The following is a 288,358-nucleotide window of genomic DNA, read 5'->3' on the forward strand; positions in this document are numbered from 1 at the left end:
CTGCCCTCTTGGATGCATTGATTTATATACCTGTGTGTGGAAAATAATGTTACAGAGATACTAGGATATCCAAAAGACATTTAATGACAATGAGGATTGAAATTCAGGATCCGATGATTTATATAAGATTGCACATGTTGCTTCTCTTCATCTGGTGGTCTATGAGCTAAATGCAAATGTGATTTGCCCTCCACACACATGTGAAATGCTGAATTAGGAGTGGATAAACACAATGTACACACATTCAGAAAAGTAAGAAATGTGAGGCAAAGAGCAGTGGATGGCCAATAGGAATTCTGAAATCCCACTGAGTTTTACCAGGTAGGTCCCTCTGGAGGTGATAATGTTTGTTGGTTGAGCCTGGTTCTTCTGTCAGCATTTCTTTCAAGTATGTTGGTGTCTGTCCTTTGAGATGTTCTTCCTTCCTCCATTACCTTCCTTAGTTGCTTCTGAAAAGGCATCAGAAAATATATTTTTGAGCAAATTTCTCAGCCTACTTGTTACTAGCATAAAGTTAAGGGCCCGAATAACTAATTGCATATTGAATAATCTCAGACCTTGAGATTGTCCAAGGCTAGAACTGATAAATCTATCTGGGGGAAAAATAGATAAACTAATAATAATGGACAACTCGCCTATGGACCAAAGAAAAATTCCAAAAGAAAATTAGAAAATATTCTTAATCAATGAGAGTGAAAACACACCATATACAAAACTTGTGGGATGAAGCTGAAACAAAATGGTGATTTGAGGAAAATGTAAAGCATGGAAAAAATAAAATGAACTAAGCCTCCATTATAAGAAATTATAGATAAAAACGAAGAACAAATTAAACTCAAATAAGGCAGAAGAGTAGGAGCAGTACCATAGTTGAAAGCAATGAAAAAAGAAAGTAGATAAGCATTAAAGGGAAGAAAAATAAAACCTGAAGCACACAATTTGAAAATATCCAATAATAATAATTAATATAAATAAAATATATTTATATAACATTATGCAAATATTAATACAAATATTAAATGAAATTAATAAATCTCTAAGTAGACATTACAGAAAAGAGAGAAAACGCATGACCAATATTCAGAATCAGCAAAGTGACATCACCACACATTCTGTAAACAATAAAAAAATAGGAAATACAGTATTATAAAGTACTTTGTCAATGATCTAACGAGTTAGAATACATGACTAAATTTCTTAAGAGAGGAAGATTACTTAAGCTAACTTAAAAAATCACATAATTTAATTCATTTTTTAAAACCTCAACACTTTAATTAATAAAGATTTTCTGCAAAAAGTACTCCTGTCCTTGAGAAGCCAGTATCACTGATGCATTCTACCAAACATGTAAGGGAGATATAATGACATTTCTCCAAGCACTTTTTCTGAAATCTGAAGTTACAAACTCATTCTATGAACTCAGCATCGCTTGATACCCAAACAGAAAAGGCTATTAAAAGAAAAGTAAACCACAGACCAATATCTATCATAAAAAAAAAAGCACAGAATTCTCTAACAAAATGACAGACATTCAAATTCAACAACGTATACGTGGGATGAATCTCATTTTGGTCATGGTATATATAAATGTGATTTACCCTCCACATACAACATGTATGTTATATATACCATGACCAAAATGAGATTCATCCCAGGAATAAATGACTGATTTCACAATAAAAATCAACTAATGTATTTCAGCGTGTTTACAGACTTAACTAAATGATCATTGTAAAAACCATTTGTAAAATCCAATATCTGTACTTGATAAAAGTCTCAAAAAACTAGCGATACAATGCAAAATTTTACCTGATAGAGAACATGCCTGTGAAAAATCTCTAGTTAGTGTCATACTGAATTGTGAAAAACTAAATATTTTATCCCTAAGACAAGGAACAAGAAAAAAATATCTAATCTAACCAACTTAGTTCAACATTGTAGTAGAGATTGTAGCCAAAAGAATAATCATCCCCCATACATAACAATAATAATGACAATAATAATAATAATCTTCAAATGAAAAATGAAGAAATAAAATTATTTTTATCCACAAATAACATGATAGTTCATATAGAAAGTTTCAATGTGTGTGTGTATATATATGTGTATATATGTATTTGTGTGTGTGTGTGTGTGTATGTGTGTGTAATGTCTTAAGATAGTCTTAGGGAAGACTAACAATGTCTTATCTTAAAAAGTTCTAACCATTCAACTCAGCTATTCCAGTCCTGTGGTGGTTAATTTTATGTGTCACCTTGCTTGGGCTAAGAGATGTTCAGATAGCTGGTAAAACATTTATGGGCATGTCTGTGAGTGTGTTTTCAGAAGAAATTAGCATTTGAATCAGTTGACTGAGTAAAATGATCTGTTCTCATCAATGAAAACAGGCATCATCCAATCTTTTGATAGCCTTAACCACCTTTTGAGAGCCTGAACAAAAGCCAAGTTAAAGGTGATTACTCTCTCTCTTCTTGAAACAAGAAGTCTACCTTCTCCTGCCCTTGAACATCACAGCTCCTGAATTTTAGGCATTTGGACTCCAGATCTTACACAATCCTCTCTCTTCCAGATCTTACACAATTCTCTCTCCATCTCTTTCAAATTGAGCTGAATTACACCATTGGCCACCGGCTTTCCTGGTTCTTCAGCTTGCAGATAATAAAACTACTAGTCCTTCCTAATCATTTGAGCCAATTCCAAGAATGCATCTCTCTCTCTTTTTGTATATATGTGTATGTGTATATATATTCACATATATGTACACATAAAAGCCTATATATGTATATACGCATATATACATCTCCTATTGTTTTTTTCTCTGCAGAACAATACATAATACATTTCCTACATTTTTCAAAATAAAACCATATGTCCATGAGAACATGTCTATACAACTGAATAACCACATTTTACTCTGTATTATATCCATTTACAAAAGAAAGGAGGAACCCAAATTTTCTTCTTCTTTTCTTGGATAAATATCTTTCCAGATATTTATAATGATGCAAATGTTAAATTGTGTATTGCTATGACGCTACATCTATGCCATCCTGTGTATATTTTCTTAAAAATATTGCAGCATATCATTCCCATTGATTCAACAAGACTAGTATCTTCTAGTGATCTTAATATTGCTACATTAAAATACTTTAGTAGTTTGCATTACAATATTTATCGTTAATCTTTTGGAACAACTAACATCAGTCTCATTAAATTCAACCTACAGTTATTGCATTCCTAAGGTGTGAGCCCTAACTGTGTATACTAGAGATTGAAATCTTCACTCAAACTACAGTAGTGTCCTTAACATTCATAATGTCTCTGTACCCAGCTATATATTATTTTGACCTGTTCTAAATTCCTTTAGTGGTTTGTCTTATTTATTTTTCACCAATAAAATTCTGTTTTGTTTTTTTCATCATGATAGAGTACAGAAAGCATTTAATTTGATGAAGGACAATTTGTTTCTAACTCTTCTACTTACTTATTGTATAATCTTAATCATCTATTTTTCCATCTCATTATTGGGATAATATTTATTGTTTTTCTTCCATATCTCCTGATTGCGTTATAAAGGAAGAAACATCACCTTTCTCCCGCAATGAGCAAATTCTCTGGAAGGTCTGCTGTCCCTCCATTCTTCTTCTCAGTTCTCCCTCCTGAGAGGATTACTAATTTAATTGAAGAAACTTTATATTTATTAGTCTGTAATAATTATATTAGAAAGATATGTCTATTTTTTTCTCTTTCTAACTTGTTTCTTAAAAACAAGACTGCTCCTGATTTTTACATACTGGAGTAGATAATAACCTGGCAATGAATGGCACATATTTTAAAATAAGTATATTGCTAGTGACTGAATGATTCCACTGCTGGACTCTGGACTCTGTTCTCAAATGTGGTTGCCTTAGACAAGAGAATGACCACTAGTTAGCTGCTTTGAATCTGAAAATATAAATAACAATGAAATATTTTTTAGAACATCATAAATAATGTTACAGCTTTCGAGAACTACTTGGTTGTTACAGGTGCTGAGTCTCCTAATTAGAGTTAATAATATTTTTTCTAGAGAGTGCAGATTCTAAAATATAAGACATTATTCTTGCAAGATAGCAATTTTATCTTTCAGAAATGTCTGAATTAGTAAAAATCAGCATTTGGGGGAATATTGGCATTAGATGATCATTCAAAAGCAATGATTCATCTAAACTGCTCCAGTTGATTATTGTAACAGGATTCCACTGTGCTTTTTACATTTTTTCATAAGGAAATTAACAGACTATTCATAATTCAGAGCAGACACAGGTGTTCATTACCTGTTCTGAGAACACAGTTGCAAAAGCACTTATCTCTAATAATGGAAAAATGAAAAGGATTCAAAGAATTACACAGACAGATTGGTTAAAATAAAAGAATATTTTGTCACATTCTACAATGAGCCTGTTTCAATTGTGTCATATAATTCTTCAGGATGAGTACTGCCAAGTGAGAGCAGAAAATACATACTTTATCCACAGAAGACTCAGTCAGAAAACCATTATTTCCATGAATAACATAATTATGAAGAACTTAATTTCATCCTGTGAATATAAAAGTAAGAAGCAAATCATAAAGCTATCGTTACACCATTTAAGAAAGCCAAATTTCAGTTATGCTTGGAATTTGGCAGTGTCTTAAAGTAATTATCTGGAGTTATACATTTGAAAAATCCTTAAATAGAGGTTATAATTAGTCTAATAGAGGGAAATATCATTCGGTATGTATCTTGTAAATTGAGAAAGCTCTATTTTAATTATATGGCTAGAAATTATAAAATTGTGAGCTAATTTGATCGTAGTATCTAGATCTCTGACCTCATAGCTGAATGTGATGCTATTCTCTACTTCTCTCTCTTCCTCTGTGATATTTTTCACCTTTCTTCCATAGATTCAGTATGGTAAAAGGATATCAGTTGCCTGAATATACATTTGGTCATTAGTTCCCTGGAAAAGGAAACTGGAACCATTAGAAACAGCTGCAGCTCCCTGGGTTGTCCTCCTCCATGAATTTATATTAGCTGTCGAGCATGATATGGCACAGCCATAATATATATTTCTTGAAGAAAAGATACTTTTCCTTTTTCCAAAGCTTTATGAACAAGGTGACTATAGTCAATAATAATTTAATTGTGTGTTTTAAAATATTATAATAGTATAATTGGATTGTTTATAAAACAAAGAAAGGATAAATGCTTGAGGTGATGAATACCTCATTTACCATGATGTGATTATTATACATTATCTGCCTATATCAAAAATATCTCATGTATCCCATAAATATATACAACTATGTGCCCAAGAAATTTAAAAAATTTTAATTAAAACATTTTCAAAAGGGGAAAAATAAGAAATATTGGTCTTCATTGATGTTTGCAGCCTGACCTTAGTGTTGATCTGGATGATATTCTCCAGATAAAATTTCTCAGTGGTTTTCTTATTTGTAAAAAAAAAAAAAAAAAAAAAAAAAAAAAAAAAAAAAAAAAGAGAAAGATGACAGTGCTAGAGCTAATAAAACCTGGTTTACACATTTTTACTTTTTTATTTTTAAAAACCAACACGGCCAGTAGCGGTGGTTCACACCTATAATGCTAGCACTCTGGGAGGTCAAGGTGGGCAGATCACTTGAGGCCAGGAGTTTGAGACCAGCCTGTCTAACGTGGTGAAACCCTGTGCCACTAAAAATACAAAATTAGCTGAGCCTGGTGGCACATGCCTGTAATCCCAGCTACTCGGAAGGCTGAGACATGATAATTACTTGAACTTGAGAGGTAGAGATTTCAGTGAGCCGAGATCACAACACTGCAGTTCATCCTGGGTGACAGATTGAGACTCTGTCTCAAAAAACGAAAACAAAAAACACCAAAAACTAACACATATTCTGAAATGTGGTAGACAATATCTATTTGAATAAATGAATGAATGAAAATCATTCCAAACAAAATGCTAAAAATAAAAACAAGATTTTCCAGCAAAAATCTAAAGAAAAATTGCTTTGCTTTTCAACATTTTGTTCAGATAGAAGATTCATAGGAATCTTACAGAGAAAAAATGCTTTGCTTTTTAGCATTTTGTTTGGATATAAGATTCATGAGAATTCTAGCTTTGTTACTATATTCTACAAAGTCCAAAAAATGATGAAATATATTTATTTAACTCTGATTTGTTAATATGAGGGTCTTGACACTATTCTGCTATTAACCAGAGGCTATCAGGGATGAGCTGTAAATCCATTGTCCACCAGACCAGTTTCAAGATCCATAATTCACTAGAAGGAGTCACAGAACTCAGAAAAACTGATATACTCCCTGTGGCCATTTATTACAGTGAAAGAATATAGATTTAAATCAGCAAAGGAAAAAAGCACATGGAGCAAAGTCCAAGAGAAACTAAGCTGGCAGGTGTCCTCTTTCCAGTGGAATAACTTGGATATACTTATTTCTCCCAGACATGTGTGACAATATTGGTGACTTTTTGCCAGCCAGGAAGTCTCTCCCAATGTCTAATATTCATGGTTTGTATTGAGGATCCAACATGCTGTTAAGCAGCACCTGTATAATTGACAGCTACTCAGATTCCATCTCCTAGAGAAAAAATAGGTATTTCACTATAAACTACATTAGCATAAACTATCTGATCAAACTGATGCTACATGGCCTAAGGCCTCAGTAATACAAAAACATATCACCCTAAATTATAATGTTAGCATAACTTATTTCATCAAAGTGGTGGTACATGGACGTTTATCCAAAAAGACCTACAAATGATGAATAGGTATTTGAAATGATGCTAAACATCCTAATCATCAGGGAAATGCAAATTAAAACTAAAAGGAGCTATAACCTCACACTGAGTATGTTGACCATAAACTAATAATAATAATATTAATTATAATAATGGTAATCTATCCCAGCCCGCGGGACAGTCAGAGCAGGCCCTGGAGGAGGGGGTGGGAATTTGGGGAACAAGAGACACAAGAAATGGAGACACGACAGTGCTCTGATCAAGTCTCGTTTAATGGCGGTAATGCACTGCCTTATATACACTTGGAAGGGAAGGGGTTGGGCTAAGGCGGAAATGATCTCATTGCCGAGGGCGTGGCCAGGTTAGTTTCGTTTTCTCCGGTCGGAGGTCATGTTGCACTTGCGCTATTAAGTAACAATTTTCCGGGGCGCGGGAAAAGTGAGTGAAGAAGAAGCAGGAGGAGCGCCATCTTTAATGAGGTATTAGTACAGGGGAAAAAAGGCAAAGATAGGGAGGAGGTAGAAGGTGGGAATGAATAGAGCGCAGGCGTTTAATCCTTAATTATTATTCGCTATGGCCGGGGCATGCAGCTCCAGACAGTAATCAGGGTCAGTAAGTATGTGGAGAAATTGAAACCTGTACACTGCTGGTAGAAATGTAAAAAGGTGCCGCTGTTATGGGAAACAGTATAAAAGTTTCTCAAAAGAAAAAAAAAAGAACTACTCTATTCTCCAACAGTCCTACTTCTGAGTATTTACTCAAAAGAATTAAAATCAGTATCTCAAAGTGATAGATGCACATTTATATTCATTGTAGCATTATTCACAGAAGCTAAGATGTGGGATATATATGCAATAAAATATTATTCACTTTGTAAAAAGAAGAAAATTTTGCCATAGGAGACAACATAGATGAACTTTGAGGACATTATGGCAAGTAGAATAAGACAATCAAAGAAGAAAATATACTGTATGATTCCACTTATGTGGCATTTAAAATAATCACACTCAGAAATGGGAAGCTGAATGGTGATTTCCAGGGGATAAGGAAAGTGAGGAACAGGAATTTGCTGTTCAATAGTTGTAAAGTTACAGTAATATAAGATAAATATATTCTAGAGTTCTACTTTAGAGCATTGTGCTTGCAGTTAACACTATACGGTACACAAAACTGTTAGTAGGGTAGATCTCATGTTATCTGATTTTGTCACAGTAAAACAAAAACAGAACAGTTTCTGTCAATATCTATAGATAGTTTGGTGATTACTGCAATCATAAAAACGTTAATCTTCTTATCCACAAAGATGGGATGGCTTGCAATTTATTTGGATCTCTTAAAATGTATTTTAAAAATGTTTTATAGTTATTAGACTTCAAATTTTCTGTTTGTTTTAAAAAATTATAGGTATTCTCTTCTTTTTTAGATTACTATACATCAAATTGTTCCCTTATTTCCAATTTTTAAATATTCAGTGCTAGTGTATAAAAATAAAATTGGTTTTTGAATATTTATATTGCATCTTGCAGCCTTACCGCATTTACTTATTTCTTCTTATATTTTTGTAGTGAATTCCTTAAGATTTTCTATATGTGATAGTATGTTATCTCAAATAGAGATAATTATACCCCCTCCTTTCCAATCTACATGTCTTCTCTTTCTCTTTCTTGCCTACCTGCCCTGAGTAGAACCTCCAGCACAAAGATGAGTAGAACTGGCAAGAATAAACGTAAGTGTGTTGTTCCTGACCTTACTGGCAAAAAGGATTCAGCCTTCTATCATTAAACGTAATGTCAGGTGTTGGTATTTCATAGATGTCCTTATTTAGTTTAGAGTGTTTTTATTACTCTTTATAATTTTTTTAGAAATTTTAAAATTGATTTTCTCTGTGTTTTTCACATCACGCAATATCTATCAATCCATTTTCAAGTTCATTTATTCTTTCTTCTAACAATTCAAATGCATTATTGAGATCCTGAAGTAAAATTAGCCAGCTAATTTTCTACCGTTTACCACTAGATGTATGCGTGGCTTGGAGGCTGCTTTTACAGTTTAGAGAGTATACATTTTTTGTTGTTATTCCAGATTCAGCTAGGAACTAGTAGCTTGGGGGTTCTCTTTCTGTTCACTTTTGAGAGGGAACATGTTTAAGCATGGTGGTAGGTAGAAAAATGCCTCCCTGCAGAGATGTCCACAACTCAATGTCTGGATCTCATGTTGAATTTTATAGATTATAGAGAAAAGGAAAATTAAATTTGCAGATGGAGTAGAGGTTGCTAATATTCTGCCTTTAAAATAGAGACACAATCCCTGCTTATCCAAGTAATCCAAATGTAATGACAAGGATCTTAAAAGAGAAGAGGGATGCAAAACAGAACTAGCGAGATGGCAGAATAAAAAGGACTCTGATATTACTGAATGTGAAAATGAGGAAGGAGGCCATGAGCAGATAAATTCAAGTAGTCCCGAAAAGTTGGGGGGGAAAAAGCCCTAAAACTCAGGAAAACCAATTATCCTCTTGATTTGTAAAAAGTAATGTAGCCCTGCTGACATGTTGATTTTTTAGTCTACTGAGACCAGTTGTAGATTATTTATACTAAAAACTGTAAGGTAATAAATTTGTTTCTTTTTAAGTTACTTGGTTTGTTGTAATTTGTCATGGCATCCATAGAAAGTGAACATATGCAGACCATAGTTTTCCAGGCTGCCAGTGATGACTACAATAGTATTTTAAAGATCAGCCTCTTAAGAGTTGCTCCTAGATGAGAATAGCTTACTCTGCAGTCAGTGTTCAGTTGAAGGTTTTGTTAATCTTCTTGGGCTAGTGAGGTCTTGGTTTCCTTTCTGCATTTATGAGTCTGTATATGTGCTGGAGAATGCTTTCAAATCTACCCAGATTCTTGTTCTGATTGCCTCTAAAGTGGGCCCTGCTTAGCATATGCACACAATTTTCTTGACACCCTAATTTGACTCTGAACTTAGGGGAAGTGTTTTTGGATAGCTTTTCCCCTGATTTTTCCTGGTTGCTCTGATATTTTGCTTTTATCAGAGTTACCAGCCTTTTCTTTATTGCTTTCCAATAAGATCTCCTCTGTTCTCAACAATACCCTTAGGCATGAAGCTCTAAGTAAAATCAGTTCTCTCAGCAAGTTCCACACAGAGCTCTTCTTGCTATAACATCTTGCCTTTCCCTTTGGGCAGAAACCTCACAATACTGCACTGGATTCAGCATCAGGGAACCCGGTGTCCCCACAATGATACTCAGTTTCTACAAGTGTGTAGTATGGTGAATGGCAGTACCTGATCTTTTCATCTTGTCCCTAAGTGCATAGAACCACAATCTTATGAGTGAGCTGGGATAGTAGTGATTGGAACTCCAGTATTCTCAGACTGACAAATCTGGTGCTTCCATTGTAGTAGGAAGTCGGGGTGGGTAAAGAGAGATTCCATGCTTTCAGCAGTGAATCTCTGGATTAGACCTTTTGTGACATAGAGCTAGGGTATGGGGTATGGCCTATGTACCTACATCCTTGTGAGTGAAACCTTAGCTCCAGACTATGAGCTTATGGAAGAAGTAGCCTTGTCTCATTGACTATACATACCCCTATAGCTGCCATAATTTGGAGCTGGAGAAAGGGGATATAAGGCAGTATGTCATGACTCAAATGTCTCAGGTCCTTTATGTGATTTAGTAGATTACCTTGAGTGATTTTTTCTTCATTTGCTGTATGCCTTTTGGACGGTCCCCTGAGATATATTGTCATTGTTTTTTAAAAATAATTTTGAGTTATTAAATTTTTGTTTTGCAATGGAAAAAAATATCCACCAAGCTTCCTACTTCATCATTTTGGAAATAATAACCTTCTACTGTCATACAGCTTGCTTTAGCAGTATGGCCATTTGTGTTTAGTTCCAAATATACCACTCCATTTTGTGATGGAATGCCACTGGATATATCTAAGTGCACAACTTGGTTGGTGTAACACTATCAGTCTGTCAATAAAGTTTCCATTAGCATGACAGCAGCTATTTTACAAACAGTGTGTAGTGTTGTAGATGACATTTTTCTTCAGAACTCTGAAGACCTATATTTTGACTAATGGCTTCTAGCCTATAAAGTCTTTATTGTACATAGATATCTAACAGCTTAGTAGTGTGTAATAATAATATTCATTTTTCTAAGTGTAGAAAAACATTTTAATGAAATAACATACTACAACAGATGTAGAACATATAAACGTATCTCTTAAACTATCCCTGTGTCCTGAGATTTGAAGAAGGCTGATCCCTTAGGGCATTTTTCATTACAAAGATCCATCCTCATCAAATTCTCAATTTTATGCTGATTCTTGATATATTTTAGAAATAAAGGAGTAAACACAGAACCAGATATAGATCAGATTACTCTCATGGCTCACAATATATGATCTCTCCCTTTTGTGAAAATATTTATTTTTAATTACATAATTTAGGATGCATGAATAAAATTCAGGATAAGAATAAAGCATTAGGTAAACTGAGAGATTAAGATAAAAGGAAAAAAGTTTAAATGACATGCATTATTATTTGTAAGTTTTCTCAGATAATGCATGTTGTTCATTTACTGTTTTATAGATATTTATCTTGAAAATATTTTAGGAGTGGAATTTGTTCTTTTAAGTTTTCATGAGCGAAGATATCAGAAGGTTAAATTAATGTAGAGTCTGTAGAATTTCTTTAAATTAAAATAAGACATTTTAAAAGATTATCAGAGGTATATTTTCTAATTATGCAATAGGAAAAGGAGTAGACAAGTTGACTAATCATATTAAAATATAACCTAACTGTTCCAAATATTTGAGAATTGATATTTCTGGTGGTATACAGATTTTGATTATGTTTACCTTCTCAATCTATCTAAATCAGTCTTGATTAGATTTAATAAGGAGTTTAGGTGTATCTTAATGATACTTTTAAATTAATCAAAACCTAAGTAATTTAATATTTATGACATTAATCAAGAAACTAAGGCTGTATTTTTGTAGACTTCCATGACTCTATTGTTGTTAACTTGTCCACATGGTACTTCTGATTTGTAACAGGTCTGCACAGCACAGTGTTCAATGGACATTACAAAAATTGTGTTGGAATTAGAATCGTATATATGTGTGCTTACTAAATCCAATTACTGAAAGTTTGTGTTCACACAGAAACGAACTTAAATTACCACACTTCCAGTAGAATTTCCAGCAATATTAACTAAGTAGTTGAAATACAACCACAGAAAATTATTAATGGAGATAACCTGTAACATCAAATCACTCATATAGATAATGACTTTTCAATAAAATTGAAATTAAAAAAAATAACCCAATAATATTTTATTAGGTGAAAAAATGTCAAGCTAAAATACATCATTGCACATAGGTGCAGAAATTGAACAAGGTCTCTTAATGTCAAACAACTTTTAATATGTTTTATGGAAAAGTGGAACACCTATGAACCATTTTTAATAAGGCATAAGTTAGATGATAAATTACACAAACTAACTTCAAATGGTTATTTATAAGTATTAGCAGTATACAATCATATAATATATGAACTAAAATGTTTTGGGCTTGCATGAGGATGGTAAACTGAACTATTAAAATATCTTGAAATGCCAGAAATTTATGTAAATACTTTTTCTGAAGTACTGTTAAAGAGAATTTAGAATATTTTTTAATCAGTACATCAAACCTCCTGAAAAAAATATCAGAAGATGAAAAACTGATGGACTATATTTATGGAAAACAGAAACACTGCTCCAAAATGGGTGCAAGCAATTAGGTTCCTTTCACTATCTCACCAGTTGGTTAATTACCAAGTTCAGAATCTCATCCTAAGATTATATTTCTAGAGCCACTAAAACTGAAGGTTGTAACTCGGGTTGGTCCAAATAAAACTGCCCTGAAAATGACCATACTGCCAAAATAAATCTATAAATTTAATACTTTTTTCTTCAAAATACCGTCATCATTCTTCACAGAACTAGGAAAATGCAATCCTAAATAGAACCAAAAAAGAGCCTGCACAGCCAAACCAAGACTAAGCAAAAATAACAAATCTGGCCCGGCACAGTGGCTCATGTCTGTGATCCTAGCACTTTGAGAGACTGAGGTGGGTGGATCACGAGGTCAGGAGATCAAGGCCAACATCATCTGTTCCACAAAAACTATTGAAATGAAAAAAAAAAGTGTGTGTATATGAATGTAAACATGATTTGAGCATTTTAAAATTGAATATGTCTGAATATTTCCTTTCTTTTAAAATTTAACACAATTCCTGAGTTGCAATTTAAGAAAACAACCTATAGTGGAAATGGGAAATATATATTAATTATAACAATTTATTTGTAGAAATAAGAAATACAATTATAAATGTCCAAAATACATTTATATGAGACATACAAATAAAAAAACCTCAATGATAACTATTAAAATATTGAGCATTAAAATGTTCTGTTAACATTTTAAAATAAAAATGCTTACAATCATATGTAAATATTAAAATATTGAGGTGTTTTTAAATAATCACATAAATTAAAATATTATATTATGTTAAATATAAATATATTTTATACATATGAAAATTTGAAAATATTAGATCGCTATTAAATTGGTGTCTTATTCCATTTTTTGCTGCTATAACAGACTACCACAAACTGGGTAATTTATAAACAATGGAAGTTTATATAAGTCATTGTTCTGAAAGCTAGAAAATTTAAAAGCATGATGCAAGCATCTGGTGAGGGCTTTCTTGCTGCATCCTGTCGTGGAGGGAGTTGAAATGAAGCACAAAAGCCAGAGGCAAGAGAAGAACAAAGTGGTTATTATAATAGACTCCCTCTTGCAATAACTAACTCACTTCCTATATAACAACATTAATCACTTATTAGGTCCCACCACTCAACAGCGTTGCATAGGGAATTAAGCTCTCAACATATTAACTTTGGAGGATACATTTAGGCTATAATGTTCAGCTAACATTTTAATATATAAATTCTTACAATTATAAGTAAATTCAAACACACAGTAGTCCTCCCTTATTTTGGGGGTATGTTTCAGAACCACCAGTGGATGCCTGAAACCACAGATAATACCCAACTCTATACTATATTTTTTTCTATACATACATACATATCTATAATAAAGTTTAATTTATAAGTTTAGCACAATAAGAAATTCACAAGTAATAATGAAATAAAACAATTATAACAATAATCAAAGTTATGTGAATGTGGTCTCCTTCTCTCTCACTCACACATACAATGTCTTTTTGTGCTGTACTCACCTATTTTCAGACCGTAGTTGACCATGGGTCAGTAAAACTGCGGAAAGCAAAATTGTAGATAATAAGGGATTGCCGTATAAGTATGTATATCTTTTTGTGTGTATAGAGAGAGATCTTCATATATATACCTTCTATATATGTGTGAGTATATTTGGGTGTATATGTGTATATATATATGTGTACTTATATTTAGAGATATATATCTATGAAGATACAGACACACACACACACAGATACACACACATACACAGTAGTCCCTCACACACAAAGATACATACATATCTTTATACACACATATCTTTGTATATACACACATATATACAAAGATATATGTATATATAAGCGTGTATATATGTGTACACACAAAGATGTGTATATGTATAAAGATGTATATATGTATATACAAAGATATATTTGTATGTATATGTATCATTGTACATATATACACACACACAAAGTTACACACACATACACAGAAGGTATATGTACGTGTGTATGTGTGTGTATATATGTATATATATCCCCCTTTTCAGATATTTGAGTTATATGTGTATTTAAATATATATCTCTGCCCTGTTATGTTATACTCAGTACAGAATCTTTAACGGTAATTTGGGAAAGCAAAAAGAATCTATGGGCGTTCACACATTCCCACAGAAATTTAAATTTAGGATTTCTATCTAGAGGAATTACTAAAAATTTGCAGAAAATAATTTTAATTATACTTGGGAGCTTTTTTGAGTTATGTTTAATAAACATGAGTATTAAAAAATCTAGTATTTGCAGAACTGAGGAGTTGCTATAATAATGTGTGTACATCCATTGATGAAATTTCAATTTACTAAAAATTATTTGATTAAGAATATTTAATAGTAATTGAAATGTTATGACACAGCTTGTCACATATGCATTGCCAAATATGCAAGAACTAATGCAAAATATGTGAGTTAGTATATGTCTGTGTGGATGGTAAATAATTTTGCGAGTGTTGTTCATACATCTCCACCACTTCTTTATAGCTGGGTAATCATATATATAATATATTTTATTATCTTAAGACTTTTTTAAATTTGCAAGTCTCTAATAAGCACATATCACCGTTTGCATTCTGATATAAAAATATATTTTGCCTCTCATTAGCAGAATCGAAACCAGAAATCTAACAAAATAATTCTGGTAAAGGACATTCCCAGGGTTCTGGCCTCAAGGTATGGGCATACCTCAGTCTGAAGTTTGTAAGGCTAAAGATTACTTGAATTGAGTTTCCTCACCATTTGCAAAGAAAGGAAAATGTAAAAGCAATTAATTTTGTTTTGGCTTCTTAGACTCAATTTGATAGACAAGTTTTTTAAAATAAACTTGCATTCTGCAACTTCTCTGATTTCAGGGCAATCTGGAAGCAAAACTTATAATAAATATACATGATTAAGGAAGAAAGGCACCTCTTTCTAGTGATTTTCTAATGAGAAAAAGAAAGTCCACATCTAAATAACTGGGTTGTACCTGCAGTGGAATTCCGCGTAATGTTTAGGCCCAAGTGGGTAAAGTATGGGTTATACGGTGGGCTCTAGAGATTTTTGAGTGGTGGTGTTTTTGCATAAATACATATAAAATATTATGTTTGCCAAAAGTCAATCACTAAACAAATATCTAAAATAGTGTCTGGCATTGAACATAAAGTCATTACAAATATAGAAACAGCATTTGTCGTTATTGATTGCATAGATAGTATAAGCAAAGTGATAGCACATAGTTAATTATCAGTAACTAATTGAATGAATATTAGAATGCAAAATGCAGCAAAGGATAAATCTTAAGTTCCATACAAACAGGTAGTAATGGAGAAGGAAACCACAGCAACTCACACAGTACACCAAGTCAAATACTGAACACTTTTGAGGCAGGATACTAAGTGAAAATGGATAATAAGAGAAAGAGTCACTATTTCAGTTATGCTTTAAGTGCCCCCAATATATAATACTTATTCACAGCCAATAATACTTACAGAATGTGATGAAGTTACCAACACTAATTTTATACCAATTATTCCATAAAAGAGAATATTCAATCAAAATATTAATATATAAAATCTGGACATAGGCTTTTTCTTGCTAATGGACCTTAAAATTTTAATGAGATTCTTGAAAGACATATAAAATTTCTGTTAGAACCCTACATGAATCTTAAAAATTAATACTTATATATCTCCTTCTGTAAAAATCAGACAACAGAAGAAAGTACTGAACAAAAATGCTTTAGCAGTTAAATAGAAGAAACCCCATCCAAACAGAAAATGCTCCTCTTTGAGAGATAAATAATACTATGTTATACATATTATTATCATAAATATTTAGTAGTCAATATTCCAATTTTCTACAACATACATATATGATGTAGTCAAACAAAATGAGAAGCAATCCAGCTAAAAAAGAATGTAATTAAATAATTAACAAATTCTTAAATTCCTGGTTATTTCATTTCTAATCGAGATATTTTACTGTAGGTTGTGTTTATCATAATTATAACCATTACCCGTGAGAATTATTTAATCGATTAATTAAACGTAATTCTTTTTGAATATTGGCTTGTGTCTTGAAAATAATGGCACACACTGGGAAACCAACTACCATTTTTACTACCATTGCTTTGTAAAAATTCCCACTCATCTTAAGTAATCACGTCAAATATTATACAGCATTTTCTTAAAAACGGAAAGTTATTTTCTAATGCAATATGGGTTCAGAGTTTAACAGAAGAAAAAGATCCTTCCATGATGAAGCCTATAAATATTATAAATATAAGAAGGGAAGTGGAGAGTACTAAGAAAGTGACTAGAGTAATATAACATAACGGGAATTGGAGGTTAGGAAAAGTGTTTTAAAAGAGGTGATATATAATGTGAAACTTGAAAGATAAATAATGTAAGGTGAAACTTGACAAATAAATAGATGTTACCCAGATAAAAGAAAGGATGGTAGACAGTGTTTTTTTAAATAATTAGAGCCAAATCATGAGTGAACTCCCGTTCACAATTGCTACAAAGATAATAAAATACCTAGGAATACAACCTGCAAGGGATGTGAAGGACCTCTTCAAGGAGAACTACAAACCACAGCTCAAGGAAATAAGAGAGGACACAAACAAATGGAAGAACATTTCTTGCTCATGGATAGGAAGAATCAATATCATGAAAATGGCCATACTACCCAAAGTAATTTACAGATTCAATGTTATCCCCATCAAGCTACCATTGACTTTCTTCACAGAATTAGAAAAAACTACTTCAGATTTCATATGGAACCAAAAAAGAGCCTGAATAGTCAAGACAATTCTAAGCAAAAAGAACAAAGCTGGAGTCATCATGCTACCTGACTTCAAACTATACTACAAGATTACGATAAGCAAAACAGAATGGTACTGGTAGTAAAACAGATGTATAGACCAAGGGAACAAAACAGAGGCCTCAGAAAAAAGGCCATGCATCTACAACCATCTGAAGCTTGACAAACCTAACAAAACAAGCAATGGGGAAAGGATTCCCTATTTAATAAATGATGTTGGGAAAACTGGATAGCCATATGCAGAAAACTGAAACTGGAGCCCTTCCTTACACCTTAACTCAAAATGGATTAAAGACTTTAATGTAAGACCTAAAACCATAAAAACTCTAGAAGAAAACCTAGGCAATATCACTCAGGACATAGGCATGGGCAAAGACTTCATGACTAAAACACCAAGAGCAAAAGCAACAAAAGCCAAAATTGACAAATGGGATCTAATTAAACTAAAGAGCTTCTTCACAGAAAAAAACAAACACAACAAAACAAACAAACAAACAAAAAACAAAAGTATCATCAGCGTGAACAGGCAACCTACAGAATGGGAGAAAATTTTTGCAATCTATCCATCTGACAAAAGGTTAATATCCAGAATCTATAAGTAAGTTAAACAAATTTACAAGAAAAAAAAAACATCAAAAATGGGCAAAGGATATAAACAGACACTTCTCAAAAGAAGACACTTATGTGGCCAAGAAACTTATGAAAAAAAGTTCATCATCACTGGTCATTAGAGAAATGCAATGAGATAACATCTCATGCAAGTTAGAATGGCAATCATTAAAAAGTCAGGAAACAATAGATGCTGGAGAGGATGTGGAGAAATAGGAACGCTTTTACGCGGTTGGTGAGAGTGTAAATTAGTTAAACCATTGTGGAAGACAGTGTGGCGATTCTTCAAGCATCTAGAACCAGAAATGCCATTTGACCCAGCAATCTCACTACTGTGTATATACCAAAAGGATTATAAATCATTCTACTATAAAGATATATGCACACCTATGTTTACTGAAGCACTATTCACAATGGCAAAGACTTGGAACCAAACCAAATGCCCATCAATGATAGACTGGATAAAGAAAATGTGGCACATATACACCATGGAACACTATGTAGCCATAAAAAAGGATGAGTTCATGTCTTTTGCAGGGACATGAATGAAGCTTGAAACCATCATTCTCAGCAAACTAACACAGGAACAGAAAACCAAACACTACATCCTCTCACTCATAAGAGGGAGTTGAACAATAAGAACACATAGACACAGGGAGGGGAACATCACAAACTGGGGCCAGTTGGGGGATTGGGGGTTAGGGGAGGGATAGAATTAGGATAAATACCTAATGTAGATGATGGGTTGATGTGTGCAGCATACCACCATGGCACGTGTATAACTATGTAACAAACCTACACATTCTGCACATGTGTACCAGAACTTAAAGTTTAATAAAAAGAAACATAATTAAATATTAAAAGCTCACAATAGCTAAGCATGACTATTTGTGTCTTGAATCTATAGAACTGACAAGTATAGAAGTGAAAATATAGAGTCCAATTTCTCAAGAGTTTAAATGTTATATAAAATTTTTAAAAAATTTACCTTAAGGAAATGAAAAGTGTAATAATTTTTAAATTTTAGAACAATTATTCTGATAGTAGACTATATAAAGAGTAGCCAGGTAAGACATAAGAGATGAAAAGACAATTTTAAGAGGGTCACTTTGGCAATTTAGAAAAGAGATCATGGTGGCTTAACTTCTGGAAGCGGCAGTGAGTATGAAAAAATGTAGATGGATGTGATAGATAAGCCTGAATTATCAGGGTTAGTAATTATGTGATATATGGGCTAAGAAATTTCATCTATCAAAATTGCGCAGTGTGATGTAAAAAAAAATACACACACACACCACAGATATTGAGACACACAGATTGTCAATTAATGTATTATTCAGGGCTATACCTTGGGTATGTAACAGCAAGAGTATACAAGTTTTTAACTGTCCCCAGCTCTATGTAAAATTATTTTCAGTAATATTCATGTTATCAGGAATAATAACCAGAATTTCATAATTTATTCTTTAGTTTTCAAACAATTAACATTAAAGAGAAAATATGTTTCAAATACAAAATCTAATTTCAGTAAAATATTTCATATATGAACTAAAATTTACAACTTACTAGACAAAAAAAATTACTCATTGATAGCCACACTCTGTTTCAGTTGACAATTTTGAAAGCAAATAAAATCTCCAAATGGACTTACAGAATAAAAGAATTGAAATAACTAAAGGTTTGTTTCATTACAATGACTATAATATCATGGCTAGTTTTGAACCTACTGTTTAATGGGAGAAATAAGGAACATTATAGGGATTTAAAACACAAAGCAAGCTTGAGGAATTCCCAATCTTTATAAACTTACTTTCAAGAGAAACACGTATTTCAGGGATCCTACTATATAACTGAAAATTCCCAAAAGTAATTCCATTTAGAACACAATGTAAAATGTCAATGTTTATTAATGAATAAATGATGAATCACGTTCATCTGATTTATGTATATGTATATATGCATATATGTATATAATCTTAAGCATATATCAACAGTATATGCATAGAACATATGTATAACAATGTATATATATGTATATGTATATGTATATGCATATGTATATGTATGGTATGGTTTGACTCTGTGTCCTCACCCAAATTTCATATCAAATTGTAATCCCTTAGTGTTGAGGGAGGAACCTGGTGGGAGGTAATTGCATCATGGGAGCAGTTCCCCCCATGTCATTCATGTGAGAGTGAGTTCTCACAAGATAATGCTTTTATATGTGTTTGGCAAGTTTCTCCTTCAGTTGCTCACTCTCTCACCTGCCGCCATGTAAGAAGTGCCTGCTTCCCCTTCTGCCATGATTATAAGCTGCCTGATGCCTCCACAGTCATGTGGAACTGTGAGTCTATTAAATCTCCTTTGTTTATAAATTACTAGTCTTGTGTAGTATCTTTACAGCAGTGTGAAAATGAACTAATACAATGTATATAAACATATATACATATATAATAGGTGATATTTTTATATATCACCTGCTCTGGATGAAGGTGTTTGTATTTATTTTATACTCAGAACTATAAAATACGCCATTGTTTGAAGGTTAGTAAATAATTCTGGTAATATTTTATACAACTCTACAGGTTGTATAAAAGGAGTTAATAACCACCTGTATTTTTTCACCTGTTTTCTAATAACAGCCTATACTGAAACTGCCTATGGAATCAGTAAGTCACAATTTTCTAAATTTGTTGAAATCATTTGACAAAGTAAGTTAAAAGAGACAGGAGAAAGCTTTACAATAAGTAACAAAGGAATTTAGAACATTTTAACACCTCAGAAGATGACAAGTTGGCATTTTTTACTTAGTGTTTTACAGTTAGAAGCTCTGAGTATAATGCCCTATGTAAACTGTCTTTTTAAAAATGAGAAATTTGCAATTGAAAAACAGCAAGTTAGCAGACTATTATGCTCATTTCTATGCTTGCAAGTAACAAAGATTTGAGATAGTGATGTATTTAATACAAAAAATTAGATCACTTTTCTTCCCCATCTCCTTTTTATATCACTTGAAGATGGATTTCAGTTAAATAATTTCTCAGTAAGTGTTCTCTAACATATTATTTTACTTAATCACACTCTCCATTAATGGAATTGAGGATAAAACTTAAAAAGTTCAAAATATTAACATCATTTTGAAAATTTCAGGCAAGAGACAGTGTACACAAAACGCAAATTAAAAACAAATGTGATAGAAAAATAATAAAAACATAATAGAAATTTTCAAATTATATTTTTATTAAAATCCTTTATTTATCACAAATATTGTAGCCTCCAGACTGTCTCCTCAGTTATAGGTAACTAGGTAAGCTATGCTAGACAATGAAGCAAGGTTCCTACAAGTCAGATGGTACATCAGATTCAAATTTTAATTATATAAATTCTGAGTAGTGTTATCTGAGAAAATTACTAAATCTCTGTATGTGTCAGTCTACTATTGTGAAAAAAGAAGAAATCGTATGTATCCAGTGTATAGAATGGTTTGATTTATCAAATTCAATGAAGTAATCCACTTCCAGACAGCACTTTATCTAGCTTATTCTGGCTTCAGCTCTCTGATTGCTTTAACTGTTTCTCTCTTGCTCTAGTGTAAGGTAACAGTTGCCTATAATGTGTGCCTGATATTTAACCACCATGTATAAGTCCTTAGAACTTCAAAAACCTATAGAAATATTGTCTACATTACAGTATCTGGAATGAAATTTGAATTATGTTGTGCCGTTCCAGATATTTAACAGACAGTGCTTTAATTTCTAAATGCTACACTTGAGACAAACGTATGTTTTGCAAAATATAAACTAATAAACCATTTTCATTGCCTATATTTTATTAAAAATCAATACTTTATTTTCATAAATGCATTTAGAATATATACAGCATAAGTCCACTGAATACTGATTTACGTACTTCATATTCTTTTATTAATAATGTATTTCCCCTTAAGATATTTGACTTTTTGTGTGTAACCAACAAAAAATGAAAGTGAAAGCCTCATATGTTTATGATGAGAAGCCTAAGATTCTCACTATAAAATATGTATGGAAAATTCAAAGAAAATAGCATCTTATGATTTGCATCTATAACAAGAAATATCAATATTTATTTGCTGAAAAAATGATGCTTTAAGCAGTTAGTCACATAAAATATAATATGAAGGAGCTGCAACATATATTTATAAAGATAATAAGAATATAAATGATGTCATTATCCATATAAAAATGTAGAAAGTTCCAATTTCCAACCAATATTAGTTTTGAAATATTTTATATATATTTTAGATTTTTTGAATGGTTCAACATTTTTTAATATATACTACATATAAAAGTAATAATAGCATTTGCTTTTCAAGTGTATTGTCTAAAGATCTATAATTATTGCTTACACAATTTAAGAACTAATTAAAAGAATACATAATTAATAATAAGCCAGAACTAAGAAGTTGTGATTATACATAAGTGATACTCTTTTATTCTGTCAAATAAATGAATGGGTTATGAAGATAGAGACAACTAAAATAAATAAGTCAAATTGTAATGTCATTTAAATATGAGTAAATATCATAATTTTATCATCTTTTGACATTAAATATCTTGTATTTTTTGCCTATAACTACATAAAACTGATTCATTACCTGTTTATCTTATTGCAGTGCCACATTTGTAACATTGTAGTTAAGGCTGTGTCCGCATTTCCATTATAATTTTATATTTTCATCTATTTATAATACTGAAATTAAAATTTTTTCAGAACCAAAGTTGGACTGCAACATGTTTTTCATAGAGGACATTAAAAACACATTTTTAAAAGCTTGCTCTCATTTGAAAGATATATCCTATCCTGAGAATAGAATGTATTGTAAGTGATGACATTTGCTAGTTTTGATATTCTTAATATTTATTTTTTCTTTTTCAGCAAATATTTCTTTTGAATGAGAAAATAATAGATATTACTAAAATATACATTTTATTTTTCATTAAAAGCAAGTATTATATATCAGGTTTATAAATTTAACTTTAAAATAACACAATATATAGATACACTATTTTGTCTTTTGATCTATGATATTACAGGTTAATCTTCAAGTTTTATGAAAAAATTGACAAGCAGAAAAATATTTATAAAATTACTTAATACTTTTGAACATGCAAAAAAGTTAACTGTACACTTTCTCAGTTCATGAATAACTATAGAGAAAATAAAACATAGCCAAAATACTCTTTACACTTACATGTGTAATTCAATCATTTGTATTTTATCTAGACAAAAAAAAAATTGAGAGTAATAAATTAATAAGTACCAATATTTTAAAATTATGTCATTTTTTGATGGTCATATTCAAAGTAAGACTGCTATCAGAATAGAATTAAAACTAAAACTACTATTTAAATATTATTAAAACAAAAAAATTATAGAAGATTATAATTCAGTATTTGTCTTATGTAGAAAATCTGTAGTAAAGTTTATGAGCACAAAATTACAAGAATTATATCAAATTATAATTCACAATATTTATGTTAATTAAATCATCAATATTTTTGACAAATATCAACATCTGAAATTATTTTATAAAGGAAGACAAGTGATTATATTTCTAGTTATGAAATCTGAACTTTTGCAATGCGATCTTTTTAAAAATTTATTTTTTGTTTTAGGTACAGAAGTTACATGTATGTATTTATTACATGGGAGTATTGCATAACACTGAGGTTTGTAATACGGATCCCCTTACCCTGGTCGTGGTTGTAGTATCATATAGACATTTTTTTAACCCATACACCCTCCTTCCACCCTCTGGTAGTCCACAGTATTTACTGTTCCCTTATTTGTGTCCATGTGTGCTCAATGCTTAGCTCCCAATTATAAGTAAGAATATGCAATATTTGGTTTTTGGTTTCTGCGCTAATTTGGTTAGGTTGATGGCCTCTAGCTCCACTGATGTTGCTGCAAAGGACATGATTTCATCCTTTTATAGCTGTGTAGTATTCTATGGTGTATATGTACCATAATTTTTTATCCAATCAACAATTGATGGGAACCTGGGTTGATTCCAGGTCTTTGCTATTGGGAATAGTGCAGTAATAAACATATGCACACATTTATCTTTCTGATAGAATGATTTATTTTTGGAGGATGTATAAACCCAGTAACAGGATTGTTGGGTCAAATGGTAACTGCTTTAAGTTCCTTGAGAGATCACGAAACTGCTTTCTACAGTGCTTGGACTAATTTACATTCCCACCAACAGTACACAAGCATGCCCTTTGTTCCATAGTCTTGTCAGCATCTGTTGTTTTTGACTTTTTAGTAATAGCCATTCTGAATGTCAGATGGTGCCTCATTGTGGTTTTGATTTGCATTTCTCTGATGATTAGTGATGCTTGGCATTTTTTCCTGTTTTTTGGTCAATTGTATGTCTTTTTTCCAGAAGTGTCTGTTCATGTCCTTTGTCAATTTTTTTCTTTTTAATTTTACTTTAAGTTCCAGGATACATGTGCAGAATGTGCAGGTTTGTCACATAGGCATACATGTGGCATGGTGATTTGCTGCACCTATCAATGCCAATTTTTTAATGGGGTTATTTGTTCTTGTTGATTTGCTTAAGTTCTTAATAGATTCTGGATATTAGTTTCTTTTGCTAGACTGAAGTTCCTCATTTTAATTAGACCCCACTTGTCAATTTTTGTTTTTATTTCAACTGCATTTGAGGACATAGCCAAAATTCTTTGCCGAGATTGAAGTCAAGTAAAGTATTTTGTAGGTTGTCTTTCAGGATTTTTCTAGTTTGAAATCTTACACTTAAATATTTAATCTCTTTTGAGTTATTCTTTGTATCTGGTGAAAAGTAGGGGTCCAGGTTTTGTGTTCTGCCTATGACTAACCAATTATCCCAGCACTATTTATTGAATAGGGTGCCCTTTCCTCATTGTCTGTTTTTCTTGGCCTTGTCAAAGATCAGATATTTATAGGTGTGCAGCTTTATTTCTGAGTTTTCTGTAATGTTCCATTGGTCTATGTGTCTGTTTTTGATGCAGTACCAAGCCGTTTTGGTTATTATGGTTTTATATAGTTTGAAATCAGGTAGAGTGATGCCTCCAGCTTCATTCTTTTTATTTAGGATTGTTTTAGCCCTTCAGACTCCTTTTTAGTTCCACATAAATTTTAGATGAGTTTTTTTCTAATTCTGTAAAGAATCATGTTGTTGGTTTTATAGAAATGGCATGGAATCTGAAAGTTGCTTTAGGTTGCATGGCCATTTTAACAGTATTGATTGTTCCAATCCATGAACATCGAATGTTTTTCCATTTATTTGTGATTTCCTTCAATGGTGTTTGTAGTTCTTCTTGTAGAGATGTTTAACCTCCTTGGTTAGCTGTACTCCTAGGTATTTTCAATTATTATTTTTTTTATTTTGGCTATTATGAGTGGGGTTGTGTTCTCTCTATCGCTAAGGCCGGAGTGCAGAGGTAGTATCTCAGCTCACTGCAACCTCCCACCTCACGGCCTTAAGCCATTCTCCCCTCCCAAGTAGATGGGACCACAGGATTGTACCACCACACCCGGATAATTTTTGTGTTTTTGGTAGAGATGGGGTTTTGCCATGTTGCCCAGGTTGGTTTCCAACTCCTGAGTTCAAGCGATCTGCCCGCTTCTGCCTCCCAAAGTGCTTGGATCACAGGCATGAGCCACCACACGCAGCGAGGGTCCTAAAAGTTTATTGAAGTTGTTTATAAAATTTAGGAGCCTTTTGTCAGAGTCTTTAGGATGCTCTTGGTATAGAAGCATATAGTCAGTGAAGAGATATACTTGAGTTTTCTATGTTGATGCCTTCTATTACTTTCTCTTGTCTTTCTGGCTGGGCCAGACCTTCTAGTATTTTGTTAAATAGAAGTGGTTAGAGTAGACATCTTTGTCTTGTTCTGTTTCTCAAAGGAAACTTCTTAAGCTTTTGCTTTTTCATTGTGTTGTTCTCTGTGGGTTTGTCCAAGCTGGCTCTTATGGTTTTGAGGTATGTTTTTTGGATGCCTAGTCCTCTGAAGTTTTTCATCATTAAGAGATGTTGGAACTTTTTGAATGCTTTCTCTGTGTCTATAGAGATAATCATATGTTTTTGCTTTTTCTTTTGTTCATGTGGTTAATCACATATATTGATTTAAATATGTTGAGCAAGACTTGCATCCAAGGAACAAAGCCTACTTGATTATGATTTATTAGCTTTTTGATATGCCGCTGGATTCAATTTGTTAGTATTTTATTTAGGATTTTTGTGTCATGAATGATACTGTTCTAAATTTGCTTTCTTCATTCTGTGTCTGCTAGATATGGTAAAAGTCTGAGTCTAGTTTCATAGAATGAGTTAAGAGAGAGCCCCTCCTCGATTTATTGGAATATTTTTAGTAGGCTGGGTATCAGTTATTTGTAAATCTGGTAGAATTTATCTTTGAATCCATCTGGTTCTTTATTAGTGATTCAATTTCAGCAGTTGATATTTCTCTATTCAGTTTCAATCTCTTCCTGATTCAATCCTGGCAAATTATGTGCTTCCAGGAATTTATTCATTTCCACTAAATGTTCTAATTTGTGCATAGAGTTGTTCATAGTAGTCTTTGAAGATCTTTCATATTTTTGTGAGATCACTTTTAATGTCATTTTTGTCATTTGTGATTGTGATTATTTGGATTTTCTTCTTTTTCGTTGTCAATCTAGTTAGGAGCCAATCAATCTTATTTATTTTTCAAAAGCAAACTCTTCATTTCTTTGTTCTTTTTTATAATTTTTTACATTTTAATTTCATTCAATTCTTCTCAAATTTTAGTTATTTCCTTTCTTCTTCCAGCTTTAGGTTAGGCTTGTTCCTTTTTTTTTTTTTTCTTTAGTTCCCTTAGGTGGAAGGTAAAACTGTTAATGTCAAACCTTTCCAACTTCTTGATGAAGACATTTTAGTGCTATAAACTTTCATTTTAATACTGCTTTTTCTGCATCCCAGAGATTTTGGTAAGTTGTATCCCTATTTCTATTAATTTCAATTTTTTCTGTTATTTCTACATTAATTTCAATATTTACCCAGAAGTTATTCAGGAAGAAGTTGTTCAATTTCCATGTATTTGTATAGTTTTAAACGGTCTTCTTGGTATTTTATTGCACTGTGGTCTGAGAGTGCTAGGTATGATTTTAATTTTTTGATTATATTGAGATTATTTTATTACTGAGCATGTGGTCACTATTGGAAGATGTTCCATCCTGCACATGAGAAGAATGCATATTCTTTGGTGGTAGGATGGAATGTTTGGTAAATTTTTATTAGATCTAACTGATCAAGCATCAAATCTACCTCAATAATCTGTCTAATGCTGTCAGTGTGGTGTTGGAGTGACCCACTATTATTGTGTGGTCATGGAAACCTTTTCATAGGCCAAAAGAACCTGTTTTGTAAATCTGGGTGCTCCAATGTTGAATGAGTATATATTTAACATAGTTAACTCTTCTTCTTGGATTGTACCCTTTATCATTATGAAATGACCTCTATTGTCTTTAATTTTTATTGGTTTAAAGTCTGGTCTGTCTGATATAAGGATAGATACTCCTACTCTTTTTTGTTTCTGCTTGCATGGTAGATTTTACTCCAACCTTTTATTTGGACGGTCTTGTATTGTTACATGTGAGATGGATCTCTTGATGACAATAGATAGTAGAGTCTTGTATTTTTATTCAGCCTTCCATTCTGTGTCTTTTAAGTGGGGCATTTGTCAATTTACATTAAAGGTTAATACTTATATGTGTGATATTGGTCCTATCATGCTGTTATTAGCTGGCTGTTATAAAAACTTGATTGTTTAGTTGCTTTATAGTGTCTTTGGGCTCTGTGCTTAAATGTGCTTTTGTGGTAATGGGTGTCACTCCTTTGAATTCCGGTTTAGTATTCCCTTAAGGACTTCTTCTAAGGCTGGTCTAGTTTAAACACATTCCTTCAACATTTGCTTGTCAGAGGATTATATTTCTCCTCCACCCGTGTAGCTTAGTTTGGCAGGATATGAAACTCTTGGTTAAAATTTCTTTTCTTTAAGGATACAGAAAAGAGGCCTCCAATCTCTTCTGGCTTGTAAGGTTTCTGCTGAGACATCTGCTGCTAGCCTAATGGGTTTTCCTCTGTAGGTGACCTGCCTCTTCTTTCTAGCTGCTTTTGACCTTGGTGAATCTGATAATTGTGTGCCTTGGGATAGTTGTCTTATGTAGTATCAGGTTGTATTTCATATACAAATCCACCTCTCTGGTGCAATTAGGAAAATTTTCATGTATTATATCCTCAAACGTGTTTTCCAAGTGGCTTATTTACATTTACTCTTCTTTCTTAGGAAGGTCTTTGAGTCATAGATTTGATCTCTTTACATCTTTGAGGTCTGAAGTTCTTTCCTCAACTTGGTCTATTTTCATGTTAATACTTCCAATTGTATTATGTACTCCAGCCTGGGCGACAGAGCGAGACTCCGTCTCAAAAAAAATAAAAAAATAAAAAAAATAAAAATAAAAAAAAAAGAAATCCTTGTACTGAATTTCTAAGCTCAAGATGCTCAGTTTGAGTCTCTCCTGACACCATGTAAGACGTGTCTTCTCCTTTGCCTTCTACCATTAATGTAAGTTTCTTGAGGACTCCCCAGCCATGCAGAACTGTGACTCAATTAAATCTCTTTTCTTCATAAATTACCCAGTCTCAAGTAATATCTTTATAGCAGTGTAAAAACAGAATAATATACCTACCTATACACCAAAACATCAGAAGGTGCAGCAAAGAAAGAGTTTAATAATTTTGTGGAAGCCAAATGAGGAGATGAGAGGAACCTTTAAATCTATCTATGCAAGGTATACTGAACTAGGGTTTTTAAGCGAATGGTGGCAAGCATGGGGTTGGAGAATTGAGGTTACTGATTGGGCAGATTCAGGGTATGAAATCATTAAGATGTGGAAGTTGCCTTCAACTCCTCAACCAAATAATTCAATTTCTACATTCCTGTGATTGGTTGTTTCGTCAGAATGCAGACTAAAAATTATCTTAAATGAAAAACATAACGTCTCTCAACATTAAAGATAGCTATAGAAACAATTACAGGAAGTTTGTACCTTGAGCTGTGTGATTTAGAAGCAGTAAAGAATTACAAGGAAGTGGGGTAAAAAGACAAGTTGATTAATGGTTAATATTGAGGAGCTATAAATCTGTCCAAAGCTTACACTTTTGTTAAAAACACCTGGCAACTAATTTTATTAAGTGTATTAGTACAATTTCAGAAGGTCACTCTTGAATATTCACTTGAGTCTTCAATATGCTTGTAAAGAAACTACCTGAGTCAAGGAAAGAAACAAAGTAGGATTAAAATTACAGATCCTTGAGCTTAGATAAGGGCCTGGAAAAAGCTTGTTAACAAAAGCCAGATGAAAAAATCTCATAGTCTATGATAGGTCAGTTAGAATAACAAAATTCTTGCCTCAATTGTGGAAAAAATTAACCTACTATAAATCACACTTTGTTCCCACCAAAAAAGAAAAGCTTAAAATACCTGAACACATCAAACTGTTTCTAAGTAATCTAATCATGTCCCAGAACAGAGTTTTCCAGAATATTTTAAAGGAAGGCAAAAGATTTCTGTACTTTACAAGGTAAAACACACAATGCTTGATATTCAGTGAAAATTTCTCAGACATATAACGAAACAGGGAAATACAACATATAATAAAGAGAAAAGTAAATCAATCAAAATTGAATCAAAAATGACTGGTTATATATTTATGAGAGAGGACATTAAACTAGGCAGTATGACTATATTCTAAAAGCTCAATTACCTAGAATGAGGATCAGAAAAGTTGTTTATAAAGGTTGTATGGTAAATATTTTAAGTTTGTTGGCCACAGTTTTGTTGAAACTATAGTGTGAAAACAGCCATAAATAATATATTAATGAATAGGTAAGGCTATATTTAAGTACAACTTTATTCACAAAAGTAGTCTTACTTTAGTCTTGGGGGCTGGCTGTAATTTACTAACTCTTGAGCTAGAAGAAACAATGAACATTTCAGAGGAAATTGCAGAAGGAAAAGATCAGTAAATATATCAATAGAAGCAATTCATGTGTAGAAACTGACCAAATGTAAAGACTAGTACATATGGTAGCAGAAATTGTGCAAAATAATACACAGAAATGAGTCAGGCGTGAGTCACCACTCCCGGCGCATCATCCCAATTATTATACAGGTACCCTATTGATGTGGTGGTAAGGTTAAGGGGAGGGGAAGCATTTCATAATTCTATCATTAGTCCTCAGTCTTCCAGGAAGCCTGTGTCCCTGGACTGTGACCTTCACAAGCGTTTCTCAGTTTTGTACTCCATTCCTCCTTAGGTGAGACAAAAAGGCGAAGGTTGTAGTTGGGGTTTTTCCTTCTCCCAAGTCACATACTGATAAAGCCCAAGTCAGTTTGCACTCATAAACTAGTTCCCTGTGAAGTCTGGCCTTCTTAAGGAGAATAAAATATAACATTAAGGGCATATTCTAAAATGGCCACCTTTTCTCTCTGGTAATTGGAAGCAGGAGAGGATTTTTTCTCACCTTCACTGTGGGAACACATAGGGCTTCTGCAGGTAGAACTCACAACTGCATGGGAATTCTCCAATACTGCACAGTCTGGGAATTTTCAATACTCAAACATGTCTACACTGAGTGATATAGTCTGAATGCTTGTCTCGCCTAAATATTATGTTGAAATGTAATCCTCAGTGTTGGAGGTGGGGCCTGATGGGAGGTGATTGGATCATAGAGGTGGATTTCTCATGAATCGTTTGGCACCATTCCCTTAGTGATAAGTGAATTGTCAATCTGAGTTTATGTGAGACCTGGCTGTTTAAATGTGTATGGCACCTCCCCACCTCTTGCTCCCACTCTCACCATGTGACAGACTGAATCCCTTTGCCTTCTGCCATGATTGGACTTTCTGAGTTCTTCACCAGAAGTAGATGCTGGCACCGCACTTCTTGTACTTGTCTGCAGAACCATGAGTCAACCTCTTTTCTTTATAAATTACCCAATCTCAGGTATTTCATTATAGCAACACAAAAACGGCCTAACACACTGACCCTCAGCAATACTTTAAGTTTTCCTACTCTGTTATAATTCCAATGAAGGTTTCTTTTTCCAAGCTCCAGTGAGCTGTGATTCTCCCTATCTGCCTGTTTGTGTCTCCACTTTTGGAGGCAGCTGTTTTCCCTGTGAACTCCATACTCATGAGTCTAAGAAGAGTCAATGTTTTCAATTCAGTTAGCTTTTCTCTTCTGTGAAGACTGGAGTGACAATTTCTATCTTAGTCAATTTGAATCACTATAAAAAAAATCATAGACTAGGTAGCTTATGATCAACACTTATTTCTCTCAGTTCTGGAGGGTAAAAAATTCAAGATCAAAGTGTCAACAGATCTAGGGTCTGGTGAAGACCTGTTTCCGTGCTTGTACACGGTAGTCTTCTGTCTGTATCTTTAAGTAACCAAGGCAGAGTTCATCTCTCATCTGTCTCTTATAAAAGCACTAACACCATTCAGGAGAGCTCCACTTGCATGTCTTAATTATTTCCCAAAGGCCCCACTTTTAAATGCCATCACATTGGAGATTAGGCTGATATATATGAATTTGAAGGGTGACAAAACCATTCATTCTATAACAACTCCTAAGCTCCCTACATGCCAGTATGGACGAACATATAAAAAAAAGCAAGGGCCAAATATTTGCAAATTTGGTGAAAAATACAAACAAATATCCAAGACATTTAACAAAACTCATGCAAAATACACAGCAAGAAAATTGCATCAAAATACTTTGTATTAATTTGTGAGAACTGTCATAACAAAATACCACAGAATGGGTGGCTTTAAAAAAATTGTTCTTCCTACAGTTCTGAACACTAGAAACCTAGGAATGAGGTTTCAGCAGGACTGGTTCCGTTTCTGAGGGCTGTGATGAGAATCTGATCCAGGCTTGCAGATGGCCATTTTCTCCCTGTGTCTTCACATTGTCTTTTCTCTGTACATGTTTTGGTCTCAGTTTTCTCATCTTATGGAACACTAGTCATATTGGATTACACCCATCCTGATGACCTCATTTGAATGTAATTACCTGTTTAAAGATATTATCTCCAAATAAGGTCACCTTCTAGGGTACTGAGGGTTAGACGTCAATATTTAAACCTGTGATAGAGGAAAATTTATTCCATAACATACCTAATCTTTAAAGAGAGAAATAAAGAAAATAATTTAAATTCACTAGAGATAAAAAAAAAAAAAGGCACATTGTGTTATAAAGAAAAGGAAAGGCAAAAATAACAGATTTGTCACATAGTCTAACATATGAGAAATATGAAGAGGCCCAAAAACCTGGCAAGCTTTCTCTTCCGGACACTTACTGTTTTCTTGAGCTACATTAGAGGCAGGAGTGCTACAGTACAGTCTTTAAAGAGCTGAAAAATCCCATCTCTCTCAATATTTAGGAGTTAAATGACTACTATACAAAAGAAGCCTTCTTCAATCTTTAATCACTCTATCAAGATATTTGAAAGGCTTGAAAGCCATGTAGCCAAAGGTAGAGTGTGGAAAGAAGGCAAAAATGTATACTCCAAACCCATGCAGGCCAAAATAGAATCCCCACAGTCATCAATATCTCAGTCTAAAATCCATATTACTTCACCCCCACATTCTGCAGACTCTCAACGACAGAGAAGACATATGAAGCATATTTATTCTCAATGCCATACAAGAGGCTAAATGTTTGGGGGGTTTTGTTCTTTTGCTTCTCAGCTCTGATAAGAAAAATATAGTATCTTTTTTTTTTAAAAGTTTTCAATACACATAAGTCTTTCAAAGGCCAAAAGAAGACTTAATTTGCCTTCTGTGTACCAAGAAAAGTCATCCAGCTCCTCTGGCTTCATTGTATAGCAGCTCTCTGTTAGAAGAATTTGTGTCCAAACTTCTTGATTAGAATAATGAAGCTAAGACTCTAGGGAGCTACATGCAGAACAGATTTATTTCTCAAAACAGGGTACAAATTTCTTGATAAGCACAGAAAACTAGAAACTGTGTTTCTGTTTGCAAAGACCTACAATTTTGATTAGGAAGATTTTAATATCTAGATCTTTGCAAACACTGGATACTATAAAGTAACAACTCTCTTAAAATGAGTCACAAATTTGATGAAAAGAAAGTCATAGTGAATATTTAATTAAAGGGAGTAGTAGATAATTATATTGAAAGAAGTAGAAAATATGAAACCTATAAAATTTATATTAGACCTCTGAGAAAATTTTAAATAAAACATAAAATACTGGTCAATATTGACCAGAAACGCTGTCTATATACTGAGTAATGGAATTGCTGGATGCCCAATTAGAATAAAAACAGAAAAAAAATTGGTAATATTGAGAAAAACAGAAAATTATGTAAGAGACTTGGAAGACAGATCTGATCTGTAATGCAAATAACAGGAATTCTCAAGGAAAAACAAAACATGATGAAAATAACTTTGTGAACAATAGAATATTTATCTGAGATAAACAATGGATTGGTTTGCAGATTTTATAGCTTTCTAAAATCCTATAGTAAGCTATTAAACACCCACATATCAATATCTTAGCAAAAATTTTAAATTTAAGCATTAAGACATATTTTAAGGATGTAAAATATTCTAGACAAAAGAAAAATGATAGATTTAGAAGAAAGAAAATCCTGTTGAAATTGGATTTCTTATTTTTGTCAGTGTGAGCAAATAAATTGTGATATAAGAGATTAAGGGAGTAGAATTCTGAAAGCAATAGCCAATATTGAAATAATTTCTCTGTCAAGTCAAAAAAAAAAAAAAAAACCATGAAGGCATGTAAAAATACCAACAGTACTCCACTCATATATTTGAAAGAACTATATATTCTAACATATTCTAAACAAAAGAGTGAGATAAAGGAAAATTGTAAAAAAAAAATAGTGGAAATACATTGCACATTTTTATTGTTTAAAATAATTTAAACATGATTAGGTATGTGTAATAAGTTTCAAGTATCATTTTCTAACACCAAAGATTTAAATCAATTACACAAAACACATTAGTGGAAGGAGGAGAGACTGGCCAGGATTGGCAGGGCACGGTAGCTCACCCCTGTAATCCCAGCACTTTGGGAGGCTGAGGCGGGTGTATCGCGAGGTCAGGAGACCGAGACCATCCTGGCTAACACGGTGAAATCCCATCTCTACTAAAAATAAAAATAAATAAATAAATAAATAAATAAATAATTAGCCGGGCATGGTGGCGGGTGCCTGTAGTCCCAGCTACTCGGGAGGCTGAGGCAGGAGGATGGCGTGAACCTGGGAGGTGTAGCTTGAAGTGAGCTGAGATAGCACCACTGCACTCCAGCCTGGGCAAAAGAGTGAGACTCTGTCTCAAGGGGAAAAAAAACAAAAACCAAAAATCATTAAACTGCCTTTTTGAGGAAGCATACAAGTGGAAGGGAAGATTTGTTTGTCAAATGTTCCTATAAAAGTTGAAAAGCATATATTCTATTATATTATAAAGTATATTTGGAAAATATATTTTACCAAAAATGTTAATAAGAGTATGTAGTAACACAAAAGGTCAGATTGTCGAATCTGATTCCCAGAGACCTTGGTCCAAAATTGGAATTCATTTCAAATTGGATTTGACATGCAAGGTTCATTCAAACCAATTCATGTGGAACCGTCACTTATAAAGGGTACCATTTGAGTATAGAGCATATTTATTTTATATGCCATTGCTTATAAAGCTTTTATTTTCATTCATTATCCATCCAACCATCATAAACCCCTGTAAATTTATGAGTCGAAGTTTTGTTTTGCTTTGTTGTGTTTACAATAAGTGGCCTAGAGAGACCAGGTATATCATGCTCACAATTCATAAGCAAGATATATGCATGAGTATTTTTCTAGTAAGCATTCTAAGTATTTTTAGAAAAGGTCTGCTTATTTATATGTTTACAAGGGATTTGACTGAGTCACTTTTTACTCTTCAGCTGTCCCTGTTCAAAAGAAAGATTACAAACCCATTCCAGTTCTTTTCTTGCCATTGTAAAATTTTAAATTAACAGCGGGAGCAAAAGGAATACACTGAAACTAAAAAAGAAAAAGGAAATAAATACATAACAGTAAATCAATTAAATAAATATTTATGTTATTGCATTAGTTATTAATGACATTAATTATGAAAATTAATTTCAAAAAGATTAACAAATAGCTATGTATAGGTCAAGCAGAAAATGTTAGGAATCAATATTATGCAAATAAAAAATTAAGCAAATGAATACATATTTATACAAAATTTAAAATGTTCATTGTTGTATTTCCTGTATTAGTCCGTTCTCAAACTGCTACACTGCTATAAAGAACTGCTGAAGACCGGGTAATTTGCAAAGAAAAGAGGTTTAATTAACTGAAGGTTCCACATGGCTGGGGAAGCCTCGGGGAAACTTACAATCACAGCAGAAGGGGAAGAAGGCATTTCTTACATGGCGGCAGGTGTGACAAAGAGAGAGAGCGAAAAGTAGGAAGAATCCCTTATAAAACCATCAGATCTCATGAGAACTCACTCACTATCATGATATCCGCCCCCATGATCCAGACACCTCTCACCAGGTCCCTCCCCCAAAATGTAGGGATTACAATTCAGATTAAAATTTGAGATAAGATTTGAGTGGAGACACAGCCAAACCATATAATGTACATAAAAACCTTTAATTAATTTGACAATATAGACACAAAGAAGTTTCAATAAACTTCAAAGAATAATATGAGTAAAACACATGCTATTTTTGAAAACAATATTTTAACCAAATTAGAAATTATATATACATATATATGATACACATGTTTAATGTTTTTTTTTTTAATTTTTAAATGAAACTTAATATTATTTCGGCAAAGAAAGGGAATCACACTAAAAAATTTAAAAAATTTAAAACTGAGGCCAGGTGCGGTGGCTCAAGCCTGTAATCCCAGCACTTCGGGAGACCAAGGTGGGGGGATCACGAGGTCAAGAGTTGGAGACCAGCCTGACCAACCTGGTGAAACCCCGTCTCTACTAAGAATACAAAAATTAGGTAGGTGTCATGGCGCACAGGTGTAATCCCAGCTACTCGGAAGGCTGAGACAGGAGAATCGCTTGAACCCAGGAGACGGAGGTTGCAGACAACCGAGTTCCCGAGATCGCGCGAGATGGCTATTGCTTTCCGAATTCTATTCCCCTAATCTCTTATATCATAATTTATTTGTTCACACTGATGAAAATAAGAAATCCAATTTCAAGAGAATTTTCTCAATACTACCAAATATTTTTTGGTAAGTTTGGGCACAATTTCTTATAACAGAAAGCTACTATGCAATGAAGCCAGAGGAGTGCCACTGCACTCCAGTCTGGGCAGCAAAGTGAAACTCCATCTCAAAAAAAAAAAAAAAAAAAAAAAAAATCAAACTGAATGGTATTAATACTATGTGTCAAAGCAGGTGGAATAAAACTAGAGTAGTAATTAGAGATATTACTGATAATTTACATTTTTTTTTATAAATTCTATATTAAATAAAGTATAGTATACTCTACAGAGGAAGGCAATAAAAGTACAAAATAAATCTAAACTAGCTGAGGTATAAAAAAGATATAAAAATTAGGACAGAAATCATGAAATCAAAAAAATATGAGAGTTTGAGAGAGAGTTAAAAAAAATCCTTTAAAAAATGCAAGAGACTTATTTCCAGTAATATCTTTAAATAAAAAATATAAAAGAAAAATAATATTAGGAAGAACAAAGAGAACATGCTTTTATTTCTTAACAATTTTTTGCTAATGAAGAACTTGAGCTATTTTTCTTTTAGATTGTTATTTTAGATTTAATAACAATCTAGTATTCATAGATTTTAGATATAATAACTAATTTATAAATACTCAAGGATAGTCAATTTTATAAACGTAACTGTAGGTTTATAATAACGTATTTGTTCTGTGATATGTTTCTTCTCCTGCCCGCTAATACCAAATGAATGAAAAGGATACAAAGCATAATACTTTTAAATCAATGTTATCATTTAAGTGTAAAAACATCAGTTGTGAGGTCAAGTTATGGTAACATTCTCTTTGTGCATTTTAATGAAAATTTAAATTGGTAAAGAGTTTTGCTGATGTGTTTAAGTGTCTGAGAAGATGAAGATAAGAAAGAGAAAACGGGTAAATAAAATGACATAACCCTCAATATATCCAAATGATTTATGAATTTTTAGTATACTAAAAACACAAGGTTAGCAGTTTATTTCTTTATAATTATTTTTGTTTATTCTTTTCTGCATCACATGAAAATTTTCAATATTATCTGAAAACATTACGGATTATGTGGGCTCTCAATTGGAGGCCTTCACATAAATTTGACACTTTGACATAGTGCCATTTATCGTTAAACATTGTGTCATTTTTCAGTCAGTCTTTGTGACTGTGTTCATGTCTCAACCAATTTGAATAAATTTTTCATAATGTCACTTCTAAGATTATAGTCAACATTTTAATAATTCTAAGATATGTCAGTTGTATGTATTTAGCTATTCTGTCAAAACCATTTATCTTCCTTCTTTCATCTTCAAATTTTTATTTTAAGTTCAGAAGCAGATGTACAGACTATGCAGGTTTGTTACATAGGTAAACATGTGTCATAGTGGTTTGTTGCACATATTATCCCATCACCTAGGTATTAAGCCCAGCATCCATTAGCTATTCTTCCTGATTCTTCCCTACACCTACTCCTACCCCTACCCCACGGGGCCCAGTGTGTGTTGTTCCCCACCATGTGCCCATGTGTTCTCATCATTCAGCCCCCACTTGTAAGTGAGAACATGTGGTGTTTGGTTTCTATTTTATGTCTGCATAGTATTCCATGGTGTATATGTACCACATTTTCTTTATCCAGTCTACCACTGATGGACATTTGAGTTGATTCTATGTCTTTGCTATTGTGAATAGTGTGGCAATGAACATAACATGTGCATGTATCTTCGTATTAGAAGATATATTCCTTTAGGTATATAGCCAGTAAGGAGATTGCTGGGTCATATGATATATCTGTCTCTAAATCTCTGAGAAATCGCCACACTGTCTTCCAAAGTGGTTGAACTAATTTACACTCCAACCAAAAGTGTAAAATTGTTCCTTTTTCTCCACAATCTAGCCAGCATCTATTGATTTTTTGACTTTTTAATAATCATCATTCTGCCTGGCATGATATTGTATCTCATTGTGGTTTTGATTTGCATTTTTCTAATTATCAGTGATGCTGAGTTTTTTTCATACGTTTGTTGACTGAATGTATGTCTTCTTTTAAGAAGTGTCTGTTCATGTTATTTGCCCACTTTTTAATGGGGTTAGTTGTTTTCTTTTTCTTGTAACGTTATTTAAGTTCCTTGTAGACTCTGGATATTAGACCTTCGTCAGATGGATAGATTGAAAAATCCTTTAAAAAACCAAATCTACTCATTGTCTAGATTACGTAATAATACATATTTAACTTTCTTTCTCCTGTACTTTAATTTTTTATCTGATTTTCTCAATATAAAATACAGCAATACTTTGAAAAACATTCAAGGATCTTATATCGCTCCATATTGTTGAAGAAATTTAGATATCACTTTAAAATAGTGGATGAATATGTTAATTTAGTTGATGCCAAGATAAATCATAAGTACTGTTTGATACTTACATTATTGAGTGTACCTTCTCTTTTTATTAGCAATGGATATTAGCATGTCTTAATTATTTTCCACTGATAAAAAATGCACATTGGATCTTACCAAAATATTCATGGGAAGTTTTACTGTCAATAAGTATTCATAACTCTTCCCATTCCTAATCTACATACTTTTACTTCGTTTGCAGGGTATTTATTCTTAATAAACTTGCTTGCTAATGTATGGAAGAATACATTTCCATGAGACTGACTTACTGGATTTAGACACTCCTGTTTCTTATTTAAACATACTGAGTCTTTTCAACAGTGTGGCAATAAAAAAGAAAATAGATCATTATACCAAAAAGATATATGCACTCATATGTTCAGTGTGGTGCCATTGACAGTACCAAAGATATGACATCAACCTAAGTGCTTATAGTGCTTATCAATGGTGGGTTAGACAAAGGTAACATGGCCCATATACACCTTGCAATACTACCTAGCCATAAAAAGAATGATATATTGTTTGCCACAACATAGATGGAGCTGGAGGCCATATCCTAAGCAAATGAACTTAGAAACAGAAAAGTAAATATTGTATGATCTTACTTTTAAGTGAGAGCTAAACATTGAGCACATATGAACATAAACATAGCAACAAGGAACACAGCAGCCTACTAAAGTAGGGAAAGACAGAGTGGGGTGTGTGTTGAAAAGCTATCTATGAAGTACTATGCTCACCACCAGGGTTCAATATACTCATGTAACAAACCTGGCAATGTCCCCTATATATCTAATATAAAAGTTGAAATTTGAAAAAATACTGAATCAGTTTATGAAACACAAAGACTCATATGACCCATGTGTAGTGGGTTACCTCATACTCTTTTATAATCTCATGAGCTGCAATGTGAATTTTCTCTATGTTTGCTCTCAATCTGTATGTAATTTAACTTTGATAGTTATTTCCCCAAATACTAGAAAAATCATGTTATTAAATAATAGATTATGATTTGGAAAACAAAGGGTGTTTCTAATAAATCATTATGGAAATATTTAGAAAAGCTTCAAAAAGTCTATCAAATCAGCATTACTTGTCATGTATTCAATAGAAAAATAAACTACAAATATTAGAATTCAACACTGAAAACATTTTGTAGGCATACTGAATCTCTTGGTCATTTCTAAAGAAATAGAAAAAATTCAAATAGTAGAACATTCATTGTACATGTGTTTTCTGCAAGCATTTTTCCAGAGAACTATTATTTTGTAATCTATATTTAGAGGCCTTTTTTTGCTTATAAAAATCTTGGTGAAAAAAGTCCATTTGTACATTTGTAAATCAAAATAATAAAGTTTTATATGAACCTTTAAAACATATTTTATTATCAGTTGCAGTGCCATCAGACTCCAACAATATTTATAAAATTGCAAGGAAATCTAGTTTGTTAGGGTCTTTCTATTATTTATCTTGTTCATTACATAAGAAATTTTGTGCTTCAGTTTTATTTTAGATGCATAGGTAGTATCAGGTATCTATCTGTTTTTATCTTGTAAAAACACATGGCTTCTCATTTTAGGTTAGGAAATCTGTTGAACAAATTTTGTACCATTCTTACTAAGCTACGTTACTGCTGAATGGATTTTTAAGCAACACGAATTAAGGAACTCATTTATGCAAATTTTTCTCAGCCTATCTTCATAGATCAACTTAGCAGACTACTCATTACAAGACCATTAGTTAAAGAGAAGCTAGTTCATATAGGCATTATAGACCAATAAGTAAATAAATATGCAAATGATAAGCAAACAAACAAACAAGCAAAAGCATTGTAAATAGCAGGCATGAAACTAAGCACACTCCCCATTCTTCTTGCCAAGGCTCTAGTGCAGGAAATTTTCAAGGTCTGTATATACAGTCCCTAGATGAAAGTGGCGGCTATTTTATTAGGGACAAAGAAACATGACTACTTCAAAGCTTTGATTTCCAAGTATTTTTTTTACTCTTCGTGGTGGAAATCAATGTGATTTGAATTTGCTCTTAAAATGTCACTTGAGCAGGCTAGATGTACGCTGTAAAGGTTTTACTGTCTGAACTCACGCCACAACTTCATGTTATTGTCCATCAAGTACTGGTCTCCTCACATATCTCTCTAAGCTAGATTTTTTTTTTTTTTTTTTTTTTTTAAATTTTACTTTAAGTTCCAGGATCCATGTGCAGAACGTGCAGGTATTTTACATGGGTATGTGTGCGCCATGGTGGTTTTGCTGCACCTAATGAATCATCCTCTAAGTTCCCTCCCCTTACTCCCCGGCACCCTCTAACAGGCCTTTGTGTGTGTTATTCCCCTCCCTGTGTCCATGTGTTCTCATTGTTCAATTCCCACTTAGGTGAGAACATACGGTGTTTGGTTTCCTGTTCTAGCGTTAGTTTGCTAATAATGATGGCTTCCAACTTCATCCATGTCCCTGCAAAGGACATGATCCCATTCTTTTTTATGGCTGCATGGTATTCCATGGTGTATATATACCACATTTTATTTATCCAGTCTATTATTTATGAGTATTTGGGTTGGTTCTATGACTTGGCTGTTATAAATAGTGCTGCATAAATATACACATGCATGTGTCTTTACAGTAGAATAATTTATATTCCTTTGGGTATTGCATTAGTCCATTTTCAAGCTGCTGATAAAGACATACCAGAGATTGGGCAATTTACAAAAGAAAGAGCTTTAATGAACTTATAGTTTCATGTGGCTGTGGAGACCTCATAATCATGGTGGAAGGTGAAGGGCATGTCTCACATGGCAGCAGACAAGAGAAGAGAGCTTGTGCAGGAAAATTCCCCTTTTTAAAATGATCAGCTCTCATAAGACTTATTCACTATCACAAGAAAAACAGAGGAAAGACCTGCCCCCATGATTCAATTACCTTCTACTGTGTCCCTCCCACAACACATGGAAATTCAAGATGAGATTTGGGTGGGGAGACAGTCAAACCATATTATTCCACCCCCGGCCTCTCCCAAATCTCATTCCTTCACATTTCAAAACAAATCATGCCACCCCAGCAGTCCCCCAAAGTCTTAATTCATTTTATCAGTAACTCAAAAGTCCATGACTAAAAGTCTCATCCAAGACAGGGCAATTCCCTTCCACCTATGAGCATGTAAAATCAAAAGCATGTACTTACTTCCTAGGTAAAATGGGGGTACAGGCATTTCAAATGGGAGAAATTGGCCAAAACCCCAAGCGAGTCTGAAATCCAGCGGGGCAGGCAAATCTTAAAGAACAAAAATGATTTCCTTTTACTCCATGTCTCACATCTGGGTCATGCTGATGCAAGTGGTGGGTTCCCACTGTCTTGGGCAGTTCCACCTCTGTGACTTTGAAGGGTATAGCCCCTGGTGGCTGATTTCACAAGCTGGCATGGAGTGTCTGTGGCTTTTCCAGATGCATAGTGCAAGCTGTTGGTGGATTTACCATATTCTGGGGGCTGGAAAATGGTGGTCCTCTTCTCACAGCTCCACTCATCAGTGTCCCAGTAGGGACTCTGCATGGGGGTTTCAACCCCACATTTCCCTTTAACATTCTCGAGCAGAGGTTCTTCATGAAGGCCTCACCCCTGCAGCCAATTTCTGCCTGGGCATCCAGTCATTCCCACACATCCCCTGAAAAATCTAGGCAGAGGTTCCCAAACCTCAATTTTTGACTTCTGTGCACTCTCAGGTTCAATGCCACATGGAAGCTGCCAAGGTTTGGGGCTTGCATCCTGTGAAGTCATGGCCCAAGCTCTACACTGGCCCCTTTCAGCCACAGCTGGAGTGGCTGGGATGCAGGGCACCAAGTCCACAGGCTGCACACCGCACAGGGACCCCGGGCCCAGCCAAGGATACTATTTTTTCCTCCTAGGCGTCCTGGTCTGTAATGGGAGGGGCTGCTGTGAAGACTTCTGACATGCCCTGGAGACATTTTCTCCATTGTCTTGGGAACATTGGGCTCCTCGTTACTTATGCTCCTCGTTACTTATGCAAATTTCTGCAGCAAGCTGGATTTTATCCTTGGGAAATGAGATTTTCTTTTCTATTGTATTGTCAGGCTGCAAATTTTCTGAACTTTTATGCTCTATTTCCCTTTTAAAACTGAATGCCTTTAACAGCACACAAGTCACCTCTTGAGTGCTTTGCTGTTAAGAAATTTTTTCAGCCAGATAGCCTAAATAATCTGTCTCAAGTTCAAAGTTCTAGGAATCTCTAGGGCAGGGTCAAAATGCCGCCAGTCTCTTCGCTGAAACATAACAAGAGTCACCTTTGCTCTAGTTCCCAACAAGTTCCTCATCTTCTTCTGTGACATCTCAAACTGGATTTCATTGTCCATATCACCACCAGCATTTTGTTCAAAGCCCTTTAACAAGTCTCTCGAAAGTTCCAAACTTTCCCACATTTTCCTGTCTTCTTTTGAGCTCTCCAAACTGTTCCAACCTCTGCCTGTGACCCAGTTTCAAAGTTGCTTCCATATTTTGGATATCTTTTCAGCAACACCCCACTCTTCTGGTACCAATTTTCTTTATTAGTCTGTTTTCACACTGCTGATAAAGACATGCCTGAGATTGGGCAATTTACAAAAGGAAGAGGTTAAATGGACTTACAGTTCCACGTGGCTGTGGAGGCCTCACAATCATGGCAGAAAGTGAAAGGCAGGAAACTCCCCTTTTGAAAACAATCAGATGTCATGAGACTTATTCTCATGTGCAGGAAACTCCCCTTTTTAAAACAATCAGAAGTCGTGAGACTTATTCACTATCACGAGCACAGCACAGTAAAGACTTGCCCCCATGTTTCAGTTACCTCCTACTGGTCTCTCCCACATATGTGGGAATTCAAGTTGAGTTTTGGGTGGAGACACAGTCAAACCATATCAGGTATATCCCAATAATGATTTGCTGGGTCAAATGGTATCAGAAAACTGAAACTGGGCCCCTTCCTTACACCTTATACAAAAATTAACTCAAGATGGATTATAGACTTAAATGTAAAACCCCAAATCATAAAAACCCTAGAAGAAAACCTAGGCAATACCATTCAAGACACAGGCATGGGCAAAGACTTCATGATGAAAACTCTGAAAGCAATTGCAACAAAAGCCAAAATTGACAAATGGGATCTAATTAAACTAAAGAGCTTCTGCTCAACAGAAGAAACTATCATCAAAGAAAACAGGTAACCTGCAGAATGGGAGAACATTTTTGCAATCTACCCATCTGACAAAAGTCTAATATCTAGAATTTACAAGGAACTTAAACAAACTTACAAGAAAAAAAACAATCAACCCCATCAAAAAGCGGGCAAAGGATATGAACAGACACTTCTCAAAGGAAAACATATAACTGGCCAACAAACATATGAAAAAAAGCCAACAAACATGAAGAAAAGCTCAACATCACTGATTATTAGAGAAATGCAAATCAAAACCATAATGAGATACCATCCACGACAGAATGTCAACTATTAAAAATTCAAGAAAAAAATAGATGCTGATGAGGGTGTGGAGAAATAGGATAGCTTTTACACTATTGGTTGGAATGTAAATTAGTTCAACCATTGTGGAAGACAGTATGGCGATACCTCAAAGATCTAGAACCAGAAACAAGCTAGTCTTCAGTACAATGTAGAAGATAGCTTTTCAAATGTAGAGCTCTCCCGTGTATTTGTTCAAATATATTCACTTGACAAAGCTATAGAATTGATTTACATTTAAAAAGCAAAACTCTTTCCTAATGTAATTGTAATGACCAAAGTAAATTTTTTTGTGATTCACTCTATATTTTAAACATAGGCATAGTTACCTTTAATGTCATTATGATCAAGGAAGTGACCTTCCTCATAAACAGGATCATGTCTTTCCAAGCCCTCTAATAACCTGAATGATATTGACTCCTCAACCTCTCTTCCGTCTTCAGTCTTGCCTTGGCAACTTGATTCTTCATATTTAAATTTTAAATGCAGCATCTTTCTTATAATAAAAAAATCAAGCATATGCCTTCAAATCTATTCCCCTTCTTACTGTTACTCTGACCACTCTCTTAAGAGGCTAAATGTTCCCCATATTCTCTGTTTCAATTTTCTCACCTGACACCAACTTCCCAATTTATCTTGCCTTTGTCTCTGTCACTACACTAAAAGGGTGCTCATTAGGGTCAGCATACTTCTGAATTTACTTGAAATTTAAAAACGTATTTTTTCTTATATAATTGGACTTTATATTCTCATTCTAGACACTTTAGTGCCTCTATATGGAAACATACTCTATCCATAATTACCTGAGTTTTTCCCTATAACTGTAGCCGTCCTTTATGCATTTCTTTTAAAGCACACAGCTTTACTTTCAAATCTTGAAGCTTCTAAAGACGTAGGCGTAATTCCACTTCTCTGTATGTCCTTGTCTCCAACAGAATCGCACCTCTGCCATTGTCTGTTGTTTGCAACAGCTGCGGATGGTTCCCCATCGGTACCCCAATTACTTAGGGCCTTCCTATATTTTTAACAGATCTCACCTATTACTTACAAAAAGTTGTACTCAATTCTCACATGGTTTGCCACCTTAAATATCTCAAAATCATCCAAAGACAGTATGCCCCAAAATGAAGTTTCTATTTTCTCCGGAAGATTGGGTCTTCTTCCCCATCCTAGTGAATGGGAACATTCATGTCTAGTGCATCAGTAAGAAACCTAGCAGTCATCTTTACACTTCTTCCCCACTGTCCTCCTCCAGAGCTTCTGCAAATTACTGTAAGTCTACTGTGTTTTACCTTGTAAATTACTCTTGAGCCAATTCCTACTTTCTATGTTTACTCCCAAGACACTGACTCAAAATGTTTTGAAAGAGACACCGCTGCATGGTGCCTAAATTGATCTCAGGCAAGTTATATAACCTCTTCCCTCCGTTTCCTTAGCTATCAAAATTAAATTAATAATGAGAGTTATTTGAAGACTAAGTATATTCATACTTTGATATGCCGATAAAATATTCATAGAAATTCAATAAACTTAGTATTTACATAATCTCCTGATTTAATTTGGCTTTGTTTGCTCTCCCAGATCTCATCTTTTAGCTCCCATAATTCCCAGAGTTGTGTGAGGGACCCAGTGGGAGATAACTGAATCCTGGCGGTGGGTTTTTCCTGAGCTTTTCTGGAGAGAGTGAATAAATGTCATGACATCTGATGGCTTTAAAAATGGGAGTTTGCCTGCACAAGCTCTCTTTTCACCTGCCTCCATCCACGTAAGATGTGGCTTGTTCCTCCTTGCCTTCTGCCATGATCATGAGGCTTCCCAAGCCATACGGATATGTGAGTTCTCCACTACACCTTTTTCCTTTGTAAATTGCCCAATCTCAGGTATGTGTTTATCAGCAGTGTGAAAATGGACTAATACATCTCTCTCCTGGAAATAGAAATTGGTGCTTAATAGTTTTACCTTCATACTAAATGTTCTAACATTATCAGTTTTCCATGTTGGAGAAGGAATAGTTATTTCAAAATACAAATTTTGTCATGCCATCTTCAGACTGAAAACTCATTATTTCTCTTCTGGTTTTCTTAGAATGAAAACCAACAACCTCTAAGGCTCTTGGTGATGTGTTTCCAGGTTTTACACCAAGTCCTTTTTAAAGATTTTGTTGTTAACTTTTCTTCCTGAATCAGGGTTTTCCCTGGTCTCACAGCAAATGGTGGGTTTCCTGCCCTGTGTTCCCTCTGTTCCATGTATTTTTTATTAAGAGTATTAACAGGGTTTGAAATAACATGTATATTTTTAATATTACTTATGCTTATTTGTGTCACTAGTCTAATAAGATTCACAAGGGAAAAGACTATGCTTTTCTAACATACCATTATACCTCCGAAGTGTAACACAGTGCCTGATTTATAGAAGAAATTCAATATTTTAAATTGATTTATGTATTAGTAGATGGATGAATGAACTTTACATATATTTTGACTTTTCTTTCAGAGGGAGGTTATCATGGGCGCAATTATACAGAATACCTCTTTATACAAGATGCTGTTTTGATATTCTTTTCTTTGCCTTGTAGTTTAGATAATTATCAAAGTAAATAAAACAGAAATATATATTCAGGGAGACGATAACGTATCGTTAATAAATGAGGTTAAATGCTAATATAACAACTGGAGTCAGTATAAAGATTTTGAAAATAAAATTAAAATATCTGAAAATACTAGATTCATTTTCCATATAATTTTGCACTTGCAAACAGTAGAACAAGTAATTTTTAGCAGTATCTATTGAGTGCAAGTTATGTGCCAGACACTGGTGCTATAACTTGGAGCAAAAATAATGATACAAAATATTGTAATTGTTAAGATCAAAGTGTTTGGTACCAGTTTTCCTGTGTGTGAATTCCAGTTTCATTACTTAATAGCTGCCCTGCAAAAAACTTTCCATTTCTATTTGCATCCCTCCATCTAATGATGAAAAAAGGATAATATCACCTAACTTCAAATGTTATTATAAGGATTAAATTAATGTAAAGCATTTAGCACTATAATTTACATAAAGAACTATGCTTCATATATAAGGAGCTTTACATATTATAATATATATATTATTGCTAACATTATTTGTAGCATTAATACTTAGCTTAAACAAGTAAATAGACACTGACAGCATTTTATAACAAAGAATATCACATAGAAGTACAACGTTTTAGGTAATCATGAAAGTGGGACACTTTATCTGAATCTGAGAGTTCAGAGAAAGTTTGTTTTATAGTGTGGCATCTGATAGAATTTGAAGGATGTACCCAAGTTGCCCTTTGATGAATGTGAACAGTCCCCAAATTGTGGCATATATAGAATTAGCGTATGCAGTAGTTGACTTGTGTGGTGAGAGCCTAGAGTCTATGTTTTCAAACCTATGGAAATAAAATTTACACATAAAGATATCTCACAGTCTGCTGAAACCCGTGACTTACAACTAAAGCACTAATTCTTCACCTTTCCTTTTTCCATTCACTTACTTACAACTATATTGTTTCTCAAGGAGAATGTCTCTAGATTTGGAGACCCTGTCTAGATTAGACAATGGCTTAACTCAAAGTATTTAAAATATGAATTCAAATATCTTTTGATAGAGATTGTCTTAGTCAGCTTGAATGGCTACAACAAAGTACCACAGATGTTATGGTTTAAACTACAGACATTTATTTCTCACAGTTCTAGAGGATGGGAAGTCCAAGATAAGGTATTGGCCAATTTCTTCCTCCAATGAGGTTCCTCTTCTGGCTTGCAGACAGCCACCTACTCACTGAGTCCTCACATGGCAGAGAGAGAGAAAGCTCTTCTCTCTCTCTTTCTTTTCTTATAAATATAGCAATCCCATCTTGAGCACTCATGACCTAATCTATATTTAGTTACCTACTAAAGATCTCACCTCCAAGTATCATCACATTGGGGATTAGGATTCAACATATGAATTTTAGGATGTTCAAGTGACACAAATTTTGAATCCACAACAAAGATCATGGCCTCCTTTACTTGCTCTACATTTCTCCCTCTCACTTATTTCCTTGTCCCCATCCACTATTTCTTGCTTCCTTTCTTTCCGTTTGTTTTTTCTTCTTTTCTTCTTTTTTATAATGCCTATGCTTCCTTACATCTTTTTCTTTTCTGGTCCTGTACAAATTATAGAAATATGTTAAACATATTTAGGTGTTCTGGTTGAGATACATGTTTATTCCTCACTAAAACAAATAGGAAAAATATAATGTTATCTAAGAAAACAAATTATTGAGTATGTAAAAATTATTTTAAGTATTGATAAAGGAGATAAAGGAATAGAAATCAAACTAGCTCTGCTTTACTATCAGTTCTTCAGAGTTCTACAACATGCATCCCATAAGAGAATCCACTCAAGAATAATAGTGTAGTTTTACTCATTAGAAGTTATTACATTAATATATTAAACATGAGCATATATGTGTAGATTATGTTGAAAATATAAGTTCTGACTGAGCATTACATGTGCAGCTTCACCAGGGCAATAAATTTGGGAGAATACTTTGTTGTAACTTTTTTCCTTTAGTTTGTGGATAGTGTTTTTATTTTTAATGATAGTTTTGTTTTCTTTTTCATCCCTGAGTCCATTAAAGAAAAATGTGTCTGTAATTCAATCTTAAGAAGGTCATAGCTGTTTAAATCAAAATACAACGTGATGTTCAAAGCTACATTCTTATCCGCAATTATAAATATCACAAACTGCCTACATAGAAATCAGCAAATTACAATGAAAAATGTCAATTTGACAGTGTGCCAAAATGGTTAATCTATTCACCACAAATACATATGAGTTGATTGCTAGTTAGATATTACATGTTCATTGTTCTTTTATTAACTATTCCTATTAGCACTTAAATATTAGTAAATTCCTTGTATAATGATTTGAAATAGATCAAGACTTATCAACTTTTTTCCTTTGTAGTATTGGGTTTGGAGTGAATCCAATAGCCCCTAGTCACGACTGTTGTTTTAGAGAAGCTTTATTTCTAGTGAGTGGAACTATGAGCTGATACACTTGCTTTTACACTTTGCCAGTATTAAAGCTGTTACAAAGGGATTATGAGATTTATCCAGGGCCAGAGTGCTAGTCATTGACTAGTTGGCTGAAAATTATATTTTAGATGCCTGATTCTTAACCCAATTGGCTGTGTAACATCCCTTGAGAACATTGGTGGTAAAAGATTCAGCCTGTTTCAATTTACTCTTTTAATTAAAACATAGAACTGGAGAAGAAACAAATGAAAGAGATGAGAACAGGGCTTAAAATATCTGCTAGCTCGCCCTCAGTATTCTTTGTTGCAGTTCTGCAGTAAGGTTCCACCAACATATCTCTGAACAACTGCCACTTTTTCTTTTTGATTATGCAACATGCCACATTTATAGGCTCAGAATGGCACTTCACATTCCATTTCCTCAACATAGCATCATTAGAAGAAACACATAATTTTAAGCACTGACATCTACCAAATGCAATGCATTGTGTTACTTCATTATACTCTCTTGTTTAGAGTTAGAAACTGCAAAGAATTTGTCAGCAACTCTTATTGAGAACACACTGTGGTCAGAGCCTATTAAATAAGGGCAGTAACTTAATAGTAAAATTATAAAACTTACTTTAAGAATATGGTGTTGATATACAGGGAAAAGAAACAATGGTCAATGTATTCTAAATGATTAAAACATGTAAAAACAGACTTTCCCCAAATAAGCAAGAAAATCCGTATTTAAAGATATTAGAAATACATCTGAAATAATTATTTTATTTTCCATCATGCATTCATTTATTGAAGACAAACAGGCTCTATGCTAATCTTCAAAGATGAATGAGAAGAACATAACTTAGCTGCAAGTACCTTACATTCCATAAGGTGAAACAGCTAACATATATGTAGTTATATGAAAATTAGATACTGATAAGTGGTGTCAGAAAGGAAAAGTCTAGGACATTAATATTTGGCATTCAATGGACTAAGTATGACTTGTGAAATTTGAATATGCTGCCTTTTCTCAGTTATTTTAACTATAGTGAAGATAAACACATATTCGCAAGAAAAAAAAATGAAGTAACTAACTCTGTTTGCAAATCCTATTGTATTGAATGGTAAGTGATAGTTTATTGCCCTGGCCAATTTGCTTAATGTATCTGCTTAAATGTATACCATACCTACAGATTTAGATATGTTCTGAACCTATAAATAACCCAATGGTAACTAAAAATTATGTGGGGTACTGTGCTAAAGATTTACTATCCTTCTCAGCTAGTATAGAAACAACCCAAGGCAGATTTACTGTAGAGAGATGCTTGGATTACATTTACTGCATTATTAGCATGAGTAATGCAGGTATGTTTTTATGTACAGAGATGTAGACTTGTTTTCAATGCAGTGAAACCTTAAATCTGTATCATGTATTATTAACATGGATTCTGGATCTACACCCACTATGTGTGAATCTCAGCTTGCTACTTAATTCAGCTACATATTCATGGACAAGATACTTAACCTGTCTTTTTAAACTTTTATTTTAGGTTCAGGGGTACATATGTAGCTTTGTTATATAGGCAAATTGCATGTTACAGGGGTTGTTGCACAGATTATTCCATCACCCAGCTAATAAGCATAGTGCTTGATAGGTAGTTTGCCAATGCTAACTCTCCTCCTACTCTCTATCTTCAAGTAGGCCCCAGTGTCTGTTTCCTTATTTGGGTTGATGCCTACTCAATGTTTAGCTCCAACTTGTAAGTGACAACACAAAGTATTTAGTAAGGGAGGAATCCAGTTTCAGTCTTCTGCATATGGTGAGTGAGTTATCCTATTACCATTTATTGAACAGGGAGTCCATTCTCCATTGGTTGTTTTTGTTAATTTTGTTGAAGATCAGATGATTACAGGTATGCTGCTTTATTTCTGGGCTCTCTCTTCTATTCCATTGGTCTATGTGTCTGTTTTTGTACAAGTACCATGCTGTTTTGGTTACTGTAGCCTTGTAGTGTAGTTTGAATTTTGGTGGCATGATGCTTACAGCTTTTTTTTTTTTTTTTTTTTTTTTTTTTTTTTTTGGCTTACAATTGTTTTGGCTATTCAGGCAACTGTTGTTTTTATATGAATTTTAAAATCTAATTCTGTGGAGAATGTCATTGGTATTTTGATAGGAATAGCATTGAGTCTATAAATTACTTTGAGAAGTATGGCCATTTACACAATATTGATTCTTCCTATTTATGAGTATGGAATGTTTTTCCACTTGCTTATGTAATCTCTGATTTTTTTTCAGCAGTGTTTTATAATTCTAGTTATAGAGCTCTTTCACCTCCCCGGTTAGCTGTATTTCTGGTAATTTATTCTTTTTGTGGCTATTTTGAATGGTATTTCATTCTTGATTTGACTCTCAGCTTGGATATTGTTGGTGTATGGAAATACTACTGGGTTTTGTACAATTGATTTTCTATACTGAAACTTTGCTGAAGCTGTTTATGAAATACAGGAGCCTTTGGACAGGGACTCCAGGGTTGCCTAAGTATATAATGAAATTGTCTGCTAACGGAGAGAGTTTGACTTCCTCTCTTTATTTTTGGATGCCTTTTCTTTCTTTCTCTTGCCTGGATTGTTGTGGCCTGGACTTTCAGTTCTATGTTGAATTGGAGTGGTAAGAGTGGATATTCTATCATGTTCTGGTTCTCAAGAGGAATGCTTCCAGCTTTTGCCTATTCAGTGTCATGTTGGCTGTAGGTTTGTCATGGATGGCTCTTATAATTTTGAGGTATGTTCCTTCAGTGCCTAGTTTATTGAGGGCTTTTAGCATGAAGAGATGGTGAATTTTATCATAAGCCTTTTATATATCTATTGAGACATTATGTGTTTTTTTGTTTTTAGTTCTGTTTATTGATAAATCACATCTATTGATATGTGTATTTTGAACCAACCTTGCATCCCATGGATAAAACCTACTTTATCATGCTGGATTCACTTTTTGATGTGCTACTGAATGTGGCCTGCTAATATTTTGCTGAGAATTTTTGCATCTATGTTCATCAAGGATATTGGCTTGAGGTTTTTTGTTGTTTTTGTGTCACTGCTGGTACAATTGGTATCAGAATGATGTTGACCTCATAGAATGAGTTAGGGATGAGTCCATCCTTTTCAACTTTTTGGAATAGTTTCATAGGAATGATTCCAATTCTTCTCTATACACGTAGTAATATTCAGCTTTTGAATCCATCTAGTCCTGTTTTTTTTTCTTTTTATTACGATTGAAATTTGGAACTCGTTATTGGTCTGTACAGGGATTCAATTTCTTCCTGGTTCAATCTGAGGAGGTTTTATGATTCCAGGAATGTATTCATTGAGGGTTTTGTATAGTCCTGTGGAGTCAGTGAGTCAGTGGCAATATCTGCTTTTCACTTTGTCACTTCTTTTTGGGTTTTGGATTTTTTTTTTTTTTTTGAGACAGAATCTTGCTCTGTCACCCAGGCTAGATTGCAGTGGTGCGATCTCGGTTCACTGCAACCTCTGCCTCCCAGGTTCAAGTGATTCTCCTGCCTCAGCCTCCCGAGTAGCTGAGATTACCAGAGCACACCATCACATATGGCTAATTTTTGTATTGTTAGTAGAGACGTGGTTTCACCTTGTTGGCCAGGCTGGTCTCAAACTCCTGACCTCAGTTGATCCACCTGCGCTCCCTTAGCCTCCCAAAGTACAGGGATTACAGGTGTGAGCCACCGCACCTGGCCCACTTTGTCACTTCTGATTATGTTTATTTGGATCTTTTTTTACTTTGTCTGGGTAGTGATCTATCAATCCTTGTTAATCCTTTGTGGAGTTTTTTGCATTTCAATTTACCTCACTTCAGTTCTGATTTTGGTTATTTGCCGTCTTCTGATAGCTTGTGAGTTGATCTGATCTTGTTTCTCCAATTCCTCAAGATATGTTGTTAGGTTTCAGTTTGAGATTTTCCTAGTATTTTGATGTGGGTATTTAGCGCTATAAATTTTTCTCTTAACACTGCTTTATTTGTGTCCCACGATTTCTGCACATTGTATCTCTTGTCTCATCAGTTTTTAAGAATTTCTTGATTTCTACTTTAGTTTCATTGTTTTACACAAGAGTCACTCAGGAGAGGGTTGTTTAATTTCCATGTAATTGTACAGTTTTAAGTGATTTTCTTAGTATTGATTTCTATGTTCTATTACTTTGTGTCTGAGAATGTGGTTGGTATGATTTCAATTTTTGTGAATTTGCTGAGAGTTGTTTTATGGCTGATTGTGTGGTTGATTTTAGAGTATATACCACGTGAGGATGAGAATAATGCATATTCTGTTATTTTTGGATGGAGAGTTTTGTAGATATCTGCTAGGTCCATTTGGTCAAGTGTCAAGAACAGGTCCTGAATGTCTTTGTTAGTTTTCTACTTCAGTGATTTGTCTAATAATGTCATTGGGATTTTGAAGACTCCTAAATTTATTTTATGGTTATCTAAGTCTCTTCATGGGTCTCTAAGAACTTATTTTATGAATCTGGGTGCTCCTGTGTTGGTGCATATACATTTAGGAAAGTTGGGTTTTCTTATTTAATTGAACCCTTCACTATTATGTAATGCCCTTCCTTGTCTTTTTTAATAGTTGTTCGGTTAAGGTATATTTTGTCTGAAACTAGAAGAGCAACCCCTGCTTTTTTCTGCTTTCTATTTGCTTGGTAGATTTTTCTCCATCCCTTTATTTGAGCTAATAGGTGTCATTGCATGAGATGGGTCTCTTGAAGACAGGGTTCAGTTGCATTTTGCTTCTTTATTCCACTTGCCACTCCGTACCTTTTAATTGGAGGCAGTTAGCCTGTTAACATTCAAGTTTAATTTTGATATGTGCAGATTTCTTACTCCCATTGTGTAGTTAGCTGGTTTTTATGCAGACTTGATTGTGTAGTTGCTTTGTAGTGTTAACAGTCTATGTACTTAAGTGTGTTTTGTAGTGGCCAGTAATGGTTTTTCCTTTCCATATTTAGCACTCCATTAAGGATCTCTTAAAAGGCAGGCTGCTGGTAACAATTTCCTTTTTTTTTTTTTGAGATGGAATCTCTCTCTGTCACTCAGGCTGGAGTGCCTCCTAGATTCAAACAATTCTCCTGCCTCAGCCTCCCTGAGTGGCTGGGATTACAGGCTCCTGACACTGCGCCTGGCTAACTTTTGTATTTTTAGTAGAGATGGGGTTTCCCCATGTTGGCAAGTCTGGTCTCGAGCTCCTTACCTCTGGTGATCCACCCGTCTCGGCCTCCCAAAGTGCTGGGATTACAGGCGTGACCCAGAGCATCTGGCACAATTTCCATTAGAATTGCTTATCTGTAAAGGATCTTACTTCTCCTTCACTTCTGATGCTTAGTTTGGCTGGATATGAAATTCTTGGTTGTAGGATTCTTTTCTTCAAGAATGCAGAATATAGACCTCCAACGTCTTCTGGATTGTAGGGTTTTTGCTTAAATAACCACTATTAGCCATAAGGGGTTTCCTTTGTGTGTGACCTGTCCCTTCTCTCTAGCTGCCCCTAGCATTTTTTCTTTTTTATTTTGACCTTAGAAAAACTGATGATTATGTGTCCTGGAAATAGTAATCTCTTATAGCATCTCACAGGGGTTCCCTGCATTTCCTGAATTTGAGCGTTGTCCTCTCCAGTGAGGTTGGTGTAATTTTCATGGACTATCATTTCAAATATTCATTTCAAGTTGTTTGCTTTTGCTCCCTTTCTTTCAGGGATGCCAATGAGTCATAGATTTTATCTCTTCACATAATACCATATTTATCATAGATTTTGTTCATTCATCTTCATGTTTTGTCTTTATTTTTGTCTGAGTTATTTCAGAGAATGGCCTTCCAACTCTGAAATTCTTCCCTCAGCTTGGTCTATTCTGCTATTAATCTTTGTGATAGTATTATGAACTTCTTGAAGTGAGTTTTTTAGTTCTATCAGAGCAGTTTTGGTCTTTTTAAAAATGCCCATTTTATCTTTCAGTTCCTGTATTATTTTATTATATTCCTTAGATTCCTTGGATTGGATTTTTACTTCCTCCTGAATCTCAATGATCTTCATTCCTATCTATATTCTGAATCCTATTTCCATCATTTCATCCATTACAGCCTGTTTAAGAACCATTGCTAGAGAACTAGTGCAGCCATTTGGAGAAAGGAAGATATTCAGGCTTTTTGAAATGCCAGAGTTCTCACACTCATTCTTTTTCATCTGTTTGGCCTGATGTTCCTTCAGTCTTTGAAGTTGCTGTCCTTTGGATAGAGTGTTTTGTTTTTATCTTCTATGATGCCCTTGGGACCTTGATTGTGGTACAAGGTGAGTTCAGTCAACTGGTTGTATTTCTGAATGATTTTAAGGGACAATGCTCAGCTTAGCACTCTTTGGCTGCATGCTCTGACTCTGTTGGGAGAATGGGGGCGGTGACTTGTACAGGGTCCCCAGCTTTGTTCTCTAACCCCCTCAATGTTAGAGACCTGATGAGCTGGAGGGACTAAAGTGTTCCCAGTCTGCTGTCCAGAACAATTCAATTGGTAATGCTGACCAAAGTGCTTCGTAGGGGCCGCAGCAGTGAGATACCTGTTTGCTTGATCTTTTCAGCAGCTGTGGCAGCATGTTAGTGTGAAGACACGTTGGCTGGGGTAAGTTACTGATGAGAGGGGGCTGCAGTGTTCTTTCTCATGCTCATGCCTGGTTATGGCAGGGTTGGAGTGCTGGCAGGAGAGGGCCCTCAGGTTCCCTTGTGTCCATTCATACTGGTGATGGCAGTGGCATATGGGTGGCAGGGTTGCTGGTATCTGATTGCACATTCATGCTGGCAATGATGGTGCAGGTGGTTGCTTGTGCATTAGCAGGGTGGGGTGGCAGGGTGTGCTCATGCCAGCAGCAGCAGTGCAGTTGAATGTGTGCATAAACACACAGTGACTGGGGAGGGAAGGCAAGGTCTACCTGAGTATCTGCACTGGGGAAGTAGTGAGGGGATAGCTGTGGGTAAGTGCATGCCAACAAAGTGGTGAGGTGAAGCTGTGGTGGGGGAAGGTGCAGATGAGCTAATGTGTGTCAGCTAGGTAGATCTGCTGGAGCTCTGCAACAGTCAGGCATGGTCTGCTGGCAAAGGATCTATGAGGAAGACTCCTGGGAAGCACCCAAGTTGGGCAACCAAGGATGCACTCCAAGCGGGCACAGCTGGGCTGGGGTCACAGAAGAGGTCAGCAGATGGGCAGTACTCAGATCAGACTGGCCACATATCACGGAAAGGACTGCCCTGCTCTTACGGGTCCAACAGTCCCCTAAGGCTAAAACCTCCTAGAGGAGCATGGCAAGCCTTGGGGTGTGGGCACCCTGGTCGTGCTCCACTGAAGACACTCCTGCACCAAACCCCCTGGGTTCTGCACAGGCCAGATTCTTGTTCCTACCAATTCTCTAGCCAATTATCCCTGTTAGCTCAATTGCCCCTTTTGTTTTTGTGGTGAGAGCATTCCACTCCTCATCTACTCAACTCATCCTTTCCTCAGGAGTCACTGGGGGCCAGGCATGAGTCCTGGTGCTCAGTAGCTCCACGCAGGGTTCCCAGATTCCTCCTCCTTCAGCCCAGTGTTTCCATCCTTCCTGCTTTCACACTTAATTCCTTCCTTCCAAAGACCTGCTCAGTGTGCCATGACACCAGTGTTTCTGCTGTGATGGTCTCTAGGTGAGAAATGTTTCTCCTGGCTGCATCTTGTCAGCCGTTTTGGCTATTATTCAAAGTCTTAACCTGTTTAGTGTCAGTTAACACATCTATTAAAATAGAAAAAAAGGTTATGTTCCTCATTTTTTTACTTGATCCATGTGTTACATAACTGACTTGATAATATTTAATAGTATAAGGTTCATGTTAAAGAATCAGAATAAAATATGGTGATAATGAGACACAATTATAATAAAGCTAGAATATTAGGAGATATAGTCAAATTTAAACTTATAATATTAATACATGAAATTGTGAACCCTGAATTTTGCAATTCTTGCAATCATATTTACATCAATTACTGTCTAATCAGGTGAGACAAATCACACTGAAATTTGAACAAAATGTTTAGCATGAAGAATTATTAATAACAGTAGAGAATTAGCATAAAGAGAAATTGGCTAGTAAGAAGTAAAGATAACTCTAAATATAGAAAGAACAGTCACTAACCATAAGATTGAGACAGAATGCCCAATGCCCCTGCTTCTTCTGAGCCAACATTCAGGTCTTGCTGGAAAAGGCAAAGTCATGTCTCACTAAACGGCAGAGAAATATTTGTTATCTTCCACCTGTATTGGCAGAGTCCTTAAAAATCTTCCTTCTAAAGTGCCAAGGAAAGCTGTTTGCTATCGGGTGCTGCTGGTTGTCGTACACTGCAGGAGCAGAACACTGGAGAAGTCAGATGTGACATAGGAGCCAGAGGGATGCTGCTTAACTTCCTGGTCGTGAGGTCAGGTGCTAAGGAAGCAGCTGGCAGCTGAGTGCTCACAGCTGCGTATTGCAGGAGCGGGGATTTGGAGAACCTGCAAGCCTTGAAGGATCTGAAGAGACTGCTATCAAATTGCCTGCAAAGAAGGCAGAGTGCGCTAGCTTCTTACTGCTGCTGGCCTCTGACTTCCAAAAGAACAGTCACTAAGAGGCTGCAAGTACCCCTAGGAGGAATCTGTTGCTTTGTGTGAGGTGACCTGGACTGAGAAGGTAAACGCCCTCTACCTATTATGCTTCTCCAACCCTTCTTCTGACAAAGCTTCACGCAATCTGGCACAGAAAATTAATCTTTACAGGGTCAAGTACCATTTTCACAGAGCACAGTGAATTTGGAGCTGAAATGCAAAAAATCAACAACAGGCACAATAAACCAGAAATAAACAATGTGAAAATGAAAACTTATATTTCTATTATTTGTCCTGATGTATTGAACATATTTTATTCTAGTGTGGATTCTATAATACAAAATATTATTTGCAGTTATGATATTTAAGATAATGTCCACAACTGTTGACCAATCTTCAAGAAAATATTTTACCTTCAATCATCTGCAATATTGACCAAACTGACATCCTATATTAGAAATTTATTTGCACTGACAGATTAAAAAATTTATGTAGTTGTTGGGCTATTCTAACATAAAATGAATTCCATTTTATATTATTTTTACTGTGGTTAACCCATCAGTAGCATGTTTTTCTGGTTGAAATGTTTTAAAATTTAGTTTCCAATATTCCGAGTTATTTTTTAAATCCTCTGGACTCTATCTCTTCCACTTTTCAATCCTTACATGTAACAGCTTCTCAAGACCTCTTATCTACTTTTATTTACTTACTAAGCTACCTTATACAATTTCATGTTTTCTGATACCATTAAAGACTCCCACTGACAAGAATATGGTACAACATTAATAAAGTACACACATGCGCACGCACACACACATGCACACACACACCCCCCCACACACACACCAGACAGTTGTAGAGTGAAAGGAAAAACCTACCCATGCGTCTTATACAATAGAAGGTAGCAAGAAATCCCTATCGATCTCTGAACTTCTAAGTATGCATGGCCACGACACAGCTTTCAACAGAAGTGATAGTGGAAAAGCATAATACAGAAGAAGCAAACAATTTTGAGAATGAAGATACTGCCAACAAATTTTACAGTCCCTAAAAGAGGAACACTTGGCTGAGTAGCAACAATGTGAGCAAGTGAGAAAATTGACAAAACTCAAAATTCTTACAGACTTGAAATTGCTGAAAGTGCAAAAAGAACTACTTTTTTTTCAGTTAACAGAAGCTTATCCCCAAACTCTGTCAGAAACACAAATTTTGGGCACAAATATTAGGAATCATAGATATACAGAAGGTTCAAATAAGAAGGATGAGTGGTTCAGGGAAGAGATAATTCAGAAGGTTGTTTAGCAGCAAAATACAGGCTTCATAACCAAGAGCACCACCTTGAAAGAAAGATGTGTAAAGCTCTGGAAGATGCAAAAAGGTGGGAAGTAACTGAATTCACTTCTTTTTTTATTTTTTTATTCTGAGCATTTCATTTATTTGGGGGAATATAGAAAGATTCAGTTATCCTATGAATGTACCCACAATTCTTAGATTCCAATAATTTTCTGCATTTATATAGAGCTTTACAATGGCAAAGTTTCCATACATCACATAGGTAATGAGTGGCAGGGCAGGAACTCCAAAGGGGGACTTGTGAGGCTAACTTTAGTGTGTTTCCCTGTCACATCCTGATTACACCTCATGAGGAAAAGCTACACTTAACATGATTACTTATGACAACATGTATTTAATTGTTAACATTTTTAAAGCTGTGTCTTATACTTTGGAGGATTTTTCTAATTAGAAAAAAAGACAAAATTAATAGAAGGAAACATTATTTAAACCTATTAACTCAGAAAATTTTCTGAAATAGAAGATTTGAATATACATACTGGAAAAGAACACATAATTTACGGTGAAGCAAACCCAATATGTTTGACATCAAGAAATATCAGAGTAAAGATTTTAGACTCTGAAAATAATAAAACAAAAATTGAGGTAATCACGTAAGACTAGAAGACTTATAAGGGAAAAAAAATCAGATTGAACTCGTAACTCCTTAAAAAATATTTTATTCCAAACAGAATGAGGTGATATTTTTAGGATATATATTATTTTTATTAAGCAATAGTGTTTTACAAGAAAAAATGGAACAGACAATAAAAATGTGATGTCTCATGGAACATTGATTTTATCCACTCTTTCTTAGAATAAGCTGTAGATAAATAAGAAAGATATAAAGAAACTTTACTATATGTTATGAAAATGAACATTAAAAGTATTTAAAATAGAGGAATGATTGTTGGGGAGGAGGATGTTAGAACAGAATATAAATGTTATAGTGTTCAATATGAATAAATAAAACAATACATAATTTATAGATATTGACTAGAGTAAAAAAACCAGAATGGGCTGTTTTGCAGATATTAACCTGGAGTAAAAAATAATTTCAAAGCAGATATTCAAATCTCATGGAGATAGAGATTAGAATGATTGTTATCAGATGTTCAGAAAAGTAGCGAGAAGTGGGGGATAAAGAAAGGTTGGATAATGGGTACAATGAGATACAAGGAATAAGATCTAGTGTTCAGTAGCCAAATAGGGCAACTATAGTTAGCAATAATATCTTGTGTATTTCAAAATAACTAGAAGAGTGAATTTGGAATTTCCTAAACACAAGAAAACAAATATTTGAGGAGATAGATATCTCAATTACCTTGATTTGATCATTACACATTGTATGCTTGTGTCAACATAGCACATGTACCACATAAATACATACTATTACATACCCCAAACATTTTTCAAAAATGTAACAGTAAATGTGCTTTAAAAAAATTCAGAAAGAGAAAGAGTGGAAGAAGACATTACTATGTAAATATATTAATTCCCATTTAGCCAATATACAGTATGTATACAACAGGTATGTATCACATTTGTAACTTCAATGTCACTTTTTTCTTTTTGCTCTATTATTTCCCACATATAAGTTAGATGGTTTTAAAAATAGAAAACCATAACATTTTCATTTTTATTCAATTTTCAAATCACCATAATACAAAATGTGGTGTACTTGTATATTTTTGTGACATATGGATTGCTCACTTCTCAGGCTAAATTAAAAATATGTGTTGAACCTTTACTTTAAAAATTATAAATTATGCTCATATTTCTCTTTAGCTATATAGGAGCAAAAGCTGCAGACTTTCTTAGTGGGAAAATCAATTTTTACTTACCCTTACGTGACGTAAAGATTTTTTAAAAACTTGGTGAATGGTTCTGTCATCCACTAAACTATCATTTTCTAATTTTCAACGTTTGTTTTATTGCCTTATACACTGAATGCACACATAAAATAAAAAAGGAAAAATAATGTGTAACACTTCACGAGTATTTATTTTGTTCTACACTATATATGTTGCTTGAAATATCATGTGTAATTTTTGCAATAGCTGGTGAAATAAGTGCTAGAATCTTTCTCATGTTACATATGAAGAAAGTCTTCTAAAGTCACACCACTGAGGAGCAAATCAAGAATTTCAATCCAGACACTCTGGCTTCCAAATCTATTCTATAACTATCACAGAAAACTGCCTTTCTAAAAGGGGAAAACAGGGGGATAATTAAAAGTATAATTGCATTTGTTTTCAAATTTGAGGCATATATATATAAAATATGCTAAACATGTATGCTATTTAGCATATTTTATATATATATATATGCCCAAAACTAAGGTCTGATAACAAAACCAATATATTTTGAGTTATTTCAATATTTTTAGCAGTAATTAAATCAGTTTACATGTAATATACTACATTAGTATACAGTACTTATTAAGAGACTATTCTTTCCGGGTGTCTTGTGTATCTGTATATGTTGTGAGCAAAGCACTAACTGCCTTTTCTTCCAGACTTTTTGTTCAAGGATACTTTTATAGTGAACAGGCTGAAAACTAGAGATATTGTTGCCTTCTGGAATGAAGGGCAGTTCCACTAATTCTCTCTATTGTAAGAGATTACAATTCATTTAGCTCAGAGCTCTCCTTCTAGAATTAAATATATCCCACATGTTATCATCTGGCTCAGTTTGTGTCTCTGTGGAAATTAGGGCCCAGGAAAATGATACAAATAAAACTGATACTCAGGCTACCGCTCTTTTTTGAGCAATAAACCTTTCTTTTCCTCAGTAGTCTCATGTGACATACAAGCATCCATAAAACTGTGACAAGCTAATTCATCAGCTTGCAAATAGTATAAAATCACAAGACTTATCAGTTTTTAACACATACAGAGTGTAATTTTTTACTACACTTTATCAAGTGGCTTTTTCATTAGGGAAGGAACTTGCCGATTTATATCATGTTTTAAATATCCAAGATTGGAATGTTTAGAAGAGTCATTAAATTTCATCAAATATTTATACATATTTTTAAAATATTTCAAATGCTTAGGTATTTAATGCTACTCCAGGTCATCTTTAATATGTATGTGGACAGTAAAGAATATTTTTAGAATATTAGACCAGATGTTCATAACAGGTGCCAATTTGTCCCTGAGGGGACATTTGGCAATATGTGGAGACAATTTTGATTGTTGCAACTGGGGATGGGTGGGGTGATTGATACTGGCATTTACTGCTGTTTAGTGGGTAGGGCCAGGGATCATATAATGTACAGAACAAACTCCCAAAGCAAAGAACTATCCGGCCCCAAATGTCAATTCCACTAATGTTGAAATATCTCATATACATATATACACACGTACATACATTGGTGTCTGTATATATAATATATAAAGATTATATATATATATACACATTTGCATCTGAAATTGAGGTATATAGTTATATTCTATCAATGATAAAAATTAGTCTATATATAAAATATTACACACATATAAATTTCTATCTCTATATGTATCCATCGTATGTCTTTGTCAGAGTGAACCATAAAAAATAATACATAATATAAATAAGAATATAATATCAACATAAAATCTTAGTTTTAACCTATTCAAAGGTTTTAGAATGTGTCTATACTTAAATATATTAGAGAAAAATAGTCATGCCTTATTTTTTATTATTTATAAAACTATGTAACCAATGATATACGTCAAAAGTAAAACACTTTTAACGTGTATGTGGAATTGAGTGGATTACTATGAACATTAGAAAAAAATTACCCCATATTTGGTTCCCTATGTCTATGCTGTTACTATAGAAATAGCAATTCTGTATATCTATTTGATATTATAACAATCTGAAAAGGAAATCCCGGCATGCTATAATTGGCATATATTACTTTTAAAAATTATTAAGGATGTGTTTGTCTATTATCTTTATATATCACAACCCTTAAACATCTATGAATTTATAAATAATAATTTTTAAATTATAGGTATTACAAGTGTGTGTATACATATATGCGTTTATCTATATATGCATATATTACATATCCACTCACATGTAACCAGCCAACGTACATTGAACATCTATGTTATATCAAAAAACATTTTTCAAAATGGATATAATTGGTATAGTATTAGGTAATTCACAGTATATACTAAAATTTTCTTCATTAAAATTGTACGTGTTAGTAGGAGTCATTTACATAATAATTAGTAATTTTATTTTCAGAAAAAAATCAATCTTGTTTTAAAAATACTGAAAGTATTCCAGTATATATGTTACCTACTTCTATTACAGTAATTACAAAATTTATGTAATAACTAAATTTGATTGACCAACAGGATAATACAGATATTTGTAAATAAATTGAGTACAGTTTTTTAAGTAGAATTGATAACTATTAGATTCTAGAAAAGAAGATTAAATTAATTACTATATTCAGTACTATATTAAAAATTCATGGAAACATCGCATTTAACAAATTTATACAAATATTTCATCTGGAATAAAAATTTTAGCCTTTCTTTTACTTATAATGTCCCTTTGATGAATATATTTTAAATAGAATTTTTAGAAACAACATCTTACTGAACTCTAAATGACCAGTTTTAAATCTATTTTCTTTTCAATATGTTGAGTTTTTAAAAATTTAGATATGTTACTTATGTTATTAGCTATTATTTTATTATGCAGCAAAATAATTTTCTACTCTGTGCAAATATATAAGTGTGTGTGAGTGTGGGGGTATGGGTGTAGGTTTACTTATTTAGAAAATGTAGTTCAAGAATCAACTGAAAGATGTCCTAAGAAAAATGCCTTGAGAATTGTGAATAGTATTTAAATATAGTAGTTAAGTCTACAGATGAGACAAATATGTTTTATCTAGCTGTTATATTTAAAGAATCAGATTTCAGTTCTAGAAAACTGAGAATTTTAAAATAACAGGACTTCAAAAACGACAACAAATTTGAGAGATCACTTAAGTATTCAATCTTAATTTCAGAAATGAGACCCAAAATACACAAATTCAACATAATTATCGATTTACCAATGTCAGTTTTCACAAGATTAGAAAACAAATCCTAAAATTTATATGGAGCCAAAAAGGATCCTGAAAGCAAAAGCAATCCTACACACCCCAACCCACACACACACAAAGCTGGTGGCATCACATTACCTGACTTCAAATTATACTATTGTAACCAAAACAACATGGTACTAGTAGAAAAATGGACACATAGATCAATGAAACAGAACAGAGAACTCAGAAATAAATTCATATGACTACAACCAACAGATCTTTGATGGGGTTGACAAAACTTTACAATGGGGAAAGGACAATTTATTCAATAAATAGTGCTGGGAAAATTGGATGTCTATAAGTAGAAGAATAAAACTGGACCCCTGTCTCTCAATATGTAAAAATTAACTGAAGGTGAACTAAATACTTAAATGTAACATCTGAAACTATAAAATTCCTAGAACAACATCTCAGAAAAACTATTCTGGACATTGGCCTAGGCAAATAATTGACTAGACCTCCATGAGCCCTATGACTAATAACTAAGAATTAAGAAGCAAATGCAAGAAAAACAAAAAGACAAATGGGACTTAATTAAACTAAAAAGCTTATGCACAAAAAAAGAAATAATTAACTGAATAAACAGACAACATACAGAATGGAGAAAATGTTTGCAACCTATGCAATCTGACAAAAAGACTAAGATCCAGAATCCACAAGGAACTCAAACTAGAAAAAAATAACTAAGTAAACCAATTAAAATTGAGCAAGGGACGTGAACAAACATCTCTCAAAAGAAGACATACAAGAAGCCAAGAAACGTATGAGAACATTCTCAGCATCTCTCATCATCAAATAAATCCACATAAAAATCCCAAGAAAATACTATCTGATACTAGTCAGAATGGTTATTATTAAAATGTCAGAAAACAAAATGTATTTGCCAGGGTTCAGAGAAAGGAAGAAACTTACATTCTTGTTGAGAATGTAAATTAGTATAAGCTCTATGGAAAAAAAATATGGAAAATATTTCAATTGAGGTACTGGGTTCATCTCACTGGGGAGTGCCGGATGATCTGTGCTGGTCAGCTGCTGCAGCCCGACCAGCGAGAGCTGAAGCAGGGCGAGGCATTGCCTCACCTGGGAAGTGCAAGGGGGAAGGGAGTCCCTTTTCCTAGTCAGGGGAACTGAGACACACAACACCTGGAAAATCGGGTAACTCCCACCCCAATACTGCGCTTTAAGCAAACAGGCACACCAGGAGATCATATCCCACACCTGGCCGGGAGGGTCCCACACCCACGGAGCCTCCCTCATTGCTAGCGCAGCAGTCTGTGATCTACCAGCAAGGCAGCAGCAAGGCTGGGGGAGGGGCGCCCGCCATTGCTGAGGCTTAAGTAGGTAAACAAAGCTGCTGGGAAGCTGGAACTGGGTGGAGCTCACAGCAGCTCAAGGAAACCTGCCTGTCTCTGTAGACTCCACCTCTGGGGACAAGGCACAGTAAACATAACAAACGCAGCAGACACCTCTGTAGACGCAAAGGACTCTGTCTGACAGCTTTGAAGAGAGCAGTGGATCTCCCAACACGGAGGTTGAGATCTGAGAAGGGACAGACTCCCTGCTCAAGTGGGTCCCTGACCCCTGAGTAGCCTAACTGGGAGACATCCCCCACTAGGGGCAGTCTGACACCCCACACCTCACAGGGTGGAGTACACCCCTGAGAGGAAGCTTCCAAAGCAAGAATCAGGCACACTCGCTGTTCAGAAATATTCCATCTTCTGCAGCCTCTGCTGCTGATACCCAGGCAAACAGGGTCTGGAGTGGACCTCAAGCAATCTCCAACAGACCTACAGCTGAGGGTCCTGACTGTTAGAAGGAAAACTATCAAACAGGAAGGACACCCACACCAAAACCCCATCAGTACATCACCATCATCAAAGACCAGAGGCAGATAAAACCACAAAGATGGGGAAAAAGCAGGGCAGAAAAGCTGGAAATTCAAAAAATAAGAGCGCATTTCCCCCGGCAAAGGAGCGCAGCTCATCGCCAGCAACGGATCAAAGCTGGACGGAGAATGACTTTGACGAGATGAGAGAAGAAGGCTTCAGTCCATCAAATTTCTCAGAGCTAAAGGAGGAATTACGTACCCAGCGCAAAGAAACTAAAAATCTTGAAAAAAAAGTGGAAGAATTGATGGCTAGAGTAATTAATGCAGAGAAGGTCCTAAACGAAATGAAAGAGATGAAAACCATGACACGAGAAATACGTGACATATGCACAAGCTTCAGTAACCGACTCGATCAACTGGAAGAAAGAGTATCAGCGATTGAGGATCAAATGAATGAAATGAAGCGAGAAGAGAAACCAAAAGAAAAAAGAAGAAAAAGAAATGAACAAAGCCTGCAAGAAGTATAGGATTATGTAAAAAGACCAAATCTACGTCTGATTGGGGTGACTGAAAGTGAGGGGGAAAATGGAACCAAGTTGGAAAACACTCTTCAGGATATCATCCAGGAGAACTTCCCCAACCTAGTAGGGCAGGCCAACATTCAAATCCAGGAAATACAGAGAACGCCACAAAGATACTCCTTGAGAAGAGCAACTCCAAGACACATAATTGCCAGATTCACCAAAGTTGAAATGAAGGAAAAAATCTTAAGGGCAGCCAGAGAGAAAGGTCGCGTTGCCCACAAAGGGAAGCCCATCAGACTAACAGCAGATCTCTCGGCAGAAACTCTACAAGCCAGAAGAGAGTGGGGGCCAATATTAAACATTCTTAAAGAAAAGAATTTTAAACCCAGAATTTCATATCCAGCCAAACTAAGTTTCATAAGTGAAGGAGAAATAAAATCCTTTAAAGATAAGCAAATGCTTAGAGATTTTGTCACCACTAGGCCTGCCTTACAAGAGACCCTGAAGGAAGCACTAAACATGGAATGGAACAACCGGTACCAGCCATTGCAAAAACATGCCAAAATGTAAAGACCATCGAGGCTAGGAAGAAACTGCATCAACTAACGAGCAAAATAGCCAGTTAATATCATAATGGCAGGATCAAGTTCACACATAACAATCTTAACCTTAAATGTAAATGGACTAAATGCTCCAATTAAAAGACACAGACTGGCAAACTGGATGAAGAGTCAAGACCCATCAGTCTGCTGTATTCAGGAGACCCATCTCACACGCAGAGACATACATAGGCTCAAAATAAAGGGATGGAGGAAGATTTACCAAGCAAATGCAGAACAAAAAAAAGCAGGGGTTGCAATACTAGTCTCTGATAAAACAGACTTTAAACCATCAAAGATCAAAAGAGACAAAGAAGGCCATTACATAATGGTAAAGGGATCAATTCAACAGGAAGAGCTAACTATCCTAAATATATATGCACCCAATACAGGAGCACCCAGATTCATAAAGCAAGTCCTTAGAGACTTACAAAGAGACTTAGACTCCCATACAATAATAATGGGAGACTTCAACACTCCACTGTCAACATTAGACAGATCAACGAGACAGAAAGTTAACAAGGTTATCCAGGAATTGAACTCATCTCTGCAGCAAGCAGACCTAATAGACATCTATAGAACTCTCCACCCCAAATCAACAGAATATACATTCTTCTCAGCACCACATCATACTTACTCCAAAATTGACCACGTATTTGGAAGTAAAGCACTCGTCAGCAAATGTACAAGAACAGAAATTATAACAAACTGTCTCTCAGACCACAGTGCAATCAAACTAGAACTCAGGACTAAGAAACTCAATCAAAACCGCTCAACTACATGGAAACTGAACAACCTGCTCCTGAATGACTACTGGGTACATAACAAAATGAAGGCAGAAATAAAGATGTTCTTTGAAACCAATGAGAACAAAGATACAACATACCAGAATCTCTGGGACACATTTAAAGCAGTGTGTATAGGGAAATTTATAGCACTAAATGCCCACAAGAGAAAGCAGGAAAGATCTAAAATTGACACTCTAACATCGCAATTAAAAGAACTAGAGAAGCAAGAGCAAACACATTTGAAAGCTAGCAGAAGGCAAGAAATAACTAAGATCAGAGCAGAACTGAAGGAGATAGAGACACAAAAAACCTCCAAAAAATCAATGAATCCAGGAGTTGGTTTTTTGAAAAGATCAACAAAATTGACAGACCACTAGCAAGACTAATAAAGAAGAAAAGAGAGAAGAATCAAATCGACACAATTAAAAATGATAAAGGGGATATCACCACCGACCCCACAGAAATACAAACTACCATCAGAGAATACTATAAACACCTCTACGCAAATAAACTGGAAAATCTAGAAGAAATGGATAATTTCCTGGACACTTACACTCTTCCAAGACTAAACCAGGAAGAAGTTGAATCCCTGAATAGACCAATAGCAGGCTCTGAAATTGAGGCAACAATTAATAGCCTATCAACCAAAAAAAGTCCAGGACCAGATGGATTCACAGCTGAATTCTACCAGAGGTACAAGGAGGAGTTGGTACCATTCCTTCTGAAACTATTCCAATGAATAGAAAAAGAGGGAATCCTCCCTAACTCATTTTATGAGGCCAACATCATCCTGATACCAAAGCCTGGCAGAGACACAACAAAAAAAGAGAATTTTAGACCAATATCCCTGATGAACATCGATGCAAAAATCCTCAATAAAATACTGGCAAACCGGATTCAGCAACACATCAAAAAGCTTATCCACCATAATCAAGTGGGCTTCATCCCTGGGATGCAAGGCTGGTTCAACATTCGCAAATCAATAAACATAATCCAGCATATAAACAGAACCAAAGACAAGAACCACATGATTATCTCAATAGATGCAGAAAAGGCTTTTGACAAAATTCAACAGCCCTTCATGCTAAAAACGCTCAATAAATTCGGCATTGATGGAACGTACCTCAAAATAATAAGAGCTATTTATGACAAACCCACAGCCAATATCATACTGAATGGGCAAAAACTGGAAAAATTCCCTTTGAAAACTGGCACAAGAGAGGGATGCCCTCTCTCACCACTCCTATTCAACATAGTGTTGGAAGTTCTGGCTAGGGCAATCAGGCAAGAGAAAGAAATCAAGGGTATGCTGTTAGGAAAAGAAGAAGTCAAATTGTCCTTGTTTGCAGATGACATGATTGTATATTTAGAAAACCCCATTGTCTCAGCCCAAAATCTCCTTAAGCTGATAAGCAACTTCAGCAAAGTCTCAGGATACAAAATTAATGTGCAAAAATCACAAGCATTCTTATATACCAGTAACAGACAAACAGAGAGCCAAATCAGGAATGAACTTCCATTCACAATTGCTTCAAAGAGAATAAAATACCTAGGAATCCAACTTACAAGGGATGTAAAGGACCTCTTCAAGGAGAACTACAAACCACTGCTCAGTGAAATCAAAGAGGACACAAACAAATGGAAGAACATACCATGCTCATGGATAGGAAGAATCAATATCGTGAAAATGGCCATACTGCCCAAGGTAATTTATAGATTCAATGCCATCCCCATCAAGCTACCAATGAGTTTCTTCACAGAATTGGAAAAAACTGCTTTAAAGTTCATATGGAACCAAAAAAGAGCCCGCATCTCCAAGACAATCCTAAGTCAAAAGAACAAAGCTGGAGGCATCACGCTACCTGACTTCAAACTATACTACAAGGCTACAGTAACCAAAACAGCATGGTACTGGTACCAAAACAGAGATATAGACCAATGGAACAGAACAGAGTCCTCAGAAATAATACCACACTTCTACAGCCATTTGATCTTTGACAAACCTGAGAGAAACAAGAAATGGGGAAAGGATTCCCTATTTAATAAATGGTGCTGGGAAAATTGGCTAGCCATAAGTAGAAAGCTGAAACTGGATCCTTTCCTTACTCCTTATACGAAAATTAATTCAAGATGGATTAGAGACTTAAATGTTAGACCTAATACCATAAAAATCCTAGAGGATAACCTAGGTAGTACCATTCAGGACATAGGCATGGGCAAAGACTTCATGTCTAAAACACCAAAAGCAACGGCAGCAAAAGCCAAAATTGACAAATGGGATCTCATTAAACTAAAGAGCTTCTGCACAGCAAAAAGAAACTACCATCAGAGTGAACAGGCAACCTACAGAATGGGAGAAAATTTTTGCAATCTACTCATCTGACAAAGGGCTGATATCCAGAACCTACAAAGAACTCAAACAAATTTACAAGAAAAAAACAAACAACCCCATCAAAAAGTGGGCAAAGGATATGAACAGACATTTCTCAAAAGAAGACATTCATACAGCCAACAGACACATGAAAAAATGCTCATCATCACTGGCCATCAGAGAAATGCAAATCAAAACCACAATGAGATACCATCTCACACCAGTTAGAATGGCGATCATTAAAAAGTCAGGAAACAACAGGTGCTGGAGGGAATGTGGAGAAATAGGAACACTTTTACACTGTTGGTGGGACTGTAAACTAGTTCAACCATTATGGAAAACAGTATGGCGATTCCTCAAGGATCTAGAACTAGATGTACCATATGACCCAGCCATCCCATTACTGGGTATATACCCAAAGGATTATAAATTATGCTGCTATAAAGACACATGCACACGTATGTTTATTGCAGCACTATTCACAATAGCAAAGACTTGGAATCAACCCAAATGTCCATCAGTGACAGATTGGATTAAGAAAATGTGGCACATATACACCATGGAATACTATGCAGCCATAAAAAAGGATGAGTTTGTGTCCTTTGTAGGGACTTGGATGCAGCTGGAATCCATCATTCTTAGCAAACTATCACAAGAACAGAAAACCAAACACCGCATGTTCTCACTCATATGTGGGAACTGAACAATGAGATCTCTCGGACTCAGGAAGGGGAACATCACACACCGGGGCCTATCATGGGGAGGGGGGAGGGGGGAGGGATTGCATTGGGAGTTATACCTGATGTAAATGACGAGTTGATGGGTGCAGCACACCAACATGGCACAAGTATACATATGTAACAAACCTGCACGTTATGCACATGTACCCTACAACTTAAAGTATAATAATAATAAATAAATTAAAAAAAAAAGAAAACAAAAAAAGTAACTTGATAAACTTCACACACACAGTTAGTGAAATAGTCAGAACTAGAAGTAAACTGTTCCAATATCACTATGTTTTAATAACTCTTTAGGCAACTGTTCCCTACAACACATTGCTTGTACCCACTCCAAGTGTCCTTGGTAACTTCTCTCCACAATGATATGTTTATAGAAAGTATTAAGCAATGTCGAGGTGCCTTATGACTTGTTTCTCTTCTCATCAGGTGATGTTTGACAAGATTCAGAATACTCTGCAATATTAAAGTTATTGCCCCTCTTCCTTGGGGATTTTCCAGTATCAGCCTTCTCTAGTGATTCATGTTTACGTCTATTATGCTGTATGCAAGCTATAGAAGTGCATCCAAATACACAGCTTAAACTTATTAGTAACATTAAATAATTAAGTGCAGGGTTTGATTGTGACCTAATGAAATCTGAATTTTTACACTAAAGAGTATAAATTCAAATATGAATCAAAGTCAAATATGAATGCCTACATGTCTCAGGGTCATTATTTTCTCTTAAATATCATTGTGTTTTCCAGAGTTCTTGTATTTACGGTTAAAATTATTCCTCATCTATTTCAAGAGGTCACCCATGACTAGCATGTAGAAAAAGGTGCCCATTGTTTTTGATGAATATTTTGCTGTTCCAATGTATTAGGCTACTTCCCATTTAAATGTCGTAATTATGCATTTTAATGAGTTTCAATTTATGAGAAGAAGTGGTGCATTAACCTCATCTACAGCCCTTTCTTTTAAGGTGCTGCTGATAATAAAGCCTAGCCCATTCATGACAAGCTATTTTGACTCTAAGTATCTTTTTCCTTTGTTAATGCAAAGTTCGGGAAAATCTTGCCTACTCTGAAAGAATTTCAGAGACTCTGCACAAACCAGACAACCTGTCTTGGGCCATGCTACCAAAAATGTTCACAGTAGTTGATGCCATTTTTTGGTTGTTTTATCTCACAGTTGAACTGGTCCCCATGAGGAAATTAATAAATGCCTTATATGGAATATATAGATAAAAAATAGAACCTTGAATTACATTGTATTTTATTTTACCAATATTTTTAAAAATATGCATTTTAATTTCAGTTATTTTTCTTTTTATATACTACAGATACGTTAAAAACAATAACTCTTAAAATATCATTAGAGTTCACAATTTTATATTTTCTTTAAAATAACTCAGACATCATTGTCCTTAAAGACTTCTGTAATTTAAAAAAGTCAAATATATTAGATAACCATCTATACATCCTTTTAAACTTGCAATTTATTTTTGATATTTATTATTCAGCATTTTTCCTTTAATTGTTTTAGTTCTGTCAAAAACTACATTGAAGTTAAGTCAACAGAAAAAAATATATCTAATAGACACCATATTTTAAGCCACAGAAATGCAAATAATTAGTTTAGCCCATTTATGTTTTACATTTTTTCAAAGCATTACAAATCAAATAACTATTTCACTGAATTCTATCTTCTGTCATGGGACAACAATAAATTTTAAAATGTGATAGGTTGGTAATTTAAAAAGTAAACATTTCAATAAGATGATAAAATATGAAGAAAACATAGGAAACTTGTGTGGACTTAGGTTTTAAAAGCATATGTAGAATGGTATCACTTTATGATCTTGTTTAAAGAGAATTTGTTTAATACTTTACATTCTAATTGGGCTGCAGATTTTTTTTCCATACTGCAAAGCAATTCACATGGCGAATGCTTCATACTCTGTAGGCAAATAGTGATGCAGAGAATACACAGATGGAGAGGCTTCCTGGGATAGTGTGTATGAACATTTGGGCTCTGCACAACTGGTCCTCATTGAAATACAGAGTATGTTACTATTCTTAGATCTAGTGTACATTCCACAGGTACTGTATCTGTAAAATGGGAATGTGATATCTACATGGCAGAATTATTTTGAAAACAAATAATGTGCTTTAAACATCTCAGGTATTCTACAAATGTTAGCTTCTCTGTTTAATGCAATGACTATGCACTATTTTAGGGAACAATAATCTTTTCCCTACTGCTAGCACCACAGCAGTGACTATTGCTTTGCAACACGAATTTAACCACTCAGTTTTATGAACATTGTAATTGCAAGCATGTGGCCTCTGTTTTAGCTGATGTATGTTGCAAAGATGTTTTGTTTTTCCAATCTTACCTTTAGCCACCTGTCTTATCTTTCTTTTTCCATATTAGTATTGCTGATTAGTTATCAGCTAAACATTGGCAGGTCTTTCATTTTAAAAGTAGTCAAAATGTTAATAATAAAACAAATATATATTTATTTTAACATAAAACACGATTTTGACTAAATTGTCTTTTATTTAAAATTATTATGAAACTTGAGGTTGCTAAATTAATTATGCTGTAAACAAAATACTATCATTTATTCTGCTGTACATCTAATTGATTTTATGTGTGTATTTTTTCCCACAAGTAATCAATAATAAAAGTGCATATTAAATAAAAAGATAACATTTCAATGAAATAAGTGGAAAAATGGCAGGGTTAAGTATGAGTTGGAAGATACAGAAACACTGGAAATACCTATGGTTAGAACACTTCTGCGCAGTGAATTAACCAAATCAACAATGATAGAATAAAAAAAATTAAAAAATAAAACTTTAAACAGAGTGTCAAAACAAAAGTTATCCTTTGAATGTGAAACTAATACTGATCAATACTATAAAATTAGCTTCCTGCAGAAGTAAATGTAATAGTTTGACAATCAGAAAATTGATGTATCTAATCAAAGTCACTTTGTATATGCTTACTATAAAAAAATTAACCTATGTTAGTTCTATACCTTGAATGACTGAGTACAAATTGTAGAAAAAGAAGAATGTGGTCCTCACAGAGACGTCAAACATACAAAATAATTTTGCCTATTTTTCGTTTTTGATATTATAGTTCAGACTGACTCAAGAACTATCTGAGAAGATAGTGTTATGGTTAATTAACACTGGTGTTTGCATTCACCTGAGTTAATACCACAAAAATAATAGTCAACTATTCCTTATCTGTATCTTACTTTAAATAAAAAAGTAAATGTCATCATAATATGTTCAAGCACACTGATATTTATAAACATTAGGCAAATACTTAAGATAAATTCTTAAAGAATCATATTTACTGCATCTGCTTGCCATATCTCTCAACAAAATAGATAAATCTGATCACAGTTACTGTATCTGCCTTCCACACATTTCAACAAAATTGATAAATTGCAATAATATTCATTTTCTAAAATTTTATCTTTTAGATCCATTCTGTATACACAGGCAATTGAACAAAAGATACCATATTTTTAACTGAAACTCACATGATATCCAACGAATTTGCATAATTTTTTCTTTTGAAATAACAAATTATACTGCTAACTAAATAGGATGAGTTGGAGATGATCTGTGAGCACACTTAGGGAATAGGATTATAGCATCTGTTCTTTCCCACTGTGTCAGAGATTAAGATACCACGCTATTTCATGAATTCCCAAGAAAAAAAAAATCACACTTTGAAAAGCCTACTGAGATGATGTTTTTCTTTATTTTTGCCAAATCAAATTTAAGGTTTTTTTTTGTGGTAATGTAAGTAATAAGTCATAATTTTTTAACATACTATTTTACAACATACCTGAGTCTCCTTTCATACTGTCGAAGTATACTTTTAATGGAAATGCCCAAATATTTCAGTAATATTTTCTGCTAATAATTTTATTAAATTTCAAAAATGATATCTGCTTTAACAAGATGTGATATAGTTATAGAGGGTGGTATTTCGATGTATCTGCACAAATAACCACTAGGATAGAACCGTAATTAAAAAGAGTTATGCCTATCAATCCCACTCCCACATTTATTATAGTTTGCACTTGAAAAAGGTATTATAAGAATGTCTGATCGGAAGTAATGTATATAATTCAGTAAATTTACTTCAAGGGAACCATTATTTTATTATTTTAACTGGGAAATCAAGTTTAGTTAAATAAATTATCCAAGTTACAGTAAGAATATTAAGATATTTTTTTAAAACTGGTGTTGTTTTTATAGTTGATTTGCATCAGAATACCCAATTCTTCTAATATTACTTGTTAAAAGACAGGTATTTCACTATTTAATTACTGTATTAGTTGTCTATTGCTAAATAACAAATCATCTAAAACTTAGTGGTTTAAAACAATAATAGCAATTAGCTGTCTTTTACAGTTTCTTTGGGTCAGGAGTTCAGGAACCATTTGGCTGTCAGTCCCGGCTGGGATAGCTCATGTTGCGTTGGTAGATTATATACAGAGGAACATTTCAAATGCTTCTTTACTCACGTGTTTGGTACCCGGACTGGGAAGACTTGAATAGCTGGCAGTTGAAATAGATAACACTCCGTCGGCATCTTTTTCTTTATTTTTTTCTCTCCACATGATCTCACCAACATGATGGCTTCAGAACAGTCAAATATCTTCCATGGAGACTCCAGGCTCCAAAGATGTGAATTCTATTTGAAAGAGACCTAAGAGAAAACCTGTTTGTTTTTTCTAACATAACTTCAGATGCCAAATTTCCACTGCATTCTTTTTGTTAAAAGTGAGTCACTAAGCTGACTCATATTTTAAAAGTGGGTAATTACACTCTAATTTTTGTGAAGGAATGCCCAAAAACATTGCCACAAAGATGAAAAGCACCATTATCGGCTGTCTGCCTGCAAACTATTTACAGTCCTGCCATGTTCAAGATATACAAGCTTTCCCTCCATTGATTACCAAAATTGTATTTACTACAGCATTAAGCACAGGCTCAAGTTCTAGGATTTCATCTTTTAAATCTTGTCCAGGTATACATGGGCCAGCTTCAGTGTCATCATTGAGTACAGCAACTAAAGTATAGTTCTTTCCCATCCAAGGACATTAAAGAGATTCTTGTGCTTCCTACCCCCACCACTAACACATCAAAAGACAATCGCTGGAAAGAAATAGGGTAAGTGTTGTAGTTCCTTATTTTTACAAAAAGTATTTGGGCAAAGCAGCAAGCAAACAGGTGTCACTGTGGCAGTAGAATGAAAGGATTTAAAATCATCTTGTAGCACAATTTATCATTTGCTTTCAAAACTATAAAGTACATCTGAGAATCATACTTTTAAAATCAGAAATGAAATAAAAGGTTATTGGGTCTACTCTTTCTCAAAATTTGATCCTTGGATCATCTACTTAATTATGGTTTAGAGGGTTTGAAATTCCTGAGGCACAAATGAACTTTTTTCAAGAAGTCCTACATTTGGAGACAGGAGGAGTGGCATAGGACAGGAAAACAGAATTCCCGGAAGGAGCAGAAGCAGCAGCAGCTTCACAATGTGGCCTCTTCCACCTCCTCCTCTCCTTCTGGCACTGACAGCACCTGTCTCATGCAGTGTGAACACATGAAAACAACTTAAACTTTTTAAATTGGAAATGGAGATAAGATGGCTGACTATGTGCAGCCAGTGAGTGCTGCTCCACTGACAGAGATCAAATTATTGAGTAAACCACCATAATTGGGGAAGATATTCAGAGAGAAAATGATGAGAGTGTATGAAGAAGTGATGCTAAAGTGATGCTTAAGAAGTACGATTCTGGAAACCCTGCACAGGGTACCCAAGAGGAAGGCTAGTTCCCAGTCCTGAACGGCTCCTGGGAAAAGGGTGAGAGAGAGAACTGAGAGACAGCTCATTCTTACTACAGATCTCTGTGATCTTAGGACTCTGTCCCCTGTGGAATTGTCAGATGGCAGAGGCATCTACCCAGAGAACAGGCAGAGACAGACTTTCAAATGGCATGGAGTCAAAGAACTTTTGTTCACTGGGCAGCTCTAGTGGAGGGTGACCACAGAAGCCCACCTCCTAGGGTGTCCCATTTCCCTCTGGGAGGTGCTGGCTCCAGTTAACTGTGAACTAGGAGACAACAGGATTGGCTTCCTTGCAGGACTGTGGCATGTCTGCTCTATAAGGCTTTCTACCAGTCAGCCCTTTTCAGGGCCTGAGCCTAGCCACCTAGCAGAAGAAGTTGGACAGTGCAACCTCCACAGTCCAATCTGAGTATGTTGTTCCACCTGAGTACTATTTTGGTGAAGGGGGAGCACCTAGGATCCTCAAACACATCTGGAACCTCACTATGAGCCATAGGACATCATAGTCTCCAGGGCCATGGTGCAGAGCTCAGGAGTACTAATCCAAGATCTGTGGCCAGCACTCAAGGTAGGGAAGAGCCCCTAGCCTAAGAGCACAGAGAGAGGCAACATTTTTAGGTTTCTGGTCCAGGGGAGGGGGGCATGCCTCCCTTCACAGGGCCAGGCCAGAAAGGATGTGGCATATTCTCCTGCCTTAGCTTCTTCCTAACAGAGCCCTGCAGCCAGGAATACCTAACAAAATAAGTGTGGGCACAGCAGCAGTGAGCAGAGGGTGCTCCCCCAAGGCCTGGGAGCAGATCTGTTCAAGTGCCCTTCTCTCATCTTAGTCCATCTCAGAGCATGCCTGCAAACAAGAGGAAGTAGAAAAGAGCCACATGGTTGTGCATTAGCCTAGCTACTGTGTGTTACTTTTAAGTGCCGTCTGCTAGAATGCAGCCAGAACTATAACACCAAAAATTTTTAGGCTAATACATAAAACTGTGTAACCAAGTACAAGAATTCAATCACACATAAATATCCTGTACAGACTCCTGGCTTTCTGCAAGCATCCATAAATGATGCCAACTGACTATACTCAACTTATACCATAGTTAAAGGCATACAAACCATCACAGATGAGAAAGAATCAATGAAAGGACTCTGGCAATTCAAAAATCCAGAGTGTCCCTTTACCTTAAAGAAGTCTGCTAGCCTATCAGCCATGGTTCTTAACTAGTGTGAAATGCCAGACAGCATTCAGAATCTGGATGGCAAGCAAGCTCCTTCAGATTCAGGGGAAAGTTGAAATTCAATCCAAGGAACCCAGTAAAATGATTGAAGTTCTCAAAAGAACCAAACTAAAATTTTAGAGCTAAAAAGTTCATTACAAGAAATTCATAAAACAATCAGAGGTATTGATAGCAGAATAAACCAAACTGAGAAAAGAATTTCATACTCAACAACTAGTTTTTCAAATTAACTCTGTCAGACAAAAATTTAAAAAGAACTTTAAAAATCAAAAATGCTTCCTAGAAATGTGGGATTGTATAAACAGACCAAATCTTTGATGCACTGACATGTCTGAAAAAGGAGACAGAATGAACTAGAAATATATATTTGAGGACATAACTCATGCGTATATCCCTAATCTCACTAGAGAAGTTGACATGCAAATCCAAGAAACAGAGAAAACCTCAGTTAGGTACTGTGCAAGAAAACCAACCCCAGTCCACATAGTCATCAGAATCACCAAGGCCAATGCAAAAGGAAAAATCTTAAAGCCATATAGAGAAAATGGGCTAAGTCGCTTTGGAACCTGATCAGATCAGCAGCAGACCTCTCAGCAGAAACCTTTCAAGACAGAAAAGATTAGGGGCATATATTAAGTGTCCTTAAGGAAAAAAAATCCAGTCAAGAATTTTATATCCTGCCAAGCTAAGCTTCATAAGTGAAGAAGAAATAAAATTCTTCTGAGACAAGGAAACACTTAAGGAATTTTTTTCAACTAGACCAGCCTTACAATAAGTCCTTAAGGGAAAGCCAAACATGGATTCCAAGAAACATTACCTACCACCACAAAAAGACAGTTAAGCACATAGCCCACAGGCACTACAAAACAACTGCACAATAAAGTCAACATGATAACCAGCTAAAACATGATAATAGACTCAAAATCACATATATCAATACTAACTTTGAATGGAAATAGGCTAAACTCCTCACGTAAAAGACAGAGTGGCAAGCTAGATAAAATGCCCAGACCCAACCATCTGTTGTCTTCAGAAGATCCCTCTCGTTTGTAATGATACCCACAGACTCACAGCAAAAAGACAAAGAAGGGTCTATCATGCAAATAGAAAACAAAAATGAGCAGGAATTACTAACTTTATATCAGATAAAACACTTTAAACTAATAAAATTAAGAAGAAAAATACAGCACATTACATAATAATAAAGATTAAAATCCAACAAGAAGACTTAACTATTCTGAACATGTACACACCAAACATTGGAACACCCAGATTCATAAAGCAATTTCTTCCTGGCCTACAAAAAGACTTGACAACTGCACAGGAAACTGGGAGATTTCAACAAACAAATGACAACATTAAACAGATTATTGAGGCAGAAAACTAACAAAGAATCTCTGAACTTAAACTGAACCCTTGACTGATTGGACCTAATTGACATCTAAAGAACACTCCACTCTACAACAACAGAATTTATATTCTTCTCATTTGTACATGTAATATATTGTAATATCAACCACATGCTTGGTTTTAAAGTATATCTTAATATATACAAAAAACCTGAAATCATACCAAGCATACTCTCAAACCACAGTGCAATAAAAATAGAAGAAAATATCAAGAGGAATACTCAAAACTACAGAAATACATGGGAATTAAACAACTTGCCTTTAAATAACTCATGGGTAGACATCAACATTAAGGCAATAATTTAAAAAATCTTTGAAATTAATGAAAATAGGGATAAAACTTACCAAAATTTCTGGGATGCAACTAAAGCAGTGTTGAGAAGAAAGTTTATCATCCTAAATGCCTTCATCAAGGAGACAGGAAGATCTCAAATTAACACTCTAACTTTGTATTTTAAAAATAGGAAAAAAATAAAATCAAGCTACCCAAGACAATAAATAACTAAAATTAGAGAACTGAATGACACTAAATGCAAAAACCCATTTAAAAATAAACCAAGATTTTTTTAATAAACAAGATTGATAGCAACTGAATAAACAAAGAACAAAAAAGAGAAGTTTCAAATAAATACAATCAGAAATGACAAAGATGACAATACAACTGATCACACAAAAATGCAAAAGATCTTTAGACAATACTATGAAAACCTCCATGCACACCAATTAACAAATCTAGAATAAATGGATCAGTTCCTAGAAACATATACAGTCTGTCAAGATTGAATAAAGGAAAGACTGCAATGCTGAATATACAAATATCAAACTCAGAAGTTGAATTGGTGATAAAAATCCTACCATTCATAAAAAGCCCTGGACCAGATGTATTCATAATGAAATTACACCATCTGTATCAAACAATGGCACCAATACTAGTGAAATTCTTCTAAAAAATCAATGAGGAGGCTCTTTGCCCCAACTTATTCAATGAAAGCAGAATCAGCCTGATAAAAAAATCTGGCAAAAACACAACAAAAATAAGACAACTTCTAACCAACATCCCCAATGAAAACATAAGCAAAACTCCTCAGCAAAATATTGCTTGCAAAATGAATTCAGCAACACATCAAAAAGGTGATTCACCTGATCAAATAGGCTTTATTCTTGGGATGCAAAGTTATTTCAAAATATGCAAATCAATAAATGCGATTTACTGCATAAACAGAGTTATTAACAAAAGCTATATGATCATCTCAATAGATGCAAAAAACCTTTTGCTAAAATCCAGCATTCCTTCATGATAAAAGCCCTCAACAGACTAGGCATCAAAGGAACATACTTCAAAATGATGAGTCATCTATGACAAACTCACAGCTAACATCATACTGAACCAGGAAAAGCTGGAACCATCTTCCTTGAGGAAAAAAAAAAAAAAAACAGGATACGAACTCTCACTACTCCTATTAAAAATAGTACTGGAAGTTCCAGCCAAGCAATCAGGCAAGAGAAATAAATACAAAGCATCCAAATAGGAAAATAAGAAGTCGAACTATCTCTCTTTGCTGATGATTCATCAACTGGCCCCTTATTCTTACAGTTTGAGGTCTTAAATTTAAATATTTAATCTATCTTGTGTTAATTTTCGTGTATGGTGAAAGGTAAGGGCCTGGTGTCATTCTTTTGGTGTCTTGAACTCCTGGTCTTGAACTCCTGACCTCAGGTGATCTGCCCTCCTCGGCCTCCCAAAGTGCTGGGATTACAGGTGTGAGGTACTTAGTTTTCTATTCCTGCATTAGTTCACTTAGTATTAAGACCTCCAGCTGTATCCATCTTGATGCAAAGAAAAGATATTTGTTCTTTATTACTGCTGCCTAGTGTTCCATGGTATATATGTACCACATTTTATTTATCCAATCCACAGTTGATGTGCACCTTGGTTGATTCCATGTCTCTGCTATTGTGAAGAGTGTTGCAAAGAAGATACAAATGAAGGTGTCTTTTAGGTATGATGATCTTTTTTCTTTTTGGTAAATACACAGTAATGAGATTGCTGGTGCTGTTTTAAGTTCTTTGAGAAATCTCCAGTTGGGCATAGTGGTCCATGCCTGTAATCCCAGCACTTTGGGGAGCTGAGATAGGTGGATCACTTGAGATCAGGAGTTTGAGACCAGCCTGGCAAACATGGTGAAACCCCATCTCTACTAAAAATACAAAAATTAGCAGGGCACAGTAGTGCATGCCTGTAATCCAACTACTCTGGAGGCTGAGGCAGGAGAATCGCTTGAACGTGGGAGGTGGAGGATACAGTGAGCTGAGATCATGCCACTGACCTCCAGCCTGGGAAACAGAGTGAGACTCCAACCCAAAGAAAAAAAAAAAAAGAAAAAGAACTAAAGGAAAGAAGGAAGGAAGGGATGGAGGGAGAGAAGGAAGGAAAAAAGGAAATCTCCAAATTGCTTTCCACAGTGCTAAACTAACTTACATTCCCACCAACAATATATGAGTGTTTGCGTTTCTCCACAGCCTCAAGAATGTCTGCTGCTTTTTGGCTTTTTAATTATAGCCATTCTGGCTGCTATGAGATGAAGATGATGTTTCATTTAGGTTTTGATTTAACATTCCCTGATGATTCGTAATAGCAGCATTTTTTCAAATTTTCTTTCACCACTTGTATGTTTTCTTTTTAGATGTGTCAGTTTGTGTCCTTTGCCTACTTCTCAATGTTTTGTTGTTGTTGTTGTTTGCTTGTTGATTTAAGTTTCTTACATATTCTGGATATTAGAACCTTAGTGGGATGTATAGTTTGAAAATATTTTCTCCCATTTTGTAGGATAGTTGTTTACTCTGTTGATTGCTTGATTAAGTCCCACTTGTCAATTTTTGTTTCTGCTGCAATTGCTTTTGACGACTCAGTCATAAATTCTTTCCCAAGGCCAATGTCCAGAATGGTATTTTCAATATTTTCTTTTAGGATTTTTTTTTTTTTTTACAGGGGGAGGGGAAGGTGTAGAGTTTCACTCTGTCACCCAGGCTGGAGTGCAGCAGCATAATCTTAGCTCACTGCAACCTCTGCCTCCCGGGTTCAAGAAATTTTCCTGCCTCAGCCTCTTGAGTAGCTGGGATTACAGGCATAAGCCACCATGCCTCGCCATTTTTTGTATTTCTAGTAGAGATTGTGTTTCGCTAAGTTAACCACGTTGGTCCCTATCTCCTGACCTCGGGTGATCTGCCTGCCTCTGCCACCCATGATAAAGTGCTGGGATTAAAGACATGAGCCACCGTGCCTGGCCTCTTGTTCTTACAGTTTGAGGTCTTAAATTTAAATATTTATTCTATCTCGTGTTAATTTTCGTGTATGGTGAAAGGTAAGAGCTCAGTCTCATTCTTCTGCATGTGGCTAGCCAGTTATACCAGCACCACTTCTTGAATAGGGAATTCTTTTCCTATTGCTTATTTTTGTTGACCTTATCAATAATCAGATGGTTGTAGCTGTGAAGCTTTATTTCTGGGTTCTCTATTCCATTTCATTTTTTTTTGTATCTGTTTTTGTACCAGTACCATGATGTTTTGTTTATTGTAGCCTTACAGTATAGTTTGTAATCAGGTAGTGTGATGCCTCTGGCCTTCTTCTTTTTGGTGTAGGGTTGCTTTGGCTATTCAAGCTCCTTTGGTCCCATGTGAAATTTAAAATAGCTTTTTCTGGCTCTGTGAAAAGGACACTGGCAACTAGACAGGAATAGCATTAAATCTGTAGATTGCTTTGGGCAGTATGAACATTTTAATTATATTGATTCTTCCAATCCATTTAAAAAATAAAGATGATTTGTAGCAGAAACTGTAAAAACATTTTGTAAAATTGTTTGCAATCTTCAGTAAGATTAAAGTTAATATGATTTTTACAAGAAAAGTACAGTGAACTTCAGTGGAGATGGGCTAGATACAAAAGAAGAATGAAATGAAAAGAGTAAAATTTTAACTTCAGTGTTTATAGCCTTTGATAGAGCACAGCACAGAAGTGAATTTATTGAACAATAGAACTTGGATATGTTGGAAGATAGCAAAGGTCTTAAAAGAATGATAAAGAAACTGACGCGTTTGACACAGATAATATATAGGCACATGTTCAAATGATTTTTGGTTCTTTGAGGAAAGGAAGCTTGAACCACTGGAAATTGATTTATAATTGAGAATGTGGTTGGAGTAAAACTCTGAATTGTGCAAAAATGTTATAAACGTTTACATTTACATGCAACTGGGACATTTTCTTTTAATTACAAGGACCCAAAAACTCCACATGCATCTCCAGAAATAAAAGTTTTTAAAAATGGCAATTTTAGAAAGCACCTGAAAACATTTTCTCCCTAAAGTATCTGAAACTTGTTAGATCAGGAAAACACATATATCAAAAACATATTTTTTAATTTAATAATTTTAAATACATAATTTGCTGATACTTTGGCAGTCATAAATATATTAGACAATATCAGCTATGTAAGGGTTTAACAGACATATTGTTTATGAATTAAAGGGGTAATTCATGTACCTATAGTGAATTTACTTTAAAATGACAAAGAAATGTTTTAAAAAAAGTTTTAATGTTGATGAGCAAATCATGATATAAAAGTTTTTATAGTTAAAAAGCTAAGAACAAGGCTAAATAATTGTTCAAGAAACAAAATATAATCCAAGAAACTGTGCATAATGTGAGAAAAGTGCATAAGGCAGTCATTCAGGGTGGTATGAGAGATAATGCTGGTGTTTCAGTCTCCTCACTCCTTAGTTTAGAGATATCTGAGTGCTTGTCCCATGACCAAGAAGAGGAATAAGTTATTGGCCCTTACCAGAGAGTGAGTAAGGTGGAGTAGAATTTATTAAGCGACAGAAAAGCTCTCAGCAGCAAAAGAGGACCCAAAGAGGGTTGTCAAAAGTGGGGCTGAGTTCTGGGCCTTTTATGTGGCAGAATCAAGGAAGTCTTCTGTAGGTTCTGCTATAACAGGAGGGATAAAAATCCCCCTTGGGGGTGTTACATCTACACATGCATGGGGTTTGCCATAGTGACTCCATCTTGGTTATTACCCATGAGTGCCTAAGTGAAACACATGAGGAGTTGGATAAAACCACAACGCTAATGGCGTTGTAATGAGTTTGAGGTCATTTTAGGATACCCTTGGTCCTTGTGTGCACCTGCACAGGCAGCTGCAAATTCCCTCTGAACAAACATCTTGGTATAAGAGGAAGTTCTTAACCACATTTCCTCCTTCTGGCTACATAACATAGGTGGTGCAGGCATTGTCCTCCTTCTGAGACCCTCTCTCTTTATCTGCCTAACCAGCCTCTACCTGCCCCCACTCTCAGTGGAGAACTAAGAAGGAAGCAGATAGTGAGTTATTACAAGAGGATGGACTTCATTCTGAAAGTAAGAAGGAATCCTGGAATACTTTTACTAAGAAAGAAATGTCTTCAGATTTATATTTTAGGAAGATAACCAAAGTGAAATAAAAATCAATGATAGTGACTAAGAATGAACCCTGAGAGTCCATTTGAGTCTACTTCAAGAAGACAGAAGAGAGATGATGGACAAAGGCAATGAAAATAAGAATAAGTGACTAAATAGTTTTCAAGATACATTCTGTCATTATATATATAATATATATGTATAATTTTATGTATATTTTGTATATAAATATATATTTTATACTATATGTGTGTGTTTGTGTGTGTGTGTGTGTTTGTATGGAGGTGTTCCTGATGCTTCACTTTCAATGAAAAGTCATGATTATTAATAAAGTCACCATGATTTCATGGAGCTTCCAATTGTTCTATATTTTATTGTCAAAAGAAAATACACAGAATAATTCTCCCTTGAATTACTTTTATATATAAGTTTATGATCCTTGCAAAGGTTCATCTGATGATAAATAAAATGTTCAAGCATATTTTCTTGGCACTTAAGTTAGCCAAATTAGTCTTCTTCTAACTCAAATCTGTTGTTTGTTTTTCTTGCAATTTACAAATTTGTTTTACTTGACCATAAGAAAACTAATCTGACAACCTCAGGTAATTGAATTGAATTTTTGAAATATGAAAATTAAAGATAAGCTAGGAGATATGCTGTGTCTTGTGAAAGAGCACTAGAATACCTCTATGTCTAAGAGGATTGCCGCTCTATGATAAGAGGGAAAATCCTGTTGTAACAGGAAACATCAGTGGATTTTGTCTCAGATTTTCCCAGCAAAACATAGTCCAGTTTAATGAAGTTAAAACTTTATTCACCTGAGTGATTTTACAACAATGTACTAGAATAACATTTTCAAGATTATGAAATTATTATGAATATATTAAGAGGCCAAATTTGTGTTGTTGTTATTCTTGGTCTTATTGTAATTACCAGTAAAACTGAAGAAATTTAGCCAGAGCAAAGTGGCCTGTAAAAAGCGCAAATGACATAGAACCCAGTCATTAAATCCTTAAAAGTGAGCGTTTACTATTTGTCTATTCAATGATTAGGTATTATCAATTTTTCACGCAAATATTTTAATGATATCCTTTGAAAATTTAAATATATAAATTACCTTATAGTTGCAGTTATAAATAACAATTAGGGCCATATCAAGTGGCTCATGCCAGTAATCCAACCACTTTGGGAAGCCAAGGTAGGAGAATCACTTGAGCCCAGGAGTTCAAGACCAGCCTGGGCAATATAGCAAGACTCATCTCTACAAAAAATTTTTAAATTGGCTCAGTGTCATGGTGAATGCCTGTAATCCCAGCTACTTAAGAGGCTGAAGTGGGAGGGTCACCTGAGTCCAGGAGTTCAAGACTGCAGTGAATTATGATCATATCACTGCATTCCAGCCTGAGTGACAGAACAAGACTGTCTCAAAAATAAGTAATTAATAACTAATATAAACTAAAAAAAAGAGTCCTGTATTTTTTGTATCTATTTCTAGGAAAAAAATGAGTTAATGTGTTGATATGGTCTTCAGCAAGTATAACATTTTCCTAATAAGTTGAACAAATGGACATTTTACAGCAAAATTTAACCATGGTATCATCAGGTGACATTTTTCTGCTTTGTATATTACCTTTGAAGTGTAAATGTTGGCTATGCTAGTTCTATGAGGCATGTGGCTGTCAGGATAACTGTAATCCAGAAGATAGTTTCTTTCTTGCTTGAAGAGCATGCTTCATTTCCTTAGCAGACCTCTTTATGCATTAGGGACATCTCATTCTTGGACTTATAATTTCTATTCTATGTAAATAGAAAGATAGACTTTTCTCATTTTTTTTTTCATACTAAATGGGTCTCTTCATAATGGACACTCTTGCCTATCATCAGTTAGGTCTTTTATGTAACAAACAGTTCCCAAATTACTAGTGGAATTAAACACAAATATGTATTATTTCTCACAATCCTCTGGTTTAGTTGGGTGATTCTGTTACTCTGGATTAGCTCAATAGTTCTTTCCAGTTGACTTTACTGCAACAATATGGATGACCTAATGCACATATCTAGTGGTTGTCCCAATGTTAGCTGGGGTGATGAGGATAACTTGGTTATGTCCATTATCCTGAAGGCAGGGTAGCCTAGGCTTCCTTACCTTGCAAGGGGATTCCAAAAACATCAAGAGCACACCCTCTGAGCAGAAGTATTTTACAAGGGTCATTTTATGTCTTGTTGGTAATGTCTCATTAGCCAAAAAAAAGTCACAGAGCCATCTGAGATCCATTTGAGATGACTATATCAAAGAGAATAAGTGAAGGGAGATAAAAAAAAAATTGTACTGGCATTTTATAATTTACTCCCCAGTCCCACATCTAACATTTTAACATGGTGGCTAGAAAATGTTTTAATACATTTAATTTGGGGACTTGATGATGGGATTTAGGGATTATCAAAATCATGTAGAGACCTTTACCAGTCAAGACCACCAGGAACACACCTAAGATATCATGGGGCATGTTAGAGAGAAAATGTTGAGGAGATTTAGGCTTGTTCTAAAAGGTATCGGTAAAAGGTTTAAGGGAATATGATCTTGATTTAGGTTAAGTACTGCCTGAAAGCAGGATCAATATCCCTTCATTTATGTAGGAATGGAAGAATTAAAACATGGAATGGAAGAATTAAAACATGGAATAGAAGAATTAAGTTTTATTTGGAAAAAATATAAGCTAAGCAATAAAAATATTTGGTCAATTTTGTGGTTTTCAAGGTGTTGTTTCTGCATATTTTGACATGATTATTCATTTACCTTGCTTTTGTGTCTCTTGTCATAGCCTTTTTTTGATATTAGTGTTCTATAGAAGTATCTGTGGTCATCAGGAGAACATCATGTTCTGTATCTTAGTCATAGGCCAGTTGCCAGCTGACAGTAGTTAGGAGTTTTGTTCCTTCTTTGTCAATTGAGACTTGAGAATATGTGTTTGTAGGTGTGTGTATACTGAAATCTGGCACACCATGGATAAGTATTTAATGTTTTAGCAATACGACACTATTAGACAAGTCCATGAGTTCAATTCTTCTCAATCAATCTACATCTGAAGCATTTGGGGTCAATACATCTTTTCCCTTTCTTTGTTATGGACTGCCAATGTTACAAATAACACTTAATGTACAATTATAAAATGTTAAGACACTGACAGAAAAATCCAATTTACAAAAATGTAGTTGAGTAACTGTAGCATCTTAGCTTAAACTGCTTTAGCATTTCACCAGAGAAACAAATGTTCACATTCTGACATTCTAATTTGACTACACCGCTATTACAAGACCTCTGTGCTGCAAAATCATTTCAAAATAATTCCATAAGTACATGTCTTGGCATTTGGTTTGTTTTGATGGTACTGATAGTACTCTTTCTTGTTATATGCATACACATCTATGTGAAAATTTCATGGAGAATAGATTTTGTTTTTTACTAACTGAGGCTTGCTGCAGAAACCTAGTTTTTATGATCATATTGTTAATAGTGATTAACTCAAACTAAAGATTTTACAGAAACTTCTTGAGGAAAGAATTCCCAAAAGTTATTAGCATGCAGGAAGTGTTTTATAATTTGATACAACTTAATATAAACTAGTGCATACATAGGCTAGTCAAATTATTACCAAAATGCGTTAATTCCATGGAAGCAAAAACTTAGACCAAGAGGTGAATATATAACCAAAAACCAAACCAAAACAAACAAACAAAAAAATGATAAAGAAGGCTGAATTTTTCACCATGAATGTAGTAGGTTTTAAATTACTTAGATTTCCCAGGACAAAGGACAAGAGCTGATAATTGATTTATGCATCTGAAATGTCTTGAGGTGAATATTTTAAATATCTGCATCTTTCATAGGATTATTATCTTAGAATTGAGACTAAATAATAGTTTTAACTTTATATGCCTGGTTGTGGAGAGTGTTAATTAGAAGTAGTAGAAAGTGTTTTGTGATCAACATTAAAGGTTATTCATGATATACAATGAGAAATTTGCCATTTCAGACTAAAAAAAGGCATATATTTGCAGTGCTTCAAAATCACTGACATGTGATTAGGAGCAAGTGACCTTCTCATAATTTGATGTGTGTGAAAGCATGCAGAAAATAATACAGAAAATCAAGCAAAGAATTTTCCAAAAAATAATTTGGAGTTCTTCCAAAAAACAGAATAGGTGTCAATGACACGTAGGCTAGGACTGAATAGTCCCACCAGCTATCAAAGCATATAATCCCAAAATGATTAAAATGATTACATTTGGAGCACCTGGTAATGACCACTTGCTGTAAAAGTGTATATATGGTTTTAGGATAATTCTTTAAATTTTAAAAAAAGATTGAGAATTTTATTACACGATAGATCCTAAAGAAGTAGAAGTGAAGACAAATTACTAGACTTTTTCTAGTCCCCATGTTTAGAAGTCATCCACAGTTTTAAAGTTTTAAATTCTTCTTTCCCTGTGATGTAAGCAATAATAAACAACTCAAGTAGTATTTGATAAAGTGGGCAATAGCTGTGCCTACTCTGTACAAAAACAAAAAAGGCTCAATTGCGGCATGCAGATAGGTGGACTCTGACGTTCTCCAGGGTAGTAACATGGAATACTTGCAAGACCAGAATTATTCTTTTTAGTTAAGTGACTTGAGAAGTGAATAGGAACTACATGTAAGAATGTTCCCCCCGCGTTCCTGTAAATTTGTAGTAAGGATAGCAGTCTCTCTGATGGATCCACTCAGTCTTTAGTTGGCTTAGGAACTGGGTGGGCTAGAGAGTTAAAGTGTGAGTCTGGGTATTTTATTCATTCCCAGCCAGAACTCATCCTACATCAGGCTCACAGAGTAGGCAGGTGATTCTACCCACTAATTTGCCACCAGTAAGAAATACTTAATTATAAACTGGGACACTGTAGTGAGCAGAAAACCTACCTATGGTATTTTATTACTTAAAAATGAGTATTATTTTTCAAACTGCTTATATAATGAGATTCTGATTGAGGTAATACATTTTTTGTGAAGTTAAATGGAATAATCTTTATTTTTATTTTTCAGGTTAAATTTTTTGTGTGAATTTAAGGTATAAAAATAATGTTATTACATCATTATATTTATAAAGTATGTATTACTTTCTCCCTTTTTCCTGTATGTGCCATGTTTCATTAAGTGTATGAAGCTATTTTATAAAAGTTTTGAAACCTGTCACTGACGTGTCCAAATCTAGTACTGACAGTGTGTTGTTTTCTGAATTTGCCAACTCTAGACCTTCACATTCTCCAGAAAGAGTTATTGTCCATATGGGAATTGTCCTGAGCTCATCCCTGCAGAGTTATGCCCCTCCTAGGCCTCAGTTCACTGTGGCAGTATTTGTGATGCCTTATCCTTACATATGCCATTCCATGTGTTGGCTCTCCTAAATGAACTTTCTGAGTTCTTGTCAATACACTTGACCCTTGCCTGAGCAGCAATAGATGTCAATATAAATGTCAGTATAGTTGGGTATTAAGTAAGTCAAAAAAAAATTGTGTAACCCCAATCAACAAAAGTAATGAAGACATCGATTTCTTATTTACAAGAAAAAAATGAAGAAAAGAAATAGAAAAATAGAAATATTTGTTTCATTTTTATTTGCTTTTGCTTATTTTTCCATTTTTAGTTTTTAAGGGAAGGGGTGGAGAGCAAAAGGAAATAGAAGGTGAAAAAAAAGTGTATGCTCTGGGGTCAGAATAAGTAGAATACAAAATCTCCAGGATTTGGAGAAGAAAAAACAAAAAAAGAGAGAGAAATAGAGATGGCAAGTGATTACTGATGCAAAAATGAACTTTTGTTTAACATGCCCAAAAGATTTAAGGATTATCACTGCATGTTATTTTCTGTAACTCAATTGTAGATCAGTCCATTATTTTTCTCTTTGACTCTTTTGAGGGCATAATTAAGGTTTAATCTTGTTCCTTCTCATGCATATTTTTCTTCCTACTGTCTACTATACTAGTAGCTGTCATACTGAGATGGGGTATCTCTACTGTTACTCAAAGTCATTGGAGATTCTAGGTTATAGTTCACACAAGCGAATAATGATTCCTATCTCTGAAAGAAATAAACCCAAAAGATTATCTAGCCACCACTTCTCTTTAGAAAAATACAAATACAGAGGAGTGATATGTACATGTAAAATTATATGAACGTCTGAAAGTGTAGAGTAATACCTGTAGAAAATTCAAACTTAGGAAGAATAAAGTTCTCAAAAATCAAGTTTTTATTACTATACGTAAGGAAAGACAGCTCAAAACTGAAGGCCATTTAGACATATGTGTATCCGTGTATTTATGTGTATATAAATTAGATATATGTGTATTTCCACTCTTCACTTTATTATCCTTTCATGTTCACACTTGTATTTACACATATACACACACTTCTCCCCTTCAGAGGTTTCCATCTGAAAACATATATCCCTCCTTCTTCTTGACAAATCATTCCCTTTTCACAGGAAAAAGTGTTGCTCCATGATTGCTCCCAAAATTGTCATTCTCACCTAGCATCATATGCCTCTGTCAGGAGGACAAGGGTGTGTTTGTTTTGCAGAGAAGTAAAGGCTTAAGGTGGGTCATGAAATTTAGTCAATGGAGATGAACCAAATTCTAATCCAATGCTTTCTTATTCAAGAGCAGATAATCAGGGTTTCTTACTTGGAATTCTATTAACTTAGCACCTCTGTGTAATATCTTACTTTCTCTCTGTAGCAAAAGCTTATCGGCATATTGGAGAAAGAATATTCTCTCTGTTAGGGAGGATTTGGTCTTGTCCTCTAAGCACAATGGTGTACTATTGTTATGCTGAGGAATATCGGTCGTCTTTCCACTCTGCCTGAGGCCTGTGTCACAAAGAAACTGTAACAATGGCTGTTCTCTTAGTTTACTAAGGAAAGAGTAAAGTCTCAGATTTCAGGTTTTTGCTTTTTTTTTTTCCTTTTTGAGTGGGAGCTTTGTAGGAGTTTGCAATTGTCATAATGGAAGAAACACACAGGGAAACAAGAATCAGAATTATTTAAATCCTTTTTGAAATTACTCACTCTGAAGTCTATAATCAGTGTATTCAAAGCCTTAGACTAAGTATTTCCCTGTCAAATCAATCATAAAGAAAACCAACAGTTTCCAATTCTGTATTTTATCCAGAAGTATATATTGAAACAAAAACACAATATTAATCATACTATTTTGCCACATTTATATTTTCTATGTCTATGAGGATTTACAATTGTCTAAAACATTTATCAAAAATGAAACAAATGTATACCCTTTTAAAATTACTTTTTTTCTTTCAACATAGCATTGATCACTTCTATTCATTTCTTTTGTATTCTCTACTTGCTTTTTCCTCATACTTTGTGTGATTTTTCAGGCTAGCATGTTTGAAATAAAATGGAACCAGCTAATAATGTTTTAGTTTTCAAAAATAAAACTATATCAGTATAAGTTTATATGATTATACACATTGTCATATTAAAAATATATATAAATTACTGTTATTTCATACTGCTTTATATAGAATGATACTCATATTCAATTATTTATAGAAAATAATGTAATACTCATTTTTAAGAGTAAACTCAGAATCTAGGGCATGTTTCTCAATGGAGCTGTGCTTTCCACCAAGGCGCATTGTATAAACGCATGGAGGTATTTTCAGTTGTCATAATTATTGTGGAGATGTTCTAGGCATGGGCTTTTAATGCTAAATATTTAAAGGTCATGTGTTGGCACAACATCATTAAGACTTTTATGTTCTCCTCAAATTTTGAATGACCCACAGAGAATTATGAGGTCGGATGCTTTTTAAATTTCTAATTTTAGAATCAGATTGCATTTTTACAATAAAAGATAACTAATTTTTGCATTGTTTTAATATATACTGATTTTTTCCCAATAATACAATATTGGATAAATGCAGACAAGGCCTGCTTTCTTTCTAACTTTAGCATTCAAAAATTATACACACGCACATGCACACATGAGCACACACATAAACTTAGCCCTTATATCAAAATGTTAAATATAAAAGTCTAACTTGTTGAAAGTTTTCTTACTTTTAATAAACATAATTTAAGCACATTCTGTCTACTTAATTTTGTATATTAAATTATATAAATGACTATTACTCTATACATTAGGAGACTTTCTTTTTCTTTTACTCTTACTCCCTCTTTTCTTGACTCTCTGCCCTCCCGTTGTGGCAAATCTTGTGAAAACTTATTCATTCTAAAAAGGTGAGACCTATACTTCGTCATAGTAATAGTGAAATGCCAAATCAATATTACAGTTTTGCTAACTTCAATTGCTTTTTCAGTTCTGTGCTAACTGCCCTCTTTCTACTATAAATAAAAAGAAAAATACTATCCTTTTACACTCATGTAAATCATTATTTTCAATATTTATTAAATACCTACAAATTTAATGTTTAATTAAACAGATGCATATGTACAGAAATGGAAAATATTTATTCTCCTAGCCTTATGTTATTCATAAAATTGATAACACCATTATAAAATTATTTCTTTTAGATTAAGTGTATTAGACTAAGAGTTAAAATCTGGCTATTACTATCTGTAAGTCACTGTGCTTTCCGCTAACATTAACTCATTCGTATAATTTTGGTACTCTGTTGTGAATTGCTAATGACGATAAGTTTCCTCTAACACACTTTAAAATTATCCAATAATTATGAATTATGCCTTGTTAAAATAAGCATTTATTATGTAATGTCACTCAATATATTTTCTATTTTTATAACTCTATGTTTAATTATTAAATTTCTATTTTAAAATAAATTGGGATTCTAACAAATGTGAAACTTTAATATGGTTAATATGTTGCAATATTATACTTTCTAATTTACTTATATTTTATATTTTTATGTTCTAGTATTTTTCTCATGTACTCTTGACCATTTATTGCTTACCCAACTAATATTAACTATATTTTACCAAGAATTAGAAATTGCCATTTTTAACACTGTTTCCATGATGTATGTCATGCAAATTTATTTGGATTTAAAATGTTTCAGAGTAAATTTCAAAAAACATCATATAATGGCACAAATGAGACTGCATTAAAATCAAACCACCTCCTGGCTTTTGGCTATTTCTTAATAACATCGTTAAAAAACATGTTTTCTTGATAATAATTATTTAGTGATTCAATAACTATTGGATAATAATTTCATTTCAGATTTATGAGTTCTCTTTAAATAAAAGAGATCTAGGTAATTAAGAAATAAATAAATTTAGGATTTTGATAAACTGCAAAGAATTGCTTTATAATGAATAAGACATTAGCACTCAGTTTTAAATAATAAACAATCTAATATATGAATGTATCACCAAATTCTTTGAGAACTTCAAATACTTTGCTTCAAACATTGTTATTTTAATAATTAAAATAAATAAAAAAGAATAATATTTTGTGAAAGGCACAATCATACAATATTTAAATTTCAGCATCCATATAGTTTTGTTGAGACACAACCACATTCATTATTTTACACTTTGGCTATGACTGCCTTCACATGAGCAGATTTGAGTAGATGTAACTGATATGTTACAGCCATCATAGCCTAACATATTTACTCTCTGGACTACTACAGACAACAGTTTTCTGACACTGCTCTAAATAAAAATGAATTGATGACATTCAAATATGAAAATGAAAAATGTACAAGTTTATAATAAAAGAATAAACATATTATTGAGGAATTATTTAAGCTAGCTGCTTAAATGACTGAGAATATCTTCATTTTCAACAAACATGCAATACTGTCAGTAACATATCCAACCTCTATATAATATTTATAGTGAAATATTTTTTAAAATAATCATTATTGTTTTGCTATTTTTGAAAAATCTGTTAATATCATTGCACGAGTTTTGTAGAACCTTTGTAACATTTGAAACTCTTGCATTGATGGCACTGTCATTGAAATGCCTGTAAAAATTAAATCATTACCTTTGGTAAACACACTTTAAACTCATCTTGTTAAACTATTAAATTTTAATTGTTTTGCAAATTGCATGAAAATAAATATGAAATATAGTTTAACTTTTCTGTGTTTTCTACATTTCAATACATTTAAAATAATACCATGTTTTATGAAACAAATACAAAAATTACAAGTTTTTTTTCTATCAAAGTTAATTTGTGGTACATATAGATTGTCTTAGTCAACTGAACATCAATTAACTAAGTAGTTCTAGATTTTCTTAGTACACATTTTAATGTATTACCTTCTTATTCTGATTAGATACTGAATATTCCACTGAAAGAAAAATATAAAAAATTATGGAATTAAAATAAATTATATTCATTGCTAAGCTCTTGAGAAAAAAACATGAGTTATTTCTTTAACTAAAGACACACACTTTTATTTTATTTTATTCTATTTATTTTTATCGATTGGGGAGTACACGTGTAGTTTTGTTATATGGTATGGTGCATAATGCTAAGGACTTCTGCTGTACCTGTTAGCTGAGTAGTGAATATTGTACCCAATAGATGAGTTTTCAACTCCCACTCCTCTCTCATTTCTCTTTTTTGGAGTTTCCAGAGTCTACTACTTTCCACTGCTTAGCTCACAATTATGAGTGAGAATACATGGTATTTGATTTCCTGTTTCTGAATTATTTCACCTAGGATAATGGCTTCAGCTCCATCTATGCTGCTGTAAAATACATGGTATCACTCTCTTCTATGGATGTTTAGTATTCTAGGATGTATGTATGTGTATCACATTTTTCTAGTCCATCACCAAATGATTGGTACTTAAGTTGATTCCATGACTTTGCTATTATGAATAATGCTGCAGTAAATATACTTGTGCAGGCTGGACGCGGTGGCTCACGCCTGTAATCCCAGCACTTTGGGAGGCCGAGGTGGGCGGATCATGAGGTCAGAAGATCAAGATCATCCTGGCTAACACGGTGAAACCCCGTCTCTACTAAAAATGCAAAAAATTAGCCAGGCGTGGTGGCAGGCGACTGTAGTCTCAGCTACTTGGGAGGCTGAGGCAGGAGAATGTCGTGAACCCGGGAGGTGGAGCTTGCAGTGAGCTGAGATCACGCCACTGCACTCCAGCCTAGGCATCAGAGTGGGACTCCATCTCAAAAAAGAAAAAAAAGAAAAAAAAATACATATATATATATATGCAAGTGTCTTTCTGAAATTAAAATTTATTTTCCTTTTGGTAGATACCAAGAAGTGGAGATGACAGATTAAGTGGAATTCTAGTTTTACTTCTTTGGGAAATGTCTGTACTGTTTTCCATACAGTTTGTACAGATTTACCTTCTCACCAGCAGCATATTGGCATTTCCTTTTCTCTGCTTTTGTGCAATATCTGTTGTTTTATGACTTATTAATAACTATTTGATTGTTGTGAGATGGTATGGTATTTCATTGTGACTTCAATTTGCATTTCTCTGATGATCAGTGATGTTGAGCTTTTTCTCATATATTTTTTGACTGTATGTCTTCTTTTGAGAAATGTTTGTTCATGTTCATTGTCTATGTTTAATGAAGTTATGTGGTCCTTTTTCTTGTTGAATTGTTCGAGTTCCTTATAGATTATGAATATTAGTTCTTTGTCAAAAATGCCTAGGTTGCAAATATTTCTCCCATTCTGTAGGTTGTCTGTTTACCCTGTTAATGATATCTTTTGCTGTGCAGAAGCTTTTCCATTTTTTTATGTTTGTTTCCTTGGATTTGCTTTTGAGGTCTTAGTTATAAATTATTTGCCTAGGTCAATGTCAGAATTACTTTTTTTCTAGGTTTTCTTCTGGTATTTTCATAGTTTCAAGTTTTACATTCAATCTGTAATCATCTTGAGTTAATTTTTGTATATGATGAGAAATAGGGGTCCTGTTTCATTCTGTTTATGGCCATTAGGTATTCCCAGCAATATATATTGAATAGAATGTCCTTCCCCCATTGAATATTTTTGTAGACTTTTTGAAGATCAGATCAGCTGGTTGTAGGTATGGGCCTCTATTTCTGGGTTCTCAGTTCTGTTCACTTGGTCTGTGTGTCTATTTTTATACCAGCACCATGCTGTTTTGATTACAATAGTATTAGAGTATAATTTGAAGTCCAGTGATGTGATGCTTCCAGCTTTGTTGTTTTTGTTTCATACTGTTTTGGCTATTGGGGGTCTTCTGGTGTTCCATATGAATTTTAGAATTGTTTCTTCTAATTCTGTAAAGTCACATGCTTTGAAATCAATGTAACTGAGTCAGAAATCAGTGCAAAGAAAGATGACTGGAAAAGAAGCTGTATTAGTCTGTCCCCATGCTGCTAATAAATACATGTCTGAGACTAGGCAATTTTTAAAGGTAAGAGGTTTAGTCGACTCACAGTTTCACATGGCTGAGGAGGCCTCCGAATCATAGCGGAAGGCAAATGTGGAGCAAAATCACGTTTCACATGGTGGCAGGCAAGAGAGCTTTTCCAGGAGGAGCTCCCCCTTATAAAACTATCAGATCTCATGAGACTTATTCACTGTCACACGAACGGCACAGGAAAGATCTGCCCACATGATTAAATTACCTCCCATCTGGTCTCTCTAACCACATGTGGGAATTATGTGAGCTATAATTCAAGATGAGATTTAAGGGAGGACACAGTCAAACCATATCAGAAGCACTTGAAAATTAAAAAAAAAAAAAAAACTCTGAAAAACATGTGTTTGATATTGGAACATATTTAGATCTGTAAAACAAGAGCAAAAATAACAATATATGAAAACTCGCACAAAGCTACAATACTAAATATAAGATAATTTGTGTGACATTATAATTTTGTACAATTTAATGAGCTAATATTCGTCTAAAGAAGTTAGATGAACAAAAACAGAGTAAACCCTCAAAAATTTAGGTGAAAGAACAATAAAATTATAAAAAGAAATTAATAAATTAGATATTATTAAATGATTCAAAAAAATCAAAAGATAGTACTTTGAAAATACTTGTGGAGTAGATCAATATCATACAAAATAAGTCAGTGGAAAGAAAAAAACAAAGTCAAGAATCAAAATTCAGTCATAACTACTGACAATACAGGTAATAACACTATCACATAAACAATTTCATGAAATAAATGTAAAACCGATTTTTAAAAATTTATTAATTTATGTTATTTTTATTGACAAATCATTAAATTAAATTTATAGAGTATAAAATCATGTTTTTACATATGTATACAATATAGAGTGATTAAATCATGATAATCAAAATACTCATCACTTTGTTTTACATTTTTTGTGGTGCTACATTTGAAATTTACTGTGCTATTATTTCAAAATATACAATACATCATTACTATCTACTATAGTCATCCTGATTTGCAATAGATCTCAAAATATAGTTTTTCTGTAAAGCTGAAATTGTGTACCTTTTGACGAGTAATTCCCAATTCACTTGCCTCTCCCCTTGCCTGTTCCCAACCCTTGGTTACCATCCTTCTACTCTCTACTTCTATGAATTCAACTTTTTTAGATTTCACCTATAAATGAAATCATACAGTTTTAGTCTTTACATGCCTACCTTATTCATTTTTTCATAATGCCTTCCAGATTCACTCATGCTGTCCCAAGTGACAGAATTTTGTTCTTTTTTAAGGCTGTGTCGTATTTCTCTACATATATGTACCACATTGTCTTTCTTCATTCATCCACTGATGAACATTTAAGTTGAATTCATATCTTGGCGACTGTAACTAATGTTGCTATAAATGTGGGAGTGAAGATACCAACTTGACATATTGATTTCAGTTCCTTTGCTTATATTCCCAGAAGTGAGATGACTGGATCATGGAAGTTCTATTTTTATTTTTGTGAGGAACCTCCATACCATTTTCCATAATGGCTACAATAATTTACATTATCACCTTCATTGTATAAGGATTACATTTTGTTTCACATCCTCACCAACACTTACTATCTTCCATCTTTTTGATAAAAACTAGTCTAAGAGGAATGAAGTAGTATCTCATCATGGTTTGGATCTCCATTTTCCTAATAATCATGATGCTGAGAACTTTTTTAATGAATCTGTTGGCTGTCGTCATGTTTTCTTTTGAGAAATGTCTGTTCAGGTTCTTTGACATTTTTTTAAGTCAGGTTATTTATTTTTTTGTCACTGAGTTGTTTGAGTTCTTTATATATTTTGGATATTAACTACTTATCAGATATATGATTTGTAAATATTTTTCCCATACTGTGACATATCTCTTTACTTTGTTCATTGTTTTGTTTTTTTTTTTCTGTGCAGAAACTTTTTAGTTAAATGCAGTTCTATTTTATCTATTTTTTTATTTTGTTTTCTGAGACTTCAGGGTGTTTTTAAAAAAATCCTTGCCCAGGAGCGATGGCTTATGCCTGTAATCCCAGCACTTTGGGAGGCCAAGGTTGGTGGATCACCAGAGGTCAGGAGTTCAAGACCAGCCTGGTCAACATGGTGAAACCCCATCCCTACTAAAAATACAAAAATTAGCTGGGCATCATGCTGGGTGCCTGTAATCCCAGCTACTCAGGAGGCTCAGACAGGAGAATCACTTGAAACCAGGAGGTGGAGGTTGCAATGAGCCGAAATCATGCCATCGCACTCCAGCCTGGGTGACAAGAGCAAGACTCCGTCTAACAAAAAAAAAAAAAAAAAAAAACAACAACAACAACAACAACAAAAAAAACCACTTTCTTACGTTGAAATGCATAAACCCACAAGGCTTTATAGGCTAATTTTACAAAATATACCAAAGCAATAACACAAATATTACACAAAATAATTTAAGAACAATTTTTAAAATGGTATGTTTCTTTTTTTTTTTTTTTTTTTTTTGAGACGGAGTCTCACGCTGTTGCCCAGGCTGGAGTGCAGTGGCGCGATCTCGGCTCACTGCAAGCTCCGCCTCCCGGGTTCCCGCCATTCTCCTGCCTCAGCCTCCTGAGTAGCTGGGACTACAGGCGCCCGCCACCGCGCCCGGCTAATTTTTTGTATTTTTAGTAGAGACGGGGTTTCACTGTGGTCTCGATCTCCTGACCTTGTGATCCGCCCGCCTCGGCCTCCCAAAGTGCTGGGATTACAGGCTTGAGCCACCGCGCCCGGCCTAAAATGGTATGTTTCTTTACTGCTATTTTAGGTTCTCACAACCTTAATATCAAAACTGGAATACAGCCTTGGATCTAATTCCTTTGTGAATATAGATGCAAATATTTCTCAACAAAACATTAGTATACTATCTAAGTATATGTAAAAAGTAATGATATATTATTAACATATGGGGCTTATCTCAAAAACATGTGATTGAATGTATATCAGAAAATTGTTTAATATAATTAAACTATATTTTTAATTTTAAATCAGAAAAATTATTCAATAAAAGAGAATCTTAATCTTCCTTTACAATGCCACCATTATTGAATTAGTCAACTAAGTCAACCATCTAGGGTTCATTCTTGATTATCATTTTACCACAATACAGCAAACTATTCACCAAGTCCTAAAATTTCAATTTCTACATATTGCTGCAATTGATCATAACCTCCCCATTTTCTCTGCTAATTCATTATTTTCCCCTTCATTGGTAACTGCTTTACTTATTTTCCCATCAGTTCTGTTGTTCACATTCTCATTGTTCTTGTCTATGTCTTTAAATTATTTATGTATTGCTTGAAATTGTTTAGTAGTTTTCCAAAACCATAAAGACAGTATGTAATTTCCTTCGTAGTCTAAATTAGCAGTTTCCAACCTTTTTGGAACCAGGGACTGTTTCATGGAAAAAAAACTTTTCCACAGACCAGAGTCAGCGGGGATGCTTTCGAGTTTATTCAAGTGCATTACATTTATTGTGTGCTTTATTTCTATTATTATTACATTGTAATATATAATGAAGTAATTATACAACTCACCGTAATGTGGAATCAGTGGGAGCCCTGAGGTCTTTTTCAGACAGTCCCATCTAGGGGTAATGGGAGACAATGACAGATCATCAGGCATTATATTTTCATAAGGAGCACACAGCCTAGATCTCTCAGGCACATCTCACAAAAGGGTTTGTGCTCCTATGAAAATCTAATGTGCTGCTAATCTGACAGGAAGTGGAGCTCAGGTGGTAATATAAACATTAGGGAGAGGCTGTAAATACATATGAAGCTTTCCTGTTTCACCCGCTGCTCACCTCCTGCTTTGTGGCAGCCTGGTTCCTAACAGGCCATGGACTGGTATGGGTTTGGGGACCCCCGGTCTAAACTATGCCTGGTATTTCTGTTTTATAGGCCATAATGTGTTACTATTAACCTCTTCTTCAAGTCATAACACTGGAGGTTGTTAGGACTAAATTAGGTACTATATTAAAAATACTACACAATGTATAATTTGTATCTGATATTGTCATAAATTTTAGCAATATGAAAATTAATATACTATTGTCTAATATACTCAGGATTTCATGCAGAAACTTATCTCAAGTGACTCTTTCTATATTAAAGATATGTGATATCTTCACATATTCTGACTTTGGTGCAGCAAAGCTGTACTTATTGTCATGAAATGCCTCTGAAATGTTTGCCTATGGTTATAAATTTTAGTTGATTAAACAACTTGTTTTTTCCAAACTTCCTATATTTCTTCTTCTTTTTGAATATTTGAACATGTCTGTTTTCTTCATTATATTATTAATTCTAAAATCGCACAGAGAAATAAAAAAAAAAAACCTTAGTTAGTTTTTAAGCCAGCATAGTATTGTGTAATACATTTTCTCTACACAATTTTGTAGTAAGTGTTTATTTACTTGAAGTATATGTTATTTATTTAAAGCTAGATTCTATATGGATTTCTTGACTGGAGATGGTTAATAAATTTCACCTAGCTCAAGGCATGAGAATACCATTTTTACAATGATTTAGCATTGTGCTTGACACATTCATTGTAAGTGTTCTTGGCTAATTGATTAATAGCATAAAAAGTAATTCAGTAGTCAATTGGTCTATAAAAGATAACGATAGCTCAAAACATTTTCAGCATTATTAAAAAATAATATAACTGAGAAAATCCTTTCCCAGGGTTTATAATCATGAAATGTCATATGATGGAGGTGTTATAGTTAAGATGTTTTTGTATAGAAACAGTAAATTGGGTTATGTGTCCATGAAAAACCTTTCCTATCTTTTTCTAGGTAAAAAGAGAAGCTTGAAAATTGATCTCCAGGGATGCAGAGGTGAGCTAGATAGAAAATAAAAGGATGTTGATATCACTATTGCCTGTAGCAGAAATGTCACAGAGTAGCTACGACTCTGCCATATCACCTAACCTTTCTCTGTACCAGCCATTTATTTCTTTAATTTCTTGACAATAGAATGGTGCACTTTTCTTAGTTTAAATTAGAAATGTCTTCTAGACATTTATCTTCATTGTGATCTCGTGTATACGGTTCAGGGATTTTGCTGCTCAGGTACTTAATAGAATCTCTGAAAGTCTGTAAAATATGGTACCTATAGATACAGTAATGTTAGGTATAATATAATCATTTTCATTTAAGCATATTTCTTTTATAAAGTTATGCATATCCTTACATTTACCCTGTAAAAATATACTGTACTGAAATGATAACTTCAGGAATGAATTATATGCAATGTTAGCCATGTTATTTGTACATGTACACTAAAAAGCAAACATTACAAAGCCATCTCTTATGAAATCACACACATCTTCAAATGACAAAAACATTTATTATTTGTCCATTTGGGCACAATTTTTAAAAATCTATCATAAGCCAAAAAAATTGTATCTGTCCTCTTTACCTATAATCTCAGATCATACATTCTTTTTCCAGCATCACTAAAGATAGCTAATGTTTGTGCTCTCTAATCCTCCTATTTCTAGTGCATTTTACTTGAAAGCACATTACTCTGAAAGTTGTATCAAGCAGATATTTTGATCTGAATCATTTATCCTTAATTTTTAAATAAAAGGACATACTTCTTGCTAAAAGGATTTGAGGCATCAAGTAGGCACAGGAACATTCTGGAAGCCAGCTTGTAATACACTGGACATTTTAGTGTCTTTAAAGGCAGACTTGGTGTTTTTTTTTTTTTTTTTTCTTTGTTCTTTTTAAAGGGTGATGTAAAAAAAAATGTAGTAATAAGTATCTCTATTTTAAATCCCCCTACAAAGCAAAAACAATATGTACAAAGAACTAGAGGGTGAAAACAATGTATTTTTTACTTTTAATCACTAACTTCTTCTAATGTTAAACATTATTTCTTATATTTACTGTTGCTTTGGGAAATATGAAACACATAACTATGCCAGTGATTGTCAACACTGGGCTATATAGTTACTTAGAAAGAGATGCAACATTGAATTATACTTTATTTTCACTTATAATCATAGCTATATTTCTCCTTCCATTTAATGAAAGCACTATGTATTTTATTCAAATTTATGAATTGATTACATTGTGATAAATTACAAGAAAGATGACAAGTTATTTGATTTAGAATATGGGTTTTTAATATTTAACATGATTTCTGTCAGATATTTTTCTGCATTGGTAAAGTGATACCTGACTCTAAATTAAAACATTTGTTATTCTTATTTTATTTTTTCCCTATACTTCAGAAAGGAAAGCTCTAGTATTCTTCTGCAGAACACATCAGACACCTGTTCAGTGTAAAATTATAGTTGCTTTTGTTATTAAGATTGACAATAGCTAGTGGGAATGTAATTCAGGAAAATACAACACACATATTATTTTGCCTTTCAATTTCTAAATACAAAAAGTGTTCCATCAACCTACAAAATAAACAGCTTCATAAATAAATTTTAAAAATTACAGGGATATATTTTAGCAATATTCTTTTAGATATTTGTCTAAGTTATGGCAAAAATATGAAGAACCAAGAGAAAAGTAAATGTTTTGTTGACAAGAAGACATTTTAAAAAGCTGAGAGTGGTGCAAATTAAGAAGAATGAAATAGTTTTGGTAATTTTGAGTAAATGACATGAATTAAGCATATAATATTATTTCTAAATTACATTCCTACATATATAAATCAACTTGTACACAGAAAAAAATGAAAATTTAAATATATAAATGTTTATGTTTCAAGTGAATGGGTTATTAGGCATGTAAAGTAAACATTTTTTTGAATAAACTATGACATGTTTATATTTTATAAATTTTTAATGAAAGAAAATTAGTCTAAATTTAGATTTGATTGAAAATGTCCTTAAATATTAAATGAAAATTTATTATCATCTTTACATTACCTGAGAGCAAATTACTTTCTCTAAATTATTATTGTACTTGGTGTGGTTGTTGGAATAATTTTTTTCCATGTAACTCTTTTTTGATACTTGTTTTCGTGCCTATTTCTCCCTAACATCAACAAGAAATCTGTATCTGAATTTGCTTTTACTGATCTTTTGTGTAAGTAAAAATAATAACAATAATAAGTTGATAAAGTGTGTTTGCATGGATACTGAGTATAGTTTTTGAATGAAGGACTTATATGTATGTATTCATAGGCACATGTTTATTTATATGCACATGATATATGAATTTACATATCTATTTGAAATTTTAAATAACTTCTCTAATTTTTCAAAGTAACAAGTTTTTTTTTCACCATTTAAGTTCTTTGCAATTTACAAACTATTACACAACTTTTCAAGATGTGTCCTTTGGAGGAAATCTGACTGCAACCTGTGTCCCTAAAGCAGGAATAGACAGTTGGTTCTCTGTGAAACACATAGCATCAGCGTTATAGTTCAAACTTGAAAATGTTAGTATTTTTATGATATTCTGAATTTCATTATCAAGGCTACATACTCATTAACGGTCTTTTTAAAGATAGATGAATTGAGAAATCATATTATACAGACTGTTAGAAGTCCCAATGGTTTAATGTTAAATCAAAAGATTAACATATGTAAAGTATATAATGTTTAAACTTGTATTGATATTTTGCTGTATTCTCGATAGCAAAAATTTGGTCAGTTTTTTATGCATAATCAAACTATAAACACTAAAACTTAAAATTCTAACATTATTTACATGAAGGCCAAGGGATCAGCCTTTAGAGTGGACTTGACCACCATGTCAAGTATAGATTTGCTCAATGGTTTAAAGATATTCATTGATGATCCTGTATTAGTCCATTCTCATGCTGCTAATAAAGATATACCCAATACAGAGTAATTTATAAAGAAAAGGGATTTAATTAACTTACAGTTTTGCATGGCTGAAGGGCCTCAAGAAACTTACAATCATGGTGGAAGGGGAAGCAAACACATCTTTTGTCACATGGCAGCAGGAGAGAGACGGATTAGCAAAGATGGGGAAAAGCCCCTTATAAAACCATCAGATCTTGTGAGAACTCACTGCCTTTCATGAGAACAGCATGAGGATAACTGCCCCAATTATTGTCTCCAACCAGGTCCCTCAAATGACACATGGGGACAATTTAAAATAAGATTTGGGTGGGGACACAGCCAAACCATATTATTACCCCACTGACCCCTACCAAATCTCATGTCCTCATGTTTCAAAACATAATCATGCCTTCCCAACAGTTCCCCAAAGTCTTAATTCATTCCAGTATTAAGCTAAAAGTCAAAGTCCAAAGTCTCATCTCAGACAAGGCAAGTCCCTTCTGCCTATGAGCCTGTAAAATCAAAAACAAGCTAGTTACTTCCTAGATACAAAGAGGATACTGGCATTGAATAAATACACCCTTTTCAAATGGGAGAAATTGGACAAAACAAATGGGCTACAAGCATCATGCAATTCCAAAATCCAATAAGGTAGTCATTAGACCTCAAAGTTCCAGCGTGATCTCCGTTTACTCTATATCTCACATCCAGGTCATGCTAATGCAAGAGGTGGAATCTCATGGCCTTGGGCAGCTCTAGTGTTAATTGCAACCCCCGACCCCCTGCCCACTAGCTGTTTTCACAACTTGCGTTCAGTTCAAACTCAACGTAGCTTTTCCAGACACATAGTGCAAGCTGTTGGTGCATCTACCATTCTGAGGTCTGGAGAAGGATGACTTTTTTTCTCACAGCTCAACTAAGTAGTGCCCTATTGGGGGCTCTGACCCCACATTTTGCTTCTATACTGCCTGAGCAAAGGTTCTCCATGAGGGCTCTGCCCTTGTAGAAGACTTCTGCCTGAACATTCATGCATTTGCATATGTCCTCTGAAATCTAAGCAGAGGTTCCCAAACCACAATTCTTGACTTCTCTGCACCTGCAGGCTTAACATCATGTGGGAAATGCCAAGACTTGGGGCTTGCACCCTCTGAAGCCATGACCTGAGTTGTACCTTGACCCTTTTCAGGTATCACTGGAGCAGCTAGGATGCAAGGCACAAAATCTCAAAACTGCACAAAACAATGGGACCCTGGGCCCTGCTCACGAAATTATGATTTCCTCCTAGGCCTCAGGGCTTGTAATGAGAGGGATTGCCATGTCAGAGGAAAGGTCTCTTACATTACATGCCCAGGACACCTTTGTCTTGATGATTAGCATTTGGTTTCTGTTACTTATGCAAATGTCTGCAGCTGGCTTGACTATCTCCACCAACAAAAATGGGCTTTTCTTTTCTACTGCATCATCAGGCTGAAAGTTTTCCAAAATTTTATGCTCTGTCATCTCTTGAATGCTTCACTGCTTATAAATTTTATCCACCAGATACTCTAAATCATCTCTCTCAAGTTCAAAGTTCCACAGATCTCTAGAGCAGGGGCAAAATGCTGCCAGTCTCCTTGCATAGCAAGAGTGACCTTTACTCCAGTTCCAAACAAGTTCTTCATCTTCATCTGAGAGCACTGCAGCCTGGACTTTATTGTTTATATCTCTATCAGCAATTTGGTCAAAGCCACTCAACAAGTCTCTGAGAACTTCCAAACCTTCCCACATCTTTCTATCTTCTGAGCCCTGCAAGTGTCCAGGAAGCTGCAAAATTTCTCACATTTTTCTCTCTTCTTCTGATCCCTCCAAACTGTTCAAACCTCTGCCTTTTACCCAGTTACAAAGTTGTTTCTACATTTTCTGGTATCCTTACAGCAACTCCTTACTTTACTATTACCAATTTACTGTATTGGTCCATTCTCACACTGCTAATAAAGAAAAAAACCCAAAATGGAGTAATTTATAAAGAAAAGAAGTTTAATTGTCTCACAGTTCCATATGGCTGGTGACATAGGTTGGCTCTGTGTCCCATCCAAATTTCATCTTGAATTGTACTCCCATTATTTCCACATGTGAGAAGGACCCACTGGGAGATAATTTGAATCATGGGAAAAGTTTCCCTCATACTGTTCTCCTGGTAGTGAATATGTCTCAAGAGATCTGATGGTTTTATCAGGGGTTTCCACTTTTGCATCTTCCTCATTTTCTCTTGCTGCCACCATGTAAGAAGTGCCTTTCACCTCTCGTAAAGATCCTGAGGCCTCCCAAGCCATGTGGAACTGTAAGTCCAAATAAACTTGTTTTCTTTCCAGTCTCCAGTATGTTTTTATCAGGAGCATGAAAACAGGCAAATACAGTAAATTGATACCAGGAGTAGGGTGTTGCTCAAAAGATATCTGAAAATGTGGAAGCCACTTTGGAACTGGGCAGTAGGCAGTGACTGGAACAGTTTGGTGGGCTCAGAAGAGAGAAAGATATGAGAAAGTTTGGAACTTCCTACAGGCTTATTAAATGGTTTTGACAAATATGCTGATAATGATATGATATGGACAATGAAATGCAGGCTGAGGTGGTCTCACATGGAGATAAGAAACTTGTTGGGAACTAGAGCAAAGGTGACTCTCGTTACATTTAGGACAGAGATTGGTAGCATTTTGTCCCTGCCGTAGAGATTTGTGAATCTTTCATCTTGAGAGAGATGATTTAAGGTAACTGGCAGAAGAAATTTCTAACCAGCAAAGTATTCAAGATTTGTCTTGGGTTCTGTCAAAGGCATTCAGTTTTAAAAGGAAATCAGAGCATAAAAGTTCAGAAAATTTGCAGTCTGATAATGCAATGGAAAAGAAAATCTCATTTTCTGAGGAGAAATTTAAACCAACTGCAGATATTTGCATAAGTAATGAGGAGCTGATTGTTAATCCCAAATAAAATGGAAAATATCTTCAGGACATGTCAGAGACCTTTGTGCCAGCCTCTCCCATCACAGACCCATAGATCTTAGGAGGAAAAAAATGGTTTTGTGGCAGAGCCCAGGGTTTCCATACTATATGCAGTCTAGGGACTTGGTGCTCTGCGTCTCAGCCACTACAGCCATGGCTGAAAGGCGATAATGTAGTGCTCTGGCTGTAGGTTGAGAGGGTGCAAGCCCCAAGCCTTGGCAGCTTCCATGTGGTGTTGAGCCTGCAGGTGCACAGAAGCTCTCATGGAGAACCTCTGCTAGGGTAGTGAAGAAGGGAAATGTGGGCTTGGAGCCCCCATACAGAGCCCCTACTAGGACACTGCCAAGTGGAGCTGTGAAAAGAGGGCCACAGTCCTCCAGACTCCAGAATGGTAGATCCAACTACAGGTTGTACTGTGTGCCTGAAAAAGCAACAGACACTCAATTCCAGCCCAAGAAAGCAGCCTGGAGGCAGGCTGTACCTTTAAAAGCAACAGAGGCAGAGCTGCCCAAGACCATGAGAACACACCCCTCACAACAGTGTGACCTGAATGTGAGACCTGGTGTCAAAGGAGATCATTTCGGAACTTTAAAATTTGACTACCTCGCTGGATTTCTGACTCATGTGGACCCTGTAACTCCTTTGTTTTGGCCAACTTCTCCCACTTGGAATGGCTGCATTTACCCAATATCTGTACCTCCATTGCATCTAGGAAGTAACTAGCCTGCTTTTGATTTTACAGGCTCATAGTCAGAAGGGACTTGCCTTGTCCCAGATGAGACTTTTAACTGTAAACTTTTGGGTTAATGCTGAAATAAGTTAAGACTTTGGGGGACTGTTGGGAAGGCATGATTGGTTTTGAAATGTGAGGACATGAGATTTGGAGGGGTTAGGATAGGATGATATGGTTTGGCTCTGTGTCCCAACCCAAATCTCATCTTGAATTTTACTCCCATAATTCTCGTGTGTTGTGGGAGGGACGCGGTGGGAGATTATTCAAGTCATGGGAGCAGTTTCCCCCATATTCTTCTTATGGTGGGGAATAAGTCTCACAAGATCTGATGGTTTTATCAGGAGTTTCCGTTTTTGCATCTTCCTCATTTTCCCTTTTCCTCATTTTCCCTTGCTACTACCATGTAAAAAGTGTCTTTCACTTTCCACCATGATTCAGAGGCCTCCCCAGCCATGTGAAATTGTAAGACCAATTAAAACTTTTTTTTCCTCAGTCTTGGGTATATCTTTATAAACACTGTGAAAATGAACTAATATAGCTGGAGAGGCCTCAGAAAACTTACAGTCATGTTGGAGGGACAGCAAACATTTCCTTCTTCCCATGGAGGCAAGAGTGAGAAAGATGAGTGAAGGCCAGGGTAAAGCCCCTTATGAGATTTGGGTGGGGACAGAGCCAAACCCATGTCAATTCCTATTTCTAAAGAGAATGCTATAAATTTTTTTTCCATAATTCATCATGATCAGCCAATGAAGCCCCTAAATCCAGCAATCTTTTTGATCAAGTTTGTAACATGCCACAAAGGAGTCAAACACATTTGGGCTACAGCTCATGACCCCTTCTGATTTCAGTATCACTCTTTGGATGTGATTTCATTCTGCTGGCCTGTGTGGCAGCTGTGATATTCTTCATCACAAAATTTTGTCTGTTTTGTTTCTGAAAGTTTTATAAAATAGGAAAGAAGACAAAAAGAGATTAGTCGTATTGAAGGCCTGACTCTGAGGGGCCTTCCAAATGGAAATCTTCCAGTTTATTACAGTATGAAGAGGTTGAGGTGAAGCACTCCCTTCCTCCTGGGACAAAACGTCTTTTCAAAACTTACCTTATTAAGTCAAAGTTTGTTTTCCTGAAATTTAGTACTTATTTAAAAGTTAGAAATATTCTATGCCAAACAAAGATTTAAATCTAGGACCAGATGTGGTGGCTCACGTCTGTACACCAGCACTTTGGGAGGCCAATGTGGGTGAATCACCTGAGGTCAGGAGTTTGAGAACAGTCTGGCCAACATGGCAAAACCCCATCTCTACTGAAAATACAAAAAAATTAGCCAGGCGTGGTGACGCACGCCTGTAGTTCCAGCTACTTGGGATGAGGCACCAGAATCGCTTGAACCAGGGAGCCGGAGGTTGTGCCACTGCACTCCAGCCTGGGCAACAAAGTGAGACTCCATCTCCAAAAAAAAAAAAAGAAAAAAGAAAAATATATTTTCAAGCTAAGAAAAAAATAAAATCATATAAACCCTCCCTCCAAATTGAAATTCTGTTAAATGTAATAAAACTACGTATATAATTTTAACTGATAACTTATATCACATTTATTCCTGTCACTTATACAATTTTCAGGAAAAAATGATTTTTTGTGTAAGACATTATATAACTGTATATAGTGAATAGTTATGTTGAAATTACCTTTTGACGTATAATGTCTACATATTCATTATATTTTTTTAATCAATATAACATTCAAAGTTACCCTAAGGGAAAAAAAACCATGATAAACATAATAATAACACATAATAAATCAAAAACATAATAAATCAGTGACAGATTTGAAACAATGAAAACAAATCAGCATACTTCATATATACTTGGATTCTTTTCCAATAAGCAATATCTTCATAATGACACTAAATCAATAGTTCACAAATAGATCACTTTGTGCCACCTGAATATCAAATAAGGTAGAGTATGATGAAAGTAAGTTTCCAATTATATATTAGATAGACATGTTGGAGTTAAGGTTATTTTGTGGGACCAGAGACCCTCCATATGAATATGTTCCCTGCAGAGGCCAGGGATCACTTCTGCTGTGAGAAAAGTGTATCATGTGTTTGTACATTGTGTGTGCAGAGAAGGTCTTGGGTATTTTTGTTCAAGACTACATTTTAAAGTAAGGTAGGAGGCAAGACTCAACACCATAGATGGGGTTTTGTACTTGACCAAGTTGAAGACTAACTGAAACAGGGAAGTGGCAAACACACCTTCTCGATAAGGTATGTCAACCAGTGCCATGTCAGTTCATCATTTTCATGGCAACACCTGGAAGTTAGTACCCCTTTCTGTGACATTAACCCAATAATCTAGAAGTTACCATTCTTTTTCTATAAATTTCTGCAAAATCTTCCTCTTAATTTTCATGTAATTAAAGGCGGATATAAATATGACTGCAGAATTGTCCCTGAGCTGCTACTGTGGGCACACCGCCTATAGAGTAGTCCTGATCTGCAAAACAAAGTATCTCTGCTACTTCTGTACACTACTGTTTCAATAAGCATTGCTGTCTCACACTACCAGCCCACTCTTGATTATTTTCTGGGCAGAGCCAAGAAACCTCCTGCGCTAAGTCCCCGTTTTGGGGCTTGGCTTCCCAGTATCACAAGGATCTTTATATTCAAAAATGCCTAGGCATATAGAAAGATGTTGTCCCTCTAGAATAAAGGAAGAAATTATTTGCTTTTGTCCAATATAAAAGGGTGAGTTTCTTAAAGTTAGGGTTCCTCAGTGTGACACAAGTACTGTGCAGACAGCACCTACTTTAGCCTCTTGCTTCACTACTGTGGTAGCCAAGGAGGAGATAAATTAGTTTTCTAATGGTACACTAAAAATTACCACAAACTTAGTACTTAAGACAACATGAGTGTGTTACATTACAGTATTATCTTAAGTTGATTGTTTGTTACTGCTTAAGCTAGTGGGATGGTAAGAATTGCTTCTTTGGGACTAGTCAAATATCACATAAATAGGAAAGATAAGATTCCAGAAAAGCATAGGTTAGAGGGTAGTAGTTAACCTTCAGTGGCAAGACAAATGTAATAATCGTCAGTAGACAGCTCAGCTTTCAGAACTTTCATGTTGTTTTTCTAAAATGAAATGAGAATTAATTTTACAGAAAAGCACAAATATAAGCCCCTGATGTGCCTTCCTGCCTCAGCCAAGATAGCACATTAGATGCATTACTGAATCCAATTAGAAAATACAGACACTGGCAAATCCGCCAAAACCTCCAATGTAGATTTCCTAACATATAACCATTTAAATCACTTGTCTGGATTCTGAAAAGCTGGATGAAATATGGAGAATGATGACCAACTACCAAAACTAATATAAGGTAGTTCCAGCATCAGTTGCTGTTGTGTTGGGTGAATGTCACTGCCACTTTATATGTGGCTAATAAACAGGAATTTTTATTATTATTATTATGCCCATAAGTAAAGAGAATAAAACCAGTATTTTTTTTTTTTTTTTTTTTTGAGAGGGAGAGAGCATCTCGCCATATCCAAAGTTGGAGTGCAACAGTGAGATTACTGCTCACTGTAGTCTTGATATCCTGGGTTCAGGTGATTCTCTTACCCCAACTCTCAACTATAGGTGTGCACCACCATACCCAGGTAACCTTTCTGTGTATTTTTTAGTAGAGACAGGGTTTCACAATGTTGCGCAGACTGGTCTCAAACTCCTGGGCTCAAGTGATCCACCTGCCTCAGCATCTCAAATGGCTGGGATTACAGGAGTGAGCCACCATGACCACCTGTAAACCAGTTATTTTTATAATGAGATACACAGCAACATGCATTCATTGCCTTATTAAGAATTGTTAACATTTATCTTTTGTAAAAATATAGTCTTCTGGAAAATTTCTAGTCTTGAACATTTCAGAAAATATAAGCTGATACACTATATTAATAACATTATGCCATTACATAGTAGAATTAGGAGGAAGCAGTAACTACTCTGTATGTTCTAGAATTACACATACAGACCAAACGGTTAAGAATAAACTCTATGCAGATTTGAGGATTGACAGACCTGTCACCTAATGAAATGATTATGGACCCAATAGCCTGGGTCCTGCCAGGCTTTCTGCCTTAAGTGAAAGGCACACTGCTGCACTCCCTTTCACAATCTAAGTGGTATAAACCTTGTTTAGACATTTTGGATTTAGGAAAACAATATATATTGCAGATAGAAATATTCTTCTGATTAGTTTGTCATCTGACTTAGAGGAAAGCACAATTTCTAGTGAAATCTAGAGCAAAGATAATGGGGCATATGTCTTACCACATCAGTCATATCACAAAGCAGGTCCAATGGAGCTAAAGAAACCTGTAGTGAAAAAGAATGCTGTGTAGAGTCCAAAGCCAACTCCAATGGAAGAACGCTTAAAATCTAAAAGCAGAAATATACCTACTGTACAATGATAATGTTCATTTGACCAAAAAAAAAAAAAAAAAGCAGTTTCTGAAATGTTATTGAGCCCTAACAAAGTCTGGTTGCTGAAAATGGGACATCAAATTAATTTGTGAATGGAATGCTTTCTAACTAGATTGATATTATCAGAGTCACTGAGGCATACATTCACAGAAGTGCAACGGCAATATATCATACTCCAAAAATTGCGCATTTGAGGTGAGGCCCAAACATGTACACTTTATTCACACCTATGTCCTGTATTACACCAATGTATTTTTCTTAAATTGCACATAGGGATTAAAGTAGAAGAACAGTAGTCTTCTCTTAAACTAACTGCCAGGGGAAGAAAAAGAGGTCAGTTAACAGAAGGGTTGTGCCACTATGATATATTAAGTGAAAATTGAAGACGACTTGCTGCACTAAAAACCAACTCAGAGGTGGCTCAGAAAGATGTTGGTGAAATATAAATTCACCTAATGGCAGAAATGTGAGCAGAAAACTTGTTCAATCACTTTTTATGGAAGGTGAAATGGTCTGAGGCAAGCATGTTCATAGGCTGTTATTGTGGGAAATGGATGGCTGGTTAGTTAAGGGTCTGAAAGCAGCAAATTTAGAAGACTAAATGCAAGAACGTTTTGGGGAAAAGGCTGTGGATAAAACTATGCGTAGATATAAAGTGAGAAATCTTTGTGTTTTTCATTTATGTCCATTACAGTGCATCACCACAAAGGACGTTCTTATATATATAGACAAGATAACTTTTCCTAGGAATGTAAGTCAGTTCCTCTTGGCTACTTTAGTGGTGGTATAATAATTCATGTCACGAAAAAATGCCTGCCTTCCCACCATGAGAGCTCTAAAAACATTGCTGCTGACCAAGAGATGTATTTTTCAAAAGGAGGTATAACAATAGACTCATGACAAGGGATCAAGCTTTTCTAGTCTAGTCATCACCATCCAGAAGCAATAGTCTTATTAAAACAATAGAAGGCACTATTAGCTTAGATAAATCCCCCTGATGGATTGGAGTGATATCCTTAAAGAACCACTATTTACACTTCTCCAATATCCAATATATGATGTTCTATTAACATGGAATCCAAACATAGTATGTGTGGTGTTTCTAACAGTAACATATAAACCAATAATTTAGTGAAGCAATTGGGGAATTTTTGTTTTAAAACCATAAATCCTTAGACTTTGCTGAATCAGATGTCTGGGATTCTGTTCCTAGTGGTGGGAGCTGGTGAAAATGCTTCCACTAGGGGCGCATAGGCACACATTGTAGTTATTACTACTGTATTATTAGTTTGGACTCCTTTTGAGTTATTTTACTTGAGACAATAGCCTTCAGATCCATCCATGTTGGTGCAAAACATATAACTTCAGTCTTTTTTATGGCTAAGTAGTTATGTCTGTGTGTGTGTGTATGTGTATGTTTGCATATACACACACCACATTTTCTTTATACTACCCATTAATGAATATATGTTGAAGGATTGAAATAACCAAACTTTAAAAATACCAATTATTCTAAATTAATTTCTAAAATTGGAGTAATCTCAATATCCCAGTAAGATTTTTATTTCATTTTTTTGGTAAACATTAATAAGAAAATTTGATATAAAAATACAAAGTAGCCAAAATGATTTTACAATGGATGATTATAGTTAAAAGATTTATACAACCTGATTTAGCTACAGTGTTCAAGAGAGAGATTTATTCATATCAATAAGAGAATTAAAATTGATAAGAATATATATATATTAATAAAACAGAATGATTGTCCAGATAGACACACACACACAAACAGTTATGCAATTTTTTTTTTTGTTTCAGAACATTTTTATATAAAACTTTTCATGGTGAAATAAATTTGGTTTTCAAAATAGTAAAAACTAGAGCACAAAGATCACCCAAATATTCTTCATCTAAGATTTCTAAATATTAATGTCTTACATAGCCATGGGAAATTTGTCAAAATAAGGATTTCATATCAGTGAAATACTATCAAACTATTGACTCTACTTGGATTGTATCAGTTTTTCCACAACTTTATTTTTTTCTGTTCCAGAATACCGACCAGGCTACTACCTTACACTGAGTTGTCATGTTTAATTAGCCTCCTTCAATCAGGCAATGTCTGTTTCATTGTTTAAACACTCCTGATGCTTTTGAAGGTAACTTTGTCTCTCTGCTCACCTCAAATTTATAGAAAAACGCTACCTTTTAAATTTACTTAAATTGTATTTTTTTTTGCTCCTGAATGTCATATATTTTGAGATTTTTAAAATCATAAGAAAAGATTCAAAGTCATTTTATTTGTTTGAAAGTGTATTTTGCAAAATGAATTATCTCAGGTCTTTCTGAACGTTCTTTATCCTTTTCCAGGAAGTTATCATTTTGCTACATTAAGTCAAAATATGGTCTACTAAATATTTTTCATCTTCACCCTCTAATTAACCAACTGTTCAATTGCACATTGCAATTTTTTTCTAAAATCTCAAATTTCAATATGAGTAAGAAATAAAACCATGATCAGTGTCCCCAAATCTTATTATTTTTGTAATATCTTTTGCTTAAGTTCTTTATTTTCAAAATGTTTTATGTAGATACCAAAATTATATTATTATATCATTAGTCCATTATTATTTTGTCTAAAGTCATTATTGAATTACATTCTCTCCCATGGTACTAGTTAAGTGTTCTATTGCTGTACATTTTGGGGTAGTTAAGCATTATTTTTCTTGTCATTGGTTGTTAGAGTTTATTAGGGATAAAAAGCAATGTATTTTTCAGGGGCATAACTAAGAAAGGATGCACTTTTGGCAAAACTCAACTGACTTGATTGGGAATATCATGAGAATTTTTACATACCTGGGGAGCAAGGAGAAGATTTATATTTTTGTCCCATTTTATTCTGCTAGTTTTATTTCTGTATTTCACACTTTAAGAATGTACGTTTACAAAGTTATCACAATGAGATTAAAAACACAAGATTAAGAATTATACTCAATTAAACAAATACTTATTTTACAAAGGTTATATTTCTGAGTCTTGAATCCATAAACAAAATTTTGAAATGCTTCATTCATGTTTCTGGCATTAAAACAATTGTAGAATTTAAATTAAATGCTCTAATAAACAGGGTTCTAATGTATGATCATACACGACTGTATATTCAAGAAATCCTTCTTGTATAATTAAAGTTTCATTGCCTCATTTACTTGAATGATTCAATTTGAAACCCCTATAGATATTGATATGAAAGTAAATCAATAGATTAGGAAAAATATTCTCTATTCATGTTCACTATTTTGATTTAGTGTTTTGATGCTCACTATTTTGATTTAGTGTAAGTATGAACCTCAAATGACCAAAATGCAGCCACAACCACTTTCTAGAAGTATAGTCTTAATACTTTAAATTAATTGATTAGTAAAATTATTCACTTCTCAAAATTAGTAACACTTATAATAAATGTGAAACAAAGAATACCCAATTAAGGGTGAAGGAAGGAAGGAACTAGTCAGGCAAGCAGTTAGGGTGGGTCCTTGGTAAAACTCCTTCAAACAAAGAACAGCCTGAAAACCAGAGTGCAGGCCTCAGATAGGAAAGAGCCCACATCCTTGAATGGAAATGCTTACTTTGTGAACACAGATTAAAAACTTTCACTTCGTTTTTAGACACATTTCTCTCTCCTTGGCGCTCTTAGTCTTTTAGTTTTCACCTATATCACATATGCCTACCTTTCTGTGATTGGCTCTGGGTAGAGTCTTCATTTATATAGGATGAGTCATCACTTCAGCTCCTGATTTGTCCCAGATCAAGGACCCAGGCCAAGCTTCCACTTCAGTCCCTGATTGGTCCCAGGCCAAGCCTTCACCTCTCCCTCTAATTGGTTTGTCACACTATCATAAATCTTTCTGAGTGGTGCTTTTTTCCAAGATGGCCCGCAGACCAGTAAGCAAACTCTTCCACTTCCAGTCCATTAAAAACTCCAGACTCAGAATCATATCTGGCAACCCTCTTTTGGGCCCTCCTCATTGCTGAGAGCTTTTCTGTCACTTACTAAATCCAATACTGCCTTATTCACTTTCAGTGTCTATGTGCATTATTCTTCTTAGTTTTGGTACAAGAACTCACAACTCACCAGCAAGGGGAGTTAAACAGCTACAGCACTTTTTCTGATTCACTAAGCAACAGGAGTGAAAAAGATGCAACGTTCTTGGCATGTTCACTGAAATTCATCAGAAGGGAGTGTAATAGCAGACCTCCCATTCTTTACTTTCATTTCTGAGGCATCTAGTCCACAGTTTTTTAAGTAAGATTAAACAAAATATTGAGCCCCCTTAAGCCAGTTAAAAGCAGATAGCATGGGTAGCAGCCTTACATGACTCAAGCAACAGTCTTGATGGAGAGATCTTTGTCAATCCCCCATTGCCCTCAGGTGTTGGGAATGTTTGCTCTGTTTCAATCCAATTTCCTTTCATGGATGATCTAGCTGTCATGTGGGGTTGGAAGGAGGTACTGGAGCAATTGAAAGTTTCTGGCAAGACTACCTTCAGTGTACCTAAAGGCCCCTGGACTAACTCCAGCCCACGACAGCCCATTAGCGTTTTGGAACCATGAGTTCCAGTCTTTCCTATTACATTTTCTTTCATTGTCTCCTTCACAGCTATTGTGTCTCCTATTTCTTCTTTATATACAATAATATGGGTGTTTTTTTGCAGCCCAGGAGCATAATCTTCCAGGGTAGAGTCAGCAAACACCTTAGTAATCAGAATTATAACACAAATAATTGCTGTTTTTGTAATTTTCTTCAGAGAGCAGGATTTCAATATTTCAGTCTAAGTTTTTGCTGAGTAAAGACCTTTTTGCCCCAGCGATATATATTTATAGCATTGTATAAGGGAATATTTCATCCTGAGTGAATACTCTCCTCTCCATTTAGGTCGATTTTTTTTTTCCTCCATATAAGAACTCAGCATTGCCCAATGAATTTAAACAGTTTATCTATTAGACAAATTAATTTTATTGGGAGGCATACTATTGGAACAGACTATAAAGCCCCATATCTCTCTTTTCAACCTCTGCCTGGAAAATATTTGGAGACAAAGTTACAACTTAACATTTCAAATTTTACCAAGGTACTTGGAGACATGGGGTTTCTTTCCTTAGAGGGCCTTATCAGCCCTTTGTCCAATGCCTCTAGTTCTGTAATTTCTCTCTCTCTTACATTCCTCTATTAGGTTCCAGGCTCCATGCCCCATCTGTAAACAGCAAAATTCCACCTTCAAACCTCAGGAGGAAGCCACCCTTGAGAGACAATTTTAGTCTCAGTGCAGTGCCCATCACAGGAAGAATAGCCATTCAGGCCTTATGTTCTTTTGAGGCACCTGTTGTACATCCAGTTCCACTGGCACTTGAATACAAAGGGAATTCCATGTCTAGCAGTTAATTGGCCTCATTCTCTAGGAATTCATAACTTTACCTGAGCTGTCATTAGAGGAAGTAAGAATAAGGTTAAGACACTCCCTCCATTAAAGAGTCTTGCCCAAATACAACTGTGGCATAACCTCTTGCAAGCCCCATGTAGGGAAACTTGGGAGTCTTATAGTTCAAAAGTATCTAGGAAACCAATGAGAAACCACCAGCAGAAATCTAGGGCATTGATCAGGTGAGCATTACTAGTCCTACCAATTGACTCCTCTGGATCCATGGGTAAAGGTCACACTTGCATCCATGAACAGAGCTTGTAATGGTCACTGGGACCCAGAGGTCACAGGGAGGGAAAGAGGAGAAAGGGACACTCTGTCTTTCTCTCTCCACCCTGGGTTACTCCAAAAAGAGGAAGGAGACTAAGGAATGCATTTTCTTCCCACTCTTTCTAGACAAACCTTTTTTTAGCATGTGCAGCTCTCAAATGCATTCTGAAAATGTGAAACTCCTTTGACCCTCAGAAAGCACTTCACATTCTTTGTACTTGGGAATGGCCATCTTACCAACTGTAGGATGAAGACACCTGGCATCCTGAGGGAAGTGTTAATTATAATACTCTCTAATAACTAGATTGAGACCCCCTGTGTACAAACTTTCTTTGCCCTGTGAGACAACCTGGATCTTTGTCAACATTGTAGGATTGATTCCGCCCTCATCTGCAACTCCTGGATCTTCCAGCCCTTCTTCACAGCCCCCTTCCTGGAACTTCTCTAGCCATGTCATCAGTTTCACCAGCTCTACCACCCAAGAAACACCTGACTTCATTGTTATGCCTACAGGAAATGTCTGATGGACATGGTACCACCAGGGTCCAAGTTCCCTTTTCATTGCAGGACCTTAGAAAAATAAAGCAAGACTTAGGCAAGTTGTCTTATCACACCAATCAATATATGGAGGCTTTCCAAAACCTAACCCAAGAGTCTGAGTTACATAGAGAGATGTTATGTTGCTCCTAAATCAAACACTAACTGCTGCTGAGAGATAGGCAGCCCTGCAGGCAGCAGAGGAATTTGGAGACCAACAATATTTCTCCTATCACTAGTTGAGAAAAGAGGAAGGTGAGAAAGAACTAGAAACCACATACCCAATGGAAAGAGAGGCAGTGCCCCTGGAAAACCTTAATTGGAACCCCTGTGATCCCACAGGGATGAGAAACCATTTCTCATGAGTGGAAGAGAAACCATTTTTAGACGTGCATACTAGAGAGTAGAGAGCTTATGGAGGAGGTCCAGAGCAAAACCTGTTAATTACTTCAAGCTTTTCACGCTAGATCAGAAACTAGATGAAAATGCCTCAACCTTTTTAGAGAGGATGAGAGAAGCTTTAGCAAAACACACCTCTCTTTATTCTGATTTGGTTGAGGAACAGCTAATTTTCAAAGACAAGTTTATTACTCAGGCAACTCTTGATATCAGAAAAAGTTACAGAAACAGAACATGGAACCAGAGAGCATCTGAGAGACCTTCCTGAATATGGCCACTCCAGTCTTCCAAAATAGGAACCAGGAGGAGGCCCAGGAGAAGAGGAAGCACAAAAATGGACAGAGGCTCTAGTGACTGCATTGCAGGCCTATAAAATTGAGGATCCCTAAGGATGACCTGTTAATTGCTACCAGCATGGCAAGTCAGGGCACTTTAGGAAGGATTGCCAAGGCACTAAAAGGACCCCATCTTAACCCTGTACATCCTGTGGTGGAGACAACCAGAAGGCAGACTGTCCCTGGGACATAGGCCACCAGATCGAGGACCAGACTCACAAATTGTCTTGCAGGACTGATGGGTCCCAGGGCTTAATTCTCCACTTCCAATGGCTCAGACTGCCATCACTATTCAGGAGCCCTGGGTGATTCTGGAGTTGGAAGAGAAGAAGGTAAACTTTTTTTTGGACACTGGAGCAAGTCTTTCAGTTCTCTTTTCTCCCATAACATAATGATGATGGGCATCTCAGGAGAGCCCTTAACCCAATATTTATTTCGGTCCCTCAGTTGTAGTTGGGGGGGGGGGGGAACTGCTGTTTACTCATGCCTTTTTAATCATGCTTAAAGTCCAACTTCCTTGCCATGTAGAGATATTCTAGCTGTATGGGAGCCACCATCCTTGTGGCTCCAGGAAAAATGCTTTGTCTCCCTCTGGTGGAAACCAACATTAACCTGGAGGTTTGGGAAACCCAATGAAGAATTGGCTGAGCTGTAACAGCTATGACAGCCTAGATCCACCTTAAAGCCCCTACCTTTGTCCCTAACCAGAAGCAATATCTCCTAAAACCAGAAGGTAGAAAAAGGCTAGAAGCTATTATTAATAACTTAAGAACACAAGGTCTCAGACCATGCAACAGTCCCTGCAACACCACAATATTAAGGGTGCAAAAACCCAATGGGGGAATGGAGACTAGTTCAAGACCTCTATCTCATTAATAAGGATGTTGTCCAATTCCTCTGGTAGTTCCCAATCTTTATACCCTGCCATCTCAAATACCTGAGGGAACTAAGTGGCTCAGTTGTTTTGGACCTGAAGGATGCCTTTTTCTATATACCATTGTATCCTAAATCCCCATATTTGTTTGCATTTGAAGATTCCCCCAGTCAAACCACCCATTAATCTGGACTGTAATGCCCCAGGGATTCTGAGACAGCCTGTTCAGACAAGCCCTAAAAAAGATGCCTCTGGTTTCTCTTATCCTCAGGTTGAAGTTTTAAAATATGTAGATGATATGTTCCTCTGTGCCCCAACCAAGGAAGCTTCTCAAGAAGGCATTAAGGGTCTTCTTAATTTCTTAGCTGACAAAGAATCTAAAATTTCAAAATCTAAGGCTCGGCTCTTTCAGACTTCAGCAAAATACCTACGGCTAGTCCTATCAGAAGGGACCAGAGAATTAGACAAGGAGAGAATTAAACCCATCTCTTTGTTTCCACTTCCTAAAACCCTCAAACAGCTAGGAGGACTCTTGTGCATTAAAGGATTTCATATATTGTGGATACTCAAGTACAGTGAGATAGCTTGCCTTTTATATCACCTTATAAAAGAAACTCAAGACTCACACCCTTACACTGGGTAAAGTTAACAGAATAACTCCCTCTGTTTAAAAGCAGAGGGAAGGGACCATACCTGGGGGACCTCAAATATTACAACACCACATTCATAATTGCTAAGAGCACGGGAGCCTAGAGGGTAAGAAAGAACATGTGTAAACCAAAAACATTAGAAGAACTGTGGGAAAATTTTAATGATCTAACCTTACAACACCACATTCATAATTGCTAAGAGTATGGGGGTCTGGAGGGTAAGAAAGAACATGTGTAACCCAAAACATTAGAAGAACTATGGAAAAATTTTAATGATCTAACCAAACATCCCAGTTGGGATTCCTTGTTGGAATGGTTACCCTTGGGTAGGGATGCCATCTCTTGCCAGCGTTATTATCAGGTAATAAATAACTCACGGATCTTTCTAAACGTGCCCACACATCGAATCCTTAAGCCTTGTGTAATATTTGATAGTGACCTACAAATCTGCAGGCAAACAGGAAATTTGTGGATCGATAGTCCCTGTAAGGAGGTTACCTAAGATACTAGCCAGGATATGTTGTCTCTGATCTTTTGAAATATCATTGGCCAAAAAGATTCTTCCCACCTAGAATGTAAAATTCCAAACAGCATTATGATTAACTATACTGAGTATCGATATCTCTATCCCAAAAATACTCCCATTAGGTGTAAGAGCCTGACCTTACAATGCCTGGACCAAAACTAGCTGGAACTCTCACAAACCACAACTCAGAACCATCCCTTCAAGGAATGGAAGTTTACTTTCTCTGTGGCTCCTGGATACATTTAATCTACCCCAGGCACTGAAGGGGAACATGCACTATTGTGGCAGTGTTCCCTGATTTATTATTTTTAAACCCTACAAACATGGCAGCACTATCTGGTGACATACCCAATCTGGACTCTTTTCTGGGGAGTTCAATCTCTCACACACAATGAACCAGGAGATCACTTATTTCTATACCATCATATGGAGATTTAACAGAGAGAGAGAACTAGAAAGACATACCCTTGACAATCACGTATTAGAAAAACCATAGATGAAGAACTCTATAGATAGAGGGCTATATTTGTTTGCCAGTATTTTTCTCCTTGAAAGATTAATACTTAATATCACTGTTTTGATGCAATGAGGGTGAAAGGCAACAGTAGGAGCCATGGAAGCCCAGCAAAATCTATAGATTCTCAAGCGACTGTGGTAATGCAGTATAGGTGAATTCTTGATGTCATTATGGACAATGTAGGGGGTGCCTGTGAATTCTTAAATGAGACATGATGCTTCCGAATCAACACTTCTAATCAGGTAGAAGAAAACTTACAGGTGCTTAAGGACCAAATTAGAATCATTAAGATTGAGATAAAATATGGGCTCTGATTCCAGTTGGCTACAAACCCTTCTTAAAGGATTTGATCTTCTTTTTTGGATCCAGTTAGCTCCTTTAGTAGGACTTCTTTTACTTGTATGTATTGTGTTAATGTTTGGGCCTTGTTATAATCAATGCTATAACCCAAATTATTTATTCTCATATAGAAGCTATCAAGCTCCAAATGGTGATGCAAATGAAATCACACATGGACATGCCTTTCCTTCTGAGGACACTTAAGTTGGCCCCAGGAGGAGCCCTAGCTATTGTTCCCCACAAAATATCCCTCTTCAACAGGAAGTAGCCATAGGAAACATCACCCCACCTCCCTAACATCATTTAGTGGCTGGATCTCAGCTCACTGCAAGCTCCGCCGCCCGGGTTCACGCCATTCTCCTGCCTCAGCCTCCTGAGTAGCTCGGACTACAGGCGCCCGCCACCTCGCCCGGTTAGTTTTTTTGTATTTTTTTTAGTAGAGACAGGGTTTCACCGTGTTAGCCAGGATGGTCTCGATCTCCTGACCTCGTGATCTACCCGTCTCGGCCTCCCAAAGTGCTAGAATTACAGGCTTGAGCCACCGCGCCCGGCCGTAACTTCTTATATTTTTATCTTTAAGCTCTATTTTTTTTCTACGATGTTTTCTTTTTTTTAATTGATACTGACACTATACTTTTTCCCATTAGTGGAAATATATCTATCTATAGATATAGATATATAAAAGACATATTATTTTTTTCCTTTGGTAACTTTTCTTTCTGTTCTAAACAAAATTTTACAAGTGAGATTTGTACTATTTTTCTGTGACTGTTTTTTCTCTTATCAACATTTGTAGGTATGAAATAGAAAAAAGTTATATACTTTCTAAGTCAAGTTTAAAATGACACCCATTTTGACTAATTTTTAAACAAGAAATTGTTTTCTCACCAAGAATCAACTGTTGATTTTCTAAAATGTCTATTTTATTGAAAGAGATGAATAATTTTTGCAAAAATAGTGGCACGTTAGTAGCTAGTCTAAGGTTTTATCTCTCTCCTTCTTATGTGATTGTTTCAATATATTATTCGCTTTGTGTCATTCTAAAAATGTCAGTATTTGCCTTAATGATCAGGTAAAAACCAATGTTATTTATTTGAAAGAGATTCTTCAGTTATTTCTTGTTTCTTCTCATTTGATATTATTATTAACATAATATCATAAATTATTACTTTTTTATTTTGTGTTTGAACTAAATATTGTGATAATAAGATAACATATAATATTTACATTAGTTTGACAGGGCTGCCACAACAATTTACCACAGTCTGGGTGGTTTAAACAGCTGAATTTTATTTTCTCAAAGTTCTGAAAGCTTGAAGTCCAAGAGCAAGGATCCAGCAGGTTTGATTTCTTCTGAGACGTCTCTCTTGCTTAAAGAGGGCCAAACTTTTCCTGTGTCTTTACATGGTCTTTCCTCTGTATGTGTGTATCTTTGACATCAGTCTGCTCTGGCTGTCATAATACAATTCTGTAGACTTAGTTGCCTAAAGAACAGAAGTTTATTTTCTCAGAGTTCTGGAGACTTGAAAATCCAAAGTTAAGATGCCAGTCAGTTCAGTTACTGGTGAGGGTTCTTTGAGGCTTTCAGATGGTTCTCTTCTTTCTGTGTCCTCACATTGCACAAAAAGAAAGAGAGTGACAGAGAGAGAGAGTACACAATCTCTCTATTGTCTCTTTTTGTAAGGGCACTAATCCTGTTGGACCAGGGCTCCATCCTTATAACCTCTTTTAATCCTACTTACCTTTGAATGGTCTCATCTCCAAATACACTCACGTTGGATTTTGGGGCTTCAATATATAAATTTGGAGAGTGGTGGATGGGGGGCATTGAAAATTTGGTGTTTCTGAAAGGTTGAAAATACCTGGTGTTTCCCTATGTGTCACTATTTCTTCTTCTCATAAGGATATTAGTCAAATTGGATGAGGATCTACTCTAAAAGTCTCATTATAATTGTATCACCACTTTAAAGTTACAGCTTCATAATATGGTAATAACATTCTGCAGTCTTGGAAGGTAGGGTTTCAACATGTAAATGTTAAGAGGACATAATTCATCCTGCAATATTTTTCTAGTAGTTTCCTTGGAAACCATCATTTCTCTGAAACTCATACCAGTGGTTTGAAGTAAATATCATGCTGACTATTTAGACTTCTATTACTTTTATATTTAAATATAGAAACTCCCTAGATAAGTATTAGTGCTTATTAACAGCTTCCTCATGGGATGCAAAATATAATTTAAAGTCACAGATGTCTTTAAAGAGGAATTTTATTCACAATATCCTGAAAATTAGTTTTCAACTTCTATTATAAATTGTCAATATGACAGAAAATAAAAATATTTCTGTGACTATATCAGATATGTGAAAAATATAAAGTATAATATTACTTTGTATTTCAATTGATAAGATGCCTATATGTAAATGTAATATATAAAACATGTTTTCATGTTACCAATTCATACAAATGATTTTAATTAACAATATATCTCTTCTAGTAATATTTTTACTTCAATAACACATTTTGTATATTATAAGTTTTAGTCATACCGTACATACTATTTTCCCAAATTCTAGGTAAGCTTGGAAAGTAAATTGTAAACATGGAATTTATATCTAAGTATGCAGGATTATAGTCATAATGTTTATTAAGTAAGAAATCTTTGCATAGATTTATATATAAATGGAAAGAGTATTATTACCAAAACCCCAAATCTCTTCTCAGTAGGACATCTTCGATTAACTAGCCACTAAAACACTAACCTAAGCCATTAATAGACTTCCTTCAACAATTGTTAAGCCTATAATTTATATAAAATAGATTAATGTGAATCCCCCTCCTATTATGAGCTTCAGTTGAGCTTTACATAAGAAAAATTAAAGTAAATGAGAGTCATAATTTTAGTCATCATGGAGAAATTTTTTTAAAACAATATGAAGTTCATCTACCTCTTAGTCCTAAATGTGTAAATAGATCTAGAGAAATATAATTTATTTTCCTAACTACATATTTAAGCTTCAGTTTATTTGCTCAATTGTTTTTTATACTAATTTTAACTAAGACTATAATGTGTTATGTTTTTAATTGAAGTATAATTCAAGTACAATAAAACTCACTCTTTTAAAGTATACCATTCAGCTTGTTTTAGCATATTCACAAAGCTGTACAGTCATGGCTACATCAACACTAATTGTAGATTTTCATCATACCCAAAGAAAAGTATATGCTCATTAGTAGACACTCCCTCTTCCACACCTGTCTCCCATAGAAACTACTAGTGCACTGTCTTTCTTTATGAAAATGCCTATTTTGGATTTTACATATAAATGGAATTACATAATATTTGGCCTATGCATTTGGCTTCTTTCAGGCAGCATAATTTTTTTAGGGTTACATTATTATGGAGCACATATTACCACTCCATCTTTGTCAAATCTGAACAATATTTCAGTCTGTGCTTGTATTGCATTTTGCTTACCTCTTCATCAGATGATGGACATTTGGATTGTTTACATTTTTTAACTATTATGCACAATACTTCCATGAAGTCATGCACATGTTCTTCTATGAACATGCTTTTAATCTTCTGGGATATACACTTAGGAGTGAAATTATTTGGTCATGTGTTAATTCTGCTTAACTTATTGAGGAACTGTCAATTTTTTTCCAAAGTGGCTGTACCATTTTACATTTCCACCAACTGTTTATGAGTGTTCCAATGCTTGTGCATCCTCACCAATACTTGTTATTCTGTGTTTTAATTACAAGCATTCTAGTGGAAGTGAAGTGTATCTTATTGTAGTTTCAATTTGCATTTCATGGATAGCAATGATGCTAAGAATCTTTCTATGTGCTTACAGGCTATTTGCGTATTTTCTTTGGAGAAGTTAATATAAATTATTTGTCCATTTTTAAAATAATTATATCGCCCTTCAAATATTGAGTTATGAGTCCTTCATATAATGATAAAACTTCGCAATGTATATGACATTTTCATCAAATTTGTGAAGTTTTCAGCCATTATTTTAAAATATTCTCTCCTCTCTTTCTGGACCACTTATTATGTGTTGTCAGTGTCCTTTATGGTGTTCCATAGGTCTCTGAACCTCTGCTCAAATTTTCTCATTCATTTTTTTTCTATTCATTTTAGTATACCATTTTAGTTAACCTATCTACAAGTCCATTAATCCTCTTACCTGGTCAAATATTAATATGTTATTGATTACCTTTATTAAATTTTTTATTTCAATAATTATATTCTTTAACTCTGGAATTTTGAGTAGGTTGCCTCTATTTTTTATTGATATCCTTTATTTGTTGGAACACCATTCTCATCCTTTAATCCTTTAGACATGCTTTCTTTAATCATTTTAGCATATTATAAAAAGCTAATGTAAAATCTGTGTTCAGTAATTATGGCATCTGTATTTCTTCAGAGACAATTTCAATGAAATGCTTTCTGTGCTCACATCCATGAGCCATACTTTCTTGTTTCTTTGCATATTTTAACTTTTTGGTCAAAAACAGTATTTTAAATAATATAAAGTAATAACTATGAAAATTGCACTCTTCTTCCTCCCCAAAGTTTGTTATTGCTTTGGTTGCTTTTTTAAATATAATTCAGTAATGTCAGTATTCTTCATAATTCATGGACACAGAGGCCTCTGATTGGTTAGTTTAGTGGTCAGCTAATATTTCCACAGGCATTTTCTTAAATGCCTATTACCAATAAATTTTGCAAGCTTTCCTGAGATCCTCTGTGTGAGTTATTGGGGTAAGCCTTCTCCATTTCATCATGTATTTGACAACTCTACCTTAGCCTTCAATTTTTGATCAATCAGAGCCTCTATGTGATTTAGAGATGGGAGCTAGGATCCTTCTTAGGTCTTTCCTTAGCATGTGCTCAAACCCAGTATGCACATGGTCCTATGAATACAAATGGCCTTCTAGATTCTCAGGAATATTTCAGAGTATTCCCAAGCCCTTATGGTCATCTCATTCTCTGCCTTTTCCTTTCAAGCTTTTTAGTTTATCTATTATTTGCTCTGTTATCTGTTGTCCCATGCAGCCACAAAGTTAACCATTACTTTCAATTGTTATTGACAATGCTTCCATGGAAAGGGGTTCTTATACTGGATAAGCTCTGTGTAAAGCCAAATACGTCAATCATAGTAGATTCTTCCAGGAAACCACTTGAAAGTACAAATAATGATAATTATCTAGTAATGAGGCGTTGAACCATGTTAAACCCCATCTGCCGCCTCAGGTGGCTAACAGGTTGGTTGTTTTTACCTTGACTGTGGGGCTGTCAGTCTTCAAAGTTACCATGGAACTTCGTAGAAATAAGAAGTTTCACTCTTGTTGCCCAGACTGGAGTGCAATGGCATGATCTCAGCTCACTGCAACCTCCGTCCCCTGCGTTCCAGTGATTCTCCTGCCTCATCTTACCGAGTAGCTGGGATTACAGGCCCCCCCCCCCACCACGTCTGACTAATTTTTGTATTTTTAGTAGAGACAGGGTTTCACCATGTTGGCCAGGCTGATCTCAGACTTCTGACTTCAGGTTATCTGCCTGCTTCAACCTCCCAAAGTGCTGGAATTATAGGTGTGAGCCGTAGTGCTCGGGAAACTCTTACTGTTTTTTACTGAGATTCAGCCATTGTTCATGAGTAAATGTTCCCTGCATTGCTGCAAGCCTCGGTCAATTTCAGATTTCTGAAAAAAAAAAAAAAAAGCTGATTCTGACAATTCTGTCCAGTATTATCATTGATTTACGGAGGAAATAACTTTTAGTGGTCCTTCCTCTGTCACTGTGCTGATATCACTTCACAGTGATGTTTCTAAGTGTCTATACATAACTTTCAAATGCCAGGTTTTTGTTAGATACACAGTATATTTCATTATTACAACCACATGATTAAAATATGTGAATTATAGCAGAACATTTTATGAAACATAGAACTGTAATTTTATCTAGATTGTTGATATTCTAATTCTATAGAATTTTACTGAAAAATAAGGATAACTATGCAAGTGTTAAAAACATGCCTACTTAATCTACATAGTATCCAATAATAGCAGGAAAGTTAAATTTTACATTTTTATAGATACAGATTAATTCATGGTAAATAGTTCATAGTTAAAATATTAGATATACATAGGCAGAAAAATAAATAATCTATTTTGGGAAATCAAATTAAAAGATCAGACGGACAATGACCAGAGATTTTGAATTTGTTCAAGAAATAGTTTATTGTCAAGACTTATTCTAATGTCTGAAGTTTCTAAATTGCATATGTTTGTTCTTGTTTGTTGAAGAGGATGAAGCACCAGTATTTCTCACATGCCCACATTTTTCACACCTAAACTCATATCAAGAACCTGGTAGGAAGCCATGGATTATTATTATTATTTTTTTTTTTTTTTTTTTTTGAGACGGAGTCTCACTCTGTTGCCCAGGCTGGAGTGCAGTGGTGCTATCTCGGCTCACTGCAAGCTCCGCCTTCCGGGTTCACACCATTCTCCTGCCTCAGCCTCCCGAGTAGCTGGGACTAGAGGCGCCCACCTTGCCTGGCTAATTTTTTGTATTTTTTAATAGAGACGGGGTTTCACCGTGTTAGCCAGGATAGTCTCAATCTGCTGACCTTGTGATCCACCTGCCTCAGCCTCCCAAAGTGTTGGGATTACAGGCATGAGCCACCACGCCCAGCTCCATGGATTATTTCTTATATATGTCCTCTGTGTTATTGAGTTGTTAATCTGCATTTTGGGGATATGCGCAATTTAACATGACATTGCTTAGAACTCTCATTCTTGCTAATGTTCTAGCTATGCTTCTCATTGATGTTATAGTGAGACTCTTTAATTGTCTTTATGAGACAGTGATTATCAACTTGCATATTTAAAAGCAAGAATTTGCAGATTTAGCATTGTTTTATTATTAATTTTGAAATTATTTATCCAGGCCACCTCAGGAAATGCATGAAGATTTTAATAAGCTAATAACACAATGTTTATGCTCTTTTTCCCCAAATTACATAACAATGGACTACCAGCTGCTTTAGACAGCCTTACAGACTATAGAGTGATGTATGCAATAGAGTACTAACAGGATAATTTATCTTTAGTTCTAGGGCATCTCCAAATAATTTTGCATGAACAAATATAATAATGATAGCTGTAATAGTGTTTTTTCTTTCTCTTCTCTAACCCCAGTGCCCAAAGTTCTCTGCTGAGAATCTATTTCAGGATGACTGTTTTTTGTTTCCGTTGCTCACATTCATCACAAGAGCTCTAATGTCTATGCTGAAGCAGCATTATTTGTGTCCCCAGTTATTGCCCATACCTTTAATAAAATAACTTCTTTACAAAAATGTGAAAACCTTACCTCTTTTGAACTCTGTGGTAAGCAGAATAATGTTCATGCAAAGATGCCATTTCTTAATTTGTAGAACTTTTTAATAAGTTAAAATTATGTGCCAAAGGGGAATTAAGGTTGCAGATGGAATTAAGTTTACTAATTAGCTGATCTTAAAATAAGAAAATTATTCTGCATTTGGAGGATGAGCACAATCTAATCACATGTACTCTTAAGAACAAAGGGAGACAGAGGAATGAGAGAGAGAGATGATATGAGGAGGATTTGATTCATCTTTTATGCCTTTGAAGATGAAGAAAGGGGACCTTGAGACTAGGAATGTGGGCAACCTCTGAAAGCTGATAACAGCTCTCAGCTGACAATGAGCATTGAAACAGGAATCTTGGGTCTACAACCACGGGAACTAAATTCTGATAGTAACTCTAGTGAGCAGGAAACAGATGTTTACCTGGTGTCTCCAGAAAGCAATGCAGCATTGTTCACACCTGACATTCGCCCAGCGAGATCTGTATCAGACTTGTGGTATACAGAACTGCAAAATAATAAGTTGTATTATTTTTAAGCTACTAAATTTCTGTTGATTTATTCTGATAGCAATGCATTTTTTATATAAAGTCAGACAAAAAGTACTGGTCTGAGCTAGAAGTAAAAATAGATCACATTTGGTATCGTTCACTTATTCCCTCCTCTACTAATTTAAAAACATATTTACTTAATCTGGTTCAACCAATTCATCAAATATGTTAAGCACTTCCCAATCCCAAGAGAGGGGAGAGCTTAGAATTCCACTGTATACATTCTTACTGTGATCCTCGAATATCTGAGACATGTCTCATTAATTTAGAACGTTCGTTTTGCCAAGGTTGAGGATGCAAGCCAATGACACAGCCTCAGGAGGTCCTGATGACATGTGCCCAAGGTGGTCAGAGCACAGTTTGATTTTGTACATTTTAGGGAGACACGAGATATCTATCAACACATGTAAGATAAACATTGGTTCAGTCTGGAAAGACAGGACAATTAGAAGTGGGGAGGGGGCTTCCAGGTATAGGTGGATAAGAGACAAATGGTTGCATTCTTTTGAGTTTCTGATTAGTCTTTCCAAAGGAGGCAACCCTATATGCATTCATCTTAGTGAGCAGAGCGATGACTTTGAAGAGAATGGGGGGCAAGTTTGCCCTAAGCAGTTCTCAGCTTGACTTTTCCCTTTAGCTTAGCGGTTTGGGAGTCCCAAGATTTATTTTCCTATGGAAAAGTGGAGCATCAGCTTTGTTTTCTCATTCTCTAATTATGTTTTTGGATTTCCCAAAAAGTCTAAAAGTGTTATTTATTGGTAACTACAATGGAATATCTCACAGCTCATGATGCTAAATGGTTTCAAGGGTAACATTTACTAGATGGCCTTAATTCAGTTTTACTCAGTATACATACAAGTTGAACAAATCAGCATATCTTATCACCAGGCACTTATGAAAGATACAAGAGGTTTACATTAAGTGTTAATTTTTATATTACTTCAAGGAGAGAAAATAAAATATTTTTAGCATAGAAAATCATTTTGCTTTCCAATAACCAAAGGTACTTTTTATGAATATACTGATTAACAATATGTAAAAAACTTACTCTACCCAACTATTTAATAACCACTAAGTTGTGTAATTATTCTAAATTAACCCTGAGTCATGGAAAGCATTATCACTAGTTTCTATAGGTATTCCAGTTTTTAAAGAATTCATGACAATGTTCTTAATTGTGAAATCCATGGCTTTTTTATTCCAACTGAAATTTTAGCAATGGAATAATTTGAATTTAGACTTGGAATTGTGGCAGTCTGTTAAAGCTATAAGAATTAAAAAATATTTTTTGCTGTTGTTTTCATTTGTATAGATTACAAATATACTAGAAATAAATGAGTACACTGACACATACACAAGCTTTCTATGTGATGTTTTAAGGTTGTGTTCCAAAAGTCGCAACATATGTGTCTCTCTTATGTAAAATTCTGTAAGGTATGAAACAAGTCACTCTATTGTTGAATTATAAATACATACATATATGTGTATGTGTATGTGTGTATTGATCTCATACTTTTCAAAAATATTTATATTTCTGAAATCCTTCTATTCTCTGTTTAGCTTGTAGAATTCCAGAATTTTAAATTGAAATAAATTATAGCGAGAACTTGAATGAGGTCACACAACTACATCAGATAATTTTAATTTTAGAGCATCAATTCCCCTCAAAAATGCTAAAGAGAACCATTTTTCTTGGTAGAATTTAACCAATGAAAAGATAACAAGACATTTAAAATATTTCATTGTCCCTCACTTCCCCAGTTTCCCATCCACATTCTTAATAAATGTGCACACACACATGCACACACACACACTTTATTGCATATAGACTAAATGATGGTGAAAATTCTAGGTTCAGTTACTTGACACTTTGGCTTCGTAATTGTTACAAATAAAAACAGTAATTTATGTCTTTTCATTCGTTAAAATATATTAAAGAGATCTTTAAAGAGGGCCTGGGGTTAAAGGAATTACTGGAAGCATAGAATTAAATCATACAGTAATCTTTGAAACTCTGTCACAAATCCTGGAAGCAGGGGAAGATGAATCATTCTATTTGTTGTTATATTTAATATCAATACAGTGTCAAATAAATTGGTGATTATTTTATAATCTATTTTTGCCTCAGTATAAACATTTGTTTCACTTAGTTTATTACACATAGTCAAGTGCTTACTTTTAACATTAAGGTTCTCAAATTTGGTAGCATTATATTTCAAATTATTTTAAGCAAGGCTAGCTGATGTTGATGCTTTGAGGGGCATTAGTGTCTCAGATTAATTTGTAGCTTTTACTAAGTCTTATCCACTAATTATGTTGACTTCAGAATTGTACACAACTTTCTCTCTCATATGGTTTTCTGCAGTTTACACCACATTTTATATGGTTCTGACAATTCAAATGCTGATTGTGTGTGAAGAAAAAAACAAATCTGATAATGTAAAGGCCATTCCTTCTTTTTTTCCCTTCCTTCCTTCTTTCCTTCCTTCCTTCCTTCCTTCCTTCCTTCCTTCCTTCCTTCCTTCCTTCCTTCCTTCCTTCCTTTCCTCTTCCCTTCCCATCCTCCCTCTGTCCTTCCTTCTTTCCTTCCTTGCTTCCCTCTCTTCCCTCCCTCTCTCCCCCCTCCTTCCCTTTCCTTCCTTCCTTCCCTCCCTTCCCTCCCTCTCTCCCCCACTCCTTTCCTTTCCTTTCCTTTCCTTCCTTCCTTCCTTCCTTCCTTCCTTCCTTTCCTTCTTTCTTTTTTCTTCTTTTTTCCTCTTTCTCTTTCTCTCTCTCTGCCCCTTTCCTGATTCTTCTTTCATGCTTGTTGGCTTTCTTTTTCACTTGATTTTTGATGTTTTTATCATTGTTTTTATCATTAGTACTTTAATAATTATAAAATTCTACATCAGAACTTGATCTAAATTATCTCATTGATGCAAACAATCTTAATTCCAGATATTTTAAAATTACATTACCAAAACTACATGGAATTACTATATATTTAATGACTCTTATTTTCCACATTATAAAACTCTGAGATTATATATATTACTGGATAAGAAAAAGGAATTAACAGGTATTAAGCATATATTATGCCAAGCATGGTGCTAGACTTTCAAATATATTAACCAATTAATGCCTGAGATTGCAATGTTTTGAATGTTTGCAATCAGACCTTAGTGATGACTTTGAGCAGCAGGATACAAATAACTCTCACATGCTTAGCATTCCAATAATGGAACACTAGGCATAAATGGATTTAATAATAGTAACTGATTTTTATTGTAATACTCAACCTCTTAAATAAAAAGAATGAGATCCTGCATTTGTTACAACATGGTTGAGTATGACGGACATTATGTTAAGCAAAATCAGCCAGGCGCAGAAAAGTAAATATTGCAAATATTATATGTGGAATCTAAAAAAATCAAATATACAGAGAAGAGGAAAGGGTGTGTGTCAGGGAGTGAAGAGAGGTTGGTTAATTGCCACAAGCACACAGTTAGATAGGAGTAATCTGTAATGTTTAATAGCGGAGTAGGGTGACTGTAATTGACAGCAATGTATATGTGACAAAATATCACCTCTACCCCATAAACATGTATGAATATTATGTACTAATAATTTTTTAAAAAGCCAAAAGAAACAGGTGAACTTAACTTTAACAATGTATTTTTATTAACTCTGTAAATCTAAAATGTTGTCATTTAAACATAAAACCAGTGTAAATCATTATTAATTTTATATGTGTTTTATTTTTACTATGTGTTCAATCTAATACATTTTGTTTTATAACGAAGAGTACATGTGAGTTTGGAGTAGCCCTATTTCAACAGCTCCTTTGCCGTATGTGAACGGTGGCTATGGCATTGCTCAGCACGGGTCACAAAAGAAAGATAAAGGAGTAGACTGGTCATTTCAAGGTCATAGGAAGAATGAGAGAATAGAACATTGGCAGAGCACTTTAAAAGTACAGCAAAGGAGCACTTAGTCCAACCTGGAGCTCCACGGATGCTTCCAGGGGAACATACGTGGGCTGGGTAAAGGCAGAATGGGGCCCATTCTCAAAGAGCCTTGTATGAGAAGCCAAGGAGTATAGATTGTATATACATGACCATCTGTAGCTTTACTATATCTTTTCACATACATTATTAGGTCATTTGGGAAAAGCATCAGCCCTTGTAGTAGGCAATTTGTGGCCAAAGTTGATTTTGTCTCCCCATTGTATTCTCTTCTTTTTCCACATCAACAGAAGTCCTGTATTATATGTGGCAATGAGTATAGTTAAAATCTGCACCTCCCATCCAGTCTTGCAAATAAAGATGGTAACTTAAATTGTTGGTTAGTGTTTCTGGAAAATTTCCTTAACAAGAAAGGGAGGCATGTCATTTATCCATTACCCCTTCTAGCTTCTTGCTGCTCAGAATGTAATGATTACTGGAGCTACAGCAACTACTTTGTGACTAAGAGGCACTCTAACGATGAAAAGTATGCTCTAAATAAATCAAAGAAGGATGCATGGTACCAGTGTCCATGTGACCGTTGGACTGCTGTACCATCCCTGAACAGCCTAATTCTAGTCTTCTGGCAAGTGAGAGAAAAATAAGTTCCTGACTCATTAACAACCAAACAAATACACAGAGAAGAGACAGAGAGCGAAACATTGGTTACCAGGGGTGGGAAAGGGGAAGGAAATCAGAAGATATATGTCAGAGAGTATAAAGTAGTAGACAATTAAATTGAACAAATCTAGAGATCTAATGTACAACATGAGGACTATGGGTGATAAAATTGTACCATATTTGGGATTCATAGATTTTAGCTGTTCTTGCTGAAAACAACAAAAATTGGTAAACATGTGAGATGATATGTTAGTTCACTTCACTATAGTAAGTAGCCCTTTTACCATCTCTATATATTCCATAGCATCATGCTGTAGACCTTAAATGTATACAACATTTATTAAACAAATAAACAATGACAACCACCACAGGATATTGGTCCTACTATTAGCTTAGTTTTACATATTAGGAAATGGGGGCTTAAAATGTTATTTATTCTAGCATATACACAATATGGTTCTCATTTAGTTCTTTCAACAAACCAATTGTTCATCATCATTATTTAAAATTAAGATTTAACAAAGTTTGAGGAGCATGTGGAACACTCGCTTTTTAAAGTAGCAAACCCAAGGTCACAAATAAAGTATTTGAATAAATATATGTATAAATAAAAAAAAAGTGCCTTTCCAGAGAAACATGATATAGACTTTAAATTTATGTATGACTACTTATGTTTTTCTTAAAGACCAAGGTTTTATCCTTTCTTCCAGTTAAAATAATATAGAAAATTTATTCAGTGAGCCTTTTCAAAGCTATATTTTCAAAATATCTACCTTATTGTGATTTATGCAAAAATTTATATAAACCAAAGAAAGCTCCCTTTCTGCTTATGTGCTACATATCGCAGAATATTCATTATGCAAATGAATATTTTGCACTTTCTTCTTCATCTGAAAGACAGTTTTACAATCTTTCTTGGTATGTATTGTTATAATGTGTGTTAAATTTGAGATGTATTTTTCCAAACATTTCATATTGTTTGTAATGCACTAATGCAAATTATCATTTGAGAATGAGACTAAATATGTAGCAGTAACAAGTTTTACTTTCAGTTCTGCCTAAAGAAAAGTGAGAGGCTGGGATAATTATAATAGTCTACAAGGATAAGAACATCACTGATGAAGCTATCTTTATATAGATCTTATATTGTCATTTTAAATTCAAATATATATTTTTAATAAAAAATATTGTCTTTAATAGGTCATCATCATTAATATAGGTTGGATATTTGTTTATTGCAAATCTCATTTTGAAATGTAATCCCCAGTGCTGAAGGTGAGGCCAAGTGAGAGGTTTCTAGATAATGGGAGAGGACCCCTGATAAATGATGTAGTACCGTCCCCTTGGTGATGAGTGAGTCAGTGCAAGATCTGGTTGTTTAAAAGTGTGTGGCACCTCCCCCTTCCCACTCTTGCTTTCTCTCTTGCCATGTGAAACACCTGCTCCTCTTTTGCCTTCCATCATAATTGTAGGCTTCCTGCAGCCTCCTAAGAAGCAGATGCTGGAGCTTTGCTTGCACAGCCTGCAAAACCATGAGTCAACTAAACTTATTTTATTTACAAATTGCCCAGCCTCAAATATTTCTTTATAGCAATGCAAACGTCCTATACAATCACCATAAAATAATTTACATCATTTATAAAGTATTGGATATTTTAGTAAAATTAATTTTAATAACTATATTGTGTTTTAGATTTACTATGGGATTTTTAAATATAGACAATATAAGCTAAAATCCAAGCACACTTAATGTTTGCTATAGTCTCAATGTGTTTTCTCAAAATTTATATGTTGAAATTTAATTGCAAATATAATTGTATTAAGAGATGAAGACTTTAAAGGGTGATTAAATCATGAAGGCATTGCTCTCATGCATGGAGTTGACGACCTTATAAAAAAGTCACTCATAGGTGGGAATTGAACAATGAGATCACTTGGACACAGGAAGGGGAGCATCACACACCGAGTCCTATTGTGGGGAGGGGGTAGCGGGGAGGGATAGCATTAGGAGATACACCTAATGTAAATGACGAGTTAATGGGTGCAGCACACCGACATGGCACATGTATACATATGTAACAAACCTGCACGTTGTGCACATGTACTCTATAACTTAAAGTATAATAATTTTTAAAAAGTTGCTAGGCAGCTCTTTCTCCCTTTTTGCCTTTCCAACAGGTGAAGACACAGCAACAGTGTCATTTATGGAACAGAGATTTAGATTTCACCAGATACTGAATCTGCCTATGCTTTGATATGGGACATCACAATCTTCAAAACTGTATAAATAAGTTTATATTATTTATAACATACTCAGCCTAAGGTATTTGGTTATAGCTGCAGAAACAGACTCAGGCAATATTTTTCCTGTTTTAAATATTCGTTACATTTTTTCAAGTTGCATAAAGCCACATTTGTATGTTTTTAAATTTTATTAAAATCATTAACGAAGATTCTAAGCATGTTGCTGTTTAAGCTGATGTTATTCATTCACACACACACACACACACACACACGTGCAAGCACAGACACGAATCTATGTTTAGGCGACCAGGTTGTTCTATCTAGAATATTTACTGAAACAGCTGTGTTTGAAGGCCTATGGAGTTAGATTTTTTATTTGTCCTAAAAGGAACATATACCTACCATTATCCTAAATAACCAAAGAGGATTGATGTCATTTCTCAGAAGAATGGCTGGAAAAAATTTAATTAACTCATTTTCAGAAATGCATTTCTGAAATGTCAATACCTGAGCATTTATTTCTTGAATAGACTGAAAAAAAATCTTTTGCCATAATACTTTTTTATGATAGTGACTCCAGTTTTCATGATAGCCTAAGAATTAATAATCTATTAAATAAAATATTTTCATTTATTCCAGGAAGTGTAAGAATATTTTTGAATCCCCAAACGCCCACTGAACACTCCAGTTTTCTGAGGAGAAAGTGTTTTTTTTTTTTTTATTGTGTACTGAAAAGCACATAGATTTTTGTCTTCTTGTGAACAGCTTTTGTAAGTGTACTGAGAAAATAGAACTTGCAAAAACATTAAGGGACTTTTTATTATTTGAAGACATAGCTCATTTTGCCCAGGTGTGCTATCACAGTAGATATATCAAACATGTGTACTGTACAAGTAGTACAATTTTATAGGAAAATAAAGCATTTTTTAAAAATTATTGGAATGGATGGTTCTAACTGTTGCCTTCTAATACAGCAGACTTTGCCATATATAATAGAGAGGAAATATTCTTAAGAGTATCCTATTTATATGATTATTTACTTTTCTTTAATAATGAAAAAAGTAGATACATCATGAATAGATGTATAAAATTACGAAAACAGAGTTAAAATCCATGGTTTAGTCAGAGGTAGCATGAAGACGTCAAATAAAAATTATATTAAAATATATTCAAATGTGTACCTGTTCATTTTTTAGAAGTTTCTGGTTTTTTGTTTGTTTGTTTTACTTGTCTTTTTCAATCTTTTAGAAAAATGAAATTAAAGAAACTAAACATATTCAAATTAATTTTTTCCTTCATGTTGTTATGTTATTATAATTACCCTACGTCTTTGGGAGTTTGATTAATTACTACCCTGGAAGCACCCTCTTTTCCTCTATTTAATAATTTAGGATTTTCTTAGCATTCATTCACTTTTCTATGCATTACTCAAATATTTATGAGTTAAGTCTTCACCATGTATGCTTTATCATCATGGTAAATTATGACCATCTTGAAACAAAAGCTCTTCTCATATTTTTAAATAACCATTAGTGGGTATCTCATATAATTATAATTAGTGATCTCAATACCATAAAAAAGTAAGAGAAAAATGAAATTGTTTCTAAGAATATAATTCTTAAACAACTACATTACCACCATCAACCATAACAATACAACAGATATACTTGACTTATTTTACATGAGATGTCATTTGATTTTTATGTTTTGGTCTAGAAATATTATTTGATTATAATTTAAGCGTTGTATGTAGTGTTTTGATTAGTGTCCTACTTGCTTCAGGTGAAATGAAAATAATATATACTCAGGTGAAAATTAGTTTAATGTAATAATCTCTTCTCTCTCCTTGGTATAAATTACCTGAAATTACATTAATTTTAAGAAAGTCCATGAAGAACCTTTCCTATCTATTCTTTTCTATTCCCATCATTACCACAATTTTCTAGCCCCTATTAAGACTCATAAGGAAACAAAGTGGTGACAATTCTCTCAGAATGTAATGTTTGACCTCCAATTATTTTTATTCAAAACTCCAGCAAGAAGAATATTCTCATTTAATCATCGAGAAATGGGGTATAAAAGTTACATCTAAAGATAACGAAAAGGAGGGTAAAATTTAAAATTTTAGTTTATATGTGAAACCATGATGAGCAAACCAATAAAAGTGTGTACACCTCAGAAATAGGCTATTCATCAAAAGAATCAAAGCCCAATAACAAATAGTTTAAACTAAGTTGGTCTAAGACTGCCTTTGTTTCTAGCCTTGCTGAAAGCCTAAAGTGAATTACAACCTCAATAGGAAATCGTAAAACAGAGCTTTGAATTATCTACATGATTTTTAATAAACAATATCTCTATATTGTCATCTAAATTACTAGGATTACACAAACACAGGTCTTTACTAAAATATATGAACAAAAAGTTGAAAAGCAGAAGAAACCAAATGAAAATGAAGATGATAAAATTATCAAACATGAATTTTAAAATCATCACGCATAATGTGCTCAAGAAGATGAAATGCAAGACTAAGAATGTAAGAATACAAAACCAGAAACTGTGAAAATATGGCAAACAAATGTCCCAAAATTGAAAAATATAATGACTGAAATTAAGAATTCAATGAATTAGTTTAAATGGTAATTAGAGGGAGTTTAAGGGAGAATTAGTGAACTGAAAAACAGCTCATAGCAATGTAAACACACTAAAACAAACAAAGGTTAAAAGGTGTAACCTAGTTAAAGAGAGTAAAAAAATTAAGCAACAAAATAACTTGTCAAAAGAAAATAACTGTCAACCTAGGATTCTTTTCCCATTAAGATATTCTTCAACACAAAGGTATATAAAATATGTTTTAATTCAAATTTTAACTATTTTTGGAGTAAAGCAGGTTCTTCACTATTTACTAGGCAATTTTTGAGTTGCAAAAATTATCTTTCTATACTTTCTACTGAACTTCCATGTTTTCTTTTGTATTTTCCCAGGTAATCTTTGCTGCCACAATCACACAGACATAAAGTGAAAGGGTAATTGTTTTCTTGCATCTGTTGTGAAAACCTTAGTAGTAAATAGTAACTGTTCCAAGTCTGTCAAATAGATTTATAAGATATTTTCACACAATAGAGTTTTGTTAGAATTTTTCTCTACACTAAATGACATAAAAATGATGTTATTCATGCAGGAGAAAAGTGATCTTTAGTGACAACTCAGGATAATAAGAAAAAAAAAAAAACTAAAAAGGGGGAGGTGGAAGCATGGAAGCGTATGTGTAGTAAAAATAAATATTGACTATGTAAAAGTAAAAATAATCATCTGTCAAGCTTAAATAGATAGAGAGTAAAAAAAATCTGATAATAATACCACAAAAAGCAAGAGGGGATAAAATAAACGAAGATTCACTTTTAAATATCACTTTTAAAGTGATTGATAAATGAGAAGGTGGCTGAAATGCCTATAAACTAAGCAGAACTTAATTTAGAATCACACGAATAAGAGGAAATTTGTTTATTGAGGTAGTAGTAAAGCATGATATTATAATTGAGCTTATAATATCAAGAATAATATAATCTCTAGAGATACCACAATACTTGAAGGAAGACTTAACTAAATGCTAACAAAGGGAGATGCTGAAATCAAGATTATTAATCAGGAAGAAGTTCAATAATAGAGATAAAAATGAATGTAAGTGTAAAGCACAAACAAATGAATATGAGTAAATATATCAGCAATTACATTAAATATAACAACCAAATAAAAGACAAAAAGAGTTTATATTATTTAGTCAGTAAAAGAAACATCTAATTTACAGCAAAAATATATATCAGAAGAAATAATAACAAAACGGATCACTCAATAAACTTTCCAGTAGCCAATCATAACTTCCCAGAAAACGTGCTAGAAGTAATAACATCCCATTCACTATCAGATAGAAAACTTATAATATTCCTAAGAAATGTCCAAGATTATCATACAAAAATCTCTAAAATGGCATTCACCAAAATGTACAATGGAATTTTCCAGATGCTACGTACATGACATTTAGTCTTCCAACAGATTAAATTTAGGAGCAGATATAGGAAGCATCAAAGACTTTTAAAAATCCCAAACAATGTAACTCTTATCACAGATTTTTTTGTCAATTCTGTTTATGTTTGTTTATTTTATTTTGGAAAACAATGTTATTTTTCTGATAACACATGTTAAATATGTTAATATATAATGGACGCTTTAACTTTATTTCTAAATGAATTACTATGTTTTATATTTTACTGTACATTACTATGTTTTATATTTCACAAGTTTTGACAAAGTGACTCCCTGTAGATAGATTGTAAAGGGGTCCCAAGACCAAAATGCTTGTTCTAAACATCTGCAAATAATGGTAAAAGAAGATGTACTATTTCTATTGTAATATATACATGTTAAAACTGTTACTTCTTCCAAAGCCAATCCGAAAGCTGAAAACTGGGTTTCATTGCTTTATTTTAGAAATATTCATGTTTATATTCAAATTTACATGTATGCCTATAGATTCGTGATTAAGATCATTTCCAGCTTGATCATTTGAGATTCTTATGCATTAAAGAAGCTGAAATATAACATCAGAAGAGATACATTAGTATGAACACACTAAATAATTCTACAGCCTTAAAACTGGCATTCCAATATGTCAGGAAAAATAAAGGGGTGGGGTGCGCAGGGAATTAAGGGAGGCTGAAGAGGATAAGTTGCAGAAGACTTAAAAAATCTCACTTAATCTGAAAATTATTCAATTTGCACGTTGTGATGATTAATACTGAGTGTCAACTTGACTGGATTGAAGGATACAAAGTATTGATCCTGGGTGTGTCTGTGAGGGTGTTATCAAAGGATATTAACATTTGAGTCAGTGGACTTGGAAAGGCACACCCACCCTTAATCTGGTGGGCACAAATTCATCAGCTGCCAGTGAATACAAAGCAAGCAGAAAAACATGAAAAGGAGAGACTGGCCTAGCCTCCCAGCTTACGTCTATCTCCCACACTGGATGCTTCCTGGCCTTCAACATTGGACTCCAAGTTCTTCAGTTTTGGGACTCGAACTGACTCTCCTGCACCTCAGCTTGCAGACAGCCTATTGTGAGACCTTGTGATCGTGTAAGTTAATATTTAATAAGCCTATATATATATCCTATCAGTTCTGTCCCTCTAGAGAACCCTGACTAATAACACATGTAGTCAAATAAAGCATTATGATCAATTTGAAGAAACAATGCAGTGACAAATCCATTAAGAGGTATACATTTTGAAACTTCTATAATGTTCTTAGTAAATAATTCAGACAGTAAGTCCGGATTAACCTTGAAAGTAGTATGTTGTAAAGGAGATTTTATTCTGATTAAGACAGTTGGATTACCTAACATTTAAGGGTCCTTTCAACCAAAATATTTAGTCTTTCCACATTTGCCTCACCAGCGCCGTTCTGATTTCACTATACAGTTTCTTTAGACATGATTTTTTTGTCCTTTTAAATGGTTAAATGTATACTAGGAAAATAAAACTATTAAACGTAACTCGAGTGAAAGTTTTGGTTTATATACAAGGAGCGTAGGGATGGGGAAAATTTAATTATCTAGTAAAGCACACCCTCAAAAAAAGTTTGCTTGAAATTAGCAATTAAAACCTGATAATACCGAAGATCAAAAAAAAAAAAAAGTTATCAGTCATTTATATAAGGTTTCAAGAACTATCATATAAAATACACTTGGGAATACTTTGCATAATAAAGAATTGAGTATTAGAGCTTCAGAAAGTCTCCTTAACATGTTGCTGTCAACTAAGCTTCATTTTTGATACTGACTAAAAAATGTAAAAAAGCTAAATGAGAAACTGTCACATTTGAGATGTCATAAAAAATAAAAACTTGGTGTAACTACAAACTTTTATAAACTGTATTTTCCATTTGGAGAGAAGTTAAAGTCATAATTGTCACTATTTCAACCACCACTACCTTTTAACATAACGATTTCTGAGACATCATATTCTAAGTTGCTTAATCAAAGTGTTCATGAGGGATAAAATTAATCAATGATTGATATTGGCTTTAAGTTTTTTCACTGGCTACTGCACAGTTTATAATTAGTTCATTGCTATTTAATATAGTTTGCTTTTTATATTTTAGCAATTTACATTATTTATTGTCTATCACATGCACTGAAATGTAAATCTTATAAGAGCTGAGATTGTGTCTACTTTGATCATAGCTGTATTCTCAGTAGCTATGACTCAGCCTTGCTAAGGTAGATGCTCAAGAAATATTACTGAATAGAGTAAATGAATCATTCCTAGACTGGAAGTTATACATTAAACATCCAAGCACCCAACTCTTCCTTAAACAAATATTCACTCAGCCTCTAATGTTTATTCATCATCACATAGCACTGTACACTGATAAGGAACTAGCAATAAATGAATGAACTTGCAGTCACATCAAAATATCATTATTAAAATCTTAAGAAATGTTTCCACTATGTGTCAAGGAAAAAAATCTTAATTTTTGCTGTATAAATACATATTGCTATAAAAATATTTATTTTTTGCTTTTAAAATAGAATACCTTTTTGGATTGATAGATACTTTCTATGTTCCCAAAAGATATACTGCCTGATGGTGACAAAATTTATTAAACAATTCAATTGTAATATGGATCTCTTTTAACATTTTAATAATGGCTAAGAGTCAGATTTTTTAAATCACAGAACTATAACAATTGTTGATATTATTATACTTAAAAATAGTTTTATAGTATTTAGACTAATAATATATTGATATTAAAATAATGTAAATTATTCTTTCCATAAAAAATTGTTTGCATGCTTCTGAAAGTTGGCAAGTGTGACAAAATTAAAAACTGTTAAGTCAGTATAAGCAAGAAAAAAATTTGTTAAAGGTACATAAAAATACATAAAATAATGTGGAATATGTGTGCTTCTCACATCTCTTCTACAAAAGTAAAACTTACAAATTAAGCTATTTTAAAGCAAATTAAATCAAGGCACATATGTCAAATTTTTTATGATTCTCTGAAATAAAATTTTGTTTACTTTTATTATTGTTTTGTACAGTGTAGTAGAAAGACGCCTTTAGAGCAAAATGTACATGAGCTAAAATCTCAACTCTGCCATTTATAACTATGAAGATCTAAGACAAAATCAGTAATTTTATGGTCTTCAGTTTGCTAATCGGTAAAAACTGATGATGTTTCATGAGCTAAAGAATATAAAGCACTTATCTGAATACCCGACTATGGTTAAGTCTAATAAATGTGATATATTGTGGATACCATATGGTCAGTATTCACAAATGACAATTATATTTCTCTTCTATAGTCCTAATTTTTTCTCTTCCATTATTTATAAAACAAAGAAATGAAGATCTTTACACAATATGATATCAGATCTAAGATTAAAATAAATGATGAAATTTGAAAGAAATTTTTGGAGAAATTATGGATATTTCATGTAACTAACAGAAAAGAACTTCATATTTCTTAATCTCTTCATTCATGTAGTCATTTGATTCATTAAACATTTATTCAGCTTTTGCCTATTGAATGTTTATTGAATGTAATATTCCTGGGCTTGAAGGTATTGTCATGAACAAAAAATACTTGCTCCTGGCCTCATGACACACTGTTTACTGAAAAAGAAGGTAATTAAATCAGATCTTAAAAATCATTTATCATAACCTAGGTCATTTTCTACATGAGCAAAGTACAGGGAGAGAGAAATCTAGATTTGCAAGAGATGACTTTCCTGGGTAATCATCAAAGTATGTGTGATCCATCAATATTCCTGGAAGGCATTAATTTTTAGGATTTAGAAACAAGTAATTCAATTTTCTGAAATTATATTCTTCATGTTCCCCAACATATTTTTATATTTTAATAATCATAAATGGCCAAAATAATAATAGTACATTATATTTTTGTAATAGTTATCCTAAAAGTTTCAGAAATTGACCGGGCACAGTGGCTCATGCCTGTAATTCCAGCATTTTAGGAGGCGAGGAGGGCAGATCACCTGAGATCGGGATTTTGAGACCATCCTGGACAATGTGGTGAAACCTGTCTCCACTAAAAATACAAAAAAAAAAAAAAAAAAAAAAAAAAAAAAAATTAGCCAGGTGTGGTAACACATGCCTATAATCCCAGCTACTCAGGAGGCTGAGGCAGAAGAATCACCTGAACCCAGGGGAAGGAGGTTACAGTGAACCAAGATTGTGCCACTGCACTCCAGCCTGGGCGACAGAGTGAGATTCTGCTCCCCCACCAAAAAAAAAGTTTTCAGAAATTCTCTCCAAATATATAAATATATATACACATTAAATTTGTATGAAATAATATATTTAACATTTAACAATTAATATAGTGCATATGTAAAATAAATATGTGCTTAAATACTATATTTATACATGCATATTCCATAGAATACATGTTTGGCTTAGTATCACCGTCAACTAAAATGTCACAAGATGATTATTCATTGCAATAATAGTAAAATAATCTCTACTTGATACAGACATTAACAGAAAATAGAAATGAAAGGAACTATAACACTAATAAATGCCAAAACAAGATCATTTACAAATTGGAAGATATTGTCACAAGTGTTTAATACTGAAAAGTTATTATTACTGAAGAAAAAAAGAATAAAATAAAGTTAAAACACCCAGAGTCTTAAAGCATTAATTGCCCTATCGGAGAATCCTCATCTTGGTGTCATGAAAAATATTGTAGAGATAGATAAATGTCTTTCAGTTTGCTTTGACCTTGGTTGAATGGTAGAGTGTATTAGAAAGCATATTCAATCTGAATGTTAGAATATATGTTGTTTCAGAAAGGCTTATTTCATTAGTTTAATGATGAATATTTCAGTTGTGCTAGTAAGACTGATAATGTCTTTTGCCAGTTAAGATTTTAGTTGAATTGTGTGCTGAAATATTTACGCAAGAACATTCACATCTTTATATTTCCACTGTTTTATTACTTACAAAAGCCCTAGCCTATAGTGGTCAGTCAAATATTGGAAAATACAGTGAACATTGGTAGGTAGAAATTTTAAAAGTTAGTATTTTAATTGTATAGCAGATTAACAGCATTCCACAGAATCATGTGTCAGACCTATCAATGTTAAAATCTATCTTGCTTCCCAATATTTTTTCTTGTTACCTACTCAAAAGATTTATGCCAAATATACACTTTACAATATTATTATTTTTATTTGCAAATATGACTCATTGTTAGCAACAGGGATAGCTACACACATACATTTATGGTAATAGCTACAGGAAAGACTGACTGATTATTGTGATTGCTTCTCCTTTATGTGTTCATTTCCTGCTCCACCAAAAATGTTGACCATAACTTGCAACTCCACATGCCAGCAGTTATTTCTCATTCTTCCGTTCTACTTAACATCATGAGATATCTTAGGACTAGTACTGTAAATATATTAATAAGTTTTGACTCTTGCTTAGAGAAGTATAATATTTATTTTCCTATATTTTCAAATTCTGAACTATTTTTTCCTCTAGATTCAGCCTTAAGTCTGGTTCTCCAGACTTCTGTACAATTTTATTAGCATCTATTCTAGGTCAACACATTTTAGTCAGTCATTTTGTATGATCTAAAACTTGAGAATTCTCTAATGGATGTAAACATAATGCTATCTTTGTAGATGATAAAAGTTTTCCAGGAAAAGGTGACATCTAAATTGATGAGACAAAATTGACCACCTAAAAAGTGTTTTCATAGTAAGGATTATTTATCTTATAACAAATGTAAATATCAAAGCAATTATAATTTGCCGAGCCTATAATATGAGAGTCACTTCCTATCTAGATAATTACATGCAGAGTAGGCATTAGTTTTTATAGGAAAAAAATTAAAATATAGGAGAATTTTGAGTCAATTTAGGTCATTTTTAGCAAAGATTTTCCCAAAATCTCAAGAAAAGCATTTTTTCAGATATTCTTTAGATATAGGCAGAAGGTTAAACATTATTGTATAAGTTATCCTAAAGTATTTAATAATTACCAAAATACACATACAATTGTAGTTACTGCATCTATTATTTTCGTCTGAATTTGCCATGATGACAGCAAAATAAAAATGTATTACACTGTTCATTCCCCTTAATAGTATGAAGTCTTCAAAAATTAAATTGAGGGAATTATTAACTATGCATTCATTCTTTTAACATTTTAGATAACTTTTGCTAAAGGTCTAGCTATTATATACATCCTATATTTAATCACAACTGTTCTGAAGTGTCAAGCATGAAACAAGGGTGAAGATCTATACTTTTCTCTTGTGAACAACGGCAATTTCAACTAGCAATACTTATTGAGTAGAAGTCGTAAATAACTGTTATTTAGTGAGCATCAGTCAAATACAGCATGTCATATTTGATTTCTGCTTATATATGTGCTCTATAAGTATTTAAACAGCATTATTTTTAAAGATGAAAGTATCTGTAGCAAAACTGAATATTAAATAGCCCCAGATAACTCCTACAAATTTTAATGTACAATTAATTATAAGTAAGAAGGTTTGGAATTCAGGTAACCAAGGAGATTGGTTTGTATAAACCAGGATTAAGCTCTTGAATGTAAAATTTGCAAACTTTTATCTAACATGGGTGCTCATATTTTTGCCAGAACACAACAGAAGATATTTGTAGAATAAAATTCAATACTGCATTTTGATTCATCATATATTTTAAGGTATATCACTTCCAACATGGTCATATATATTTTTAATATTCTTAAAAATATTTACGATTTTTCTTAGTAAAACTTACCTTCTAAAAGGAAATGAAAAATTCCGTGGTTATTTTTCACCAAAAAAAAAAACCTCCAAAAGACAATAGCCTTTGATATATAGTGTATATAAACTTAATTGATCAATAGGCAGACAGCTCTGTATAAAAGCTTGTGGCAAATACTCTATAAATGACAGGACAAAGGAAATGTGGTGTTTTATCTTTGTTTCCCTGCACTACAAGAACTGCCTGAAGGAAAAAAGAGACATAAGTTACAGTATTTTTGAGTGCTCAATAAATAACTTACATGCAAATGAGTAAGGTCAAAAGAGCAAGGAAGAGAAAAAGAGAGAATGAGAGAATCTTATAACCACCAAACACAAGTCTAATTTTTAATATGATGGTGAAAAACTTGTGACTTCGAGTATCTTCTAACCAATAATTTAGGTATCTGTTTTCAAGATAATTAACACCTATTAGGAAAGATTTAAAGTAGTCTTGAATTGCTACAGGCTTTTGATTAACTACTCAATGATAAAGGACACCTGTCAGATGATGGTGTTCCACGAGCACACCATTTTTTATTCCAGTGACACAAAGAATAATTGCAGGGATATTGGAAAAGGGCAATTTAATTATGATCCCTAGGCTACATAGAAGATTATAACACTGCCAATGCTTCTGGATATTAAATACTACCCAATTCAGAAAAAAAAATCTAGGAATCTGTGGAGTTTTGATACACCTTATTAATTGCCAGGTAAGATTTTATGAATCTGGAATTTTAACATTTTTTTTCAAATATCTGAAATGAGTTGTTTCAAGACTGATTGTTTCCTAAGTTTCTTTCTTCACTTAACTACTCTATTGTGTTACTACAAATAGGTAAAGCCAAGGGATTTATGTGTATGCACCGCCCTTTAGTTCTATACTTGTCGTTAAATGAAAAATAAATAGCAGTAAATTAAGGAACTTCATCAGATGACAAGAATACTACTGTGAAATTAAATATTTCCATGAAATAGAGGGTAGAGTTTTTATTATGTAAATATGTAACTATTTTTTAGCTTTGAAATTATAAGTTATGTTTCCTTTCTTTTATGTGGGGAGGGAATAAAGACTATGCCATTAAGACTATGTGCCACATTGGTGCTGGAGAGGATGTGGAGAATTAGGAACACTTTTACACTGTTGGTGGGATTGTAAACTAGTTCAACCATTATGGAAAAACAGTATGGTGATTCCTCAAGGATCTAGAACTAGAAGTACCATATGACCCAGCCATCCCATTACTGGGGATATACCCAAAGGATTATAAATTATGCTGCTATAAAGACACATGCACACGTATGTTTATTGCGGCACTATTCACAATAGCAAAGACTTGGAATCAACCCAAATGTCCATCAGTGACAGATTGGATTAAGAAAATGTGGCACATATACACCATGGAATACTATGCAGCCATAAAAAAGGATGAGTTTGTGTCCTTTTTAGGGACATGGATGCAGCTGGAAACCATCATTCTTAGCAAACTATCACAAGAACAGAAAACCAAACACCACATGTTCTCACTCATAGGTGGGAACTGAACAATGAGATCACTTGGACTCGGGAAGGGGAACATCACACACCGGGGCCTATCATGGGGAGCGGGGAGGGGGGAGGGATTGCATTGGGAATAAAGGTGTAGAAAAGGTTAAAAAAAAAAAAAAGACTATGTGCCACATTTTACAACATTTTATTTGACCATAAATATATGTTTTATTATAATATATATTTAATAGAATATTAAGTAGTTATATATATGTGTTATTATGAGGAACAGGAAAGTTAGAATAATAAAAAAATAGTAGTCTTCAGGATTGATAGATAACTTGTTTCCAAAATAAAAAACAAAAGACGCAATGAAAAAATACTATTAAAAAGTTCATTTAATGTTATTTAGTTAAATGAACTATTTAAGAAATGTTGAAATAGCTATATTGATTGTGCTCAGTGTTCCTAGCATCCTTGATGCCAAAACAAAAATTCTTATACAATACCAAGAAGGAAAGGAATGGTTACAAAGAATACTAAAATTTCAGGTTAAGTCTATTGCCTAAGTATATTGAATGCTGCACGATGAGCACATATTTGAACACATGGATATTTACATTTTAATGTTTAAAATGTTTGGAATTTACTAGTGAAAAGATAAATTAATTTTGGTGTTGTGATTGAACTGTTTTCATACTTCAATTTTGGTGGTGAGAACATGAAAAAACATGTAAAATCATACAATTGAACACTAAAAGGGTGAATCATAATGTCTAAATAAAAATGTATAAAATGTGGAGAAAGTAAGGGTATGAACGTTTACTTGACTGAGAAATAATTAAAAACCACTTTTGAGTCTTCCATCTTTAAAATACTATAGATGATATGCCTCAAAGCTCAAACTATTGACTTACAGTATATTATGTGATTATTTTAAATATTTATATATTAAGTATACTTTGTATGATTTTTCCTTAAATTCCAATATGTTTCTTTTTAATGAATTAAAATATTAAAATTAGGAACTGTTTCTAGCTATCAATCATATTCAACTAATCTGTCTCAGAATAATGTGACATTATTATGCTGTTAATTATTGGAATTCTGTAGTATATTATTCAATTTCAGGTAGAAATTATCTCAAACTTACAAAAAGTACAGTTCAAAAACTTTCAAAAAATTTATGAACCATTCAAAAATAAATTCCTAATATTTTCTTATATATTTTTGTATATAATTTCCAATATTTTGCCTCAATATTTTTGTATATAATTTCCACAACAAAAATGTTACATAGCTACAACAAAAATATACACAATGTTAAAACTGTATTTTTAAATTTTATTTATTTTTATGTTTTGAGACAGGATCTCACTCTATTGCCCAGGCTGAAGTGCAGTGCTCCATCTGTTCTCTTTGCAGCCTCCACCTCCTGGCTCAAATGATTCTCCAACCTCAGCCACTCAAGCAGCTAGGACTACAGGCATGACACCACATTAATTTAAAAAGAAAAGAAAAGAAAAGAATTGTAGAGTCTGGGGTCTCACTACGTTGACAGGTTCTGGTCTTGAACTCCTGGGCTCAAGGAATCCTCCTTCCTCAGCCTTTCAAGTCCTGAGATTATAGACACAAGTCATTGCACCTAGAGTTTTAAAATTTTGTTACTACTATCTATCTACTCCTTAGACTCTACTTCTATAAGTATTCAAGGTTCACCAATTTTCTAAAATATATACATTTTGGATAAATGATCTGTATTATTATCTAGTATTATGCATATCATGCATTGAATTTGTTGTTATATCTTATAAGTTTCTATCATTTTGATCTTCTGCCTTGATTGTGAAGATCTTGACAGTTTTTGCCAATTATTTTGCATAATGTCCTCCAATCTGTGTTTCTTTGATATTTTTTGTTTAGATTATTTTCAGGCATCTTTGGCAGGAATATCAGAGAAGTGATGCTATGTTCTTTATCAGGTGATTGTCCCCATGTTAATTCTAGTTACCATGCCTGAGCTTGTATATAGGAGAAGTTTCAGTCTATATTTGATGTAACATCCTGTTTTGGCTAGGCCAGACCATCACGCTCTGGCATGGAAGCACTCACCACCTTCTTCTGAGCTAATGTGGCCCCACTTTCTCCACTACAGTAGCGTAAGGCTCTACCTTATTCATCCTCTCCTAGTGGCTTTGGACTGATTTTTTCAGGAAGGAAAAGGAGAAAGAAAGAGAAAAGATAAATTTAAAACATTTTTTTAAATTGCTAATGAGGTTTAATCTACATATAATAAAATTTACTAATTTTAAATACAAATTTCCATAAGTTTACGCAAATAAGTCCAGTTGTGTAATCAGCACCCGATATAGATGTAAACTGTTTTCACCACCCCAAAATATTCTCTTGTGCCTTTTGCAGTTGATGCCCCCTCTCTAGCCCCAGTCTCATGATGAAATTGGCCTGCTTTCTGTCACTGTATTTTTGCCTTAAAGTTGCATATACAAGGAATTATAATATACAATCTAATATGACTAACTCAGTCAATTGGAAGGATGTTGCTGAGATTCATTTATGTTTTTGTAAATATCCCTAGCATTTCTTTGTTATTCATTCATCATTATTTATCTGTTCACCAATTCATAGATATTCCAAGATTTGTTACATTTTGATGAATGTTGCTATCAACCTGTGTACGTAAATTGTTACGTAAATATATTTTCATTTTACTTACGGTAAGTGCATATTAAAACTTTATAAAAAACAGTCAAACTGTTTTCCAAAGCAAAGCTGTAGTACAATTTTAGATTTGAACCAACAATGAACAAATGTTCTAAATGTTTCACATACTCAGCAATAATTGGCATTGTTGTTCTTTTATGTTTCAGCTATTCCTCTATGTGGGTAGAGATGTTTTATTGAGCTTCTAATTTGCATTTCATGAAGCTTTCAAAGAAGTAAAATAAGGCCATAGAATAGAATTTCATCTGTATAAAATAATACAGGTTTAAAGAAATTACTTTCTCTCTTCCATAAATCGTGCTTTCACTAGCTTCAAACATGCTGTGTTTTTTTTTTAACTTACACATTTGTGATCAGTAAGTTGTTATATACTCATAGCTAAAATAAGTTCAATTGATTGTATTATTAAGTGGAATATATTAAATGGTCCTGCATTCTTAGACTAATATGGGCAAAGAGAATTTGACATTGCATCATCCTAATATATAATGATAATTAAATGTTACATAATAATTTAATTAATTAATTGCTTTAATAGATGAAAGAACATCATTTCTGTTCAAAATATCTTAAGGCCTATGTGTTTATAAAAATAAACATTTCACACATGGCCAATTGTAGGTTCAAGAGATCAAGCATACATGGGAGGAGATGACATATAAAAAAGGGAATTGCCATTATATGGGATGTAGATATATGGGAGCTAGGAGTAAAGATAATTCCAAATGTAGGTAAGCAGGGTCATAACAGGAAATTTGTGATTCTTCAGTAAAAACTAACAAAACATACTAATCAGAAGATAGATAGTATAACATGAGTTTATATTCTTTCAATGTATGTTGTGGGTTCATATTACCAGTGGCCCACCCATAAGAGATCATAATTGTATTGGATACAATAAAACGACCACTTGAAAAGCCATTCTTCATTGTCCTTTGCAGTGCCTTCCATAAGACTAACTTCTGTCTAATGGATGTAAATTAAAATTTTGGGTAGAACATTCATAAAAGATTCTTAAAGCAGGTAAGTTAGGACTCAATGTTAGCTGTCAGTCTGTGCATACATTTTCTTTATTGCCTTTTTCTCTCCTATTTTCTCATTACCTAAAATATTATTGTTATAACTGGAGCCATCTTGGGACTATGCAGACGTACGCATAGAATAAGGACTGAGAAGAGAGTCTGTATTCTTGATGACACTAACATGGTTTAATACTAACTCTGGCCAACTCATCTGTATGTTTCTTCTTATGTGATGAAATTAGAAGCTCTCATTTTTTAAGGCCACACTTTTTTAAATCCCTGTTATCAAAAGTCACATGCAATTTTTGGCAATTTGTTTATGTATGTATGTATGTATGTATGTATTTAATATTTATTTATTTTTGAGATGGAGTCTTGCTCTGTCTTGCCCAGGCAGGAGTTCAGTGGTACGATCTTGGCTCACTGCAGCCTCCACAGTGCTGGGTTCAAGCATTTCTCCTGTCTCAGCCTCCCGAGTAGCTGGGACTACAAGTGTGTGCCACCTTACATGACTAATTGTGTATTTTTAGTAGAGATGGTGTTTCACTATATTGGCCAGGCTGGTCTTGAACTTCCGACCTCAGATGATCCACCTGCCTAGGCCTCCCAAAGTAGTTGGATTATGTGTGTGAGCCACCACACCTGGCCAATTTTTGGTTATTAATATAAAATTCAAATTTTATCTTTAATTATATATTCTAAAATACATTTTCCTTCAAAAATAAAATAACAACTAACATCCCCTTGACAAAACACTAGTTTGCATTAGTAATGAAGTCTATTTTATGAGATATTATTTGATACTTTAATATTGGGTATTAAATATTGCAACAATATTTTTCAAGTACTACTTAATAAAATTTTCCTGAAACATTAAATGCATAGTAGTTATATGTTGCTACAAAAGTGTGCTCTGTATGTGTGTCTGTGTGTTATTTTTAGTGTGCTAAACCAGTATAATTGTGGTATGGATACATAATTTTTTGGGTTATCTATGTAATTGTAGTAGTGTTAAATTAATATATACATTCGAAAATCTCTTTAAATATAAACTTGTATAAGAATGGTGAATTGAATTTCATGTAACTTATACTTCATTTAAGCTGCTTACAGCATCTCATGTGATTCTTATGAAATATTTAACATTGAGTCAGTAACAGATTTCCTTTAGGGTTGAGTGGACTCCACTCATAACTGAAAGATTTGTGCTAGCAATTCTGCATATCACAGGCAGTGTTCAGTCCTTTTGAACTTGTGTGAGCATTGCATGAATGCATTGCTTTTCCTGGGAATTTAGAAAGAAGAAAACCTTCACAAACAATAACACTATACATTTTTATCAGCTTGCTTAGTTAGAGGAATAATCTCACACAATTTATTTTCATTTCGCATCTGTCAAGGTAAAGTGCATGCTGCAAGACAAGAAAAGAAGGAACAGAAATTTCCCTGGATTAATAGGCATGACATATGTGCAAATAGGCAGATAAAATGATTTGCAAAAACAGACTAAAAAGGAAGAAAGGTAAAAATGTAAAAGTTAGAACTAATGTTATCAACCCAATCTGTTACCTGAGCTCACAAGTTAAACATAGTATTGTAATGTCAGCATTTCTCCAGGAAAGTAGAACGCTATAAATATCTACTGCATGGAAGTGATATTTGACCTACAAAATACCACAAACCCAACAGTACTTGCTGCTGAAATTAGATAATCATTGTCTGTAAAGTGGCAGACTTTCTTTAGAGTGTAGAATGAGAAGTAAGCCCCATGTAAAATCCCAATAAAATATGTTATGAATTTTCTAGTTTGGACGGACACATTTTGTTCATTATACGTTTTCAAGAATTGCCACATTTATCCTTGCCTCCTAAGCACTGTCTAATCACAGAAATTGTGATTTTTAAATTCCAAACTATACTAAAACTCTAGTTGGATGGTGTAATTCCATAAAATGTATAATTCTGAGTGATTAAAAAGAACTACTATTTCCAATTTTGAAGCATGTGTTCTGTTTATGTTTCAGTGCTAAAGACTTAGAAGTGTTTAAAATACTAAAAAACACAACTTACAGAATATTTGGAAATTAATAGTCTTATTATCATTTTGGTTTTGTTTGTACATGATTTGTGGGGTGTGGCTGATTAGAGTATTTTCTCCATTGCAGAAGGAGTTTTGGATTTCTTTTCTGTATAGAAATACTTTTTCACAATTTTTACAAAACATGATAACATTTTCTTTATGTATCACTCTGAGGGCGACAGGTTTATTGATTTCTAAAATGAATCCCTGCTGATTCTCTGTACTACCACTGTGACTGCTGCTGCCGTAACATCTGATTTTAATTTATTTTGGTTCCATCCACTTAAAAATATATATTTTAGCCATGTATATTTTGACAAATGTTCACTTCCCTAAATTCTTTAGTATTTTTTATGAAGTAATATTTTACAATTAAAAATAAAACTTAAAATAACCTTTTAAAAGTGTCATAATTCCGTCATGGATATCAATATAAATAGGGTAACATTCTGTTTTTTATTGATAAAATTATTGGTATAGGTACAGAAAGAGTAAATGGTAAAATAAAAATTATTCTAAATGCCAAAGCTCAGAAAAAAACTCTCTTCATATTTGATTATAATGTTTTTATAATAAAATTTATCAAGCAGGTTTATTTTGTTCGTAATAAATTCAAACTTGAATTTCTTTTTTGGAAAATATATTAAGAACCAGTAACAAAATCATTTTAATAGTTATGCTTTATTCTACCTTATGCATTAAGTAGTTTAAATACTTTGCTATGAAACCAGTTTTTTCAACGTAAAAATATCCACTATAAATTTTTACTTCACTATTAATTATTCCACATAAATTCCTAGAAGCTAAATATTTAGGTCATAGGGTAGATACTTTAATATAGATTTGACAAAATAGAATCATATTGCCTGCTAGATAATCTGTACATTTTAATCTTTCTCTACCATTGTCTGATCGTGTTCATTGTTCCACATTCTTATCGATATTGGGCCCTATCACTTTCTGCTGAATGGACAAAACAACAACAACAAGAAGTTCCTAATTTTCATTTTAAAGAATTCTAAATAATACAATAATTAATATATTATTTATATATATTCATTAATAATATATTAATTGGCTACATTCATGGTTTTTTTTTTTTTTTTTTTTTTGAGACGGAGTCTCGCTCTGTTGCCCAGGCTGGAGTGCAGTGGCCGGATCTCAGCTCACTGCAAGCTCCGCCTCCCGGGTTTAAGCCATTCTCCTGCCTCAGCCTCCCGAGTAGCTGGGACTACAGGGGCCCGTCACCTCACCCAGCTAGTTTTTTGTATTTTTTAGTAGAGACGGGGTTTCACCGTGTTAGCCAGGATGGTCTCGATCTCCTGACCTCGTGATCCGCCCATCTTGGCCTCCCAAAGTGCTAGCATTATAGGCGTGAGCCACCGTGCCCAGCTCATGTTTCCCTTAATTAGCTACCAAATAAAATTCTGGTCACCTCTGTTCATGCATATGCTAATTTGTTTTCCTTTGTGATTTTAAGGTTTCTCTGTAAAGCAATAATATAGACAATTGACTTTAATATCAATTTGCAATATTTTTCCTAGTTAAAAAAATGTATATTTTGTTAAATATATAAGTTTTGCCCCTTCCCTCCACTCAGGACAATCTAACAAAGCCATTTTCCAAATATATATTATCCTAACTTTACTTTTTCTGTAAATTATTTTTAATTATATGTTTTACATTTAAACCTCCAACACATTTTTAGTTTGCTGGCTATAAGATGTGAGTAGGTATTGAGGCTGTTGCATTTTTTTAAAAATCCCAACTAGTTACCTACTTGAGAATTTATTGACTCTTTACTGAATAATCCTTCTTTCTTTTAGTGAAAGAAGGATTATTTGTGGTTGCTTGTTATTAACTAAATTTTGAACTTCTGTAAAGTATTTTCTGGGTTTTCTTTTCTATTTTATTAGATTGTTGTTAAATATCTAGAGTCACATTAATTTAAATGCTATGATTTTATTGTGTCTACAAGAATTTATTACTTTAATCCCTATAGTGTCAATATCATTTATGAGAACTGAGGGACACATAGTGTTTCTTTATGGATTGGTAGGTTGAAATTCAAACTATATTTATTGACACATGTCTTAATGCAAGTAGCAGCTTAAAGTTAGGTAAACCCTGAGTATCTTAAAATTACTTGAAATTTTAAATATACATCTTTTTCCCAATTTGTCATTTTTATCTTGAAAGATTTTGCTGTAAATTGGTCATAGGTAATCAAGTGCAACTGCTGCTCTAAGAAAACAGAGAAAATTCATACTTTCTCATAGAAAATCTAAGTTTACAGTTGTATAAGACATTCTCAAATTTGATGTTTGAGTTTAATAAAACCATTGGAGATAAAGTAAAACACAAAAAATCAAAAAGAAAGGGGGAAATAGTTAAATTCACCGAATATATACCATATATTAGATACTTTAATAATTACTTTACCTGTATTGTATGTCTTAGGAACCTGTTATGTGTGATATTTACTGAGCTAGGTAAGGAAAAAAAATGCTCAGGGGTCAAAGTTTTCAAACTGAACATCAGTTACTGAGTTCAAATTTAGTGTTCAATGAACATGCTCCTCCTGAAACTAAATTGCAAAGCAATCACACAGGAAAATAACAGATCAGCTGTTCACTACAGACCAAGTTCCTAACCAATGAGTTTATGAATTTTATGCTGCTTCCTACTTTGGGATAGTGCATGATCCATCTTCATTCACCCAAAATTTTCTGGCTTTAATAATGTTTTATAATTTTTTAATATTCAATTATTATTTCTCCTGCCAGCTGAGATATGAAACCTGACTTCACTGCTCACATAAAAATTAAATTGTTACTTTAAAGTGCCATCTATACTTTATTATATATTACTTCTTTAAAACAAAATATCTTCCTAAGTTGTTCACAGTAAACTAATTCTTTAATATGACTTTAAAAATTCTAACACTTTAAATAAAAAGGTCCACAGATGACCATATCTTAATAGGAAAACAATTTCAAAATTACAGTTCATGATTTTCATTGCATCAATGAAAACTATCAGAAAAGTGAATCACAAAAACAAAACTGAATAAAATAAACTCTCAGAAGAACCTAATTTTGGCCATTTACATTGATAAATTTGATGAAAATGTTATCTTTGGCTTTGAAATATTTCTGCTTCATTTATTTTTATGTTGTTAATTTCAAATGTGAAAGCATACACAAAAACCAAATTGTAGCCAATATTTTTTTTCCAATATAATTTGTTCCCTGTTTTGTATAAAGATAAGTTTGAATCAGGCTAAAAGTTTCAAATCGATTCTTTCATTGCATAGATATTCTCGTTTTACTTATTTTCATGAAAGTTATTTTTTATTTCACATTCATCCTATCATTTTTCTCTCCATATTTGTTGCAATTATGAGAGTATCATTTAATAAACCATGTGCATCATATTTATTTAATTATTCATTTTAGTATATGATATCTCACCTAAATGTTAGGTCCTAGATTTGTCCTCTTGAGCCAAGTCAGTTCTTTGAAAGTGGAAGAGTTCATGTCAGACTGGTCATCTCCCAGACCCATCTAGATATTGTCCCAGCAGTTTAACTTGCCAGGGAAAAGTTAAAATTAAAAAAGAGCTGACTGTTGTCACACTGAATTCCTGTCAAGAGTTCAAATGGGTACAATCACCACCTGGAAACCTTTTAGCACTTCACACTGTCCCAAATAACTAATATATTTTTTCATTCACCTCAGACCTTCAGTAAGTACTTTCTTGACTGCCTTACTCTAATAAAATGGCAAACTTTTCAAATTTCATCCCAAACATGAAAGCTATTAGACAAGAACTGATACATTTCCTATCTACCAAATCACGCTAGCCTCATGCTTTCATAATCAAGGTCTTCCTTCTTGATAAACTAAAAGTGGTGACCCTGATTACTTGGTGTACTTTTTTTAGTACTCTCAAGACTTTACTTCTGAGGTTTTCTCCTTTTATTTATCATGCCTATCAATATAGTTCTATTATGCTTATCTTTCAGGGAAGTATGCACTGACCACCTCTCTTCCCCTCATACTGTCTCGATAGTTCCCCCTATGCTTCATAGGAAAACCTGCCCCGCAAACTATGTACACTCAGTGTCTGCACATTCTCATGATTTATTTTCTAATTAACTTATCCTGACATGGCAAATGTCTCCTCTCCATAAAAATCACTACTGTTAAATTACCAAAGATCATTAGTGTGCCAAATCTAGGGCTTCTTATTAATCAATTGCATACTTTAGAAGTCCCTCTTTTTTTTTTTCCCCATCACCAGAGGGCCATAATAAGCTCTGAAAGGCTGATTAAATTTCTTAGCCTCCCTTTACCTGGCAATCCAAGTGCATGTACTTTTCTCCCTAAAGTTCCACAAAGAAGTCTAATAACCTTCTCAAAATTAATAGATTAAAAACTTAATTCTCGAAACTTTCAGTAAGCCTTTTCCTCCCCTAGAATTTTCAATCTCAATTATGAGATAGGATACATCTATAAACCCAAAACTTCTTAGTCTTCCTTGATTACTTTTATTTTTTCACCTCTTCATCTATTTCATAATGATTATTTGTTTTATTCTAAAAATGTATTTCAAAGGTGACCAATTCTGGCCATTCTTCTGAAACTTTCTTAGTTAAGACTCTTGTTTCTAGCATGAGTTCAGGCAACAGGCTACAACAGGCTTCCCTGCTTCCATTCTTGCTAATCTACAATCCACAGCAGCAGGGCCTTTAATAACATGATTTAGACTATCATTCTTGCCTCTAATCCTTCAAAATATCCCCATAAACTCCCCTTCCTTAACTCAAATGATTCTGCATGTTTACTTGATTTTAATTCTAGTTCACTAGTGCTGTATTGCCATTCTTTGTTTTATTTTCTTTCCATACGTGCTCTTAGATCAAATTTTACAATGCCTTTTTATTACTCTGGTTATGTGCACCACCTTCATGATGCACTCTTGAATACATTACCTGATTTTAATTTCTCCAAATTACATGTTAAAATATCAAATATATTTTCTTATTTTATTTAGTGTCTCCTACTCAAGCTGAGAATATAAACTCTATAAGTAGATTATGAATTAGCTGTAGATCACTTGAAAGAGGCAAGGGAAATGTTAGGAAAAGAGGACACAACCTGTAAAGGAGAGTAGAAAAGAAAAGGTCTTTAAACAGCCAAAAGAATGTGAAAGATATAAGAAAAACCCTACTCTTCATTTTCCCCCACGCCTATACTTTCCTCGCAATATTTATTACAAATGCAATACCATCTGCCCACATCTGTACATGTTCACGTAGTCCTACATTTTCTATTCTCAAATGCCATTTCCCTAGTAATGCTTTCTAGGATATCCTGTACTAAAGTCAAGTCTTTTACTTTGAAACACTTGAAACCTTTTTATCTCCGCTTTGTTTATCTCCTTTGTTATCTGGTACATAGCACTATTAGGCTTTTGATTACTGGTGCTCAAGAATACTGCCCTACTGTGTTATGCACCGAACTGAGGCTGTGTCTCTAATTATTTACTTTTGCATACCCCCAGTGTTCCTAATACAATTACTTCCATATCACTAGTTTACTATTAACAAATTAATGAAAAGGGATTAAATGCATATTTAACAGAGCTTTATTGGACAAATCAAATCTGTTTTATGCTTTCTGAATCAAATCTATAATGCAGTAACACTTAATTTTGTGTCTCTACTCATGTGATCATGTATGTTTTAAAAATTTAAAGTTTATCTGAAAAAGTTGTGATTAAGTATTTAAATAATGTTCAAATATGGTATAATAAGTATTAATTTCTTCCATTCCAACTTTCTTGCTTGTCTATTTATTTGTCTCTCCTTTACTTTTTGCCTTATTTTAAATTAAGTGTAGCAATTCTCCAAGTCACTATCTATACATTCTAAAAGAACACTCTCTCAAATTAGACCATTAATTTATTAAGAATTTTACATTTAGCAATATGGCACTTCCAAAAATGTCAAAGTAGTTTGAATTCTTTAACACTGAAAACGGTATTTGGTGTGTAGAGGGGATATTATGGATCACTAACCAGAAAATGTTAAGGTTTAGATATGTATTTAGATATATAGATAGATAGAATAGATAAAAATAATTTATTTGTTATACTCACACAGCAAGGTAGGAACAGGGCAGGCATTGTTTTCTTCCTTTTATATATAAGCCTTAAGGGGTTAAGCACTTTGGTTAGGATTACTAGGAGAATCAATGCAGAGTGAATGCTAAACACTGGTTTGTCTGGCCCCAAAACTCTTGCTTGGGTCCTGCAGCATCTGGACACTCTTCTTTGTCTCTGAAGAACATAAGCAATCTCTATTTTGATATTATCAATATTTTCTTCCGGGTCTCAGGATCCTAGCTATATTCCCTCATTGGTACATTAATTTTCGTATTGTCACTTAATAGCGAAAGGTGTGGTATGTTAGGTAATAGGAACTGTAGGTTTGTGTGTCTGTGTATCTGTGTGCATGTGAACAGGCACGTTAATGGTGGCAGTTAGAAAGGGTGCAATTGCTACAGCAAATGACTCACAGGACTAAAATGATCATTCTTAAAATCAAAATTTATTGAGGGAAGATAAACTATAAAGCAGCAGTATTAAAGAAAGAATAATAATAGCATTCAAGGCTGCCTTATAGAATGGGTTTTAAGAAGCTGGATGTATTCATTATTTATTCCCCCTCTGCATAAGGCACCACAATTTGCTTTTTATTTTGGGTCAGGGATTATTATTCTGTGCATGAAACACCATGGAATCAGGGAGTCAAAAATGAAAGATAGACTCGGGCTTCTTATATGGTCCTAATTTTACTATGTAATCCACTCCAATGGCAGAGTCCTCTCGTGGGTCTCATGAAGATAAGATGCAAATCATCACCTCATGCTACCAATAAAGTGTGATGACAAGCTGAAAATTGTGTCAGGGCCGGGCACGGTGGCTCACGCCTGTAATCCCAGCACTTTGGGAGGCCGAGGCGGGCGGATCACGAGGTCAGGAAATCGAGACCATCCTGGCTAATACGGTGAAACCCGGTCTCCACTAAAAATACAAAAAATTAGCTGGGTATGATGGCGGGAGCCTGTAGTCCCAGCAGCTTGGGAGGCTGAGGCAGGAGAATGGCGTGAACCCAGGAGGCGGAGCTTGCAGTGAGCCGAGATCGCGCCGCTGCACTCCAGCCTGGGCGACAGAGTGAGACTCCCTCTCAAAAACAAAAACAAAAACAAAAACAAAACAAAACAAAAAAAAAACAATCTTGTGTCAGAACAATGTTTACAAGGCAATACTATTAATTGGTAGGTTAATGACTTGACTAGTGCATGGTATCACACATTTGTATCCCTTCTTTCAGTGAAATGGCTCAGGACAACTTCAGATCACTTAGAATTAATTTTCATAGCACAAAATAGGTCATAGTAACCAGAATGCATTTTTAAACCTTTTAAAAGATGATTCTGTGAAACAAATTTGAGTGTGTAAAACTTTTTGTGACAGACCCTAACCTACCAGTCTGCCCCAGTCCCTAAAATTCATAGACCTAGGAGTCATGAAATTCATATATGTGACTTCTCATTTTAATATATAGGTAAATATTTTTATAGAAAGCACATGATCTCTAACGTTTTGTTCGCACATTATTTTCTGTTTTCTATTTTTATATGAAAAATATCTTCGTTCTTCATTATATAGAATGGACTAAAAAATAATTTCTTCGTTTGGAGAAAAGATTAAAAAATTTTCTACTCTCCCTTTCACTATATTCTCATCTCTTAATATTCCTTGAAAACAACCAAGCAAATTCCAAATATCCATGGAACACAACTTTCAAATCAATGCTGTAACTCAATCTTAATATTGTACAGAATATAAAACTGAAACACTGGGGTCAATCTTTATTTCCAAAGAAGTATTGCTTACTAGTGACAATCATGATAAAAACCAGCATTGCTAATTAGCCTCCCAGTATTCTTCTCATACATAAGTATCAACAGCTGTCCAGTTGACAAGTATATATATATTTTAGAAATAATATCAATCATTGATTAATCAAAATTAATAGGTGATTCTATTTAAAAATATTGACTTAAGCAGATTAAATATGCTCCCATATATTTATGTGATCTGTTAATTTGCTTAGCTAATCTTCTCTTTGTTAGGTCAAAGATAAACACATATTTAGAGCTTGTGGAAAAATATCTTAAGTTCAAATAATTATCGTCTAAAAATTAACTAGCATCTTTTAAATTTTGATTCTCATATGCTAGTCTCATTTTACTATCTCTGCTAAATGCTTCATAACATTGTGGATATTTAATTGGCTTTTTAAAATTCTTAAGTGTACACAAAATAAAAGTGTTCTCATAATGAATGATAACTTAGTTTTTTAAAATACGTATGTTTAGAAGGAGTTTTCAATGTTAGTTAGATCAAGTGTTAATTACATTTATGAGAACTGGGTCACAGGTTTAGCTTTCCCTAAATTTCACTTAGCTTCACTCAGAAAATAATGTATTCTGGCTGGGAGCCGTGGCTCATTCCTGTAATCCCAGCACTTTGGGAAGCCAAGGCAGGCAGATCACGAGGTCAGGAGATGGAGACCATACAGGCTAACACGGTGAAACCCCATCTTTACTAAAAATGCAAAAAATTGGCCGGGCGTGGTGGTGGGCATCTGTAGTCCCAAGGACTTGGGAAGTTGACACAGGAGAATGGCGTGAACCCAGGAAATGGAGCTGGCAATGAGCCGAGATAACACCACTGCACCCCAGCTGGGGTGACAGAAAGAAAATAATGTATTCTATGGCTTTTTGCTTACACCTAGACTATATCAATTTGAATACCATGATAGACTTGATAGACTGCATTATTGTTCATGGTTATCTCCTTTTCTTCCCTTCAGGCACAGAAAGGTGTATACCGTCTATTCTAATGTAGTCTACGCTAATCAACCTGCTGCTGTAACATGCTACTAGAATAATACATTTCTGATCATTGCAACAGGACTTGCTATATCCCATTGAAGTCAACCTTGGTCAAGTGACTTTCTTAAGAAAACATGATGTGAATAGAAATGACATGCTTTTTGTCACTGAGTATTTTTTGTCACTTTTTTACCTCTGCCTCAATATTGGCATGGTCCAGTTTAAGTGACTTTTTCATCCTAGAATAAACATATGTTTAGTACATTGGCAGTTGACACACAATAAATATAAAACACAAGTAAGAAATATGTAATTTGCTGAGATATGTAATTTCTAATTTGTTTGTGTTTCCAGAAGTATTTAATTAAAACTAATATAAATAAATTTACAATATATACTTTTTGCCTACAATGTTCCAGGGACTTTTAAAACGTTGAAATAGAGTTGTTAATATGGCAAGCAACTCCCCTGAATACTTTTAATGAGCTTACATTCTGTGGGGGAGAAAAACAATAAAGAAGTAAACAAATAAAAGGATTATTGCTGAGCTATTTGGTAGGTGATACTTATAATATATGCCAGTGTGTCTTTGGAACTGGGCAGCTCGAGGACTGCAATGTGATAGTCAAGAAGCTACTTTAAAGAGACATGGAGTTTGAGTAAAAATCTAGATAACAAGCAGAAACTAATAAGAACCTCTTGGGTACAGGTTCCTAGGCAGTATTATGGAAAACAGGAATAGGATCTACTATATTATAGGAATAAAGTCAGTAAGCATGAAATATGGTGAGATAGGAAGGCAATGGGAGTAAATGTTTAGAGATATGGCAGACACTAGGTTGCACAAAGCCTTGCTGGGCTGAGGAAGGAGTGTGTAGTCTATTTTACAGGGGATTAAAAATAATCAACCCACAAGTGTAACATTCTTTCAATAATTAGTAAGAAGGTACCCATATCCTGATATCATTATTTCATTGCAGTGAATTTTGTTCCCTGAACTGTTTTATCATTTTAATTTATCGTCACCTGTGATCCTCATCCCTTAAGCTATACCAATAATAGTGACTTGGAGATTTCTCTTTACTTCCAGTACACATTCACTCCTCTGACAATATTCCTTTTGTCACTTAACACACTGCTCAACTGAATCTAGCTCTATCTTAATGGGCCTTCTCTGGTGCCAACTCATATAGCCAGCATGCCTAATAAGTGTGCCCTCACCTTCTAAGAAGGAAATACGAAAGTTTTTCTGTGTTTTCAGAATACTTCAGTATAACATTATGGTTTGTTTGTTTGCTCTTGTCACCCAGGATGGAGTACAATGGCACCATCTCAGCTCACTGCAACCTCTGCCTCCCGGGTTCAAGTGATTCTTCTGCCTCAGCCTCCAGAGAAGCTGGGATTTCAGGCATGCGCCACCACACCTGGCCAATTTTGTATTTTTAGTAGAGACAGGGTTTCACCATGTTGACCAGGCTGGTCTCCAACTTCTGACATCAGGTGATCTGACCACCTCGGCCTCCCAAAGTGCTGAGATTACAGGCATGAGCCACTGTGCCCAGCCGTGTTATGTTTTGTTTTTGTTTTTTTTTAAAGATGATATTCTCTCTTTAGGTTGTGGAGAATCGGTATCTAAGGTAGATTTATAATTTATTCTTTTAAAAAATAATAGGCATCAACCCTGTATGCTGCATATGGTAATTATAAATTTAAAATGTTTTGTTTCTAGCATGTTCTTGAAAATGAGAAATCGGCCGGGCGTGGTGGCTCAAGCCTACAATCCCAGCACTTTGGGAGGCCGAGACGGGCGGATCACGAAGTCAGGAGATCGAGACCATCCTGGCTAACATGGTGAAACCCCGTCTCTACTAAAAAAAAATACAAAAAAAAAAAAACCTAGCCGGGCGAGGTGGCGGGCGCCTGTAGTCCCAGCTACTCGGGAGGCTGAGGCAGGAGAATGGCGTGAACCCGGGAGGCGGAGCTTGCAGTGAGCTGAGATCGCGCCACTGCACTCCAGCCCGGGCGACAGAGCGAGACTCCGTCTCAAAAAAAAAAAAAAAAAAGAAAAGAAAAGAAAAGAAAATGAGAAATCATTTTTGTTAGTTTGGGCATAAAAACAGTTTAAACTAAGATAAGAGTTATCCAGATAATTTCAATAGCATAATAAAAATATCTCTTTAGCTACCAGTACTGTACCCAAACTTGGAGTAAAAGATCCTGTCTTTTATGGAGCCTTTGGTGATTTCTTAATAGCCTTAAGCATCTATTTCCTTACATATACACTATTGATCTTCCAATATTTGTGTAATTCAAGAATATGGGCACTAAAAACTAAAAATATGAGAATATTTACATCACAAAACAAGATTAGACTAGCTATTTCAGACATAAAGAGCATATATTATTGAAATTAAGACACATTTGATTCTGAACTTCTTAGCAGTATCTCACTTTCTTTGATTATTGCATATATAGTATGGTGAGAAATAAAGATAAGAAGCTTAGCACTATGTCTGACTTACTGTTCTTATTAAATGATAACACTGCATCTTTTCCAAAATGTTTTTGTGATTCTGAATATCCCAATTTGAGAATTCATTGCATTTTAATTTGATATTTAATGTGAAGATGTAAATGGAGATTAAACTGATACTGAATTTCAACTATATTTTGGCCATAAAAAGATATGTTGGTTCCAGATATAGTGTGTTTGTCCAAATATTCAAAAATAAATTTGTCCAAAAATTTTCAGTAATTAGGTATAAAATAGGAAAGAAATTTCCATTAGTCCTTGGTCCTAATGAGGATGTGCTATTCACAACATGGCCTATTCTTCTAACTAAATACCTCCTGCTGGCAAGAAATACAGCACAGCCTGTAAATATCACCAAATTAGACTTTTCCAGTGTTGGCAAGAAATGCTCAATATCTGATAACTGATACTTTTAGGATTTGATTCTTCCTCTTTTCGAATTAATTTGCAATATTCCAAATCATTAGATGTCTTTTACCCATATATTTCTATTTACCTGTATTAGTCAGGGTTCTCTAGAAAGACAGAACTAATAGGATGCATGTGTGTAGAGGGGAAGTTTATGAAGATGAATTGACTCACAAATTAAAGTCCTATGATAGGCCGTCTGTCTGCAGGTTGAGGAGCAAGAAAGCCAGTAGTGGATCAGTCCGAGTCCCAAAACCTCAAAAGTAGTGAATCCAACAGTGATGTCTTCAGTCTGTGGCCAAAAGTCCGAGAGCCGCTGGCAAACCACTGGTGTAACTCAGAGTTCAGAAGCTGAAGAACTTGGAGTCTGATGTTCGAAGGCAGGAAGTATATAGCACGGGAAAAAGATGAACGCCAGAAGACTCAGAAAATCTGCTCTTCCATCTCTCCTGCCTGCCTTATTCTAGCCATGCAGGCAGCTGGTTAGATGGTGCCCACCCAGATTGAGGGTGGGTTTGCTTCTCCCAGCCCACTGACTCAAATGTTAATCTCCTTTGGTAACACCCTCACAGACACACCCAGGAACAGTACTTTGCATCCTTCAATCCAATCAAGGTGACAATATTACCCATCACATTACCTTTAAGCAATTTACTTAAAATACCTTTTATATATATGTAATGATATTTTTTCAAGACATTGATAAATTTCTTGTAGTTTATAACAAAAAATTATACTCTCAGTGTGGAATTATTAGTACAAATTCTAAGCATACTGGTTGATAGAAAAGTAAACTCATGGAATAAAAATTTGATTCAGTTTAGATAAAGGGAGAACTTCTGTTGTTATATATAAAAACATGTATGCTAGGGATCCCTCTGCTGATGGAGACGAGAGTAGTAATTACTTATGTGAAAGAGAGGATTGCTGTAAGCAGGTAAGAAACTGATATGCAATTCACTCTTAAAACTAGTGGAAAATCCAAGGATTTTTAGGTCAATGTTTATGGTGGGTTATGGGTACATTCCAGTTAATCTATTGTTCTACATATGCAGCATTTTTAAAACATCTTATTTGGATGTTTTTGAATTCCTTATATTGTGGGAAAAGAGAATGTTTTAATATAATACGGTTTTTAATTTTTTTTGACTCTAGTAACAGATTTCACTCTATATACTTCTAACTGTATTCCACTACAAGATATAGTTAGATTTGAATTCAAATGCTGGCTTTGTCACTGAAATATTTAAAACATTAAAATTCTCATGTCTTTGAAATTGTGTTCATTATATCTGCATCATAGCTAACCATGAAGTTCAAGTAGCCTAATATATTAGGGCACGCATAGCATACAATGAGCATTCAGTAAATTTCACTATTATTAGAGGTAAAAATAATCAAAACTTGCTGAAAGTAAACAATATAAAAAATGAATAAATACTACCTGAGGGAAAACGCCTTTTAATTCTTGAACTTGAAAGAGAATTTCATGTCAAAATCAGTAGGCATATTTTCAATGTAAGATCTAGAAATATTTTACCAATAAAGTTATATTTTCTTATAATTTTTCCCTAAATATTATAAAAAGTAGCTAAAAAGAGTTGTTTTTCTGAAAATAAACTTATTCTTTAACTTTAATTTTACATAAATAAGAACATGCAGCTTCAAGTGAAATATTAATTTGAAAAATACACATGGGTGTTTAATGAGGAATTAATACAAGTGTTCAACAATGTTTTCAGTAGTCACCTTATGTTTAAAAGTTGAACAAAACATAAAAGGAGATGAAGCAGAATTATATCAAATCATATATTGAGATACTTTCGAGTGGGCAACAGGCAGGGTATTGAAACGTGTCCATGTTTTCTCACATATTTAAAGTATGTGATGAGGCCAACTCAACATGAGGCTGGGTTTTATAATGATGTATCTTTCCTTCTGTGATATTCTTCCCATTAATCATGGCTTTAACAGGTAAACCCCATCCATTTTTTAATAAATTTTGAATACACTACCATTTGAAGGAAGAATTGCGATATGCATTTCTCTATGACATGTAGTTAAGAGTTTCATTTTGCTATTTATCTCTCACAAACATTGTGCAAAAAATTGTTTTTTTAAAAATATCAGTTTGGTCTGAAACATTTCAATGCTTGTAAAACACTAACATATACAACAACAATAATATGCAAAATTATGTTGTGTCATATTGATGAATCATTTATTTCACAAATTATTTTCCATTTAATGCTAATTAGAACAAATTTGTCAAGAACCTCAAATCAATTGCTTGGCAGATATTATTCCTTAGAGTAGGTCTAAAATAAAGAGAATTGAATTGATTTAAAATCTGCTAACAGAAAAAATATCATGTAGATATTAGCACAAGTGGTATATAGAAAAATGTTGTAGACATGTATGAAGAAGACTAGGTTTTGAGGCATATTGTTCAGATAACCCATTTGTTAAATATTTTGGAAATAATATAGCAAGAGTAATATTTCTTGTTTTATTTCAGAGAGTCTCAAAAGAAAGCCACATTCAGTTATAAACACAATAACACGATGCTTTGAGTGCATTTCCAGTTACTAACTCAAAAGTTCACAATTTGTGAGATTAACTTTTGTTGATGTTCTAATTTAATTTTAATATTGTCAACAAATGTTGATTTGAAGGTTAATCTTTAAATTATTCTTTTTTACCCCAAGTTTTTAGTTGAGGTACTCACCGAAAAAAACAACGTAGGACACATCTTTAAATGTATTGTGTCTTGACAATAGTGCTTTCATCACATAATCATATAAACAAAATCCGATATATATAAAATCATATGTCCATTTATGTCCATGCATGTGTTTCAATTTTTGGTTCATAGAACACTTGGAGCAAAATCGCCTGTGGTGATGTTTAAAATGCAGTTTCATGAACCACTCCTTATCTGCTAAACCAGAATCTCTATGGAAAAGGCCTGGAAATCTTGAACAATTTCCCAACGAGTTCTAAATGACACCAAAAATAAAGTTTGAGAATCAGAGATACCTAGAGGATATTAAAATTAAAAGATCATTGTAATAATAGATGACATCATGTTTTTCATTCCTCTCTTCTTCTCCTTCCACTCTTCTCCTTCTCCTCATTCTTCCTATTAATAAAGTTACTCTTTATTAAAGAAAACACATTTTTCATATGTCTATGTACATATTCAGTGTACTTTCTTTTTATTTTTAAAATTTCAACTTTTATTTTTGATATATGGAATACACGTGCAGGTTTGATCCAAGAATATATTCCATGATGCTGAGGTATGGAGTATGGATGGCGTTACTCAGATAATGAACATAAGACCCAAAAGACAGTTTTTCCACCCACACCCACTCCCTTCCTCTCTACTCTAGCAGTCAATAGTCCAGAGTGTCTGTTGCTCCCATATTTACATCCACGTGGGCTAAATGTTTAGCTCCCACTTACAAGTGAGAACATGCGTAAGTTTTTGGTTTTCTGTTCTACACTAATTTGCTTAGTATTATGGCCTCTGGCTGCATCCATGTTACTGCAAAAGATATGATTTAGTTATTTTCTTACAGCTGCAAAGTATTCCATGGTATGTATGTACCACATTTTCTTTATCCAATCCACCATTGATGGGCACCTGGGTTGATTTCATATCTTTGCTACTGTGAATAGTGTAGTGATGAACATACTACTGCACGTGACTTTTTGGTAGAATGATTTATGTTTTGCAGGGTATATACCCAGTAATGGGATGCTGGATCAAATGGTAGCTCTTTTTTAAGTTCTTTGAGAAACCTCCAGACTGTTTTTCAAAATGGCTGGACTAATTAACATTCCCACCAACAGTATATGAGCATTCCCTTTGCTCTGCAGCCTCAACAGCATCTGTTGATTTTCTACTTTTTAATAATTACTTTTCTGAATGGTGTGAGATGGTATCTTTTTGTGATTTTGATTTGCGTTTCTCTGATGATTAGAAATAAATAGCATTTTTTCTTGTGTATATTGGCCACTTATAGGTCTTCTTTTGAAAAGTGTGTGTGTATTAGTCTGTCCTCACACTGCTAACAAAGAGATACCTGAGTCTGAGTAATTTATAAAGGAAAGAGGTTTAATTGCTTCACAGTTCTGCATGGCTGGAGAAGCCTCAGGAGGGGAAGCAAATATGCCCTTCTTAACATCATGGCAGGAAGGAGAAGAATGAAAACCATTCAAAGGGGGAAGCTCCTTGTAAAACCATTAGATCTCGTGATAGCTTACTATCATGAGAATAGCATATGGGAAACTGGTCCCATGATTCAATTACCTCCCACCTGGTCCCTCCCATGACACAGGATTGTAGGGACTACAAATTCATGATTAGATTTTGGTGGGGACACAGCCAAACTATATCCGTGTGTTCATGTCTTTGCGCATTTTTAATGGGGTCGTTTTTGCTTGTTGATTTAAGTGTCTTGTAGATTCTGCATATTAGACCTTTGCCAGATTTATTGCTTCAGAACAACCTCTTCCATTCTGGAAGTTGTCTCTTTACTGTGTTGATAGTTTATTCTGCTGTGAAGAAGCTTGTTAGTTTAATTAGTCCTCACTTTTCAATTTTGTTTTTCTTGCAATTGCTTTTGGGGACTTAACCAAAAATTCTTTAACAAGGCTAATGTTGAGAAGGGTATATTCCCTAGGTTTTATTCTAGGATTTTTAGAGTTTGAGGTCTTACATTTACATCTTTTATCCATCTGGAATAAATTTGTGTATATGGTAAAAGGTAAGGATCCAATTTCATTCTTCTGCAGACAGTTAACCAGTAAAACCAGAATGATTTTAATGAAGTATTTTACCCTTTGCTTGTTTCTTGTTGGTGTTGTCAAAGATTGAATGGTTGTAGGTGTGCAGTTTTATTTATGAGTTTTCTATTCTGTTCCATCAGTCTATGTGTTTGTTTTGGTTTTGGTACCAGTACCCAGCTATTTTGGTTATTGTAGCCTTGCAATATCAGTTGAAGTTAAATATTCAAGCAATATTTCAAGTAGTGTGATGTCTCCAGCCTGTTTTTTGTTTGTTTGTTTGTTTGTTTTCTTTTTGGTTTGTTTTTTGTTTAGGATTATTTGGGCTACTTGGGCTCTTTTTTGGTCCATATAAATTTTGGAATAGTTTTTTCTAATTCTGTGAAAAATGGTGAATACTATGGATAGTTGGGGAGAAACAACATTGAATGTACAAATTGCTTTGGACAATATGACCATTTTTAACAAAATTTATTCTTTCAACCCATGAACATGGAATGTTTTTTCTTTTATTTGTGTCATCACTGAGCTCTTTCAGTAGTATTTTGTAGTTCTCCTTGTTGAAATCTTCCACTCCTTTAGTTAGCTGCATTGCTATGTATTCATTTTCTTTGTGGCAATTTTAAGTGAGATTATGTTCTTGATTTTATTATCAGCCTGGATATTATTCATCTATAGAAATGCTATTGAATTTTGTACATTGGTTTTGTATCCCCAAATTTTATTAATGTCATTTGTCAGTTCTAGGAGAACTTTGTCAGAAAGTTTATGGTTTTCTAGGTATAAAATCGTATTGTCAATGAAGAAAGATTGTTGTACTTCTTCTTTTCCTATTTAGATGGCTGTATTTATTTTTCTTGCTGATTACTCTGGCTAGGACTTCCAGTATTAAGTTGAATGGGGGTGTTGAGCGTGGGCATCCTTGACCTGTTCAGTCCTCAAAGGGAATGGCTCCGGCTTTTGCCTGTTCAATGTGACATTGGCTGTGGGTTTCTCACAGTTGGCTCTTATTATTTTGAGGTATGTTTCTTTGATGACTCATCTCTTGAGGGTTTTTATCATGAAGCAATGTCGGATTTTAACAAAAACTTTTTCTTTATCATTTGAGATAATCATGTGGTTTTTGTTTTTAATTCTACTTACATGGTGAATTGCTTGTATTGATTTGCATATGTTGAATCAACCTTGCATCCCAGAAATAAAGTCTACTTAATCATGGTGTATTAATTTATTAATGTGCTGTGCTACTAGATTTGGTTTGCTGGTATTTTGTTGAGAATTTTTGTGTCTATGCACATAAAAGATATTTTTGTTTCTATGTTAATCAAGGAAGGATATTGGCAGACATCTCAGAGGAGTTGGAGGGCAGGAGGTCCTGCAGACCAGACATACCCTAATCCCATGGGGGAGTCAATGCCACTTTCTCCTGGCTTGGTGGTCAGCTAGGGCTAGAGCTTCTCAGATGGACCTAGGGAGCTTTAGGGGATGGATGCTGTGTCCATCCTCCATCAGAGCTGCCCTGCACACAAAAGCTCCCACTTCCACACTAGCTAAAGGTCTGTCTGCCTACTCTCCATGCAAATCCCCCTGTCAGCTCAAACATTGATAGTGGACAGAGGGTCCCTGGCAGCCAGGATCACAGAGGTCTGAAGCGAGGTTGGGAAGTCCCACAGTCCCTTCTGTCACTTGTTTCCCAGGCACCATTTGGGGCTGAAAACAAGCCCCGGCATTTGAGTAACCTGTCAGGGTTCCCAGCCTCCTCTCTCCTTGGCCTTAGCAACTGTATCATATCTTTATTCAGTATGTGTTTTCTCTTTGAAGATCTGTCCAAATTATGTTGGTTTACTCAAAACCTTGGTCTCTCTTGGTGGCAAGAATAAAGTTGCAGATGATACTGTGTATTCTTAAATTGCTAAAAGTTCTATTTTCTCTATTTAAAATTATGAAAGTGTGTGACATTTTGTTGAGAATTTTTCTGCATTTATAATATCATTGTCTCATTTTTCAGATTTAGTCTATTAATGTGATGGTTGTATTAATTAATTTATGGATAATAAACCAGCGTTGCATACCTGGCATAAATCCAACTAGGTCATGTTATATAATTTTTTAATACATTATTGAATTTTATTTATTATTGTTGGTGGAGTTTTACATGTATACTAATGAGAGATAAGGATCTGTAATTTTTCTCTCTAGCAATTTTTTTCTGGTTTTAGTATGAAAATGATATTATCCTCATAGAATGAGACTTTTTATTTTATGAATAAAATTTTATCAAAATGGAATGATTTTATTCTTAAATTTTAGGTAGATTTCATGAATGAATGTATTTGGGCCTGGTCCTTTCTCTTTTGAGAGGTATAAATGATTGATTTAATTTGTTTAATATAAATGAATCTATTCAGACTATTTCCCTTTATGTGAGTTGTGAGTTTTAGTAGATTGCATCTTTCAAGAAACAGATATTCCATTTCACCTAGTTCATCAAACTTGTGGATATAGACTTGCCATATTATTATTTTAAAACACTTCCAGCAGGAATTATCTAGACATAACACTTATGAAAAATTTATCTTCATAATCTCCTTTAAATAAAGACTAGATTTATTTTAAAGGATTTGGCAAGCAAAAAGACAAAGCATAATTAAATAAGAATTTGTAATGATCTGGACATAAGGATAAAGTACTAAGACACAGGAAACAACTACTATGACATTGTACTACAGAGATCTTTGAAAACCAAATTTATGTTGCTACAAGTTGCATAGAAAAGATATTGTAATGCACAGGGCATAAGATAAAACAATTAAGGAGAGATCTTTTTAGTAAGACAGCTAAATTTTCCATAGATAGATAGATAGATAGATAGATAGATAGATAGATAGATAGATAGATAGATATACACTAAACAAAGTTTTTAAGCAAGCCTGGAAAGAATCCTGTGGATTCATAGTAACTTGACAGGATGCACAAACAAAATTCAGCACTATTTAAAGGACTTTCAGTAAAATCGCAGAACCAAAAGTATAAGATTCACAGAGTTTAATGAGTCATTAAAAAAATTTGGAAATATGGCTTACATCCTAGAGAAATTCTGTCCATAGAAAAACATATGAATGAAATGATGATGAAATCTGCAAAGGGGAGTTCAAGCAATTTTGTCAATAGGCTAATCATGTTTAAGAACTAGAAGAAAATGTGACTATAATGAGGAGAAAAAAAGAATAATATAAAAATGAAACACATAGTGCTCCAATGTCCTTACTGATTTTGTTTCTTTATTCTAGTTATAATTGGTAGCACTGAAGTGTGCTTCTTACTTATAATTGTTGATATGTCTATTTCTCTTTGCAATTCTACAGTTCTGTCAGTTTTGCTTCATAGATGGATGGGTGGATAGATAGATAAATAGACAGATGATAAATAGTATCGATAGATAGATAGATAGATAGATAGATAGATAGATAGATATTCTCTGTTATTCAGTGCATACCATGTTATAATTAGGGAATCACTCTATTTCTAATGAAATTCTTTACTTTGAAATTAGTTATTCTTACATTTACATAGCTACTTTAGTTTCTTTGAATAATGTTAACAAGTCATAGTCTCCCATCTTTTTAAGTGTAATCAATTTATTCTTTATATTTAAATTTTATAGGTAGCATATAGTTGCCTCTTGCTTTTTTACCAAATCTGATAAAAACTGCCTTTTAATTGAGTTGTTTAGGCTATTTACATTTAATGTTACTATTGTTATGGTTGGGCATGTATCTACAATCTTTATATTTGTTTTCTCTTTGTCCTGACATTTTATTTCTTGCTTTTTCTTTCTATTATATTTTGCATTGAGATAAAAATAATCTCCAAGTAAATTACTAGAAATAATAAGAGAGTTTAGCTGGTTATAAGGATATATATTCATTATATAAAAATTTGATCTCCTATAGTACAAGCCACTAGTATGAAGTATACTAACTACTGTAATGCATTATAAGACATAATATGTTATTAGTATTATAGTATAATTAATATAATCAAATATTACTATAATATATTGTTAGACTTGTACTACAGCATTTAAACTTATATATCTAAGTCTAATTGAGAATGGGTAAGACTTCTAGGCTCTCTCTCTATATATATATAAATGCACACACATATATAATTTATATGCATGAAATTTTAAACAACCTATATAGATGAAAAATTATTATAAATTAATAATAATATGGAAAATAAGATTAGTATGTGAAACAAGGACGTGTTTGAACAAGCATTCTACTTAAAAAGTACCCGTGACAAACAAAACATAAAAATAACTGTAAATAAGGAAAGGCAAATAATCACCACAATTCAATGCTGTTATATATCTACTAGAATGGCCAAAGTTAAAATGATAGACAACATGAGTACTAGAATATTTTACTTATTCAGTATTTTTATCATACCTGATATGATTTGGGTATTTCCCCACCCAGATCTCATCTTGAATTCCCACATGTTGTGGGAGGGACACAGTGGGAGGTAAATTATGGGGGCAAGTCTTTCCTGAGCTGTATTCATGACAGTGAATAAGTCTCATGATATCTGATGGTATTATAAGGGGGAGTTTCCCTGCACAAGCTCGCTTTTTTTGCCTGCTGCCGTCCATGTAAGATGTGACTTGCTCTTCCTTGCATCTGCCATGATTGTGAGGCCTCCCTAGCCATGTGGAACTGTAAGTTCAATAAACCTCTTTCTTTTTTAAATCACCCAGTCTCAGGTAAGTCTTAATCAGTAAAATGGAAAAGGACTAATACCGTAAATTGGTACCAAGAGTGGGGTGCTGTTGAAAAGACACTCAAAAATGTGTAAACAACTTTACAACTGGGTAACAGGCAGAGGTTGAAACAGTTTGGAGAGCTCAGAAGAAGACAGGGAAATGTGGGAAAGTTTAGAACTTCCTGAAGGCTTGTTGAATGGCTTTACTCAAAATGCTTATAACAATATGGACAATAAAGTCAAGGATGAGGTGTTCTCAGATGGAAATGAGGAACTTTTTCAAAACTGGAGGAAAGCTGATTCTCATTATGTTTTAGCAAAGAGACTGGCAGCATTTTGCAGAAGTTGCTAAGCAGCAAAGAATTCAAAAGGAGAATTGGGTGCTGTCAAAAACATTCTTTTTTAAAAGGGAAACAGAGCATAAAAGTTTGAATAACTTGCAGCCTGACAATGTGATAGAAAAGAAAATTCAGTTTTCCGAGGAGAAATTCAAGCCAGCTGCAGAAATTTGCATAAATGATGAGGAACTGAATGTTAATCCCAAGAATATGGGAAAATATCTCCTAAATACATCAGAGATATTTTCTGGCAACGTCACAGGCCCAAAGGCCTAGGAGGAAGAAATGGTTTCGTGGGCTGTGTCCAGGGTCTCCATGCTTTGTGCAGTCTAGAGACTTGGTACCTTGTGTCCCAGCTACTCCAGCCATGGCTGAAAAGGCCCAAATAGAACTAGAGCTGTGGCTTCAGAGGGCGCAAGCCTCAAGCCTTGGCAGCTTCCATGTGATGTTGAGTTGGCAAATGCACAGAAATCAAGAATTCAGGTTTGGGAACCTCTGCGTAGATTTCAGATGGAAGTGCCTGGATGCCCAGAAATAAGTTTGCTGTAGGGGCAGGGTCCTCATGGAAAACCTCTGCTAGGATATTGTGGAAGGGAAATATGGGGTCAGAGCCCCCTCACAGAGTCCCTACTGGGGTACCACCTAGGAGATCTGTGAGAAGATGGCCACTATCCTCTAGACCCCAGAATGGTAGATCTGCTGACAGCTTGCACCATGCACCAGGAAAAGCCAGAGACACTCAATGCCAGCCCATGAAAATAGTCAGGAGGCAGGCTATTTTACAGGGTACGCCCTGCAGAGCCACAGGGGTAGAGCTGTCCAAAACCATGGAAATTCACCCCTCCATCAGTGTGACCTGGATGTGAGACATGGAGCTAAAAGATCATTTTGGAGCTTTAAGATTTGATTGCCCTGTTGGATTTTGGACTTGTAGGGGGCCTGTAGTCCCTTTGATTTTACAGGTTTGTAGGTGGAAGGGTCTTACCTTGTCTCAGATAAGACATTGGGCTATGGACTTTTGAGTTAATGCTGAAATGTAGTGAGAGTTTGGGGAACTGTTGGGAAGGCATGATTGGTTTTAAAATGTGAGGACATGAGATTTGCGAGGAGCCAGGCGTGGCACGATGTGCTTTGGCTGTGTCCCCATCCAAATCTCTTCTTGAATTCCCTGCACAAGCTCTCTTTTTTTGCCTACTGCCATCCATGTAAGATGTGACTTGCTTCTCCTTGCCTTCTGCCATGATTGTGAGGCCTCCCCATCCATGTGAAACTGTAAATCCAATAAACTGCTTTCTTTTGTAAATTGCCCAGTCTTGGGTATGTCATTATTAGGAATGTAAAAACAGAATAATACCAGAATTGGCTATTCAGACACATTCAAGTTGTAAGCTGTGGATGTTACCTTCAAAATTACAAATAAAATTTGCACCAGTTCATATTTAGGAGTGATTACCGCAATGGAAAATTTACCAAGAAATATTGATAACTAATACTTCAGGTGAGAGGGTCATATGTTTTAATCACCAGTTACTTATTTATTAATTTACAATTTATTTAATAAATATACTTTGAATACCCACTGTATTCTATGCAATGTCCTACTATTAAGAAGTCATCATTGAATTAAACTGATAAATCACTTCAATTATACTGAACTTTCAGTTTATACAAGAAAAGCAAGCAAATGTAAATTAAAAAAGGAAAGGATAGGATGTGTTGCATAGTGGTAAGCGAGTGCTGGAATAGAAGTAAAGCAAGAATAGGTAAAGATTACATGTACCCTTGTAATCTTTAATAAGGGTTTGTCATCTTGAATGGGGGAATGTAATCTTGAAAGAAGTTATGTAATATCGAATAAAGATTTATAGAAAGACTCACTGAGAGGCTGAAATTTGGAGGATACCCATGAGAGGGACTAATCAGGGCAGATATCTTAAGTACTAGACAGAATTCCAAACTGTTGAAAATTTTAAATGATAAAGAACATGGCTAACAACTTGCAACTTGCAAACTTTGTGATTATTTCAAGACAGAAGTATAGAAATTGAATATTTTTACATTGATGTGTTTTAATTTGTCTATGTAGTGTTTTCATTTTGTGGATTGAGAATAGTCTCTCTCAACTACCACCTCATCCTACAAGTGTAGACTGTAAATTGTTTTAGTTTATTTGCCTATATTTATTCTAGCATGGTAAATTGTAATAAAGACTATCAATAAAAAATTATTCTGAGAGAAACTGGAGCAAAATCCCATGTGAGATGTCTAAATTCTCTCATGAGTAAGTTCAAGTAGATGGTGAAAATGGCTGACTGTTCCATTAAACTGCTATAACCTAAAGCAAGCTGTTCTTAGAAAACCACTGGGTGGGACTTAACTACTGAAATGCAGGTGAAGACCTCTTAGTCATATTTTATTGGACACACATGAATACATCTTCTTCAGAATTAAGATTAACTTCTGTTACTGCTGAGCCAAGGGGCTATAGAATTGTATAGTATTTCATTTATCATCCCAGAAGCAATAACCTGATGAACACATTAATTAAATATATTTGCTATATAAGTATTATAAAATATTGTATGGTGTTTACTAATTGGCTTTGTTACAAATTTTTCAAGATTTAGTCTACAAATATTATATATTAAGATTTATCATTGGCCGGGCGCGGTGGCTCAAGCCTGTAATCCCAGCACTTTGGGAGGCCGAGACGGGCGGATCACGAGGTCAGGAGATCGAGACCAACCTGGTGAACATGGTGAAACCCCGTCTCTACTAAAAAATACAAAAAACTAGCCGGGCGAGGTGGCGGCGCCTGTAGTCCCAGCTACTCGGGAGGCTGAGGCAGGAGAATGGCGTGAACCCGGGAGGCGGAGCTTGCAGTGAGCTGAGATCCGGCCACTGCAACTCCAGCCCCGGAGACAGAGCGAGACTCCGTCTCAAAAAAAAAAAAAAAAAAAAAAGATTTATCATTAACTTTTTTATGATAAAATATTCCTCAGAATATTTCAGTCCCAGCTTTTCATATCATAATATTTTTTAAATTAATATAAGATAAATGTGAAAATAGGTAACTATGGTCTGACTTTTGACTTTAGAAATGAAATTATTACACTTAATTTTGTTTTTTCTTTGAGTGAAAAGTATGATCATCTGTTAAAAAATTCAAAAATTATGAGTGTAGCATGAAGTCTCCCTTCCTAATCACCACCTACTCAGTTTCCCTATATAAAGGCTACTGAAGGTCTTCAGTTTCCAGAAATATCCTATATTTTTACTAAGATGTATGTATATATTACATTTTTATTTTCTTATACAATAGATACTAAGTTTGGCATGCTATTGTTTATGTTTACACTTTATATCATCTCTTAGAAATCATCCCTGTCAATACAGAAATAACTTGTGATTTTCAATTGCAAATTACTCCAATGGATGAATGATTGTAACTTAATAATCTAGTTTTCAATTGTTGGATTCAGGTTGTTTCAATTTTTTTGCTACTACAAAGCAGGACTGCAATAAATATCTTTGGAAATAAGCAAGCTTGTACACATAAAAGTTCATCTGTTGGTAAAATTATCAGGAATCAATTTGGTAGATCAATATACGAATGAGAATGCATTTATAATTTGGAGATACACTGTTAATTTCCCTCCATTGAGAATTTTACCCATTTACTATTACACCAGTAAGGTATGAAAAGGCCTACATTCTCAGCGTTTGCCTATGGAGGTATTTACCAATTATTTGAAATTATATTCCTATTTGAAAGATAAAAATTTGTATCTCAATATGTTATAATTTTCCATTCAGGTGAGAATTGGGATATTTCCATGTGCTGAGACATTTTACAGGCTATTTTATGTTATATTCTTAGAGTTATTAAATTATTGCGTTATAGAAACTTTTATATATTAAAGAAATTACTCTTTTTTTCTGTTCTATTAGATGTAGCATCTTTTTTATTCATGAAAACCATTTTTATATTTTTGGTCAGGCAGATTGCTATAATGCTTGGCTGATAAAAGCTATTCACGTTTAATTTTATTAGTTTTGCATTTTGTAATGCTTTAAAAACAATAAACAATACCTCATGTTATACTGGCACATTTAGAATCTCATTTTATCCACTTAAACACATTAAATTCATTTTGTGTAAGGTTGGAGATGTGAATCTAACTTAATTTGTTTGAAATAACTATTATATTTCAGATTTGATCTATGATATTAACTCTTGATCTTTCAGTCTATTTTATGTGTTGATACTACAAAGCAGCTTTTAAACATGTTTTAATATTTCAAAAAGGTAGACTTGCAGCACCTTATTGCTAATAAATATAGAAAAATATTGGCTAATATTGTGCTTTTATTTATTCACCTGGATTTTTAGAATTAGTTTAATTTTTAAAAGTTGGGGTATATTAAACTTACAATGTACCATCAACACTATTGATAAATCGATGAGATTGTCTTTCTATTCAAGGACTTGGAAATTTTTCCATTATTTTCCATATTTGGGGGTGGATAATTAGTACTGAACACTTTTATATGCTAATTTTTGCTTATTTCTGTTACATTGGTTTCTATTGTTGTAATAATAAAGACGCATTTTCCTAGAATGTCTTTCAAGTAGTTGACTTCTGTCACTATAATAAAGGAATTTTAAATGTACTTATCTACTTTATCTACTTTTTTTTCCTTTAAACAATATATTTTAGTTGATTTTCTCAAATTTAAAAAGAATACAATTTTCAAGCAGCAGAATAAATGTCAAGCTTTCTTATGGTATGTAGGAAAAGACACACATAACCAGTAATAAGTTCAAGTATGTCCAAGAACCAGCATTCATATCCTGGAAGTGGAATACCTAGGATAGAACAAGAAGAGGGCCAGAGGTTGCATGAAAGCTGAACTAACAAGTTTCCCAGACCTCCTTGACTTCGCAATTTTCAACAATATGTAAAAAAGATATGTGAACATACTCAAAACCAGAAGACCAGGAATTCAAGACCAGTGTGGCCACCATGATGAAACCCTGTCTCTACTAAAAATAAAAATAAATAAGAATAAAAATAAATAAATAAAAGTAAATAGCCTGTGTGGTGGCACACGCCTGTAATCCCAGCTACTCTGGAGGCTAAGGCAGAAGAATAGCCTGAACCCAGGAGGCAGAGGTGGAAATGAACCAAGATCACACAACTGCACTCCAGCCTGGGTGACAGAATGAGGTGCTGTCTCAAAAAAAAAAAAAAAAAAAAAAAAAAAAAAATTGCTTTTGTATGCAAAATTTTGCTGTCCTGAAAAAAGAAAATTTAGAATAGACTTGTTTATACTTGATAATGTCCTTATTTTAAAATGTATATATGTAACATTTATATTAATCTGAAACTTATAGAATTGGTGTTTTATTAGTGATTACAGTTTAAAACCATCTTCAAATAGAATACTAAACAGCAAAACATGATATTTATTAATTTCTATTTAGCTACAGTCAAATAAACATTACTATATAAGCATACTGTTTTGACTTGCTTCAGCAAATTAAATAGAAGCTGACAAAATTTGGTGTTTAAAAACCAATTTGAAATTGAGTTGACATTATTGGGGAACGTGAGTATTTGATATTTGCCAGGCATTTTTGTTGTTGCCAACTTTCTAAAAAGAAGCTGGAAATGTCAGGCATTCTTTTTCTCTTACATCTGGAGTACAGGCACCTGCTCTTGACTTCTGTAGTGGTGGGGGGTTATTATACAGCCTCAGTGTCCAGGACTAGTGGCTGTGACGGTATTGCATGTGCCAGATTCTGCAACACAATCCAACGATGAGTTTACTGACTGTGTTATCTGGAAACCTTAAATCTCTGCCTTTCTTGGTAATCTTGTGAACTTTTCGATGTCCTTCAGCAAGTTATGTGCCTTTTAATTAGCTGTATTCAGTTCTCATTGCTTTTGTTAAGAAATGTTCAATAACTATACTATAAATCAGAATTTCTTGACTTTGATGCTATTAAAATGTTGGAATAAACAACTCTTTGTTGGGGGATGGGAGTGGCTATTTGTGCACAATAAGATTAGTAAGATATTTATAGGTCTTTACCCACTAGATGTCAGTAGAATATTCCCATTTGTGACAACCAAAACTGTCTCATGGGAAACAAAATTATTCCCATCTAATTGAGAGCTATTGCTATAGATGGATAAGTAGCAGAAAGAAAAATTCTATTGTATGATATATACATTGAGATTCATTGAATAGATCCCTATTTCAATAAATAAATATGGAGAGAGAAAAACTTCAGAATCCCATAAATGACGGTAAAAGTAATTGAAGATTGCTTGCAAAATTTAATATAAAATATGTATCCTATTAAAAAAAAAAACACAAGAGAGAAACAGATTTATCAGTTAGAGTCAAACTAAATCTGAATTTCTCCAGTGGGTAGTTTAAGTACCAAATTACTGTTTTTGTGAATGCCTAAAGATTGAATATGACAATATTGCAAAGAAAATTAAATTAATGTATTGTTCTTCTTGTTTCAGAATTCTGTGCCTTTTGGGTGTGGTGTGTTCTCTTTTCCCAATATAATTTCCAAAATCTCAGTGTTCAGCTGAAAAACGTATCTACTATATCAGTAACGATGAAATCCTTTTCAAAAATATATGCATGTTAAAAGAGTTCATAAAAAGAAACACACACATTGAAATAAATATTGATGGTATAATGTTTTCCATTTCAAAAATAATCTTTGTATTTTGATTAGATCCCTGTTTTGTGTTTTCTGGTGTGTGCATAGGCATTTAACATATTTTGAAAAGCTCACAAGCAACAAAATTAAAAAGCCCTGAATCTATTAACTTTATAAGATATCTTTTCAAATGTGTATGTGATATTTATGTATAACACCCTTCATTAAAAAGACTTTGCTATTGAGAACGTTTGGTTTAGTTTGAGGATAAAAGAGTACAATTAATTACAGGAAGAAATCCCTATTAAAAAACTGTAATTATATACTTTAATAAATTGAGAGATGATTACCTGTGGAATCTCAGGCTTTTTATGTCTCTACTTGTCTATCTATCTATCTATTTATCTATCTATATATCTATCATCTATCTATAAACATGCATGCATGCACACACACAGAGACACCAACAGAAGAATTTGGATGGCTCTTTGGTTTACTCTTAAAGTTAAGTTTTAACACCTAGGTATAGAAGGAAAACTGACTCTGATTTACTGATTTAAAACTGAAAGATTATATGGTAGATAAGAAGGGTGAACACACAAATGTATTGGTAGCTTTGTTTAAAAAGTTTTGTAATTCATCTCTTTTTTTTTTTTTTGTCTGTGTAGGGTATGAATGTGAAATCATGACATTTTATAGAAAATGTCTGACAGAATTATGAATTACTTTTTGGCAAGGTAGTAATTTGGGTAACTTACTGTCACTTGAATCTTTGGTTCTCAGTCTTGCAGTTAAAAATTACTTGTTTAAAATCTGTCCACTTAGAAATTAGAAGACCTCAGTGAAGTACACATAAGAAGCAAATTTACATGAGACTGATTTTTAAAAAGTAAATTGAATTAAAAACATTAGGATATATGTTTCTGTATCTATTACATGCAAACTTTCCATTCACCCTTCCACCCAGCCCCAGCAGCCACCATTCAATTTGCTGTCTCTATGAATTTGACTACTGTAAGAACCTCATGTGAGAGGAGTCATATAATATTTGTCTTTTTTCCACCGACTTATTTTATTTAGGATAATAACTTTAAGGTTCATTCATGTTGTAGCATATGTCAAAATGTCCTTCCTTTCTTCCTTTATAAGGCTGAATAATACTCCATTGCATGTATATACCACATTTTGTCTATCTATTCATCTGTTAATGAACATTTGGGTTGTGTCTTCTTTTTGGCTATTGTAAATGTTGGTGCTATGAACATGGGTGTGCAAATACCTGCTCAAGTTTCTACTTTCAGTTCTTTGGGGTATATACATGGAAGGGAAGCTGGTGGATCATACAGAGACACCCTACCAATTTATCAAATTAATCATTTTTATAAAGGGTTTTTTTTTTTTTTTGCCAAGTTAAAAGAGCAAATTCAGTCTCTTCCTTTTACTATAGTTCACCAGTTTTCTAAAGAAAACTCTTGAAGTGCCTTGTTGAATATGAGTGAATGTGTAATTCCTTGATTACTTATTTCACTAGCTAGTTATTTAGCTGGTTAGTCAGTAATGCAAAGCACACTTTCAAAAGAATTTGATAAAGGTGTCCATTCACATCTTGACTTACTGCGAATACATTTAATTCGAGAATTCTCTGAATTCAATATATTTTAAACTAACTTTTGGGGTAAAAATAACAATTACTGATGCTAAAAAGCCACAACTTTGCTTATCTAATTTGCTGTTATGGAAGGGCTCACAAATGTATAATCCCGAACACATTCCAATAAAGGAATGGTTCTGGAAAGAAGTAACAAAGCATGGCCCGCCCTTGCAGAAACTGGCAATCACTTTGAAAATTATTTTTTAAGGTTACTTTCATATAGATTACTTTTGGAAATTATAAAAAGAGGAGTATAAGTCAAACAAAAAGAGAATTAGTAAAAATCTACATATATATCTGGATATAAATTTTTAGAAAAACTAGGAGGCTAAAACATCTTTGATCATTATAAATCATCCAAAAAAGTACAAAAAGCACAAATAATAATTATAAAGTGATTTAAATGTTCTATAGTAAATTTTGTTATATTTAATTAAACCTCTGAAGACTTTATATATATATATATATATATATATATATATATATTTTTTTTTTTTTGAGACAGTCTTGCTCTGTCACCCAGGCTGGAGTGCAGTGGCCCGATCTTGGCTCACTGCAAGCTCTGCCTCCCGGGTTCACACTATCCTCCTGCCTCAGCCTCCCGAGTAGAGGAGCTGGGACTACAGGCATCTGCCACCACGCCTGGCTAATTTTTTTGTATTTTTTTTAGTAGAGACAGGGTTTCACCCTGTTAGTCAGGATGGTCTGGATCTCCTGACCTTGTGATCCACCTGCCTTGGCTGGAATTACAGGCGTGAGCCACCGCACCTGACCTGAAGATATCTTTCAATATAAATACATGTGTAAAATAATACCTTTATTATGAGGAGATTTTACATCAGAATGCTACTTTCAAAATTAAATATAATACCATGTCTAATTTCATTTAAAAATAGGGAAGAAAATCATAAATAAAATGAAAAAAAATGAAATTCAAATAAATATATATTGAGGATAAAATTTGTTTCCTAGAAGTAAGATTTAATTTTTAATAGAATTGACTCTCAGTTATTTAGGAGAAGGCCATTAGTATTCTTATACTTTATCATATTTTCTCTTTCTCTCAACCTCAATTGTTATTAGTCTAAACTTTAAAATGTCTACTTTGTAGCATTAAAATCTCTATTCTATAACTAAAATTTTTATATATGTTTAGATTTATCCTATGTCTGTAATAAATCAATTAATTTATTAATTCTTTTCCCCTTTTTAAGTTTTCCTAAATTCAACTGTAATTGTCTAAATATGTTAAATTCATTTTTCAAAATAGGTTTAAAAGAGAGCACAGATGTACAGTTAAGCATATGTGGCAATTTAGTATGATAAAGGAGGCATTTTAATTCAACTTAGAAAATATATTTAACTATTTAGACAATATAGTAGACATTTTCAAAATAATAAAATTATACTTATTCTTTTCAACATATACAAAGATAAAATGTATGGAAAAATTTGATGTAATAAATGAATCTTAAAGATATTAATAATTGGACTTTTACCTTGAACTAGAAAAGACTTTTCCAAAAATGAGCCAAAAATCAGATACTATTGCATAGTGAATATAAAATACTTTCACATAAGAAGAAAATGCTGTTTGTAAAGTGAAAAGATAAATGACTGAATTTAAGTATTTATATTAATAACTTATATAACAACAGGATTCATGCTGAGATTATGAGAAAATAAAAACTCCTTAGAAAGATAAACACAGTATGTGTATTCACTAGCCCTATTCACAAATATATAATTCTCCTCTTTTGGATAATTAAATTGATAGAATTGCCCTTCTTTGCCTAGTTGAATTCGATAAGATTATGTGGTTTGTTTGGACAATAAAATGTAGACAAAAGTTATATTTATCCCTTCTGAGCTGAAACTTCTAGACTCACTACACTCTCATCATTCTAATTCAATAGTCTTAGAAGTAGAGGTGAAAATTGAACCATGATCAGCCTGGATCTCTGACGGACTATAGTCAGCATAATTTCGAGCCAATTATTGAAAGACATTTGACACAGTTAATAATCAAATCATTGTTCCTAAAAAGTCACTTGGATTATAAATCAAGAGTAGGTTTGTTTGTCACCAGAGCATAAGCTACTCCTTCCTGACTAATGCATAGTAGCTAACAGAAAAGCCATCTAAAGTATATAACTTATATTTTAGAACATTTTGCAATCAATGTAGTTTCCAGTGGATTCTGTAATTTTTCTGCAGGATAAATGTTCTGCTTGTGCTGAAACAACTAGAATTATTTCACTCTTGAACAAAAATGAATTCATAGACAGGGTAAACTGACTCTACATCTATATCACTACCAATATCATTGAAAATAGAAAACAGAATACTGGTTACACTTTGGATTAAAGGACAGTGCAGAATGCAAGAAAGTGAGAGGTTTATTTTGAATTCAAGAGCTATAGCAAGTCCTTGCATGTGTTAGAAAATCCCAGTGAAACTCTGATGGGTTATTATGACATTTCTTTATTCCTTTCCTCAATGTCAGAACTATGTGAAAATATCCTGATGCTCTGAGGAAAGTAAAACCTCTCTTGAGAGTAATTTTCCTCAGTTATGTTACACAAAGGAAATGCCCTGTAGTTTGTGTTTCCAAGAAATAGTGAAGAATTGCAAATTTCTCTAGATAATGAACCTGGAGTATATCTGAGGGATACATCATTGAAGAGTACTTCCTTGTGCTTCCTTTTCAGGATTAAAGTATTTTCAACTGCAAGTAGAATTAGGTCACTGACACATTATCTGCAAGACAAAGTAAAACTATTTCATCCAATCTTTTTATAAGTTTTATTTAACAGAGATAATTATCTGTGGTAATTATTGGAGAAAGAAGTAATAAACATAACTTGTTTGTATGGGAGGTGAAAGTCTAATTTACATTGTTTTTGAGGATTTGTATTGACTACTCAGAAATATGAATGACACATATATATGTACATACTTGTGTTTACTAACTATAATTATGAACAATTCACTGCTCAATCTAATTATTATATATTTAAAGATTGTACAAAATCTTCAAAGCCAAGACAAGATAATCAACTCAAAACACACTAGCATCATATGAGTTGTCATCTCTGATTGCAACAGTTTTGATGCCTTTCCATTCTGAGTTAATTTTACATATAAAATCTCACTTAAATGTGTGCATATGTCATTGAGAGACAATAAGCAAAAACAATCATTTTTCTACCTTGATAAACATAAGCAAACAAGTTATTATTGAATATACCATACCTGCCATCCATATTATGTATTATACATATATCGTTTAGGATTTTTTCTTCTATTTTCCTCCTTTACTTTCTGTATTTCTTCTCTCTTTTCTTCTTTCCTTTCAGACATTATGAGAGATGAATTTTTGTGTTTTCTGTTAATATTAAGTACATCAAGACCTAGGTAAAAATTTGAGGCATGGAAGGACTACCCTTTGGCGTTCTACTTTATGGAAATTATCTTCTCCTTAAGGCTCATTTTACCCGGATTCTTAATACTTCACTATAATTTGATTCTATCTTGTATTTTTAATAATCTTTACTAAGTCGTATATTCTGACATCTAATTTCTTCAGATTTGAATCCCAATCTTCCCATTTATTGCAGTGCTGGTTTAGAAACATCCTTTTACCAGAAATTAATATTTTTTTCCTTTGGTAAATGAAGGTAGTTTTCCTAACATATGACATAGCTATAGGTATTAAAGAAGAGACATGCAAATTCAGACATCGTAATTGAGTTTTGGTAGATATTAAACCAAGGCTAGCTCTCTTGATAGCTTTTTAGCTGACTAATCTGTGGTAATGAAAAACATTTGCAGCCTAAAGTCAAGCTGACTTTTCTTTGCAACACTTACTGACTTTGACTTTGGAGTTTATTTCAGGTAAGAAATTTTCTAGAGATGTTTGGAAGAGTAAATAATATATAGCGGATGTGATTTTGATTTAATGCAACAAAGCTTCAAAGACATTTGCTTTTGTCACCTAAGAGTGAAGTCAGTCAAGTTTGCAATACAATTGGTGACAATAAAATAGAGTCCAGTTGTCTCACAGGATAATCAAATTGCACCTTATATTCTCTGTGTCTCTTAGAAATGGTTTTAGACATGCTAGTTTCCTGAATAGTTGGACATGGAGTTTCTTGTAATGGAATTATTATGAGAATGAAAATGAAATTTTAGTTAAAATATTAAAATAACAAGTGTTATTGAAATATACATATTAAAGAGCTATGTAACAAAAATTATAATTCTATAATAGGAAAAGCAAATGTATCATGTGACACCTGTTCTTTTTAGTCCCTCTCCAGATTAATTAATATATGGAGTAATATGTAACTCCGCTTGTATCTTAAGCTATAATGACAATGACCTCATGGTTGACAGCCTTATAATGTAAAAAGTGCCATGGCTTACTGGGTTTTCTTTGAAGTATAATTTTGACATTTACTTTAAATATATCAGTAGTAATTAGAGGTCATAGGGTCATAATGCAGATTTCAAGAACAATCACAATATATACATTGTGGTTCTGATTTAAGGAAGAGCAACTTTTTTTTTTTTTTTTTGGTCTCTCAACTGAGTAAAAATGTTGATAGTTTGTTATTTTTGTCATTGTTTTCCTTTTGAAAATTAATTTTCATAGCTCATTTTTTGTTTGTTTGTTTTGGGTCCTTTGAGACAGAGTCTCTCTCTGTCACTCAGGCTGAAGTGCAGTGACCCCATCTGGGCTCACTCAACCTCCACCTCTCAGACTCAGATGATCCACCCACCTCAGCCTCCTGAGTAGCTGCGACAACAGGCACATGCTACCATGGCAGGCTAATTTTTATATTTTTTTGTAGAGATAGGGTTTCTGTATGTTTCTCGATTTTCTCTTGAACTCCTGAAGTGGGATTACAGGTGTGACCCATCACACCTGATTTTTTATAACTCTTAAGAGAGCAATAATTTTGAGACACAGATACTTAGTGCCACCTCTACAACCAATGTGTTCTACCATGAAATCATGTCTTTGTAAAATGATGTGGAAAACATTATAATACACTTGATATAAGTAGATTTTAAAACTGTGATGAATTTCTAGCACCAGTATGAAGACAGAATTAGAATGCTATTGATAATTTCAAATAAAAAAAGAAGGCACGCTTGAATACTGAGAGGAGATGTAATGCATTTTCTAAACAAAGCACACAGTTAATTAGTATTCATGATTTCATTTGTGTTTCTCTGACTCTGATAAATAATTAAAGGAAACTGCATTAATTTCATCCATAATATTTGTCACAATCCATCCTGGATATTATTTCACATTTTATTGATTTTTAAGAGGAAGATATTTTTATTTTCTCTTAAGGACAAGGAAACTGAGGTTTAAGGAAGTCAAGTGATGTTCTTGGTGTACCAATTACATGCTGGTAAAAAGAGATTTTAAATTCAGGTTGTTTGGTTTCAAGAAGTACACTGCTCTTTTAATTAAAACAATTTGTTCTGCTTGTTACTCACAAAAAGTCTAAACATGATTGTAAGTAGAATTTTGCTCCAAAATATGCCATTATCAATAAAACATTTTCTATTTCTGAGACCACAGATAAGATGAGGCATCATTTAAAGGATGACATGGCTGTATACTTGATAATGAGAAGTTAGTCTTATTTGGAAAGGCATGGTTATAATATATCTGTCATGGCCTAAGCTATATACTGTATTAAGGACTGAAGTAGATATGTGATCCAGTTTTAGGGGATTTAGAATGTGGTGAAGAATATTGATAGATATATAAGCATATTTTAATCATGTAAGTTGAAAACAAAATGAGAAAACTTAAAACTGTATTAGAAACCCAAAGCCCCAAATAACTCGCTTGGTGACTTTGGTCTAGTTACTTAACCTTACTGGAACTTAGTTTTTTCTCATGTAAAATGTTGATAAAGGTACTTTATATGTCGTTTTGAGCAATACATTTTTAAAAGAATGGTTTTATTGGTATCTGAAGGACTGGTTCCTTCCAGGGACTTCAGGAGATAATTTGTTCCTAACCTATTCTAGCTTCTGGTGGCCGCCAGCCTTCCTTAGCTTTTGGCTGCATCACTCCAATTTCTACTTCCCTGGTAATACTGACTTTTCTTCTGTATTCAAAAACTCTCTGGCTCCCTCTAATAAGAATAATAGTTACTACATTTAAAGGCTCACCTGAATAATCCAAGGTAATCTCTTTATCTTGAGATCTTTAATTTACTCACAATTGCGAAGTTCTTTTTGCCACATCAGATGACATTCACAAGTTTCAAGGATTGAACCTATATATACTCAGGGCTATTTTTTGTTCTGCCATACATTTATATGCATAAATGTAGTCTCATTGAATCTTCCGAACATCCATATCCAACAGATAGTCTATTTATCCATTTTATGTGTGAGGAGACGTAGAAACCGGGAGATGAAATAATCCATTGGAGGTCACATATTACACTGTAATGATAGTATTAGAGGCTCAGAAATCTGTCTCTAGGAACCACTGCTAAACCTATATTGTGGCCAAGCAAAAGAAAATAATTAGACAAATCAAGGAGCCAAAAATATATCATAAAATTTATAATGGATGTGAATAAGACATATTTGCAAGGACTTAAAAATAAAAAAGTTTGCTTTTTCAATTTTTTTTTTTTTTTTTTTTTTTGAGACGGAGTCTCGCTCAGTCGCCCAGGCAGTGGCGCGATCTCGGCTCACTGCAAGCTCCACCTCCCGGGTTCACTCCATTCTCCTGCCTCAGCCTCCGAAGTAGCTGGGACTACAGGCGCCCGCCACCTCGCCCGGCTAATTTTTTGCATTTTTAGTAGAGACGGGGTTTCACCGTGTTAGCCAGGATGGTCTCAATCTCATGACCTCGTGATCTGCCCGCTTCAGCCTCCCAAAGTGCTTTTTCAATTTTTAGAACCAGCCATGTTACACAACATGCCAAAGATTTATTTATGTAATAAAACAGAATGCAGATGCTAACAAACATGACATTTTATTAAATAAATACAAATAGAAATGGGAGGAAAATTGGATGAAAGGATATGAGTGAGTCACAGCCACTTCCCTTACAACATGAGAGACAGGAAATCATATCAATGCTGTTATAACAAAAGATAAAGATAAGGATTTATTATAAAGTCACCAATATAAGAAAATAAGTATAAATTAGTGATTTAAAAATGAAAGATTGAAAGAGAGAAGACAGAGAAGTGGAAAAGAGAGCTGTCTGCTCCTGCTCTGTTTCAAATCAGGAGTCAGTAGACAGTGCTGAAAATGGTAATTTAAGAAAATGACTATGCATAATCTTTAGAAATGTGTCATTAGTTACAATGTGAGAAATAAGGAAAAAAGGTTACAGTTGATGTCTCTCAAGAAGTGGTATTATGGGTGAGGATGGGGTGGAATTGGAGGCTGCTAATGGTTCTTCAATGTAAACACTTCCTTAATATTGTTTACTTTAATAAAAAGTATCTACTTCTCTCTGTCTTTATATCTATCAGTCTGTTTAAAACAAAGTAAAACCATAAAAGCATCCATATTTTTTCTTTATTCAACAGATTCTATTGGAACCTGCTATGTGCCAAATTGAAATTCATCTACTGCAATGAAAAGACAGAACGCGTTCCCTTTCAGAGTTTGCAATGCAGAGACAACAGATGATTAAGCAATTATAACCGTAGAAAAATAACATGTCCCTTAGGTGGGCAAGAAACATAACATTGGCAAAAGCTATACTAAGAAATAAATGTGTAAAAAATTGGTTTTAAATTGAAATAAAATGAATGACATCAAAAATGGAGGAGAAAAAATATTTCTCTATATTTTACTGTTTGCTTATAAAAAGAAAATTGTATGTAGACAGAAACTATAGAGGCAAAAATTAAAGAACAGACAGAAAAAAAAAAGGGCTAACTAGCAATTAGCACGTTACTATGTAGAATCTCCAAAAACCCATTTTGGTGCAGTGTTAAGACTAGATCAAGAAAGCTGGAGATCAGGACTCTGCTGTAGCAAGGATGAGAAAAAAAAAAAACGGATGCAAAAAGTGTAAAAGTCCTTCACACTTTGATTACTGAAAGGAAATGTGATGAGAATTTTCTTGTGAGTCTCATTGTAATATACAGCCTAATTAATGAAATTTATACCTAAACTCTAATACTGTTTTCTTTTGCATTAAATTTCTTGCCCGCCTGAAGTTTCAGAATTATTTTGAGAAAACGAAACAATCTCTCCTAACATTTGTAGGACTTGAGGCCAAGGGTACAGTTGGAAATATATATACTACATATATAAATGCTTAAAAGTTAAAAACACAACTAACAAAATAATTTATTCACATTGTCCTAAAAAGCCGGATTCAGAGTAGACTTCTGTCTCCTAGCAAATCACAGCCTGACCATGAATGAGGCTGCACGATCCAGTCCAGACTCTTTGTCCCCTCTACTTCTGCCTTTTCTGCCATGTGAAGCGTCTTGCTTGCATGTGCACAAGTTTTCCTGGTTAGAGGCTTGTGTGTACAATACTCCAGCCTCAAGTTCAGGCACTCGACTGTATACAACTGCTGACCCTTGGCCACTCATTAGGCCTAAAGATGCCCAAAATATAAATGACTCAGAGCTTGACAGTGAATATTAAGTATTTGATATCAATCCTGACTATATTTTCACAAGAATACATGATCCCACTGGGGCCGGGCGCAGTGGCTCACTCCTGTAATACCAGCGCTTTGGGAGGCCGAGGCGGGCGGATCACAAGGTCAGGAGATTGAGACCATCCTGGCTAACATGGTGAAACCCCGTCTCTACTAAAAATAAAAAAAAACAAAATTAGCGGGGCGTGGTGGCAGGTGCCTGTAGTCCCAGCTACTCGGGAGGCTGAGGCAGGAGAATGGCGTGAACCCGGGAGGCGGAGTTTGCAGTGAGCTGAGATCGCGGAGACAGAACAGAAGGAGACTCCATCTCAGAAAAAAAAAAAAAAAAAAAAAGAAAACAAAAAAAAAAAAAAGAAAGAATACATTATTCGGTTTTACTAATATTAAATGACTTGTTTTTATTTTATTTATCGTCTTTCTCTCTCACTCTTATGCTTTACTTACTCCCTCACTCATTTTTATTCCACCTTCACAATTAACTATTTATAGATTAACAGATACATTTCAATCATCAAAATAAATGTACATCTCATGCAGAGAATAGTGGCCACAGACACTGAAAATAAATGAACAAGAAGAGGATACTTTGCTTCACAAGTGTTCTGTTATTTAACATTAGGTCAATATCCACAGTGTCATTAAAAAAATCCCAATATGTCCATTTAATTTCAGGAATTGTTGACCTTCAGCATAGTTCATATCAGTACTTAAAAAACAAGTCCACATTCAGTACTGAAGTCGTTTATCACATGGCAAAATGTAAGGGGAAGGAAAATGTTCTCTTGTGTAAATGGATGAGACACTGTGACAGAGCTAATTAGGCTCTTGGGAGAATTTATGCACAGCTAATAAGAAACAGAGCTAAATGTTGTCTTAATTTACCCTCAAGCTCTCAAAAAAAACAAAAAAAACAAAGCAGTTTTTCATTCCAGTTGCAGTAAGTGAGCCAACAACAATTAACCCCTCTTTTCCAGATACAGTCCCATGCTAAAATCAAGCTATCTCTTTCCCAAAGAGTAAAATCCATTCAATTTTTTTTTTTCATGCATCTTTGAACATGTAATCACAAGGCATTTTATTTAAAGTTAAGCAGATACAGATGATTCTGGATTGTTTTCTATATATGGTACTTTGGTTATTGATTTTACCTTATAATATGCTATAACATAGTGTCAAGAAAATTAATAAAAGCCAATACTATCAAGTGGGATTAAATAGGTACTCTCAAACACTGTGTGACTGTTAAGAAAACCCCTTGATGGGGGGCATTATCTTTATAACTCAAAAATTTCAATATTCTTTCGTTCACTTCTAAATACTCTATGTCACTCTTAGAGGCATGTACAGAGTCATGCAATAATAATACAAAGACATTTGTTAAAAGTACCTAAATCAGTTTTTCAGTACATGAGCCTTACATATCATACTACAGCTATAAAAATAAAAGATGCTCTTCATATACCAACTTGAAGTAATGCCTTCATAATTGGGCATAATATTTATGTCTGGGTAGATTTATATTAAACTTCTAACTAAGGCTATCTGTGAAACTGAATCGATTTTTACTTTCTACTTCATGAATTTCTTTATTCTTTGATAGGCTTACTACTAGTATCCATTACTTTGGAGATAAGAAAATTATTTTAATTTTGTATGATAAACCTGATTAATAGAACAATTTAAATTATCTTAAGGAACATACTTGGTCACATGAGGTTAAAATTAATAAACAGATTAAGACATTTTATGAATTTAACTTATATGACAAAAGTTAAATAATATACTCTGATGTTAATAACCATATAAAACAATAATGCTTTCAGGAATACATATTGATGAATTAAAAGTATGTGAAAAGATAAACAATAAATAGGTAACAGTAAGATTCAGGAAGATTTTTGTATTATAAGCAGAGGTGGAATATGGGAAATTTACAGAGGTAGTTAAAATGTATTGTAAAGGTCTTAATTTAAATTGGATATTAAATTCAAAGTTACTTATTGAATTATTAAAGTAGATTTTAAGTAAAGAAAAAGGAGACACCTATTAAACAATAATTTTTGTTACTCTACTTCCACGGATCTAAGGGACATAAAGTAAAATTGAAAAGATATTGTTAATAAAACCAATATCCTAAAATATTACTAAATTGTTTCAGTTTTACAATGAGAACACATGGACACAGACACAGGGAGAGGAACAACCCTTATGGAGGCCTGTTGGGGGAGGGCGGGGTGGGAAGAGCATTAGGGAAAGACCTAATGCATGCTGGGCTTAACACCTAGGTGATGGGTTGATAGGTGCAGTAAACCACCATAGTACATATTTATCTATGTAATAAACCTGTACATCCTGCACATGTACCCCGAAACTTAAAAATAAAATAAAATAATTATTTTTATAAAAGCTAATCTCAAAAGGTTATGTAATCCCATGTATGTGACATCCCATTGTATAATTCCATTTATACCACATTATTGACATGACAAGATGATACAGCTGGAAAATAGATTAATGATTGTTGGGGTTTTGGAATAGCAAAAGTGTGTTTGAGGTAGACAGTATGGATGTGACTATAAAGGAGTAGAAAGAGGGAAACTGTTGGTATGAAATAGTTCTGTACTTTGTGTACAATGGGATAAAATGACATACATAAAATAACATGATATAAAATGACATAGAAGTACATACATAAAAAATATTCATGTCAAGTTTTTTTTTTTAAATATATATTGTACTGTATATATCCAAGTAGTAATCTTTGGGAAAAAAATGAGTGAAGAGTACACAGGACCTCTCTGCACTACCTTTGCAACTTTCTGTCTACTGGTAATTATTTCAAAATAAAATGTTCAATAATCATAAAAAAATTTCAATTTTTTTGTTTGTTGTGAGAGGGAGTCTCGCTCTGTTTCCCAGGCTGGAGTGCAGTGGCGCAATTTCGGCTCACTGCAACCTCCACTTCCCGGGTTCAAGCAATTCTTTGCTTCAGCCTCCTGAGTAGCTGGGATTGCAGGTGTCTGTCACCACGCCCAGCTAATTTTCATATTTTTAGTGGAGATGGGGTTTCACCATCGTGGCCAGGCTGGTCTTGAACTCCTGACCTCGTGATCCACCCGCCTTGGCCTCCCAAAGTGCTGGGATTACAGGCATGAGCCACGGCGCCCAGCCTCAATTTTTAACATTAAAGACTTCCTATTAAACTCCACGATGTATACACAAAATAGAAATACAAAGTATGTGAAAATGTTAGTAATTTTCTATAAGTGGTGTGCCTAGATTTCAAATTTTTAATCATTTCCTTTTCTATAATTTTTAAACTTTATCTAATAAGCATGCATGACACTTTAACAAATTTAAATTATTCAGTGAAATATATTTTGCATTAAAAAACTTTAAAAATATGAAATATAGATTTTTTCTAGACAGGATTGGAGAAGGCTATTGAAACATTTTATCTGCAATTCACTCCTATTCTTTTTGATATTGCACAATAGAGACTAATTGTTTTCTATATATGGTACTTTGATTATTGATAGAGACTAATGAAGAAAAGTGAATTGCCTTTACTAACTTTTAGTTCCAGTAAAATGAGTGTTTAATAATGTGTTCAGATGTGTCTCCCACTGATCATATACTAAGGTCACTCTAAGAACTTTTATTCCTGTGAAGAGTCACTCAAGCTGTCATTTAAAAACACAAACTTGAAAACCAAAACAAAGAAAGAAAGAAAACAGAATCATGAAACTATTTTTGTCTCTAATTTACTGGAACCCTGATCTTCAAATATTAAATAAGGTTTATGAGGGTATGCTATATTATAGTCACTATGAACTAGCAGGAAATCCGACTTCTACAATTCTGTGGTGATCTACAGGGACACTTGGTTCTTTATATATATGCATCTGTGTGGATATAGCATGTCCGTGTTTATAAACATATCTCTTAAGGAAATATACACATATATTTTAAGAAAATATACAAATATTTCCTAAGGCGCTGAGTGGACAAATGCATATAACAAAAATATACATCATCTTGCTTTGAAGAATTCATTACCTATGGAAATAAGGCATGTGAACAGATGCAGTGCACTACGTTATGGTCTGTAACAGAGATACCTACAAAGCTGAATGAACTTTTGGTGAAGGCAATGTGGGAAAGCAGCCTTCACAGAAGGACAGACAATATATTTGGGTTTTCAAAGAAAAGAATAAAATATTTTCCAGATTAGGTCAAAAAAACCTGGCATGCCTGTAGGAAAGTTCAGCATATGGAAGGCCTTTTCCGCATGTAGTGAGATAACCATGTGGTGTTTGTCTTTCATTCTGCTCATGTGATAAATCACATTTATTGATATGCATAGGTTGAACCAACCTTGCATCTCATGAAGTCTACTTGATCATTGTGGATAAGTTTTTGTATGTGCTGCTGGATTTGGCTTGCCACTATTTTGTGGAATATTTTTGCATCGATGTTATCAAGGATATTGGCCTGAATTTTTTTTTTTTTTTTTTCTTGTATCTCCACCAGGCTTTGGTATCAGAATGATGCTGGCCTCTTAGAATGAGTTAGGGAGGAATCCCTTCTTCTCAATTTTTTTTTTTTTTTTTTGACTATTCTCGATAGGAATGGTACCAGCTCTTCTTTGTACCTCTGGTAGAATTCAGCTGTGAATCCCTTTGTTTCTGGGCTTGTATTGGTTGGTAGGCTATTTATTACTGCCTCAATTTCATAACTCATTATTGGTCTATTCAGGGATTCAGCTCCTTACTGGTTCAGTCTTGGGGGTATGTATGTGTTCAGAAATGTATCCATTTCTTCTAGATTTTCTAGTTTACATTCATAGAAATGTTTATTGTATTGTCTGATGATTGTTTATATTTCTGTGGGGTCAGTGGTGATATTATCCTTATCATTTCTGACTGTTTATTTGAATCTTTTTTCTTTCCTTTTTTATTAGTCTAGCTAATAATCTATCTGTTTTAATAATTTTTTCAAAAAAAAAAAAACAGCTCCTAGATTCATTGATCTTTTGAATGTTGTTTTGTCTCTTTTTCCTTCAGTTCACCTCTGATCTTGACCATTTCTTTTATTCTGCTAGCTTTGGGGTTTGTTTGATGTTGGTTCTCTAGTTCTTTTTTTGTGATATTAGGTTGCTAACTTGAGGTCTTTCTAGATTTTTGATGTGGGCCTTTAATGCTATAAAATTTCCTCTTAACATTGCTTTAAGTGCATCCCAGAGATTCTGGTAAGGTGTCTCTTTGTTCTCATTAGTTTCAAAGAACTTCTTGATTTCTGCCTTCATTTCATTTTTTACTCAAGAGCCATTCAGGAGAAGGTTGTTGAATTTCTATGTAAATACTTGTGTGGTTTTGAGTTAATTTCTTAATCTGGAGTTCTAATTTGATTGTGCCATGATCTGAAAGACTCTTTGTTATGATTTTAGTTCTTTTGCATTTGCTAAAGAGTGTTTCACTTCGAATTATGTGATCAATGTTAGAGTAAGTGCTGTGTGGCAATGAGAAGAATATATATTCGGTTGTTTTGGAGTGGAGAGTCCTGTAGATATCAGGTCCGTTTGGTCCAGATGAAATTCGACACATGATTTTATTATGTTTAAAAATCTCAAAAATCTAGATATTGAAGGAACATACCTCAAAATCATAAGAGCCATTTATGACAAACCCACAGCAAATATCATACTAAATTGGCAAAAGCTAGAAGCATTCCCCTTGAAAACTGGCACAGGATAAGTATGCACTACCTCACCACTCCTATTCGACATAATATTGGAAGTTCTGGCCAGGGAAATCAGGCAAGAGAAAGAAATAAATGTTATTAAAATAATAAGAGAGGAAGTGGAAATGTCTTTGCAGATGACATGATCCTATGTTTAGAAAACCCCATTGTTTCAGCCAAAAAGCTTCTGAAGCTGAGAAGCAACGTTAGAAAAGTCTCAGGATATAAAACAAAGTGCAAATTATTTTTTTTAAAGTCACTAGCATTTCCATACAACAAGAGGCAAGCAGAGAGCCAAATCATGAATAAACTCTCATTCACAATTGCCACACAAAAAGATAAAATACCTAGCAATATAGCTAACAGGGGAAGTGAAGGACCTCTTCAAGGAGAACCGCAATCACTGCTCAAAGAAATCAGAGAGGACACAAACAAATGAAGAAACATTCCATGCTCACGGATAGGAAGAGTCAGCATTGTGATAATGGTCATACTCTCAAAAGCAATTTGTAGGTTCAATTATTTATAGATTTCAGTTATTTCCACTAAAGTACCATTGACATTATTCATATAATAAAAAAACTATTTTAATATTCATATGGAACAAAAAAAGAATGCAAATAACCAAGACTGTCTTAAGCCAAAAGAACAAAGCTAGAAGCATCACACTACCCAACTTCAAATAATACTACAAGGCTCCAGTAACCAAAACAGCATGGTACTCATATAAGAACAGACACATAGACTAATAACTGTCTAGTCATATACAGAACCTTGAAACTAGACCCCTTCCTTACCCTATATACAAAAATCAACTCCAGGTAGATTAAAGACTTAAATTTAATACCCCAAACTATAAAACCCTAGAAGAAAACCTAGGCAATACCATTTATGACATAGGCACGGGAAAAGATTTCATGACAACGATGCCAAAAGCAATTGCAACTAAAGCAAAAATTTACAAATGAAAACTAATTAAATGAGAGAGCTTCTGCACAGCAAAAGAAACTACCATCAGAGTGAACAGACAACCTACAGAATGGGAAAAAATTTTTGCATTCTGTCCATCTGACAAAGGCCTAATATCCAGCATCTACAAGGGACTTAAATAAATTTGCAAGATAAAAGCAAACGACCCTGTTAAAAAGTGAGCAAAGGATATAAGCAGACACTTATCAAAAGAAGATATCCATGCTGCCAGTAAACATGAAAAAAAAAAGTTTAACATCACTGATCATTGGAGAAGTGCAAATCAAAACCACAATGAGATACTATCTCACACTAGTCAGAATGGCTATTACTAAAGAGTCAAAAAGCAACAGATGCTGGAGAGGTTGTGGAGAAAAAGGAATGCTTTTACATTGCTTATGGGAGTGTAAATTAGGTGGACCATTGTGGAAAAGAGTGTGGCGATTCCTCAAAGACTTAGAAAGAGAAATACCATTTGATCCAGCAGTCCCATTATTAAGTATATAACCAAAAAAAACATAAATCCTTCTATTATAAAGATACATACATGCATATGTTCATTGCAGCACTATTCACAATAGCAAAGACATCAGATCAACCTAAATGGCCATCAATGATAGACTGGATAAAAAAGAAGTGGGCTACGTATAAACCATGTAATACTATGCAGCCATAAAAAGGAATGAGATCATATCCTTTGGAGGGACATGGGTGGAGTTGGAAGCTATTATCCTCAGCAACCTAACCCAGGAACAGAAAACCAAATGCTGCATGTTTTTACTTATAAGTGGAGCTGAATGATGAGAATACATGGACACATGGCGGGGACAACACACACTGGGACCTGTTGGCAGGAGGGAGTTGGGAGGAGGGAAGGCATCAGGAAGAATAGCTAATGAATGCCAGGCTTAATATCTAGGTAAGGGGATGATCTGTGCAGCAGACCATCATGGCACACATTTACCTATGTAACAACCTGCACATCTCGCACATGTGCCCCTGAACTTAAAATAAGTTGAAAATGAAAAAAAAAAAAGTTCAGCATATGAAAAGTTACAATAACAGCACTTAGTCATGTCTAAATTAAACAAATTGATATAATTTTTAATAACTTAGCAGATTAAAAATACTGTTAGGTTTTGAGGTTTATGTTATAGATAACACGTGATTTGCGTTCTCTAAAACTAATGAGTTTGCAACATGGAAAAATATAACAGCTGTAATTTTATAAATTTCTATGACAACAGTATGTTCTACATAGTCTATTAGAGCAGGTAGGAGAGAGTGACTACCTCTCTTTTGGGGAACCTGTATTTTTTAATGAGAAATTGACTTTGTATTGAAACTTCAAAGAAATAGTGCTCTATAAAAAAATAACAATCAGCATAAAGCAGAAAAATTTCAGAATTCTCTTAATGAAAGTGTAGGGGTAAATGTACCAAGTCCATTGCCTGACTGGTCTCTCAGTTCTTTGGATTATGTATCCAGGGTCTTTCCATTGCACAGTTTCAAGGAGTACATTCACATTTTACTTAATGCTGAATCCCTGAATGCATTAATACCAGCAGTTTTATATATACGCACATATATATATATATACACACACACACACACACACACACAAATAATACACATCTATTGTATTTCTAGTGATACACTGAAAAATTATTAAAGTATAAGTAAAAGTAAAAATAGATAAAATACTGCAATTTTTTCCCTAAGAGAAAAGTTTTTGTCTGTGTTCTAGAATTTTAGTTTGCAAATATCTTTGCAATTATGCTTTAATCATAATGTCAGTACATTGTATTCTTAAGAACATATTTTTAACAATAATAGATAATAGATAAAAGTGTCTATCTAATTTCTTGATAATTCCAATGTTTTTGGTAATTTTCATTCAATATTATTGACTTGAACTTCTAAAATAGTTAATCTCGTCCTTGGGTTTTCTCTTTGCTTATTGTTCTTGTTTACATTGTATTCTTCTCGTAGTTCTTTTGTCTCCACAAGGGTTAAAGTTTGATCTCACAAGGGCTAAAATTTTATTTTTTTAAAAAATTCACATATGCAGTACATATAAACTACAATGCCAGTATATAAATACAGGCAGAACATACTAAAACTCTCTTTATATTTGTAATTCCAGACTTCCTCCTATTTAGGTAACATATAAAAACTATCTAATAAACTATGAACAATTATTTTTCTGTAATAATAAGCATATCACGTATCATGACGACAAATTTACTTTTTATTGTTATTAAAATATCCTACATGGGGAGGGGGGAGGGGGGAGGGATTGCATTGGGAGTTATACCTGATGTAAATGACGAGTTGATGGGTGCTGACGAGTTGATGGGTGCAGCACACCAACATGGCACAAGTATACATATGTAACAAACCTGCACGTTATGCACATGTACCCTAGAACTTAAAGTATAATTTAAAAAAAAGGAAAAAATATCCTACATAGATATTCTCTCAACTTTTCATAGTATTGCACTATATTAAGTGGAATCAGTTATAGAGTGATCAAATTTTGTAAAGTCATGTGTAATACGTTTAATTGCTTTGATGTTATCTCATAGTCATATAGATCAATAGAAAAATTTTTAAAAAGGGAATTCACATGTCCAGAATTTTTTGGTGGGATGAACAACTTCCTGCCACAAAGGAGGGTAGAGTAGAAGAGAGAGTCGTTTGTATGGTTCACAATGTTTCTTTTCCCTTAAATGCACTCATCCTCTACTGTAGAGTCCTTAATTCTTAGCAAAATCATAGTTTCATTATTTAAGACTCAACTGAAGTAAAAGGGCATTGCCAACATTTAATTGACATCAGTTTATCAATTAACTAGCAAATAACTGAGGGACTGAGCTCTGTGAAGTATTAAGTGGTAAGCAGTAGAAAGCCACAATGGTTACAAAAAAGTCTGAGTACCCAGAAAAAATGTGCAAACATAAAAGAGAAGGATTTGAATAGAGGCTGCCCTGACTTGGTCTATTTAACGATAGAGCTAATATTGATGGACTTCTCTAAGATACTGTTCAGCAACTTCATAGAATGATCACACTAATTGAACCAAGGGAGGTATCGCTTTTCCAAAAGGCTTCTCATAGACATGACTAAAGTAAAGTAGAAAATCCATATAATGTTGGGACTGAATCCCAGGAGCACTCCTTTTTGACTCTATTGATGAAGAATATTTAAACTTTTTTGTCTCATTCAGAGGCTTACATTAGAGAGAACCTGCTGGAAATGATTGTACAGTTCACAGCTTCATATTCAACTAAGTACGCCAAGGAGGTCTAAGTTTCAATTCAGCAATTCTATACTGAAATGAAAATGTAGAGCAAATGAACTCCAAGCACAAAGCAAATTTAGAAAAGGCTGAGGAAAAATTCATTTTGATTTTGTGAATAAGCAGATGCAATGTGGGTGAGGATTACATCACTTCAGCAGGTGTTAATTTGTTCATAAATATACCACCTGTAAAAAAATAAAGAAATTTTAAAAGTAGGAGATGTAGCCTCTAATTGCTTTTTTCCTGGATCATTTCATTCACATCATATGATACCTTAACTTTCTCAAGAAATTAAATCAAACTTCATGAGTCCACAAAATAGAAGACACTAAAAATTCAGAATGGATAGTCCCTTTAGAGACACAACTCATTCAACTTTCATTGAACTTACCAGTGAAAGCCACGTTGGTAAATGGTGGGTACACAAATAACAAATGTCAAATAGGAAAGAAAAAAATATGAATAGGAAAAGGTTATGACAGTCCCCATTTGATGTTTGTGTTGACCTATGCTAAACCTAATTGCACCTCAGAGAAATTTATTTTTGCCTAGCAGCTAAGGGGACAATTGTATGCAATTGGCAGCGACTTACTACAAGAAAAGTCTAAAGGTATTCTTTCCTTTTTTTTTTTTTTTTCTTTTCTTTTCTTTTTTCTTTTTTTTTTTTTTTTTTTTTTTTTTTTTGAGATGGAGTCTCACTCTGCTCCCAGGTTCACAGGATTCTCCTACCTCAGCCTCCCGAGTAGCTGGGCTTACTGGCGCGAGCCACTGTGCTTGGCTAATTTTTGTATTTTTATTGGAGACATGCTCTCACCATGTTGTCCAAGCTGGTCTCGAACTCCTGACATCAAATGATCCACCTGTCTCAGCCTCCCAAAATGCTAGGATTGCAGGCATGATCCACCAAGCCTAGCCAGCTAGAGGTATTCTTAATCTGTCTTCTTCAAGATCACCATATCATCTTTGTTGACAAATCAAACGAGCACTTCACCTCCTGGAAGAATTTGACATTTTTTATTATTTCTCAATCTTAAAATAATCCATCTCTTGACTTCTGTAATAAGTTCTCTCTCAATTTTTGGCCAATGTGATAACTCCTTTCTTTCTTTTTGAAACTCTGTGTGCACTGAGCTATAAATTACAGTTTCTCTTAGTTTTTAATCCGTGCCACTTTTGTACCCCTTGAATCGTTTAATTTTTGTAAAAATTCCTTACATGAACTATGACTAGCTTTACTCATATGTATGATGAATTCATGTCTTTCTGTATTTTTCAAGGTTTCATATATTTTTCAAGATTAGATAATTTCTTCTATTTCTTTTACACCTTTGCTGACTGTCCAGGACAGATGATGCTCACATTTTAAAGATAAATTTCCATCAAGAATTAACATCATTTTATTTTGATAAATTTGAAAATGATATACATGTTAAAGTAACTGCCGGGCGCCGTGGCTCACGCCTGTAATCCCAGCATTTTGGGAAGTCAAAGCGGGCGGGTCATGAGGTCAGGAGATCGAGAACATTCTGGCTAACACGGTGAAACCCCGTCTCTACTAAAAATCCAAAAATATTAGCCAGTTGTGGTGGCGGGCGCCTGTAGTCCCAGCTACTCGGAGGCTCAGACAGGAGAATGGCGTGAACTCGGCAGGCGGAGCTTGCAGTGAGCTGAGATCCGGCCACTGCACTCCAGCCTGGGCGACAGAGTGAGACTCCGTCTCAAAAAAAAATAAAATTTTTTTGAGTGAGGATGCACTTGCCACTAGCTATGTCCTGTCTTCTTGAGACAATCAGGCCAAGAATGACGAAAAATCCTAATAATCCAGATAGATAATCCTTAGAAATTATTTAAGTATCTAAGCTTCTTCCAACATTAAGGACACTGTAGTTCAGCAAGGTTAAATGACAAACCTAAGTCTCCACCATGAATGAGTGTCAGAGGTGAGGAAAGTTTCCATATTTCTAGAGTTATATCCCAATGCTCTTTAAATCAGTAATGGACTGCCAGGGAAACAGTGGCACAAGAGTAAGAATGTAAGATGGTCATATGCCATCTGCATGAGTCATCTTTTCTTATTACTGCCTTCCTCTTGCCAATTTCCAGAAAAGCAATTTCTCTGTGAATAATAGAAAATTAAGTATTGAGCACAGTGATTGAAGATGAAGCCTCCAAAGTTTCTTCACACACACACCCAAAAATAAAATTAGGTTTTGGGAAATAGGTATAGTCATCACAGGATAATCACTTGTTCAATAATTTATTGTCCTAATTATATTCTCTCCCTTCTCTAGTATTGTACTTAAATATTCAGGTTTAAAATATGCATTAATGTATTTCAATATTTGTTATATAAGAAATATTTTATTTTTTCATTGTCCAGACATTAATAGATCATGACTTATTATACTAAATGTGCCAAATCAAGTACAATTCACAATTAATGATTAGAATTTAGGGGAAAAAAGCCATTTGTTATGAATTTGGAGAAAAAGAACTGCTGAATGAATCATAAAGAATGCTAATTGCATTAATTTTACTACACTTGGGATGTCACAAAGGCAGAAGGGCTGGTAAAACATTTAGTGGGCTGGTAAATATTTTTCATCTATTTGTATGGTTGACTGGTAACACATTTAATAAATTTGGCTTAAAGAGCCCCATGCTGAAAGCAGTAAAATGTAAATTAAGGAGATAATAAGCCAACTAAAGCAATTTACTGCCGAGTAAGGTAATTATATTTAGGTTTAAATACATTGTATGTAATAAATTTATTACTATGTCACGTTATTATAGGTTAGTTAAATGTAGGGTAAATGCTTAGAAAATAAAGATTTTTTTCATGAAATTTAACTTGTGTGACAATTTGATTGAATTAATAGAAGGAGAATATTTTCTTAAATAAGACCTATGTTTTTTGTTTTTTTTGTTTGTTTGTTTGTTTCCAAGATGGCTGACTGCAGACACCAGCTACTGGTTCTTCTCAGACATAAAAACCAAAGTTACAGGTAAATGATCATGGCCAGAGTAGAATACTGAAGGAAGAGTTTCAGAACCTGCCAGAGAATCCACGGGATGAATGAAAAAGAAGGCAGCAAGATTTGGAAGCTAATGCCCCCTGAGGAATTTATAATCCCATGAAAAGAGTAGGTTGGGTGTTTCTTTGCTGCTCTTCCACGTGCAGCAGATTGCTGACCGCCAAAATGCTGGTGAGCTCCTCTGCACCCCCAAGCCCAGGAACTGCTGCTGGTGGCCATTTGAGGAGTCCTTGGGAACAGAGCACCAGGGGGCCAGTTCGCAAAGGTTCACTCACTCTCACCTCAAATCCAAGCTGAGGCGGTGGGCACTTTATTGCTTGTGCGTCAATTGTGGGCTGCCGTTCTGCCCAGAGAATCTCAGCCCTTATGTCCCCACATCAGTTCATTTTGTTCATTTTTTTCATATTCAGTTTTGTTTTAGAAATCATATCATTTATACTAAAAATAATTTTTCATGCCATTTAACACTTGTAATTATTGGTATATTTGATGCTACTTCTCATAATTACAATTTGAGATATTCACTATAAGGTTACTTAATTTTTAAAAATCCAATTTCTAGTCAATGAAGATGATGCTCAATGAGGGCTTGACCTAATATTTCTTTCAGAATATGGGTAATATTTGTTGGCAATCAACTAGAAATTATTTCACGTAATGTGAGCTATTATTCTACATTAATTAAAATATTTCATATGGAAATTGCAGATTAACTTTTGCCTTATTTTATCCCCTTTTATGTAAAATGAAGAAAATTTTGTTCTACTGCAATTTTATTTCTCCTATTCTTTTGTATTTTATTTTTCTTGTTTTCTTTGCTGATTTCTCTTCAGCTCACTTATGTCTATCGCCTAAAGTTTTGTAATCTGAATTTGGTCTCCTTGTGACATGATGTAAAGAATTCTCAATTTGAGGTCTCTACTCCTGCCTGTCCCTTGAACTTTAAAGTAATTGTTATGAGTACTTGTCTTAGATCTTCAACCTAACATATTCAAACCATATTATTCATGTTTCATGCAAATGTGCTCCCCAAATTGTCTTCTCCATTCAAGTAAATTATAACTTCATTCTTCTAGATACTCAGGAAAACAACTGTGGAGTCACTTTAATTTCTCTCTTTTCTTTTTTTTTTTCAGAGTGCACCGCAAATTGTGTTAGGTGCATCTTCAAAGCAGTTATACTTAATGCTTCCATAATTAAGATCCTGGATCAACATCGTATTATTGCAAGAGGATATTCCTACTAAAGGATCTTCCCACTTCCGCACTTTCCTGTCACTAATTCCCCAAATTTGTTCTCAGTACAAAAAGTAGGATGATTCTTCCCTAAAATAAGTCATATAATATTATTTTGACAAAATACAACTAATGGTTTCCCATCTCATTTAGAGTAAATCTAGCAATTGCTTCTGCTATAGATTTATTTTAATTTTCTGTTGTTCTCCCTTCTCTCACAGAATTTGGCTTACACTGCTTACACAGGCCTCCTGATCCTCACAGTATTTCAGGCATGTGCTTCTTTTAGGGGTTTTTGGACTTCTGTGATCTCTGCTTAAAATGTCCTTTCCAGGTGTCCACATGTCCACGTGGTTTGCCCCACCTCCTTCAGACTTCTGCTCTTCACCTTCTCTTAACTTGGCAACCCATAGTAAATCTCTGTTTTTCTTTCATAAAGAAAGTCTGGGCCAGGTGAGGTAGCTCACACCTGTAATTCCAGCGCTCTGGGAGGCTGAGGTGGGTGGATCACCTGAGGTCAGGAGTTTGAGACCAGAGGTCAACATGGACAACATAGCAAAACCCCATCTCTGCTAAAAATAACGACATTAACAACAACAAAAATTAACTGGGCATGGTGGCGGGTGCCTGTAATCCTAGCTACTTGGGAGGCTGAGGGAGGAGAATTGCGTGAACCCAGGAGGTGGTGGTTGCAGTGAGCTAAGACTACACCACTGCACTCCAGCTTGGGCAACCGCCCAAGGCTCCCTCTCAAACAAACAAAAAAAGAAAGAAACTAACCCTGAGATAGCCAAGGAGTTAGCTCTTACAGACAGAAAACTTAAGATAGAATATTATAAATATTTTAGAGTAATTAATGGAAAATATGTTCAAAAAATTAAAGGAAAATGCATGTGAAAACTAAAGAAAAGTATATTTTTGATGAGTGAGACAGAGAAAGACTGTCTCAAAAAAAAAATCCATACATGGACACACACACAAACATATAAACATTTAATTAATATTTTTGAATGAATTTATAGTTTCATCCTTATAGCCTTATAAAACTTTTAACTTGAAGAAATTAAACACTGGGTGAATTTTCTAAATGTAACATCTATTTGAGAATTAAGAAAAACATGTTTGAGATAATAGAAATTATTTAATTCTGAAAAAATAAAGAATTATAATCTTAGCCCATAAAATAAGTGATTTTTTTTTACTGCTTTAAAATAATGTATTGCTATTCCTTTTGTTTTATTTTTGTTTTTGTTCTTTTCAGCTTTACTAAGACATAATTGACAAATACAGGTTGCATATATTCAAGATGTACATGATTACCTGATATACACATACTTTATGAAATTATTGATACAATCAAATTAACGTAGTAATTACCACACTTAGTTGCCATTCCCTTGTGTGTGTGCATGTGCATGTAGTGAGGACACTGAAGACCTACTGTCTTAATAAATTTTGAGTAAACAATACAATATTATCTATTGTCACTATCCTGTACATTAGACCTCCAGAACTTATTCATCTTATAAGCAAAATTTGTACCCTTTCAACATTTCCTGTTTCCTCTATCCTCCATCCCCTGTCAACAGCTGTTTGATTCTCTGCTTTTATGAGTTTGACTTTAAACAAATTCCACATATCATGCAGTACTTTTCTTTCAGTTTCTGACTTATTTCAGCTAACATAATATATTTCATAATATTGTTCTAGTAACAGAATTTCCTTTTTTTAAGTCTAAATAATATTCCAGCATATGAATACACCACCTACTCTTTATCCACTCATCTATCAATGAACACTTAGATTGTTTATGCATTTTGGATATTACTAGTAATGTTGCAGTAGAAATGAGGATGTAGATATTTAAGATACATATTTCATTTTCTATAGGTTTACATCCAGAAATAAAATTGCTGGAATGTATGGTTGTTCTATTTACATTTTTTAACAATCTTCATATTGTTTTCTTTATAACGCTTTTACAATGAACATTCCCACCAAAAATATACAAGCCTTCTATTTTCTCGACATCCTTACCAATGCTTTTTATCTCTTGTCTTGTTGATAATAGCTATCCTAACATGTGTCATATCTCACTTTGAATTTGTTTTGTATTGCCTTAATGATTAGTTACATTGACCACCTTTTCATATACCTGGTGGCCACCTGTATATCTTTGGAAAAAATTACATGGAAGTCCTTCATTCATTTTAATTGAGTTATTTGTTTTGTTGCTATTGAGTTGTGTGTGAACTTTATATATTTTGGATATTAACCCCTTAGCAGATATACTGTTTCCAAATATTTTCTCACATTACTTAGGTTGCCTTTTTATTTTATTTTACTTTTTTGTTTTCTTTGCTGTGGAGAAGCTTTTCAGTTTGATGCAATTCCACTTGCTTATGTTTGCTTTTGTTGCCTATGCTTTTGCTGTTATATCTATAATTGCCAAGGTCAAGGTCAAGGAGGTTTTTTTCTATGATTTCCTCAAGGATTTTTACAGTTTTAGGTCTTACACTAAATCTTTAAGTAATTTCAAGTTTATTTTTGTATGTGTTTTAATATATGAGTTTAATTTCATTCCTTTGCATGTAAATATCCTGTTTTCCCAACACTATTTATTGAAGACCCTATTTTCCTTATTGTCTATTCTTGACATTCTTATCAAATACACAACAACGAAATGATGCTGAAAAGAGGGCCTTCACAGCAGTGGTTATGGCATTACAAATGCAAAAACTAAATACAGGTTATTGTTTAGATAAGTTATGATCCATATATACAAGGCCATTAAAAATAAAAACATTATATTACTGAATTTTATCATAAAATACCATCATCCCCATTGATGATAATACACCTAATACATAATCACATTTCAAGTTAGGTGAGAATGTCCTGGCATAAGAAGAAGGCGATTTATTATTTTTTTTAATTTAAGGAAACAAAAAGATAATAATGAAGGTGGGTTTATTATAATTGTTAAACTATTGTTACTGAGTCGTGTTTACATTTTATTTTGATTCTGTTCACTTAGGCAAACAAAAAATATTTATAATATTAAATTAAAAACAGTTTATGCAACTAAAAATGCATTTTACTGAGAAAATGTTGTAGAAAAAGAATATTCTATTTCCAGGGTCAAAAAAATCATGTTTTTATAATATTCACTGAACTATGAAGTTCTCGTGTATAATTTCATATCACAAAATATAACCTAAACTAAGAATTCCAAGACTCATATTCTGTTAAAAGGTAAGCTAGAATTTCATATTTTTGGTTTTGCTTTTTATTTAACTTTTTATCTCAGAAAGTGTACTAACATGGCACTTATAGTTAATAAGAAAATAATGACATTTAATTCTTTTGCCTTATAATTGGTTTCCTTTTAGAGCTTTAATTTGCAACTTGTAAATTGCCTTGATACATGTGAAAGTGTCTGTTCCTAGGGTAATTTGAATTTTCAAAGTTGTACTTGATGACTATTCACTAATGGTGCTATCTTTTTTAATGATAAGTATTGTTCTTTGATATTATAGAAAGCAGACCTATTTCAGAAAATTGCTTAAAATGAAAAGGGATACTTTCTACGCATATAAAAATATTTTGCATTCAAAATTTTGATAGCCTCTGTTTAAAATTAATCTGTGGAGTTTTCCTGTGTGATTACTCTTTTAATGAGCAATCATTGACTATTAATATGGTGGCCAGTAACTTTGTTAGCCTTACCCTTACCCTTTTACCCTTGTCATTTATCTTATACTTCTTTCATTAATCTATTTTTGAAGAGGGTGAATTACTTTTAAATATTCTTTTGAGAAACTTGGAGTAACATTTTGCTTTTCAAGACGTATGTCAGTAAGCGGATTAGTGTTCAGACTAAATTGACAATTTTTGTAAAGCCTCTGATTGTTTCAAAATAATCTTTTGTTTAGCAGTTTTGCTTAAGTACTGACATGGTTCTCCAGAGAAGGGTCCATCAAAAGAGAAGCCTGGAGAAGAAAGTAGCTCACAGAGTATATATCATAAGAATGTGGAGAGAATATAGGCTATTTCTATTTCTATTGCCTAGGAACAGAAAAAATATAGTCTGTTTCTAAGAAATTCTGCTTCCTTAGTTGCTCACAGCCCTATGACTTATTTTGGGGAACAAAAATGAGCACACAAAAATTACTTGGGATGCCTTGTTTTGACCAAAACTGTTTGTTTGTGTTAATCTGGTCCTCATATTTGGGGACAATCATGCTAAATACTTTTGATCACTTTGAAAAAGTTTGCCTTTGAAAAGACAGTTGTCATGGCAAGTGATGAATTTCCAGTAGGTAGAGTAAGTCCATGACCAAAAGAGGTGTCACTGGTACCTTTTTAAATCATTTCTCCATTCTTAATTAGTAGAATTTACAATATACTGAAAAATTACCCCAAATCACAAGCAAAACAACCACATCAATTTAAACTTAGATGTAGACTCAATTAAACTTCTTATGAAAATGAATATTTGTAAAGAGAATCCCTATATTTAACCTTTAACTAAATTTCTATAAAAACATCATAAACACACACACACACACACACACACACACACACACGTACTTTTCCTTGTAGATTAGGAGTATGAAATTGGGGAATAAAAAATTTTTGCTGTTAGCTCGATGTGGGCTAATCTAAGGACAGGAAATTTTAAGTGATCTTTTGATTCTCTGTATTCAGAAGATCTTGAAAAACTTACTGAGCAAACTGAAATTATGCTTGGATCTCTTCTCAATGCAATAAAGCAAATATATGTTTTGTCTGAAGACAATTTTAACTTTCAAATGTCTTTTTATATCATTATGACAAGCTTACTTTTTATCTTTCTGTAAATTATCCCTAACGCCTTTAAATATATAGTGATATACGTTGATGTGTGTAATAATAAAAGTATTCTTGGATTTTATTTTATCCAACATACCTTATCTTAGGGATCCCTAGCCCCTGGGCCATGGACAGGTATCAGTTAGGAACTGGGCCACGCAGCCGGAGGTGAGAGGCTGGCAAGCCAGTGAAGCTTCATCTGTGCTTACAGTCACTTCCCATCACTCGCATTACCACCTGAGATCCACCTCCTGTCAAATCAGCCGTGACATTAGATTCTCATAGGAGTGCAAACCGCATTGTGAACTGGTCATGCAAGGGATCTAGTTTGCATGCTCCTTATGACAATCTGATGCCTGATAATCAATCACTGTCTGCCCTCACTGCCAGATGGGACCATCTAAGTTGCAGGAAAATAAGTTCAAGGCTCCCACTAATTCTATATTATGGTGAGTTATATAATTATTTTATATTATAATGTAATAATAATACAAATAAAATGCACAATAAACATGTGCTTGAATCATCCCAAAACCATCCCCACCTCCACCTCAGTTTGTGGAAAAAAGGGTCTTCCACGAAAAACCGGTCCCTGGTACCAAAAAGGTTGGGAACTGCTGCCTTAGCTAGTATATAGGCCAACTTAGAAAAAAATCAGAAAAGACTGTAAAAATCATAATTTTTAAAAGTAATTAAATTAAAATCAGTTGTAAGAAAGTAAATACTGTGTTTGTTCCTATAATTAACAGGTAAGTTCACTCACTGGCAAATAGTTTACTTGTATTTCACTTTTGAGTGATTTAGCTTACCACTTTCAGGGTTTATACGATTAATATTAATTTTTATATTATGTAAGTGTGCTAAAAATGTGTTTGTAGAACTTGGATTATAAAATATTATACAGTATATATTTTATTTGATTAGGTGTTCATTCATCTTCACATTTACACTTTGTGAAGAGGAGATACTATCAGTTTAAATATAGGAAAATACATCATACATATAATTTTTTATTTACATGCATAATTTGGTACATGAATCACGCTATTATACAGCCACAAGATGATTAATAGTCAGCACTAAGGTTAATATGTTTAAAGAAAAATAAAAATGCAAAGGCATATATATTAAAATGAAATAATCTCTCTACCATGCAAAATCCCTTCATCTCGTCCCCTGTACTCCCCCAACCCAGACACACACACACACACACACACCCCATGCATCTGTGTGAAATGTGAACCAACATTAATTACTTAATGGTTTCCATCCCAAATTTTTACCATACTCACGTGTTTTCTTTGCTATACTTAAGTATAATTTAAATATATCTGACAACCATCTGGACAAGCACATAGCTGATAAAAGAATTTTAACCATAATAAAGAGCCCTTACAAATTAAAAAAGAAAATAAATCAAATTAACAATAAATAAACCAAATCTGAAAAAAACAATCAAGCTTACTTATTTTAAAGGTATAGTTTGATCACATTTTGTGGGCACATGTCCAGGAAGAATAAGGCACATGGACGTCGGAGACTGAGGAAGGTAGAATAGGATTTATTAAGTTACAGAGAAAGCTCTCAGCAGAGAGAGGACCCAAAAGAGGGATGCCAGGTACAAGGCTAAGTTCCGGGTGTTTTTGGACTGGGAAGGAAGAGGCATGCACTGACTAGTCTGCGAGCCATTTTAGAAAAAGCACCATTCAGAAAGAGACACGATACTGCACAGAACCAATTGGAGGCAGAAGTGACGGCTTGACTGGCAACCAATCGGGACTGGAGTGACATTTCAGGCTATGGAAATGAAGACTCAGCCCATGACCAATTACAGAAAGATAGGTATATGCAAAGTACGTGAAATGTAAGGACCAATTGGGAGGAAGAATGTCAAACATGAGTGGTAGTCCTCACTCCGGTCCATGGATTCTATCCAGAACTGGCAGCTCAGTTTTCAGACTGTTCCTGGATTGAAGGTCGAGTTACACGGGGCACCAATCCCTTCCTGCATAGGAATTCACCTGCCCTGCTACTATCACTATAATTTCTGTATCAACTCAACAATTGTTTATTTGGGTTGTTTTCATTTCATTGTCTATAATGAATGATGTTGAATTAACATACACTTAACAATTTTACATACAGACACATGTTTCATTTCTCTTGAGCAAATACCTAGGAGTGAAATCTCAGGTTTATATAGTAAGTGTGTGTTTAACATTTTATGAAATGCCAAACTGTTTTTCACAAAAACTGTGCAAATTTACTTCCCACAGCATATATATACACTATTCCATTTGCCTCACATCCTTGCCAACATTGATAATGTCAGTTCTTTTAATGTTTGCTATACTAGTGTCTGCGTGCTAGTATCTCATTTTGGTTTTAGTCATTTGCCAGATGACTGGTGAAGTATAGTGTCTTTTACTGTGTGTATTAGCCATTCATTATCTTCTTTTGCTAAGTGTCTGTTCAAATGATTTGCCTATTCTAAAATTAAATTAACTGTCTTCTTGAGTTAATGAATTTTTTTCTGTATTCTGGAAAAAATTCTTACGTCAGTTACACTGCTATTTTTTCCCAGTAAGTTGCGATATCTAACATACTTCATTATTTCTTTCAAAGTACAAAACTTTAAATTTGATGAAGACCATGTAATCAATAATTTAATGGTCTTTTTTATGTTTATTTAAGAAATCATTGGCTAATCTTATGTCGCAAGATTTTCTTTTGGGTTTTATTTCAGAGTTTTAATAAGTTAAGCTTTTTTAATTAAAATCTATTACATATTTTGAATTACTTTAACATATGGTGTGAGGTAAGAGTTGAGATTTATTTCATATTTTTGCCTGCCTACATATGGTTATTTCAGCAGCATTTGTTAAAATGGTCATCTTATCATTATCTTTTATTATATGATCATTATAATTATCTTATTTAAATATCTAAAACGCTTACCTTATATTTAATTTATTATCAGTTGAATCAAATTGTAACCTGGCTAGAAATTGTTTTAATAGTATAAATGTGACTATATTTTATGAAATTCCCTTATATTTTATTGATTTACATGTTTTTCTTTTTGGCAGTATCACATCATTAATTATTGAGGTCTTAAAACAGGAAATAGTAAGAGCTTCAGCCGTGTTCTTCTTTTTCAGTATTGTTTTGACTAAGCAAAATTTAAAACTTTTCAAATAAATTATAAAATAGGCTGTGCTTTTTTGTTTCTAAAATGCTTGCTTCGGTTTATTATCATTGCACTGAATGTATAAATCACTTTGAGAATTCTGGGAATGATTGCCATGTTAAATTATTTAATCTTAAGTTTATGAAAATGCTATACTAAAGTCATGTTATTATATCATTTTCATTTATATGGAGTTCAAGAAAAAGCAAAACTAAACCTCAGTAATAGAAATTATAAATGATTGCTGACGAGGCAGGGAAATGGTTTAAAAATTGCACCAGGGAATTTTCTGGGACAATGGGTACATTTTACATATTGTTTTGGATAGTATTATGCAGGGGTGTACAATTGTCAAAACTCATTCAGCTGAATAATTCAAATACATACTTTAAAATTTGTTTTTCTAAAATATTATCAAATATTTTAAAATTTTACAGCTACTTATGCTAATGTCAATATGAAGATTTCATACCGCCAATACTTCCTGGCTGCCTAGAAGTAAAACTTCAGTCATGTTGCAATATTATTTTAATATTGTGCATAATTCAATGTTATCATCATCCTACCTATATCAGTTAGTGAAATAGATATATTGCCTTGGACTGTCTATAAGAGGAAGTAGTAATAGGCAGTTTTTAGAGTAATCTCAAATATTTAAATAATAGTTTAAACATAGCATACACTAATGAAAATATAGTTCTTAAAAGTTTCAATTCAGCATAAAACCCTCTTCAATGGTACCTTTTGTAATGGTACTTCTGATATCTGTAAAGGATAATATATATTATGAAAGATATATTTTCCCTACTTTGAGTAAGTGAAAATGAAATGTTTAAAACCATTATTAGAAAGTATATTATGTTCAGATATTGAAGAAAACTAGATGAGTTTAGATAAAGAATAACACAAAAAAGTTAGAGAAAATAAAGATATCATCTACGCTTATCTTGCTTATTATTATCAGTTTCTAATATTAAGAAATATTTTATACCAAAATCCATTTAAGAAATTGAATTAAGAAATATTTAAATATGACTGCATGAAATTGATATATTGACAAAATGGCCTCTATACTAAAATAAATACTAATCTATACTTTATATGAAGAAACAAATATTTATTCCTTCTTTCTGTTGACTCAGTTAACACTCTCAAATCTTATGATTATGACTTTAAGAACCATTAGCCAGATTGTCTTATGAATTTTGTTTTTTGTTTTTCACCAGAATTATTACAAAGTGAAGCCGTTGTATGTGGCAGAGCATTTTTTTAAATTGTAAATACTAGAGTTTCAGTTCATCCTAAGTTATCAAACTTTATGTTTTATTAGGAAACATCACTTATTTAAAAGTAATTGCCACATGGAAAGTAATACCTCTACCTCATTCCCATGTTTCAATCTACACACAGGATGAATTTTTAACAAGAAATGATAGCAGATGAGAGATATTAACAGAAATAGAACATGCGGAGCTGGGAAAGACAAATGAGACTTATGTGATTCATCAGAGCATGAATAGTGGAAACCACAGTATCTAGAGGGGAAACCTCAAAACAAACAGAACAATGACTGGAATAATCATGTCTTCCAAAAAACTTGTCAGGCTGATTCTATGCTAAAGGAACATTTAATCATTAATAGAGCAGTCTACCAAAACTTTTATTGTGGGATATCCTTCAACAAGTTCTCCTAACGAGTGATGCTACACATCCTAAAGTCTTAAAAGATCATGAGTCATCAGCATTTAAATATTAATAATTTCATTGTTCAGTTATTCAATATTCCAAAAGATAAACAGATATAAAAATGATAAAATCAACATTTTTTCACAGTTGAAATATTTTAAACTAAGATATAGATATTTTTAAATAATAAATATCAAAAAGAATCTGAAATATTTTACCTTAGTGCTTGATATCTCACATAAGTGTATTGTTGAAGAGGATTTGTTTCAGTATATGTATGTCTTCTTTACTCTCTCTCAACAATGTTAAGAATCATAATCATTTAATTAATTTATTTTACTATTTTAATACTGGGTGAAATGTTTCATAATTATAGGCTATTCATTTTAATTCTAATATTCAGATATTTTTGTGAAAATATTACATATTGTGTAACTACCACCTTAAATACAAAGCATATCAAATTTCTCAGTAGTAAAAAGAGATTGAGAAACATCAAATAAAAATAACATACTCTGAGAGTTATCAAGAAACATCTGCCTCTCCTAAATATAATTAAGTAATCAGCTAAGATTGGCCATGTGTTATTAAGTAACTCTTCTTTAGCATATTTGCATTAGGTCGCTAATCACTTGTGAAGCACTAGTTTCCATGAAGTGTGACATGGCATATATTAAGGGAAAATTGTTCTTAGAAGTTTTTTTAAAAATTTTAAGATTTTATGTTTTTTAAATATATTTTAAGAAACACTTTGTAAAATCAGGAAAATATTGAAAGTAGGTGCAACATGCTTTCTAAGTTCCCCATGCCTGTAGTACATTTCCTTTTATAGTCCTTTATTAAACTCCACAAAATAACCCTCTCAGTGAAGGTCCCAATATGTAGCTTGATTTACTTTCTCTTCTTTTCTGTTTTTCATTTTCTCTACCTTTTTCTTCTTTTCTCCCCCCGCCCAAATTCCTATTGAACCACACCAATTATGATATTAATTATAATACAATATTTCACTCAAAACACAACTTTTGTAGTGTAACTCTGTAGTCCCAGCTGTAGTCCTCAGCTACAAAAAAAGGCCGAGGCAGGAGAATCACTTGATCCCAGGAAGCAGAGTTTGCAGTGAGCTGAGATCGCGCCATTGCAATTCAACTTGGGTGACAAAGTGAGACTCCATCTCAAAACAAAACAAAACAAAGCAAAAAAACAAAAAACTAAAATAAGACTTCCATTTTTTTCTTTATTATCTGAAATAAAAGTGAAACAGTGCTTCAGTCTGCTAAACATATGCCTTGAAACTTCTTTATTATCCATGCACAAATTTTAATCTACAAGTGTTTGAAAGTCATTTGCCTTGATCTGCCAAAAATCTCTTTTCTACAGCTGTGGGTCAGGTTCAAGTCTTAACCATTTCATACCTAAAATGGTTTCCTAGTCACGAATATGTCATTCTCTATCTCCCACCATTCTCCTCTTAGAAAAACACTATTTATTGTCAAGTTTTCCACATTTATTGGGTATATAAAATACTTTATGTGGAATACATTAAAACATATGGAGTATATCAAACACATTTTTGCTAATCCCCCCAAACTTATGATATACAATATATAATTAATGCAAAAATAAATGTGAAATAGTGTTAGAATAAAAGAATGATTAGCAGAAATAAATTGTGAGACATTTATAGAAAATAGAAAGCATGTGGGATCATGTTAATGAAACCAGCCCAATTGTCCCATAGAATAAATGTTTACACTGTTTTGGAATAAACATAGAAATTCAGTATACTGGCCAGGTGCAGTGACTCATGCCTGTAATCCCAGCATTTTGGGAGGCCGAGGTGGGCAGATCATGAGTCCTGGCCAACATGGTGAAACCCCGTCTCTACTAAAAATACGAAAATTAGCTGGGCGTGGTGGCGTGCACCTGTAGTCCCAGATACTCAGCAGGCTGAGGCAGGAGAATTTCTTGAACCCGGGAGGCGGAGGTTGCAGTGAGCCGAGGTCGCACCACTGCACTCCAACCTGGTGACAGAGGGAGATTCTGTATCAAACAAACAAAAAGTAATTGAGTATTCCACACTTAAAAGTTGAGAAAGTTACAATTTTGTTTTTTTTTTTTTTTTGAGACGGAGTCTTGCTCTGTCGCCCAGGCTGGAGTGCAGTGGCCGGATCTCGGCTCACTGCAAGCTCCACCTCCCGGGTTTACGCCATTCTCCTGCCTCAGCCTCCCGAGTAGCTGGGACTACAGGCGCCCGCCACCACACCCAGCTAGTTTTTTGTATTTTTTAGCAGAGACGGGGTTTCACAGTGTTAGCCAGGATGGTCTCGATCTCGTGACCTCGTGATCCACCCGTCTCGGCCTCCCAAAGTGCTGGGATTACAGCCTTGAGCCACCCCGCCTGGCCGAAAGTTACAATTTTCTTATCTGAGTTCCTTTATCAGGAATCAACCATGAGTCCTCCCAGATAGTATCAAGGAACTGAAACTTGCCAGAATCACTATATCTGTGCAGTAATAGGCCAGATCCCTCACTAGTCATGATTGCCTACCCAACTACCTGCTTCCTGTTGACCAGTGCCTCTTCCTCACCCCACTCTAATTTCTGTTTTCCCAAACATTATTACATTTCTTCTCTGCTATATAAACTGCTGATTTTAGTTGATTGAGGACATGGATTTAAGACTGATCTCATATCTCCTTGGCTTCAGTACATGCATAATTCTCCCCTAGCAATAATCATTGTGTTAATGATTGACTTCCTGTGCAGTGAGCAGCAGGGCCTAGGCTGAACCTCTGGTGTTTTGGTAACATTAACATGACTGGAGGAAACAGTCACCCAGATATGTGTGAGAAATTACTAACATATAGGGAGAAGATAAAGAATAATTCCAAGATCATAGTGAGGAAATGCAAAGAGAATGAGATGATCACAGAAAAATTGTTAGAATAGTTTTACTTTTAATATTTCTCATGAGGAGATTGTACAATTCTGAGAATATTTGAGAAAAACCCAGAAAAATAAAACAACAAGAAAGAGGAAAATAATTATCATACTCATGTGTTCATAAAGTGTGGCAATAGTGGGTGCCAATTTGCACAGGGCCACAAGAAACACTTCCATTAAGGATACAGATAAATAATTGTAGAAGATTCACATGCAAAAAAGTTATCAATACAAATAAGTAAAACACTATAACATAAATATAGGAGCTAATTTTTAGACAAATGCCAGCAAACCAATGCAACATTTGTTTCAAAATAGACATGATAAACAGTATCTGCATTTTATATCACAAAACACTCACCTTCTCCCCCAAAAAAATATATAGATATAGATATATAATATATTTATATGCACAGTTGGCCAAAAAGCACATGAAATAGTGTTTTGCATCGTTATTTATCAGAGAAAGGAAAACAGAAACCTTCATGAATTGGCAACATATGCTCACTAGACTGCCTATGTTTAAGCTTGACAATACCAAGTGTTGAGGAAATAGAAAAGCTGAAAATCTCAAACACTCCTGATGAGAATGTAAAATGATATGGCCACTTTGGAGTCATGTTTTACAATTTCACTTACCATATGACCCAGAAATCTTTTTTAAGTTTTATTTTGCTTTTAATTGACAGGTAATAATTGTACATTTTTGTGTCAGTTCAGTGTGAGCTTTTAATACATATGTGCATTGTAAAACAATCAAATCAGTGTAATAACCATATCCATAACCTCAAATACTTGTCATTTCTTTGTGCTGAGAAGATTCGAAATTCTCTCTTCCATCTAATTTGCATTACTCTTGACCATAGTCACCCTACTGTGAAATACAACACCAGAACTTATTTTTTCTATTTAACTATAACTTTGTACCCATTTACTAACCTCTCTTCATCTCCTCCCACTCTTCCAGCCTCTAGTAATCAGTATTCTACTCTCCACTTCTACAGGATCAACATTATTCGTAATTGTGAATGAGAGTTCACTCATGATTTGGCTCTCTGCTTGCCTATTGTTGGTGTGTAAAGGAATGTTTGTGATTTTTGCACATTGATTTTGTATCCTGAAATTTTCCTAAAGTTGCTTATCAGTTCAAGGTGGTTTTGGGCTGAGATGGTGGGGTTTTCTAAATATAATATCATGCCATCTGCAAATAGAGACAATTTAACTTCCTCTCTTCTTATTTGAATACCCTTTCTTTCTCTTGCCTGATTGCCCTGGCCAGAGCTTCCAATACTATGTTGAATAGTAGTGGTGAGAGAGGAAATTTTTGTCTTGTACCAGTTTTCAAAAGGAATGCGTCCATCCTTTGCCCATTCAATATAATATTGGCTGTGGGTTTATCATAAATAGCTCTTATTTTGAAATATGAACCATCAATACCTAGTTTATTGAGAGTTCTTAACATGAAGGGATTTAATTTTATCAAAGGCCTTTTCTGCATCTATTGAGATAATCATGTGGTTTTTGTCTTTTGTTCTGTTTATGTGATGGATTACATTTATTGATTTGTGTATGTTGAACCAGCCTTGCATCGCAGGGATGAAGCCAACTTGATCATGGTGAATAAGATTCTTGATGTGTAAATTAGTTCTACCATTGTGGAAGACAGTATGGTGATCCCTCAAGGATCTAGAACCAGAAATATAATTTGACCCAGCAACTCCATTATTGACTATATACCCAAAGGAATATAAATCATTCAACTATAAAGACACATGCACACATATACTTATTGCAGCACTATTTACAATAGCAAAGATGTGGAACCAACCCAAATGCCCATCAATGATAGACTGGATAAAGGAAACGTGGTATATATCATGAAATACTATGCAACCATAAAAAGGAATGAGATCATGTCCTTTGCAGGGATATGGATGAAGCTGGAAGCCATCATCCTTCACGAACTAACACAGGAACAGAAAACTAAACACCGCATGTTCTCACTCATAAGTGGGAGTTGAACGTTGAGAACACATGGACACAGAGAGGGGAACAACACACACCAGGGCCTGTTGTAGCAGGTGGGGGCTGAGAGGAGGGAACTTAGAGAATGGGTCAATAGGTGCAGCAAACCTCCATGGCATATGTATGCCTATGTAACAAATCCTCACATTTTGTACATATATCTCATTTTTTTTAGAGGAAATGAAGAAAAAAATTCTACTGGTTTTTGCATGTTGATTTTGTATCCTGCAACTCTATTGAATTTGTTTATTTATTCTAACAACTTTTTGGTGGAATCTGTAGAGTTTCTATATTTAAGATCATGTCATCTGCAAACAAGGATGAGTTGATGTCCTCTTTTCCAAATTGCATGTTATTTATTTCTTTCTTTTGCCTAATTTCTCTACCTAATTGCTCTACATTTGCTAGTCTGGCTAGGATTTCCAGTACTGTGTCGAATATAATTGGGGAGAGTGGATATCTTTGATCCAGATTTTAGAAAAGCTTTCAACTTTTCCTCTGTTACTGTGTTAGTTGTGGGTGTCTCATATATGGCTTTTATGGCTTTTAGTTATTTTCTTTTATCATGGAGAGATGTTGAATTCTATCAAATGCTCTTTCTGGATCTATTGAAATGTTCATATAGTTTTTGTCCATCATTCTGTCAATGTAATGACAATTAGATAAAGTAATAATTTATCATCAGATTTATAAAATATATTCAATTAAAATTCAAAGACATATTCAAAGACTGAAAAAACAGAAACATAACTATTATGTAAGAAAGTTGTTATAGTACATATGTAGTGGTATAATATTACTTGATATTAACCTTTAATAAATTAATGATACTATGAATGCCAAAGTAACAACTTGTTAGCAAAGAAGGAATTGTCATAAAAAGCGAGTTAATAAATGAAATGTTGAAATAATTTATTTAAAATTATGAAAAAAAAGAGAAAAAATTAACATAGCAGTATGGCTTCTCATTTGTTTGCATGTCTCCAAAGGAGTGTACAAACATGATTTACTTTTGACCAAACTCTGGACAATGTGACCCTCAGTAGTCATAAGAATGCCAAGAATGATGGTGTGCATCTAGTTTTACTGTTGGGGTCCTAAATTGTGATTGTAATGGCTGGTTGTGTAGCAGAATGTGTCTATGTGAACAAAGCTCCATAACTCTTAAATTCTGATACTCAACAAACTTCATTGCAGAAATTCCACATGTCTTCATACCTAGATGCTAGATGGAAGCAAGTTCTAAGTGACTACACACAGAAAAGGGTTCAGAATCCTGTATATGACCACTGTGACTTCACCCAATGCATGTATTTTTCTTACTTCTCTAATTTCCTTGCTTATAACTGTCCTTAGTCATGAGCATAATTTGTGAGATAGTCATGTAAGGCCTTCAAGCAAATCAGTACACTTAAGGGTGGTCTTGTGAAAATCGAAACACAAAGACAGATGGAAGAAATATAGTAACATAAAAGATTAAAACACAACTATATTAAAAATCTCATTAATTATAAATGGCTGAAAAACTCAACTGAAAGGCAGAGATTGTTATATTGGCTAAGAAAAAAAAGATCAAACTCTATGCAGTGCATAGAAAACCTATGTTAATTAATAAGATATAGATGTATTATAAATAGAACAATAAAAATACTAACAAAAAAGAGATATAGTGACAATATTAATATAAGCCAAATTCTCAAGGATAACAAGTGGCATTGCCTAACGATAAAGAGATCATTTCATTAACATGTTTTGAAAAAAAGTTTATGTACTTCACAGTAAAGTAAATCATCCAAATATATAATAGTAGTGATAGGAGAACTAGACATGTTTGTAATCACATATTTCAGCAACTTTTCACTAACTGATAAAATAAGTAGATAGAATATTAGTAAGTTTGAAGGTAGTCTCATTTTTAACTATCACTATTTTTTTTCTTTAAAAGTAGCTTTTGTGGAAAACATGTATATTGGTCATGTAAAGTTATACACTTACATTGACTATGATGTGGTTTCTGTATTTTACTGGTGTAGAGATAAATTCCTGGACTAAAAATATTCTATTTAAATTGACACAATTGTAAGAGCAATTCAGAGATGACAGTTATTTGCATTCATTTTCAGTTACAATATATACCTGAAGAAAATACCAATTCAGTTTATTTGGGCCAATGGTCAAGGCCAATTTTCTTGGCTGTGCTTCTGCATATTTTGACAGGCCTAGCAAATATTATATGAGAATCTCTGCCATTAATCAGAGAGTAATCAAAAATCATGAAAGTACTTCCTCTAAAGAACATGTAACACAAATTAAGAACTATTTATAATTTTATTATTTTATTTATCTGGTAAGGAATACCTATAATTAGATTTTCATTGTTCTATATAATACTTAATTATTTTTCAAATACTTCAAAATAAACATTTCAAGAATGTGGTAATACAGATATTTACATACTATCAACATAAGAGGAATCTATCAAATGTATTACTACCTCATTACTTTACCATTTTAAGAGAAAACAAAAATATAGATTCAATGGTAATTCATAGTATAATTGGAGAATGACCTGAAAGTGATAAAATACATACCAGATAATTTAAAAATAAAGGAATTGTTCATGTTTTGATAGTGATGGATAATTTTATCATGACATTTGTAAGCATAAACAAGTAGGAATATATAACTATATTTACATTTGCCAGTCTGACATTATGGAACTAGGATATATGGGGCAACCTTGAACAAAAATTATATAAACATTTCAAGTTTTTTATGTATATATACAGATGTATATTTCAAGTTTAAGTAAACTTGAATACACACACACACATGTCAGGTCATGTTCATTTGTTCACTTAAACAACTTGATTGAAATGTACTGTAGAATTAATGAGTCCATGTAAGTAATAGTAATTTATCAATAATGATTTTAAGGTTATGGTGCAGTCAATACATATGAACCTTTAGGAACTGAGGCACCACCTCTTCCTATTTAGTTCCAGGGACCATCTGTTTGTGCTCCTTATCGTGAACTGTGCCATTCATAGCTAACTTCATATCTATCACCACAAAGAAGAGGTAACAACACTGTAATTACTCACAATTTTATGATTTTTCAAACCTGTTTATATTTTTAAAATATAGCTTCCCTTGCCTCTGCCTCCTAAGTACCATTGGTACGTGGTGGGGGCTACAATCCCATATTTCCCTTCCGCACTTTCCTAGCACAGGTTCTCCATGAGGGCCCCATCCCTGTAGCAAACGTCTACCTGGACATCCAAGCATTTCCATACATCCTCTGAAATCTAGGCAGAGGTTCCCAAACCTCAATTCTTGACTTCTGTGCACCTGCAGACTTAACATCACATGGGAGTTTCCAATGCTTGGGGCTTGGGAAACCACAGCCCAACTAGTACCTTGGCCCCTTTTAGCCATGGCTGGAGTGGCTATGATGTAAGGCACCAAGTCCTTAGGCTGCACACAGAAGGGGGAACCTGTGCCAGGCCCACACAACCATTATTTCCTCTTAGACCTCCAGGCCTGTGATGAGAGGAGGCGCCTTGTAGGACCAACAAGCCCTGGAGACATTTTCCCCATTGTCTTGGCGACTAACATGTTGCTCCTCTTTATTATGCAAATTTATGCTGCTAGCTTGAATTTCTCCTCAGAAAATGAGTTTTTCTTTTCTATTGCATTATCAGGCTGCAAATTTCTCAAACTTCTATGCTCTGTTTCCCTTTTAAACATAAGTTCCTATTTCAAACCATATCTTTGTGAATACATGAACCTGAATGCTTTTCGTAGCCCCCAAGTCACATGTTGAAAGCTTTGCTGCTTAGAAACTTCTCCTGCCAGTTGCCCTAAATTATCTCTCTCAATTTCAAAGTTCCACAAATCTCTAGGGAAGGGGCAAAATGCCACCAGTCTTTGCTAAAGCATAACAAGAGTCAATTCTCCTCCAGTTCTCAACAAGTTCTCCATCTGAGGTCACCTCAACCTGTACTTTGTTTTCCATATCACTATCAGCATTTTGTTGAAAGCCACTCAACAAGTCTCTAGAAAGTTCCAAATTTTCCCACATCTTCCTGTCTTCTGAGCTCTCTAAGTCTCTTGGAAGTTCCAAACTTCCCCACATCTTCTGTCTTCTGAGCCCTCCAAACTGTTCCCACCTCTCCTTTTTACCCAGTTCCAAAGTTGCTTCCACATTTTCAGGTATCTTTACAGCAGTACCCCACTCAACAAGTACCAATTTACTTTATTAATCTGTTCTCATGCTGCAAATAAAGACATACGTGAAACTGGGTAATTTATAAAGAAAAGAGGTTTAATGGACTTACAGTTCCACATGGCTAGGGAGGCCTCACAATCATGGCAAAATGTGAAGAAAGAGTAAGGCACATCTTACATGGTGGCAGGCAGAGGGCATGTACAGGGAAACTCCCCTTTATAAAACCATCAGATCTCATGAGACTTATTCACTATCATGAGAATAGCACAGGAAAAGCCTGCTTCCATGACTCAATTACCTCTCACTGGGTCCCTCCCAAAACGCATGGAGACTATTAGTGAGATTTGGGTAGGGACACAAAGCTAACCCATATTAATGGAGGAAAGAAGATAATGTAAATGGGAGTAATAAAAATGTTTTGTATATTTATTGTGATAATTTCACAAATCAATACATCTACAGAAGAACTTCATTTGTACTCTTTAAATGGGTATTATACCTCAATAAAGTTATTTCAAAATGTCTAATGCTTATACAATCCTTAATAAAGTGATCAATGTAGAAATGGAGAAAAAATGCATATAAAATTTTTTTCTATTATTTCTCTGACACACTGAACTATCCTGAGTGAGGATAGAGATATATACTTACATATACACAGACACATGCATATATACACACACAAATACACACACACATATATATGTGTTTGAGTCAGTTCTTATTTATAAATGTTATCCTCATATAACAATTAATAATGTCCTCTTTTCATTGCTAGAAGCAATGAAACCTAGTGGTAATGATCATATTTTGCATTAAGGTCATGGTTTCTAATGCGGTTATCCAACAGAGGAAATTCCTTGGAGAAATGGCTGAGTTTGACTGGGGAAGGAGAATTACAAAATGAGCCTGGAGCTTCTCATAGTGACACAGGATAATACAGAGCTCAAAACACATACACACAGACATACACACTGATGGTGATAATATCAAAGGTATAAAATACCCTAATGAAAAAGATCCTGATGATCAACACTGTAAGAATTTGAGGAATAAAATAAGTTAGTATTAAATTCTAATTTAAAATAAAAATATCCATGAGTTCATACTGATATATATAAATATGTATATAAACAAATAATCTACATAATCTTTATATATATCTATATAATCTATATATAATAGATTATCTACATAATATATATGAGTATCTGTATGTAATCTATATGTAATAGATTGATGAAGTAAATAAATAGGTGAGAAGAGATAAATCTTTCACGCATAAGTTTTCCAAAAAATACATGTACATAATTTACCCTAAAGGGTAAAGATCATAACCTCTCACAACTTAAGTGTGGATTTTAGTTAGTGTTTTGTTTTCCAAAAGTACAGAATGAAAAGGGAGGTGGAGAGTAACTTTACATTGGAAAAATTTCACAAAAGTTTCAGCCAGGTAACCAAGGTCAATGTCAACAGTGATAAGTCTAGTATACTTTTGATTTGTTGTGATGAAATGACACCTTACTTCTGTGGAATTTCACTCAAAAACCAATAACCCCAATCCAATTATGATGATTATATTGGAAAAAATTCAAATAGAAAATTCCCATATAAAATATCTATCCAGAATCTCTCAAAACCTTCAAGGTTTTGAGGACTATCAAGGAAAATCTAAGAACAGGCATAGATAAAAGACACCTGAGGAAACATGACAACTAAATGTGATGTGCTATCCTGGATGGATTTCTGAAGCAGAAAGAAAGAATAAACAATAAAAACTAAGTCAATATGAATAAAGTAGGAACTTTAGTTAACAATAATATGTTAACATTTGTTTCTTAATTCAAAAATCGTACATAGTAATTTAAGTTGTTATTAATGAGGGTAAATAAATGCAGGGTATATGAGAACTCTCTCTAATAAGTTTATATGTTTTCAGTAATCCCGCATCTGTTCTAAAAATAATATTCATTGAAGAAAAATGTTTGAAATATTTATTTATTATCAGTAAAACATAAGGTTTATTGTTATTCATGTTTCTAACTATCATTATTTCAGATAATTTAGGTAACATAATTAGACAAAAATAAAATGCAAACATACAAAATTTTAAATGTGAAAACTGCACTGTCAATATATGCACATACCTTGATTGCTAACATATAAAACAAATTTATTTTTTAACCATTTGAAATGTTTTTAAATATATTTAACAAGATCATGGTAATAAAATGTCAACCTGTAAAACAGAATAAACTATTCCCAAATCATATATCTGATAAAGAATTAATATCTATAATATGTAAAAAAGATGACTCAATAACATGAAAACAAGCAATATAATTTTAAAAATGGGTAAAGTAATTGAATATATATTTCTCCAAAGAAGATATATCAAGACCACAAGCATATTTAAACATGCTCAACATTATTAATCTCTAGGAAAATGCAAATCAAAATCATAATGACATACTTCCTACCCATTATGATGACTAATATCCAAGCAAAACAAAACATAATCAAACAGAAAATATTAAGTATTGAAAAAGACATAGAAAAATTAGAACTCTTCAACATTGTTGGTGGGATTATAAAATAATTCAGCTGTTATAGAAAACAGTATGGAGGACCCTAAAAAATTAAATATAGAAGTACCATATGATTTCTCAATTATATTTCTGGGCAAATACACAAAAGAATTGTAAGCAGAGTCTTGAGGAAATTTTTGTAAATCCACATTCATAGCAAAATTGTTTATACTATGCTAAAAGTGGAAGCAAGCTAAGTGCCTATCGGTGGACAAATACATAAAATGTGGTATATACACACAACAGAATATTATTCAGCTTTAAAAATAAAGAAAATTCTGACTCATGATACAACATGGATGAAACGTGAGGATGATATTATCCTACATCAAATAAGCCAGTCCCCCAAAGACAAATACTATATAATTCCACTTGTATGAGGTGCCTAGAGTAGTGATATTCATAGAAACCAAAAAAGAATGGTGGTTGCTAGGGGTAAGGGAGAGACAGTAGTGGAAATTGTTTATTGGGTATAAAGTTGCAGTCTGTCAAAATGAAAAGAGTTCTGGAGATTGGTTGTACAACCATATGATTGTATTTTAAATAGTGAAATATACCAATAACAAAAATGTTTAATATTGCCCATCCATTATATTAAAAATTTGAAATATGTTAAAGAACACTCACATATATGAAGGAATATATTCAATATAGATTAACCTTAGAAATATGAATTTTTAAAATACTACATACTGTGATACCCTTTCTCCAAAGTTGATAAACAAATACATATCAACAGCTTGTTGTTTGGAAATACATGCAGTAAAACTATTTTTCAAAAGCAATGGTAAACACAGAATTCCAGCTGTTGTTTATCTCTGGCTTAGAGGAAGAGAAGATAAGCAGGTGAAAGATACACAAAGCAACAGCAAAGTTCTACATTTTAAGATAGGTTATGGGTTCACAGGCACACATCTCAAAGGAGCTTTTTAAAAAATATGTAAAATAAAACAGAACAAGTTTATCAAAGATGTATACTTTATAGTAACCACTTTTAAATTTTCCACAGAAAAATTCGCTTCAAGATTTCATATGGTTTGTCTTCAAGAATACATTCTCTATTTGCTATTGTTTAGAAAGGAAATCTGACATGCAAATTAACTCAGAGGGGAACAAATGACATAGAATCTCTTTTTCCTGTGACTCTTTGGATATATTATTATGTAGTTACAAGCATATCATGCATGCAGGTTTGTTTACTTCTCCATTTTATCAGCTTATCACAAGGCGGAATCAGCCCATTTGAGGACCTGCTTCAGCTGATTTTATTAGCAACTGCTTAAATACCATCTTTCTTTGTGCATGACTAGCCAGGAGGTAGTGTATCAAATTTTACTTCACTGTTATTACTATAGTTGCATTCTGGATTTTTATGCTCTCATACAACATATTGATTATGACCATTTAATGTAAATTTGATCTATAAGTTAAAAATAACAGTGTTTAAGGTAATATATTAGAGTATATATAGAGAGAACACCTTAAAGCATGGATCAGCTGATGCAGTAAAATACCCTAAGATCATTTTAAATTTGGCATTTGAGATTCAAAAAAGGCAGTTAAGTTAAATAACAAATTTATTCAGCTTTAATGAATATTTGATTGGCTTTCATAGATAATTGCCCTCTATCAGGGTCACAGCATTAACATGAAAATTAGTCATTATCTTCTCAGTGAGAATTGGAAAGAAATCCCTATTAAAGTTTTTGAAGGAGATTTTCAATGAAATAACTTTGCATACTGTTGACATTGTATCATGATTTAAAAATGTCTCTTTAAATCTGCTTTATATACTGATTTTAAATCACATTTTTATTTTCATTGTAAATCATTTCAAATGCATAAGAATAACGGATTTTTTTCATCAATAGATGCTATGACTTTTCTGTTGGCATGTCTGTAATAGTTACTTGTTCCCAGTTAACAATTCTTCTCCCTTTTTTATTGTGCACCAATAAAATACGTTGGGGAAAGTAATTTAAGTATTAACAAAATCTATACTCTGAAGGTAATTTTTTTCTCAAAAAATAAGTGGACAACGTATATGAATAGATATAGATGAGCATAAGAAATTAGCTGTTGCTCTTGATCTAATTCAAGATTATGAAAATCAAATGTGATACTAATCTCACCAATATAATTAATATGTCTGAGTTCCACATCAAACCCTGGCAGAAAATCTCCAACTGAGGCACAGAAGATAAGGGGGTGTCTTGAGGCAATCCTTTATCTACAGTACATTTGTTGTAATACTCCTTGAGTCAATTTGTTGTACATTATAGGAATAGAATGGTAGAAAACTGTCTAGGGAATTTCAACATAAGAATTAAAGCATGGCATATCTACATGAAATTGCTAGAGAAATACTTCAATGCCATAACAACAACAACAAAAGTCTGAAATGTTAACTTCGAAAACTAGTAACTGATGGTAGTTTACAAGCTGTTAAACAGGGACGAGAGATACAAATTTATCTCACTGAGGTTAAAAAGTGTAGTCTGCAGCACAGACAAGAAAGAGATAAAATAATCTCGTTGCTATTAAAACTACTGTCTGTGGAGATAAAAGCAGAATTATTATGGCAGACATAGAATAGCGCTCAGTAACATCAAATGCGTGAATTCAAATCATGATTGTAATAATGCTTTTTACTTTTCTGTCACTGTAGGATTATAGAGATCATGTCCTTTGCAGGGACATGGATGGAGCTGGAGGCCATTATCCTTAGCGAAGTAACACAGGAACAGAAAACCAAATATCGCATGTTCTTACTTATAAGTGGAAACTAAATGATAAGAATGCATGGACACATAGAAGGGAAAAATACATACTGGGGCCTATCAGAGGGTGAAAGGAGGAAGGAGGGAAAGGATAAGACAAAATAACTAAGGGGTACTAGACTTAACACCTGTGTGATGAAATAATCTATACAACAAATCCCCATGACACAAGTTTACCTACACAAGAAAACTGCACGTGTACCACTGAACTTAAAAGTTAAAAAAAAAGTTCGGGCACAAAAGAGTAAGAATATTTTCTTTACTTAAACATGCTGCCATAAAGATCCCTATGTATTCCTTAAATATTACTTATTTTTTATGAGATAGCCTAAATATTCCCTCCTCCACTCTCCCAAGCAAAATCAACTTTACCTATTTCTAGTCTCACTTTGTCCTAAGGCTATAGTTTGATAAAACAGTTATTGGTACTAATATCATATTTCAAAAATTCTAAATGTATATTTTTCACATTACAAAACCATAAAAATCTGGATGTGTGTTAAAATTGATGTGATAAGAGAGCACTAAGTCAGTTTTAATTGGCAGTATCATTTTTTCTCACTATTAAATACAAATATTGTGTCATGATCACTGGAAACAGACTTGCTGAAATGCAGTAATAAATACACATACCTGTCTTTATCAATGCACAATCCAAAAATGAGATCCATATCTTAATTCTTTATCTGTGTTAGAGTCCCAGATAATGTTGTTATATAATGGATGAGCAATAAATGATTGAGTGAAGTGATTGGGTGCCTTATTATCAGTATGGTAATTCTTGTTCCATTACAAATAATAAATCTTTAAAAGTTTAAATATCATCCATAGAGACATACAGCAAAAATATGGTAAAGTAAAAGCAACATGTGCCCCTCAGGTCTAGATTATTTATACTATCCTAGGGAGCATAGTCTTTGAATACACTAATAAGCAAAAGACAGAGAGGAAGTTCTCATACTGGAGACAAACTATATATATATATGTAATATGAATAATCCGATGGCAAAGACTAGGACAGTTTAATAAATTTTGAGGAGAAATGGGCTCAAATGCAACTCAATTACTTCGTCACCTTGAGAATTATGTATGTTGATAACTTATGTATGTAAATTTCTTAATGTAACGATCTGTATACATGAATTTATCCTGATTTTTCCAACTCTAATCTGTTACTCCATGGGTCCTTATAGCCACCACCCCATGCTTATGTATAAATTCCCAGTCCAAATATAATAAAATTGGCTCTCACTCTCTACCATTCATTTACTCAACTGTCCAATTTCTACACACACATACAGCAGTGTCAAAATGTTTAACCTGTACTCCTGTGCAAATGTCATTATCAAATAGATTCCAGTGCTTGTGTACAATTTCCTTTGTCTATAATTTGAAAGATTTCATATATTTACATTGTTATTTAGGTCAGTACATGTTCCTCTACCCCCTTTAGTGAGGTTGTTAAATACATTTCTAATACAGTTGGTTTATTTTTTTTTTTACGTTCTGATTCCCATTCTAGGAAACTACCTAAATAATATTTTCTCATTTGCATACATTAAGGTTCACTCTTTGCTCTGAATATTTCAACAAGCTTTGGCAATGGCATAATGTTATATATCTGCAATAAGAGTTTCATAGAGAATAGTTTTCTCCTCAGCCTTGGCAGCATCTGTTGTTTTATGACTTTTTATTATAGCCATTCTGACTGATGTGAGATCGTACCTCATTGTGATTTTGATTTGCATTTCTCTGATGATGAGTGATACTGAGCAGTTTTTAATGTTTGTGTGTACTTGAGTGTCTTCTTTTGAGATGTGTCTTTTCATATCCTTTGCCAATTTTGCAATAGGGTTATTTGTTTTGTGCTCATTGATATAAGTTTCCTATAGATTCTAGATATTAGGACTTTGTTGGATCCATAGTTTGTGAATATCTTCTCCCTATTCTGTAGCTTGTCTGTTTGCTTTCTTCACAGTTTCCTTTGCTGTGCAGGAGCTCTTTAGCTTAATTAGGTCCCACTTGTCTATTTTTGGTTTTGTTGTGATTGCTTTTGGGGATTTAGCCAAAAATTCTTTACCAAGGCTTATGTAGAGAAAAGTATTTTGTAGTTTTCTTTCAGGATTTTTATAGTTTGAAGATGTACATTTAAATATTTAATTAATTTTGAATAGATTTTTGTATATGGCAAAAGGTAAGTGTCAAGTTCAATTTTCTGCATATGGCTAGCCAATTATCCCAGCACCATTCAATGAATAGGAAGTCCTTTCTCCATTGCTTATTTTTGTCACCCTTGTTGAAGATCAGATGGTTGTAAGGGTGTAGCATTATAATACAAGTGTATATTGAAATGTAAATTAGCCCAGCCACTATGGAAAGCAGTCTGGAGATTTCTCACAAATATTAAAACAGAGCTACCATTTGACCCAGCAATCACATTCCTGAGTATATATCCCAAAGAAAATAAGTTATTTTACAAAAAAATCACATGAACTTGTATGTTCATTGTTGTGCTATAGCAAAAATAACAAAGATATGAAATCAACCCAGGTGTCCAACAACGGTAGGTTGAATAAAGAAAACGTGGCACATACTCACAGTAGAATACTACACAGTCATAAAAAAAGAATAAATCTTGTCATTGGCAGCAACATGGATGGAGCTGGAGGCCATAAAGTCCTAAGCAAATAAACACAGAAACGGAAAACCACATACCACATGTTCTCATTTATACGTAGGAGCTAACATTGAGCACACATGGACATAAATATAGGAACAATAGACACTGTGGACTACTAGAAGGTTGGGGGACGATGATAGGTTAAAAAAACTTCCTATCAGGTGCTATGCTGACTACCGGGTAACGAAAGCTTTACTCCAAACCTCTGCATCACTCAATGTTTCCATGTAACAAACCTACACATGTATCTCTTCTGTCTAAAATAAAAGTTGAAACTAATTTAAAAAAAAAAAAGAAGTTAACCTCTATAAAAAAAAATCCAGTGTTTCATCTATTCAATCTTTTTCTCCCCAGCTCTTCGTGAGTATATATATTTCTCTTGTCTCTGGTTTTGTCTCTTCCAGACGGTTATAAAATTGGAATCATACAGTATACATATTTTTTTCAGACAGGCTTTTTTCACTTAGCAATATGCATTTAACATTCATCATGTCATTAGTAGCTTGATAACTCATTATTTTTATAGCTGAATAATATTTCATTTTATAGATATCACACAGATTTTTAAACCCAATTTAGTTATTGAAAAACATTTTAGCTGTTTCTACTTTATGGCCATGAAGAATAAACCTTCCATGAACGTTTATGTGGAGGGTTTTTGGGTGGACATGTTTTCAAATCTCTTTGATAAATACCTATGAGTGTGACAGCTAGATAACAAAATAAGACTATGTTTTCCTTTGTAGCAATCTATCATAATGTCTTCTAAATAGGCAGTGCCATTTTGTATTCCCACAAAAATAAGTGAGAGATTTTGTTGTTTTTTATGCTCACCAGAATTTGACAAGTGCTTACTCTGAATAGCCAAAATACAAAACTCTGACAATTCAGGTTTTTGTATTTTGGTTATTCAGAGTCAATATTTGCAAGTATTTCAATGTTTTAATTTAAAATTTCCTAATAACACCTGATTCCATAATCAGTCCTGATTTGCATCTGTTTTTATTTTTTTATTTGCGTGAGGTGTCAGTTCATATTGTCTGTTGTTCTTTTTCCTATTATTTAGTTTTAAGAATTATTTGTATATTTGGATACAAGATCTTTATCAAATATTCATTTTTCAGCTCTTTTCTACCAGAATGTGAATTGTCTTTATATTGGCTGAACAATGACTTTTGAAAAGCAGAATATTTTTAACATTAGTAAATTCCTATAAATCAATTTTTATATTTATGTATTGTGCGTAGGGTTATTTTATCTTAAAACTCGTCATACAACAAATTATCACAGAGATTTTTTTCTCTACCTTTGCTACTGGAAATTTTGTTGTTTCACATTTTGCATTTAGGTTTATGCTCCATTTTTGAGTCTTTTTTTTTGAAAGTTAGAAAGTCCATGTCTAAGTTGTGGCCATAATTTTTGCAGTTTTTGTGAAACAACATTCCTTGATATAGCTAGTTTACTAAGAATAAGTATTTTAAAAAGGTATAAATAGATGTAAATTGTACTAAATAAATTTTTCCTCCATCAATGTGTTTCTCTTTTATTTGTTAATGTGGTAAATGACGTTTATAGATTTTTCCATGTAAAATAATCCTTGGTTTTGTAGAAGAAGCCACATCATTTCTGAAAGAATATGCTTTTATATACCACTCTATTTACAATAGCTTGAAATTTTTTGTGTACAAGTTTTTGCATCTACATTTATGTATGCAACTGGATTTTAATTTTTTATTTTATTGTATTTTTATTATTTTGGTATTATGAATATACTCACCTCATAGAATGCATGGAAGAATATCTTTCTTTTACTCTTAATGATTTTTATAATTTTTTTATATAAATACTTCCATGACTAACTGTATTTGTGGAAGTTTTTAATCAGTGATTTACATATTTTGTTTATTAGATGTCTTCTCGGTATTTTTATTTTGGAGTCAAAATTTTAGCTTACTTTTTTTCTCTATATATAATGCATATATATGCATATTATATGTATAGACATACATGAGAGATTTAGTAATTCAATAACGAGAAAAAAGAAAATTTGCATGCTTCATAACCTGAAGTATCTAATTAAGTTAGATGTCACTTTGCATTATAAACTAAGGATAAGAACCTAGGTTATCTTGATTTCAGAGAGACCTAAGATTCACATTAGTCTACATAATCTCAGTTTGTGTTGCTTGCAGCATGTTTTCAGGTGGAATGAGAAATTATTGCGTTCTTTTCATAGCACATAGAGAAGGGGACCCAGTGCAGTTAATGATTACCACAGTGACCCTTAAGGAATACAACCTTTATGTCCAAACAGTATTGAAATATATCACTTCTAGTCTCCTTAACAAGAAATAGTTATTTGTATTTTTGAATCTGGGCAGATCTTGAAACTTGTTTTGACCAATATGATATGGCAGAAGACAGGAGGTATGAGTTCTGGAGCCTAGGAACTCAGAGTCCATGCAGCCTTTGTTCTCATGTTCTTGGAAACTTGATAACATGAGGTAAGAAATCCAGTGTAAACTAGAGGATAAGAGGACACATGCCAGAATATTGAGGCATCCAGCCGGAATGACCTTGGGTCCACTCCTTAATGCTGTCCATGACATATTTTAGTATTGGTCTTTCTCTTAGGAGCACACAAATTTGGCCACTTTCCTACCTTTTTCATAACCTCATAATTCACTATAGATGTTACTGTAGCACTTTATAGAGCAGCCTCGTATAGAAATCTGTGGATTTCCTCTTCTTTCTAGATATACTAGATTCATTAACCTTAAACTCACAGCCAGTAGCACTTCTAACTCATGCTTGAACAAAACTCATCCAACACACATATTTTTTCCCTAAGATATATCACAGCTTTATTGTGCTGAGGAACATTAGACAGTATTTCAGTGCTACTCTTGGGGGCCAGTATTAACAGTGAAATAACAACAACAACAAAAAGCACATACTTGTGGAAAATATGGCACTAAACAGACTACAAAAAGGACACCTGTTTTGAATATGAGATCTAAAACAAAGAACAGTGTCACGCTGTGCTACCTCAGGTAGAAAAAGGCATGTCTGGCAACTCAAATATTTTGCTGCTCTGCACATGTCCACAAATGACTGCAAGAGTGCCCTGAATATACATTTGGGGCTTAAAAATAAATTGTAATGAGAGGTGAAATTTATAAATATGAAATCTATGAGTAATGAGAATTGACCATATATAGATTATACATGTGTACCACCATCTTGAAATGTATCTTGTAAAATGGTCAGAAATTCTCAGCTGAAGTGGAACAAGGCATTGCTCTGGTCTCTTGTCTCGACATTTTTGCAGAGATGACTTGAGGATGGAGATAGTAGCAGAAGTGTAGAGTGATGTGAGAACCTCTGGCTCTAGGACCAGGTGAAGCAAGCATAAAACTTGTTTTGGTTAATACTGAATGCCAACTTGATTGGATTGAAGTATGCAAAGTAATAATCCTAAGTGTGTCTGTGAGGGTGTTGCCAAAGGAGAATAACATTTGAGTCAGTGGACTGCTTAAGGCAGACCCACCCTCAATCTGGGTGGGCACAATCTAATCAGCTGCCAGCATGGCTAGAACATAAAGCAGGCAGAAAAAAACTGAAAAGATTAGACTGGCCTAGCTTCCCAGCCTACCTCTTTCTCCTGCACTGGATGCTTCCTGCCCTCGAACATTGGACTCCTAGTCTTTAGTTTTGGAACTTGGACTGGCTCTCCTTGTTCCTCAGCTTGCAGATGGCCTATTGTGGGGCTTTGTGATCATATGAATTAACACTTTAAATAAACTCCCCTGTATCTATCTATTGATCTATCCTATTCCTTCCCTCTAGAGAACCCTGACTAATACAAAACCTAACTTTGACACCTGTTAGTGAAGCAGTCTCAGGCAAATCACTTAACACATCTGAACCTTGTTTTCTCTTTTATAAAATTGAAAAAATAGAATCCACCAGGATGAGTTATTTTTAGGAGTTAAGATCATAATATATGTGAGATAGATTCATCTATCTATATGTGTATCTTTCCCTTAAGAACAGTGGTTCAGAATTCACTCATTGTATGTTCATAGAATATTTATAGACCATAACTACTTGGAATAATGAGAATTAACTGAATATATTTATATGTATATATATATTAAATTATAAGCTTCATACATATATACAAATATACATGTGTGTTTACAGTATTCTGATTCTAATCATATGAAATGTCTAGAAAAAGGCAAATTTGAAGAAACAAACATTAATGGGGCCCTGGGGTTAGGCATAGAAATGAGGATTAGCTGTAAATGGACATGAGAATTCTTATTAAGGTATAGAATGCTCTAAAATTGATTGCGGTGATGGTTGTCCACATAAAGTTACTAAATATTATCATAGAATTGTGAAATGGTTAATTTATGACATGTATATCTCACAATATGAGTGTTATGTATTAAAACTTATAAAATAATTTAAATTTCTTTTTCCTTTTCTTGTTACAATTTTTGGGAAGTCTAGTTCATAAATACCTCCTTGAGGGCACAAAAAGTGTTTTACTTGATTTCTGAAGTATATGTATTGATTGTCGTGCTATACCTCCTTTTGTCTTCTCTGGCTTTCTGCAGCACTATTTCTTCTTGTTCCTAGCATATTTAATCCCAAAGTCACCACAGAGCTTCTGAAGTCCAATATGTGCCTAAAAAATTGATGTCTTTATTATTTCATTTATGTACCAGTTCATTGAATAATTATTGCCTACTGTGTGCCTGCAGATAGAATGCTAAGTAAAACAAGAAAACAGACAAACAAAAAAAGCCATGGTGCCCATCCTCTTAAAGTTTATAGTTAGAGATGTCTACTTTTGGGGTCAGTCTAGAGCAGTTAATTGCTCAAGAAATTGACAATCTCTCCAAATCCTTTCTGGTCTATACATACTCTGCGACAAAATTCATAGTTGTTACGCCCCTTGAGGAATAATTTGGAAGATGAAACCAATTGGAAAGCAAATGGTAAGAGATACCACGAATTTCTCATTCACTAATCTTTCACCAACGGACACAAGTAGAAACATTCCATTCTGTCTGCTTTCTTACACTAGTAAAGTCGGCGAAAGGTTAAAATGTGATCATACATTGCCTCTTGGACATCTTACATTACAACGCAGTTCTTTTGTTCTTGATGATGAAACCTCCATGGTTACATTGGGAACCAAAGAACCACGTGGATAAGCAAGTAGGATGCTGTTGCAACTTTCACTTACTAAGATACAGTCTTTTTTGCAGTGCTTCCACATAGGCACACATGCAAAATTACTGTCCATTAAAACTGGAATTCTTTTCTCAGTCAGCCTGCCAAAGACTGTTAAACAACACTTTTATTGGGGTTAGCCAGCTTGTAAACACAGAAGGTAGAATAAATCAATCAATTCTTTGTGGTACAAATTAAAAATTTCATCCAATGTTATTTCTCTTAAAATGCCACAAAGAAAGAATCAAAGATAACGATATGTTCTTTTCATTTTCTTAGAAATCATTGTTGTTATGCATATCAAGATGCAGGAAAATCCCTATAAACCACATTTGTTTTAACAGGACGTTAAAATTCAAATAAATAATTATCATTCTGCTATTCTGTATTTAGAAAGGTCTGTCAGTGTCATATAATTGTTCTTGGTATGCTTTTCTGCTTCACATTTTTCCCTGACACGACATGTGGACATCTCCTGCAAAGGTAGTAATGACCTTTGCTTCAGGAAATTTGCGAGATTTTCACAACATGAAATAGCTGTTAATGGAGTTATTTTCCCTTTGTTCATTAATATCCGTAGGGCACTGTGGACATCAGAGGAGGGTGACTAATGCAGTCTGGTGTTGTGGAGGTAAAGTCACTGGAGAAAATTATTCATGAAATGAGTATTAATCAGTAGAGAATGCAAAGGGATGGGTAAAACCAGACCAAGACCAAATGCAAGTAGGCTTGAAACAGTGTGATACACAAGAAACAGCAAGGATTTTAGACTTATTTTAGCTCAAATTCAAAGTCAAAGCCATTTAGTCGATAGGAGCAAAAAAGTAGTCAGAGTTCTTTATTAATATATTTGGAATACCAATTTTTAAATTCTACTTGATAGAGAGCTATTTAAGTGTTTTAGTTGATATGGATTATTGTAAAGGTCACCATTTAGTTCAACAGTATTTGCGTGAGAGATGTATTAAAGAATTGCAGGATGTTAGGAAGGTGTGGTAGGTATGAAGACATGTTGCTCAGATATTCTTTTTTAAAAAAATGTGCTATTTCGGAGTCTAGTTTGATAATAATATCTAGCTGCAATGTCTTGGGGATATATTACAGCATTCAAGAAAAAAATTTATTCTTTCTGGAAAGCCCTCAGGCCATCACTGAACAATATGGTTTATTAGGACTAGGCCATTTCTGCCTAATTTTGGACTCATATACAATCGTTGCTCCAAATTTCCCTGTTGCATTGCTCATGGCTTTGCCATATCTGGGTGGCTGTAAGGGTCTTCCTGTGTATAATTCTGTTTTTCCCCATCTTTCCTGTCCCAGGGATCAGATTTATGTTCCAGACTTAGGAATTTGATTCCTCATTCCTGCTTCTCTCCCACAGCCTTTTATCTTTTATAGGAGTTACTGCACAACAAACATTTTGCACTACTATTATGTCTCAGTGTCTATGTCAAGAAAGTTCAAACTGATACAGAAGAAAAATAAATTAGGAGATGCTGTAGTATTTCAGGAGTAACTAATAAAAAACTTTACCAGTATGTGATAAATTAATAGAAAAACAAGAATGTGAAAAACAATGTTTGAAAAGTCAAATAATAATAATATGCTTACATTCTATTGTTTTAAAATACTTATCAACATTAATACTATCATAAAATTTGATATCACACTGATCAGGACTGTGTGAAGACACACACACACACACACACAAACTTATTTACTCCTCTTGAAAACCCTGGATATTATGAATATTCAAGTGTTGTAGGTTAAGGAAACAAGTGAAGCCAAGGTGAAATACTTTACATAAATACAAATACGGCAGCAGAAACAGAATTTTGACTCAGAGGTTATATCCTAAAGCTTGTGCCTTTAAACACTACATTAAAATGCTAACATCAAAGACACATGGCTTTGCAATTTTGAAAACCAGAAATTTAACATAAGTGATAAGGATACTTGTTTTCTCTACAACTGATGTAGAAATACAGAATCTGTAGTTTCATGGGGAGAAAATATTGAATGTGAGCTTCCTCTTTTCCATCCAGGTGAAGAGATGCAGCAGGCAGTTTGATATCTGGTCATAAATACTGGGGAACTTTCTCTAAAATTGAGATCTTGACATAGAATTTATTGTCATAAAGGTAAAATTTTGCAAAGGAAAGGTAATTGATATCAAGATAACCAAACTAATATGATGTGGACAACATCAAATCAACGAAGTGAAGAGGTGACGAAGATAAAAATTTGGGTATTTTAGCATGAACAGAGGATCCTGCTGATAAACAAACTGAAAAAGCAACTTGAAAGAAAAAACATAAAATGAGCGGGTATGTGATACTGACAGGCAATGTCAAACAAGTTGTGGCATTATTCTCATACATTTCTGTGATACTTCTACAAATAGTTTTGTCACATATCTGCTTGCATGTCGACAATGAATGTCAGATGAGTACAACATTTACATGTTGCTTACTATTTAATGATCTCTATTATTATTATTATTATTACTATTTTGATACGGAGTCTTGCTCTGTCGCCAGGCTGGAGTGCAGTGGCGTGATCTCAGCTCACTGCAAGCTCCGCTGCCCGGGTTCATGCCATTCTCTTGCCTCGACCTCCCGAGTAGCTGGGACTACAGGCGCCCGCCACCGCACCTGGCTAATTTTTTGTATTTTCAGTAGAGACGGGGTTTCACCGTGTTAGCCAGGATGGTCTCGATCTCTTGACCTTTTGATCTGCCCACCTCGGCCTCCCAAAGTGCTGGGACTACAGGCGTGAGTCATCCCGCCTGGCCTGATATCGTTTATTATTTTAAGGAAAATAATAGGTATTTTAAAAATTGTTAGAGAAACAAATATATCATTCAATTTTATTCAAAAAATTTTATATTATAAAAGGTGTTTCTTTATGTTAAACTAGATTGTTTTTCATTATTGCAATATAAGAACATATTACTGATACAATTTTAATTGATTGCCATTTGTTAATTTATCATATAATGATTATATAACAGGTGCTGTTTCAAGTGCTGATGTTCTATCAGTAAAAATTAGATAATGGGGGATGTTGACATTATCTAAATGAACAAGTAATGTATACTTTTTCAGTCATACTTTAAAAGAAAAGCAGAATGAGAATAAAATGATGAAGGGGAAGAGGTGTCGCTCTTTTATATAGGATGCTTAGAGATGAACAAATCAAGAAAGTGACATTTGACTGGAGATGCAGATTGAGTAATGAGCCAGCGAAATACTAGAAGATTCCCTGAGGAAAAGAGAACAGAACATGGACTGTAAGACAGAAGGAGGAAAGATAAACAACGTGGATAGTGTATTAGACAAAAGTAAAAGTGTAGTAAGATATATGATGATAAATGAAGCAAGCCACAATGTTAACGTTTTATATTTTATACCAATTACGATGGAAATTCACTGAGAAATGGATATCAAAGGGAAATAATGGCCTCTATACGTAAAAAGAAAATTATTATGACTTCTCTGGAGAAATAGAGTACAAAGTGGTACAGATAAGGCGAGAAAAATTCGTTTGGAAAGAAACTCCAAGATTTCAAGTGAGAAATCATGATAGACAAGACCTGAATGATAGTACAATAGTAGGGCTTTGGAAGCATTTTAAGCCTAGTAAATAAATATTTATAGAATGATTTAAGGTAAAGCTATTACAATTTAGATATGTGTTTAGATATATGTTATAGAAAGAAAGAAGTAAAAATGTATTCAAAATTGTGGACCTTATCAACAGATGAGTGGAATTGCCATATATTAAGATAAGAAAAACAAAATAAGATGGGGTATATGTAAGGAAGAGAGAAACCATAAGTTCCATCATGTCACATGTGATGCTTAATTTACTGTAGACATATCAGTAGAAACATTGACTAAACAGAGTTCAGGAGAGAGAGAAGTTCTGGAAATAGAAATATGTCCATCTATATGAATTATTTAAAACCACACGAACTAACAGTACCCAGGCAGTGAGTGTAGATAGGATAAATTGCCTAAGACAAAAACCCAAACCAGTACAACATTTGAATGGGGAAGGAACAGCAACAGCCAAAAGAGCAACAAGGGAGACTAAGAAAAATAGAACAAGAGGTTGAAGTTCAAAGTTCTTTAGTCAACATCGTGAAATCATAATTTACAAAAATAATTGCCAAATAAATATTTTTTGAAATATTCTAATTCTTATCACATTTTTTTAAAGTTCCTAGTTCAGGTATGTTGTGAGATGTGACAGAGACAATACTTGTTCTTTCATATGAAGTACTGTTACCAAAATACACAACCCCCCAGACTACACAGCTAATCACATTTGCTAACAATCCTTCTAGCTAAATGTGAACACATAACCAAATTCTGGCCAAAGCTGTATAAGCCAAAGTGACTTCTGTCAGGACTTTTAAGATATATTTACCCTTTCTTCCATGTTCTTCCATTCTGCTACCTATAAAGTTGATGCAAAATCTTGGATCAAGTGGATAAGAGTCATGTTTCAGGATTGGTGGAGGATTAGCTGTGGGGAACATGGATCCTTGAGAAAGTCCCGGAGCAGATTTACTATTCTAACTATGGACTTCTTACCTCCAGATTGATTAAGATGATAAAAATTTACCAAAATAAACCTGTTTACAGTTGAAGTCATTGTTATGTTTGATTTTTCTTTTACTCATAGCCAACCTCATTCTATAATTTTAGAAATAATTGGAGGTAATCATTACTCTCAGAAACATGGAAAAAGAAACTACTTCTCAAATTTAAAGTATCAGAATTACATAATAAATTTTAGTCCAAAATAAATATTAATGGGGATTACTAATAAGAACTGGAAGTTACGGTAAAAAAAATAAAAGATGGTGGCAACAATCGGTATGAAATAGGAAGCATCTAGGCAAATAAGCAGCAGTGGTCTAAAGAGCAGATTACAGGTGTTGACAAAGCTAAATTAAATTTTATATAAGCCACGTCATCTTAAATGACATGTTTAAAATTTTCAAACATGTTTCAAAACATGTTTGATACAACAAGGCTTTTTTGTTTAAAGCAATTTGTCTTACTGATTGTGAAATGGAAACATTTCCTTTATCCACCCACAGGCCCTGCGATGCGGGTGTGGCTTGCTTCTTTGGTGCCCGCTGCTCAGACCTCTAGGGGGAGCACGCAGACAGGCAGGTTATGGGGCTCCGACCCCAGGGAAGTGTTTAGGGGTGAATGTTCACAGCTGAAGCTCCCATGGGCGTGTGTTATAGTGCGCTCTTTCAGTTTAGCCCTCTGTAGACGGCTTGTATTTATCAGCTCAATTAGACCCTCTGCCTTATTCTGTATCCCGGGTTCTTGCCTTGGTGTACTGGAAGAATTGGATCACACGCTGGGCTTGGAGAACGAGAGCAGGGTTTTACTGAGTGGAGGCAGCTCTCAGCAGATATCTAGCCGCTGGTGTGTTCTCCCGCCAATGTGTTCCTCTCCTCCAGCCGCTTGTGTCTCTGCCCTCTAGGATCTGGGGCTTTTATAGGCACAGGATGGGAGCGTGGCAGGCCAGGGTGGTCTTGGGAAATGCAACATTTGGGCACAAAAACAACAATGCCTGTCCTCACCTAGGTCTGTGGACACAAGCCTGAGATGGAGTCCTAGCCAGGGACCCACACTTGTCTACCCAGTACTTCCCTACCCACTTTCTGTATCAATTGTATTCTTTAGAATTTCTTAACCATTTAACATGTGCAAGAGTGTTTTACCATTTTTATTATGCTCCTATGTCTTTTTTCTATTTTTTAAAATTTTGTGAGTGCATAGTAGGTGTATATATTTATGAGATACATGAAGTTTTTTGATATACACATGAAACGTGTAATAATCACATGGAAAATGGAGTATCCATCCTTTCAAGCATTTATTCTTTGTGTTACAACAACTATCATAGAAAGAAATGCAATATATATATTACTATATATACATGTTACTATATATACACACATATTACAATACACACACATATATTACTCTTTTATCCTTCGTAAAATGCCTTCAATAAAATAAGTACTAAATCAATGTGAGTTGCTGTTATTTGTATTATTCTGTGTTATTTTGTATTCTCTTTTTAAAAACACTCTAATGGTTTATGGTTTTATCCCTAAGGCTGCTTCAAGCTCTAAGTATATTGAGTATACTTATACTGCCTATACTTATATTGCGTATACTTAGAGCTTGCATATTTCAGTGACCAAAACAATTATCATAAAATTTAAAAACTCTTTTTTCTGTAAAAATCCTTTTTCTGATACTACTACTAAAAGTGCCTTTATCTTACTGGAATTAAAATCCTCTGAGTTTTTAAAAAAATTATGTGATACTGTTTTGTGCAACACCTTTATTTATAAAAGTAACTAAGGTTTAAAAGTTTATGTTTCTAACCTAAAGTTACATAATAACTTGGTTCACAACTATAACCCCAGGCTCCAAATACTTTAACTATAATCAGGTTTATTTACATCGTATCACACATTGTTTTACTATTTTCTTTTTAAACATAATTTATGAAGCAGTGCTTTTCAATGAATTTTATTTTATGTCATAAGAAAATATAACACTATCAAATGATATTTTAGTGAGTGAATTTACAAAGGAGCTTTCCCTTCACTTTTATTCTTCTTGAATCCTGAAGTCATTGTATATAAAAAAGGGAAGAGGCATGTAAATATATCAGGACTCCTTTAAATAAGTGTCCTTACTGTATACTGCCTATCGTTTGCCAGAAAGGGGTTATTTTTTAGGACAAAAAAAGGATAGTGGATAATAGTGACAGTTCAAATTTTATATCAATTTCACCTTCCACTAAAGCTGCATGATTATATTTATATGATTTAGTGAAATTACCTTGCTGTAAAGAGGCAAACACTTTGACAGTTAAGCTCTGGCAGTAGTTGTCAACTTTAACCACCATTCAGATTAATATGAGTTGTATAGGGACTAATACATCATGATCTGTTTAAATTACTATTGCTTCCACAGTATTTCTGCTTCAGGAGCTTATTGAAGCTTGGAAAACAGGGAATTTATAGAAGTTAGGAACATGTTTACATGTATACAGTGTTTAACATGTTTATTAAAGTCTTCTTTTTTTTCTATTATCCAACCAAATAATATTGATATCCCAAATTTAATATTCTGATTGAAAACACTGATGTTTAATATATTTTTCAACATAGAGAACAATATATTAAAATTGTAAAGATGTCTTCTCTTGATTACTTATTTTTACTAGATACATCATTGGCTAGAAAGCCAAGTAATGGTGAGCAAGAAAAAGTGAAAGAAAATAAATTTTTATAAAATATAAGGTATATTTGGCCAATATCCTAGAGCTACTTCTTACATTTGTCACTGTTATGCTAGTAATGCTGAAGCTGTCACTAGTCCAACACTTGTATATATTCTTTGAATTTTTTCCTATAAAATCGATAATATAGATTCAAGAAAATATATGTTACATGCATAGGGCAATGAGAATGTTTGGAAATTACATGTTGAAGTAGTACACCACAATATCAATGCATTTTAACATTAACAGTAATGCTAAAGAATATTTAAGACAAGAATCACAAAATGTACTTTGGACATTATATATATACTTTTATATATATTTATATATTTTTACATATATACATATATATTACATATATACATATATACATATACATATATACATATATACAAAATATATATACATATACATATATTTTTTTTTTCTTTGTCTTTTTCTTTTTGAGACAGGGTTTCGCTCTTGTTTCCCAGGCTGGAGTGCAATGGTGCAATCTCAGCTCACTGCAACCTCCGCCTCCCAGGTTCAAGTGATTCTCCTGCCTCAGCCTCCCGAGTAGCTGGGATTATAGGCACGTGCCACCACACCTGTCTAGTTTTGTATTTTTAGTAGAGACTGGATTTCTCCATGTTGGTCAGGCTGATCTCGAACTCCCAACCTCAGGTGATCCGCCTGCCTTGGCCTCTCAAAGTGCTGGGATTACAGATGTGAGCCACTGCGCCCAACCCATTTTTAAAAGTTTGAAACCTACAAAAGCTCTTGCTTTTGCCAATTATTATACCTCCTTTTTTCGTATAGGGTCCACATTAGTTGCATAAGAGCTTTCAGTTAAGCATTCATAAGCCTTTAGCCCAACCTCTTCGCTTATTGGTCTTTATAACAAACTATCAAGATATTTACTAATGTAGATCATAGAATTGATTAAACACATAATTCAATTATTAGCTTATTTACTCATTTATAATAGCAAAGATTTTTAAATTAAAAGTCCAGAGAATTTTGACAGTGAATAATAAAAGAGCTTTTCATAACTCTTGCTTAATTGACAATAAAGGTGAGAAACATGTAAAGAGTCAAATAAGACAATTGTATATACTTGATATTGTTATGACACAAATAAAACTGGGTAATGGAAAATAAAGGACCACGATGCTGTATTTTTGTGTGTGTGATACTTCAGCAAAGGTACTGAAGTCATTTCTGAAAAAGGATGTAAGAAAGCTGTGTCCATCCTGATGCTGAAAAAAAAAAAAAAAAAAAGTCATGTAGTGATAGGTTTTAAAAAGCATTATTGGTAGAGGGAAGAATACACACCAAACTCTTATACAGAAGAAATCTTGATGTGATGCTAGAGAAGAAAGAAATAGAATAATGTGGAATAGAGAAGACTAAGATTCAGACCATGAAGTAAAGTACGTATAAGAATTACTTTTACTAAACTTTAAAAATTTTCTATATATTTGTATTTATGTCTACATTTATAAATAGATCTAGAGGCTTTGTATGCCTGCATACAGGCATACAGTTTTAAAAATATGTCTTTATTTACCAAAGGTTATGGTAAAAGTTAAAGACAAAACAATAACGAGAAGAAAACCCACTTTACTAAGAGGACTCCAGCTACGCTGTCCAGTAGGGTAGATACACACAAAATGTTGCAACTTACATTTTAATTAATTAAAACTTAAAAAAATTACAAATTCAATTATTTAACTACATTAACTATATTTCAATAAATATATAGCCATATGTGTGTAAAGATTACTTCTGTGGACAATGCAGATATGGAACATTTAAGCCACAGAAGACAGTTTTATGAGAAAACACTGTTGTAAAGTCACAGCCCTGAATAAATGTTAAAGAATAGATTTTACTCCTAAATTATTTTGTTTATTTTGCCTTGTTACGTGATATTGAGTCAGACATCCAGTTGGGAGTAATGTTTAAGAAATTGAGCAAAGTATTTCTAGTCCCAAGTTAGATGACTGACACAACTTTAATAGATTTAATGTGTTATTCCAATAACATATGTCAGGTACAAGTATACTGTAACATCTTTCAGGAAATATTTATATTAAATATGTGTAATTAATTAGTCAATAATCATTTTAATTTTACTTAATACTTACCTTAGTTATATGGTTTCAGGTTGCAGTTTAATCTATAGGAATACATTAAGATTGATAGAGAAAAAGAGAAACAATAATGACCCTTTGATGATGACAACAGAACATATACTACTCTTCTCTTTAATATCATATTTTGTGAAAAGTTTATGTTTTAGACTCAGCATTTTCCTCCAAGCTGAAGGATTATTTCTTCAAGGAATTTTCACCTTATCTGGATTTCTATATGAATTTAGTTGATTCATTATTTGAGAATAGGTAGGGTAGAAAGCAGAGAAAGCTACATGGTCAAATATGAAAGTATTAGAATGTTTGATTTTATAACTCACATATAGAAATATCGAAATTTTTACATTGCTTCATTTTGTCCCAGAAAGAATGCCATTGACCTGTTTTATAATAAGTGTAATCAGGGATAATTAGCTCTTAATACTTTATATTTTTATTTGAACATATCTATTTCAGGAAAATGTACAAAATGTATTTTAAATATTCAGCTATTTGTATTGCTTTCAATTATTTTCATTTTGGAATATCTTTTTTCTTTTAAGGTTTTAGTAGAAGCAGAAACAAAATAACAGTGGACATCTTTAGACAAAGTATAATAAAATAGTATTAAATTTTATTTTACTAAAGACGCAAAGGATTTCCATAATTTAAAAAATAAATTTTAATTTAACTACCTCTGTAATTTATAAGGTATTTCTAAAATGTGTCCTGTTTATAATTTCAGTTCTTGTTAGTATTTCTGCCATTTGGTAGGCAATAAAAACATTATTTCTAATCATGTAATGAATGAATTATCTCAGGGCATTAGAATAATTTCAGTTAAGAAAATAATACTTAGAATATTAGTACCTAGAATATTAGTACTTGAAACTCAACCATATATAATACAAAGAGATGCCTTCTTTATTTCCTTTGAAGACTTTATTTACTAACTTCATTTTTGGTGGTTTCTTTTTAAAATAATTCACCAAAACAGTAAATTTACTTTGCAGAAAGCATAGGCCTCCACTCTATGCTACTGTCTTTTGCTACGTATCTTACACAAATTCAGTGACGTTCACAGAATAATAGAGAACACCAGCAAATGTACTCCTCTATTTTCTTTAAGTAAAATTTATTTTCTCCTTTTTTATGATCCCATCATTCATTCCTTAAAACATTATGAATTCTTCATTGCATTCCTGGGTTATGAAAATTGTAGTTTTAGAAAATTGGATAACATGTCTTTACAGGTTATGAGATGGTGTAGAAGAATCTTAAGGATTAAATCAGTGAACTAATTTAGCCTGTGCTCAGATTTGAAATAGTTGTTATCTCCTTCAACAGATACGTAGTTGTTAACAGTTGAGAATTGCTAAGTCCTCTGGTATATTAAGCATAATTGTAGGTAGATGTTGGGCAACTATAAGAACAGAAATGGAGACCCAAAGATGTAATCAAGGGGATTTTCTTCTTATTTAGGTAGTATATAGATATTCATATAAGCCAAGGAAGTAAATATAATTAGGAATGCAGTAGGCAGGATATTCAGTCCCATCATTTCCGCCACCTGGTGTTACTCACATGAATGTTATTTCACATGGTAAAAGGGATGTTGCAGGTGGGGAAAAAAAAAAAAGATTACTAATTGGTTGTGCTTAAAATGCAGAGGCTATCTTGGATGTTCTGGTGAATCTAGTGTAATCATGATCACTAAAAAGCAGAGTGGGGACTGAAGAAGAAGTAGATTTAAAGCATGAAAAAGATTTAACACACTGAAATTGACTTGAAATGAAGTGCCATCTACCAAAGCTTTGGACTCCTCATTACTACAATTTCAAAAAACTTAATTATCACTTATTTCAAAAGTGAGCTTGAAAGAAGACCCTGAGTTTCAGATGAGAAATACAGCTGAGGATGATACAGAAGAATCCAGATACGTTGAGCAAGACTTCTCTCATGCATCAACTGCTTGACGATAAATGGGCATTGTAAGCTGCCAAGTTTTGGTAATTTGATACAGCAGCAGTAGAAAGAAAGCTTAGTTATATTTGCATCAATACTGGAAAGAAATGAAAGCTTTCTAGAAAGAAAACTTTCTTTCTAGGTTTCTGGAAAGAAAATCAGCTTTAAAAAGGACTAGGGATAATTTGGTTATCTTTGAGAGATTTTGAAAAATATGTTTGTTAAATAAAAAGTCAGGGATGAAGCAATGGTAATAATGCCAATTAGAGTTTCTTTTCCAAGCTTGATTCTAAGGCAAACGGAAAGCAACTGTATGATATGGAAGGTGAACTTTATACTATCAGAGAGAGAAACGATAAGACAATCTTAGCATTGTATTAAATGATATAACCAAATAGGAACTTACCTTTTAAAGGTAGAGTTATATTTGGAGATTGTTTTATCTAAACATTATAAACACCAGAAACTTGGCTGTAATTTTCAATTGAGTGCCTTCACTTCGAGTACTATTGTAATTTTGGAAGTAATTTCAACCCTAAGTTTATATAAAAAATTTCAGCATAAATGTTGGAGAATGAACTATTTAATTATATGAAATTTAAAATGTGCTCTATTATTGAAACTGTTATCTTAAGGATACGTATATCACACATACATACAAATTATATTTACATAGACATATACACATATACATACCTACATTTTTAAATGGCAAAATCCACATGTAAACAGAGCTTATAGCTTACTATAAATATTAAACACAGGTGTGTAAATATTTTCACACATCATTACTTTCTATTTGAATGTTTAAGCATTCTCTTGATATATTAGAAAAAAATAATTTGTTACCTTATTCTGGAGGCCTTCTTTTCTTTGAATTTTCTACACTGCATTTGTCTTGTCATTTGACAAATAAGCTTTGAATACTAACCATTTCCAAATACTGTTTTGATTGTCTGAGACACTGCATTAAACACGGATATTTAAGTATAAAGTTGTAAGGAAGATCCCTTCTGAAACTTGTAGTCTACTGGAAGAAAAAGAATACTAAAATAATCACACAAATTAATTTGAAACAACAATTGTAAATAATGCTACAAACAACAGGCATATATGTAAATGTAGTAAGAGGTATCATCTAGTTAGAAAGTCCAGGGATTCTGTAGAAGTTAATGTTAAAAATTAAATTTTAAAAATACCAATAAGGTAACAGGATCTCAGGAAGAGGAAAGAGCCTATGTAAAATCACCACATTTGGAAGAAGAACAACAGCTACACTGCTATGGAAGAAGGCCATGTGACTGGTATACAGAAAATCAGAAATACGATTTTTCAGGATAAACTGAGGAATTAATTTCGGGCTAAACTCTATTAGTGCTTATACGTCATGTGGTTTGCGTTTTGTTTAGATAAAACAAGAGTTTAGGGAATATACTAGAGGAAGCACGGATAGGTGTGAACATTGTCCATGGAGATCTGCTGTGTATTCCCAGTGTTATAAGGAGAAAGTACCAGAAAATCTGATCAGTCTTCGCTGCACTTGCATCTTGCCTTAGCATTGAGTGATTTAATGATTCTGTAAAAGTTTTTCAGAGTTTGATGAACTATGCTTAGTCACACTGGAGAAAGAATTTTGCTCAAGTGTCCTTTGATGGAGGAGGCATCACCTCTCTTTCCACATGACAATATTCATATAATTAATATATATTTATTTATATAAAAATATCAGCTATGTTTGCTAAAAATGCCTGAATGCAACTAAATATATTTCATCAAATTTTGTGATTTATGTTTGACAGGATCTGACTTAAAATCTATGTCATTTGAAGTACATCAACTTCTCTTTGGTAGTCCTGGCGAGGACCTAAGGAGACAGGCAAAAATCATCCAGAGTAGTTGCTGATATTCATTACTCGTAGAAAATCTTTGTACATGCAAATATCGACAAAGTAAGCAAAGATGTTAGCAACAGCAATAATTTATTACACATATTGATAATTTTGTGTGTCAACTTGGCTAGATCTCCATTCTATTAGCTTGTCCTACAGAATTCATGTTTGTCAGACCCCATGGGCTCTTCCTTAAAATCATTTAGATAAATATCTGTATGTAGATAGACATATAGATATATTTATGTATTTATGTAGCAGTCAATGTATGTATCTATACAATTATGTATGTATGTATATATTTATCTACCTACCTATCTGTCCTGTTGGTTCTGCTTCTCTGGAGAACCCCAAGATCTATGAAGTTCATGGTTTTCCCCTCTGATCATTTACCTGAATTACATGGGAAGGAAGATGAGTGTATATTTGTGTTTGTGTGTGTGTGTGTATGGGCATGTGCATGTATGCTTGTCTGTTTGTATGTACAATGTGTGCATTACATTAGTGAAAACAAAAAAAATGCTTAATAGAGTAATAATTTTTTTGTTATTCTTTACTTCAAAGTTCTAGTTTCTATGATAAAAATCTGTCACTGATTATTATTATTAGAGAAATTATATAGAAAATGATTATAATATATTCATGGCTCAAGGCTGCTTGGCAAACACATCATCAACTCCTTTTCTACTAATTGATCCTTTATTCAGATTCTTTTGTATGATAATTTTGGAGTACATTTGTATTACAATATAAAGGATGTTAAACAAAACAGACTAATGAAATAGATATGCTACCATATAAAGAGAAAGAATAATTAGAAAAGGTAAAAACAGTAAATAACAGATTGTATTTGAAAGCATCTGTTAGTCAAAATTTGAGCAGTTGATACAATATATGCTATCCCATATTAGATTCTAGACACACACACATGCACACACAACATATAATTTACAATTTTCATTTTAACACCACAGCTATCAGTAAACTTTATTTATAAACCGTTCTCATGATGATCTTAAGAGAATTATGGAGAAAAATTAAATATCTTTTTATGTGTTGGGAAAATTTTAGGAAATTTAGAGGCCCTATCATTGTTGCTGACATTTTGTTCCCCAATTTCACAACCTATGCTTACATAAGAAATTAACCTGAAAAATTAAACTTCAAACTAGATTAACCTACTGAATCACATGTATTAAAAAAATATATCGTGTGGCTTAGTCTAACTATGCTATGAGGAATCTGCAATATATTACCTATCCTTGGTTCCAAGTTCATAGAAGTTGAGTGAACATCCTGTTCAAGCTCATCATTACCTTATGTGTATAAGTCATAGGACACTGCATTTCAAGCATAAGGACTATTATCAAAAAAACGCTTCATATGCTTTACTTTTTTTCTATATTATAAGTGTATACAGGTTGGTAAAAATATTTCCAGAAATTTGATATATGCTTTTTGAGGGCATGTCTGTATTTCAGTCATCTAATATTTAATCATGAGCTCCGTAAAGTAAGAATAAGTCATGATATCCAAGTTTTATAACTTGGCATTGATATTAATAATTCATTTACAGAAAGAAAACTAATAGGTTTCTGTCTTAGCCTGTTTTATGCTGCTATAACACAATACCTGAGACTGGGTACTTTATAAATAAATATATTTTTATTTCTCAGAGTCCTGGACGCTGGAAGTCTAAGATTAATAGACCATGCTTGTCTCTGGTTGTCAGATGGTGCCTTATTATGTATCTTCCAGAGAGGATCAACACTGTGTCCTCACGTGGTGGAGGAGAAGAGAGAGAACCCAGTCCAGCAAGCCCTTCTATTCCAGCATTAATACAGTCATGAGGTCGGAGCTATCCTTACAATAGACTCCACCTCTGAACAATGTTGCAATGGTAACTAAGTTTCCAGCACATGAGGTTGGGTAATATATTCAGACCATAGCAGTAGATGTATATCAATTGTCCTCTAAATGAACAAAGACTGAAATTTGATTATGATTACTTAGTTTTGTCTGCCACAAGTATTTCACTCGGAATGGTATAGTCCAAATGACATTTCTCATTTCTTAGTAAGTTGAACCTTGTACAAAATGAAGTTATGAACTCTGGGAATTATCATATGTATAATGTATTTTAAATAGTATTTGTTATCACAGATAATAAATTTAAATGAGAATGCTTTATACCACAAAAGCACTCTTTTCCATTTCCCTGCAAATATCTGTTGTTTATGGACTCTGACTGCTTTGTAATATCTTTTAAGGCAGAATTAATATAAAAAAATCATTAACCATATTATATGTCACTTTATTATCTGAATTTCTCCAAACACTAAAAAATAGATCCCATTCAGTTTTAAATAGTATATTATAGAAGTTATGCTATAATAATTATCCATACTGCTATTGTCGTAAAGAAAATAGCTCTAAAAATTAAGTGATAGACATAAACAGTTTGTCTTTTAGTCTTTATGGTTCATATTATTTTTTGTTTTAAAAATGCTTACTGATCAGCACACTGATTTTATATCCCTATGAATTCTTCCTTGTATAGTACAGAGGAAGCCAATCTAGAATATCAGACATAAATTTAAGTCCAACACTGGATGGTTTTATCTTAGAATACACTGTTGAATGAGAGTCAATGTGTTTATTGAGCTATTTCATGCTATTTTGCTGAAGTCAGAAGAAATCAGTTACATCACAGCTGCAATTCTTGACCTTAAATGTGTAGATGACAGCAAATAGCCTCAAACTAGCTATGCAAGAAATACTTACCTAGTCTCATAAAAATCTAATCTATATTGAAGTCTTAACTAACAGATGTTATAAGACTTTCACACTATCTGTGCTTAATAGCGTCTCATTTCATATATTTTCAGTTACTTCCCTAAGTGCAGCTAAGTTAATTACAGTGCCTATACTGAATTCCTTATCTTGCATTAGGAATAGAGCCTGTTTCAATTTATAATAATGACTATATTGGTTTAAAAAGATAAATAGCTTTATTCAACTTGTGTTGATGTATGGTAATGTTGGGTAATTAACTTTTTTGAAAGGATGCAAGTGCTTTCAGTGAAATAGTATTAGAGGAAGAAAAACATAAATATTGTATAACACTACGAATTTATCTTTCATTGAAAAATCAGAATATATAACACTGAAAGAAGAGTCACAATCTTGTTGAAATCTAAAATAAATCTCACAATACAATTTTATAAGAAAATATATATTGTATTATGATGATTAATTTTGTGTGTCAATTGGCTAAACTATGGTGTACAGATATGTTGTCACACATTAATCCGGCTGTTTCTGTGAAGATGTTTTTTAGATAAGATTAGCATTTAAACCTGTGGACTCCTAATAAAGCATATTATCCTACATAATAATGATGGGCCTAGTCTACTTGGTGAAGGCCTTAAGAGAGCAAAGCCCGAATTCCCCAAAGAAAGAAGAAATCTTGCCAGCAGAATGCTTTTGTATTCAGATGGTAACTCTTCCCTAGGTTTCTAGCCTGCTGTTATACCCTCTATAAAGAGAGAGAGAGATGTGTGTGTTTGTATGTATAGAAAGATTATATATATTTATATTTGTAAAAAAATGTAAAATAAATAGAGATAGAACATATATACATATATACATATATGGTCTGTCTCTATGCATATACATATACAAACATACATACATGCACACATACACATAGATACCCTATTGGTTTTGCGTATTTCTCTGGAAAATCTTGATTAATACATATATTTAGGAAATATATATCCCTAAGAAGGAAGCTTGGTTTTGCAGTACAAATTCGCATAATACATGTTTTAAAAAGCAGGAGTTTGTTTGTAAAGAAAATGATGTGTGTTTTTATAATGGGCTGATCCACACACAAGATATTGAAAATTTCAAAGGTATTGAAAATTGTCTATATACTTGTCAGTCTTCTCAAGAAAGCTATTAGATTTTTATGGCAAATAATGCCTTTTCAAAGATTCTTATGTTTGACTTCTGTAGTCATTTTTTTGCCCGCAATAAGTGCTTAATACATATTATTCAATTCTTGATTCTAGGCCAACCTTTCTGCTTTCAGTTTCCATCTGAAAAAACAAACAAAAAAACAAAACTTTCTTTGTGTGAGGGTGTCACTAGGTTAGGCCTTCCGGGCATTATTTTTTTTTGTTTGTTTCTTTGTTTTTTCTCAGTCAACACTTAAATGTACTTCCAGCAGTATATATTATTTTTTCCTATCTAATTATTTTTCAAAATATTCTTTAAGGAGGGGGCATTTTTGTCAACATTTATATTACATAAAACTCAAGTTCGTATAAAATAACGTAACTCACATGATATTGAGTGAAACTTGATTTAAATGTTAGACTTAGATCAATGCATGATCCAAAATATAACCCAATTTATCTGCCTTACATTTTACCACTTTATTGTATATGTGTTACTTTGCTTTTCTTTATTCTCCCCTTCACAGTTTAATTTTTGAAGTGTTGTTTACACTCCCAATTAATTAATTAATTAATTAATTAATTTTTTGAGATGGTACCTCACTCTGTTGCTCAGGCTGGAGTGTAATGGCGTGATCACAGCTCGCTGCAACCTCCGCCTCTCAAGTTCAAGCGATTCTCCTCCCTTAGCCTCCAGAGTAGCTGGGATTACAAGTGCCTGCCACTATGCCCAGCTAATTTTTGTATTTTTAGTAGAGATGGGGTTTCACCATGTTGGTCAGGCTGGTCTCGAACTCCTGACCTCAGGTGATCCACCCACCTCAGCCTCCCAAAGTGCTGGGATTACAGGTGTGAGCTCCTGGCCTACACTCTAATTTTTTTATCTTCACAACTTGAATTAACTTTAAATCACTCCATTTCCCAATGAGGATAATTTTTAACCATTAGATATCTCAATATCATTTAATAAAATTGGTAATTTGTCCTGCCAATGTATAAATCTGCTAGGATACCACACCCTCTATATTTCCTCTCTGGCCAATGATTCACTGCCCTGTTTTTCTTCTTCTTTCTTGTTGTTGTTGTTGTTAACTTTTATGTTGTAAGTTTCCAGTTCAGGCTTGTTACATAGGTAAACTCGTATCATGAGGATTTGATGCACAGATTATTTCATCAACCAGGTATTAAGCCTAGGACTCATTAGTAATTTTTCCTGATCCTCTCCCTCCTCCCAACCTTCACCCTCCAAAAGGCCCCAGTGTGTGTTTTTCCCCTCTTTGTGTCCATGTGGTTTCATCATTTAGCTCCCACTTGTAAGTGTGAGCATACAGTATTTGGTTTTAGGTTCCTTTGTTAGTTTGTGAAGGATAATGGCCGCCAGCTCCATGCATGTCCCTGAAAAGGATATGATCTCATTCATTTTTATGTCTGCATAGTATTTCATGGTGTATATGTACCACATTTTCTTTGTCCAGTCTATCATTGATGGACATTAAAGTTGATTCCATGTCCTTGCTATTGTGAATAGCATTGCAGTGAGCATACACGTGCATGTGCTGTTAAAATAGAATGATTTCTGTTTCTTTCGGTATATACTCACTAATGGGATTGCTGGGTTGAATGGTGTTTCTCTCTTTAGGTATTTGAGGAATTGCGACACTGTCTTCCATAATGACTGAATTCATTTACACTCCCATCAACAGTGTAAACAATAAAGATTTTTACATCTTTATCCTGAGATACTGATCTGTTCATTATATGCTCTTATTTTGGTAACTCAACCAGTCTATGACTTTCTTGTGTCCTATAGAAAGCTGTCTGCTGAACTCTGCATCTAATCGTTTGAGCAATATTTTAAATCGGTGTCATATATGTACTACTTAGAATGTCCAAAGCGTAGTAATTTGCTTCAACATTCCAATCATGTTTTCTTCTTTACAAATTTCTATGAAGTAAACCACCACTTAGTTGTTCAAGTCAAAAGCCTATGAGCTATACTTGATTCCTCCTTTTCTCATAGCATATTCAAAATCAATCTTAGTAAATCCAAGATTGTTTTTTGTTTCTACTTTTCATTGCTTCTGCCAGAACCCAAGGCTACATTCATGCTGCAACCTCAAATACTCTCCTTTCAAATATTCTATCCTTTTTATGTTTTTTCCATAACGCTATAAAATTGTTTAATCAAATATAAATCTAGTCATGAAATTTCTTAGTTTAAAAAACATCCATGTCTCCCTGTTTCTACAATGCAATACTTACAAAATTTCTAACATAGCACTATAATTCGACTCTTCTCTTAAATCATCTAATTCATCATCATTTTTATGTGCTAGCTATGCTGGCCTTTTTTTCCCTCTTTTATTTATCTCTTCTTTTTTATTTTAGAGTCTTCTGACAGCATTATTCTTCCCTACACTGTACTTAATTTACTTTTTCCCTAGTCTTCATTGTCACCTCCACTGAAAGGTCATTTTTTAATGAAAGTTGTTTTCTAGATTAAATTAGCTCCCTGTCTTACACACACCTATAAGTCTCTTCTTTTTTCTACTTTGTACACTCAGAACAAATGTAATTTTTATAATTTTTTTTTCTTACGGGAACAGGCAAAGTGATTGTCTTGTTCAAACTCATAATCGAAGCAACTGGCATAAGACCTGATACAGAAGGTATTCAATGTATATTTTGTAAAAACAAAAAAATTAAATATAATATTCAGGTAGAAATCATAAGTTTCAGTAAAATCTGATAACTTTTTCCTTACTTGTGTGTATTATTTTATAAATTAATATATTATTTATGAGTCACAAATCACTGAAATTTATGATTTTATTTTCTATAAATTTTCTTTTATTTTTAATTGACACATAATAATTGTATATATTGAGTACGTAGTGATGTTTTGATATGTAGTGATTAGATGAGAATAGTTAAGATAGTCATCATCGCAAACATTTATCATCTGTTTGTGTTGGAAACATTCAATCTCCTCCTTCTAGCTATTTAAAACTATATAATATTGTTAACTATAGTCATCCTATAGTGCTATAGAACACTAGAACTTATTCCTCATATCTGGCTGTAATTTTACACCCTTTAACAAATCTCTCCCTAGTCCTTCTTCTCCCTACCTTTCACAGCCTCTAGTATCCTCTGTGTCACTTTCTATTTCTATGAGGATATTGTTAAAATCTATTTCAACTTATGCAGTACCAGAAGTTACCTCCCTGTGCTGCTCAAATTTCTTTTCTTTCTTTCCTTCTTTCTTTCTTTCTCCTTCTTTCTCTTTCTTTCTTTCTTTCTTTCTTTCTTTCTTTCTTTCTTTCTTTCTTTCTTTCTTTCTTTCTCTTTCTCTTTCTTTCTTTCTTTCTTTCTTTCTTTCTTTCTTTCTTTCTTTCTTTCTTTCTTTCTTTCTTTCTTTCTTTCTTTCTTTCTTTCTTTCTTTTCTTTTCTTTCTTTCCTTCCTTCCTTCCTTCCTTCCTTCCTTCCTTCCTTCCTTCCTTCCTTCTTTTTTTCTTTTTCTTTCTTTTTGTTGTTGTTGTTTGTTTTTGAGACAGAGTTTCACTCTTGTTGCCCAGGCTGGAGTGCAATGGTGCCATCTTGGCTCACCACAAACTCTGCCTACCGGGTTCAAGCAATTCTCCTGCTTCAGCCTCCTGAGTAGCTGGGATTACAGGCATGTGCCAACCACTCCTGGCTAATTTTGTATTTTTAGTAGAGACGGGGTTTCTCCATGTCGGTCAGGTTGGTCTCCAACTCTTGACCTCACGTGATCCACCTGCCCTAGCCTCGCAAAGTGCTGGGATTACAGGCATGAGCCGCTGTGCCCAGCTTTAATTTCTATTCCAGAGTTTTTCACACATAATTACTATAGCAATCAAAAGTCTTAAAGTACTTCACTTTTTGGGAGTATAATAATTATAAGATAAACATGCTTATGGCTTAGTAAATCTTATTTTTAATCATCTGTGTAATGATTCATTGATCTTTCTCCCGAAGAAGAGAATCCCTTACCATGGGAAGGTAAATTTTGTCTTATATGCCATTGAATCCCTAGCACTTTAAATGGTGATTACCTAGTAGGTCGTGAGCTCTCAATAATCATCTATTGCCAATTAATTTTTAATTTTAAGAACATTTATTGAAATCATAGGTATTACATGTAAATAGATTTCATTAGATAAAACATTCCAAATCACCTTTAGAATAAGTTATGTAACACTTACTTAAATCTTGTTATTATGTTCCACTGGATCAAAACCAAATTAACCATTATTTCAGTCTCATTAGCTTGATTATATAGTGGAAATTGAGAAGACGAGTTATTGAAAAACATCTAACCTGTAAGTCGTAATTAACTGAATTAAATACATTCTTAAAGCAATAAATGCCATCTGCTTGCTTTTTCTAAGGGCTAAACTGTTTGAGTTTAAGCCAATTTCAAAGAGAAAAATAATGTGATGCTGAAAAATTACAGATTATGAATTAGGCAGTTTATATTCCAGTACTTAGGCAAACGAATATATAAAATCGTATGAATATATTAACATTTAACTCTATGTATTCTGTTTTCTTTTGAAATTTTTAAAATTTTACCAGTACCAAGTCTCAGTGATGTAGATCAGCACAGTCTGTCTTCATGTTTTCAAAGTGTATTTTGACTAAGCTATTCACACATATGTGTTTTTATGTTTATTACTTTTCAATACTAAATTTTGTTTTAGAAAAGTAATGCAGGGAAACCATACATGATAGACATCTGTTACATGTAAATGTTAAATTCGTGGATGTAGGAGCAACATTTGGCCCTCAAATAGTTTAAAATAAAAAAGCACTTGAACTAAATTCAAAACTCAGTATCCATTCAGAGTTTACAGTTTAGTATAGGAGAAAGAGAGAAAATAGACAAAATAAATAATATATACATATATTAGATAAGAAATGTTATGGGGAAAATAAAGCAATAAAATGTATGAATACAATTTAAAATCGTGGCTAGAGTATCTTGCTAAGAAAATATCATTCACATGAAAACCTCAGTTATCTGACAGTGAGTCGTGCAGGTGACAGAGGTCAGAGTGACCCATGCAGAAGAAAATTCAAGAGCATAGGCCATGAGTTTAAATGACTGGGGTATGTAAATGATAGAAAAATTGAGGTAGTGGAAGCCACCTGTTAAAAAAAAAGTGAAAATAGGTTCATATACACCATGGAAAGCGATGAAGCCATAAAAAAGAACAAGATCACGTCCTTTGCAGGAACATGGATGGAGTTGGAGGCCATTATGCTTAGCAAACTAATGCAGGAGCAGAACACTAAATACCACATGTTCTCACCTATAAGTGGGAGCTAAATGACGAGAACACATGGACACATAGAGGGGAACAACAAACACTAGGGTCTTTCAAAGGGTGGTGGTGGGGGAAGGGAGAGGATCAGAAAAAACAAGTAATGAGTCCTAGGCTTAATCCCTGGTTGATGAAATAATCTGTAGAACAAACCCTCTAATACAAGTTTACCTATGTAATAAACTTGCACTTGTACCCATGAACTTAAAATAAAAGTTTAAAAAAAACAAAACAAAGTGATACTGACAAGACAGAACTTTTTTTTTAAAGAAAGAAAATAAAATCACAATAAGTAGAAATTTGGAAGAAGGGGAGAAAGGAGGAAGAAAGAGAAAAATGAAAGGTATAGATTTGTCATGAACCTGGAGACTCAGATGGCAGATGCAAGTGTCATAGTCCATTTGTGTTGCCATAAAGGAATACCTGAGGCTAGATAGTTTATAAAGAAAAGACCCTTACCTTACTAACAGTTCTGCAGGCTGTCCAAGAAGCAGGGCCCTACCATCTGCTTCTGGTGAGGTCCTCATGCTACTTCCAGTCATGGTGAAACGTGAAGGGGAGCCAGTGAGGAGAGATCCCATGGCCAGAAAGAAGAAAGGGAGAGAAGGTTTTTAACAATCAGCTATTTTTATCAATCAGCTCTGGAAGGAAATAATAAAGCAAGAGCTCATTCACCCACACCTAGGGAGGCCATTACTCTATTCATGAGGGAACTGCCCCCACGACCCAAACACCTCTCACTCAAACACCAACACTGTTGATCAAATTTCAGCGTGAGTTTTGGGGAACAAAAACCCAAAACTATGGCAGCAGATTAGGGCATTGTTAAGAAAAAAAGACATTTCATTATGAATTACAGTTTATATTGATGATATATATCCACTCACTGTTGTTATTATTAAAAACTTAACTCCATATAGCTAGCACCTATGCTTATTAGTAGTAGGAGACAGGATCAAGGAAAAGATTTATTCTAAGTGGGTAGATGTTCAAGTATAGGAAAAGAAGCAAATACAGAGCACTCTAGAGAATGTTAATTCAAGAACAAATAGAAATCAGTTAGATTTGACTATCAGATGTATCAATCCTTGAGAAGAATTTTTTGCAGATATGAAAGTTCAAGTCCTGCAAATCTAGATTCTAAAGCATACATTTGAGTTACATGTGGAACAGCACATTACATCTGAGTAAGATTATAAAAAAAGATGTCTATCGAACATCAGAATCAAATAACTTGGATTTTCCATTGCATCACTTTATCTTTTCTTTTTTTTTTTCTTAAGATATTCTTTTTAAATGTCTGGAATTGTTCTCATGTTTAGAAATACTGAAGGCCATAATGGATTCACACATCTCAAGTGAAGAGAATTGTAATTCAGAACAGTGACTTTCAGTTTCTGGCTACCATATCTACCAGTCCTTTTGAGACTGCATGTATTAGACATAAGCTATATTTAAATTAGTGAAAATATTTGAACTTCCATGAATCTCACCAGGTGAAGTAAGAAGTTAAAACCTCCATAGGCCTTTGCTCAGGAATTTGCATTCCAATTATTTTTCTCTAGTTTGTGCCACTTTTTTCCTTTTTTAAATTTTAAATTGACAATTGATAATTGTATAATATATGGGGTACTGACATTATTATTTATGAATACAATGTGTAATAACTAAATCATGCTAGTTAACACACCAGTCACTTCAAAAACTTCGCAATCTTTTTTTATTTTTTGCAGAAGTTTGTAATTTTAATTAAGTCCAAGTTATCATTTTGTGTATGTGTATGGATTTTGCTTTTCACCGAAAAGTGTGGTTACAATGTAATTTATTTCATAGCTGTCTATTACCAGGTTGAAGTATTTTATCTGGGTTCCTAAATCATCATTTTTTATAATCATGAATAGACACTGAATTTTGCCAAAGGCTTTAAATGACTAGTAAACATTATCATATCCTTTTCTTGTTTAAAAAATGATGCATCTCAGTGATCAATATTTGAATATCAATACCTTGCATTCCCCGAATAAATCATCCTTGTTTTTGATGAGTTACCTTTTTAAATATTGGTTGAGTTGCTTTACATAATTGAGGATCATTGTGTCTGTAATCATGAAAGATATTTGTCTTAATTTAGTGTTTTTGTTTTCTGAAATGATTGTCTTTTATTAGTACCAGAGTATCCCTAGCTTCATCAAACATTTGGATATATTCTCTTCTTTTCTTTTATTTGAAAATTATATAAAGAATCGATATTATACCTGTGGTAGATAGCTTCCTAGGCTGACCTTTGTTGATCCCCACCTCCTGGCATTTATGGCCTTGTGTAACCTCCTTTCCTTGATTTTGGGGTGAAATTAATCCCTGGCTTTAATGAACAGAATATGATAAAGGTGATAGGACTTCACTTCTGAGATTAGAATGTAATCTTGCTAGATTACTCTCTCTCATACACTCTCTCTTGTTTACTCTGATGAGTCAAGATGTTATGTTGTGAGATGCCCTGTGAAGCGGTCTACAGAGCAAGGAATGGAGAGAAAGTTCTCCTGGCAATTAGTCATGAGGAACTGAGGCTCAATCTAACAGTATATAGGAATTCGTTCCTGCAAACCACCACTTGTGCGAATGAGGAATGAGATCTTTCCCAGTAAGGCCTTAAGTGACTATCAATACCTGAGAGACCCAAAACTGGAGGACCCAGCTATATAAGCCACAACCAGATTCCTAAACCACAGGAACTATGAGAGATACATACTATTTTAAGACATCTGTGGTTAATTTGTAATGCAATAATAGATATATCTAGTACATTTTTTTCCTTAAATATTTGGTTGAATTTACTAGCGAAGTCATTGGATCCTTTATATATTGGAAGGTTTTTAACTAAAAACTTGAAAAAGCAGATTTAGAGCTACTCAAGTTATTTATTAATTTTCAAGTAAGCATTAGTAGACTGTGTCTCTCATGAAATTTGTTCCTTTAATTTACTTTTTTCTATTTTATTGCCATAAAATTACACTTAATCTATCAGCATTATCATTTTAGTCTCTAGGATTTGGATTGATGTCTTCTATTTCATCTCTGATTTTGGCAAATTTTGTCTACTCTCTTTTTATTTTGCTCTGACCTGGCTAGAGGTTTATCAATTTTATTCATCATTTCAAAGAAACAACTTTCATTGATTTCCTTTCTTGTCTTCCTGGTCAATGTCATTATCACCTGTTCTAACCCTTATTATGCCCCTTTCTCTGCTTGTTTTGTGTTTAATTTTTATTTCTTTTATTAGTTTCTTAAGGTGGAAGCACAGTCATTGTTGGTGACATTTTTTTCTCTTCTCGTATAAGCATTTAATGCTTGTAAATTTTTCTGTGAGAACAGTTTTATTTGCAACCCACCATTTTTGATTTGTTGTGTTTTTACATAATTTGACATAGTCGCAATTTTCATTATTACCTCTTTGATACATCATTTCCAAGCTTAATTTTCAAATATTTAGAGAATTTAAAAATATTTTTGGAATTGTTTTTAAGTTAATTCTGCTATAATTTTTTTAAGTTTTGCTTTTGGCCGAGAATAAGGACTATCTAGGAGAAATTCCATGTTTACTAGAAAAGAATGTGTACCCTGCTGCTGTTTGGATCGGGCTATGCTATTAATATCAATTAGCTGAAGTTGATTGATAATGTCATTCACATCTTCTCTGTATATAATGATAATGTATGTAGTTCTAAATTGATTACTGAGAGAGCAGCATTAAAGTCTTCAACTAGATAAATGTGGATTTATCTATTTCTTCACTCAATTTTACCATTTTTTCTTCATGTATAAATAACCTTGTTGAATCTGTAAATATTGAGGGTTGTTACATCTTCTTAGTGAATTTATCTTTTTCTTATGATGCAATACCCCCTTTATTTTATAATATTATTTCTTATAAAGTGTACTTGTCTGAGGTACACTTCAGAAGAAATTGTACTACAAGGTTATAGAGAAATCCATTTTTCTTAGAATTAATGTTAGTGGTGTCTATCTTTTACCATTCTTTTATGCTGTGTTTATTTATGTCTTTATATTTAAACAAGTTTTTTGTAGAAGGCATACAACTCATCTTACTTGTCATTTTCCAGTATCTACATATTTTAATTGATGTGCTTATTTTATTGACATTTAATGCACTTATTAATATGATTGAGTTATAATATACTTCCTTGTTAACTGTTTTCTACTATTCCCTGTCTGTTCTATACTTATTTTTCCTTCTTTTATCATATAATGCTATACCATTTCAAATGCAGTGTAGGAGTCTTGTAACCACAGCTTTTTAGTTCCATTCTTCCAACCATTGTCTTATTATTGCCATACATTTTACTTTCCTATGTCATAGAACATTGTTATTATTTAAATATAACATAATCAACTAAATTTTAAAGTTTTTAAAAATAAGAGAATAATATTAATTCATTTACTTTTATTTCTCTAGCATTTCTCCTGCATCTTCACTTATTTGTCTAGGTTAAAGTTTCTTCTTTTTAACATATAGCTTATGCCCATTAATACTTCTCTTAGGGTAATTTTCATCATAATAAATCTTTTCATTTTCTGTGTGTCTAAAACTTTCTGTATTTTATTTTTGAAACATATTTTTGCTGTGTATACAATTCTAATTTTGTAATTTTTTTCTTCATTTTTGACAATGCCTTTCATTGTCTTCTAGCTTGCAGATTTTATTACAAGAAGTTAGCTGTAATTCTAATTTTTTTCCTGTGTCTATAGCATGTGTTTTACCTCTGGATTCCTTTAGAAAATCTTATTAATCATTAGTTATACGGGTTTTGGATAGTATATGCTTGGTTAGTTTTGTTTGTTTGTGTTTTAGTTGTTTTTTAGTTTTATTTCTGTTTTTATAGATAAAGTATTTATCCTACTTGTGATTCTCTAAATTTCTTGGATACATGGTTTGGAGCATTTCATTATTTTTGCAAAAATAAAAAAAAATTGTCATTACTTTTTCCTAATTTTTCTTACAATCTGTTCATTCTCTATTCTCTATCTGGGGTTCACTTTCACATGTGTGAGACTATTTGCTATTGTCTCACAGCTGTTAGATGCCTGCTTTGTTTGTTTTTTACTTACTGCTTTACAATTCTGTTTGCCTTATTTTGACATATATCCAAGTTCATAGATTCTTTCTTCAGATGGGTTGAATTTACTAATAATTCCAAAAAAAAGCATTTTTTCTTAGTTTGGGCAACTCTGATGAAAACAATGAACTGGTGATTGTAAACGCAAACATTTATTCCGCATAGTTAGGGAGGCCTAGCAATTCACGATCATGATGCCTGCAGGTTCAGTGTGGCACTGTTTCTGGTTTACAGATAGCTGTCTTCTTTCTTATCTTTACATAGCTCAGAAAGAGAGAGAGAGAGAGAAGAGAGAGAGAGAGAGAAAGGTCTTTTTTATTCTTCCTATGTCTCTTTTCATGAAGGCACTAATCCTATTCATGAGACCTTCTTTCTAATTACCTCCCAAAGGCCTGATCGCCAAGTATTGTTCAATTGGCAATTAGGCTTTCCCATATGAATATAGCAGGGATACAAACATTCAGACCACAGCAACATTTTTCATGTATCTTTTCTGTTATTTTATTTATAGCATATCTATTTGAAACTTTCTCATCATTTCCATATTTCTACTGAAATCTTCAACTGAGCATTCATATTGCCTACTTTCCTTTATATATCCCTTAACCATATTAATCACAGTTTTGTTACACTCTTTGTCTGATACTCGTGACATCTGAGTCATTTCCAATTCTGTCACTTTTGTTTATTTTGTCTCTTTGCAATGTGTGTGTGTGTGTGTGTGTGTGTGTGTGTGATTTTATATTTTTAGACCTTACAGTCTTTATCTGATTTTATAACATTGTATGTAGGAAAGTCGAGAATTAAGTAAATATTATTTACAGTGGTAAACTGTCATGTCACTTCTTTGCCAGGACTTCAGTGTGTATGAGTAAGGGCTGAGTTATTTCAGTTCAGTAGTGCATTGAATTTAGGTGTTGTGGCTATGGATACTTTCTTTGCATTTACTATTAACTTAAAATTTCTCTAGTGTTAACTTTCACTTTCTGTATGGACTGGGTTGCTGGAGGTATTTTTTCAATTCCTGTTTCCATCTCAGCTTTTGACTTTCCTATTTGCCTGTGTCTCATAGAAGGTTTCTTTTCAACCTCATGCCCCTTGCTCAACGGTAGATTTCTTTACTGTTTGACTTCTCTAGTTTTTGAGTATTTCGTGGGTTGAATTGTGTCTCCGCACTAAATTCATATGTTGATGTCCTAATGCCCAGGACCAAGAATGTGACTATATTAGGAGAAAAGGCCTTTAAAGAGGTTACTAAGTTCAATTTAAGATGTTAGAACGGGCCATACTACAATATAACCGGTGTATTTATACGAAGAGAAAATTTAGACACCCAAAAAGACACCAAGAATGCATGCACAAAAATGAAAGACCATATGAGGACACAGAGAGAAGGCAGCTATCTGCAGCCAAAGGAGAGAGATCCCAGGAGAAACCTAACACCTTGATCTTGGACATCTAGCCTCCAGAAATACAAGAAAACAAATTTTCATTGTTTAAGCCACCCAATCTCTGCTATTTTGTTATAGCAAAATAATCAATTCAGGGTTTGCTAACGTGTGTTGGGGGTATTGGAATACCTTGTATCTTCTGTTGATGTAATCAGACCCTGGATTGTCAGACCTTTGGTGTGTCACTTTCTCAGTGATCCCGCTCCTTTAGCAGCATTAGGACGTTTCTCATAGTCTGCACCCAGTACATTTTCCTGCCCTTTCCTCACATGTTGTATTTTTTTTTTATTTTTTAGTATTTTTGTCCAGGCTGCAAATGGTTCTTTAACTATACTGTTAGGACATTAGTATTTGGTGCCTTTTATCAAGATTGGGCCTTCTTTTTCTTCAGGTCATAATATTCTGAGTAGGGTTTTTTTGCCTTTCCCATAGTGGTGACTGCTCCCCTACCCAGTCCTAATCTTAGGAGAATTTTTCCATTTTTCCTCTCTACCATCAATACTTCTTAGAAGCAGACAGTGGAATCTGTGGAGAAGAGCCTGCAAGTATGGGGAGCAGGGGGAAACTTGCCTTAATATTGCAACTCTCAGGGGTGCTATATCCTTACAGTAACTCAAACTATCTCAATAGTTCCTTAAAACACTTTAGCCGAAATCTTCTTAACTATGCTGTGTAATCTAGTGCTTGCAATCCACCTTTCCTTGGTGGCATCTATCTCTCCTTCAATTTAAAAGTAGTTGATTACAGTGTAATCTTAACTTTATTATGGCTTTAATAAAAGTTATTATTTTAATTTTATGTATCTTTTTCTTGTTGTTAGGGTCAGAAATATAATATTTTCAGCTTTCTTTGTTCTTAATGAAAGTCAGGGGAAAAAAAGCCATCTTTATGAAAACCATCATTAATAATTTGAAATTAAACAATAAATGTTTTCTGAAAGAATTAATGAATAAATGGAAAAATGAAGTTCGAATTTAGTAATATATTTCAAATCATAACAAACATGCAAAAGCCTACACTTAAACTCAGCCCTGAAGACACAGTAAGGTTTGTGTGTAGCACACTGCTTAGGTAAATTAATTTCTATGTTACTCATCAGATTTGATATTTTGAAGTTTGTCAGAGACTGATCTCCCAGATAATTCCTCACTATGTTTTAATACATCTATCAACTCTCTGATCTGTGTGGATAGTTTCTTAAAATATCAAAAGATTCACCCCAATATCTAGCTGCCTAACTTGTTTTGTAATGTAGGAAGTTTCTCACTTGCTTTTGATACAAAGGTTAAAATATACTTAAATCTTTCTATGTTACTGAGCTCCAAACACTTGCATTTATATTATTAATAAATCTGCTCTCCTATATTGTGTTTTTGAAACATGCATCAACATTAATTTTAAAAAAATATTACTGTGTCGGATGTGATTATAATCACAGAGCTTATTCATACTGTTAATAAGGTTAAATTCTAAACAGAAATTTGTATCAGATGAGATCTGGGCTGAATCATGAAATGAATTTCATTTTACTTTTTTACTACTCTAGTTGGGTTCAACACTTCCAAATTAATCTTTCAAATATCTAGGACACTCTAACCATCTTCCTTGGTACAGATATTCTCTTATCTTCTTTAAATATATATTTTTTCTCTATCCTAGTTTCTCAGGTTTATTCTCCTGGTTAGTTTGTAATTGAAAATTCCTATCATGTCTATGATATAACAAGAGAATACTTACAGCTTTCAGATTATTCTGATGACTCATTGTCAGCAGAATTAAATCAGAGTTAGTCCTGACAAGCAAGCCATTTAAAGGGGAAGTCAGTTAATGGGATGTATTCATAACTAATTAATAGCCTCATCCTTATATCATCCTTCCATTCCACTAATACTCCCATCCTACTATTTTAAAAGCAAAGTTCATTATAAATCCCCTTAGTGCAGAAAAGAGTAGATTGAAGAAAATACACATTTTTTTGAAAATTTTCTAGCAATAGAACCTTTACAACTTATGATTCTGAAGAGGCACTAAAGTACTAAGGTTGGATCTTAGAGAATGCCCCTAGAATTTCTGAAATGTGTTTCCCACAAAGACTCTTTTCTGTGTGCCTCAGAACATAGATTTTGAATGTCTAGTTTTGTGGTTTTGAATGGTACCTTGGAGTATGGAATGAAAGTCAGATGGGGGACGGATGGAAAAAGGTACACACTAGTAATGCACCTATTGTTTCACATCATCAGGTGAGAAAAATGATTCATATTTACTTGTCATATTTTGACATTTTGACCGAGCCCCCTTTGCTTCCTCATGTTTTTATTTTGCATTGCAGACCAGTACCAGATCTATATTCTGAATTGAAACCATATCGTGATTTGTGTTTTTTGAAAATGTAAATAAAAATTAAAACTTCTTTTCAGTAATTAACTAAAAAAATATAGTCTTGTCTATTGTTGTTGTTATTGTTGTTGTTGTTGTTGTTTTGAGATGGAGCCTCGCTCTCTTGCCCGGAATGGAGTGCAATGGCACGATGTTGGCTCACTGCAACCTCCACCTCCCGGGTTCAAGAGATTCTCCTTCCTCAGCCTTCCAAGTAGCTAGGATTACAAACACATGCCACCACGCCCCGCTAATTTTTGTGTTTTTCGTAGAGATAGGTTTCACCATGTTGGTCAGGCTAGTCTCATGCTTCTGACCTCGTGATCCACCCTCCTCCGCCTCTGATAGTCCTGGGATTACAGGCATGAGCCCCAGCGCCTGGCCAGTTTTGTCAATTTTGTGCAACTTTCCTCTTTCTTTATTAAATTTTTATTTGCTCACTTGGCAATATTCATATGTCTAGGCTGTCACTCATAGGAAAAGCCTGTGATATTTTACCGATATGCAGAGGAAAATTATCAGGAAAAGATACATAATTTGAGGTGCTATTTTCCTGTGATTTCACTGTGTCTTTAAGGATAATCTGAATAAAGCATCTAAATAAAACGGTTGACACTAATGTTGAAAATGCCAGCTCCTACGTCAAAATCAGTTCAAAAGAAAGAGAAAGGAAATGGGGAGAACTTTGGTTCTGTGGGATGAGTGTTAACTACTCTTTTTTACAAACATTATATACTTTAATTATTTATTAGTTAACAACACAGGATTTTAAAGAGCATTTCTAAAAATTACGTTTGGGATATTTCTGGAAATTTAATAAATGGGAACATTTTCCTTTGAAAAATAGAGTTTAGCATCCATTTTAATTGTATCTCTAGTAAAAGTTGGAGTAGGAAAATGACAGCAATAGATCTGTTCTCCATCCTCTTATTCTGTCCTAGAAACAACTCTGACCTGGCAAGACATAATAGAAGAAAGTAATTATTCTGAGAATTTTGTTTAAAGCAGACTTTTTGGAAATAAATAACATAACTGCTCAAATGTTCAGTGAGATAACTTTTCATCTCAAAATTTTTTGGGGGTTTTTTTTTTGTTGCTTTTTTTTTTTTTCAGTTCAGCCAATTAGTGTATTCAGGTATTAAATTTTATTTAATTAAAATGAATGAAACTATACATTATTAAGGTAGGTTTCTTTTATATTAGTAAAACTATGTTTATTCATTCACTTATGGATGAATAAGTCAGCACGTTTTACCTGAGATTTTATACTATATTATGTTAAATGTCCTGTAACTCTTCTAATCATTATGGAGACTTCCAACTTCTCCTCCTCTCTTATTCATCAAAAGAAAAATCTTGGCTATGTATGAAGAAAAGAATGAAAATCACAAAATAAGGACTATTTTCTAGTGGTATAAGAAAACTGGCCAAAGTGCAATGCCTCCGTGTGATGCTCTCTTCTTTTGTACTTTTATTCAGCCACCAAGGGAAGAGGCTGGGACTTTCCACAACTTGATGTTCCCTTTGCGTTTTTGGTAGGTGAAAACATGCTAATACTTCAGGCAGGATCTTAGCAGAGAAAAACATAGAGTGGAAGCTCTTTACATCTGCTTATGATCATAATAACAACAATAAGGGCCAATCTTAATGCCCATTAATTGCTTGCTATGCAGCAGATACAATGCTAAAGATTTTATGAACACAAATTCATTAAATTCTCATAAAATGCCTGTGATACAATAATAGTCTTCTCTCAGTATCCATGAGGGATTGATTCCAGAACCCCCCAACAATTACCAAAATCCAGGGATGCTCATGTACCTCACAAAAAATGTTGGAATATTTGCATATAATCTATGCACATTCTCCTGTATACTTTAAATAATCTCTAGTTTACTTATAATCCCTAACACAATATAAATGCTACTCAAATAGTTATTTACTGTATTCTTTTTCAAATTTTTATTATTTTAAATTGTTATATTGTTCATCTTTTTGAATATTTTTGATCTCCGGTTGGTTTTATGCAGAACACACAGATGCATGACCTGTGGATGGGGCTTATCACAAAAAAATAAACTGAGGCTTAGTGTAATAAAATATTTTATATCCACTAAGAAATATAGTTGTTAATAAAAGGCATCCATAAGTTTACACATTGCCTAATGAAGCACAATTAGGAAAGAAATCATACACAAAATTGAAACTAAAAAGCCCTGAAATGACCCTTAGGAGCAACAATTTTATCTACAATAGAAGATTGAGTGTAGTTGTTTAAAAATGTGATTATAAATTTTTCACACTCCCATCAAGGTTGGAGCCAAACCCACCCCAGTTTACCCTTGTGTTTGTGCTAGACTTAGTGACTGACTCCTAATGACATTAATATGGTGTCTCTCAAACTACATAATAAAAGACACTGTGTATTCCTCCTTGTTCTATCTATCACTCAATCAGGGGAAAGGCAGCTGCCATGTCTTCAGGCCATTCATGTAACCCTCTTGGCAGGTGACACAGGTGGGAACTGAGAGACTTCCTGCCAAGTGCATTGTGAGTGAGCCAGCTGGAAAGCATCAGAGGACTAGGTTCCAGACTGACATATTGACTGCAACTGTATTAGAAACCCAGAGGCAGAGCCACTCAGGTAAACACAAATTACTGATCCAAAGAAACTATGAGATAGAAAATATTTTGTATTTCTACTTGCTATGTTTGGAGAAATTTATTATTTAGAAATAGGTAAACAATACAGAGAAGATTTAAATATTAGGCACAGGTCCTTAAAAATGACAAGTACAAGAAGCTTTAAAAAAAATTAATAATGACCAAATCCTCCCTTTTAAGAATTCAAGTGCCTATGGCATAAAATATTGCAAAGAAAATACTACAATCAAGTGTAACAACTTGTTTTCTAGACAACACGTAAGGCAAAGTAGGAACACAGAAATGTATGCAAAATATTTTACTTGGGAAGACTGAGAAAGGTTTTATCAGGGAAGTAATATGAGATTCTAAGTCAACTATTGAAGTTCTCTGAACAAGTTAGTAGAATATTAAATAAAATGATGTGTCTAAAATACAAACAAAAATATAGCTGGCCCTTCTTGAGACTTGTGAGATAAGGAAGATTTATATCTGCTTCATAGAAAATAAATACAGATAGCTGGTTGCGTTAAGTGCCTGAAATGAAATTTAAGGTAGAAATTGTCAAAGGCAAACATTTGTTTCCATTAAATTAAACTCAAGGAAAATTAAGCATATGTGCTAAGGAAAAATTGTTAATGTAGAATAATAAATCTGTATTTTGACAGTTCTTGTATAAATCATGTTTTTCAGGGGCACTCATTCCAAATTGAATTTGTTATCTTGAGTTAGTTACGTGCTAGATAATCTCATTCAAAGATATTTTCTCCAAATAAGTCTGTCAATTTGCCATTCTAAAAACTAATTCTAATTAATATTAAAGATATTGAGTTATCTTTGGACTAGGGTTTAGTGTTCATGAATATAAGTGTTTTCTGCTTTTGAGTCTAGCAATTCCAATGATTTGACATTAATAATAATGTGCCTTTTTAGAAGCAGTTCAACGTTAAAGTGCTCTTTAGTCAATGTCATATGATTTAACTTACTTGTGGCTTCTAAAATAATTAATTCTCAGTTATACCTAGAATGCTTTAATGTAGTGCACTACTTTAAAGTAGAACAAAACAAACTGACTAAACACCAAGCATTTTCCCTAACTTACAGACATACAGGCACACCTTATTTTATTGCATTTTATTATATTTTCCAGATACTGTATTTTTTTACAAATTGAAGGTGTGTGCCAATGCTCCATCAAGGAAGTCTTCCATCAGTGTCATTTTTACAACCACATGTGCTCACTTTGTGTCTTCGTGTCATATTTTTGTAATTCGTGCAATATTTCAAATTTTTATGTTATTATTACACTGTAGTCTTTGATTTGTGAACTTGGATTATAATTCTTTTGGGGCACCACACACCACTCTCATACAAAAGAGCAAATTTAATCAATAAATGTTGTGTGAATTCTGACTGCTCTGTTGACAGGCCATTCCCTGTTAAGTGTACAATAAGATTATGTCTGAAAAACAATAAACATAACTTAGTTAAAAATGCTTTATTCTTTAAAAAAGCTAAAGAGCATCTGAACGTTCAGTTAGTCATAATATTTTTGCTGATCAAGGACCTTGTCTCAATGTTGATGTCTACTGACAGAGCAGGGTGGTGGTTGCTGATGTTTGAGCTGGCGATGGCTATTTCTTAAAATAAGAGAGCAAGAAAGTGTGCTGTGCTGTCTCGATTGACTCTGTCTTTCACAAAACATTTTACTGTTGCATGAGATGCTTTTTGATATCATTTTTACCCACAATAGAACTTCTTTCAAAATTGGAGTCAATTCTCTCAAACCCTGCTAATGCTTTATAAACGAAGTTTATGTAATATTCTAAATTCTTTGTTGTCATTTCAACAATATTCCCAACATCTTCACCAGAAGTAGATTCCATCTCAAGAAACTATTTTCTTTGTTCATCCATAGGAAGCAATTCTTCATCTGTTCAAGTTTTATCTGTTTTCTAAGCAGTAAATCTCAACGGCGGGCTTAAAATATTCAACAAACCATGTTTTACACAAAGTTACTATCATCCAGGCTTTGTTGATATATTTATAAAGTCCAGGCAGAGTAAATTCCATATAATTTTTAAAGGCCTTAGGTTTCTCCCTGTCTTTGGTCCTTCTATTCCCTGAAACACAACAATATTGATATTAGGACAATTAATAATGCTACAATGGCTTCCAAGTGTTCAAGTGAAAAGCAGAGCTGCACCTTTCTTACTTTAAACAAAAATTTAGAGAAAATTAAGCTTAGTGAGGAGGGCACATTAACAGCCTTGGCCTCTTGCACCAGTTAGCCAAGCTGTGAATATGAAGGAAGAGTACTTGACAGATGTTGAAGTGCTATGCTACTCCAGTGAAAACACAATTGATAAAAAAGCAAACCAGCCTTATACGAAGATCATTTTACTGGTCTGGATAGATCAAACCAGCCACCATATTTCCCTAAGCCAAAGCCTAATCCAGAGCAAGGCCCTCCCTCTCTATTCAATTCTATGAAGGCTAAAAGAGGTAATGAAGCTGTAAAAGAAAAGCTGGAAGCTAGCAGAAGTTGATTCAAGAAATTAAAGAAAATGAACTACCTCCATAACATAAAAGTGGAAAGTGAAGCAGCAACTGCTGATGTAGAAGCTGCAGGAAGTTATCTAGAAGATCTAGCTAAATAATTTTTATAGATGACTACACCAAACCACTAAGTAACAGATTTTTAATGTAGAAGCAATAACCTCTTATTGGAAGTAAATGCCACCTAGAAATTTCTTAACTAGATAGAAGTCAATTCCTGGCTTCAAAACTTCAAAGAACAGGCTGACACTCTTGTTAAAGGCTAGTGTAGCTGATGACTTTAAGTTGAAGTCAACACTAATGTACCATTTTGAAAAACCTAAGGCCTTTAAAAATTATATGGAATTTACTCTGCCTGGACTTTATAAATATATCAACAAAGCCTGGATGATAGTAACTTTGTGTAAAACATGGTTTGTTGAATATTTTAAGCCCGCTGTTGAGATTTACTGCTTAGAAAACAGATAAAACTTGAACAGATGAAGAATTGCTTCCTATGGATGAACAAAGAAAATAGTTTCTTGAGATGGAATCTACTTCTGGTGAAGATGTTGGGAATATTATTGAAATGACAACAAAGAATTTAGAATATTACATAAACTTCGTTTATAAAGCATTAGCAGGGTTTGAGAGAATTGACTCCAATTTTGAAAGAAGTTCTATTGTGGGTAAAAATGATATCAAAAAGCATCTCATGCAACAGTAAAATGTTTTGTGAAAGACAGAGTCAATCGAGACAGCACAGCACACTTTCTTGCTCTCTTATTTTAAGAAATAGCCATCGCCAGCTCAAACATCAGCAACCACCACCCTGCTCTGTCAGTAGACATCAACATTGAGACAAGGCCCTTGATCAGCAAAAATATTATGACTAACTGAACGTTCAGATGCTCTTTAGCTTTTTTAAAGAATAAAGCATTTTTAACTAAGTTATGTTTATTGTTTTTCAGACATAATCTTATTGTACACTTAACAGACTACAGGTACTGCAAACATAACTTTATTTGCGCTGGGAAAACAGAAGTTTTGCATGACTCACATTATTTCAACAGCCAGTTTATTGCAGCGTTCTAAAACCAAACTCATAGAATCTCCAAGGTATGATTGTACTCAGGACACCTCCTACACATTTCCTAAAGTCCCTGTAGTCCATTGCCATATATAGCAATCAAAATAAAAAAGAAAAAAACACAGTATCAATAATAATAACAAGAAATGGCAGTGTAGATCAAGTTTTCTGAGGACAAGAAAAGACCCCCACTATTTAAAAGGCAAATCAAACCATAATTTTTCCTTTCTAGCCATCCATTTGTTATTATTTATTTATTTATTTATTTTAGAGGCAAAAACAATGGAGTTTTCAACAATATAAGGAAGTTTGAGTCATTACTAAGTATCTTATTTACTACATGTGTGAATTTGTTTAAGACATTTATTTCTCAGTGTCCATTTCCTCATTAATTAAATGAAAACTGCAGCAATTCTTTAGTTTGCTATTGGTATGAATTGAGTTTATTTGCATGAACGTGTGAGTAGAATGTTATTCACTATGCAAATGTTAGTTTCCATTCCTCTGACCTGTGAAGGTTTGGGGTCATGTATGATGACAAATTTATCTTTATTCCCAGCACTTTTCACAATAACTAACCAAAAGCAGAGGTCCTTAAATTTGTGTTGAATGATTGATTAGAAATAAGCCACTTGGATTCATTTTCTAAACCTTTTCTTATAAGTATTAAACTTGTATTTTTCAACTTTTATGATATTAGAAGAAAATAGATTATATCTTTTATAAATTGTTTATCTTACTTCAACACTAGAAAATTTCAGAAGATAAATTTTATGGTTTTAATATTTCTTTTCTCACCCAGTTCCCTAGAGAAATACTGACATATATTCTGACACTGTTAAAAATGTAGCAGATAAGTAAGAAACATAATTATAAAATTATCATAATGTGGTGGAACAGATGGTGATGTAAATTGATCTACCTGCAAGCCATGAACGAAAGAATAGGTAAAGGTTAGAATAAATACAAGTCAGGTCAACAACGTACAACAGTAGGAAAAGAAGTGTCCCCACTGGATACACAGACAATGGTACCAAAACTCTATAATTAACTAATTCTTATAACTGGAAGATAAATATCTTAGCAGAGGTACTCATTGGGAGGATCTATCAAGACCTGGAATACAGACTATATTAGTTTAGAAATTTAAGGTAACATTGAAGCTAATCACTTTTACTGTTTAATGAAATCCCTATTTTAAAGAACCATTTCAGATATTTTGAAAGAAACGTATTTGAACCAATTGTCCCTAATTGAATTGGATTACTGGCATGATTCTGGTGTCTAAGATTAGAGAAGATTTATGGACACTGTTTTACATGGTCTATATATTTCTGCGAGTATTTATAGCAGGATGTTTTGATAGAAACTTCCACAGTCTATGTTTTACTATATAAATGATATTTGCTTATGTTAAAAAAAAAAAACTTTAGAGGAATCCATTGTGACCATCAGGGATTCAAAAATTATACTTTAATAAATCCTGAAAAGTGCACATTTAAGACATCACAGTTTCTGCAGTATATACAGTGATGTTCTCATGAAGGTTTTGATTCTGTTGATATAATTTAAATCTAGGGAATTTAATAGTCTTGATGATAAACAAGATATCAATAAGCATAAATTGTCATCACATGTCCTTATCATAGATGTAGTACAGGTGTTAATAACATTATACTGTGGCAAATACTTAAGTCACCATAGACTTATCACACAGAGTGGACAGAAACAATTCTCTCTGCTAATAGTTGTACAGGATTGCTTAAAGAAAAAAAAAAATCCCAGCATAAGTTAGGGATATGTTTGCCTAGCAGCTCTTAGGCCAAAATAATCATTTTTATCAGAAGATCTGCTAAAATTAAAGACTACAGATAATATTATATCATTTATTTGTTGTTCTCAAAAGTAAAGTCATGGTGTTAGCTGTTCATATTTCTTGCCCTCAGTTATTTTGTTTTCTTGTATAGTGATTAGATATTCAGCAGTCAAATTATCTCTATTTGATAAAAAACAACTTTTATGTTCATAAGAGCCAAAAGTTAAACACTACTAAAATATTCATTGAAAGTTAGAGGTATTATATTCACTCAATAACATTTATACAGTAATGAAAATCAACATCTATAACTACATGCAGCAACATGAATGAATCCTATGAATATAGTTTAGTGTACAAAGCCAGTCATGAGAGTACACACTGTGTGGATATGTGTATTAATTTATTGTAAATGGAAGAAAATATGTGAAACTTACTTAGGTTTCAGAATAGTTGTTATACTTGGCAGAAGAGGGGTGTGTCGCCGGGGAAATTAGAGAAACTTCAAGATTGCTGTTAATGTTCTCTTCTTGACTGTCAGTTATAGTTCAGTTGGAAAAATGTTATTAATATGTAACAACATATGAGACAATTCTCTACAGATATATTACATTTTTGTATACCTTAAGGGCAGAGGTACTAGATGCCTTTTCAGAGATTATCTTTTCTAAAATATTAATATTGAAGTGACCATGGAAAATAAAGGAATAGTTCCATCAGGAGCTGGGAGAAGATTGGTTTCCTGACTAGTACAATAAAGATAATGCTTCTCTCCAGGAAAAAGTTTGAGTAGGTTAATCTGTAGCCCCTTTTATGGAAGATTGGTTTACCTAGTTCACAGCCTGCTGCATGTATAAATGTCACTGAGCCCTTGTCACATGACCATGTGGGAATCAAAGCTCAGGAAACATGGGAAATTATCATATTTTACTTCTACTGCTGTGAGCAATAATCATTCCTTTGTTCTTTTGTTAAGAGTCTCACGACTTCTGCCACCATCCATGAAACAGTAGCAGACTACCTTGTTAGCTTGAGAGTAGGGTAATACCTCAAAACCTTCACATTTTTTGACACTAAGGTAAATAACCACTTTACAGATGTCGTTAAGTAGTTAAGTATAACATATATTTAATCAAAAGTAAACTATAGTTATTGGCGTATGTGCTTTTTTATACACGCACTACCCTTTAACAGAAACTTAAAAATTACTTGGAGCAGTCCTGATTCCTTATAAATCATAAATCACAACAATAAGCACATATAGAAACCAAAAAGTATTTCTTGTTCTAGAAGATAAACACACACACACACGAAGTCAAAACAAGTTAAGCACTTCCTAGTACACATAGAGCAATAATGAACTTTTTCATGCAAAAGCATTAGCTACTTTTCTTGGGGAAAAAAAGGATTCGGGATCATGGATTTCTTAGGCCCCTGCCTTTTAATTATATAAATATTTTATCCATTTTCTTTGAAAAATTATACTGCAATTTTTATTACTCTGTCCCATGTATTAGCTATTCAAGTTTTATGCTTGCCTACAAATTAGTAACATTTAAACACTATTTTAGGATTTTGAAATGTTGTATCTTTATTTTATTCATTTTGCTTGAAGAGAAACAAGGATTGACGTATTTGCCAAGTGACCAAATGAATACTGCTTGTCCTATTTATAGAGAAATTTATTTGTAGAAGATTAGTTGGAAAACGCATCTGATAATACCATATTTGCACAGAGTTTATGTTTGGGGGGTAACTAAACTCAGATCACACTGAATTGTAAGTCTATTGGGAAACATGGTATGCTAGTAATAATGCTTAACACGGTAAATAAGGACACTGAAGAATAGAAAACTTACTTAATTTTTCCACAATTATTTTAAAAATTTTTAGAGGAGGTACCTGAACCTGGATTTTACCAAAATACTCTGCCTTCAAAGTCATAAATTTAACCTAAAAGGGCCTTTCTATTTAAGCAATACATTTATGATAGTAAATGGTATACAATTCTATACATGATAAGTCCTAGTCATTTTAATATCTGAATATTAAAATTGTCATTTCATCATCTAAATATAAAAACATGACTGACATTTTTGAAAATTGAAAATTGTATTGAAAATGAAGCATTGAAAGAAAAACTCAGAAATTAGTAATTACTAAATATGCTAGAAAGGTAATACATTCTCACAGCTTCAGTTCCCATAGCATGCAGTATTCTCTAAAACAGTGTCAATGGCTCAATTCAGCATATTGATATTGAAAGCAGCAAGAAACAAAGCCATAAAAATAGCCTAATAAAAAATAAGCAATTTGTGGGTGGTGAAAATGTATTCTGTATGAAAAATTTTGTACAAGACCCTATGGGTTTCCTCTCAGCTATACAACTAGGCTGGCTTTCATAACTGGGGCTGTTCTCCAGGGATTCTTGTGTTGCTTTTTGGCTTTGATAAAATAGAGAAGGGATGAGAATATTGAGCCTGATTGGTTCACTACTCTAGGGACAAGGGCTTGAAAGCTTCTCAGCAGGCTTTTTAAAACAAACAAAATATAATCTTTCAAATATAAGTATGAAAGGCTTATAATTTAAAGAGAAAATTGGTTTTGTGTGGTGATATTTTTGGGGTGCTTTAATCACTGCCTTCACCTCCCTACTCCTCATATCAGGTAATTGAGTTAATAAATAGTCATAATTCTCATCCTATTATTGTGTTCAGAGTTATGTTGATTCAATTAAATTGTTAATATCTTTTGACTTTAGCAAGTTAGGCTGCGGATTAAATAAGATCATAGTAACATAATTGCTTTGAAACTGCTTTTTACAAAATCATATTAATAGATCGTTTTCATTTTATATGTACATTTGCATAAAATTACCCAAAATGTCCAACGGGTATAAAAAGTTCCAGGAACCCACATATAGATAAGAAGGGTTAATGTGTACATGTAAGATCACATTGTTGACCTTTCTATCTCTCACAGTAATAGTTTCCTATGAAAAACTCTTTACTGAGCCATTACAAGAGAATAATCACCCAATTTCACGACTTATATATACACACATTTTCCCTAATAATAAGGAACTCAAACAACACAATAGCAAAAATAATAATAATGGTAATCTGATTTTTTTATGAGCAAGAAACCTAAATAGATATTTCTCAAAAGATGACATACAAATGGTCAATAGGTGTATGAAAAAATGTTCAACATCACTAATCATCAGTGAACATCAAAATCACAATGAGACATTATTTCACTCCCAATAGAATGACTGTTATCAAAAAGACAGAAAATAACAGATGTTGATGAGGATGTGGAGAAAGGGGAGCGCTGGTACACTGCTTGTGGGAATGTAAATTAGTACGGCTACTATGGAAACAGTACAGAGTTTTCTCAAAAAGCTAAAAATAGAACTACCATGTGATCCAACAATTCCACTGCTGGCTATATATTTAAAAAAAAAGGGGGGGGTTGGGGGGAATCAATTTATTAAGCACATGTCTGCACTTCTGTGTCTTTTGAAGTACTATTTACAATAGCCAAGATATAAAATTAGCCTAAGTGTCCAGCAACAAATTAAAGCATAATGAAAATGTTGTAGAAATACATGATGGAGTATTATTCACCCATAGAAAAGACTGAAATTCTGTCATTTGCAGCAACATGGATGGATCTATGGAACATTCCGTGAAATAAGGCAGGCACTGAAAGACAAGTATTACATGTTTTTACTCATATGTATGAGTTAAAAATTTTGATATCAGTGAGTAGTAGTAGAATGGTGGCTACTAAAGTAGGGTAGGGAAAGGGATAGAATGAAAAGACATTGGTGAATGGGTACAAAACTACAGTTGGATAGAAGAGAGAAGTTCTGGTGTTCAATAGCACAGTAAGACTGCTATAGTTATCAAAATTTTATTGATATTATCAAAATATCTAGAATAGATGTTTTGGAATGTTTCCAATGAAAAGAAATAATAAATGTTTGAAGTGGTAGGTATCTTAATTACCCTGATTTGTTCATTACACACTGCATGCATGTATCAAAATGTTACATGTACCCTGAAAATCTGCACAACTATGTATCAGTTTTTGAAAGAATTACCAAAGCTATATAATTCCTCAAAAATAATTTATTGTCTAGTATTTTTACCAATGAATAAGAAATTATTTTATCAGAGGAGATTATATTCATAATACTTAAATTTCTCCAAAATATTAGCAATAATATGCTATCATAAATATTAATGTTATCATGGCCAACCATGAATACCTTGGCAATCTTCATAGTATGAAAATATGTCCATATTGATTTTTCAAAAAACTGATGTTGAAATTAAATCATATGTTTTGGTTTTGTTTTCATTAATCCAAATACCCATTGCTTTTCAGCTTTGGTCCTAAAAATACGGCTAATGATTTTCTTCTGTAGGTTCTGTCTCCCAAACCTTCTAAATTATTGTGTTTCATGCAATGCTCTTATTTTTGACAATTTGCCTTTTCTTTTCCTGTTTATTCTCTTGTCTTTGGCATCCAGTTTTTTAAGCCTATGAACTAACAGCAAGAAACTGAGGTAATTGTGAAAGAGTAGGACTTTTGTTTTTAAAGTAATACCTTTCTTAGTTTTGAATGTGTAATGTAAAGCATGTTATAGTTTTATGAATAAAATTTAACAAAACAGAAAATAAGTCAAAATCATTTTTAGATTTCTATAATTTTACATACCTCAGCATATAAAGTATAACATTATGTGTATCTTAGTAACTTGAGATTCAAATCTACAGAAATAAGTGACCCTTATAGAAAATCTTTAACATAGGGATAGTCAATTGGCGTTATTTCAGGAAGTACACACTTGAGAGGCATTGCTGTCCTCCCTTTAGCTAGCCATATTCTATCAATATATGAAGGTTTACCTATTAGTATGATAAATATCAGATATGACTTTTTACTAGCAAAATCATAACTTAATCATCCACATTGTGTCTTGTTATTTGTTTGGGAAAATTGTTTCCTGACCCCAACTATAAGACTACAGGACCCAGCTTATGGAATGCTGTCTTATCTATCTTGGCTGAACTTTCCACACAAAGCGACAAGAGTGCATGAAAAAGAAGTTTAGTGGACGAGTTTACGGACTGTTTATCCCTGCTTTCTAGGAATATTTTTCTAATACATATTGTATGCATGGCAAATTTTGACTGTGATTTGCTTTAATGATAAGATTTGACGAGGTAAGAAGATAGCTACTCAAAAATTCTAATTTATTCTGCACTAAAGACAAGCTATTGAAAAGTTTTAAACAAAGAAGAGGCATAATACAATTTGTATTTTAGAACAAGAGCTACGATGAAGAGCTTGAATTGAGATGAGTTGAGAGAACAGATAGGAAGGCAAACGTCAAGGTAAGTAAAACAAATTCTGTCTTTATTTCTTTCCCTCATTTTCGTCCATTAAAATTTCCCCTTCAGCCATTACAAAAAAAAAAGTTTCAAAAGTGTCCTTTTAATTGTTTGTGTATAGTAGTAGAAAAGATCTTAAGCCTTTCACTGCTTACTCTATGTTACACAACTATTCAGCTGTAGAGAAAGACATAACTGGTTTCAAAGTTCAATAATATATCATTAGATAATAAGAGGTAGGAAAATAATAAATGATGCAAGGCAGGGTATGCCGAATGCTCAAATGGAGGGTTGGAATTTATGCTTTTGAGTAGTGGAGAAGAAGACAACAAGCTGAAGATTGACAGAGGGGGATATTTCAATATTAAGGGATCAAGCTATTGGAATGTTACAATCAATAATTAATTTACTAAAAGGATTAAGATTAATTAAACAGCCCAGTTTCCATTAAAATATTTGTAGCTTAATATTTCATGTGAAAGAGTGGCAAATATAAACGTTTCTCACTTGACTTCATGATGGATATGGATCAAACCGGAAGCTGCCCAAACCAGCTGTGTTAATTTTGATGGAGTGACCCTATCAATGAGGTTCAACAAACATTAGTGTTATCATGGCCAGCCACGTGTAAGGAGACAATATATGTCTAGATTTTTGGATCATTTTAACATAGAACAGACAAGAGAAAATACGCTTTCCGCATTGCAAAGCTTTTCATTAATGTGAACTTGGCTCTGGGCAGCGTCCCCTAGGATCTCTGCACAAGCTGGCATGAGTTCTGTCATGGTAGGAATATTCAGGATGTTCACTTAACCAGTAAAATCTTCCCTACTAAGGGAGACTAGAGTAAATGGGATTCAAAAACAATGCCATTTTTTATTTAGTAACACCTGTGTTATGTCTGAATAAGAGCCATAAAAATAAGCGTTTGGGTTTCGGAAAGTCATTGCTCCCTACCTATGCCCTAGATTGAAAAGCATATTTTTAAATTTACTTTGATCTATTTCAATTTTTCTGGTGTTCTATTAGTTCAAAAGGTTTGGCAGCATATATATTATACTGTGATTTCATTTTGCTGAATATTTAGGGCATTTGTATTTCATTTTTATTCAAAGCAGTCGGAGCCCATTATGGTCACTACTTGCTTGTTAAATGCAATATTTTTCCTCTAATGGCAGCATAGAAATACTCTGATTTAAGTTTACGAAAATCTTCAATGTTAGTAAGTAAAATCACCAGAACTTCTCTGTATTATAAAGCACATTTAATTTAAATCATTTTTATCCAAATGAATGTAATAACCAAATAGCAAATACATTAGAGAGGATTTTTTATTGGAAATCCTAGCATAAAGTTAACTAAAACAACTCTAGAATTCCAATCAGAGCTCCTA

This window comes from Macaca fascicularis, chromosome 7 (assembly GCF_037993035.2).
Source record: "Macaca fascicularis isolate 582-1 chromosome 7, T2T-MFA8v1.1".
NCBI lineage: Eukaryota > Metazoa > Chordata > Mammalia > Primates > Cercopithecidae > Macaca > Macaca fascicularis.